General features: G+C 43.6%; 11 protein-coding genes and 2 long non-coding RNA genes across 32 annotated transcripts; 5 read left to right on the top strand and 8 right to left on the bottom strand.

Moving 5' to 3' along the window:
* Positions 1-1,703: 1,703 nt before the first annotated feature.
* Positions 1,704-12,911, bottom strand: SHROOM1 (shroom family member 1). Its single transcript, XM_037397433.1, has 7 exons — positions 10,517-12,911; positions 10,146-10,263; positions 8,916-9,212; positions 6,150-6,731; positions 5,613-5,763; positions 4,069-4,341; positions 1,704-2,308 (listed from the first exon to the last, which is right to left on the bottom strand). The coding sequence occupies exons 1-7, from the start codon at positions 12,909-12,911 to the stop codon at positions 2,054-2,056; spliced, it is 4,071 nt and encodes a 1,356-aa protein (XP_037253330.1). The 3' UTR covers positions 1,704-2,053.
* A 34,331-nt stretch (positions 12,912-47,242) lies between these two features.
* On the top strand, positions 47,243-51,509 carry GDF9 (growth differentiation factor 9). Its single transcript, XM_037398801.1, has 2 exons — positions 47,243-48,353; positions 50,225-51,509. Exons 1-2 carry the CDS (start codon positions 47,750-47,752, stop codon positions 51,175-51,177), a joined length of 1,557 nt encoding a protein of 518 aa, XP_037254698.1. The 5' UTR covers positions 47,243-47,749; the 3' UTR covers positions 51,178-51,509.
* Positions 51,510-53,426: 1,917 nt separating this feature from the next.
* On the top strand, positions 53,427-54,082 carry LOC119152385 (cytochrome b-c1 complex subunit 8). Its single transcript, XM_037397586.1, has 2 exons — positions 53,427-53,652; positions 53,865-54,082. Exons 1-2 carry the CDS (start codon positions 53,499-53,501, stop codon positions 53,957-53,959), a joined length of 249 nt encoding a protein of 82 aa, XP_037253483.1. The 5' UTR covers positions 53,427-53,498; the 3' UTR covers positions 53,960-54,082.
* A 100-nt stretch (positions 54,083-54,182) lies between these two features.
* LOC119152387 lies at positions 54,183-58,032 on the bottom strand. 2 transcript variants are annotated; one of them, XR_005105760.1, is made up of 3 exons: positions 56,979-58,032; positions 56,334-56,484; positions 54,183-54,362 (listed from the first exon to the last, which is right to left on the bottom strand). It is a non-coding gene; the product is annotated as an uncharacterized LOC119152387 (long non-coding RNA). The 2 variants fall into 2 exon arrangements; XR_005105761.1 differs by having other exon boundaries at positions 56,334-56,481.
* A 102-nt stretch (positions 58,033-58,134) lies between these two features.
* LEAP2 (liver enriched antimicrobial peptide 2) lies at positions 58,135-60,064 on the top strand. The gene is made up of 3 exons (XM_037397588.1): positions 58,135-58,288; positions 58,689-58,819; positions 59,780-60,064. The coding sequence occupies exons 1-3, from the start codon at positions 58,232-58,234 to the stop codon at positions 59,814-59,816; spliced, it is 225 nt and encodes a 74-aa protein (XP_037253485.1). The 5' UTR covers positions 58,135-58,231; the 3' UTR covers positions 59,817-60,064.
* Positions 60,065-60,167: 103 nt separating this feature from the next.
* Positions 60,168-114,343, bottom strand: AFF4 (AF4/FMR2 family member 4). 8 transcript variants are annotated; one of them, XM_037397581.1, is made up of 22 exons: positions 114,140-114,343; positions 95,203-95,329; positions 93,051-93,842; positions 91,684-91,728; positions 90,648-90,734; positions 85,300-85,336; positions 83,770-83,818; positions 82,377-82,397; positions 81,763-81,817; positions 80,696-80,733; positions 80,167-80,329; positions 78,710-79,627; positions 76,364-76,452; positions 74,570-74,807; positions 72,314-72,411; positions 70,421-70,484; positions 70,136-70,272; positions 69,671-69,742; positions 68,851-68,944; positions 67,627-67,670; positions 66,558-66,778; positions 60,168-60,342 (listed from the first exon to the last, which is right to left on the bottom strand). In XM_037397581.1, exons 1-22 carry the CDS (start codon positions 114,184-114,186, stop codon positions 60,332-60,334), a joined length of 3,447 nt encoding a protein of 1,148 aa, XP_037253478.1. In that variant the 5' UTR covers positions 114,187-114,343; the 3' UTR covers positions 60,168-60,331. The 8 variants fall into 8 exon arrangements, with proteins under 8 accessions (XP_037253478.1, XP_037253472.1, XP_037253474.1 ...); XM_037397575.1 differs by lacking the exon at positions 60,168-60,342 and adding an exon at positions 60,732-65,972; XM_037397577.1 differs by lacking the exons at positions 60,168-60,342; positions 114,140-114,343 and adding exons at positions 60,732-65,972; positions 113,935-114,036.
* A 3,412-nt stretch (positions 114,344-117,755) lies between these two features.
* On the bottom strand, positions 117,756-130,557 carry ZCCHC10 (zinc finger CCHC-type containing 10). Of its 3 annotated transcripts, XM_037397584.1 has the most exons (4): positions 128,866-129,714; positions 126,451-126,612; positions 122,719-122,760; positions 117,756-119,222 (listed from the first exon to the last, which is right to left on the bottom strand). In XM_037397584.1, exons 1-4 carry the CDS (start codon positions 128,979-128,981, stop codon positions 118,955-118,957), a joined length of 588 nt encoding a protein of 195 aa, XP_037253481.1. In that variant the 5' UTR covers positions 128,982-129,714; the 3' UTR covers positions 117,756-118,954. The 3 variants fall into 3 exon arrangements, with proteins under 3 accessions (XP_037253481.1, XP_037253480.1, XP_037253482.1); XM_037397583.1 differs by lacking the exon at positions 122,719-122,760 and having other exon boundaries at positions 128,868-130,403; XM_037397585.1 differs by lacking the exons at positions 117,756-119,222; positions 122,719-122,760 and adding an exon at positions 123,353-123,591 and having other exon boundaries at positions 128,868-130,557.
* A 10,459-nt stretch (positions 130,558-141,016) lies between these two features.
* Positions 141,017-158,494, top strand: HSPA4 (heat shock protein family A (Hsp70) member 4). 3 transcript variants are annotated; one of them, XM_037397390.1, is made up of 19 exons: positions 141,017-141,271; positions 145,307-145,364; positions 147,028-147,168; positions 147,861-147,983; positions 148,441-148,540; positions 148,947-149,080; positions 150,805-151,049; positions 151,433-151,509; positions 151,800-151,951; positions 152,944-153,050; positions 153,381-153,514; positions 153,980-154,161; positions 154,553-154,642; positions 155,141-155,293; positions 155,798-155,923; positions 156,883-156,990; positions 157,296-157,415; positions 157,815-157,976; positions 158,234-158,494. In XM_037397390.1, the coding sequence occupies exons 1-19, from the start codon at positions 141,165-141,167 to the stop codon at positions 158,438-158,440; spliced, it is 2,526 nt and encodes an 841-aa protein (XP_037253287.1). In that variant the 5' UTR covers positions 141,017-141,164; the 3' UTR covers positions 158,441-158,494. The 3 variants fall into 3 exon arrangements, with proteins under 3 accessions (XP_037253287.1, XP_037253289.1, XP_037253288.1); XM_037397392.1 differs by lacking the exon at positions 141,017-141,271 and adding an exon at positions 141,359-141,483 and having other exon boundaries at positions 147,092-147,168; XM_037397391.1 differs by lacking the exons at positions 141,017-141,271; positions 145,307-145,364 and adding an exon at positions 146,045-146,233.
* Positions 158,495-159,449: 955 nt separating this feature from the next.
* RNF14 (ring finger protein 14) lies at positions 159,450-169,072 on the top strand. 3 transcript variants are annotated; one of them, XM_037397210.1, is made up of 9 exons: positions 159,450-159,549; positions 160,561-160,723; positions 161,281-161,432; positions 161,786-162,310; positions 162,730-162,958; positions 163,611-163,783; positions 164,353-164,483; positions 165,651-165,676; positions 167,235-169,072. In XM_037397210.1, the coding sequence occupies exons 2-9, from the start codon at positions 160,570-160,572 to the stop codon at positions 167,306-167,308; spliced, it is 1,464 nt and encodes a 487-aa protein (XP_037253107.1). In that variant the 5' UTR covers positions 159,450-159,549; positions 160,561-160,569; the 3' UTR covers positions 167,309-169,072. The 3 variants fall into 3 exon arrangements, with proteins under 3 accessions (XP_037253107.1, XP_037253109.1, XP_037253108.1); XM_037397211.1 differs by lacking the exon at positions 159,450-159,549 and adding an exon at positions 159,552-159,681; XM_037397212.1 differs by lacking the exon at positions 167,235-169,072 and having other exon boundaries at positions 165,651-167,221.
* A 599-nt stretch (positions 169,073-169,671) lies between these two features.
* On the bottom strand, positions 169,672-176,472 carry GNPDA1 (glucosamine-6-phosphate deaminase 1). Of its 4 annotated transcripts, none has more exons than XM_037397217.1 (7): positions 176,454-176,472; positions 173,264-173,405; positions 173,094-173,195; positions 171,900-172,082; positions 171,067-171,251; positions 170,211-170,385; positions 169,672-169,931 (listed from the first exon to the last, which is right to left on the bottom strand). In XM_037397217.1, the coding sequence occupies exons 2-7, from the start codon at positions 173,385-173,387 to the stop codon at positions 169,834-169,836; spliced, it is 867 nt and encodes a 288-aa protein (XP_037253114.1). In that variant the 5' UTR covers positions 173,388-173,405; positions 176,454-176,472; the 3' UTR covers positions 169,672-169,833. The 4 variants fall into 4 exon arrangements, with proteins under 4 accessions (XP_037253114.1, XP_037253113.1, XP_037253112.1 ...); XM_037397216.1 differs by lacking the exon at positions 176,454-176,472 and adding an exon at positions 173,523-173,644; XM_037397215.1 differs by lacking the exon at positions 176,454-176,472 and adding an exon at positions 173,523-173,622 and having other exon boundaries at positions 173,264-173,426.
* Positions 176,473-185,185: 8,713 nt separating this feature from the next.
* On the bottom strand, positions 185,186-188,190 carry EGR1 (early growth response 1). The gene is made up of 2 exons (XM_037398375.1): positions 187,736-188,190; positions 185,186-187,466 (listed from the first exon to the last, which is right to left on the bottom strand). The coding sequence occupies exons 1-2, from the start codon at positions 187,968-187,970 to the stop codon at positions 186,169-186,171; spliced, it is 1,533 nt and encodes a 510-aa protein (XP_037254272.1). The 5' UTR covers positions 187,971-188,190; the 3' UTR covers positions 185,186-186,168.
* A 2,640-nt stretch (positions 188,191-190,830) lies between these two features.
* LOC119151938 lies at positions 190,831-196,603 on the bottom strand. The gene is made up of 3 exons (XR_005105618.1): positions 196,504-196,603; positions 194,601-194,711; positions 190,831-190,995 (listed from the first exon to the last, which is right to left on the bottom strand). It is a non-coding gene; the product is annotated as an uncharacterized LOC119151938 (long non-coding RNA).
* A 13,562-nt stretch (positions 196,604-210,165) lies between these two features.
* Positions 210,166-230,860, bottom strand: REEP2 (receptor accessory protein 2). Of its 3 annotated transcripts, XM_037397734.1 has the most exons (9): positions 230,591-230,859; positions 230,310-230,382; positions 224,948-225,024; positions 223,713-223,781; positions 223,379-223,499; positions 222,734-222,847; positions 222,242-222,389; positions 221,779-221,936; positions 210,166-219,743 (listed from the first exon to the last, which is right to left on the bottom strand). In XM_037397734.1, the coding sequence occupies exons 1-9, from the start codon at positions 230,620-230,622 to the stop codon at positions 219,669-219,671; spliced, it is 867 nt and encodes a 288-aa protein (XP_037253631.1). In that variant the 5' UTR covers positions 230,623-230,859; the 3' UTR covers positions 210,166-219,668. The 3 variants fall into 3 exon arrangements, with proteins under 3 accessions (XP_037253631.1, XP_037253634.1, XP_037253632.1); XM_037397737.1 differs by lacking the exon at positions 223,713-223,781 and having other exon boundaries at positions 221,779-221,905; positions 222,217-222,389; positions 230,591-230,860; XM_037397735.1 differs by lacking the exon at positions 223,713-223,781 and having other exon boundaries at positions 230,591-230,857.
* Positions 230,861-232,143: the final 1,283 nt, after the last annotated feature.

The following is a 232,143-nucleotide window of genomic DNA, read 5'->3' as shown; positions in this document are numbered from 1 at the left end:
AGACCATTTTCAAAAGGCAGCTTTCAGATTTAACTATTAAAAGCCTGTATTTATGGCCTTTTGAGAACCACTGAGCAGATCTACTCACAGGATCCACACTGGCCATTTCCCCCCACGTATTAAGGCAATAACCACAGTACACACAGCAGCTTGGCCACTGCACTCCTGGAGTTATGTGTGCCCAGGGAAACAGTGTTTCAGCATTAAGCTCAATCTATTTTGTTCAGATCACTGGAACAAAATGTTATTCAGAAAACTACTCTTTGCTATATACCACCCAATTGCACACTTTACTGCAAATGTATTCGCTGACACTTGTTACACATCATAAAACAGACTTCTGATGCCCAGCCTTCGCAGCCTTACTCAGGTACTGCGTTGTTTCTTTTGAAACAAGCACTTCTGCATAAATACGCAAACTTAGAACAGAACAATGCTTCTTTGTTGGAGTCTGAGCAGCACCTGATGATATACTCGCTTATCCTGAAGACTAATACAGAGCACCTGACAAGCTCAGAGCTATTTGTGCTTTATTGCACTGTCACGTATCTCCCAGGCCACTCCTCAACCCGGCCAGGGCAAGTGCACACTGTGCCCTCCTGGGTGTGGGCAGGTTCTCCTTAACAAATATCGCTCATGCAGAACACACAGTCATCTCCTTTTCATACACTGCCCTTCCTCGATCAGTGCATTCATGTTGCCCAGTGAGTAAACTCAGATGAAGAACGTGACCTGAGGTAAAGTGAACCCAAACCACCCGTTCACCCCTACGTCGATGCCCATGCTGGGGGGCTGTGTGTTCATTGAAAGCTCACGCAGTCCCAAAGGTGAAGATGCCTCAGGAACAGAACAGCCTCCTTCAGTGGCAGTGTTACTTACTGTAGTCAGAACACACACCACTACTAAAACATTTCTCAGTAAAGCTTAACATCACGGAATAGAAACAAACATCTATTTTGCCGGTGGAAGAAACCCGAATTTGATTAGCAGCCGCCTTATTCACGGCCTAGGTATGTAGCTCAGACTGAATATTCCTCTCATTGAATACTTAAAAACAAACAAAACACACTCCAATTTTAAATATAGTAACATCACTGGTTTGACTTAACACACAACATTAGTTTAAAATATTTTTGCCAAGGGATTTATATAAAGCCTCACTGAAACTGAATGATCTCCTCCACCCTTCCTACCTACCTTACCCTGCAGCAGAGCCTCCCCCCACGCTCAGCACTTGTGCACACTGACAATTGAAAACTACCAAAAAACAACCCCTGAAGGTGCTGCTTGAAAAATAAGCACTTTGAAAGCAAAGTGAGGACTTTGAAATGATTGTGTAAGGATAAATTCACAGTTTATCATTCCCAAAGGTGTTCAGTTCAGCTGGCACCATCACTGATCAGCTCTTTTGGATGCCAGTGAGGACCACCTTTTTTTTCTGACCCCCTAAGACCTACTACTGAACAGCTTACCAGGATTACACAGAACCAGGCAAGACTGATGTGTGGCGATTGCCAAGAGAGAAAATAATTTTTTTTCTTCTATTATAGTGCATTTTCACTGTGTCATACACAAATGGTAGCTACGAGTGCCGAAGTTCCACTGAAATGGTCTGTAACATTTCCTATGGCTTCAAGCAATCTCCAATACAATACACCCACATCGTTTTTCATTTCAAACACTCAACCCACCCACAAGAGGAAAATAGTTGTATCATTCTTTTATTGAGATTATGTCAATCTGGAAACAGATGGACAGACAACAGAACGGAAAATACACGCCAAGGTAATAGGAGCAACACTTCCTATCTGTCATTTCCAAAATGCAGTCTGCTACATATTGTAAGATGCTGTCAGCTGGCCTGTCCAAAGGGGAAGGCACGTCCAGCATGTGCCTAGAGCATCACCAGAGCATCTAGGCGCTTGGCAATACTGTGGCACTAACAAGATTGCAAGAATTCAGCAAACCCAGCCCAGTGCAGCGAGCGCCTGTGGATTTCCAGGGAAATGTCACTAATTACGATGTGTGAAAACGGATGGTCTGTCGGTGGGTGTCAGAGAGGAATGCTTTTCTCAAGATTTTCTAATTGTTCTTTGAAAAATTTAATCTGCTCTTCGAGGTCCTTCTGTTCAATCAGCAAGGAGGTCTTGACTTGAACAAAGCGGCGGTAGTCCTGGAGCTGCTGCTCGGTCAGGTATTTGGCAAGGATACCAGAGACCACTCTTTCCCTACGATCTAGATTCTCTTTCAGGTCTTTTGCATCTTCTCGCTGTCTAGACAAGAGCTTGTGCCGTTCATTCAGCGATTGCTAATAGAATGAAAAAACAAAGCAGCACACTATGAAAACTCATCATTTCTGGCAGACTCTAGATCTTCATTTGGAAGCCACAGTCGATTTAGTTTAATTACTTCCTCTTGTGGGCTTTGTGTTCCACATGAGTTTTTTCTCGACTGAGTTACTCATTCTTGTGGTTTGTAAGGAAAAGACACCCAGTAAACCCCATCAAGGCTTACTTCTTCCATGCTGCCCTCAGGAAAAAAAAAAATCAATATACTTAACATCCTGGTAATTTAAACATATGCTGTACCTGTCTTCAGTCAATTAGAAGGTCTTTAAGGCACATATCTTTTTATTTTGTGAGTTGCATGTGGCCAGAGTACCAATGTCATATTAAAAAGAGAGCGTGACTTCTATTAAAAGGTACATGTGATAGCATAACTTGGTGCAGACGGTAACTGTTCATCAGAGGCTTCTTTTTAACAAACTCATGAGAATCAAGCCTTGCCTATTCGACAGGATTTTAATACCTTTCACATTTTAGCTAATTATCTTTCAGCTGTTTTCAGATTTTCACAGGGATAGCACTGCTGGAAGTCCAGTTTCAGGACAGCGTCCATAAATACAGCACAGAGCAACAGCCACCATCAACACCCTAAAAATGGAGTCAAAGATTGAGACTACTGGTTTCGCTAACACTGGGGCAGCTGCAGCAACTGGGAGGTGGCTGGCACATAACCAAGCCTTTACTGAGCATGTTATTAAAATTCTTAAATAAATTATGTAATGTATTCACTATGAAGCATATAAAAAGATCACTAAAGAAACAGCAGCCTGCCCCCCCTCCCCCCCCCCCCCCAGCTACAGAGCCAAAGTCAGTGTGAAATATTGCTCAAAATTATTCATGTTAACACGACTGACATTTTGGCACGGGTGCATCCTGGTTCTCTGTACCGCGCTGCATGGCAGGACCCTCTCAGTGCCATTCTGCGTGTCAACAGCAATAAATCTCTAGAGCTACAGGTTGGCAGCAGCACAGCTCCCTGAAATCCCAGTTTTTCTAAATCTGTCCTTTTCTAATTTTGAAATGAGAAATAACAGCAGGTATTATATTGATAAAAGCATGTCTAAAAGCAGCAAGGACAGCAGGAAAGCATAATCCCTGGGATAAACCTGGCTTGTCTCCTTTAGCAAAAAAGAGACTTTTCAGACTTGAAAAGAGTTCCCGGTGAACATGAGACAATTTCTAATTTTCCAGCAAAACTGGCTAGTTGAGCTAAACTACAGGGAATTTTATCTCAAGCTACAACCCTATCTTCTTCCTGCTCGCTATAGTTAAGACAGCCCATCAAGTGAAATATGATTTCAGAGGCAATAATTACCGCATTTGAAATTACCAGTGGGAAGAAAAAAACCAAACCCAAATAACTGCTGCACAGGTCTGGAGCTACGCCACAGGGAGCAGCCCAAGGGTGCAAAGGCCACCCACCCCTCCGGCTCGGATGCTCACAGGGCTCTGCTGGCACCACGCCTGCAGCACGCTGCGGGGCCCACTGCAACCTTCTGCTCTCCAGCGCTGAGCCCGTGGCCCACACCAGCATCCACGCCGCTTCGGCCACGGAGAGACAGCCCCATGCATGGCACTGCACGCTGCCCAGGCAGCGGCGGGTCACGATTCAGGTATAATTTACAACTTTTGGTTAGAACTGCTGGACAGACGAGGTGAGCACAGCCCCACCTGGAAAGAAGTGAACAAAACAAATTAAATACCCTGCTTGCTTGTCACTCACCTTCTCCTCAGCGTCTGTATTGCCATCAATCTGCCTCATGGCGTTTTGGACTCGGGCAAGGCGGCTGGACAAGCAGAGCAGGAGGCTCACAACCTTCTCCAGGTCACCGATGAACATCATGTAGCGCTCGAACTCATTGGGCTTGCAGACGTCCCGCACCGTCGCCTGCAGCTCCTCGCCTCGCTCTGTGCACTCCCTGGCTTCGGAGAGGACAAGCTCCCTTTCCTCCCACAGGGTCTGCAGCTTTGACCGCAGGCTGGAGATGAGTTCCAGCTGCAAAGGGAAAAAAAATAATCACAGAAAAGTGTTATTGCCAAAGAGAATCCACATCATTTCTGGAGAATAGATTTTTTCCTCACGTTGCCAAATTTTTGATTTTTAAAGTAATTTTAAGCTCTGGGAAAGAAAAAGGAATAATAATAAAAAAAAAGAAATATTTTCTAAGCTGTACTTAATTCTCAAACTCTGAAAAGCAAATTACCAGCAATCACCTTGACTGGTGATGCAATTCCTCGCTCAGAGCTTCCAACCTGTTACAAGTGAACTGCAATGAAGATTACAACATGATTACGCACTGTTAGGCTCTAAGTCACGAGCATGAAGTCACAACTCTATTACCAAGCTTTACAAGAACTGACTGGAATTTCATTTATATTACACACAGAACAAGTCAGTCCCCCAGGTGACTGAAACAAGCCCCTGTGCCTGGGGAACAAAGCGACCGGAGGCAGCTGTTCGTTACAGAAATCGTGATATGGAGAAAGGCCTTGACACTGGAGCAGCAGGAGAAGCCCATCAGCTTTCCTGGAAACCAGCCAACGTCACCATGAGCAGGAGCAGCAGTCAGACAGTGGGCAGTGAGGAATATTACCACATGCACTCCAGGAAGACTTTCAGGAAGGCAGATTGTCATTACCTGAGATGGAGCACAGTCAGGTTTCTACAGCCCGCCCCCCTCCCCCCCCAAATTCTTCAAAGCTACATACTGCCCTTCCAAGCTGACATGTTTCTATCATAGTCCAGCTACATCCCAGCTCCCTCTATTCCCTGCACATATGGAAATTAATAGGGCACTATAGTGTGCAGACACTGCTGCCAGTTCTCACGGAGTAAAAAGTATTTCTTGCTTCAGCTGCCAGTTGTAATGGATTTTGCAGATTCTGAGACCGGATCTAAGCGTTAAATTGTGAGTCAGCTGCTGCACAGGAGCCGGCCTCGCAGGGAAACGTATAACCAACCCTGCGTGCCTGCTCCAGGTACAACCCGTCCCCCACAGCCTCCTGAAGAGAAGCATGTGGGAGAAGAGATCTGAAACAAACCAGGCAGGATTTAAATACCACCATTTACAATCAATATGTCAATTTGCCAGGATTTCACACACTAGCAAAAATTATCTGTGTGATAATTATCAAAGTTACCCATGAAACATTATTATTGGGATAAAAGTAATGAATAAAAACATCCACAGTAATAAATGTGAGGTTACTAATAACTTCCTTGTCTTAGTGAAGATACAGCAGTTCCTGTGATGGTCATCTACATACTTTCTTAGATGTGATGTCATCCAGGTTGTCCATGCTGCCTCTGCACCTGTTCAGGACTTTGTTTCCCTTAGAGGCAGGATCTTCGCTCCTTTGCTTGGCACCCTGTTCAGATTCAGGATGTTCTTCTGTTGCATCTCTACTACTTTTCCTGCTATTGGAACAGAAAATAAATACCCACAGCAAGCACTTAAAAGTTTTGTTCTCAAACATTGTGTCCATGTTCTTCCTTATCTTGACTTCAGAATCACTTCCCTCTCTTCTCATAACAGCAATTTTTCTAATTTTTTAAAAGACAGAGAACAAAAGATTTGTGCCTAGGTTTGTCCCAGTCCCTTTTAATATGGCACCATTGAATCACGCTCCTCTTCTGTCACACAGTCTCAGATATTTCTTGATAAGTAAATCTGAAAACTAAAATATTTTGCTAATGAAACAAAAATAAAATAATATGCTCGAGTCATCTCACTACTAGTATATACGTGATATTCATACACTAAAATAGCTTAAAATACAAGGTAATTTGGTTTGTCTACTTACTCGTTCTCCTGCACATGCTGTATGTCTCCCTTTTTCCTGTGCCATTTATCCAGCATGGAAACGTCAACAGGGAACAGACCCTCTATCAAGTCTAAAGCAGTTTTTCTAAGAGGATGAGGAATGAGAACATCAACCAGAGAATTGTCTTTGGCAATGATCTCCATAGCCAGTTCTTCGTATCGCTGGTCTTCAGGAGACTGCAGTCTTCTTTGGGGTAGGTTTGTCTCTCCCTCAGGGAGAAAGTCACTTTGGCTATTGTGCACGGATGTTTCCTTTGCAGTTAAACCTTTGGCTGTATTTTTGTCCCCTTGGTGAGGCTGAGCTACCGCCCCGTGGCAGCATGCCACTCGCTCTGGAGAAGATGCAGGCTCTTGGTCTGGATACTTTACTAAAGCATGGCCACTCAGAGATTTGGTTCTGCATTCCTCCTCCACCTGAGCATCTTCCTTGCTTCCGCTTCTTGGGACAGGAATAGGGGTTTCAGGAGTCAGCTCCTTTGCATCCTGACAACGTGCACGTCCAGTTATGTCACTGTCTCTATATTCATGATTCTCGTATCCATCTTTCTCAGGGTCACAGAAACTATAGGAAAGACAACACTTCCTTTTAATATGAGACATTTCCTTTGCAACAGATATTTTTGCAGCCTATTTAAGCAGCTACAGGTAATTGTCATTATCTTTCCAGCTTCCTCTTTTTTATTAAAGTTTTCTAAATTCAGATTCCATATACCTATTAATTTTGCTTGGGGGGAGAAAAAGGAAGTATGTGAAATGCCTAGTTGCACCAGCCCACGTTGTTTGAATCCCCACTAAATTTCTCAGTTGCTAATTATGACCAAGATAGATATTTTCCAAAATAAACTTATGGTAAATAGTGCCCTAAAACGTCACACCGACGCTGTTTGACCAACAGAGGAAAAGCATGCTGCCAAGAGGACGCAACACATGTGGGGACCCTGCTCCAGCCCCACCTGGGAACCAGCAGTGGAACAGAGCCGGACCACCCGCTCTGCACCCCTTGTACCAGCCCCCGGAGCACAGCCACTGCAGCGCACAAGGGCGAACCTTCTCTGCCTCGCTCCTTACACCCCCATACTCCTATGGCCACAACGCTTCAGCCCAAGAGTGAGCACCAGCTGATGCCACCACTGTCTCCTGTGCATCGCTCCCCCACTGCTCAGCCCTTCTCAGCAAAGGCATCTAGTGCTTCCTTCTCTTTAGGCAAACTGAACACCAGCAGAGAGGAAACGCTGCTCATCTGAGGCTTCTGTTTTGAAACAGCCATTAGACTTAGGTCAAAGTTTTATTGAATCCTTTCAGTTAACCATTCTGAGATCAAAAAAGCGCTGGCCAATGCATGTGGGACCCAGTGCTTTGCACTTCCTGATGCAACACTTTAGAACAAACTTTGATTGAAAAAAGCTGCTTCCTGCAGGGCATAAATAATTATGTTCATGATGACAGAGGAAGTATATATATGTAATTTAAAAATACACTTTGGACCAGGATTTGCAAGAATATAGGGTCACTGTTGAGCGCAAGATGATTGGAATATGCATAGACCAATTTCTGCAGTCATGTAGGCATCCAGGTAACTGCTTGTGAGAACAGTCAGTACATCTGTATATATAAATAATCGTGACTGAATGGACACACCTATTTTTGCCTCTAGCAAAGTTTTTCTTAACCTGACGGTATTATGAGGGGTCAGTAATGAGGAAAGCTAGAGGGATTGGATGGAAGGAAAATTTAAGCCCTCATTTAACTACGTTAACCTGTTAATGTTAATATGTTCATGCAGCAAACATGCCCAGCCTAGTCTGGGGTTTTCTACCACAGCTCAGCAGCACTTTCTTGTGGAGGAAAACAAAGAGAAAAAAGGAGATGCAGCTGTAACAGAATGAAATCTGTACTTACAGCTCTCCCCCAAATATGATAATCTAAATTAATTACTAATGAAACCAGTTCTGGAATTCTCATCTTTTCATTACTTAGTACGTATTATAGAGCTATGATCAAATATGTTTCTGATGTTGTGTTCTGTCCAGAACTTTCAGTTATGTTCATGCTGACCTGCTGAGCCTCTTAGCTAAACCAGAAAATCTAAGAAAAACTTCAAAGTCTCACTAAAAATACAATTTTTTCCCCCCAAAGATAATCAAGCTTCCAGAAACCATTGAGGATTTTTCTGAGTGACTGAAAGAGTGGAAATTCTATTACTATGCAAGTGTCAGCATCACTGCCTTGACGAGATAGAGTTCAGATGCTTTTCTCCCCTGATACTCCTCAAACAAGCAAAACAATTAAGGAGAGTTAACACACAAACTTTCTAGTTAGCTATGTGTAAACAGCATATTTTTTTCCTTTTAAAAAGTACACCAAAAGCCCCTACTACACCACCCTGTGATCACCCACATTTTTGAAGGCTGGGCATATCCGAGCTGTTGCAGATGCCGTTTTTGCTCGAGCTCGGATGAGGGAGCTGTGATCTCAGCGATCTGAAGGATCGAGCTCTCTGTGATCTCAGCGATCTGAAGGAGAGCGGCTGCTGCAGGCAGGCAGCTCAGGTGCACTCTGCGTTTCCCACTTCTCCACACAGCAGAAATTATTTTAAGACTGTCCCAAAATGAAACAAATAGCGTAGCAGATGAATATTCCCATATGGACAACGAAGGATCCCACGACACGAGGACGGAAGCAGAAGCCACGCTGCCGCTGGAGCTCACACATCTGGGCCATCAGCCCCGCGCCGGCGCAGCCTTACCTGGGGGTGCCGAGACAGCTCTCGCAGCGCCGAGCCGGCACCGCTGCACCGGCCGCACATCTGGCGGTGTCCTGGAAATGAAAACAGCACACTGGGGCAACCAGCACCGTCAGCCTAGGCAGCTGCTTGGTTTTACTCCCGTGTTTGTTATCCCCAGAAACAGAGCCCAACAGTAGATCTCCGAGTAGGTTCACCAAGGTTTGTGCTTCTGTGGGTTTTTTTGCTTTGTTTTGTCTACCTCTTTTTATTAATGAAATTGCTACTATGCTCTTCCTAGGTAGCATCCATCTTTTTTTCCTAGAAATCCAAATAATAGGTGACAATAAAATATATCCTCTGCTCTCAGAACAATTCAGAAAGTAGGGACAACATTGGTGGAAGTTTGCCAGCCTCTTCAGCTCGGTAATTTTAGCAGTAGATTATTTGTTTTCTGACCCCTTTATTTTCTTTATTCTGCTTGACAGCAATATTGACAGCTACTGTCCTTCAAATTCAGGAGCCAAAAAGGTTGGTCATTTATAAAAATCTCTCTATAACAACCTTCTCTGGGACAGTGTCCTGAAGAAGTTGCTGTAGTTAACAGTGACTGCTGAAACACAGCATCCCTCTGCAAACATGTCTTCTGCGTGCCAGACCCCATACCCACCCCTCCAGAGGGGACCCTCATGAGCCTGGCATCACCCAGCCCTCGAGCAGAGCCTTCAGCACTGGCACAGGTGTCCCCTGAAGCAGACACATCCTCCCTGCCTTCACCCCTGCACCTGCTGAATGGTAACAAACGGCTCTTCCCAGACCGGGTACGTACCCATCCTTACGCAATTCTCTTGCAACTTTTCCCATTAAACACCTTGTTCACCTTCAACACTTTCTTACCAAATACTTCCAAGAACAATGAATTCTTACACCAGTTGTAAATTCGTAACACCTTAAAGTTGGCAGCAGTTCTCTCAGAATCCTCCCAAATTATTCCCCCTGCACGCTGTGAAGCAGAGCATGCATTTTGCTTTCCAACAGCTACACAGCATTTCCCAGAGATTAAGCCAATGTGGCTTCTCCTCCACATCCATCACCGCTCTACTGCACGCTAAAAGAATAAAATAAATCAAGTCTCAATTCCTCATTTGCGATGTTCAGCAGTTTTTCATGTGACTAGCCCCACAGTTCTCTAGAACAGGTAGAGAGTCATACATTGGACTCAAACAATAATTAATATCTTAATATCTTTCTCACCTGTGTGGAAGGAGGAGTCGATTTTGATCTCTCACGAGCTCTCCCAGATGCAGGAGCACCTGCCCGTGGCAGACATTCAGCTGACACACACCTGCTGGTGCAGCTCCCCCTCGCTTTGCTGGGAGACAGGTCCTGCCTCAGGGCTGTGGTACCACCAGCAGCAGGGCTGGGATGGCACCTGCTGCCCACACTCAGCGGGGGAACAAAAGCCAAAGGAGAAAAAACATCTGGCGATTTTTCTTTGCAGAAAATATCATTTTTTTGTGTCTTCCTGCTCCCATTTGGATTGGAAATCTTGCCAGGAGGCCACCTGGGATGCAACAGCCTCTTCTGCAGGGGTGGCTTATGCAGCGGGAGATGCTGTGAGCTACCTGGTCTTTGATTAATCTTTCGTTCCATGTATTCGATAAGTGCAGTATGCTGGATTTGTTTCAGCTCTGTCCTGGAGATACCTGAACTGGGAAGTGCCCTCCCTCTGTTCTCCAGAGTCTTCCTCATAGCTGCCACTGTGTCTTGCTCAGTGATTTCAGCCCTGACTTGACTCCATGATACTTCCTTATCTGCTAGCTGATCGAGCTTCTCAGGTTCAGAATAACACAGTTTCTTTTGCTCTTTGGTTACCCTTTTCCTTGCCCCTATTCGACCTGCTTGTGGCCTCTTAATTTCTTCATCTCTACTGAAACTTTGCAAGCATTCTAGATGAGAAGGGGAAGAAGGAACAGGTTTGGCATCCTCGTTTGCACTGGATAACGAGAAAGACCGAAGGTGTTCAATTGATGGCCTTTTAGAGGGTTTCTGTCTCAGTCTCACAGGCAAACTCATCTGCAAGTCTTTTCTTTTAAAGGAAGTTTCTCTCAGAACCTTCTTCTGAGCCACTTTAAGTTTCTCTCTATAGTCACTCTTGAAACTGTCATCCATGAATGAAGCAGGACTCCCGAGAATGAGATCATTGGTCTTGGGCAGGAGATCATCAGCACTGCCCTGATGGTGGTGGCTTGTCCTCTGGACCTGTTTGCTCTCCCTTTGTATCTCTAGACATCGCGCTGAGGCAGAGCAGCCGCTTGCTGGAAATTCCTTTGGTGAGCTCCTTGAGTCCCCTTGATACTGGGTGGGCTTGTTGTGGTGCAGGATATTGGTGGGTTTCCCCCCAGAAAGATAGTAAAGCATGGGAGTCGTCTGCCTGGTTATCTGTTCACCAGCGAGATCATCCTGAGGCTTTCTTAAGCACTGTTTTTGAAATTCAGCTTGATATTTCTGAACAGGAGGTTCCTCTTGTTCTAGAGCCACACTAAGGTCAGGACTGCCTTTATTAGCCTGTTTTTCTTTCTTGACTTCACATAAAAACTGAGATGTGGAGTCTTCGTTTGGTCTGAAAAAGGACATCTGGCTATTATTATCACAGCATTGCTTATTTCCCTGATCTGACTCCTCACCGTGAAGGTGCCCTGCTTCTACAGCATTGTAGCTGCAGGACAGCAATGATCTCTGCATTTTGGCTTGCTGATTCGGGAGTGGCTCCCTAAAATGACTCCCAATTTTTTCTTCAGAGTCATGGCACTGATTTTCGTCTGTACAACTGTTCAGCTTCCTGGAAGCATTTGTAATTAGAGGAGCATTCTCCATATATTTTAAGTCACAGCTGTCCTCAAACACATCTTGATCCATGTCTGAATGCAGCTCGGCACGGAGCGGGCGCTGAGTGCAGGGCAAGGATCCTGGTCGTTGGCTGGGTTCTGGCACTGCGCTTTGCAGATCCGCTGCTCTGAAAGCTGGCTTACGTACTCCACCAGGACACTGTTTGTCTTCTTGTGTATCATTAACAGCGTTAGGGTTGGTATGCGCTGGGTGATGGGACTTGGAGTTCATCTCTTCAGTAATTTTATAAACATGATCTGAGTTATAAGCAGAAAGTATTTTAGGAACATTAGACACAGAGTCAGTCTTTAAATATTCTTGAAAAATGAATGAAGAAGGCCTGCTGAAAATGTGTGGATTGCTTCTCTTTATAGGTTGGGATGGTCTCCACTCTCCGTTTTCCTCCACCTTCAACCCCTGAATTTTTGATATAGATACCTCATTTGCAGAGTCAGTAGAAAGGCCCTTGTTTTCCAGACTTTTTCCCCTAGCAGCCGCTGTATCTTGCTCTGTAAGTTCATCCCTGCATTGGCGCCATGGCAGCTCCCTATCTGTTAGCTGATTGTCCTTCACACCATACTCACCGTGACTTCCAGAGTTGTGCCTCCCTCTTGAGTTCTCAAGATGTCTAGTGACTTTATAGCTATCAAGTCGTGTGGGAGGAGAAGGTGGAGGTGCCACCAGAGCTAGTGGTCCCTGATTTAAAGTCCCTCGGGTAGGAGTGCTTCCACAGCATTCAGCGAGACCAGTGCTGTGAGACTTTTTATGGATACTCAGGTCTGGTGCCTTGTATGGATGCAGGCATCTGAGGTCAGAGTTTTCTGCACTGAGATTATAAATACCACTTACATATTCCGAGTCCATGTACGGTACCTGCTCTGGAGGCAAACACCAGTTTTCACTAGAGCGCAATAGGGTGGAATACTCTGGAACATTTGATCCCCCTGAGAAAGAGCTGTAAGCAGAGTCCACTCTTCCAGGGAGGTGCAAGAGATGGTCTACGCTGCCCATCAGCTTCACTGGTGAAAGACCACTGCCATTTTCAGGAGAGGTCACAGGCTCTACCAGCTCTCCAAGTCTGCCACTTTGCCTGTGAGCCCATCTTTCTATCTCATTCCCAGATGAAGCCATGTCGCAGCCTTCCCAGACATCAAAGTCTGATTAAATGTCCACAACCAAGCTGTTTGAAAAGCACATTTTTCTCTGCAGTCACATTCCACTAATATCTAGAGGATCCTAAAAAGAAAGAGAAAGATGTGAAAAAGACTCATTGGGAGGATTCTGATCACACCTGGGGAGATCAGGCAGTGAGCATCACCCATGTGCTTGAGATGAGAACTTAAAAACAGTATTTAGAGCAGGTAGCACTAAATTTCTGGCTTCAGTAATTATCAGGACCTTGGAACAACCATTTCCTCTATCACAGAGTAACTAAGTCTTTAATAACAAGAGTTCTCTAGATCTTCATTGAATCGAAAGGACTACACATACAATTAGAAGATGCTCTTTCATTATGATTGCACAACATCAAGAACCAGAATCGAAACTTGCTTCTGAATATGCCTTGAAACAAGCCTGAGGGGTTGAAAATCCCAGCTCAGATGCTACCTAATCCTGGAGTTGCTTAAACACAAATACATATCTGGCCAGCTGAAGTTTCTAAGTGACTTAGAGTTGTGCTTCCAAAAACGCTCACAACCATGGATTGGTGCCTCACTCCAATTCGCACGGGTCTAAGCCACGGAGGGGCCTTGCAGCTATGTGACTATGATGACATTACACAAAGCGTGTCCCAAACCCTACCAGTGCCTCCACGTTTCCTTTCAGAAAATCTCACGCAGAAATACGATGACACGAACAGTTAGCTGGACATGTCAGTGCCCCATGGAGAACTGCACTGAACTAGCAGTGTGCAGATTAACCCAGAAGAGTTATCAAATAGGAAGAAATTATGACTATGATCAGTCTTATCAGCCTTCTCCCCCCTCCATAAAGACTTCCATTGTTTCTCAGAGAAGCAAGAATCAAATCATACTTTATTTCATGAACATGATGAAAATGGTTTATCATTTAAGTGAGCTTCCATGCCATTGCCATGCATGCTCAAAAATGCCCATCTTGAAAAACCTTTCCCACCTTTCCCAGAGGCTTATAGTGAGTGGCTTGATGAGAGATTCTGCTGTCAGTAACAAACCATAGATTTTAAAAGACAGCCAAATATTTTTGATGGCTGATGCTAGGAACTCCTCTGCAAACATACCAAATGTACTAGAAAAAAAAGCACCAGCTTAGATTTCACGTGCAACAAATACACAACTTTTGCAGAGTCTAGAAAACAGCCTGTGTTTATCAGCAGCACCCAACGTTTACTCTGTTATACGTGCAGGCAGGCTTAATTTAAGAAGCGAGATCTTTACAAGCAGCCGGCTTAATAGGCCAACATCAGGCTGCAAGAAATGGCCACACTAACAGCATCACCCCTCAGCCGCCTCTGCCATCTTCAAACCCCACCAACACGCTCACAGGCAGTACAAGACCCAAACAAAGAGCTGAACGTGGCAAACCAGGTGCTAGTCAGTGACCTTGCTCAGTAATTCTCATTTAGACCAGTTCTAAAGACTGATTAGTTATTAAAAGAAAGCAAGAAAACATTCTTGAAAACCTTCAGTGACAAGCTACTCCAGTAATGCACCTTCTGAGGAGATGCAAACCATTTCCAAATCCTACCAGAATATGACATGCCTGATTTCTTCAGAGAGGTTGAACTCACCAGACCTTGATCTGCCATTCCCAATACCGTACATCTGCAGTGGGGCCTCATAAAGCTGGCAGAAAGAGAGGTTTCAAGGGTGATGTTGCTGTTTAATCAAAAAAACTTCACATTCCTGCCTTGTTTCAGAGACAGTCCTGGTATCGTTCATTTTGAGCCAAAGGAAGAGATGGACAGGAGCCAAAATACACAAGTTAATCTATAAAGGGAACTTGGGACTGGTAGGGCACAGTAAATAAGTTAACTAGTTTCTGAGAAATGAAAACAGCATAACACTGCACAGTGGGAATTTCTGCTGGGCTCTTTTAGAAATTTCAGTACGAAACCAACTCAAGGACACCTGGAGAAGGCATCTCCCTCTTCACAGACGATCTAAAATGCTGCTGTGAAATTGAATTGTCTATCCCTGAATAACAGGGTCACATAGGAAACGTGATGCATCAATGGCTGATAACGACATTCCCTACCCTTTTCACCATGGTGTATTGAAGAATTTAAAGAAATAAAAACCATAGATCCCTGGTGAAAGGAAAACCTTGGATTTTCTGAAGCTCCAGAGAAAGAAAATCAGTCAAGAGAATGATTACACTGACACTCAGTGCAGAATCAGACTGTAGCACAGCTGCATCCACAGTGCAGTTACGTTACCTAAATGAACAGACTGCACCTAAAAACCCGGACCACCGCAGCAGCTGCTGGGTCTTGCTGAGCTGTGCAAGCTCAGAGGTATCTGGCGGTGCACAGGAGCAAACCCCATGGTAGCAACATTCCACAAAAGAACCAGAAGGCAGATTCCTATGTCATTTTAATCTCTGGTTTTTTTAATCAAAATTTTATTCCAGTGGAACCTCTCCAAGCAGCTCTATTACTCGACTGTTGCTATTAATAGACAGAGCCAAGTCTTTGTCTGGGGTGTCATGGCACCGTTCCACCAAAGTTAATGGAGCCACCCTGATTTATGATGAGAATTTGGCTCTAACTTTTCACAGCAATGTGCAGAATCTGAATAACAGTTGTGGTGTGGTTTATGTACATCAATGGAAGCACTCTCTCTGTTTCCTGTCACAGTGTTTCCCAGGATCTGTTTTCCCTCATTATTTCAAGGTACCCATTTGTGATTTACGGTGAGGTCAGCAATACAGCGAAGATTTCTTTGATTTGGGTTTTTATGATGATACCAGAAATAATAGGAAATATAATTTCAGTATCTTAGAAGATCGAGGTAAGAACACCTGACCTGGAAACAGCACCAGCAAGCACCAAGTCCCTGTTTGTGCCAGGTGCAGGAGGACACTGCAGCTCATCGCACATTCCCTCCCCTGTCTGCTCCTCCTGTGCAGTCTCTCCTGTCACCAGCCTGAAGCCACTGCAGCCTTCCCCTCCTGCTCCGAGGAGAAGGGTCGGTTAAGCAAGAAGACACTCCCCTCCACCACCCTGGGTGCCCTCTGCTCCCACTCTCGCCACGGCCCGCATTCTGCCTGTATGTTTTGCTTAAGACCAAGTTTGCAATTTCACATCCTTGAAGTAACTGAAAAAGATGAGAACTGAAGATATAATGTTCCCCAGAAGTCTCTGCTAGAATGAAATAATACCATACTAAAACACATCTTAGGGAAAACCTGTCACAGTGGAAGCACAATTGTAGATCTCAATGTGTTTGAAGAACTATGTGAAAACTGCCTTCTCTTTCACATGCAAGAGAAAAACCTTCAGGTACTTAAAACTCAACTGACATGAACAATGGTATTATTGTTCTCCTCAGCTGGTAAGTGGTAGAGCACCCCCATGGACTGCACTGTCTCTGGGTCTTACAAATGCTCTGGCCAGGCTGTAATACAACTCGCACATTCCAGACGGGCTTGCAATATTTTCATTGTAGACCTCTGAAAGCAAGAAGAAAAATGTTAATTAAATGTATCAGAACGAAGAACACCAAAAGATTAAGGGAAGTGTATTAACAGTGTGTCACTCCATGCCCAAGGAAGAAATAAAGCCACTAACAACCTATTAGGATGCAAAGTTCTTTGCTGTTTATTTGTTTTTTTAAAGAGAGACTAATGACATCCATCCACTCATTTATTATAAAATTGAGGTTGGAACTCAACCTCAATTATATTAGAACTGAGGTTGGAAAATACCTTTAAGATCATCGAGTCCAGCTGTTAACCCAGCACTGCCAAGCCCACCACTAACCCACGGCCCCAAGCACCGCACCGACGTGTTTTTTAAATACCCCCAGGGACGATGACCCCACCACTCCCCAGGCAGCCGGGTCCAGCACTGGACAACCCTTTCCGTGAAGGAATTCTTCCTACTCCCCCATCTGAACCTCCCCTGGCGCAACTTGAGGCCGTTTCCTCTTGTCCTGTCGCTGGTTACTTGGGAGAAGAGACCGACCCCCCCTGCCCAGCCCCCCTGTCAGGTGGCCGTAGGGAGCCACCAGGCCCCCAGAGCCGCCCCCTCCCCAGGCCGAGCTCCCCCAGCCGCCCCCCATCAGACCGGAGCCCCAGCCCCTTCCCCAGCCCCGTACTTCCTCCAGGACTACAGCGCACCCTGCACAGAGCACAGCCCTCTCTGCAAAGCAGTCTGCACATACAAAGCACGTGCTCTTTGCTTTATAGATCTGACAAACCAGAGAGATGTGACAAACAAAAGCATGGAAGAGAAACAGGGTCTCCATAGGGAATAGGACCCGCCTAATGCTTCCCAGCAGGCCGGTGGCTGAGGAAGAACAAAACCCAGATAACACAGAATGCCGCCTACATAAGGCTGGGCTGTCTCTGGTCTAAGATAATGAAATCTTCTGTCTCAATACACTATTTCTTCCAAATGTCCACCACTATATTAATACAAAAAAAATAGTAGTGGCAAGGCAGTGCTGGAAAATTCAGTGTTACAGCCCATGCTATACGTTTTCTCAGCTCACGTACAAGTGCTCGCATTAAAATTCTTCACCCGAACATTATCAAATGCAGTTCCTGAGCATTCAGTGCAGGTTCATGTCCTGAGTCCTGAAGTCTCCGGTCCCTCACAAACTGCTTGCTAAAACACCCGTCACCACCTCAACCTCTTAATTCTAGGGGAAGGTGCCTTGTATTGCACAACCTTGAATTCCTTGCAAACAACTTAGTAGGTCAAAGCCTCACGTCTCTGGCAAATTAACTTTACGCAGAGAGAAATCAGCAACTCTTGACTGCAGTCAGTTAGCAAGTTACCCGTCTTCTAAGGGCAAGCTTTCTTCTGCTCACAGTTTGTTCCTCTTTGACCTCATTTAGATTGTATTAGGTGTTGCTAATTAATCCATAACTCACCTGCAGTTACATACAACACTTGCCCAAGCAAAGCATCACCCATCTGAAACACAGGTATTTTGTCAAGTTTCTGATTTACCCTCAGCAACCCAGGAGTAACAGCCCCTGACACCGAGCACAGCCATGCAGTATGTTTGCACGCTTATGCAGTTCCCTTAAAGTTTACCAGCACAATCTTTCCATCAGAAAAGCAAGAACTTTTTTCCTTAATAAACACAAGCAGAGTTCAAACCTCCTTTTGAGACTGGGCTATTGGTGTTTATGGGTGAGGAACTGTAACTCTGGCAAACCAAACAGGACTCCTCCTCCTCCTCTTTGCCTGCCACTCTGGAGGCAAAGGCCCTGCTAACATGTTGGTGTGTGTAAAACTTCATAGATCTGTTCCTGTAAAACTGCCATTTTGAGACAAACAGCTCTGTGGAAATAAAGGGGAAAAACACAGCTATTAATCCACATCAAACTACAACATGTTCTCCAAGCAACGAGAATAAGTGTGTGAAATGCAAAGCAAACAGCATGACCAACCTACCAATATTATGTCATGTACATGTTTGTGAATGACCTGTTTCTTATCAAAGGGTAAACACCTGATGTAAATATTAGCCAAAATTCTTCAGATTCCAATCAGTTGCACAGCCACAGCACCTGACCCATCTGTTTCACAGACCATGAGATCTAATTGCTACCGAAATATCGTCTGTGAGACTTGCTTCAGCAGGCAATCTCCCTGGCCATCCTGGGGAAGCCCAAAGAGTCTGAAATCCCAGGGAAGACAAGTGCAGAGTTTCTGGTGTCGCAGACACTTTTGGTAGGTCATCAACTGATGATCTAGCACAGGTTCCCAGATCTCCATCCAGGTCTTCCTGGACAGAAATCTATGCACGTGCACAACATGGATGCATTCTCAATGACTGTATCTCCAAGACATGAGACATCTGGAAATAAGAGCTTCTCCTTTGACGAGACTGTGAAATATCTAGAAATTCCAGACAAATGTCTGAAGTCTTCAAATTCCATCACTTTCACAAGACTGTTGAAAGGGTGAAAGAAACGGAAGGATACCACAACCAGGAAAGCGTGGCTGGCTGATCAATTTTGTACCCAGCATCTCTGAAAGCCACTGTTTCTCTCTTAGCTTATTTTTTCTTTTTTTAAATAGATAAATTCTCTTTATTATTATTTTTTTCTAGCCTATAATCAACAATTTCACCCCCAGGACTTTCAGCTTTAGGGTTCAAACAGGAAAGCAGACAGCTCAGATGACATACCCTTTAGATGACTAGAAAACACAGACTCTGCTAATCTGTGTTTTTCTGGCAAAGATTTCTGAGAACTCTAAAAGCCAGATTTGCCTTTTAGTGCGATTTCCAGAGCTATCAGGCAGGTAGCTAATGGCAGCCAAGGGGATCATACATCAAAACCCAAGGACAAACATTCAAGTTTGGCTTACACGGGCCCAGTGGGAAACTCACCCTGCTACTGGGAGCCAGGGAAAGTCAAAGCATCAGACATTCTCAAAACAGAGGCTAAATGGGATTTAGAGGAGGTTTGTGCCTTGTGTGCACAGAAATAAATTTCACCATAGTTGGAGGAACGTAAACATTTCCACTAAAACCCACAGATACAGACTTAAGGCTCTCTGGAGCTATGAAAGCATCCAGAGTAATCTAGAGGAGGATGAAAATAATAATAATAATAATAATGCATGTAAATATCCTCCCTCCCTTTTTTTGTGGGGGCGGGGAGGGAGATAAATCTCTCTGAACTTGCTTACCCAGCTCTGCCTAGTTCTCTGCAGGGGGGAGACAACCCTGCTGAGTACGTGGGAGCTTTGCTCGAGCCACGGTGCCAGAATGGGTCCGTCCTGCGCCTCCCCTGCAGGAACCCCCATACAGCAATAGCCCCACTGCTGGCACGAACGCCTGGCACAGCAGGAACACGGTCGCCTAGCTGATGAAAAGCAGAGGCCCAAATAAAATGTTTTTGGACCCAAGAACCATGATCTGATCTCTGGCCAAGGATTTAATGAGGAAGATCAGGTTTGGCAACTCTTCACAGCCCTGCGAGAGACCTTTTCTGAGCACCCAGCAGGCTGACCTTTTAATTAGAGCGGTCACCTGCCACATACTTCTCCATTGTCCTTGAATTCCCCAACTTTCCTTATTTAGCCTCAAAAATTTTGCTTGGCTTCCATCATCATTATTCCCTAATCTACAAAACACCAAACACTCTTTTTTGTTTCTACTTCTGAAAGCACTTCTCAAAACATTCTTTTGCCAGAAATCAGTTTCATCCCAAATGTATGCATTTCTTTCCAATCATTTCCATTTCATCCCTTCTTACTTCATCACAATTTTCCTTCTTTATTTTTCAAATCTAATCAAGTTCATTTGATGCCATTAAGTTTACCAACCATACTGCTTTTACCAGCTACAAGAACAGACTCAAAAATATTCAAGAGCAATAAAGAACTACAGACTCTACAGAACTCAAAATTTCAGACAGAGAAAAAACCCTAATGGTACTTTGATTTTTAGTCATATGCCTTTAGAATTAGTATATATTATCTAGTATCTTAGAGAACACAGAAGAAAAATCAAAGTTAAAACTCTTCATGAGTCTCCTTCCTCTCCCGACAACAAGGCTGCTCTTCAAGGGCAGAAAACAACTTTCCACCCCCCCCCACACCTGACTCAGTACAAACAAAGAGGCAAGGAATCTCAGACGGATCAGGACACATTCAGAGGACTGCTTTCTCCCTGGTGCATAAGCCATCACATTTTAACAGACAGCAAGGAAAAAAAGCGGTTTGATTTCCAGGAACAGCGTAAACTGCAACGCCAGCACAGGCTGACGGACGAGCGGTACGAGCAGCCTCAGAAGCTGTTCTCTCATTCCGAGCTCGCTGGCTGCTTGCCAGCAAGGACATCCAAGAAATATCAGAGAAAAATGAAATTCTCACAGTCACCCTGACCTAGTACTGACTGCACTGCGCTTCCCACAGCTTAGGCATCAAGTCAAGCCTGCAAGAGAAGAAACCGGCCTCTAAATAGGTGAAATCCAGTTCAACATCTCCTTCCACCGACTGATGTGTGGTTTGAGTGCAGAGTAACTAACAGGATGAGTTAGCCAGCACTCTGTGCAAGACAGTTTTAAAAATATGTCTATTATTTACATCCTGTAAGTAGAAAAACCCAAGTGCTTCTAACAGGCAGCTCCAGCAGCTGCCACACATCCTGAGCCACACGCATTCACAGCACTACATGGGTCAGAATCTGCCTTTGGGCTTCCGTGGAGCTCTGGGAGAGCTACCTTGCACCAAAACTCAGAGGCAAGAGTTGGCTGGCTGGGAAATGCCATACAGTCATCTTATCTTTTGAAGAACAGTGGCTTGCTGGCAACTATATAGGCTTTCTTTTGTTATAATATAAAATTAGTCCCAGAATCTTAATGGATGGCTCTGTCATTGCAGTCCGAGAGGCCCAGACAGAAAAAGACTGCAGATTCCAATTTCTCCATACTGTAACTATGTTTTCCACAGACAAAACTGCCATGAGAACAAACATAGCTGCTGCCGCTCCAGTTTTAGACCAGACAGATCCAGATGCACCGGTCTGGGCAAGGGGGAGCGTCCACTGCACACTTAATCAAAGGGGATTATATATGTATATAAATGTATGTGTGTGCATTTAGATTATGGCTTTTAGATGTGATAAAGGTGAATTAAAAAATTCATTCCCTGCTCCTTAAACGTGATGAGACACTTTCTGCTGAACTTGGTGGCAGTCTAAAGCTCGCCATACAGAACCACTCACGCTCCCTTCACTATATTCCCAAAGTCATTCCCATCTAGGGATGACCTACAGGTAACGAGCTGGTCAGAGATTCCTACCAGATCTTCCCAGAGCAGAGGGATGGCAGAGCCAAGCTGTCTCACTCAGTTTCTCCCAGAGAACAGATGAGCACAGTAATCAGCTTGTGCTAATTGGAAAACTTTGTAACACTGAGCACTGGTGAGCAGGAGACTATTTGCCTCAGGGGTTCAGAGAGAGAAAGCAAGCAGAAATGTGGCAACAGAACTTCATCTAACAAAACAATCTCTTTATACCTCAGGATGCAGCTTACAAACTTCATAATAAAGGTAGTCCTGCTGGTAGTGACAGTATATGATTATTTGCCTTGACACAAAATCATTTGAGAGTCCTACAACAGGAACAGAACCTAGCGCTCTCACCTCCTATGCACTTCTTGTAACCACAGATTAATTTTTTTAATACCTTACTACCCTCAATAAAATTGAAATTAGCAAACAATATTAGCACTCTGATTTTCTTATATACAAATCAAGGATTATGAATTAATATTAATTAATTTGGTATTAAAAAGCTGTTAGCTCTTTAACTTTTTTATTTTGACAAAAGAAACAAACTGTTCCTTTCCAGAGGATATCTGTTTTCAGTCTAATTCATCCAGATGTTAAACATAATTGTGCCTGCCTTTGTGCTGCAGGAGACAGTAATGTAATACCCATTTATTACAGAACATTCCACTGGAATAAGAGAAAAACACAAAATGCACACAAGACATACTATATTAGACTGGCCCATTCCTTTGGCAAGTATCACATTCAAGTATTTTCCCAGATCTTTCATTTGGGTAGAATTCATAAGTTCATTCTTAATCACGCTAAATATTATTATCACTAGTTTCCATAACAATATCAAACCGTATTAGTAGTTACAAATAATCTGGAAATACCCGTTAGTTACATTAGCAGAGATTTAATGGTGGGGTGCAAGTTGCTCGGAATCACAGGCAGAAATTAAACACCTGGTCTGCAAACAGTGTTCAGACACGCTGCACAACAGACAGGAGATGTCGGAGGGAAAAGATTGGGGAAAGTATAAATTTATTTACTTCTGGGAAAAGGCAGTGCCTAAAGCAATAATGAGAGACTTTAACAAAGCAGCTAATGCCAGGGCAGTTATTCCACCTCTGACACAGGTGGGTAATTCAACAGGGAGAAGGGGAAGTTTAATTTAGAGGACCACCTGGTTAGCGTATGAATAAGAGACCAAGTGATTCCCTGTCTGTAACACTTCACACCACTTAGTTCCTGTCCAAATAGAAAGGTGTGATTTTTTTCGGATACAGCTTTCCACATTTAGTCTGTTCTACAGAAACTTCCCTTTCAAGTTCCCAAATCGGCCATCTATACCCTGCGTTCCATCATCAGCCTCGCCACTCAAACACAGCCGGTGCTGGAGGATCATTAAGTGCGTTTGTGCTAGGGTAACTATTTTCTATGTAAAAATGTCTAACTTCCAGACCTCCTACCTCATCTATTTAATGTGGACCTAAATTTTATTTATTCTGAAAAAAAATATGCATAATTTGCACACCTAAGGATAGAGCAGAGTTCCTGTGTTTGTGTTAGACTGATGGCCATACCAGAGGTGACACACCAGACTGTTCATGTCCACAATGCATGTGAGATTGGTCCTTTACACACTAAAATGCTAAAATTGTTAGTGTGTTATAAAGATAAAGTTTCTGGTATAAGTTCAGTTCTGCCATTGTTCAATTATTTGGTTACATTCACACATTTCCCTATGAAAAATGCCATCTTGCACATGCAGAGAGAGGATAACGCCTGAGGTTTGGGCAGCCTTGTGAGATCCCACATGCCCAAGCTGCTTTCAACCCTAGGTTAAACATTTCAAAATGTGGCTTTAATATTTTCCAAGACACAGCCTGCTCCTTCATCCGGTTTCCTGCTGACCAGTACAGAAAGGTGCCTCCGAATGGGAGCAGATGGACTTTGGCAACAGATGCTCTGGAAGAAACCCGACAGCCAAGTTAGCCCTCGGTGGGGTGAAAGGATCAACAGAGAACACAACACTCCAACACTTTGTTTTCCGATGTTACACTTTCTTCTGCCACCTCCACTCGCTCACATCTGGGTCTGGATATGCTCTTGCCATACATCTCTAACTGTCCTTCCCCTGTGCCCAGCCGCGCTGCCTATCCTGCTCTGCAGCTGTGGGTGCTGAGCACATGCTCTGCACCTCCTGTTTCACCAAGACCTCACAAACCACCTGGGAACTGCTGCCACGGTGCCCCCAAGCACCCACAGCCACGGGCACGGCTGGGTGCATCTGGAAGCACTCAGACCATGTAACATCATACAAACTCTGCATTAAGCCCTGTGAGGTCCAAGGACCCGTGCAGCATCCTCCAGCTGCTCCAGGACATGCTCCAAGGGCCACCGATGAAGGAAAATCTGCTTGTAAGGGAAGACTAGCAAGATCACCCAAACCACAGTATAGACACGGATGGTGTGGCCCTCGAAGGTCTGCACTCATGGTCTCATCCAGTTGCTCTCCCTCTCCAAACACACGTGCTGACCCAGAGATTAAGGAGCAGTTACTTAGACCACTGATCAGCAGAATCACTGTTGCTACCAAATTTACAGAAAACAAGATACGAGCAACACGAGTGACCAGAATGTTACCTTCATTCGTTTCTTGCATAAAGCAAATATACAGAGAGGGATCACAGGAACTGTGGAATTACAGAGAGATAATATATACCAGATAAAGCCATCTGAAAATATACACACACACACTGAAATTATGTTTGGCTTAGTTACCTCTAGAGATCCGAAGGCACATTCACTGTAAGTATAGCTAGCGCAAATTTTCTACCTCCAATTTTCTCTTTAGAAAACAAAAGCTAATGCTCTGGTTCCACATTCCAGCCAAGTCCGCAGGAAGGATCCGAACGTCAGTGGGAAAGAACACCTTGACATCAGAACCTGGAGTGCTTTCAGTGCGACTCGCACAGTGTCAGAGGCGATTTCCCCAACCTCACCTGCTCCACCACTCGACCAGGATGTCTCAGAGGCAGCAGGAGCTCCATGGGCATCACAGCTGCACAGGTGACACACACAGCCCCTCTGCCTCACTGATGGAAACTGGCCTTTGGTTTATTACGTTCCGTCGTGCGTAGTGTTATGGTGGCAGTGGAAAAGGAAGAAAAGCAAACAGCAGGCTCGGCTATTTCATTATCTCACCAGTCAATTATTAACGATCGTGCTTTTCTGCCTGAGTTGTTGGGGCAGCGGCCACGACTCCCGTGCGGGCACAAGTGAAAATTCTGTGAAGATGCTGCTGAGGCCAGAGCAGAGAGAGCAGGCAAAGTCCTCGCCCCACCAGGGCCCAGCGGACTCCCCTCCTGCGCATCCCCCCGGGACAGCATCACCAGAAGAGCATTCTTCACTTTGCCGCACACTGCCCTTCACTGTCCCCAGCCCAGGGTCGTACTGCACTGGCCAAGAGCCCTTGCTCTGGGGCATCCGAGAAGCACTACTAGACAAAAGCTAACTAAATCCAACCACAAGTCATTTGAATTAAATCCAACAAAGTAGTTAGACTTGATTTTCTTAAAAAATATTACATACTACTTTCAGAGGGGGGAAGAGAAAAAGGGGTGTACTGTAAAAATTAATACAGTTCAAGGAAACATTGAAGTTATGTTTTATGTGCTGCAGATATTTTAGTGGGGTTTTATTTTATTTTAATGTGTTTTGTTCATAGAACAGCACAGAAGGCACACAGATTGAGGCTGTCATCTATTTTGTGTGACTCTGAATCAACTCAAGCCTCTGCAATAAATTCTTTCCTGCCTCCAAATATATGCAATGGAGCTCTGTACTAACATTTTATAGAGTTCTTATCTGGTTAAATGAATTCCTGCTAGTTTCCAGATGGGCTTAAAAAATAAGCCGATTTTATGCCACTATTTTTTTCCTCAAACTAAGCTGCCAACTGGATAATGCCAGGCAGACAACAGCTTCCCCATTTGTTCTTATGTAGAGTCTCTCAAGGGAAAAATCTGCTCGCTTGTGGCTACGTTCAGTTTTTACGTGGGGGCAGAGAGCAAACCGGCCTCCAGTGGGACACAGGCTCAGCCTTTGGGTTTTGCCTGCCTTCACCACACTCTCCAGGCAGGCAGTGCTAAAGCCACTGCAGAGGGTTCAGAACCTGTCCCTGGGTTTACTGCACAGAAGCAAGAGGGGACAGGGATTATGTTTTTGGAAAAAACCTCAACTCCACATCTCCTGTGCATGAGTACAGGAACCTCTGGAATACAGTTCACTGATGATTCATTTAACTCATGTTTGAGGGTTTTCTGCAAGCAACCATCCAGGCTCCTTGTCAAAACCCTGTCCACAGACAGGCCACCCCTAAGCCTAGCTGGTTTTTTTTCACCAGCACATAACATGATCAGTACTCCCAGGGTATGGAGAAGGGCTCCTGTGAAGTTACTCAGTAACTAACTCCATGTTTAGTCATTGCATTAAATACTGTTTTCACAAAGCAGCAACTTGGTATCTGATCAAGTCAAGTGTTCTGCAACAGGAGGCGAGGGGACCCTTTCCAACGCTCTGAGAAATGAGAAGAAAAGAAAATAAATACTCGTGCCTGCATGATGCCAGCTTGGAAGGAAAAAGACAAGCCTGAGCAATTCCTCCTGCCAGGTCACGAGCAAAGCTCTCATCTGGGCATGGAGCCGGCGACGCTGGTCATGCCTCCTCCATGTGGGAGCTTGTCTGTGTTCCTTTTGCAACAGAAAGTTGTGTGCGGGTATGCCAGGGATGACTGATGTGTTAAAGCGCTGCAGAAAAATCTGACCTCGGTCCTATGTGAACAATAAAGGTTCCAACACATCACATGAGAAAATACAGAAAGCCAAAGTCGTCACTTTTCCACCCTACACCTCCCAGGGTTAATGCACTGCTCCTGCCTCTCCCGGGCACAGCGGGGGCAGCTGGATTCAGCAGCTCGGCCATTAACCTCAGAGAGTTTGGTTTAGCTCCAGGATTTGTCACAGATCTTTGTAAGGTTTGGCCCTTATATTGAGGATAAGATTTATTTTTTTTTTTAAAAAAAAGACATTTCACCACATCAAAATTGAGACTGCATCCAGACTTTTCCAGACAGTACAGTGACGACTTCTGACTCCTCACCACTCCAAACAAGAACTGTACAGACACTGAAGCTCAAAGGCCCTTAAATGATGCATCTTTTGTATGTAAACTGGGGATAAAACCCTCTCTTCTTGCCATACTGTTGTCAAGATAAATCCGTTAAAAACTGTGAGACTCTCGGAAACAAACACAACTTGCCCCCTAACCTGCGGGTGCTGAAAGCCTCTGCGGGGTGGGGAGCGCCAGCAACAGCTCAGAGCAAATCACTTGAAACTTTGCAAAACAATACAAAACCTCAGGAAAACAGCCCTGCCAGCCCAGCATCATGTAACCTGGAGCTCTACACCAGCAGAGGTTTTACTAGTAACTTGCAATAACACACAGTAACAGCATTCACTAATTACTAGTTATTTCAAAATATGAATCACATGACTCTGAGTGACCCTCCCGAACTGTAAACCAGTTGCCTTGTAAAGAAGTTATTAAATATTATATATGGTCTGCAGCTCTAATGATTTGCATCTCACAATGGCAAATTGTTCTGGGGCTGGATCCGGCTGCATTACTGTCAGGGAGGACCACGCAGCCACACTTGCCTGCTGACACCGCCAGCACGCGAAACACGAACTAACAGGGAGCAGGGCTAAAATCCACGTTTTACAACAATTAAAGCTTCCCATTGCCTTTGCAGGAAGCGCTGCAGATTTTGGCTGAATAACTGCCCTTTGCTCTGCCCTCAGATCCAGCCTCAGGGCAGCTCAGGGGTGATGGCAAGAACATGCTCCTGAGAGATGGGGCTTCACCACAGCCCTGCCTCACTCAAATGCCACAGCATGTTTCATAACTAAGAAAAATTGAATGAGATGTAACGGTGAGACCCCAAAAGAGAGATTTTACAGCTGCTTCTGGCAATTAAAAGCACTACAATAAATTAGAATCAGAGAATATGATAGAACCAAGGCATAATCCTTGCTCTCATATCAGACATCAGCCATTCATTCATCCATCTCCACTGGGAAACAACTGAAGTATTCTTGGGAGACCTACAAGTCATGAAAAACCATGCTTAAGGTTTGTTATCTATAAATTTACATGGTAACAATAATAAACAGGGCCAAGAGTAAAAACAATCAAAGGATTTTGTAAAAACAACAGAGCTGAAGTTTATTTTATTTGTCCTTGGGTTCCTAAATGTTTAGAGCATGTTTACATTATGTTTTCAAACTCTTCTTCACAACTAGAAATACTGATATACACGGGGGAGTTCTTAATTGAGAGCTAAGACTTCCAGGGAACCCTTGAATTTTAACACCTAATGCTTTCAGAGATGCATAAAGTCTCATAACGCTCATGGTAAAGATATCAGGAGCTGCCATCAGTATGCCTTTCATTTCTGAACACCATCACAGTCACTGCACAAAATTGCTTGGAAGTAGAAAAGCAAGAATTAGGGTTACAAGCCAAAACTTGCCTCATGAAGCTGCTTTCCAGATCTGCACATCGCTGGGATGCGTTCTGCACTTGTGTGCTGCTCCTGGAGGCAGGTGACTGTAACTCTGGATAAAACGCAGGAAACATCAGCAATCAAGCACCACCACAGTAGATGCCTGCCCACCATTCACCAGCCCCTCGCGTCCTGACGCTGCCCTTTTAACACGAGCTTTACTGTACCAACACCACAGAAACATTTACAGACTACAGGGATATCAGATAAATATACCATTAAAATAATTTCTCACAGCTGTGCCAGTCTTCCATCCAGGCCCAGAGCCGTCACTGGTTACTGAGATGAGCCCCTCGAGGCAGCAGGACACAAGGAAAAGCACCGCTACCGGCCACGGAGCCCCCCTCCCACCCCGCAAGCTAATCCCTGCTCATCTGCCTTCCCAGCCCTTTTAACTTGGTGTTAGAAAGCGAAATCCGGACGGGAAGCAACACAAACAGCAAATGCTACCCGTAAACCCCTCCAATCGCCCACTGGGCTGTTACCTTTCCATGTTATTTTCATTACTTGGCATCAGCTGGGATACAGATGGCTGCTCAGAGTTATTGGCTTCAAAAACTAGGTCAATGCTATATCACAGATATAAAGCAAAAATAAAAATCCTGGGTTTTACCCACCAAAACCCTCCAAGTAACACCAGCCTAATAGACAAAATAACATCCCTGAGAAATCTCATCAATCCCAGGCTGCAGGGATGCGGCTGCCCTACCTAGCAAGCAAACCAGCTAGCTGGGCAGAGGCAGTGGTATTATACACACACATTCATTATTTTTTCACTAAGATCCAGTAATTCCTACAGGAGTTAACCCTTCCGAATTACATTACAGCAAAAATGGTCAATGTTTTTTAGCATTTCCTATTATTGAGTTATCTGTTTGGTAATCGTTTCTAGAAGAAAGGTAACTACTATTGTTCTAAGTCATGCCAAGGTACCGGGGATCTAAGGCAGGTCCCCATGTTCCTTCAATCCCTGATCCAATACAAAACCTTCTATGGCCAAAGCAACTTGCAGACGTCTCCTTTGCTCATGCTCCTTTCAAGGCTGGTTTCCCACTCCGCAGCAGTACAAGCCGTGGCAAGGAGCAGGGTTTCTGCTGCCCGTGGAGCCGCGGCCAGCAGCGGTGTGTGTGCTGGGGAGGCACCGCTGCCAGGAATTACCTGCAACTGCTCTTGCTGCCTAGCAGCCCAGCCACACTTTAGTCATGGAAATCTTCACTGGGAGTTTTGACTGAGAAAGGTTACAGGATTTGTCCCTAGTAAAACATGTAATTGTAGGTCTTTAGGTGAGAACAATCAGATCATATTTGAAAGTCTCATTAGAAAAGAACAACATTTAGCCAAACAAGGCTTCCAGCTGAAACCACCCCGAAGGTGCATTTAAATGCTACACCACCAGCATCTGAGCTCTTTGAGCCCACAGAAAAATCTTTAGACAATATCATACACACAACACTGGGACACTTTAATTTCTGAATCAAGGGGCTGTACCAGCCTGGATAAGTGGCTTTAATTTTACTATTTAATGTCATTTCTCAAACCAGCTGAACTTCATTTTGTATGGCTCATAGATTACTAGTCAGCCATCCCTGGGCCTCAGAGCAGGATCTGCTCAAGCCATTTAAACGGAAATGCAGCTGAGCCAACGCTGCTGCTGAAAGGGGAGAGGCTGTCCTCACCCCTCCTTTGCCCAGCACTTCCTTCCTTCCTGTCCCCAGCACTGGCCTTCCTGCAGCTCTAGTACTCAGGCTCTGCCGAATTGATTCAGTTTACTAATTTGGCAGAAGCTGTCCAGGGTTTTAAGTTTTCTGATGATTTACTGAGCTGGAAGAGTTCACAGAGGACCTGGGTGAATGTTGAGTCAATGCCAGTGGTGAGCAGATGAGAGGAGCGTGCTGCCGGGCAGGATGGCTGCGTTTTTAGCAGCTCCGAGCCACCCCGGCAGCTTGTGCTGTAATGCAGAAGTGCATCACAAGCCAGCTCATGCTCTTGGCATTAGTGCTGTGCCATGTTATCCTTTGACAGAAAAAGGAGTCTGGGCGCAAAACATAACAAGCATCAGTCTCTGTCCCTCCAATCTACCACCACCTGAGCTAACTGCAGTGGGTGCACCCATGGTGGTACCTGGGGTAGGGATGTGTATCCAGCACTCCCAGCAAAGGGAGCCTTACCAGAAATCTGCTTTTCTTGATAGTGGCTCCACTCGAATCTGTCAAAACTCTTTCTTTATATTGGCTAAATGAAAGGGCACTCAGAAAAGAAGTAGGGCACCGTTTCAGGAACATGTTACTTGCCAGTAGTTGTATGCTTGCTTTTTTCACAGATAATTATGAAACTAGAATTTAAATGCAGCTTGTTGCTACATTTAAAAAATTTGTTCAGGAGTCACACTCGTAGCTAAGTATTAAAGAGTGGTGCAAGACGCTAATAAACAACTCCCAAAGAAATGGTGATCTACTTGTTTATCTTTTAAGCATTGCAAAATGTGAAAGAACTAAGAAGAGAGGGACATTATGGTTCCCCTGGGACAAGGGTCTGGCTGAAGAGTAGAAAAGCCAGCTGCTGCCTGCTTTTGTCATCAGGTACGTGCTCCTCTCTTGCTGTGCTTAGAAAAATAAATAAATTACAGGGGCTTCTGGTGGCATGTTGATCCAGTTACACAGCAAAGGCAGCAGCAGGCTTTCTGCTTTCTCTCACAACACTTTAGTACAATGGTGTCTTTGTTATGGGGAGGCTAAATAAATAACGCAGCCATTAGATGTCATAAAGAAATGGAGCATTAAGCGATACAGAGCGGGGCAGCTCTGCCATCTCCAAATAAACCAACGCACAGCAAAGAAAGCTGCAGACTGCCAGAGGCTTGGTCCAGCAGCATGTGGTTTTTTTAGGCAAAAATTACACAAGGTCAACAGAGATACAGAACGTGAAGGTCTGGGCATGAAGTACAGTTCAGTTTAGAATAGTGACCGATAACAGGTATTTCTCATGTGCTTTTGTTTTCTGCAGTGAAGCTTATAAATGTATAAAACCAGCAGGATCTGCACTAATGACTCTTGGAAAAAAAAAAATAAAATCAGTCTGTCTCCCAACACAACTTGAGCACAAATACTTCCACAAGTAAAAGCAATATTATTCTAATAATGAAGCACTAAAAAGAGTTTCAGAGGTCTCCAGGCAAACCTGGCTCATTACTCACTCAACTTCAGATTTGGTAAGCATTCATTTGGCCAGTAGTCTGGAAATGCCAGTTAATCATTTGAATTTTGGAGTCTCCCTGAATTTCAGAAGGTATTGGGATGACACAATAATATACAAAGTCATTCTACCTTTAAGATTGGTATTTTAGGAAGCATACATTTTCTTTTGAATGAACCATTCCTGCTAATAAGGTCTTACTCTGCAAGCTATGCACAATGCAAATGTCACACCAGCTTTTGCAAGAGTTTTCACTATGGAAAAAAACTCAAGAATAAATTTCAAGACATTTTTCAAGTGGTAAAGTTCTACGAAATTAGTAACAGAAGACAGAAAGGTGTCTGTTCTGGAAATTCCTGTAAGTGGATATACAAGATGCTACAACTGATCTCCCCCCTTTTAAAATATGATTTTATATATCAAAAGAATCAATTTTCCTAGATACACAATGTGAAATTCTATTATTCTCATCTAATGACTGACAATTTGCTAACAACCCCCACAAAACTGGAAAGGGTTTTTTTTTTTAGTTGGTAGGAACAAATCTTTCTCGTTTTACCAGTCTGTTTTGTTTAATTCAGGCAAAATTACTTGCAACACATATAAATATATATAAAGGTGCTTTGAACTCAACACTTCTCAGACACAGAGCTGACAAGCTATTCAATGGCCAGGTTTGGGGCTACACAGCGATTTAACCACATTCACACAGTAAGTTAGCGGCAAAAGTGGAAAGAGAACAAGTCTATTTTCCAGTTCCCTTCCCTGCTGACCAGACCAGATTTCCCATGTTAGATGACCATGCAAGAGGGAAGCTTTGTGGGTGCATTTTCAGAGGTCAGGTCAGGTTACGGTCTCAGATCCTTAAGCCCAAGACTCAAGAGTGCACATGCAAGCTCATATTCCATTAGTATGCTAGACTAGGTTCTACTGACCCTTCTGAAGCACCACCCAAGACCCTTTGAAATACTACAAAAGCAATTCTAAAAACCATGTCACTTACCATGGGCCTTCACATGGATGTGAGTGTCTCCTCTACATTAAAGCATAAGATCTGCCATGGGGAAAAGGAGAGCGCCTGGTGTGAAAGGAAGGGCAGGGAGGAACCAACACATCCTGGAGTCGCTCCCACCCATGTAATTCTAAGCTTGGTTACAGTTGTCCAATATGGGGGCTCCTCAGCCCTTGCTGGAAAACACCACATGGCAGAAACAGTAGCTGAGCTTCCCGAGGAACAGATGCTGCTTATGGAGAAAGCCATATTCTCTAGTTGAATGACTTATTTCAGTCAAGGGTTTGCAGGGACTTCTCATGAGATCAGGACTGGAAACTCAATTTCACACTATAGAAGCTTCAGAGACATGAACTTTGCCAGCTGAGATCTGCCAGGAACAGCTTTCTGGCATCATCTCATCATAGATATTTTCAGTTTGACAGCCGAATCGGCTAAGTAAGAATTGCTTCAGTTAATATCAAAACCACTTCTACAGCTTGTCTATAAAAAAACCTTAAAGTACAAGCTTCTGTTTTGTGCCAAATAAAACATTGCAGTTCCACCCAAAATGAAACATTTCACGTATTCAGGATGTGCAAAACCATCAAGGAACCACCAAACTGTGGACATGGCCAGCAGTGTAACTGAACAGCATGTAATCTGGAAAAGGCTGTGAAACACACCTGGAAGTGGGACAGTTTCTTGGGTGGTTAACACCTACTGAGGTCTCCTAGCAGCAGGCACCACAAGGGCAGCACTCTTACAATTAAATTGTCTTTGAGTTTCTTCTACAAATGGTCTTCAGCAGCAGGGACAGGTGAAGGAATAAAACTGAGGCAGGGGCAGGTGCAAACCACACACTTGCCACAAGCAAGACAACTGTGGTCCTCCTGGATTAGACAAAAATACAAATGTACAAGCCCAGCTGATCTTAAGCTGGAAGGACCCTTGAATGTACAAATCCCTCAGCAATGTGGAATATGTGCATACGACCACGGTGGGGAATCAGCACAGATGACCTCCTTTCAGCCTTGATGAAACAAACATTCCTGACACAAGCCAAGCTGTTACTGCTCCAGGTTCACCATCAGCACTCAAGGGAGCAGAGAAGTTCAGCTCTCCGAGATCCTGGGGCACCACACTGCTGCTCTTTTGAGCATGCTGAAGTGAGATGAGCATCTTCTAGGACTTGGATAAATGTCCTAAATCAGACCTCGTGCTACTGGGAATACTGGTCCCTTAGAAGGTTTGATTGGGTGAAGAGCTGAGACACTGCTCATTTCTCAGACCAGTTTTGACAGTGTCAGTAATGTACAAGCCGTATTACATCGCTAATGCTTGGATTTCTGCAATATATGATATGAAGTCAAGTCATTCTTGAGTCTTCTACAAATGGTCTTGTAAAAATGGCTTGTGATATTTTAGATACCAGAAAATTCAACTTTAGCAATAAATAGGTGATACAATTGTGACTATTTCAAAGACAGAACAGTAAACCCCCAAAAATTAGCTTTATGGTGATTAGTCACAGACATGACAAACCCTTGGGTCAAACTTTTACATTTTACACGCTCTAAGATTATCACAAAACTCAGCTGAAAGAGTATGTCTACTATCTAAACCATTTGGTTTAGAACTCATGGAAAGTTTGTTGGCAATTTAAAAATAAATACTTAGTTGTAGTTTTTCCTGTAAAAAGTTACTAATATAAAAAATCCACTCACTGATTTAGATTTATTATCATAAATAATTAACAAGAAAAAATTGCTTCAAACCGGGACTGAAATTTTATTAGGTACAGGCTTAGTGGACAGCCCAATGCATAATTAGTCCTGGACAGATGAATAGCAGAAAGATTACTTTCAAATTCTAATCATACTCTGTTCCTGTTGTTGAAGCTAGAAGCCTGTATAGTAACAGGGACAGGTGCAGAAAAGCCCATGATCCAAGAAATGATCTTGTATAGCTCCATGTGTGGAATGCTGCACCAAGAATAAGCTCCCAAAGAGGACAGAAATGTCATTTCATATTCAGGATGAAAAATAGATACATTTGGGTACTCTAGAAAGGTCCTGTGCATATCAGCATTGCTTCATGTTTCCTGCTATAATTACTTATAACAAATGTTTATCCATTTGACTGTAATATTCTGGCTGGAGATTTGTGTGTTTGTTTTTTTTTTTTTTTTTAAACTTGTCAGATGAAGTGTTCCAGCTGTTTAAGAACAAGTCTCAAGATAATACATTGTTTTCTCAAGGTTAAAAAAAATATCTGGCAATCATTTATAAAACAGTAGCTCTTGTCCTTTAGAGTTCAAACTAAAAAATCTGGCAAGGATTGCAGATTGGCTTGGCTATTGCACCAAGCACTTGTCTTAGATTTATCTGTGAAATCTAAGTCATCTAAATTTGGGACTGAATTTACAGCCCTGAACAATCACTTTGCATATATTCAGTAGAGACTTGATGTATTAAAGTTTCCATGTAGTCAATACACAGCTTACAAGGCTATTCTTGGAATTTATTTTGGAAGTTCAGCATCATCCACAGCTAGTGAAACCAGAGCACTTCTCAGCTGTGAGAAGTTTCAGCTCTCGTTTCTGTGCTGCTTGGATCACAGTCAGGTGGAGCAAAGGAATTGCCAATTTCAGAGAAAAGTTAGAATCAGTTGGAATACAGTAAAGTGTGTTGAGGCTGGACTGGTAGATAGATGATGGGTGAGGCTGTCCTAGCAAGAAGGCTTGAAAGAGGAGCCAAGTAAAGGAAATTAATTGGGGGGCACCAAAAATCCCCCAAACGCCAAAATGCTGATTTGGAGGAGATTAAACACTGAGGGAATGTGGACTTTTTTTGCCAAAAAGACTGGGCCTTGGAAATAAGAGTGGCAAGGAAGAGCTGCAGCCCAGGCAGGCAGACACAGTAAGAGCCAGCCGAAGAGCAGAGGCTGTTCAGGCAAACAGAAACGGACAAAAATCTCAAAACCCAAGATATAAAATAAACAAATAAACCCAAGGGAATATTAGGTATTCTTGATTCAGTGAGAAGGAAGAGCATACTTCTTGCTAACTAGGCTAGTGTCATTGTTCAAAAAGCCAAAAATAAGTTGGTCATTAATGAAAACTACCACCACAGTGTAAGAACTCACCCTGTTAGAGGGAACATACAGTTTATAAAGCAGAATTAATGACAGGACCTCAGATGATCCAAGTCTGATAGACTTCAGGATACTTACAGGCCTGGTTAAAGCTGCCTCAGGACCGTTACTGTTTATCTGCAAGGGCTGATGGAAGCTGGTCCAGAGAAGACAGGAAAAAAGGCAAATAAAATGCCTGTCAAAACAGGGCAAAAAGAGAAAGCATCTGGCTGGTTTAACTTTGATTTGACCTTGTCTATTTTTGACAAGTCCATGTTTTTAAATAATCTGTTAACTTACAGTCGCTCATGATCAGTTCCTTTGATTATTTACATTCATTCTGCACATTTTCTGCACTTCATTCACTGTATGAAGACCTTCCAGGATCAAATACTTTACACATCCCTACACAGTAGTTGGAAAGCATTCATTCTCAGACCACCTTCTGTCATTCCTCATTAGTCTGTGAGCACTTCCCACATCAGATGCAAGAAGTCTTTGGGGATAACAAAAGGCTCACGGCAGATCCCCAAGCTAGCTCAACCAGCATGCAGGTCACAAATAGATGTGTTTTACCCAGTCCCCAATGCCTCCCTGAACTAACCGCTGTTCTGACAGGAAGGCAGGCCATGCTTGTATTTATAGAATGATGCATATCTATGAGAGCAAGTACCGACACTCCATCCATTTGCATACGAAACAATTATAAATCTCATTTTGAGACATATAGTCTACACCCATGCATGCACACAAGCAAAAAATGGAAATTGTATGTCACTTGTGATGATGTACAGGACTGTATTTGGGCATAACTTTCTAAGCAGCACATCAAGCCAGAATGGGAACCAGGCTTGTACAACCATAGGACCAGGAAACCCACTGAATGAGCAGGAGCATCATCCCCAGAACTGATGTAACTGATTTCACTTCCACAGCATGCTGTCTGATGTTCATTCTCACACCTTAGCACCCACCATTATTCAATGCCAAAACCTAAAAACCACTATAAAATCATCATTCACCTGATAGCAAAGGATCTTCTAGGTCACCAAAAAAATGTGCTCATCAGATTATTTATGGAATATTTAAGTACATTTATTGACTTTTATTATGTATATGATTTGGCATAACATTAAGTTCTGTTGCTATCCTTTAAGAAGTTTTTTTTCAAGGCCCACTAAAGTAAATGGCACCTTTACACTGATTTTACCATTTTGAATCAGACCCAAATCAGACCCAAACAAGCAGGAAAATATCCAAAGCAATTAATCTTTTTCATACCCTTGGGATAAATACATCCCCTGTTTAAAGAAAGTTTACATTTGCCCTCTCTTGTTTGAGTGTGGATATAGTACACTATTAAAAGAAAGAAAAGAAGAGCGAGTGCAGAGAGCGCTGCTGCCAGGCAGCAGGGTGGTAGCCGGGGAACGCAGAGCACCTTTCTTCCCTTCTCCCCTTTGCTTTTTATTCACTCTGTATTAAAATTCTATACATATAGAATTATGTTAAAAGAACACTCACAGTACTCCTATTCCACTTGCATCAGCCCTACCCTTCAGTTATTTTACAAACCCATTTTCACTGTTTTATAGCAGCAAGTCCCCTATCAAGTCACCGCTGGGGGTTCAGCCAGCACCAGCTCTTAGCTCCAAGCTGGCTGAGGCCAACAAGCCAGCCACGATGGCGACAACCTGGTTTATCATCTGAAGCCACAGGTCAAAGGCAGCATCTTCACTTATGCTTTGGGACTAGCACAGAATCAGCCCAGCCACAACTGGAAGCTCTCAGAGATTCCAGTATGTTGAAGACAGAATCTTCAGACATTTAAGTTACTAAAATAAGTAAAATCAAAGCATGTGCATTTTTCAGACTTCTTAATTGGCCAGACTTGCTAAGATTTTCAGAGGAAACAATGAAGAGCACACCCCTGATGCAAATTCATGCAAAACAAAATTTAGCTCCCTTCTCCAAAGCGTGGGAAACAAAGTTGTTCAGTTACAGGTCAGATGTATTGAAAACAGGCAAGACTTTTTTTCCCTAAGCTGCTTCTTAGAAATGTAGGATTCAGTTTGTCTACATATTCCCAAAATTCTGGGCAAAGCAAACAACTGGAATGCAAAACCCTCAGATGAAAAACTCCAGCAAAGTCAGAGGGAAGAAATGAGATTGTTAGGATTGAAAGTACCAAACACCTGGTGGCACGTACAGCGGCAGTCACTGGTTCTCCAACTTGGAGCCCGAACTGCAGATTCAGAGGCCATGCCTGGCCCAAGGGCAGGTACTGCCGGGGCAGGTGCTGTCCAGGGGGCAGATGGCTGTCCAGGCCAGGGATGCAGTAGCCCCTGCCCCTCTCCAGCTACAGCCTGAAGCTTATTGCACTGGATGCTTGGATGTAGTTTTCAGTTTCCATAGCTCACTCTGCACTGTATAGGCAGCCAGCGGGACCCTGGCAGGCCTGAATAGCCCTGTTAGTATGAATCTGGCCCTTTGCATGCTTGGACTTGCACCTTAGCATGAAATAAGGCCAAATGAGACAGTATCAGAGCATAATAAAACCTTCTTAGGCAAATTCATAAATAAATACATTCGCATATTCTCTCAGCCTTTGTAAGTGGCTGGAAAATCTCCTGCAATTCCCTCCCCCCCCCCTCCACTTGAAAATACTTTTCTTTTTGTCCCCTCCCCTATTTATTCAACCTGGATCTCTGTTTTCTAAATGCACACTCAAATTGTTATTCAAGTTCAAACTTCAAGATTTTCTCATTAATTTGCACATTTAGGTGTACATCATTTGGAGATGCTTCTACTTTTTAAATACATCACTAATACTTTGCAAAACACCGAACACAGGAGTTAAGTTTGGAATTCTTTAGAATACACTTCATCGAAATACATTGTTTGTACCTGACATTGCTTCATTCTTGACATCAAATGCTGCTAAGGAGACCTTTCTTTCTGAGAGAAGAATCCTATTAACAGGTCTCTGCACAACAGGGAAAGAAGGGCCCGGGCAATTACTGCCCCTGTGAATTTTGCAGGAAATAGTTATGTAGCTCAGGTCTTGAAATTAGTAGAAAGATTAAAAACCCTCCTGCTGAAGACAGCATAAATAGGCCACATTGTTACACATCAAAATTTGTTTTAGTACTACAATTCCACAGATTCTAAACTACGAAAGAATGCTTTTCACCACTGGAGTAATACCAGGTTAGATAAAAGTAATTTTTAGAAAACTTCCGTCTTCAGCAGACAGTGCCATAGCTGTCCTCAGCGCCCCCCCCGCCCCCCCCGGAACGCGCTCAAGCCCCGCGCCCTCACCCGGGGCTGCCCCGCACCGGCAACCCGAGTTTGCCGTGGCAATTCCAGCAGCAAGGTCCGGGAAAACGCCGCTCTAACGTTTCCACCCCTCTGAAGGGCTCACTGAACTTTAAACGGCTCTGGCGCTGCAGCACCGATCGCCTCCCCCGCCAGCATTCCCACCCCGTCCACCTCTGTCCACCCCCAGTCACCTTCTCCAAGGCCAATCACTTCCAGATGGGTGCGCGCGGTTACAGTAATTAGAACCAATCAGTGTAATTTCTATAACGGGGATCATCACCGCGAGCATTCGTCACTTCAAGTTGTAGCTTCCTCTGCCAGCTCCGCAAGGACCGAGCCCCCGAGCGTCCCCCTGCCCCCGGCACGGGTTTACCTGGTGTCCCCGGGCGGCCGCGGCCGGCGGCGAGCCCCGCTCGGGAGGGCAGCGCTCGCCCAGCCGCCACCGGGGCTACTTGTAGCCCGCGAAGGCAGCGGGCAGGGCCCGGCCCAGGGGGAGGCACGGAGGTGGGGTCAGGATAACGAACCTGAAACTGCCGGCGGGGGAGAAGCCTTGCGCGGAGCCACGGCTCCTGCTGCAGAGGGAGGAGACGCCCCGCAAGAGCTGGGCAACCCGACGGGCAGCCCACCGCCCGCAAGCCACTGCGGGGCCAGGGCGGCAAGGGGCCGCTGGAGCTCACCCCGTCCCCCCCGCTGCAGCAGCTCTCCTAGAGCAGGACCCACCACGTCCAGGCGGGTTTGAATGTCTCCAGAGAAGGAGACCCCCCCGCCTCGCTGGGCAGCCTGTGCCAGGGCTCTGTCACCCGCAGGGCAGGGAAGTTCTTCCTCACGTGGAGCTGGAACTTCTCGTGGTGCGGTTTGTGCCCGTTGCCCCTTGTCCTGTCGCTGGGCACCACTGGAAGGGGCCTGGCCCCATCCTGCTGGCACTCGCCCTGAAGATATTTGTATGGGTGGATAAGATCCTCTCTCAGCCTTCTCCTCTCCAGGCTAAACCAGCCCGGCTTTCAACCTCTCCTCACCAGGGAGATGCTCCAGTCCTCTCATCTTTGTAGCCCTGTGCTGGACTTCCATTGTTCACCTGTTAAATTTTCAAAAGGACTGGGGAGCCCAGAACTAGACACAGGACACCAGATGCGGCCTCACCAGGGCAGAGCGGAGGGGGAAGATAACCTGCCTTGACCTGCTGGCTGTGCTCCTCCTAGTGTGCCCCAGAATACCACTGGCCTTCATGGCTACAAGGACACACTAGTCAAGAGCCCACTGCCAACCAAGGTCTTCAAGGCACAAGAATAGCTCGCAGGATACAATCACAGAATCATTTAGGTTGGAAAAGACCCTTAACAGCATTGAGTCCAACTGTAAACACAGTCGCATACGAGGAGCGTATCCATATACGAGAACAGAGAGATTGGAAGAGAATATAATTATGGAATTTAGTTTTCTGCAATTTTAAAAAGCTGAATTATAATTTAGCATTTTTCTCATCTAAGGGTCACATAAAGACTTGCATCTTAACCATATCTGATAGCAGCATAAAATAAACAAGATGCCAACAAAATGAAAAACAGTTTCCCAGCTCCTACTTCATGGCCACAGCTGAACACATGGCAGCAATGCTACAAGAACGGCCAAACTTATTTTATTTAGGAGTAATAAAAAAAATTCTGAAAAGAAAATAAAAATCATATCTGGTACACAGCATTTTACCTGCCACCTGAGGTGACATTTGAGGTAACACCAGCAGGCTCTCTTACTTTCAAGAATTTTCATTCTTCAGGGCTTTCTTCTCTCTGCAGCTTGTAAACAAGAGCTCACCAGACAGGAGAGTACAACAGGAAAGCTGAAAGTGATAGTAACAATCTTCACAAACTCAGCTCTTTATACTAGCATACCAAGGCTAGAGGAAAACTATCTAGTACATGACCCCAATTCCCCCGTTTTTAGAATAGTTTGTTCCAAACATTTTCTTTCTCCCTTCTGAAAAAAGGGGAAGGTAGATAAATCACGCAACCCTGCCTACATTTTTATGAAGAGAGGGGAAACAAATAAAAAGCCCAACTAAATTCTACCTACTCATTTTTATCACTGAATCTTTCTAGGTACCTATAGTATCTAGAATATTCTTGACTCTAGCATTGTATAACTTCACATTATACCCAAGTTAAGCTAACCATAAGATACCCCCAAAGCAGCAGGTCACTACCCTTAACCTTCCTCCAAAACAAAGCACACAGCCGAGGCTGCCCCAGAGCTTTATACTGAGCATGCAGCTGTGAGCATTCAGCTCACAGGCCAGGTGAAAACTATTCCACCAACACATGGAAAGAAGCCAGAAGGCAGGTAGGAAAAGGCAAACCCCACCCTATAGCCCTGAGACCAGATTAAATGTATTCTGAAACTTCACCTGAAAGCCATGTTTTATGGATGCATGTATAGCACCTCCCTGTAACAGAAACGACATGTGCAAACAAGTGATGGTTCTGTTCGTTAACTTCAGAAGTTTTACTTCAATAAAAATTTAACTGTACTAAAAGACTATCTCATTCAGGTTCCAGAAGGGTAGTCATGTTTGTAAGTATGCACAAAACTTGCCCTATAATGGCTTTCCAGAGACCTATGAGAAATAAGTCAACATCACAGATTTCACTCCTTGCAGATAGTGTACACCAAAACTTTAACTTCTATGGTTTTGCTATATGCCCATTAGATGCTATACAGCCATAATGTAAATGGAGGTGTCCCTCTATTGAAGGGCCCCTCCAGGAACCTTGCTGTACTACCTACAGTAGAGTGTTTTCTGCAGCTGTTGTTTCTTTTCAGAGAATGACCTTTATTTTTTTAAAGAATATCCGATTACAAAAAGGACAAACCTGCTAGTTTTCCATGTGGTATTTCCTTACCAGGTGAAATTGCAAGTGTCATACTTCAGCACTGAATATCCACATTCTTCCCCAATCATAGCAGGGATGATGAAAAGTAACATGTGAATGAGTGGGAAACTAAACTCTTGACACAAAAGAGCTCTAAGAAAGCACTCCAGCAGCATGTACCCTCACGTCAGTAAAGCTGAAGAGGTTTGACAAAGATACCACACCAGTATCCAAACGGCCACCAGCAGCCCAGCTGCAAAGGAAAAGCTGGGCTCTTTTTCCGTGGCTGAGTGGGGCTGTCAGGTTGCTCTTTGGTAATCGTTTGTTTTCGCCACATGATGAAGTAAAACTTTTCTCACGCTGCTGCCCATTAAGCCACTAAACTCATGTCCTAAATGAACCGACTAACTGATTACCCTGTCAAGAACATTCATTAATTCCACTTGTACAAAGTGTCCCCAAGGTCACTCCTCGGCGTTACTATGCGCTCAGTTTACAGCAATGCCACGTAAGAGAACAGGAAGGTAACCAGCCCGAAGGAATGGGAGCAGGAGCTTGGAAACGCACCACGATACCTTCCCCTGCATCCTCACAGAAGCCATTGTCATCTTTGTCGCTCTGTCTTGTACAGCAAACTCCATACTCCGACCAAGCTGTTTCATCTATCAGCTAAGTGTTTTGTAACACTTGAAAGAGTTACTTATTTTTATTGACATATAAATAATACAAGAAACCAGAGATGAGGTTTCATTTTTGTTCAGAATATCCTAATCCAATATAGAATGCATGAGATATTAGAATGTTTAGTAAAGTTATACTTCCATAGATCTAGATTTAATTTTCATAAATCTAGAAACTATATAGAAGAACTAAATTGAAAATTGACTGTTGGATCATCTATAGCTAAGTCTTTTAGCAACAAAGAATAGATACCTTTTGCAAACAATAGAATTGTAACTATATATACATTAACTTTAGGCACCATTATAATATATTTTTTGTAAAGTGGGAATCCAGTACTTGACATGGGTGCCTTAGTGAAGCAGGCAGAAGCAGAGGCAATGATTTTTTTCTTTTTGGTTGACTTACTACTGTGCCCTTGGCAGAAAACTAAAACATAATATTATTATGCCACTGGATAAACTCACAGCATACGCCTGGTCCCCTTAGCTCTACAAGGATATAGTAGAAGGCAGTCTTTTTTAGCTAAGGCAGACAGAGGCCACAGATAGTAATTATAAAAACAGAGGGGTGGCTAACAGTCTTGCCCCAGCCCCCAGAGCCAGGCACTGCCTTTGCAGCAGCTGACACCACGGCACTGGGTGCAGTTCAGAGTCCAGTTCTCTTCAGATATAAAGAAAGGGGGAGACATGCCTGGGACAAGGTACTTCATTTCTGAGTGCTCCTCGCTGCCAGGTACACCACAAAGCTCATCTCCCTCCCCTTCTCACCTTCCTCACTGGAGTCAGCCACCCAGGAACGATCTTTCCTCATCCTGATGCTTTGGGGACCTCGGTGGGCATGTGAACAAAGAGGAAGGCCCTTTTGGGCATGTCCTCCTCATGCAGGTTTTTCCCTTGCCTGAGGAACTGAGACAATTAAAATTTGGAAGTTTTACATTATTTCAGATTCTAAAACCTGATTATTGTGGAAAATCCACACTGTTTAGTACATCATCACTGCTGCTGGCTTCTAACCTACCTATTACAGCCATAGCCTGCAGATACCAAATGGTATCTGAGATGGTCACGATCATGGCTGTGTACCTAGCTGTGCATATCTATTTCAGGTCATTACAAAACTCGCATTACCCTAGTGCTTGAATGGTTCACAGTGTTTCATATATATTCATCCTCAGAGCACCCCTGTAAGGTAAGGGGCATACCAGTGTGCTCTGCCGACAGCCTCTCATGGGGCCAGCTTCCAGTGTTCACCTGTTAAATTAAAACAAGATCTTCATGCTGCCCCTGATGCAATCAGCAATGCTCTTATGTAATCTTCTTTAAAGCCCTAAAACTCTGCTCTTCTATAATGACGACAAATACAAGATAATCATTCATATGCTAAGTCCCTTCTCTTGTCCTATATTTAGATCACAAACTCTCTGGGCAGTTGAGTCTGTATTTATGCAGCACCCAGGAAAATGTGCTCACAGTCCATTAAGGAAATTTCTAGGTTCTATAAACAATGATAAAGTGACGGTAAATTAAAATATAAAGATACATGCAAAGCTGCAAAGGTAGTAGTAGTAGTCTGCAAGAAAAAGGGAATTCATAAACTATCTATCCATCAGTGCCACAGCTTCTGTTTACGTCTAGGATGTTTCAGTTCTTTTCCAAGCTCTTCAAGAAGGCTGACCTTTCAGCTAGGAAAATAAGTCCTCCATGGGACAATTACAAGTGTGATAAACAGGAAAAATCTCATCCACTGTGTCTGTGAAAAACAGCTCAAATTGCAGGTATGACTACATAAGACGATGGAGACTGCTGTAACAATCAGGTACAAGAAGGCAGTTAGGAACAGAGAGGAAAATGGAGCCCAACCTTCTGGCTATCATCAGGTTAAGGGGCTGCTGATGTTATCATCAAGGAGATAAAAGTGGGCTGACTTGAGCATAGGCTGCTACCATCAGTGACAAAAAAAATCTCTGTTTTACACTGTAGTCATAAAAACAGTGGTACATAGTTCTGTAGCTCTGATTCTGTCTTGTCAAACCATGACATATGTATCTATGCATCGGTTCTTCAAAATATTTTGTTTGATCTTTTTGGTTTGTGGCAGGAAGAAGCTATTAGAAGTGACAGAAAACATTTCTTCTTTTTAAATTGTTAGAAATCGCTACAGCTCACATCTGTATAGCAGACACACAACTCAGCTGTTACTCTGCATGGGCAGTTAGCCGAGTTTCTGCAACGTTATTAATGGACCCTGCAGAGAGCACCTGATACTTCTTATATTTCAAAGTCCACTGAATAAGCTCAGTGAGCCAAAATTAAAACACTTTGTTTATCAGGGCATAACAGCTATACCTATGATTAATGCTTTTGCTCCCTTGTGGAAACAAACAAATGTCATTAGCTACAAGGCAAAGCTAAACATTCTTCGGCTCTGTTTTATAGGAATTTAACAATTATTATTAGTTTATGGTAGTACAGACTAGGTACTCAGTGTTTCCCAGGAGGAAAAAGGAAAATATAATTGCTGCTGCAACAAACTAATGATTATAATAGACTAAATATTTCAGATAGATAAAACATGAGACTATCAAACAATCTAATAACGGTCAGGATTTTACAGAGATACAATGAAACTAATCTCCTTGGATATTATGTTTTACTAAACAGTTCTTTAATATCTGAAATGTTTATGCACATGTATTTGGAACTACCTACAACTGTAGTATGTCAGAATCTTCACTCAAATATAGCTGCAATTTATAACTCTTCAGCAAATGTGTCCAAGCATTAAGAAACCTGAAATCCAGTAAAAAAATCACAGTTGGGATGATAAACTGGCTTTGGCAGTGAGTGTGGCTTACAGGGCTCTCTCTTTTCTCGTTCGTTCGTTCCCCCAGCTCCTGACTCCTCCGCAAGTGGCTCGGCTTCAGTTCTGCATGTAGGGATTGTTGTGACTGTGCTGGATCAGTAATCTGTTCAGAGGAGCTGGGTTTCACAGCAAAAAAATCAACGGCAACATAAATTCCAGGTTTGTCCCTCTTTATTACAGGCTACTGCAGAGCAAAGGAAGTCTAGTTTATTAGAACCTGCTGAAGAACTGCCTAAAGTTATAAATACATTCATGGGAAGGCTCTAAGGCTTCAGTAACATTAAGAATCCTTGCACTGCTACAGCCAGTCTCAGAGTGTTTTAGCTCCTATTTATGCACTGAAAACGATCACATTTCCTAAAGGGTTGAGGAGTCAGCATGCCACAGTCTAATCAACTGACCACATTTGTTGTCAAATGACAACATTTCCACAGGTCTAGACCGACAAGTTGCTAAAAGTGTGAAAACTTAGCTGTAAGATCCTTTGAAAGCCTCCACAGCCTCTAACTGAGTTGGACACCAGGATGAAGAAAAATAAACAAGATCTAACTTTCTTCTACACCAAAGCACCACAGGATGCTAATCAGCATTATGCTTGAGGATGAGATGAGAAGCAGTTGTGTTGATGGCCCTCCAGCCATCACTACAGCAGCTCCCAGCCTTGGCCAACAGAGCATGAGGCAGTTTGTACTAGGTTTCTCCCTGTCATTACAGTCAGTGAAAGTGCCTGATATATCGGTTCAAGTTGGATATATTGGGACTTTGACTTCTCCACTTACGTTTCCAACAAGACAGCTAATAAATGTGGATGAGTTTTACGGTCAGGCCACTAGATTATGCAAAAGAGGGGGTATCTCTAGTCAGGGCTAGGTTTAAATCTGCAGTTAAAAATCTCTGTGTCCTTCCACCTGTTTCATGAACTTTTCATTCTACTTTAATACAATTTTCCAAAGCTACATATTTAACAATACCCTCTTCAGTGCAGTATATATATAAGGATATGTAAGATTATTTCAGCACTCACCGTATGGAATAATAGTTCAGGATTCGCTCTGCCTTTAGCATCCACAAGTACCACTCATGTCCTGTTGATCCCTGAATTATTCAAGATAGGCTTAGTTTTTCTTAGCAGTCCTGTGGTTTCAGCAAGGTAAAGCAAATATTCACTTTTTGTTGGATTATTTTCCTACCGTTTCAGCTCCCTGGCTGGACCCACCACAAGATCTGGTAACATCAAAAACCAGTGCAAAGGAGAGAGCAGGAATGCACATTTGGTTTGTGGAAGAGGGTAGGGTTAGAAGGCAGCTTAAGTGGCCATGGAACAGCAGAAACTATAGTTACATTTGATGGAAACTCATGTGAAGTGGGACTAATTCAAACCCAGAAGGGAGAGAGAAGATGAGCTTGTTCAGTGCGAGCAAGCCTGACCGAAGGATATATTTTTAAAACTAATCAAAGTACAGATCACCTTATTAATCACAGTTTAAACATAGCTGATCTTAGAAGTAACAGTATCCCACTCTCATTCTGATCAAATCAGCTTTGAGAAATCTTGCAAAAAAGTTATATTGTTTCATATTCTAGGTTGTTACTGGAATTAACCTTCCACCCCAAATCAAAGAATGCCACACTGCCATTTTTGTAAGTGAATCAAACACTCTCCAAACAAGCAATCCTTACTCAGAAGCCTTAAGATGTGTAAATTGGATTATGGGTGACATTTCACTAGATTACCAATAGCATAGGTCTAATTAAAAACAACTGTCATGAAAACAGATTTCCCCACCCCAGCCCATATTTTCCTAATTAAATAAGACTAACCTCCCCATCCTTTTAGTTATGCTCAGCTACAAGAGTTTTGAGTACTTTTGATGCAGTCAATATTACTCTGTTTGGAGTCTTTTGGAGCACACTCCACAGAGATCTGATACTGACTGAAAAAGCACTCTGCTTTTTGGATGCCTTACCTGAGCTAAACATGTGCTGCGTGCTGGAATGAAAACAAATCTGATGGTACTATAGTCACAGCTACCTCTCTCTCAAGTGGATATTACTGTCTACAGAGACATGAAATGTGAGAAACACGTCAACAGAAAATGAAATGTTTCTTTCTTTTTTCATTAGTGTACTATTGCTAAAAGCAATAAATTTTAGCTCTATAGATTTCTGCAAATAAACAGGGACTTAGACTAGCCAATACCAGCTTGTCTCCCCAGCTCCCTCTGGAGGCTGGCGCTCTTGTTTTGTTGTTTACCACGTGAAAACGGTTAACTCTCTGAATAAGGATTTTGTTTATAATATACTTTCATAGGCAAAGGCTGTAGCCTAAATGCAAACAGGCATATGGTTTCAGTAGCCAGCTGCAGATCTTTCTCTTTGGTTTCTAATCAGAATGAAACCTCCCTCCCATTCCACAGCTGCAACATATATAAGGGCTGGGGCTCCAGTACTCTTTTCCCCCCCCCCCTTGAATATTTTAGGGGAGGCATTTTTTTTTTGGCTGTAGCCCTAACGAACATGGAGAGTACTTGGAGAATTTGTGTTTGCTTCTATTGCTGTTTTCATTGGCTTTCTTCTAGCATCCAGTGTTCCCCCCGCTCCAGGGGTAGTGTAGTCTCTGACAAGACCTCTGGGATACTGGTAGTCCCTGAGGATACTGCCAGTGAGCCAAATCCATTGCTGCAGCTGCCAAAAGGTGTGAGACGTGGATATGCTCTCTTGCCTCCTCTTCTCAAGGTGCTGTCTGACCGGGGACACCAGAACTGGGAAAGCGAGGCCACCAGGCTACAGCCAGATTCCAGAGCCCTTCGGTACATGAAAAGGCTGTATAAGATGTCTGCTACGAAGGAGGGAATCCCAAAGGTTAACAAAAGCCACATCTATAACACTGTTCGACTTTTCACTCCATGTTCTGAATGCAAGCACCACCACAGGGACCTCATGAAAGGTAGGTGTGCAGAGACTGAGTTGCCAAGGTTAAATGGGGGTTTTCCATGTGTTCTGTGCTTGCAGTGTAATAGAAAAATACCGTATTTCTTTAGATGTGTTGCTGTCTTAATCCTGATAACTCCTCTCTTAAACTGTAGGTGTTTTTCATAACCTACTTCTCCTTGAATGGCATTCGACATAGATGCCACACAAATGGTACTATGTTCAAGATGATGCTGATGTTTCAGGCTGGCTCATCATGAGTCACAGAAAATGATAATCGCTTCTAAGTAAGAAAATAGGAAAAAAACCCCCATGTTTCCTTCTACTGCCCATATTGGTTTTGTTTTTTTCAAGGGAATAAAAACAGCACTGTAATGAGACAACAAATTCCCAGACTCCTATTGCCAGATGACTCTTCCCCTTGCTTTGTATGTTTGCTGGGGAAGAATCACAACCGGAATTTGTGACTATCCTGAAGGGAAGAGTAGAATTACTTGTAAGTCAGGCTCAGGGCTGAAAATCCAGGGTAGCTGGGTACTTTGTAACTTACCATGCTTTCATGGCTTTCTTGAATGTGGGCTGGCCACACCAATAGCAGCTAGAAATCCTCAGCCTTTAATTCTGTTTATGCGACTGCTGACAAGTGATCTGAGTTCTTCTGACTTGGATTTTTGTTCACTTAGAAAGACAAATAACTCTAAACACAAACATCATACCTGTGCACAGTAACAGCACTTTGAGACTGAGGTTCAGTTAAGGGGTATTCGCTATGGAAAAATAAAATAACCAAGCTATGTTTATGACTATATTTTCCTGGCATAGTATAATCTACTGATTCAGAAACATACTCAGAATTAACAGTTAATCTTGTGATTATATATTCTAAATGTGGTAGTAATTAAAGCAGCAGCCTGAATCTGAACCAATTTCCTACAATTATTGAGGATATTCAGATTCATGATTTTAGAAAAATTCATTAATGTAGGAAATAAAAAGTTTAGCAGGGTCTACAGAGCCCTCATTTGATTGCTTATTATTTTGGCCTATGTAAGTCTGAAGAGATCGCTTAATGCATTAGTGGTCGAAAAAGAACAGTTTCTTATTTACAGAAAAAATACAGTGGTGAGTAGTAAAAAAGCAATATGTTAAACACATGCTATGTCCACATCTGGAAAACAGGCTGGGAAATGGGTTTATCAGTCTCAAAGCAAGATGGAAACTGGAGCAAACTGAAAGAATGCCAGAAAAATTTTAACATTGTGGGGGAAAAGATAAGAGCAGTGTATCTTACAGTAGAGATTAATGAGACAAATGTGCTTTCAGAATAACTTGGAAACTCTGGTCCTGTTTTGTGAGAGAAGCAAAGTGATGTGCATGAAAGAATGATAATATTTTTTTAGTAGTGCTAATAAATAACTTTCTGCCTTGCTATTATTCAGACTTGCTGGCAGCTGCTGGTCAAAAGATTTAAATAGGAAAAATATAAGAAAGAATAACCAGAGTTAATGCTAAAAAGCTCTGAAAGCACTCACTTTAAAACTAGCTATTTCATTTCATGACTTGTATAATCTAGTTTCTGTTTCCCCATACCAATGCTGAAAAGACAACTGCTAACTTCCTCCTGTAGTTGGTTTGTTTTTTTTTTTTTAATGAAACGAATCCTAATAACTCTTCATCATGGGTTTCTTGGTTTTGTTGCCACTTGACTTTTACGTCTTCTGTCCCTGACCAAAGTAGAAGTTCCATACAATAAAAGTAAGGGAGGGCAACTAAGCTGGTTTCTGCTGCTGCTGAATTATTTCTACTTACCTGCTACATGGCTGTTATTTATGTCTAGGTGAAAAAATAAGATGCAGTAACTCTACAAGATTTTGTTTCCCTTCTCAGGAGATGTTCACTCAGCGGATTTACTCTTCAACCTGGATCGTCTTACTGCCTTGGAGCACTTACTCAAGTCTGTCTTGCTTTATACCTTTGACACGTCAGTTCCTGTTTCTTCTTCCACTACATGCATGTGCCATTTATCTGTTAAGGAGCATGATTTTTCCAGCCAAATATGTCCCAGCATTTCACACTCTATAGCTTTTAGCCTGCACTTTGAAGTTAGAAAACGCAAGTGGGTTGAGATTGATGTGACTTCTTTTCTCCAGCCTCTAATTGCCACTAACAGGAGGAATATTCATATGGCTGTGAACTTCACTTGTCTGATGGGTGATCCACAACAGAACACTAAACTGGAAAATCCCATTAATATGGCACTGGTTCCCCCTTCTCTTCTTCTTTATCTGAATGATACCAGTGAACAAGCTTATCACAGGTGGAACTCACTTAGACACAGAAGGAAAAACCCAGTGCAGCCCAGGCAAAGGAACAATCCGCTTGTTGATGTTACAGGTGACAAAGGAAAAGAGAATTCACAGGGTAAAAGGGCCTCTCGACAGCGAAGAGATGAGAGCCTGAAAGAAGCGCCAGCAACTCCACTTTACAATTTGAGTGAATATTTCAAACAGTTTCTGTTCCCTCAAAATGAGTGTGAGCTTCACAGCTTCAGTCTAAGTTTTAGCCAACTAAAATGGGACAAATGGATAATAGCACCACACCGGTACAGCCCTCAGTATTGCAAAGGTGACTGCCCAAGGGTTGTCGGGCATCGTTACGGCTCTCCAGTGCACACAATGGTGCAGAACATAATATATGAGAAACTGGACTCATCTGTTCCAAGGCCCTCCTGTGTTCCTGCGGAATACAGCCCACTGAGTGTCCTGACCATAGAGCCTGATGGCTCCATAGTCTACAAAGAGTATGAAGATATGATAGCTACAAAGTGCACTTGTCGTTAGTGGGTGAATCCTGCTTGGTTTTACTCTGGTTTTGGTAATTTTTGTATTCTCAAAGTATCTGTAGCTATAATCAACAGAATAGTGTTTGTGAAATTCTAATAGCTCTATAAGATCAGTTATGATTTAGCATGGAGTTAGTAGAAGGTGTTTACATCATAGCACTTATTTTTGTAGCCACTCAGCCTTTCTAGAATGTGAAATTAAATTTAAAATCTTTTTATTGGAATAATTTTGCATTTAAAATGTGGAAGAGGTTTCAACTACCAGACGTCTATTTTAAGCTGCTTTGTTATAAATTTAGATAAATAAATGTCTATCATGCATACCACTTATATTCAACGCCTGATAGTCTTCCTCTAGATAAAGACACCTTTTGCATGAAGTTTCCAGCAAGTGTCTAGGAAGAGAAGAAAGTTGTTAATGTTAAAATTACTTTCTCAGGTTTTCATTCTTTTTCCCTACCGTGTTTCCAGTTCCCCCAGGCAAGAAGACAACTCTTCCTCACAGCTCTGTAAAAAAGTTACAAGGTTGCTTCTTGCTTTTCTTCTTTGGGCTTTCTCAGTGAAGAGTGGTAAGAATTGAAGGATGGCTGTGTCGTAACTTGTGAAAACTTAAGTAACTGAACTATTTGAGTAAGAACCGGCACAGCTTGTGGGTGAGCTGTTAAAAATGGAAAGGCTTGATCTAGTTCAAGAGCAAAGCACAAGCTGTTCATGGGCACAGGATTCTACAGGTGGTACTACACCACCACTTGCTTCTGAATTATGAAATGTTCAATGTTGTCAGCATAAAAAAATAAGAAAGGGCTTTAGAAGCCCATTTTAAAATAGTTTATTTAAATGCTATTAAATTGGTTTAGTAGTCTGAAAGTGTGGGGACATAACCTCACTTCCTCTGGCAATAAAATTGTAGGTAATGGCGCCTTAATGCTAGATGTTTCCAAACCAGATTTTTACTATGATCAATTTATTTTCTCCTAAACTCTTCTAATTTTAAGAGTTGTGTCAAAAATGGTGGTTTCACACTGGGGACCCAAGCTAGGTGAGCTTTAGATGGGGCTCATGCACAAAAAAAAAGCCCAGCTTTCGTAGGGTGTGGTTTTGTGGTTTGTCTGTTTGTTTGGGGTTGTTTGGGGTTTTTTTCAATAAAAGGATGTGGAGCAGCGCAATCTTTTAAAACTTGTTAAGATTAGCCCTTAAAATGATGACTTGCTAATGCATTGATACATAAATGCCTTAACTTTCTACAATTAAACCACCTAACCAGACCCTGCCTTAGATCCTGGCTCCCCAGGGCTTGGCCTGGGGCTGGGAGTTCAGCCTGGCAGGGAAAGGATCCACCCGAGGGGACGCTGTGTGGTTTTCCTGTACTGTGACTATGGTTCACCTGCTCATTTGCCAACCAGTCAGTGTTGCTATGATGCTTCTCAAAGTCTGAATTGCTCCATGGAGGTGCAGTGCCATCCGGCTAACAGTCATATAGCTGCTTTAAAAATTAAGTTCCTAAGTGAAGCTTGCGTTAGCCTGGAACCATTGAACTAAAGTTTGTGCTTGTTCTGGCTCTAATTGAAGGTTCATTTGAAATAAATACAAATATCTCAATGTCAAACAAAAAACATCCCAGCCTCTGGCCAACGCTGTTTGATAGGTTTAATTCAAATTGCCTAATGTGGCGCTATTCACAGTAATCCCTTTCAAACAGTGGGAATTCAGCTTCACCGAGCTGCCAAGAAGGGAAATAAAGTGAATTCTTTCTTAATTCCTTCCTTGACACAAATGGAAAACCCTATTTAAGACAAAGTGCTGAAGTCAAGCTAAAGAAACCATGGTTTTGGGTCAGCTACAAGCAGCTTCAGAAATATGTAACCTCAGCAACAGGTTAAAGGTTGAGACCATGTTCTCCAAGGCAGCTTTGTGCTGCTACAGCACCTTTAGCCTGCAGCAATACACACTCTAATAATAATGTTAATATTCAAGCCCTCTTGCTGCAGAGGTAGGGAACAGGAGCACCACAGACATGCGGCCTTGCCTGCTGAGTGGCTCGTGCTCAGCACCGAGAGGCTGCGGGCACGCTCCCGTGAGGCGCCCCCCGCCCAGCGAGGCGCTGCCGACTCGCCCTTGATTAATAATCTAATCACCAGGACTAAACGGTGACAACTCTCGTATATAAACTGTGATTTCAGAGGGCCAGCGGCAGCGGCCTGGCCCCCCCGCGAGCGCGTGAGGCGGCGTGGGCGCCGGAAGCGGAAGCGGCCGCGGAGGATCCGCTTCCGGGGGAGGCGGCGGCTGCAGCCCCACTGAGGAAGGTGACACCGGGGCGCCATGGGCCTTCACTTCGGTAACCTGGCGCGGGTTCGCCATGTCATCACCTACAGCCTGTCGCCTTTCGAGCAGCGAGCCTTCCCCAACGTCCTCTCGCACGGGCTGCCCAACATCTGGCGCCGCTTCAGCTCCCAGGTCTTCAAGGTGGCGCCCCGTGAGTAGCAGGGGGCGGCTCAGGCGCGGCCCGGGCCGAGCTCCCGGGTATTTCCCCGCAGCACCGGCAGTTTGGGGATGGGGGAGCGCGGGGCTGGCGCCTCTGCACCGGGGGCCTTGTGTAACGCTGCCTCGTCACAGGCGCGGTGGCTGAAGCTGCTCTGGGGTGTGTGTATTGCAGGGCGACTTCTGAGTGTCCCCTTTCCTTTGCAGCCTTTGTGGGAGGCTACCTCTTGTATTCCTGGGGAACACAAGAGTTTGAGCGACTGAAGAGGAAGAACCCCGCTGACTATGAAAATGACCAGTAACGAAGTTAATGAGACTTACCTCACTGTATTATCAGCTCGGTGTTGCTAAGCTTGTTCACATGACTGGAAGGGTATTAAAAGGGAGATAAGTCTTGTCGAATAAACTTTAACTTTGCTCCATGACTTTGTGTGAAGTCTATGTCTTAAGATGGTTCAGGTGAGCGGGATCAAATCCCTGTCTGGATCACTCTGTACAGGGAGATAATCAGGCTAAAGTTCTGTATGTCCAGATATTTTTATCTTAGAGCATTTCCAGCCTTTGTGACTACCATTCCTTTGAACATTTGTCAGTACGACTGGTGTAGTGAGGACTGCCTTCAGCTGGAGATGGTATGAAATAACAGCTCGTTGCTGCATTTGTCGTTCCATCACTGGCCACTTCTTTCCACTCTGGCCTCGAGGTCTGTGAAAAACAAATAGTCCACCTGATTTGGTATTGACCAGAACTGCCTGAGCTGGCTGATGGCTCAGGACTGAATGGGGACCTTGACTTCTGTACACAGGCTCACTTTTCACAAGGAGACCTGTGCAGAAGACAAAGGGCAACAGGTACAAGCTGCACCAGGAGAGGTTTCATTACAGTGTAAGAAAGGAGTTCTTCTTGCTGTGGGAATAATCAGTTACTGGAATAACCTCCCCAGGGATGTGGTGGGAGGCCCCAGCTGGAGGTTTTCAAGGACAGGGTGCCAGCTAACCTCATCTGGGGTACCTTCCCACAAAAGGCTGGACCGGACAATCTTTCAGGGTCCCTTCCAGCCTGAGCTGTTCTGTGATTCTATATTAACTAATGCTATTTGGATGATTAACTGCAACTCTGATACCTGATTAGTGTTAATAGGCTGGATTAGAAGCTTCTTGGAAACTACCAGGAGAAACAAGACTGTTGAATACCTGAATGTTACTTAAAAACAAATGCTAGTAATAAAGCTACTTAAGTATGTGACAAAGAAACTCATGCTGTGGCTCTTCAGTATACAAACAAGCTTCATTCTTCAAACTCCAGAACACTGAGCTGGTTCCTTTATCCTTTTTTTTTGTCCCTTTCATCCAGCTGACTGTCTCAAGCTTATGCCACATGCAAAGCAACACATTTATCTCTCCATTGTGCTCTTCCTGTAGCTGGTACTGAGAGTCTGATCCGCAGGGCAGGAGGGATGTTTCCCTGTGTTAAGTTTCTCAGTGTGCTCAAGGCTGGGCTGTCTGGAGGACAAGGATGCTCAGTCTCTCGCTGCAGGAAGTTGAGGGGTATGCAATTTTTAGAGCTGAATGCTTTTTTAGGGCTCTTAGCACATGTTTTTAAAAGCACACTAAGCTCAGTCTTAAGGCTGTTCCTTCTGCTCGTGTTTACTCCAAGTACGGTCTGAGGTTGGCATAAGCAGGAGTAATACAAATCATCCAGCGCTAAAAATATTCTGTGCTTAAATTTAACTCTGCATTTCAGTTTGTTGGTATTTTCTAGGCAGCTTAAGCAAGCAGAGAGCAACCAAGTGGCTACTATAATTGCAAGAGCTGGGAAAGACATCTGGAGTCAGACTTTATTCAAAGCCTTACTGGCGGCCTGCTTATGTAGGCTCCAAGAGCACCCACAGCAGCTGATGGGCAGCCTAAACAATAGTGCATGTGAACTTCAACGTCAGTAGCTTCACTAAACGCTTGTTTTTCCACCGCATTTTGAGTCACCAGCTCTGCCGAAGGCGAGTAGCTCCTCTTGGTCTCTCTCCCGAGGTCTCTGTCCTTGTTCACAGACAGCTGAACCGTGCCTGAACCAGCTGCTAGACAACTGTAAACAGCGCAGCAGCTTCCTCACAGCCGGTGACCTGCACCCCAGGCAGCGCACCCAGCCAGTGCTGCAGCAGCGGCTCAGCCCCGCTGCAGCGTCAGCAGCCAGGCGCAGGCAGGCAGGGTCTCCTCGCCCTTTGCTCTGCCACCGGCCTGGCGCAACGCCGCCCAGCCGTCCTCCGGCCCTGCCACCCACCTGGCAGGGAGCCAGCTGCGGAACTGTTACCAGCAGGGATGGCTACCGCTGGATGTCTGGCATTGCCAGGCCAGCCCCTGGGCATTTCAGAATCTGAACAAGGTGGCTGAAAATTTTTCAGTCTAATCATTTCTGTTCTCCGTTTGGTAAATGTTGAAAGTGGCAACAGAGTAGCATCTTGTGTCTTTTTGTTTTGTTACAACCTGCATCTTTGCTGTGGGTTTTTACTGGCATGCTAGACTTGCCGAGATGGAAACAATTGGTTCCATTTTATTCTTTTTTTCCCCCCTGTGTTTTGCACAGAGTAAACAGACTTCTGCCTGAAAGGGATACACTGGTGCTATTAGTAACCCAGGACACACAACAAGTTTGATGTGCTGCACAAGGTACTAGACTTACCTAGCCAAAAAAGCTAAGAAATGATGACTTGCAGAGGGCAGTGCTGTCAGAAGTGAAAGAGCTGTCATTTCAAATCCTGTGCTCCACAGATGAAGTCAAGCCTATCGCTGCTGCCTCTTGCTTTCCTTTCTGTGTTCTGTATCAGTGCCTACTGGAAACAGCAGAAATTAGAACTCAGATGCACATAAAGAAATGGGAAAAACAACTGAGAAATTCACAGCCAAAGGTAAAAGAAATTTCGAAGTTTGGCTCTTTGATGTGCCATGATTTACTGTCCCATTTCCTTCCCTTCCTAAGAACCAGGAAGGTGAAAATGAAGGGTTTTGATGCCTCTTCCCAGGGAAGCAAGACAAACATGGCAGAGGAAGGAGTGTAAAAACCCAAGGAAAGGAACAAATTTTCCAATAAAGGTTGCAGACAATATGCTAGGAAGGGTATTTATTTAATCCCAGTGAAGTTTGGGCTAATGGGTAGTCATCTGTGGACAGGAACCTAACAACATGGCATTATCTTAATCTAAGTAACTTGCCTTCCACGCTGGCACTTATGCCTCCATATGAAGCAATCACAGGAAGCAGTAGCCTATTACATCCAGATTTGTATGTACAATTTAGCTAAAACACAGCTCACTATTTCATACAGTACCTTCCTACTTGAAGTGACTTAAAACATAGCGTGCTCCAAACCCTGCACACACTTGACACAACCAAGCTGGTATTCTCTTTATGGTACTCTTCAATCTCAAAAATCTTGTACCAGACAGATTCGGCATACATGGGATGGATGTGGGAGCCAGATGCACAAGATCTCACAGAGGAGGAGCAGCAGCAGGTACCAGTAAGGTCCATTTACAGACTGGTAATATCAGACGTACGCTTCTCCCACTTGTCCCAACATTTGTAAACTGAGAAGATTATAGAAAACATGAGGTAATAGACAGTTCTTCTTATACGTTCTTTTCTCCAGGCATCTCATTTCATGATACAAAAAAATTAAGATTCCTCCTATACACAAACTGCCCATCCACATCAATAGTTGTTGGCACCGTTTAGAAGGCTAAGTGTGAGTTACGCTGTGAGGGACGGAGGCAGACTACAGCAGAGACAGTTCATCTAAAAAAGCCATAGTCTTGTCACATGGAGCAACTCAGCTCCAGAAAACCCTTGCAGCAGTCTCGTCTACTTTTGGGATTAGCTATCCAGAGATTATTATCTTTATCTACACATTAGCATCCCTGGAAGAAGAGGTCTCTTATTTATCAATTATAAGATTCTTTTTTCATTCCAAAATCCATCTGAAAAGCATTACAACCGCTTTTTGGGTACAGTGTGTGCAGCGGGAAGGAAGGTTAAGTAACTTCCCTGTGATTCTTTCATGTACCAGGAATGAGAAGCAGAATCAAAAGCATCATTTTCTGCTTCAGATAAGCTTGGTAAGGCAATATGTACCTGCAGCTGACAGGCTCAATGCTGCACACACTGACTGTCACAGAAGCTAAATAAGGTCACGGCTTTTTTGATTTTTTCCAGACTTTGGACTGGCCACCTTTTTTCTTGCAAAGACACCATGAAGTTCTGGTAACATGTTAGCTAGATTTTAAAAAAGGGAACAGTTGGCACAAGGGGTAAGCTGCCCAGACAAAGTACAAGTGGAAGAAGAGTAAATCATTAGCTAGACAGACAGGCCTTGAACCAGATCGCTCCAGCAGATGCTAACTTTGTAATCCCCTCTTGCTCTGAAGTGAACTTTGGTCCTGTAATGACTGACAGCTGATGCAGATAAAGAGAGTGCAGTCTATAAAAATCTAGCTGAAGCTTGGGAAGTTCTGTTTGGGGCTCTCCCTACCTCCTCTGCCCAAGGCTGGTCCTGCAGCCGAAGTGACAGCTCACACTGGGAAGATGTGCTGGTGGAAAGTGACGGCGGTCCTTTTGCTCTGCTCACTGCTGCTCAGCCAGGTAAAAAGAGAGAACTATTTAAAGTGTTAATTAAAATGGTAGTTAATAGCAACTGTTAGGATTTGCATGAATAAGAATAACTGGCAGGAGCTAGAGGTGACAGTAGTGCTCTTTTAGAGGATTCACCATCACAAAAAAGACTGCCTAGGGAATACTGGGTGATTCCGAGGCGTAACTTAGCAAGTAATTCTGCCTTCCCTCCCAAGAAGATTAAAACCATTATATTTTGTACTTCTTCTTTGGGGTTAGGACACAAGCAACTTGACTTCGATAGAGCATGCTATGATCTGAAAGTAAGAAAGATTTCAAGTTCTTCACTTAAAATTAAGACTATTGACCTCCACATCAGAATGACCAACTGCTTACAGCTGCTGACAGTCCCTCTATGACTCTGTTTCAGACACACTGCGCTTCCCTGCACCACCGACAGCCACGGCAGAGGCGGATGACACCTTTCTGGAGAGGAGTCTCCCTAAGACCTGTTGGAGCCTCGTGCAGGGATAACAGCGAATGCATTACAATGCTGTGCAGGTAACTAATCCTGATCAACATCTGGGCTCAGTGACACTTAATACAATATATTATGTGGGGGAAGTTCCCACCTACTCTCAGCCAAACGAGATACAGAATTAATTCTGTCCATTAAAAAAGAGATACCAGGAATAGGGATGGGGCAATAGATATAGACTTCTTTTGTAAGCAATGCAAACAGAGCAGAGTCCAAGTGCCCTTGACTGCGAGCCTCAGCTCTTTCACTGCGACCCCACATAACCCGTCTCTTCAAAAAAGAACATAAGATTCTAGACAGATTAGATAATTGCTTAGAGACCTTACAATTAATTCTTCTTAAAGCCAATATTGTTCACTTTCAGGCATGTATTAATTAAAAGCTGTACGTTACCCTAAATGAATCCCTTTAAGCTGATTACTTAAGCTCATCCTTTAAAAGACAACTAAAATATCAAAAGACAGTTAGTTCTCATGAACATGAGACATAAGCAAATTGTCCAACTGATTAAAATTCCTACTTAGTGACCGAAGGGCAATTTTCTGTGGCACCTGCTGTACAGGTACCAGAAAGCAAATAGAGAGAGGGTAGAAGATGCCCATTTTCTACTATACATAAATGTAACAGGACATTGGAAATGCATCACTTGGTTCTACTGATTAACAGAGGTGAACTGTAACAGCGGCTGCAGGAGGATACAGACAGAAAGGGATTTCAGTCTTGTATCATTTCTACACTGCAGCCTGAATGTATAGCCCTGGGTGAGATGCATTTTGGAGTTGTTAAGTAAAGCAAAGAACACAAAATTAATCAAGATAAACCAAACAGAGTTAAAGAGGTAAATACAATGTAACAGCTACACAAGCTGAATACCAGCAGTGCTGTAACAGCTGCATGAGAGGAGCACTGCTAAGGATTTATGTCTGAGCCCTGCTCAGCTGACAGCCCAAGCTGGCAGTGCCCGACGATCTTCTGTTTTCCAGGAGGAACCGCTGTTTCCTTACAACAGCCTCAGAGTGACCTGTCACAATGAAGAACATTCATCACCGTTACTGCTAACAGTGCCCTGCTCACTTGTGAAATATTTATTGACTGTTCAAAATCTAGGACAGTGAATCCAGCAATAAGTATATTTAACATTTCTGTCATACGAACTGATAAAAGGACTTCAAAGAACTTGAGAGCATTTCCTAACCAAGGCTGTACCTTTGCAGCACACACTTCAGGATGCCTCTCTGGCCAAGCTCAATAAAAGGACTCTGCACCTCCAGTTCATTTTGTTTTGTTGTAATGGTTCTCTTCAGGTTTTTTTTTTCTTTTTTTTTTTTTTAAGGTGTGAATTAAAAATTTATATTCAGCAAACCATGGTTTTCCTTCTATCCTGAGAACAAAGTGTGTGGCGAGTCCACAGCTGGCATCTCAAGTAGAGGTGCTTAGGAGGACTTTAGACATTTATCCTTCAACCTGGCGAGCGTACAAAGCAGATCACGCTTCCGTCTCATTCCAGTCTCAACAGCTGGACTCTTATCAGTACCTCAGATAAGGCCTGTTAGAAAGAGGGAGCAAACAAACAGATAATACTGATAGCATTTTCAATATCCCAAATATATCCAGTGATAACTGGAAAGAAAAGTATTTACTTTTAATTACTTCTGATCTGATCTACTTAAATGTTCTAGACTGACTTTTGCCACTAAAGTATCACCTATTTTAAAATAAACTGATCAAAATCCTATTTTGATCTGTTGCATGTTAACTCAGAGAAGGAAATCAAGCCACTTTTGATGTGACATGTATCAGCAAGCCTGGGACACAAATACCGAATGCTGTTTTCCTTTTTGTTATACACAGAGCACTAGCCTGAAAAAAGAAAACTCTGCTTAAAGATGCACCACCAGGGAGCAGAACACCCATGCAACAGATACGAGCACAGCGTTTGAAGTTTAATACAGAAAATCTATTTGATATTTATTAAACTTAGTTTCTCCAGTTACAGTTTTGCATTGTACAAAGCATTTTAATGACACAGTAGTTAAAAAGATCTTTACAAATTGAAATGTGATACCCTTTTCTCCAAATATTTTAATTGCCATAAATTTGTTTAAAAATACACATTAAACGCATGTTTCAGACACTAAACTTTCTATAATCTCAATACCACAAAATACATAGAATATACTATACAGATGTGGAAAAAATCTAGTTAGTATATAATACTTTGCTCACCATTAACAGCTTTATTACGTGAAATGCACATACTGACTTAGAAATCCTAATTTTGAGCCCCAAAGTACCCTTTGAAATTTTAAATGTATTGCAACAAATAAAATCACAGTTTGTTTTTTTTTCTTTTTAGGTTTTGGTTGAAGACAGATGCCTAAATATTTTGATAGAAAACAAAATGTAACACATGGACTTGTCATGTACAAAGCATAAAACAGAGACATCCCATTAGTTACTAACAGTACCTTTCTGTATGATTAATAAGGGCTTCATTTATAAGTGACAGGTTAAAAGTTACCTTCCCCCACCCGCAAGCCCTCCCCCAAAAGAAAAACCCTTCTTCACCAAATAATAATTTCAAATAAGATAAAGGATTTTTAATAAATATATAAGCACTTTATCCTCCATATACAAAATTTCTGAAAACAATTTAAAAGGGGGACCAGATACAAATGTCAGGAACTGTGCTTGCAAAAGTCATGCCTGGTCCTTAGAGTTGAGTTTTCTGATGTATAATGCCAATGCAGCCAAAAACAAATGCTGCAGAACTTGTGCACCCAACTACATCAGCGACTAGGGTTGCATATAAAAACCGAGGACAGGGAACACTGCATTCCAACCCGCCTGTCAGCTCCGCTAGCACGTGCGGAGTTACGCCAGGAATGGATACGCTTCCATCGAGTTGCCAGATGAAACTAAACCAAGTGAAGCATGGACATCAAGACAGCCTACACAAAGGCCGTGCAGTACCACTGCACTCCCAGTCGCCCAGTGTGGGGTGCTCGGTCGAAGCCCAGCTGAAGGCAGCAGAGCAGGGGGCAGCATGGCTATAGGGCCACCCCCCGCCCGACACCAGTTCCTCGGAAAGCCATGGAGCTGGACATGCACCACGATTCCCCAACTGATCTGAGTTCACAGAACTTTCCTACTTAGGAAATTTGTCTCCCAGAACAGGCCTGGATTTGTCTGAGTTGGCTAGCGAAAGCTTTGGGTACTCTTCATACTTCGAAGATGTCTAGCATTAAAAGTTTGTTGCTGGGAAACACAGGGGTTTCCGTAACACCAATTCATCAGATGGAGTAATTGAAACCCTGACCGAAGTATTTGTCAGAAATCTAAGAATTTGGAAGCTGTTTACTCCCCAATGGGTAATTCAAACTTGACTTGCTCAGGCCCTTTTTTATCTGCCTTTACATAAACACTGCAGTGACAGCAACTATCTGTTCGGGAAATGAAATATTAAATACAGCAAAGGTAGTCTCTAGCAGTTGGCCATTTTGGCAAACTACATAATTATCTGCCTACGGCTTTATTTTACTTGCCCCAGGCAAGCGCTACATTAGCTCCATAAAGTACTGACTCTCCGTATGTTGGGGCCACTCATAAATACATTTCAGGGCGTTTCTTTTGTTATCACAGCAATCAAGCCTCAGCAATCTAAAGGAATATACATTGCACTCCTGTATAATATGCAATATTTATCACCAGTAAGATGGTGACTCAGCACTCAATAAATAATATATCAATATAGTCAGTTGCACCATAATCTAAAAAACAAGTATAACATATACTTTGGACAGACTGAGCTCATATATATATACATATATATTAAAAGACACATACAATACAAATTGCATACTGCAATCAAAAGCCAGGAAGAGCCATCCATATGCTCTGCTTTATGGCTAATAGTTTCAAATCAAAAGAAGAAGTCTTGGGTTGTTTTACTCTGGTGTCCTGAAGATTTGTTTAGAATTATAAATGGTTGCACCTTATCACCTAGGAACCTGCAAGTTTGACAGCAAATTCAAATAGTATTGATATCTGAGCAAGCCTAGTCTGATTAAGCCATTTTTAAGATTCACCAACTGGGACCACATTCAGTGAGGGAATTAAAATTACGGTATTGATATGTATTTGATCGACAATTGCCTAGGGAACCATTTAGGAAGCCAGGAGTTAGGGATTCCCTACCGGAGTCACTAGTGCAACGTGCATTAGTGCTGCGGTGACATGCATTTCCACTGCTGTTGTGTAGAGGTACGAAAGGACAGGTTCAGACTGTTTGCCTGCCCTTTGACAGAGGGATGGAAGCCTGTTACGTACTTGCATTGGGATTTTTTAGCTACAAAATCTGACAAAGTACGTAACTTTTCTCTTGGAAAAAATGGTAAATCCCAAATTAAGATATGCTTTTGGAATTGCAAAGTTTAAATGTATCTAATAGCCACAGATGCGTAAGGCATTACTTTTCAATGAACAAGACTCCTGCATATCTCCCGTACAGACAGAAGACCTGGGACAGCACTCTAGAGGACAGTCTACTACGAAATACACTGTTCAGGTGGGACACTTTCAACCAGTTCAGGTCCACATTTTGACACGATGTAAAAAGTCTTCTGGTCATTTGAAGACAATTTTTTTAAGATCCACCAATCTAGGGATAAGCGATACATTTTTAAGAGACCAATTCAGTGTGACACCAAAAGGTATTTGTGGGACTCTAGTTAAGGAAAAAAAATTCCCAGAGATGAGACCATTCCTGCTAACAGTAATGGTAACTGTGCACAAAGGAGCAAGCCAAAACACAGCCATGCTGGCTAGTGCAGCACTACACAAAAAATAAACTATGAATGCAACTTGTACGAAGGTATTTTTTATATAGCGTCAAAAGTGTGCTAGGCACTTTAGAGTATTACAGGAAAAATAGTTGACAGTGTCCCATTAACCAAGATGCGGAGTTTGAGGGTACAGAGTTCTGTCTCGAACAGCAAACACTAACAGAAACGTGACCTTGCACAGTGATTCAATAAAAAGGATGCTCCGACAGACCTGAAGAGTAAATTCAGCTATCATGGAAAAAGTCACAGGTCTGTTAACCATGTATCAATTTGTATGTAGCAAAGCTTTTCTGGAAGTACAAAACACGCTGGAACGCAAAGGAAGCTCTACGAATATGCAGCTACCTTTTAGTAGGTTACTAATTTGCAAAACTTCTAAACTCTTAAAGCCCATAGGACATACTGCAGTACTAAGTAGCGTAGAATTCTATTCCTTCTCTCGAGGTTGCCGTGATTTTGGCACTTAACTACAACTACACAAAAAATTTAGTGCAATAATTTTCCTGAACATGCACGTTCATATCTGGTACAGAATAAAGGGTTAAATGGAAAAGAAAACAAAGCAGCATTCCACAATCTCACTCCAAAGGATTCAGAGTTTGACTCTTCAAAAGGAGACCACTGCAATGAGAAGTCAGTTTGTGTGACAGACACTAGTACGTTTAAAAAGGAAGTGGAATTTTACCAAAGTACTGCAGAAGACCACTGCATACAGTATACCTGGTCCTGCTGTAAAACATCTTGTAAACAGTTCATAAAATCTTCATCTAAAAGTAAGGCATAAGGCACACCAGACATGTTAGGGGCACTAAGCAATACTGAAAGCAGTAGCATTTTAAACCTTTTACTCAGACAAGCACCTTACATGGAAAGGTACTTTGGTTTACACTTTTTGAGAGCAATCAACTGCAACTCCATGAACCATTTCCGTTGCACCAAGTTGCTCCCTTGCAAGTGAGTATTACGCTCCATCAAACATTAACGGGACCTTCATTAACACGGGGTAAATACAAGTTTTAAATCCATTCTGCATCAAAACAGTCAATTTCCCTGTAATAGCAGGCGTGCTCCCACCCCACGATGGCTGTTGCACTGTTATCCTGTAGTGTCCATTAGCTATCAGACCCTAAAAGGAAAAAAATGGACCTCTATTTCTACTAGATTCCTGGTTTCTCAGTCAATGGAAAAGATGCAAATGACAGATCTGGTAGGAATTGTAACTCTTGTCGGTTTTTTAACCGCAAAGTTCACCCATTTTCTAAGTGTCAAAAAATGACAAGCACGCAAACAAAACTTATTTTAAACAAAGAGATGCAAAAAAGCACAAGATTGTCCTTTCCAGAAACGTTTCCTGTATGCATCGCACCTATCAGACTGAAGTTCATTCCTACACCATTACTTCGATATCACATTAAATGCAAATTACTGTAATGTTTTGCGATTGTTATAGTGTTAATCGATGTTTTGAAACTGCCTTGGAAACAATCCAAGTCAGATCCAGCTAAATACTTTTCCATATAAATTTATTTATAATTCATTTAAATGAAGTATCTTAATACGTAGAAGAATATCTGGAACTTCTCTATTTAGTACAAATTCTGCAATAATAAATCTGTAGTTGTCATTTATTAGTTGACTCATAGGCATTAGGCATGAAAAGTATGGTGTCCCTACACGTTAGAACCTATCAACCCTAGTTCCTTTTACAGGCTCTACCACCACAAGACATTACAGAGTAACAAAGCTCACAAAGTACTTAAATAAAGTGTCTATGTTTAATTTCTGCTAAGTACTCGAAAGGGTAAATTTAGGGGAGAAATAGCTACAAACTGCCCAAAATTGGGCTTTTCAAAATTAAAATTAAAAAAATAAAATAAATAGGGTTTAAACTGACGATTTATGTATTGTGACTGGAATTCCAATGATCTATCCATGACAGATCAGCAAAACTATACCTTTTTATGTAGCAGATTTTAAAATATTTAAATAACTTAGAACGGGAATACTGAAGAAGTCCATTAACCAGATGATTTGGGGTTAAAACACAAAACACAAATGAGGATGGGAGACATGTGAAAGCATTCCTTGCTCTTAGTGTCAACTAAGCAATGTGTTATGGCAGTCTTCCTTATTGACATGACACAGTGTTGTGGAGATAAATCAGAGGCAGCGAGAAAAATGCGTTCCATTTTCCATTCCTTCAGTTCCAAATATCACTTGGCATCCAGGCGCAACCAATGTAATCCCTGACGGGTGTAACGCACTAGGTCTGTCATGATGCTTGAATTGAAAACCAGAGGGCCCATAACTTTATCCAGTTCGGCAAAGAACTCTAAAACAACACACACACAAGTTAAACTATGCACATATTCTCATGGGGGAAATACTACAACCACCATCTTTTCAGCACGAATCTTTTAGATTAAGACAGACAAAGTAGTGAAGATGGCTGAACGATGGAATAAAAGAAAGGAAAGAGGTCCTTGATAATCAATTGCTTTACTGTTTTGGAGAAGACTGGTTGATCAGAACAACTAGAGTATGGTTAAACTATTGTAAACTTCCTTGGGCCTTCCCCCTCAAATGTGTATGCCACTTCACTTAAGAATTACAGAAAAAAACCCCATACCAAGTTCCTCTCCCTACAATGAACATTTCACAGGACATGCAACAAAGATTTTAATTTTTTTAAAAAAACATATAGCTGGTAGGAGGCATCACATCTCCAATACCACTTAGACAACCAGCCCAGGGTATCGCCATAAATCAAAAGTACAACCTTCCACCTTACTTTTGCAGAGGACCTGGTTTAAGCATCCTGTGTGCCATGAAATGCAACTCCAAAATTCAAAGCCTGCGAGTATTTCAGCATGCTCAGGTACATCTGATGTTACAATCCACCCGTGCCTGCCCTTACCTTTCTGTTCTCTAGACAGCTGTTCAGCTTGGTCCCAAATTTCAGTGGCATAGAGGAAGTTGGATGTAACCTGGACGTAGCTGGCTGCCATCTGATGGATCCTCTGGGGGATCGTCACCGAAGACCCGCTCCCTGAAGGGTTGGCTGCCCCAGAAGAGTAATTTCCTGAATTCCCTGGAGACAGCTTTGGAGAGACTGGAGACGGCATACTGACAGGCTTGCTGCTTACCCAAAGAAAAATATTAAATTGTAAAATGCAGAGAGAGACATACTTTAGGCACATCATGCTGTTAAGATGCCCTTCCAGACCTCTCTTCCCACACCTCAAGGCGTGAGACACTAAAGCACTCCTACTTCACACATCAACAAGTCAGATTTGCCCTACAACTAATGAAATGCATGACACTGTAACAACTGTTGAGGATCCTCCAACTCTTTATCTTTTAGCTTCACAGCCAAAACCTTAGCATCTCTATCTCTTATTTCAATAAAATCTTACATTAATTGTTTAAATAAATTGAACCTTAGAGAAAATTAACAAAGACATTACAACTACATGGTAACTATACTGCCATAACATTACACTTTCAGGTAACATGATGCAAACCTGAAATACCCTCCTAAAACTCAGAGTGATCTACCAAAGGTCTCCTGTTAGGTTTAAAAAAATAGAAATAAATTGCTGTACTCTAGCAGAGACAATCCTGAAAGTACTTGTAACCATCTGGGCTCGCAGCATTAATAAAGTTATTGTTTTGAGGGAAAAAGCAATAAATAAACCAGCAAAACTCACTGAGATAAGTGACTTGTGTTTAGTGACACACTGGCCCTTTTTTTGCAACAAGGAGCTGCCTGCCAGACTCTGCAGAGCACTACCACAAGCGGCAGTCTTCCAAACCTTTCATCAGAGCAATTACACAAACAACAGAATCAAAACCTACTCCCTTTGAACAGTCACCCCAACACTTTACAAGGCTGAAGAGCTCCTCTTTGAGCACCTCAGGCACACGGCTTATGTAGAAAACTAGCTACCAGATGAGAAATACAGGTAACAGCTTTTACTACTTACCTTCCCATACCAGGTGACGGTGCTTGAGAATTATTATAGGAATTCTGTTGGGGGGAAAAATAAATTTGTCACCTGATTTATGTTTCTACTTTAACTGGTTATATTTTATTTGGCTATTCAATTGGTTATTTTTGAGCAAATTAATTTCTGTAGCTTTTCTTTTAAGCAAGAACAGCAACATTTTGAATAATATCACAGTAAATTACAATTTGGGAAAATATCCTTTTTTACTGATGACTAAGACAAAAATGATGGGATTATTTTACCAACCCGAAGAAGGCCACTAAACATACAGGACTGGAGTAGTTCTCTGCTCTAACCATTGGATTCCACTGCCTCTTATGAGAACATTTTGGTTTTATCAGCCCATTACTAATCTGTTATTACTGGCACTGAACAATTAAAGATGTCTCAAAAAGATGTGAGAGGTCGGGCATGTGACACACCTGTTTCCTCTCAGTATCAATAGCTGGAAGTTTCAGAGAAAACCAGTGACATTAGCTACCTATCCCCAATTGCTCCTTTGAAAAATCTCAGTCTAGATTAAGGACTGAGTAACATTACAGAAATATTGTAACTGTTTTTCCCAACTGCAACATCTTGATTCAAATAAATTCACTCAAAGAATGTGTCTCTCTATCTCCTTTCCCTGACAGGACTCTTAAAATCAGTTGCACAAGAATTTAGATAAATTCACAGATAGGAAAAATTAAAAAATAATAAATAAATAATAAAAAAGAACATTCCACTGCAAACAACAGAAATCCAGAAAGACCAACGTGGTTCTGAATTAGAAGAATTAGAAGTTGGCTCTGGTGCCAACTTTTGCGAAGGCTGAACAGCTGCAGCCCATGTAATACACCCCCCTAGATCTGAATTCCCTTAAGGTTAAACATGAAAGTGAAGTTTCAGCTTGTTATAGCTGCAGCAAGAAAAAGTTTTTAAATTCTCCTTGAAGCTTTCTGTATTCATTAAAGACAACAAAAGCTAGATCAAGTTATCGAGAGAGCTACCACGCTAGGACCAACAGGGTTATGACAGCCATGCTGTCTCTTCCCAGCTTTAAACTACCCAACTTTTAACTATTTTCAAGGTCCAGTTCTAAACTGGGTATATTCCAAGTTCATGTGTAGTGGTCTTAAAACGGGATTCAGGAATTTTAAGTGATGTAGAGCTTTAATTTGATTAGGTTTTAATATTTGAAGAAATTACATATGCAATTACCTTCAGATGTTCAGTCAAGGTTTTAGAATATTTCAACGCACTTTCCTTCTTCAGTTTGAAAAGCCTTAGGTATAGTAGAGATTGGCACCGAAGACTGACCAAAGACAGAACAACAAAACATTCACAGTTAAAGTCAAGTTTATCACAACTCAGTGAATTTCAGAAATCTAGCAGCTGTGGGTTTAAAGCTTTCTCTGCCAACTCTAACAAGCCAGCTCTCAAGTAGTAACTCAACCAGAAAAATCCATAACCACCTTTAAATTCTCAAGGAAATAAAACTAGCTCTGTGTGCCTTAAGTTGAAACTGAGTAATTTTCAGTGATCTTGCTGATATAATCAGTTTCCAGTTCTGAGCTTAGGAGATGACACTAAACTACCTCCAAGAGTTTAGTTTATTTTTCACTGAATCTAATGCATTCTGCCATGGCCTCCCCTTTCTTTCCCACCTGACACCAACTGGTTCTGGTCTGTAGAGTTGCAGAACCTGCTGCAGCCATTTAATTAATCTAGTAGGCTAGTGACAGTTCTTTACAGCCAGTCCAAATTTTTACTTTCGCTGGATGAGCATGTAGGACAGACCCCCCCATCCTTTCTGCTGTTATTCCTTAATATTTCAAAGGCTTGGGTCCTCATTGTCAACATCCCCTCTTCCCCAGTTTACAGCAATCAGATACATAGCGTTAACCTTTACATACAGCCAAGCGGAAAACTCATGTATTTGTGTCGGTAGCACCTGAAAACCCAGTGTAAAACAGCATTTCATGTAGATAAAACATTTGAAATTAACCAGTGCATTGTACTAAGTTCAGAATACACATACCAAAGCACTGCTAGCCTTTTATCTGCAGCCGTAGCATCCGGTGCCAAGTAATTCTTCAGTTTCATAGTGTATCTACACAGACAACAAGTAAACAACACAAAGATTACTGTATCATTTACCAATCACAAAACACTGAAGTTTTTATAAATTTCTAGTTTCAACTGTCTTCAGAAACCTCTCTCAGACCATAAGCAAAGTGCAGACTGGGTAGTAATTGGAGTAACCTTGTCTTTCATGTTATGCGTTGTAGAGAGGCTTCAAGAGCCTTAGCAGAAAGCATCTCAAGCATCATGAAAACACTTTAAGACTCAGCAACTGGAACAAACTGGTAAGTGATCAAGTTTTATTGGAGGAACGATAAGAGATCTGAAAAGTTGGCAGCAAAACTGTAGTAAAACTTGAAGTTCTGATTTCCAGACCTCTTTCCCACCCACCTGACTTTTCCATATGCTTTGCAATGCTTACTTGATTAATTCCACAGTTTCTGAATACATAGGGAACGGGGACTTGGATTCCTGAGCATTTTTCTCCAATGCATTCCCACATTCAATGAACGACACTACAGCATCTAGGTAGTACACAGCCTTCTCAAACCTGTCAGACTGAGATTGGAAAAAAACCTTTTAAGAACAAAAACCAGAGAGGAAGCACAAGAAAGCTCCAGTACAGAAGGGCAGCAAAATGGCAAAAGTAGTAAACAAGCCACAGTATAATGGGCAAACCTTGGATAAGTATTGGGGATTTACTTACCAATGCATCTGCATTATGTTTTAACTTCTTTGCTTCTTGTAAATAATGATCAGCTGAGTAAGTCCTGTAACAGAGGACACAAACTTAGGGGGGCTCCACTCACACTGCGTTTTTCCCCTTTATGACTCAAGTTTCTTAATATTGCTAAATTTTTTTTTTGTCTAATTCAAATTACAGAAGCTACACTATAATAAAGGTGTTAAAGTTGTTAAAATAGTTAACTAGCATGATTAGTTACAGTATGATAGAATTTGTTAAATAGTTTTAAGTTAGTTCTCTAGTTTCAGGTAATTCAAAATGGCATTTCAAGCAAGTTGATAAGTACACATGATTTGGTTAAATTTATTGCATTTGACAGTCAGTCAAGCAAACCAAACATTTGACCAACAACAGGGGCAAGGGAAGGAAAAAAACCTACAAAATTTGAGAACAAATGAATCCACTGCCTCCAGGACTGGCATTACTGAAGGTGTGAAATATTTAAAAATTATGGTAATAATACAAAATAAATCAAGATGCAGTCAGGTGGTAATCGCTTTTGCTTAGTCACCCAAGACAATCAATGCTAAATGGCTTTCACAAGTAGATGAGCAGAAGGTAATCATAAAAGTGTAATTATACATTTCAATATATTAACATTGAAATAAATTCTCCCATCCAACCTGTCTTACTTGTGTAAGGATTAAAGATATTTGAAATTTTTAAGAGTCCACTTACAAAAAATTGATGTAATTACAAAGCAAAAGTTAATACTAAAAAGATTATACACCTACAAAATTATTCAATCAGTCCAGACCCAAGAAATCCTGAAACGTCTCAGTCATAACCATAAGATTATAACATGCCGCTGTTCCAAAGCACAATTACTGTTCCCTGGGGGGTGCTTTCATTATGTCTACCTATACTTCAATACATATTCAGATTTTATTTTTTTAAGAAGTTTGATCTTATCTCAATTTCTTGGCCCTGTTCAGTCTTGGAATAATTACAAAATCCCCCTAAAGTATTTTGTCCTGAATGATTGATAGTGTACTCCAATAATCAAATTCACTTAAAACTTTTTAAGGAATAACTACCAGGAGTAAAACACTGACAAGCTAGCTTGCCCACTTCCAAAGAGATCTTAATCAGGAAGTTACTTTTACATTCGGTATAAACATAATTTTATCGGTAAAGTAAACTTAAAAGAACAACAAAAAGAAATGCTTTAAGAGCAAGCATTGTACTGAGATATGAATTGGTACAAGTGAAACCTAAAATCTGCACAAGACTGCACAAATATTTGTTATATTTTCTTTTCAAGATATTTAACCCCACAGGATTCAAGCCCAATCACACCCTTGTGGATCTGAAATTTAACAATAATAAAAAAAGGCTCCTCTCTACTATCAATGACAACTCCTGACTCTAGAGGACGTGGGCTCTGTTGAGAGGGGAACAGACAGGTAGCAGCAGTGCCCTGGTGAGGTGAAAAGAAGCCATCAGCATTTAAAAACAGAACAACTTTGAGCTATTTAAGTCCACTGCATGGTCCTTTTATGCTCAGGAATGTACAGGGCAGGCTCCAGTACCTCCTCAAGGACTGCACCCTCTGCCAAGTGAATGGCACAGGAAGCGCTCAGACAGGCACATCCATGCAGGAACAATGCGCAGCTCTCCAGAGTGTGAACCCGCACTTAACGTCTTTTGTGAAGCAAAACGACAACTCTTCTCCAAGGGGAGCTGGCTATCACGACATCGATGCAGGAATAATGCGCGGCTCTCCAGAGTGTGAGCCTGTACTTAACATCTTTTGTGAAACAATGACAGCTCTCCTCCGAGGGGAGCATAGGAGCTGGCTATGCTCGAAATTCAGAGCCTCACAAAGGGAAAGGCATCATTTGCTGTTCTTACCTATCATCAAAAACAAGTTTTGCTCTTCTTGACTTTGAACTTTCCATAGACTGAGCAGACACAGGAGGGCAATTTGACGAACTGTTCAGAATCTTTTCCTGAAAGGAAAATTATTGCCAAATAATAAATTTAAAGAACAGTTAAATCTTCTCTGCCTTCAAGAAAAGCATTTGTTGCATAAATTTCTCCCATGACTTCATGCATTACATGTGGTAAGGTCAGTTTTGCAGCTGATTTATCTGCTGTTCACCGTAGACAGTAACACAGCTCCCATGGGGCTTTCACCTAACGCTGGCACAGAGGTACACACAGAGGCTACAATCGAGCTCCTCACTCTAATACACCAGGAGATCTCCACTAGAGGGAAGAATGTAGCCCAGGCTTTCAAGACACACCCAGATCCAGAAAATCCCTCCCTAAATCTCCCATGTCACCCTCCCCAAGTCCTGTTTTTCCACTCTAACAAAGAGATGATTAATATTTTTATGATTTCTTGTTTCTTTCAACAATACACTCTGCCGAATGTCTTTACCTCGAATAATAATAATAAAAAAGTATTTTGGGAGGATAAACATCATCTTCAGGGAGAAAAGTTAACTGATTTCACAAACACATTGTCCTCGCTCCCCTAAATGGCTCAACATAACACTTCAGGCTAAAGACCAGACACTACAAACACACCCGGAACCCTAAGTGAATCTACTTTTCGTAGCTAAACAGTATAAAACGCCTCAGCTTCCTATGTGGCTCCTACTCTCTTGGTTTATCATGATCAAAGGCCATCTATATAGACGTATTTCATAACCTGCATTTATCAGATTACTGCTAACCAGAAGGATCCTAGAGTTGCAAGGCATCAAATTCACAGTGATGCACTACCTACCATTGTAATGTGGAAACAATAACAAAATGTGCATTGCAATGCAGGAAGAGTATATACTACTATAAGACAAGCATGACTAAGCATATCTTAAGCCAGTTGTTAATTCATGAGATTTTTATCATTTTATACTTAGGGACGTTTCTATGCTGACAAGTAAAGAAAGGACAAAGCCTCAGCCTGTAAGTAAATTGACTATCTACAGTTCCTGGAAGTGTCGTACACAGACACCAATATATGCAACCCTGCCACGCTTCTAAAATCTCATGGTATTGGCATCTGAAGTAATGCAGCATGTCTCCCGGTTCAGATATTCACGAACTCCACCCTGATGACTAAGTTACTTTCTGCCATTGCTAATGTCTATTTGCTGCTCTACTCCTCCCCAAATCAATTATCTTTCCTGAACATTTTTAGATTTGCTTCTAAGCTTTTCAGTGACTGCAAATACAACTACCGAGGTTTAGCAGTTGCTTAAGCTACCAGAGCTGCCACAGCCTGTCGGAGGCTCTGGGGCTTTGCTGCAGAGAGTTTGCAGACAGGCGCACCACACCTGCCACAGACATTGGCATCACAAAGACAAGCCAAAATCCCTCCCAATTAAACACGCTGTGCTCAACAACTGGCTGCACAATAGAAACTGCTCACAGGTATTCAACAATACACTCTCAGATGTCCGCACAGGCTGATCTCTGTCCAGTATTACACACTTATATACCGATGAAAAAGCACATTAAAACTTAGTAAGACTATAATTTTCCTATAATATTTAAATCACATCACACCTAAATACCTTCCTAACACAAATCCCTTAAAAAACATTTTCTGCACCATCTTTATAACCATGTTTTCTCCACTCTAACCATGGGGAGAGTGCTGTACATTCCTGAAGCTGGAGTTAAAGTAATCTTTCTGTGGTCCTACAATGTCACAGAACAAGAGCTACAGCTTCCTATGAGAGTGGACCAAGCTCCTGCTCTCCTTAAAAATCAGGACAAGATCTGTATCTGCTCTGATGAGACAAGAATAACCTCATTGTTCCATTTACTGCTGTGTGAACAGTTTTCTAGTGATATTTCTTATTAACAAAGTAAAGAATAAATAAGCAGCATCAGTAATCAAAAGACAACTAAATGCATTTCACTAATTAACATGAGAATTTGGTAGGAATAGGCATTAGTATTCCACAATCCTTCCAAAGTTGTTTTCCAGTTTATAGACCTCCAAGGTACTTAAGTCCTACAACATGAAACAATGCATACCTAAAACTAATTAATTTTAACTTGAACTGCAAATTATTGTTTAGATTACACAGAGCATGTCAAACTGCAAAGCAAAGAAACAGGCTTAAGGCATTTACAGAATAAGGACTTCACCTTGGTTTCTTTAGCACTGCTTGAACCCTTCCCCTCCGTCTTTTTTTGTTTAGAAGATGAGCTGCTTTTACTGCCACTGCTGCTCTCCTTGCTAAGGTTGCTGCTGGACTTTAAGGATGATGACTGACTGACAGTCCTCTTCCGGGACCCATGTTCTTGCTTGGAATCTTTCTGCAGCGCTGGGGCAGCTGGAGACGGCAGTAAATCCTTCTCTTTAACAGTACTTGGCTTTGAAGACCTGGACAAAATGGACAAATTGAAGTTTTAGGTTTCTTTCCTTGAAAACCAAAACCAACCAACCAACAAAACCCCCAAAACCCAACACCACAAAACTTTATTATTTTTAATACAATCAAGATCTTTATTGTTAGACCTAGCAAACCAGTTATGGAGGAAAAGAGAGTGATCATCTCAGTAAGCAGGGTTCTATGAAGCCAGATTGAACTCGTTTTCACCATTTTATTTGTTCTGACCTGAAAACACAGTAGACAAGTTCTAACCATAAAACCACATCCCTACAACAGTTCTTAAAAAAACACCCTAAACACTTACAATGCAAGAAATCAATGCCAATGTTAGCGCCAGCCTGTCTGTTGCAGACTAGTCAGCCTAACAGCTCAGAAAAAATATGGTCCATATAAATGTTCCCTGGAACCCAGGGAACTGGAAAGCTTTCTCAGCATAGCCTTTCAGTAAACTCTTACCTTCGCTGCCGAGAGCTACTGTTGGCTATTCCTGGCTACCCATAATAATTATTTCTACATTATTTTTATAAGGTATTGATATAGTTTAATTTAATTAAGTGTCCTTCAGACAGCACTCGCAATTAAGCAAATATCAGAAGTAATAGTTTAAAAAAAGCATAATCTAGCTAGCAATGCATCCATTCATGCTATATCCGTGTTCCAAGAAACAGTAAGACACTATTTAACTCAGAATGGGTAAACAAGATTTCTAGCATCTGATGTGCTGCAGCTTTTCACATATTTGTAATTTGGAAATTGCTCACTATATAGAATTATTTTCCATGGCATAATTATACCAGCTTTCAGTTGCTTAATCTGAAATAGCTCAGTTTTAAAAGGCAGTGAGGAAAAAAATTAACTCTTTCCCATGGATTAACACTGACCAAGAACTAAATCAAAGCCAAAGCATAACAGCTATTACAAAAAGCATGGAAAATTACATAAAAGTAAAAGAGTATTAAACAGTGTTATTGATTCGCTAATTCTGTGTTACTTTGCCTTTGTGTAACTCACACTTCTTTAGCTAACGCATCAAGCAAATGTGAAGCTAAATCCATGGATCCGAATCTCAATGCCTTCAGCTTTCCAGGCAATACCAGTTAATTTATTCAGTTTACCAACTTGCTAAATGGAGAATTACTAGATTGGGTTAATTTAAAAGCACAGATTTTGCAAGACCAAAAAACTAGATGCAGAGCTGATTTCTAAAACAAAACAGAACCCTGCTGTATACGAGACAAAAAACAGGAAGCATATTCCATAATACACCAACCCTTCACACAAGGGGTTACCTCACTACTGTTAAGTGAAAAAAAAAATGTCGTTGGCCAATGTTTTTTGTTATGGTAATTAATTTCCAGCAGCAACTAGTGGAAACTCTAAAGTAAATCTGTCTGAAGGGTAAGAAACAATGAAAAATTTTAGGATTGATTAATAATGAGGAAACACTTTGCAGGGGGTAGGAGGAAGGAGGACAGGGGGGAAGATGACACCCATCTCCTTGATCACCCTGAGCCTTTGCTGTTGAAAACATAGCCAAGATACTCACTCCCTGCTGCTAGAAGTCTTGTGTCCTGATGGAGCTTTTTCTTCCAGTTTCGTTTTCTTGCTTTCACTGGCTCTGTTTTCATCCTCGTTCTGAGCAAAGCAAACAAGAAATACATCCAGGCAAACGTCCACATTTACAGCTTCACGAAGAGTAGCAATGTTTCACATTAACAAACTTAATTTGGCAGGCATTTTGCAGTGTCCAGAATAAGATACATACAGACCACAAAAGTATGCCCTACAGCATCTAGTCCATACAAAATATTTGCCCAAGCCCTGATATTGGAACATCATGAAAAACAAAGTCTGGCTTATAAATTATCAACCTACGTGAAAGAAGTAGCAGCTAAGCAGTTGCTCGCTTTAGCACAAATGTTTTTATCACCATGCAATACCTGAGATCAAGGAAACAATTTTATGTCATCAAGCCTAACAGAGGTGCTTTATGAACGCCAGGAAAAGGTAAAAGTCTTGCAGTCTATTAAGTAAGCTCAGGGATGTTGAAGACTAGCTTTTTATATAAATGTAATCCTACAGTCAAAGGGTCTTGAAGTTAAATCTCTAAGCAGCCTTCAGCAAGCACTGGAAGTATCAATACAGTGAAGACAACGGAAAACAGGGCCTCACAGAATAAATAATCCAGCAACATAACCCAGATTCAGACCTGAAGGTTTCATTTTTGTTACGCTAACGCTGCAACCCTGAGCCTTATGATCAAGGAAACGTGAGCAAATAATGTGTAGAAATGAAGTGGTGATGGCTGCATACAGAGCGCTCACAAACCTAAAAACTGGAAGGCTGGGGGGAAGGGGTGGGGTTTTCTTTAGCTGCCTCAACCAGGCATGCATCTTCTCTGGCATGCACCAGTACGCATCAGAGTAATCAGGATTCAAACCAATTAACAAGCAGACTATTTTCTGGGATAAAGCCTAAATTTAATTGGTCTTACCAAAGCTTTCTGGTTTAGACATAAGAGCACAGACCCTTAATGCTGTAACTCCCAATGTGTACTGAGAGGCACAACTACTCAAAGAAACAGAAGTCAGTGTGTTCAGAGCCACTGGAGCAGGTGAGTGCAGTCCTGGGAACATCAGGAATTACATAGTAACTCTTGCAAAACGTAATTAATCATTGTACTGGTCAGAGTTACTCCCATTTTACAAAAAAAAGCTCATACTTTCTCACTTCACTTTGTCATCCAGACAAAATAGGAATCTTGGGTTTCTCCTGTACTGTTCTTCTGTTTGCAGTTACATGTCAAGTCTCCTAGGCAACACCAATTTCAGTAAGCAATCAAGTTTACTTAGGTTGCTCAGTAGGAAAACTGGTTTAACTGAAATTAGGTATCTCCTCTAGAGGGTCAAATGACTCTAAATGATATCATATAATCCTTTGATTCCACATGTCAACAAAGTCTTACAACCGCTGCCAAATCTCTGTCAAAATGAAATTTTGAGAATGAAATCCAGAGTAGCATGGCAATTTTTGAATCCCTGAACCAGGGCTTCACAGTCCTAACATCAGGGAAACCAAAATTTATAAAAACTCACTGGATCACTGAGTCCATCTGACAGGCACAAGTTTGCTCTTTATACAGACTGTATATGTTTTGAGGTTTCTAAAAGCAGTTTAAATTACACCACCAGCTACTTCTTACCATTGTCTCCAATGATACTTGGAGTAACACTCCAGGAGTATTACTTCTATTCAGCTCCCACATTTGAGTCCTGTCCCATTTTACTGCACTCAGGCATTCCCGCTCTTTGTTTATAGTTGAAAAGATAAAATGCTTTTTTAGAGAAGATTAAACATTGTTATGGAGAGAGCCTTCTGCTCCCAGTAAAGGAGCACCCCTGACATTATGGTTTCTGCTGCTGCAATGCCCCAGGGCCATTTCTGTCCCATCCCTTGTCCTGGCAATACGTTACATGATTCACTGGTTCAAGGAGGCAATCCAGCTGAATACTGCCTTTTTTTTGGCCAGGTGAATTTTCCATTGGATCAGCTGCCTGAGCTGGCCTGCGGTGCAACAGGAGGTGTTGCCAGATCAAGTGGAGGCATGAGGCATGCAGCGCCCAGAGGTACAGCAGTTGTGCCACCTCCCTGAACTCCAGCTACAGTGCTAATACTCCTACAGGTTCAACCTCCTAAGAAAATCCCAGTAGTCTCTACTATAACAGTATAGGGATGATCAATGTGTTCTACACAAAATAACTAGCCAAAGTCACCTCCTGAATTGCTCAGTCACTACACTGGGTATGATCTGGATTGCTGGGCTATATGCTTGACACCAGCACCAATCCACTAAGGGGCCCCAATAACAGGTAAATCTCTACAAAATCATCACCTGCTTATGTTTCCTTTTGCCTTTTGTAGAACTTTTGTCAGACGACTGCTTCTGGGATTCTCTCACGTGCTTCTCTGGCACGTTTTTCTTTTCCACTTTGGGTGCGTCAGCATCCTTGTAAGGCTTCCCTGGTATTCTTGATAAGAGGCTCAGGTCAATCTTCACAATAAGTGGGTACCTTTCATCAGGATCACTGAGTGGTGAAAGAAGCTCTTTCTCTTCCATAGGAGAGAACATTCTTTGCCGAAAAAAGCCATCATCCTCCTCCATGGAAGATTTAACAGGAGTCCTATTGCTCTCAGAGTATTTGGGTGTTTGTGATGAAGGAGGCAGGCTCTCATTTTCATCAGAATCAGAGGATGAGGTATCTGTTTCTATGAATTCCCTGGATTTCTGGGCAGATTTGCTCGAAGCCTTGTATTTCTTTTTCTCTGCTGTAGGCCGAGGGGAAGATTTGGGTTCTTTCTTTATATTGGGTTTTCTGGAGCCTTTTGTGGCTGCCTTATGCCTGTTTGAAGGTATATTTGTTGCCATGTCTACTGGGGTTTCACTTTCTATTTTAAGACCTCCTCTAGGTTCTTCAATAGATGTCTTTTCTGCTTTCTTGGGCTGCTTTTTACCTACAGTCCTCCTCTGTGACGAGCTGTCACTCTGGGCAGGTGACTTCTGCCTGCCACGACTGCTCTCTGAGCCCTTTTGGGTGGGTTTGGAATCTCGCCCAGGTGTAGAAGAAATCGAATCCTTGGATCCACTTTGATCAGTGTAGCCGCTCCCTGTCCCCTGATCCCGTCCCTCTTTTTTGTAGCCTTGGGAAGATGGGATATTGCTGTCCACGGAAGAAGCTGGTGACACTTTATGTGAATTAACTTTGTTCAACCAGTTATCCAGTTGCCACTTGTTTGTTGGTGGTGGCTCTGGCTAGAAAAAAAATTTAAAAACGAGTGTTAGATAAAATATTTTACATTTCTTCCACCTTCTCAGGGGACAGCTGTACTGTGCTATGGGCCAAAAAACCTGAGATAAATAACAAATCTGAGATAAACAACAAATGAAATATAGGTTGATGAATATAGGTACAAGTAACAGCCCTCATTTCTTCATCTGGAGCAGGTGCCATCAACAGGCAGCATGTACTGCCATAGCCTTCCACACTATAAGCCTGCAGTTTTTTGAAGCTACTGTTGCCACATACAACTTCTGCTCTCCAACAGGTAACGGATAGTAAAAATCATCTCAAATTCAAACATCAAATGCATGCTTATATAGAGAACTGTTACAATATCAAATTGCAGGTACTTCAGCAAAAGAACAGTCCATCTTGGAAACTGACCACATATTTGTCAGTCTATTACTTTTTTTTTAAAAAGCACTTTTACATTTATTAATCTTTTCTGCTTTCGAAACTCAGGATTAATGCCAAGCTAATGAAAACAGCCCAAACACATGTCAAATCCTACCTCAGGGGAAGCACTCTGTGATGGTTCATTAGCTTCACTATCACTGGAACTGCTTTCACTTTCAGAGTCAGATCCTGAACTGCTTTCAGATCCACTATGGCTGCTCGAGTCATCCCTTGAATTATCTGCTCCTTCACTGTTATGCTGTGAAGGTTCAGAATTACTGAAAACAAAAATGAGGAAAAATAAACAAATGCTATCCAAGGCAAAAATATATCCTAGAAGTCCTTTCATTAGAAAGAAAAAAAAAGTATTATTTTAAATAACAGTTACTAGAAAATTAAACATAACTGAACACAGTCACCCTGGAAACAAACAACAGCCTTTATTTTTCCCCGCTTGCCAAAGTGGTCAGTAAAATTTGTATGATATAAGCTATTTAATCACTGATTAAATTCTAATCACCTTTTGCTTTAACACAAGACAAAAAAACCCCATGAATTTTAGAAATGAGATCAAGTCAAGAGCTCTGACTGGGCTGAATATCACCACTCTACTTTCTATGCTGCAATCTACCAGGAATGCCTACCTTCCAGGTGTGCTCCTTGGCACTGTCTTATCGCAGTCCTGCAATTAGAAAAAAGAGCATGAAGCTTCTAGAACTTATTTTATGACTGTAAATACAATTAAGTTGCAAAGCATCAATTTAGAGCCTTTCAATTTTTAAAATTATTTAGCCTGAATAGCACCTTAATTCAGTACTTGTAGACAAATTAAAGTGCTGCATTTTCCTTACACAGAAAGAAACACAGAGTTATTTTCTCCAGATTTTCACCACCAGTCTGTTATCGCAGAGTCCCATATATTCTGACTACAGTTCTAGGAGTCCCTGTTTCCACCACTCACTAATACCATTTCCATCTTTTTGACTCTGATGATTCAACGTTTTACAATATTCCAGAGATGCTCAGAGTACTAGGAGTTAACTTTGAGTACTATCTTCAAAGTTTTCCACATGAAGAAAATCAAGTACAAGAACTGGGAACAGGAAGAAAAGAAACAAAACAAGAGAGGAGGGTGGATTACTGCTAGGTAGCACAGACCCTACAGGTGTTTTTAATTTAGCACACTAAATGCCTTTTCTGGCAGAAGCTGCATGAAGTTAGTATTGACAAAGAAGAATAAAAAGACTTTTTGATAAAAATCAAAGTGCTGCTATACTGCCAGTTACAGATACAGTATCCTTTATCATCCCAAACACAGTCCAAAGCTACTAATGCACAGAGATGTTCACACCATGTACTCTTTAGCTGGAGTGGCAGAACATGAAGGGTTTGATCTTTACATGGCAGGCCATTACGTATATTTTAAAATCCACTATTGCCAATATACCTTCAGAGAAAGCCCATCTGAATCAGTAAAATGAGCTTTTCTAGAGAAAAGTGTACCATTTTCACAAAACAGGTAATTTTCCCAAAGTTTCCATTTAGGAATACCTGAGTTTTGTCTAAAAACATTCTGTTTGATTTTTGTTTCTTAATCATAAATCTCCTCTTAAGCTGCTCGGTTTGCTGTTGGAATATTGAACACTGCTCAAGTACTGAACCATGAATACATTCACTATGTTTTTCTGAAACTCTCATTTAATGAACATACCTGCTCTCCATCGCTGTCTTCACTACTGCTAAGTTTTAAGTCATCTTTCAACATACTAAGTAAAAGGGAGAAAGTAAGACAAGTTTTTCCACGTACTTTAATTACTTTCAAAGCGTTCTTCTATATTTCAACACGCTATTGTTTATACTACAAATTAGGCTGCATGGGTGAAACCCACAAGATACCATTCTAACATTTGATGTTTAAGAGTGGTGAGTTGAAGTCATTCTTTAGAGAAGAATAAGGATTCTAGTCCTCTGACTCCCTAGTCCATTCTGTTAAATTTCGAAAGGAAATTTGACACAATTTACTAATGCAGGAGGAGCTAACTCATGTGTGTTCAACTCCTTAATACACAATGGCCAAGAACATTGTTTGAAATAGAATCAAGGAAGCCAACACTAGTGGCTGCTTCCTGTCTCATGGCAACAGCACAACTGTTCTAAGTCATAATTATTTTATTATTATTCAAAGCCATAATTATTTATGGTAGTCATACATACACACATTATTTCACAATAACGACATGTGAACACACTGAAAACATATAGCAGGGTACAGGCCCTTTGTGCTTATTGAAAACCACCTTTGAATACAAAAATAAAACATCTTACTCTGTCTGGTTCGATTCACATCTGGAGAAAGAAAATGAGAAAGGATTAAATTCTAATACTTCTGAGTTTCACAGTATAGCTGTTCTACTGACTATCTGAAAAGAAACATCAGCCTTTATGATCTAGTTCCTGAAATATTTTTCATTTCTATCCTTTTACAAAAGATGCATTTATCTCCTTTTTTAAGTTTCGGGGTTTTTTGGTTTTTTTGTTTTTTTTTTTTTTAAGATCACAATCACTTCTTTTTTTCCCTACTAATTATTTAAAACTGTATTGTCGCAGTAAACATCACACCTCGGCTTTCTTCCTGTGCATCCCAGTTCAACACATGTCCTACGCTACCTATTGTTCTTAGATGTTGTCCCACTCCCCAGCTTCGGAAATAGCAGAGTTCCTTCTCGGCAGCCTACACTGCTATGACAAAAGCAAAGCCAAGTGGCGAACTTCTCTTTCTACCCCTCGTTGAACTGGCTGTGTATCAGCATCTTCTTAACAACACATTTTTAGGAAACTGACTGTAAGACTATAATAATTGAGGAGGGTTTCTTTTTGTTCTACTCCCTTCCCATAGGTCATGTGCTTTTTAATCTTGCCAATCCTGCAACATGCACAGACAAGCAGAAGAACAAGACTTCATTTTGTGATTGCATCACAAGAAATGTTAACTCAGAATAACAAGCTTTCAGAAGCTACAACCACTTTCATTAAACATACGATCGGCTGGTAAACCTTTCATAGAAATATTTGTTTGGAAACCATCTGTTAACAGCATATAGTTGATTTTCAGGTATGAGATAGGTGGACTACAGGCACCAAGAATATTCCAGTGGGTTTTTATTTTTCCTTCCAGCTGCATGATCAGCAATGTAAAACATTAGAGGTCTGTGTGCATAACTAACAGAAAAGTTTGTCAGTTAAGAGGCTGAGCAGAACAAACCCAACTAGACCCCAAGCAGAGTTTACAGTCTCCCCCAACATGAAACAGTTCCCTCTCCTGCCTATGCATGCAACTGCTTCCAGCTCACAGCTCTGCAATGCACACGTTTGCTAAATCCCATCCCATCCTGCCCATTCTTGGATGCTGATACCTTCCCGGTTCACAAGCTGATTCCAAGGCCCAAACTCTTGCACACCTATCCTGACAACTGACAAGAAACAGGGGAACAGAAAGGCAGCACAGGGTATTTGTTACTCACTCCAGTGTGCAATACTGAGTCTAACGTCCCAGAAAATGGCTGCTTAAAGATGATCACTGTTTTCTGCCCGTCAAGGAAAAGTATTGCTTAAGTGTCCGTGCAAGAACTGGCACATTCTAGTAAAAGAAACAGCTACTTTCCAAAGCTCTTAGAAGTTTGACTATTGTTCATAAAATGTTTTCTCAACAGCCACTTACGATTTGGATTGATGACCATTGGATGTTTTTGATGAAGGATTATATCGTTCTAGAAGAAAAAAGAAATGCACAGTTGAAAACTCAGCCAGTAAAGTAAGTTACTCCAAAGTTGCCACAAATACAAGGTCTTAGGATAAACCAAGAATGGCTGAGTAGACGAGAGAGTAATAACTAGCTGACATGAGGTACAATCCCCTCTCAGACTGAAGTAGTAGTAGATGTAGAGATAAAATACTAAATAGCGCGAATTATTTAATCAAGAAAATTGATTATAGAAAATCTAAACCAATACACACTTAATCTGTTATTAATGGTGTGAAAAACTGGCTTGCTTCTATCAAGATTAATCTACTGCCTTCTACGTGCAGGATACAGGGTATAGATCACCCTGTCAAGCTAATAGTCAAGGTCTGACATATTTCAGCATCCCTACATAGCTTTTTAGCACATAAACAATCTTTACATCCAGAAATCAAACTCAAAAGCCAATTCTTGCAATAGGAATACATACTGATATAAACAGCTTTTCAGTTTGGGTTCTTTTTCCCTCCCTTTCCTTTAATTCTGGCAAATAGCTAAGCTTAGTTCAACAGAAACAAGAACTGATGCTGTCAAAAGTTTCCTGGAAAATTCAAACAGGAGTTGAAAACCGGTTCTGCGTTTTGATTAACCGAGCCTCTTTACTTACACACCTAAAGATAGTTGCTCCTACAATGTAAACCTATGGTTTAGCATTATGGAATTAAGTTCTAATTTGCTTCCTTAATTCCCTACTGTATCAGGTGTTTAGATTAAGCTGCTTGTGAATATCTAAGACTAAACCGCTCTTCTTTTACTATTTCATCTGTTTCACCACTTCAAGAGGGAGCAGAAAGACTTTTGGAAGGTAACAGCACAAATCAATTCAATGTTACCTGGTATGTAACCTGTGTTAAATTATTAATTTCAGTAATATTCAAAACAACGATATAGTTAAAGAGAAATAAAAGCAGCTTCTGTCCAAAATCTGAAAATGCATTGTGGGAAAAGAAATTCAAGGATATTAGTAAGCATATTACTGTATGAGTTCTTGACCAGTTCTCTCTCTCGATTTTCAAATGACAACGTGAAAATGAACAGTGAAACTGCAATGTGCCATTTCTATTGAAATATAAGCATAAGCATTATTTTGGTTTCTAATGTGTTTCTAAGCAGGGAGCTGTTTTTTTTAAAGGGTGTTTTGTTTTTGTACTCAGCTATATTCAGTTAGATCAATCATAATGGCATTTTTTTTTCAAGAGTTAGAAAACATGACAGATTAAAAATGCAGGGTATTTTCTAGAAGATGGTAACAACTTCGCAACTCAGTCATAACTTTCTAGATTTCAACAAGAAATGCAAAAGAAAATCAGGTTTAAACAGGTTAAAACTTGAGAAAGTACAGCTAATCTTAACTTAGACTCCATCCTATGACCAGTCTGGAAAATCTCATTCGCTAAAAAGCATGAAACAAAAACATTAAACATTTTACAGGAAGTTTAATATACTTACTCTGTTCTCCAGTGCCAAAACTGGACTGCTGAGACTCCTATGGGAATAAAAGATCACAAGCGGGTTTTTTTCACTGGGAATTTTAACATATCAAAAAACATGCTGTGAGCAAGATATTCTTTCTACTGAAAGGATGGCACCTAACCTCTAAAAAAGGAAAAAACCTAACAACAAAAGAGAAAGAGTGATTCTTTATCTGGGCCCAGCTCCTCTCACCAGCCATACCAGGGAAGGGGAGCTTCACGCTCCTCTTCCATCGCTCAGCTCTCCCACTTGCTTCGTTTTAAGAAAGGCCGTGTGCAGCTGTACTACACAAGAGCTGAAACTCCAAAATTCCTATGTAACTTCCATATACCCTAGCTTCATGTACGTTTAGCATGGAGAGGAACTGTTCAGTACGTTTTTCCTTATCTTTCTTACACAACAACTTTGCTACTATTTTTATGTATTTGCATTCAAAGACTTTTCTCTGCATTTTTCTTTTCCACACACTCCCCACTGTGGTAGACAAGTAATGAGTACAGTAACAATCTCCCCCACCCCCCACAAAAAAACCCACCAAACCAGCAACACCACCAATACCACCACCACAAAAAAAAAAAAAAAAACAAAAAAACAAAACCAAAAAACCCCACAAAAGCCCACCTTGTCAACAAAGGGACCTAAAAGACAACAAAACTTAAAAGCTGAAGAGCTCTGCACAGCCTGCCCAAACCCCCGTTTTGGCAATGGCTGCACACAAGTCCCTGGTAAAGGCATCGTTCCTCTTCTGCAAAGGCCAGATCTTCATGTAATCAGACAATTCATTAGTACAAAACCAACTAAACAATGATATGTAACTTCCTTTGACATATAATGAGTCTGTTACCTATACATCTAGCCATGAAAGATAAAGCCTTGCAAAATTTAGGACTTGTATCATCTTCAGTATTCCCATTCCAGAAAACCCAATTCTGACTCCCAGGACATAGTAATTATTTTTTTTAAACCCTAAAATATTGTTTTAGCAAACAAATACGAAGAGGCTACCAAATTACTGGAAACCTACTTCTAGGCTAGAGTGCCATTTTAAAATAGGACCTTCCTGACCTCATTTTAAAATGAGGACAAATGATGGCCCCATAAATAAAAAGTGAAAATATTTGACTCTATTCATAAAGTTACATATGCATATTTTACTTCAATGCTCTGGCAATGGCAAACCAGAATGACAACTCAATAATTATTTCCAGGTTTTTTTGTTATACCTGCGAACAAGTTTTCTCAAGCAGCCAAGTTAGTGACATGCAGCAGTTATATACGCAATTTATAAATTTATATAATTTTTTTAACACAGAAAAGCTTTACACAGCAAAGTACACTTGGAAATTTCTAATTTCCCTTAAAAGTAAAAGCAGTTGCAATAATGCATTGAACAAGTATTTTGTTGACTGTGAACTTGGTAAGGAACTTGCTTGTAAGGTGTTTCAAATGCCTCTAATCTTTACTAACTGAAAGAAAGGAAGGTACAATAAAAATAAAATTAACCTATGTTTAAAGTGCAAAGCAAAGATGAAGTTGGAGAGAAGCCTTATGACTTCAACGGAAAGAAACAGCTACACTTCCTTCAAAATTAATTAACTGATTTTTATCTTTTACACAGGTACAATGAGTACAATTCCCTGATTGCCTTTTTCCACTGTCAGCTTTGACAAGTTGACAAACTGTAAGTCAAAAAAAGAAGTGAAGACCACACAGTAATCAAACACCACACCCACAGAATAACTGCACTGGGGTGAGCACAGGATGAGGAACTGGCACCCATTCTTACCAATAGATGTATCACAAATTCTGCAGAAAACCGGCCTAACTGCTCACTTCAGGCAACTTCCTATTACTAGGGCATAGTGCAGTCTTTCAGTTAAGTGCACTTTAACGAGGCGTTATGTTTAAATGTGCAACTTTTTCCATCTCTCTTGCCATCTGTGTTGTCTTTGAATACTTATTTCTTTAAGAAACTTGGAGATTAAAAAAAAAAAAAAGCTGTACTTTCAACTCCGAAGTTATTTATAGCAATATCTTCTAAAGGCCTACTTCAGAAAGAAGAAATTAAAAACACCTTAAAGGAAGGAAACCCTTTTAACCGAAGTGTAATAGACTGCTGGGGTTAGATACTGAAGACACTGAAGCAGGAAACAAAATCGCAGCTTGTACTCAAACACAAAAGGTGGAGAGAAAAACGCTCGCCAGCTGCGCAGAATGGCAGTCGGGTACCAATTCACATCTGCAGGTTACCAGCTTGGCTGCAGCCCCGGTTGTGCTGAATGGGACCCATTTCCATTTAATGTCTGAAATCTCAGGTCAGATGTCATTTTCATTTCTCAGAAGCAAGTTTCTGTATTACAGCAGATCAAGGGATCTTCTCGGGAACTTCAGCACAGGGCAGATGCTGAGCAAACCTGGAGACAGAATCCACCTCTTCGGAGATGCCTCTAGGTCACTGCACAGGTATGCAGATTCGAAAACTGCCAAACCTCTCATGCTAGTTTGAAATGAAAAACTTTCACTCTAACAGACAGCTGGGATTTTTAATATACTTTACAAACACACCAGTATTTTTTGATTGTAAGTCCATGGCTTAAAAAAAGTTACAGGGGGTAAAATTACAGAGTGTTAGGTCATTGGATAACATTTTTTTATCAAGACTCAGAAATCAACATTTTTTTAATAGCATCCATAAAACTTTCCCTGACCTATTTTCATAATCAGAAGTTTTATCTTCTGATTCAAAGACTTCCTGAAAACTATTAGATAGGTTTATAGTAATCAGAGAGGCCCCTGTCAGGAGTTCGGGTTCCTTCAAGCTACTCACTACCTACACATGGGGAAAATGATCCTAATCCCAAGTGTCTTAAACATAAATTCAACTGGTCCACCAAAGGGAGCTTAATTTTACGTGCACAGGCAAAACATACTAAACTTCTGCACAAAAGAGGAATGCTGTGGAACACTTCAGCATATTACTTGTAAATAAACTGAGCACAGTATTAAAGAGAACAAGCTTTCCATGAACAGTACTGCATGATTAAAGTAAACCACTGTTTTGTTTTGTTTTTTGAATTCTGCTCTGGGTCCAGACTGCACAAGCCTATGGCTCACTAACTCACTGGAATTCTGCAAAGAGCTGCTGCCAAGAATGACAGAGGGGAGAAGGCAGAGGAAATTATAGGCTTTGGATGCAGAGAGAGAATTTGACAAAGTTCCATGGCTAAGATGTGCAGCCACAAAATAGAAAAAGCTGGCAGAAAGTCAAAAGACTCAGAGCAGCCATAAATGGAATTTTTTGCAAACTGGGTGAAGAAATACAATCCAGCTTGATAGGTTCAAAGAAACACAACCTACCTTTTTTGTTCAAATGTCAACAAGGCTGTGCAATCTTACATAGTTTCTCTCTGTGTCAAAGACACATATTTCTGCACACCACCTTTCTTCCCAAACGGAGTCAAATACCAGAGAAACACAGGAACAAGCAGTTCTAGCAGCCCCATAATCAAATGTGCTCAAAAATGTGCAAAGGGAAAACATCTCCCCAAAGGTTCAGGAATAAGTATTCAAAGCAGTGGAATAAGTACCTCTGCCGGTGAGGAGAGGTGTGGGGTTTTTTAATTATTTTTTTTTTACAGTAACAGGTAAGAATCGTTTCCAAGTTCACAGTTTTATACAACACAGCAAATAAACCTGATTAAAAGTAACATACGCAAGATTAATATTGATCTAATGTTAAGAAAACAAATGACAAGATTTATTTCTAGACACGTCCTCAAAAGCACAGCTGAGAACCACATAGTATGTTCTGCATTTTCAGCTCACTGGAGAGAAGCAAGCAAGACAGTGAGCAGGAGCACGGAGCGCCGAGGGCAATGACACCAGGGCTGCCCATAGCCCTGGGGTTTGCTGCCAGTGTGAGAGCCTGAACCATTTAACTTCACACCAGCCCGAGGGAGTTCTGTGGATGTGCACTTACAACATGCTAGCCGAACTTTTGACCAAAAGAAGGTGATGTCAAAGCATTCACGTAAAACGGATTACACTAGAGACCTCAGTGAGGAAGTCTTGAAATCCTTCACTGAACTGTCCTGCTTTGAGGAGTGATTTGGATCAAACAGGAAACTGACAGCAGCCAGCGGTGCTCCAGAAGAGCAGTCTGGTCAGAAAAAGCATAGTCTTAACTATTATGAAGTTAACTTTCAAAAGATAAACAGCGTAATTTCTTCACTCTGAAGTTATGCCAAATTAGGGGTGGAGTACCCCAATCCATTTCAGAGAGATGTTGACTCTGGAGAAAAATTTTATTGTCAAATCTTTTATTGGTAATCAGTAGATACAGGAAGCAAAACATGGATCCTTGAGTGAGTCAGCTATCGCAAGCTGAACTGTACTCGCTGAAGTTGCTACCCACCGCTATCTACCCTGCCTATCTCTACCCTGCCTACCCCATCAGCTTCCGAGATACTGCTCACTGCAGAGTGTATTTCAAGGCAAACAATCACCAGTGCCAGTCTGCCTTGAAATCCTGCTGCTGGGGCTGCCAGATCCAGCCTCAGGGGAGCAAGCAGGCAGCTGAGAGCAAAAGAACTCCTTCCTCAGAGGTGTCAGCTCAAGCAGGTCTCCTGGAAACGTGCCCTGTGCTGTCAACAGCAGCAAAGAGTGACCGATTTCTCTTTAGAATTAATAGCTTAAACACTTCAGTAGTTATTAAGTACATGGGAGGTTAGGAAGAGGACCTTTTTGAACAAGTGATCTGAAAATTTCTTTAGCAAAACATCCAATTTTAAAATTGGTTTGGTTTTTTTTCTAAATTGAAAATGTAAAATCTAATAGAACTATTAATAGACTTCAAAATAATGAGGAAAATTCATTTGATGCAGCAAAGTACATTTAAAATTGCTTAGCATTTACCAGTCAGCCTCCATTACTTTGCTAGACAGAGGTAAATGCACTTGTTTGGTTCTACACAAAATGGTGCAAAGTGTTTCCCCAACAGTGAAAAAGGCTCAATGGCATTTTCAAACCTCAGAAGTATCCTGAAGAAGGTTTGAATTTATGAAACAAGGTTTAAGTAGTAAAAGGAAAGTTACATTATAGACATCTTTGCAAACTGCTCTGTGTGTGTAAACCAGAGAAAAAATGCTGACATTTTCCATAAGGTTACTGCTGACAAATGTTGTGGTGAAGCAAGATAAAAGAGATGCAAAGCACTAAAACAAACCCAGAACTATGCAGAACTGAATTTAGAAGAGTTCCAAAATCCTGATCTTTAACAGGAGTTACTCTTTCAACAGCATTCAGTATTTGACTACAGCACTGACCTTTGTTGGAAAAGGAAATTTTGACGGTTCAGTTTTGCATGGTGTATGAATAGCAGTCAGTGGAGGAGGCCAAGAATGGGTCATCTCCTACAACCAGGAAAAAAAAAAGGAAAGCTATTAACAAAATTAAAAAGCAAAGATTTCATGTTACAATCTTGACTCAAATGGCTACCCTGTCTCTCAGGTTTCAGTTCACTGTCCACACTTCACTAAGCTTTATATTCAAATATTAATTTCCCAAATGTGGAACAAAGATTCTGCATATAAACCTAGATTTCAAATTGTCAGCCGTGAGATAAGACAGTTAAGCTGTAATAACAAGCAGATCTGAACATAAACTCCAGCAGAATTTAAGAGTCTGATCACTTAAGATTGTGAATAGCACACGTAGCATACAAGGATAGCAAGAAGAATCCTATGAAAGGAAAGCCTATAAAGTTTGAGGAAAACGGGGAAACATCAAATGCCTGAAGCTGGGAAGAAAGTGTCTTGTATTCTCTCAGAGCATCTCCAAGGACCATGCAGTACCAAAGGTGAGAGCAAATGGTAAGCCACAGAAATGCTCAAGGGAAACATGATCAATTCTTTTGTGATGGTAGACATACAACCAGGGGGATCACATGAGGGGTAAAAAGACTTGAGAAAATAACCTGGGTAGAAGAGAAGGGAAAGTTTTGCTGTGGGGTAGGAAAAAACCTACTACAGATTATCAGAATGTCAGGACTGTATTTTGGTGGAAGAAATGGGCAATTCTGGTTAGGTTAACAGGGAGGAGGCCTAGAAGAACACGAATGCAGTGAGGATATCCAGAAGATGATGTGCATACCCAGCAACGCTCAGTACCCAGCTCACACCGCTCTGCTTCCAGTTTTCCCTGGTCTGCCTGCACTAGAGGAGTAATTGAAGAGCCCTCCTGTAACAACTTGCAGCCAAGTCAATTTAAGAGGCACTAATCAACTGCAGAGTACTTTCCACCTCTTTAGCAATGTTTGCATTTTCAGTAAGTAAGCTATGAACAAAACCACAGAGAACTTACTTTCAGAATTTCATCCACGCAGCTCACATCACCAGACGCTGATGCCTACAAATCAAAACTCAAGATTAACTTCTCCTAAAGCAAATTTTCCTTAAAAGATTCCAGGGGCTAGAAACATTTAAAAAGCCTTCAATTCTTATCATGATTCATATGGACTCTATATAGATACAAACAGATCTTGCTACTTCTTTTCAGCAACGTTAATTTTAATATCAGATAGATCCATAGTTTATGGTATGAGTCACATCCAGTTCTGAAAAGCAATACATGAGATCTATAAAAAGTTGACAATAACGTCTTACTTTTCACTTGACAGTTAAAGTGATCACAGGCAGTTTGATATTATAAACTTGGGGGGGGGGGGGGGGGGCGGGGGGAAGAGAATCGTAGCTTTCAATCATTTCCTGGAAGATGCCACTGGATAATATCTGAATTCCAATGCATGACCGTGAAAGCCCAGTAATGACAAACTGCATTATGAAGTAAAACATACATTACAGCGTGACTCTAGAAACAGCAATAATTATGAAACTATGAATCTTCTGCATCCCTGATGGCTACAAGCAAAAAGGAAGCAAAGCTACTATACGATTCACTGCATCAGCATTAGCATGTCAAGTCTTTGCAAGTAAGAAAATAATTTTCTAATTCTTACCTGTGTCCTGGATCTTATTTTGCTATTTGTTGAAATCCCAGGAACAAAGGCTTTTCTCTAGCTACCACAATTCAAGCAGTTAAACAGGAGATGCTCTCCTTGCAAGTGAGCTGTAGTCAAGAGTCTGTGCCTTAATGATTCAAAAATTACCAAACTACTAAAAGTTGTTAACCCAATAGTGTTTTGTATCCAGCATAACTGATAAAAAGTTCTGAACCCTGTTCAATTTGGTGTGCTTTAGGGTTACCTTATTTTCCCTAGGTGAAGATGAAATAATCACATCTAGTAATTGCTACACACTTCAAAAGAAAATCCGATACATGCAGATACTATCACTAGCCTAAGACAACATGGCTCCCAGTAATAACAATATATGTATCTAGCTTGTCAAAGTATTTGTGAATATCCTACTCTACAAAAATTAGCCTCTCTTGGTTAAGTTAGCCTTTCTGAAAGTCTCACAGCCATTATTTAATAAAAATCATCGTATTCATACGGAAGAAACAGAAGGAAAAAAACACTTTTGCACATTGCCCATTTAAAATACAGGTTTTCACTGCATAAGTTTAAGATGCTTTGTGTAATTAAAAAAAAATCCAGTGTTTACCAAAAACTAAATTTTGGTTATGTAGATTGGGATTTTAAAGCAGCTGGAAAATCCCAGCCCAAAGGAACTTAGGTTTAAGCAACCAGGAAACAGAGAGCAACTTACATCTAGTGGTTGAGAAGGTATTTTCAGCTTGGTTAGATGTGCTTTGCTGCTAGGCTTCAGCTCATTCACACTGCTGCTGTGAGTCTGACTACTGTAGTGTTCAGAGGATAACTTTGGTTCCATGGATTCCTGTCCATCCATTGGCCTTACGTACGCAGTGGGTTTCTGTAACATTGAGCTGGACTTGGACATTAGTGAAGGTGGAAAAGACTGATTAGAGTGCTGTCCACTTGAAAATGAGGGTACACGGGAGGGAGAGTCCCAGTTGGCATCAGGATCCCGGGGAGATTTTGAACGTTGATGTTCTTTGCTGTGGTGATCATTTCCATGAGATCTTGAATGGCTGGAGCTCAAAGAAGAAACAGTAGATGGTTTTCCAGGGCTGGAAGAACGGGGTTTGGAGTGTTCAGACCCATGCTGGCTTTTTTTGCGGCTGCTGCTGCTACTGTACGAGTCGCGGTCATGCCTCTGGCCACCACTGCTAGTGTTATTGCCACTGCCACGCTGACTACTATGTCCACTCTGTAAGCCCGAGGACCGTTTCTGAGATTGTGAGGAAGTGCTAGGTGCTGGTCCTACAGGAGTCCATTTGCTGCTCTGATGTGAGCTAGTATTATGTCTCTGATCACCAAAGAAACTTTGGTTTGATTTTTCATCTGGTGTTGATGGTACAGTTGGTTTGGGAATTCCAACAAGCTTTTGTAGCGATCTATCTCCTATAAGATCCTTCATTTCATCATAATTACCAAGCATACTCTGAATACGACTAGACAATTTGTCTTCTTTACTAGTCTGTGAAAATAATTTTAAAAAACAATGCTTTAAAAAAAAAAAAAATCACAACTTTACTTTCAGTTAATTGATCTGACCACTATCTAAACTTCAGGGCTAAGATCACGGCTAGCATCCATGTCTTTTTTGCCATTGTTTCCAATTCCCAATTGCAGTTCTTAAAGCAGTAATTTAACCTCCTAAAACATAAGGAAAACATACTTCAGCAGCAGGAACAGTAGAAACAGCACTAATCAGTGCTTCAGATAATGCACTGGTGAGCTGGATTCAAGTTTAAAAATTGTAGATGCCTACTGTCACCTTAAAGACTGTTTCTCTAATACAGAATGCATTAGTCTAAGAAGTTTTAATTACCAGTAAAATAAAATCAGCTTAAACTCACCACTGCATGTAATTTTTAATTGGTATTTATACTGGCATAACTCTTGTTACCAACAGTTATAAGGGTTCTTTCTTATATAACCTGTTTATTTTCAAAATCAGGTATACTGTATCACTACCCCTGCATCCCTACCAGCTTTAGTTAACCTCATACATACAGGGTTTGGTTATCAAATACAGTAAAGTGACAGGAGGACAGAAATTTAAAAAAAAAAAAATTGTCAGCTTTCCTCCTGAAGGAAGACAGTTTTCAGTCACGGTACTTCACTTCTTGCAAACCTTGCGATAACGGAACGAGTTTGCTTTCAAAGTTGAGTTTTGAGCTAGATAATCAAAATCTTAAATGGTACTGGTTTAGCTGTACCAGAACTAGGTTATTTTTTTTCACTTCTGCTTAGCAAAGCAAACTGGGAAGGAAACCTAGCACAGGCTTAAAGCTGTACAAGGTAAGAGAGTCAACCCCTTCCAAACAAACTAAAAAAATCAGAAACAAACAACTGGCCTACTGGTTAAAGCTGGTAATTCTATCATATCAGGCATTTCAGTATTTAAAATTAACCTCCTATTTAAATATTCTCTTGCTGAACTTACCCAGGTCTGGCTTTCTAACCTTCAATCAATGTAAGTCTAGGAACAGGCTGAAGTACCCCAAAAAAAGCAATCTGGGGTGATTTGGACACAAATGGACAGTTTGTTTCAAGTCACTGTAGCAAAAGCTGAAGAAAGCAAAACAATTTGATGGTTTTATCATCCCTTTTCTCACTCCCTGCAAAGCAGCCCCCCCCTCCTTCGTACGCATTATTATACATCTGCCAGCAGAGCTGGTTAGCAACTGTCCACCCTTATTTTCAAGTCCTGCTTAAATACCTGGTTGACATAAGAGCCGCAGATCTAAAAAGAAGGCAGATAAAAACAAAGTATGCATTTGCATACGACTTCTGCTATAAAAACTGCATTTGTAAGAACTCCATAAACTCACAACTTTGTATGGTTCAGCAAAGAGAGGCGAGTTAGGTGGAAAGGCTTCTTCGCCCTGTTGAATTTCTTGATTTCGCCTTTCCCTTTCTTTCATACGCAGCACATTCCGGTCTTCACGGTTCATGTTGCTATGAACAAAAGAATAATTTCTGATCACAGAAGGAAATGAGGAGGGATGCAAGCATACACGGCGAGCCCCTGTACCTGTTCTGCCAAAAGAATGACTTCAGTTAAGAACCTCCTGCTGATGCGGACTCTAACTCCTCAAAACTGAAAAATGTTTGTCCCATTCAAGACACCTCATACTTCAAAGAGCTATAAACCCACAATCTACAGCTAGCTTCTAACAGGGAAAGTTTAGGCAGTAATAATCAAAAATGAAAAAAATAATCCACAAAGTCCTCAGGCAAGTAACTATTTCAGTCCATTTCCCTTTCTTGAATCATGCAGCTATTTCAACCCACGCTGCACATCTCCCATTCATTTCTAAAAGACTTTTTCTCCTCCACATCCCCCAAATGTTCTGCAGTTTTACTCTCTTATGCCCCCACCCATTCAGCACCCAACTTCTACTGTAGATTTGGTTTTGGTTTTGCTGCTGACATACCTTTATTGGCACCCATTCCCCAACATATTCTAACCTCAAGCTTTGATGTTGTTTCCAGTCTCCCTTCCTGACTCCCAAAAGACACTTCTATTCAAAGCAGTAATTTCAGTGGAGCTCTGGCAATATCACACCTTTTGCCTTAATCCATACAGTGGCATCCTAATGCAAAAATGCAGATTTATAAGCTACCAATCTCCCTCCTTAAAAATTTTACTTTGCAGTTTGGTTTTGCTGCTTGGGTTAACAGAAATGCATCAAATTGTTGAGAAAAGAAAAAAAAAAAAAAGGTTGGGAAAGGTTCCCTTTGAGGTTGATAAAGCGTTGGGACTCAAAGGAGTAAACAATATAAGATGATAGATAAGGTGGTACTAACTCTTTTAACATGTGCTGTACTTTATATCAAGAGAGTTACAAATGTGCCTTAGTGATCTGCAAGAAGTACAGTAGGTGCTTCCATGAAAGAAACAGATGTTCTTCCACATAATTTGCACTCTAAAATGAATACGTTGTCTGCTTAGAAAATCATTATCTCATGTTTTTAGACAGCTGCCTGATTATAAAAAACTGAAACATACATATTTGCTACAGCATTACTTTGAAAGCTGTGCAAAACCAGCTATTCCATTCTAAACAAGAAGCCTTCAACCTATCACCCAGTTTTTAAAAAATTAGTCTTTTCACCTTAGTAACATTTCAGCCTCTGTTTGGCTTAATTTCATCTACTACTCTGAATATAGTGATATCTAAGAGAACGCCAAAACCAGAATAAACCCACAGCATAAGTTTAATATTTGATGCTTTTTAAGGTGACAGGCTTGTTTTACTTCCTCTTGTAACAAGGTAAAAGCATTTAGCGTAATGCAACTGGATTATGATAACTTCAAAATTGTATGTGATACAACCCCTTTTTTCCCCAGTTATCCTGTAATCAGCTGGACTGACGTAACTGTGAGGGAACATCAAGGCTGCCTGCTGGGAGAGGGACCTGTACACAGGATTGTGGCAAGCAAACTACCTGGATCATTTTGACATTAATAGCAAACTTGGTTTACAAGTTCGAGGCTTAAAAAGCTTATTCTTCAGACTGCAGCCCAACTTCTTATATGTGTAAGATTTGAACAGAAACAAATACAGATTTAATTGTAAATACTGATCAGTTAAAGCCCACTGGAACAGTTTGAATCTATGCCATTTTACTATTAAAGGCAAAATGTGAGGCAAGGAATAGGAGTACCAACACATCAGTACACTAAGACTGGATTAGACAGCTATACATTTAGAAGATTATAATCTTAACTAAGAATTTTACATTTACATTTTACAAATAGAGGGTTAAATATTAACAAAGACCTTTACTATTTTTTTACAGAGACAAGCAGCATCTTTCAAAATTGTATCAACAATGACTGTAACTCTTGGGACTGAGGAAAAAACCCCGTTTGTACCAACACTGTCCCATGAAAGGAACACTATAGTTAAGAAAGATCCACTTGAGATCAGAGTTGGAGCAAAACCAGAGCTGATCTGGCTATACCTGCCACGTTAACATAAAATTAGTCACCAGAAATATATACCAGCTAATCACAGATTTTACTACTGCCCCCCAGTCTTTTGTGATACACTAAATGATAAACATCTTCATGGATAGTCTTTTTGACTGTATGGGGACTAGGTTTAAGGCCTTTTTTAATTATTTTAAATTTTTTCTTAGAGTCAATAGTTTGAATGTTCTTCAAGTTAAACTTGTTTGTATCTAATCCGTATCTCTACACAGAGATATTTCAAGTGCCTACAGTGTGTACTAAAGCTATTAAAATCACACTACCATTAAATGTGTAAATAAATTAAGTTAGCGAGGCTTCTTTAACGCTGTACTTCAGACAACTTCCCCTATCTTCCACAGCCATAAAGCATAACGGAAGATAAATTTGTCTGCGTTGAGGAAAAGCAAGCAGTAGAGATAGTTTGAAAGTAGAAGACTAAGGCACACCTACTAAATTAACACTGCTAGCAATTAACATCAGCATAAAGGAAATTGCAAAACAAAGTCTTAAGACCACTTGTAGATAAAACAAACCTTTCAAATCCACCACCTAAAATTTACCACTCTGATCAAAGTTACAGACTATATGCTGGTGTCCAGGTTTTTGCCCAAGTCAGAGGGGACACCAGCCCAGTCCCACGCTGGCCTGAGCAGCTCCGTTCCTGCCCAGTTCGACGCTGACTGGTGGGAAGGTGCTCTGCCCCACCACTGCTGCAGGCATCCAGAGCTGCACAGAGACAGAACTGCTTCTCCCTCTCCCACATCCACACCTGCTTCCTGGATTTAAATGTTTTCCCACAAGATAAAAGAGCTGGGAGCAGCTCGGTGCAGCCCAGCTCCTGCCACCCCTACCCTCTGGGCAAGAGGGCAGCATCCCTGCTCCCTCCCTGCACACCAGCCCTGGAAGGGGAAGATGGAGAACTTCTACCTGCTGCTGTCAAGAGGATCCTGCTATAATTTCCCTTTTCCTCTCCCCAGGAGGCCTGAGCAAAAGTGTGAACACCTAGGAGGTGTAGAGCCAGGCTAAAGGAGACAGAATTAACGTCCTCACAGCAAGGACCAAAGTCACCTTGATTTCCACATTTGGGGAAAGAAAAGTCCAAAAATTAAAAGAAATTCAAAAACAGGCCTGAAGCACAGCACAGTACTTCCATTTTTAGAAAGACTAATTCTGTCAGGTTTGAGTCACTATTTGTGCAGTTAGCCACACTGTCCTCTGCATCGTCCATTTGGCATGGGATTTCAACTATGCAACTGGCTTTGTTCAAATCTCATGCCTCTTCTCCAGCTCAATACGAAGAGATGAAAGAATGCAGGAAATTCAGCAGGAAGTTGACAGAAACCTCTGACAAAATTCACTTGTGTGTATTCTTTCACCGCTGTTAACTGCTGACCTAGACATACTGAGCACATGAACTAGTCCTGCGTCATTCTAATCGTCCATACCAGAAACACAATTTTAATTTCTCGTTCCAACATCTTACTAAATCCTATTTGGTATTTCTGTTCATCCTTAATCCGAAAAGGGCATGGCTTTGGCTAGAGTTCACTCAAGCCATCATCGTCTTGGACTTTATAACTCGCGTTACGAAACTGCAGCGTTGCTGCTGCCCTGCCCACCCGCTGCAGCCTTCTCCCACTTCCCACCACCCACTCCCTCAGCTCTGGGGCAGATCCCACGTATGGGACTCTTGGACCATGCTTTCAGGTTAAAAATAAATAAAATTTTTAAAAAATCAACACACCCTCATTGCCAAAGTTTTCCTGGCAATGCTGTTAAAGGAAAGAAGACCTCCGCCGGTCCCTGGGTCTGGGCGTGGGACTAACAGCCTGGTACCTCTCATCCCTCTTGAACCACATCAGGCATCCCAGAGCCTGTCCTTGCACAAGTTCACCAGCACCCTCACCAGCAGCAGCATCTCTCCATCTTCCCAGACACCGTAAGGCAAAACCATCAAAGGTGAAGGTCCGCCTGAGGGACCCTCCACAGGCAACCCATCAAAAAGCGATCCAAACCCACCACTTTTCAAGCAGGCATTAGTGGATCTTCAAAGCATGTTTACAACACCTTGACTTCCTTCAAGACATCCTCATTTAACTCAAGGGCTTTTTTCTATCTGAATTGGTTTCATAAGCAAGAGAAATCAAACAGTTCACTTATCCAGTGCCGGTTAATTGGCTGTGATGAAACACAAATTTTGTTTGACAACATTTGGCCATGAACGATAAACAGTCTTCAGAGAGAAAACACAGTATCTAGCACTTCATGCAGGGCACACCCAGCTGCGCGAAGCACAGACAACTCCATTTTTTTTCTTAAATTATTATTTTTTTAAAAAAGGAGGAAAAAACCCTGAGAAATCCTCCTTGTAGTATGGAATTATATGTTTTCAGAAGGCATTTAAAAACACCAGAAATTGCCTTAATGCTATCCAACTCCCTCCCAAAGATACATTTTATTTATTTAAACTATTTTTCTTACTTGTACCATGAACAGCAAGGAGTATCTAAGGAGCTGGCATGGCAAGCTTCTTCCAACTCATGGGTCAAATACAGCGTCACTATTAATCCTGTTGCTAAAATCACATAGACAATCCAAAAATGCTACTCTGACAGCTTTTAATACAAATACACTCACAGAACAGCTGTTAAACAGAGAAATTAAAAAATAACTGCCCCACAACAACAAAAACCCACCAGCACACAAAATAGGAACATGCTCTGGTGTCACCAAGAACTATTTAATACCTATCACAAAAAAATGAATGCGTAGTTTCAACTTCTAGCTTTCTACATTACGGTAAAGAGGAAAAAAAAAAAGGCAGAAAACCCCCAAAATGATAATGATACAGCTTTGCACAAAGAATTACAAACAGTATGTGTTGCGAATATAGAAGCACCACGATCATCAAAGTCATCTTCATAGTTTTGTAACACTGAAATAAGGAAAACTAAGACCAACAGTTTACAAAGAATTCAAGTAAGACGTGTATGTGTCAATAAAGAGGAAAAAACAACTTTTCAAAAGGATGAAGTCCTCTTCTATTTCTCTCCCTCGCACCTTTTGACACAAAGGCTGCAGTTTTCCATCGGCTCTGGTTAACACCGCAGTGGTTTGCTGTGCCAAGGGAGGGGTATTTAGTCTGGGGCAGCTCCAACTACAAATGGTATCTGCTCCACCAAAGAAAAGGTTGGTTATACCAGCAGCATGTATGTTATTAAATTATAACTAAGTATCAATCTACTTGCTGTTAGGCATGCTCACACAGTAAGACTGCATATGTGAACGTAAGAAACTTGAGCCATAACCTCATTTAGATATTTTGATGAGAATGAACTCTGACATAGCTCCATCTCTAGGAGAGTGCTATCCTGCCTTCCAAGGTTTCATTAAAAGGTCGGAGCTATTGGTAATACAATTTTATTGGTATACAAATACAAAACCAGTGATTCACCATTAATACAAACATAAACGTTTCTTGTTTCTGTAATATAAACATAAATGTTTATATCCCACTCATCACATCAGGGATCCCTTCTGCACATTCAACAGGGACATCATAAAATACTGTAAGAGCTGCTATGTATTGTGAGGGTGGGAAAGCTTTAAAAAAAGGGGAAAGAAAAAAGATAAGTTGGCCTAGGTCAGGTTAATGTTTGACAAGAACCACCAGGGAGGGCAGAGCTAGCAATTTGCTGTAGGCACTTTTCCTTCCTACTCAGCTCTGAAACACCGCAGAAATTCCCAAGAAAGCACTATATGCCTGGGCTTGCCACTGCTTCTCAGACAAATGAGCACAAATCCTTCACCACCGTTAGTCAAGACAAATTTCACAGTACTTTCTAAAAGAGCACAACATTAATTCCAGTGTCTCAGTCAAATGACAATGCAAGTAATTACATCCTGCTCTTTAGTTTTATCTGCCAGATTCCCCCTTCACCCCTCAAAACTGTATCAGGTTACCCAAGCATCAGCCAGCATCTTCTACTTGAGAAGCCACCACACCGAAAGGATGGATTAAAGAATTATAGCGATCATTCGTAACTTAGTAACACTAACTACTGAAAAAGACTTTGGGATCCTTTAGAACTAAAGAGACTAAAGAGGCTCTATAGGATAATGTTTCATTAAACAAGTTCAGATGAGAATTCAAGATTCAGCACAAGAAAGCAAGGACTACATTTTGACTAAGGTAGAAGTTAACACGCAGCAACTGCATTTTAGAAGCCAAGTTAAGGAGGAAATTCTAACTTCAGCAGTTGAAACATAGCTCATTCAAAACAAAATTTTAAGTCCATTTCTAAAACATACTACTAAAATAGCTTAAAATTGTTTACACCTGGGAAGAATTTGCAAAACTGGTTTGATGTAATTTACTCAAGGGATCTGAAAAGATCCAAAATTATCCATTCTCTAAAACGTTGTATTGTTGTGCAAAAGTATTACACGGTAATGAAAACATCTGATTCCCCCCTCCCAATGATTAACCTTACACAGAAACAAAGTTCCCAGCTCTTCCTCATTGTAGAGAATGGAGCTGCTTACAAGACATCAACTTCAGTCTCTCCTTTTTGTCCTGTCTCTTGAGAAATCATAGAGAAATAGGGAAATCTAGGAAGTGACAGCACCACTCCCTGCTCTCTCCTCAGATACATGTCAATTCCTCCATCAACTGCCCCATTAACAAAGCACCAGCACCGGCAGACAGCAGAGATCCCACCAAGGAATGGCCTGACAGCTGTGTTACTGACTCTCAAGGAAAAGATATCCCCAAGGCTGAATGCTGCGACATGGCAAGGTCATAATCCACAGAAATTGTCATTTTCTGCACCAAGTCAGGACTCTGAGCCAGGTAAGGCAAAGGAGCCCCAACACACTCCCGTTACCGATATCCAAGCCTGAGCCAGCAGCAGTAAAGCTCGCTCCTGCTGTTCAGCCAAGCAGAATTTCAACTTTGCCTTCCCAAGTCTTTGCATTTCTATTTGCTTCACCTGGCTTAAAACCAAAACTACTTTCAGGGATACGAGGCCTTCTTAACCAAGGCAACGATATTCTTATTAACATCTGAAGCTCAAGCCCTGACATCCAACAGGTCAGGAGATAACAAAACCAAGCAGCACAGACTCGACCCAGAGCTCTGCCATCATAGGGAACACAATTTTGTTTCTCATGCAATTCTCAACTCAGCAAACTTCAGCCCAATCCAGCCTCACACTCAATGACATCCTCTCCTCACCCCTTCAACTCTCCAGCACTGCTAGATTCTGTAATTTGCACAGCGCAAAGACAGACCATCATGAACACAAAATTTTTACATGCTATCTTTTCGTGTCCACACAGGCTAACCAAAGCATATTCTAATACTGTTCTCCAACAATATTCTCCAGTTTAATTGAGCAGAAACTTAATAACCGAATTCCTGTGCCTACATGTTCTTCTGTTTAAACTTTGAAGCCAAGACAATTGGCGTTTAAATTTTATTAAGCAATAGTTATTCAGACATCCAACATTAATCTGACTATTATAGTTCTGACTTCCTCACACTAATTTACTTTCATAAAAGACATCATTACATTTGAGTGTTATGAACTCTATGGCATTAGGATTAAGAAAGGATTCACTTCACAGAAATTCTGATAAATATGCTCTGTATAAGATCTGAAACTGCAGACAATGTTTTAATGAGGTGCCCTCTAAAATGAAAGAGTGGAAAAGGCAAAAGTGAAAAACCACATTCATTTCAAGGTTCACATCCTTCTCCCATCTCAACAGAACTACAGAGAAAGCAGGGAGAGAAAAAGTTTATCAAATACATTACTGAGGTTTAACTGCCATTTCCTCCAGCCTTACTGAAAGATCATCTGTCTGCACTCTCTCACAAGACATTTATCTTGGACTTGCTTTTGTCAAAGTTCACACATCCTACTGTATAACATACTACAACAAACATCAGGGTCTGAGATAGTAACACTCTGCCACTGTATAAACCACGTAGGTCTTCTGTAACTGCTCACAGCAGCGAGGTCTCTTCCACATGGCAATGCTGCATAAACACCGATAGCATCTCTGCCTCTTCCCCTTGCTCTTTCAAGGAGCTTATTTTCTAAACACAGCTTTTATTTGATACATCTTCACAACACAAACATCAATAATAAAATATTTGGGGGCTATTAATACACCCTGTCCACAGCTCTACTTGGTACTTAGAGCAAAAGGCAATTTTTACAACTCAAGAGTGTAGCTTGGGTGCGATTCCGAGCCCCTGGCCCGGGGCAGATCTTCGACGCAGCTCCCACCCGCGTGCTGTGCGCCAGCCCCAAACCCCTCTCCTGGTTGTGCTGACACAGCCGTCTATTGGAGCTGGTTAAGCTGAATTAGGGAAATCTGTGCTGGTTCAAAATACTTATTTTGGGGGTAGGGCTATTTTTAAACACAGGTAAACCTGAATGCTCCATGGCCCCTGAAAGTCACATTGGCATTAGCGAGCAGGAATAAGCAACCTGTTTAAAACAAAATAAGGACTAAAAACCTCGAACAAATAAAAATACCCCCCAAGAAATCCACAAAAGTCTCATTATATTACTGCCTCTGCTTTCTGTATCAGTGTCATAGGTGGACTTTGTCTGCAGCTGCTGACAAGCAGTGAGGTTATGACTGATGAAATAGGAGCAGGAGGATGCTGGAGAGCACGTCAGCAGAGCAGCCAGAGAGAATGAACTTCACCACTTTGTGATTTAACTCTCTTCAGAACCACGGGAAAACACTCAAGGTGTGCTACTCTGTCATTCTGTAGCACAACAAAGCAAACTATGTTTCTGGACTGTTAGGGCAACAGCCGAAGGGGGTGGAGGGGAAGCATCAAAAAGCCAACTGAGTTCATGCATGTCGGCATGTGAGTATCTTCTCAAACGTGACAGCTTGGGCTCTCACAGCACTAAGGGTCCCCATTACCAGTTACGGTATTTCCAGGATTGCCTTACATTTTGAAAACGAGAGTTCACAGACTTCTTAAAATCCACAGTTTTGAGTACCAGAAAAGAGAGAATAAGAATTTTAACTCTGATTCCCAATTTTCAGCCCTAACTTGCATGCAAAAAGTTACCAAATTAATAACCATTTGCCACCTATCTAAAATCTGCTATTAGTACTTGAATGACATGACAGCTCTGAAACCAGGGACACTTTCTGATCACTTAAAACTTTCTTTTTCCATTTAAGTATACTGAAGATGAGGAGAGCGTGTATTAGTTAAACTCTGGAAAAACCCATTAGGGAGAAGGAGTATTTAAGATTTGCAGACAAAGCAAAAAAAATTTGGAAGCAAGAGGAAGGGACCAGAACAATCTACAGAGGTAAGCTGAAATTCAGCAGGAAAGCCACAGCTTTGATGTGCAGTGCTTCCAAACAAACACTAGTCTAAATTGGAAAGTTTTAACCTTTCATCCTACCTATTAAATGCCACCTGTATTTTATAATCCCTGCGAGCAGACCGAGAAAATTATTAACATTTCAGCAGCCACTGAGTATCAAGACATTTAATATAGTATCAATTACTTCAGGAAAACAGATGATAAACATTAATTTAGCTATACAAACCCTTTTAATAAAGTGATGTTACCTTTTTTCACTACTAATGCCACTAAGTTGTTTGGGGATTGGGGTTTTTTTTTCCAAAGTTATTACAGCTTTTCTCACTTTTCTGGATATGGCCTTAAAACAAAAGTGATGCTATTCAAGGTCTATTATATTTAAGGACCAAAAGGAGACTGAGCCACCAAAGACACTGCGGACAGAACATGCCTTGGGCTGCTCCCGTGTCGCTGGCAGGGCAGCCAGCAATCAAACAGTGCCATTGTGGTCATCCCCACAGAGCACCGGCACCACTCGTGTGGTACCCACTGACATCCCAGGACCATGCCATTACGCCAGAGATGTCATAACTCCCAATAGTAATGATTACAAAGTATCTTCCACAGAAGATAAAGAATTTTCTGTCTATCCAGACCAAAAACTTAACTTCTGCATTTGATAAACTAGTAAAGGCATTGTGCAAGCTGGTTCTGAACTCCTGTTCCTAACATATTTTTAACTATAAGCTAAAAGACTTGACAGACATGGAACTGCAAAATGTAGAATCATAACATATATAATGTAAAGTCTGTGAAACTCAATGAATCTTGCCACTAGAGAATGAAGGTTTTTTTGTCAAATGCAGTTAAAAAAACCCACAGGCAACCTTGCAAAACCCTTGCCAAAATTCAGTTGAATTTCAAAACACTAAATGCAATAGGCCGTTCATACCAAGCCCCTCAGCATGTCAGTTTGTTACAAAGCTTAAACCTGGTAACGTCTCTTAACAGATAGAACTGTTTTCAAGTGCTACAGAAATTGCACAGTAAGATACACTTCTCATCGCTAAAGCTTCCAAGGATACGGTGGACTAAGTAGCTTCAACCAGTTTTGTCGTCTTTCTTAGACATTTGGCACGGATGGCAGCAACTCGTTGTTGGTTGAATTAATTGAATTCTACTAAGTACAAGCTAAGATTAATTTTTTTAAAGGTATGATTCACTATTCACTTACACATAATACTTTAAAAAAATATTAATGTTTAATGGATTAAAATAAATTGTATAAATGCAAAATACACTCCTGCTAGCAAGAAATCAACCCATTATACCAGCCAATGAGATCCAAATTTTGTTCTCTTAAAGAGAAAGGAAGGTTAAACCACACCCATTTTTTATCTTTAGTTTTCGAGTCTGTCGGTAAATCATGACTGAATGTATTTTAACATTCCTCTGAATAAATACCTGCTGGCACGTGCCACTAGGGGAGAGCAGGAGTGCCACACAGCAGATGCAAGTACCTGCGGTGACTGGTGCTCCCCTCTCCCTGCCCGTGCCCCCTGCCACACACACCACACTGCTCCTCTGCATCACCAGAGCAAACGGGAATCGGCTTTATCAAAAAAACCCCAAACAACAAAAACATCGACACAAAGAGGACACCGTGAAAACATCTTTACATGTCAATTCAGCATGGATCTTGCTTCATGTGGCCATAAAAGGATGCAAGTTTTTCCTTAAAAAAAATTGGAGAAAAAAATCAAGAAAAAAAGTTATTTTTTAGACAGTTATTAGTGATTAACAAATTTAAGCTGAAAACTACTTGTTGAAACTCCTAGTAAAACATATTTCTGGTAATTATTGGCTAAGAATGCGTCACAACACAAACTTCTTACTTGTATTTTTTCCTCATTAAATATAATTGGTGCAGATATTTCAGCAGCAGTAATCATTGCTCCAAGAAAAACATTTTCACCCTTTGTCTTTTAAAGGCTATCTACACCATAGCTTTCACCGTGTCAGATCAACATTTTAATATGATATTAGTATACCCTATAGGTATTGTAAGGACAAAATAAAATACAGTGGTTCCAAAACTTCACCAGGCAATTTAAAATAGTATAACAAGGAGGTACAGTGACCATACTGCCTTCCACCCACAGCCAGCATGGATTGCAGCAGCTGCAATCCACCACGAGTCACTGACATACAAACCACACATGAACTGGAAGATTTAATAGTAGATCTCAAACAAACAGAAAACCCCACCAGCAGCAGCTCCCCACCCACCCAAATATACAAAACCCTACTCAAATCACACAAACAAAACTACCAGTAAGCTCTTTTCCATACAGGACCACCCAGCACATCAAAAAAAGACATGAGATAGGAAAAATATCAGTCCATTTCATCTCATCTTAGCCAATCGTTATGCTTCAAGGCCCTTGAAGTTACAAGAACAAAATACTATTAAGACACCTTTGTAAAATGAAGCATTTTTCAACCAGAGCAACTTCCATTAGGCTGCTGTTCTTATTTATGCCGAAACACAGTACAACTTGCTAAATTCAATTTACAACATGTTCCTCCACTAAATCCTTTAACCCATTTCTCCATATTTAATGTTCCTGAAATTTTAATCTTAATGGCTCAATTTTTCAGATTTGGACTTTGACCAAATTTTTTTTTAATTACCTTTAAATAAGGAAATGCTTATGCTAATAGTAATAGAACACTGGAAAATTAAACTGGCAGATTTCTCATTTTTTTTCCCCCAGAAACTCTGGTTATTCCTCTGCCCACAAAATACACAACATCACACAAAAACTAAATTCCTATTTTGATGTGGCTTTTTTGGTTTGCTTTTACGCTGCCTTATAGGAAAAATAGAATCATAGAATCGTTTAGGTTGGAAAAGACCTTTAAGATCATCCAGTGCATTTATTCCTCTTGAACAGAGTTGCTGGTGACTTTGACAAATGCCAAAAAATAGCCAGCATCTCTTCATACATTATTTTTATCTTCTATATAGCATGTGCTAGGGAATACATTTAAATATTTTGGGGTCCTTCGCAGTGTGTCTGTGTTCGCTGAACTCTGATCAAACACAAGAATGTTTGTGCCAGGTCCTGATGGAGAAAGGGGACAGCGGCCCCAGCCAGCCGGCCAGCAAGCCCCTTAAGAGAGCTGAGGAAGCTTATGAGGAGATGATGAAGAAGGCAGAGATGATGCAAAAGCAGCAGGTCCATCCAGCAGGCACAGCCAGCTGTTCCCTACAGAAGTCCAATCATTAACACAGCACCACCAAGCCCACCACTAAACCATGGCCCTCAGTGCCACATCTACACAGCTTTTAAATCCCTCCAGGGATGGTGACAACACCACCTCCCTGGCCACCCGGGCACCCCAGGGGCTCATGCCCAGCCAGCCCTCAGCCAGCCCCCCAGGCCCTTTCCCACCGGGCAGCTTCCCAGTAGTACAAAGCTGTACAATTATGATCATCTATTGAGCTTTTGTAGTAATGTTAGCATAGGTGGTGACGTCCATGGAAGTACACATTTAGTATTTTGAAGCGTAACTTATATATACTGCAAACATCCAATACACATACTGAACATTCATTTAAAAACAGACACTTGCAACAGGATCACACTAAGGAAAGTGCATTCTACATTTCTGACTGTTCTACACAGCCCTGAAGCACGAGGAGCGGGGGAAAGCACTGAATATAACTGCCTTCGAGGGTGAACACAGCTATCACAACTTGTTCCCAGGTTTTGTGATGCTGGAGGACCAGTTACACTAACATTGCCTTATAAGGCTCCAGGGTCCTTACACATTTATCTGTAACTACGTGTCTATCTATGGGTAGGTGCCTACTACCTCAGGATCTACACACTAAATGCAGCCAGAAGAGGCACAAAACATCTGCTCAGTTCTCCTCTTATTTGGTTTCTATATTTGAAACACACTTCCATGTTTCACATCACTGCCTGATGACAGATCACAATTCAACCCTCAAAGTAAAGGTTCACATGTAGCTGCTACGCTTCAGTGAAAAAGCAGGGCAGAGAGACTGCTCAATGGTGTGACACTTCAGCAAGAACCAAAACTGTTGAGGGAAGTATCTAATATGGAAGAATTTACCTTGGTGAAATCTCAGAACCTGAACTAAGGACAACTTCAAACAATCCTTCCTGTCTGAAGAGTACTTTTCAACTGGTTAATGGTTCTAAACGCTATTTTCCCAATGTTTGGTTCTAAAAATTAAACACGCTTTTTTTCTTAGAATTGGAAAATGCATGTAAATAAAATGATGTATGAACCAACTACAGTGAGATGACCAACGACTTGCCTCCATTTCCAGGAGATTACAAAGTTAGAGCGTACCTAAACCTGGGTGCCTTCTCATTTTAACACCATATACAGTAAAAATCACAGAATATCAAAAGCACCATGTTTAGGGATCCACTTTGGTTTGACACATTCTCTGATGCTATTCCCAATGCCAGTCACCCCTGAGAGCTTCAGGAGCAGCACACACATTTCCAGGGTTTGCTTCTGCCCCTCCACAAATAAGCCACTAAATTTACAAGCTGAGGGAAGTTTGGAGTCCAGTCCAAAAGACAAGCATCTTAGAGCTGCTCTTGGAAACTGCAGATAAAGGGAAAAACATCAATCCTCTACCAGAAGACAAACACAGCGCTAACACTGAAGAGAACCGCACCATTATTCTGGCCTGTTGTCTACTAGATCTATTCTTTACGTCCCCAGTGTAGCACTGGGGATAAACAGCAAGAAACTGCTGTAAGGCTGCAGAGGAGTACACCTATCCACAGGGAGAGATCTGGAATGATAAAAAGTGTCTCTCCTGAAAAATACAATCATTACAGGGTTACAGTATTAGTAAAAGTACACTCTGTATTTAACTATAAAACATGGCAAGCAACACATTTAAGTAAATTATCAGTAAATGTTATGACACAAAAGCTAAGATGAACTGTTAAAAAAAAAAAATATCAATAGAAGGCCGCTGTGAGCTGTCTAGTGAGGTATTGCTGGGACTGAGTACCACAGCTCAATAGAAAGGAGTGCAGGAAAACTTTTCTTAACGAGCTGTTAACAGAAGGAAATTAGTTCAAGACTTCAGGGCAAGAACTTCTCTTATTCAATGTTTGTACAGTACTGAGCAGGAGATATTTTTTTCCTTTTTTTCCTGTTGGTACCTGGTGCTACTGCCAGTTAATAAACCAGGTTTTACAGTCATCAGCAAGAATTAATGAATCAAGTAAGAACAAGAGAAATGACAACTTGAGGAACTACAAGCTAACGCACTCGGGGAGAAAATACAGATCGCTACACTAGGGAAAAGAGAGTTTTGAAACACGAAGTTGGAGAAAGGAATTTGGAAAGTAGTAAGAATTTGAGAGCCTGGGGAGATGGCAGACACCAAATTAGACACGAGTGCATGAGACAAACAATATCACAGCTACAGGGAAAATGGAATTTTGGACGGCACGTACGAAGCTGGCACAGAACCAGACAAGGAAGCAAGCTGTGCTACGCTGCAGCTATGTGCTGTGCTAGGCACCCCTACAAAAGTCATACACAACACCAGATTTTCATTTCAGAGAGCAGATACAATTATTCAAAATGGGAAACCTTAATTCAACAGGAGTACGTACATGTAGTTCAAGTATCTAGGAAAAGAATAAATCTGGATTCCCATCGGCCAAAAATATACAGTAAGAGAGAGAACAGAACTACTATAAAAAAATCAGACTGACTAAACTTACGAGAAAAGCTTTATGACAGGAAGGAGCACAAGCCTGTGCAGTTACACTTCCTAAGCAGCGATAGAACCCCTATCATTTCACAAGCTGGAGAGCATCTTGTTAGTCATTAGTAACAGCAGAGAAGGAACAATTCTGCAAGAGAAGTGTAACTGCCAGGTAAGTTCCTTCATCCTTAGTTCTGCAATTCTATGAACTTGATTTCTTATCTTAACACAGTTAGCAGTATATTTTTACATACATCTAACCCTGCTCTATCTAAATGTAATCTGTTATAGTTTCCCCAACTCATTTCCAGGCAGTCCTCCTTCATCCTTCAGCCTCTCCATCTCCCCACAATTTAGAGCATTCTTTCCTCAATGCATAGTGAAGATGACATCAACATCGCTTCTTTTTTGATACAAACTCTCAGACAGACATTAAAATCAAATGACAAGGAAGACAGGTGGACTCAAGTTTAGTTATTTCTTAGCCTCTGTTGAAGGTAACTGTGAGACTGTAGGAACATGAGAGAAAGGAAATACACCTGTAGAACAAACCACATGTGAGTAACAATTTGAAATTACGTGGCCAAGAACAATTACTGCAGCAGAAAAAAGACCTCAGAGTCACTATAATCTCAAGACTATTCCTACATCCTCAGACAGGTATACCCCAAACGCGACACTGCGTGACTAACCTTCCTCTCAGCTCTACATGCACATTGCTGCTGCTCGAGGCAGCCTCTTGAAAGATGCTTGTATGTTTTTTATATGCCCAACAAAGGCAAAATCTGCCTATAGGACAGGTGCTGATTTCTCGTCTCAAGATTCAGCCTCAGACATGGGTATCATGGGTTAATATTTCTACCCTCAACCCTGCAGACTCCTGTCGATCTGGAGCAAAGAGTCAGAGCAGTAATAATTAAAAAGCTCACAAAACAAGAGGATGAGCAGGAAGGCAGGCATCAGAAGCAGATATGAGCTGTTATGGCAACTCTCATTACAAACACTGAAAATAGGTGTGGAGGGACAGCAGTTTCACCATTACTTGGTCACAGAGTCCCCTGTCTACTTTAAAAGATGCTGTGAACTGCTCTCTGTCAGTAACGCACAAGTCATGTATGTCTTTAGTCATATCCAACATCCAGGAGCAACCACAGTGGAAAACTAAGTGCAGCAGAACATCCTTGCCAGCTGTGAGCTAGCAAAGGAAGCAGGAACTAGCACATACGTGCCCACTTATCTACCAACTGTAAAGTCAGGGCAACTTTCTGCTGCGACTGTTTCTCTACAAAACCTGAACACCACAAAGTGTATGGCTTTTGCAGATAAAAGTATCCAGCATCTTTTTATAAAACAGTTGGGTCATAACCATGCAAAAGCACTTGCACATTCCAGCTTACTGAAAAAGACAACCTAGGAATCCAACTAACATTTCCGTGAAGTTTTATCATGTTTTATCAAGCTCAGAGAATTAGAACTGGGAAGAATGCAAACCGCACAAATATGAACTATTTTTTTTTGGTTGCAGTGTGCCTTCTTGCACAAAAACCTACCCCAGAGGCTCAGTCTTGCTCACTCAGTGTTTTGAGACATAGGATAAAAGTCATAAAATGAGAACTGCAGAGATGCTTAAAGGAAATATCAGGGACCTGAAACTGGTTTTGAGACTAGAGTTTAAATTTACTATTTTCTTTCATCATTGCTAAAACTGTTCAACAGAGGAGAGCTTGATCTTGCACAAAGCTGCAAATATACGGTATAGCAGTTAGGAAATCATAAAAACTAGTGCTGATATTAATCAAGCCAAGATATTAACAATGCCAAAGGGTAGAATTTTTTTCTTGTTATTGACCAACAAGAAAAAACGATTACCATTACAAGCCACTGTATAACTACAGTATAACACCCATACACAGTACCTATACCACACCTTGCTGGGGCAGACGACACAACCGGACCACTGTGAGTTTAATAATGTTCCTCTCATTAGAGGAGATAACAAAATGAGAAATCAAGTGTACAATCACTCCCCTCCAAAGCCTTGACTAGACCCAATTTCACAATAACGCCCCTGGGCTGGAAAACACTGTGTTCCAGTGACTTAAAGAGAAGTACTCAGAAGTTGTAAAGAAATGTAAGGAACCAGAAACATACCCATGAGAATTCAGCTGCCAGAAGAGAGCTGGCAATAAGGTGACAAATAAAAGCACAGACTTGAGCAGAACAAGTTGATTTCAAAGACTACTGATGCTGAGTAAGTGCCTGTTCAGCTCACACAGACGCAAGCAGGAGGTCTGACCGACATCAGTGGAAGGAAACGCAAACATTTAAAACCATCAGTCTTCGTAAGTAAATAATCAAACAAGACCGCAGTAAGTTGAGGAGACAGGCTTTGTGAAACAGAGGGGTCCCCACCTGCGAGGTGGCGCTCTCTTCTCATCAGTACATCACCTTTTCAGGCCGAATTTGAGGTACGGGTATAAGCACTCCGTTTTCCCCCAAAATGACGTTAATCACTTTCTCATTTCAAGAAGTGAATGGAAGACACAGGGACTGAAAGCACCGATACGGGCATTACACATCCCAACACTTCCTTGCTTCGTTTTGTTCATTGGAAAAAGGAAAAGAACGACTAACCCACTGATCAGCCCAGGTCAAAGAAACGTCAAGCAAATGCTCTTATGATTACAAATTATAACACAACCCTCATCAGGGACGATGCTTTACATAACAACTATCCAGTCACCTGCGAGGAGGATGTGACTGTGACCCCGGAGTCTGCCCTCCCCTGACCTTCGGCAGCACCCACCGGAGCCACCTCCCGTGGCCGCCGCAGCACCAGCAGCACCCAGCCCTGCCCTCCCCATCCCCAGAGCAGCTCCGGGCCTAAAGCACTGACAGCAAAGGGGAAGGAACAAAGCCCTGACGTCAATTACTGGGAAAGGATTAAACCCATCGGCTAAGAGAGGGGAAGGCACCGGCCCCACCGGCCCCCAGATGCACCCCGGGTGCCCGCTCCCAGGGTTCCGGCTCTCAGACGGGAGGGCCGGGCCGGGGGGACCGGGGCCCGACACAGCCACCCACCGCCGGTCCCGCAGCTCCTCTCGGCGCGTCCCTCGCCCCGTCCGTCTGCGGGGAAACGCCGCAGCTCCGCCGCTGGAAACAGGAGATGCGCCACGAACCGGCCCGTCCCAGGCGCCCGGCGGGCCGGGGCCGCGCAGGTAGCGCTGGCGGGGGGAGGCGGGCTGCGGCCGGGCAGGGACGGCGGGGCGGGCCAGGAAAGCTCCCGAGAAGTGAGCCGGGGGGAGGGGGGGAGGGGGGGAGGGGGGGCGGGGGGAGGGGACGTTGGCCGCACCGGGATCCCGCCCTTCCCCCGCCGGCGGGGGTGCCAGTCTCGGCGGGAGGGCCTATCCCCGCGGCGGGCCCCGGCGCGTCCCCACCCCCGGCCGCGTCTCACCTCCGTTCGCCGCTCCGCTAGGCCCGGACCATTTCCTGGCTGCCGCCACCGGCCCGCCGGGCGGGGAAGGGGGGGGGGGGGGGAGGGCGGGGAACGAAGAGGCCTGAGGGAGCGGGGCGCCGCCGCCGAGCGCCCGGGGAGCGCAGGGGCAGGCCCGGCCGGGACGAGGCCCGGGGAGAGGGGGGCGGGGGGGGCGCGGGCTCACAGGCGGGAGGTGGCGACGGCGGCTCCCCAGGGGTCCCGCCGCTCCATCGCGGGCCGGGGCCGCGCTGGCTGCGAGGCGAGATCGGCGAGGGCCGGCGACGTCGGCTTGGGCAGCCCTCGGCCCCTCGCCCGGCTCCGGCCTCCCTCCTCCCTCCGCCCGTCCTGCCGGGCCGCGGCTCCTCCCGCAGCCGGGCACTGGCGCTACCCGACAGCCCCCGCGCCGCCGCAGCCCCAGCCGCCGCTCACGTGACCCACCCACCGGGTGGGGGGGACTCCCGCGAGCACGCGACCCCGCGGGGCGGGGCAGCTCGTCACGTGGCCGCCCCTGAAGCGCGCTCCCGCCCGCGGCGCCCTCTGCCGGCCTCGCTCGCGCCCGCTAACGTCGGTTAAAACCCCGTCACTTTCGCAGGCGATTAAATATCCACACGTAAATACCGCGCTCCCGCACTGCGGCGCTCCCTGCGCCCGCCAGCCGCTGGGCCCGCGCCCTTCTGACGGGCCACCTCCTACTGGAAGGTGAACTCCCGCACGGCAGAGCCGTGCCCGGCGCGGCCCCGGCCCCGCCGCCTGCCCGGGCACGCAGGGCCAGGCCTGAGCTCTTCTGCCCGCTGCTCCGCTCCCCGGCGGCGTTCGGGGTGGGCCCGACCCCCGGCAACGGGCACGGCCCCCCCGGGCTGCCCCCCGCACCCGCCAGGATACGAACCCCCCGGCAGCGGCTTGAACAAGCATCTCCAACAGAAGCTCGTTTTGAAAAAACTTATAACTAGGCTATGTAAACCTTTTTTAATTTAAACAAAAACCACTTCTTCCACATAAACTGATTCTGAAAGGCACTGGAGCATGGTTCTACCGGGAGCTCGGCTGTTACCAAGTAATACTTTTTGAATGGCTTGAAATACCTGAGTCAAGTGCAGCAGAACAGTGAAAACACACCGACTTTTTTTTTTCCCCCATAAGTGTAACAGACTCCAGAACCTAAATCCTCTTTTAAAAAGTCTCTGATACTATGATTGCAGAGACCCTTCAAAGAAAAATTATGTAAAAAGTCATAATAAAAGTTTTAAATCTAGAGCCAATCTGAAGCAGTTCATAGCTACTCTAACTGGTAGTGAAATCTAATGTTTGTGGTGATGCTGAAATCCCACCAATGACACAACAAAGGCAATCAAATTGGGGTGGAGCCCCAACCTACCTGAAAATTAAACGCACATGTAAGTTCCCTTCTCTATAAAGGGAAGGAAAGGCACAGGCAGCTTCTCTAGGAAAGTAACACAGTACTGTAAATAACAGAAAATAACAAAAATACACTGTTCCTATCCGTTTCAATGATGTTTTTAGAATTACATTCTGCCAGTGACACTTCTGATACATCAAATTTCCAAAATCAAACATGTCCTGGTATTATGTTTTTTTATTACACCCCTCCCTCCCCTTACACATCTCGAGTAACGAAATCAGGTTGCGAAGATCTGCCTCAGCCACAACTGGTGTCTCAGTGTCTGGTTAAAGGCAGAGCTTAAATAAATATAATTTCATAAAGCAAATTAAACCCATGGGGCTAAGGTATGTTGAATCGTTTCTTTATAAATCAAATCCATTTGCTAGCAAAAGTCCTATTTATTAAGCACTCCTCCCTAAAAAAAAATAAAATCTATCTATCAATCCACAACAGACTGTGTAATGCAATTTCATTGAGGGCACCCAAAAACCTGTTTCTGACTGACAGATGTTTGATTTAATAAAGACCCAGACTAGAAGATCAAGTTATCTCTCCCTTCCTCTGCTCTCCCACCGGTTCGGTTCCCAGCGTTTCTCCTTGAAATGTGATGCCTTTACCTGAGGCTGTTTTTCTACCAGCCCACATCAATTGCTTCCCTTCAATTAGCAACGGCAGCTGTACTTGTAATTGGAAGGATTAAATTGAGGCTGTTCAGAGCTACACAAGCCTTGTGTAACTGCTTAGCAAATATAACAATTTCTGGTTAAAAATTAATGATCTTTTCAACTTAACCTAGAGCTTTGGAAGACAGTAATTAAAGAACTACCTTTCCCATTGAAAAAAAAATTTGAATCAAAAGCATCCACTCAGATACAAGGATGTGATCTAGTGAAAGATGAACTGGTAAGGATCAACAGGCTGGTGGGTTTTACTCTGTAAAATAAGAATACATAGAGACAAAGTAAACAGGGAAATTAAAAAAACCAACAAAATACTGTATTTGAAATTAAACACATTTTAAACAAATAAGGGTAGAGGGACTTCAGCAGTTGGCAGTACCAGACACACAGTGAACGCAGTAAGCCACCTCTTTGAATCTCTGCTCATGAGCCAACATCAGCCCAGAAGTTGAATTAAGGTCTCCTTAATATCACCTGTAATTACGTTATCTTATCCCAGCTCCTGCTGACACAACCGAACATACACAAGCATGTCCTTTTGTCTCTGTGAATGGACCCAATTTGTCCGACTGTAGACACCAAAGGTAAACAGATTATGAAAGGACCAACCCTCTGATTTTAATGACTGGCTTTAGTACTTAGTAATTGTCTAACAAACCTCTCTTTTCTTGGCAACTTAATGGGTAGAAGTAATACACTTGTGTGGAGCACTTCTGATGGAACACCTACACTCAAACACCAATAACATTAAAGAAATGAATGTACAACATGGTCTGAGCAGGATGGCAGAGGCACACAGCAGAGACATGATCCCCATCCCCCCGCTTCTGAATAGCCCTCACACCCACACTGGTGCTGCCCTGCTCAGCATTGACTGAACTAACACCTGTATTTTTTGTAGGATGGGACCACCACCCAGAAGAGCTCCACATCCCTCTTCAACCATCCCCATTCAACAAAGAGGTTGCTGACAGCAAGCTTACCGCCACACCTGCGTCGGGCATCACGCATGGCTTGCTGGAACTGCCCAGACAGCCCTAAACCCTTCACTATAACACCCTCTAATCCAAAGGGCTTACACACGCTTAGCTCTGGCAGTGCCCAAGGCCAGGCTGGACAGGGCTGGGGGCAGCCTGGGCTAGTGGCAGGTGTCCCTGCCTGTGGCAGGGGGGTGGAACTAGATGATCTTTAAGGTCCCTTCCAACCCAAACCGTTCTATGATTAGCTACTATGATATCACTTACATTTGGGTTTGCAGTAAGCATGAACTTGGCAATTACCGTTTAATAATTTATTAACTTTTCCCATTAAATGGTACATTTACTCAAAAAGACTTAAAACCATTTGCTGGTAATTTTATTTGCAGTCTGCAGTGTGTTCTGTAAAACACAGTAATGATTACAGACTAAAACACACAACATACATTTTCAAACATTTAAATAAGCACAGTTTATTCAAAAGTAATTCTACACACTACTTTTTCCATAAAAATATAAAAAATAGTTTAGTTACTATATTTTACCTAAACCAAGATATTTAGGAATTCTTCCACATGTGATGTCCCCTCCCCAAAAAAGGGCACTCCAACAATAAGAAGTTTAGGAGACTGCCATCACAAATCAGAATACTAATGCCAACTGTTTCAATCCACCAAAAGAACAAATAACTTCAAATTTGCAACCAGCAATACTTGAACTGCCGTATGTTTGGAATTTGCCTTTTTTTTTTTTTTTTTTTTTTTGGCACTAACTTGCTTCTCCCATGCCAGATTTTCACAGACACATACACACTATTACATAAAAATAATGGAGTGATGATACTGCAGACCATAATGCCAGCCACCATGTGGCCAACAACATGGATTGGTATATCTTGCATTACACAACAATTTTTTGCAAAAATATCAAAAGGGAAACACTTTCCTTTGGGGCCTCTATTTAAAAGCAACTCCTTTTCTTACTGAGTGTCCAGTGAAATAACCTTTTCTCCCATCTCCTCGAAAATAGTGCCCATCTTTGTTTGTTACTACTATATCTCTGGTTTCACTGACCATGTTCTGTATGGAAAGCTAATGGAGTGCTGAAAAACACCCACTCAAGCCCTTCTCTCACTAGGATACATTTAATTTACAAAAAAAGGCACAAAGATGAAACTCCTAAGCAGCATCAGTCATAATTCTTTCACTGTGCACTGCTCCTCTTCCTTACACAGACACTGCTGCAAGAGACACTCTGTGTCTCAGAAAATACTATAAATACATGAGCTAAGGAAACAAGCGAGTTGAAAAGACTAAAGCCTCTGTACAGTACAAGTAATATATTGATCATTAACAAATTAACACTATTTAAAGTTCTATGTTGTAGTTAAGACTCAACCTGGAAGCATCAGGAAAAGCCATCAGAGAAAAAGCTCAGCAGCATATAATACATTTGTTAACAGTGAGATAGAAGGCCCTCTGTGTGCAACATTGTGCATTCAATTTCAACAATGACAGTGCTCTACAGCCAGCAGTGTAAAACTTTTGCTTCTAATAGCTTAGAGGATTTTCTAAATGTAAATGAAGCTGTCATAAACATAGTAGCATATGATGCACAGCATGATCTGCAATAAAAAGCTTTTGCTTTCCAGCATGTAAACATCCAGGTTACTGGACCTTAGCTCATATAAACAAATCTGATGATAGATTTTTGAACTAAAAAAGTAAAATTTTCCATAAAAGGATAAACCACAAAAATACTCTTTCAGTAAGTCTCATGTGCCATTTAATGCCTTTCATGTCCTATGAACAACTATGCAAAACATTTAGAAAGTTTTAGCAGTAGAAATGTTGACCATTTAAACTGTTTGGCAATCATGTGCTCAAAACATCTTTGAAGAGTGTTATCATCACTGAACAACAGTTCTACACTGTACCGCACTATTTCTTCTTCTTTTTCTTTGGTGGCTCATCATCAGAACTACTGTCTGTGCTACTGCTGCTACTGCTGGAGGAACTAGAATCCGATTCAAACTCTGAAGAGGAAGAAGTACTACTCGAGGATGGAGAAGAGGAGGAAGTAGAAGAGCTCTCATCACTGTCACTATCGTCAGAAGAAGAAGAGGTAGAAGAATCTTCGCTGTCAGATGAGGAATCACTAGCCGAACTGGCACTGCTACTGCTGCTGGAACTGGTCACGCTTTTAGATCTGAAAGAAAAGATATACACAGATGAGAACAGGTCTGCTAAAGAAAGCATTCATTACACAGCATTCTGCTGTGTTACGATCCAAAGGTCCAATTATCTGGCCTGAAAATTTCCAGGCCTGACAATTTAAGACAAAGTCCTGTGCCCGCCCACCCACTCCACCCCTCCAATTCTGAACAAATGCATTTTGGCTATTTGAGCAATGGCAGAGTGACACCACGTACATGAAGTAAGCCAAAAGAAGACTACAGAAAAGGTTACGGTTGAAAGCTGGCAAGGATCTTGTTCAGAGTAATGACGAGTGTCTTTACTGGCCTGGCTAAACAGAAGAACAAGGATGCAGGAGAAGTAGGATTGTCCTGTACAGCTAAAACCTTGGGGAAAATTAACAAAAATCAGTTCCCTGGCACACTACTGTAATAAGAAGTGAAATTTTGGCAATGTAACAGTTGGTGGAAGTTTCATCAGTGATTTCACAAATGTCAGAATTGTACTCATCGGAAACTGTTCTTAGATTACTCCTGGCAAAAGAACCCAAATTACCTGCCACTACAAGATGCTTATGCTTTCAAGGTGGAAGAGAAAGGGTGGAAGCAGTCCAAGATAAAGACAGAATTATGAACGCAAAGTGGATTTCTGTTATCCTCTCATCCCCACCTCCCCGCCATGTTTAGCCCTTAGTGAGACTGTTCTCAAGATCAACATCTCTAAGTAAGGCAATATGAATTCCAAGAAAGTACAGTTAAGTTCTCCCATAGATCTTCCTCCAAATGAAGTGTAAAGGTACTAATTCACCTCTCTTCCCACCAAGTCAACCAAACAGCATGCAAAAGTGCTAGATATAGTAATGCAGAATCTTCTTTCCATTAGAAAAATCAATGTAGTAGTTTTTATCAGATGGTTTGGTTCAATAGAACGACTCAGGAAATGCCTGTGTTAAGACTGTTAGAGAGTAATGTTTTTTCACCGTATCAGCCACGGTCACAATCAGCTGAGAGTTGTGGATGCATGTGTTAATCCATGAACCACTGAAGTTTTCATAATACATCTGTAATATGTTATCTCCATGTGTGCAGACACAATGGCTGTTTATTAAAGAGAAATCCGTAAGGGCTGGTTAAATACAGATTTACTGTTTGTGGAAAAACTACTGTTAAGATGTGGGGGGTGAGAGTAGCAGTTTCAATCTAAAGTTTCATTAGATGTGCAGAGCCATTCATAGGGGCAGGGAACAGTCAGAGGATCCCCTGAATGATAGCTTTGACTGAACTTTATTTTCCTAACAAGGTTTCACAGAATCCCTAGAAGCAGTCTATGGACCTCCAATACTTAAGTTATGATCTGAAACCACTCAACAGAAACATCACAATGTAACACTTAATACCGCTTCTCTAAGAGGAAAGCAATAGCTAGATCTATGACAGAAGAAACAAGCAGATACTTGTTTTCATACATGGTCTGTTGGTAGCAAGTAAAAATCACCTACTTCACCTTGTCCTAGTTAGGTAACTTGACAATCCAGATCCTATAGATCAGTAGATCTAAGATTTTTGGGTCTACTACACCCCTGTAAAGGTACAAAATTTCTCCAGCAGACAAAGTTTTATTCTCCTCAAAACAACTTTTCAACTGTTAATATCTTTTTTGATTCTATGCACCAACTGTGGAACTGCTACATTTTGTAATACATGCTATCACCCTCCCCTGAGACTTTTTGTCCTTTCTAATTCTACTGGAATCATCTCACAGCCCCAGGGGATTTTAAACATGCTACTTAAATCGAATCTACAGTCTTGGGCACAGTCACAGCTGAGTGCCTGAAGAAACAGGTGAATTAAGACAGGGTTCTGTCCTTCAGACAGGTAGATTTATGTGTGATCCAAGAATGAAACAGGCTTTCAATAACCAAAGCATGCTGTATGGGAACGTTGAAGTCAACATGCACCCAGAAGACAGCTCTGGGTCACCTGAGGTCGCAAGATTGTACAACAGCTCTTTTGCCTGTTCCTGTTTTTCTGGTTAAGCCTGTAGCTTGCTTATTACTGTTTATATCAAAACAAACATACACTATGTAAAAGGTTAGTGCTCACTTCTGCCAGAACCCTAACTTTTGCGTTTTTTAAAAAACATCTGAAACTCATATTCAACGGTAACCTTTTGCTAAATTTTCTGCATTTAATTCTTCCTGTATCTTAATAAAAAAATATAAATAGCATAAAATAGGGAATGTATACTGACAGTTTTGGTGCTTGCATAAAACCAGGATAAAAATTCAAACCTAGAAGACTTTTAAAATTTGAAGGGAAAAAGTGACCAAACCACCCCAATCTCCATAAATCCTTTTGCTCTTTTCATTTTTGCATTTGTTTAGAGCACGAATACTCTGAAAATCATTATACTCTCTGAACATCATAAGTAGAAGACTGCACCCTATGAAAAAGCTGAGGCAGGAAGAGGTCTGAACTACACTGTTTAAAAATCAGTTAATTTATGATCTCGCTAATCTTAAGTAACTCCCAACAATAAATGGACGCTACTGAGAAAGGAGCCTTTGATAAAACACATTCTGATAGCAGAACTGAGAGACTTGGCAAGAAGCATTCCAATAAAGCCACATTCTACACGACAGACTAAAATAAAGTTGTGTTTTAAAAAACTGCTGTGGTTTATTTAATGACTTCCACACAAAGCAAAAGGCCTAGTCATAAAAGCTTCCAAAACCTGTTTTTAGAAGATCAGATTTAGAGACAGAAAACAGCTAAATGTGAATAGATAAATGAGGCTATTACTATACAGACATCCTTCATAAGTAAAACTCACAACATTAGCAGGAGTATTACAGCCTGAATTCTAGCTGTTCCTGAACCATTTTTGCAAATGCCCAAGCAAACATTAATGTGAAGTGATGTAGAAATAATGTCAAAAAGAGTTCTTGGCTCAAAGAACCTTGGCAGGGGGAGGTTTACTTCCTGGATTTTGGTTTGGTCTGGGATCAAGAGCTTTTTGTTTGGTTTTGGGGTTGGGTGACTTTGGGTTTTTTTTTTTAGATGCTTTATTTAATTCTCTAGACGAAGCTTGAGAGACAGACAGCTGCTATGAGAAGGGAATGAAAACAACAAAAGGAAGAGCAAGACGGGTAGGTGGAGCAATCACAGACTAGAAAACAGTATGCCATTCTTACACAATTGTTTAAACTACACACTACAAACTGAGGCAGAAATGGGAAGATTTTTGTTATTAAAACAAGATCACAAAGATAGGACAATCAGTAGGGACAAAAGCAAAGGACAAAGAATTTAGACTTTTTCGACAGGGAAGAGCAGAAATTCTCCAGATATTTCTCATACAAATGCCTGTAACAGGCTAAAGTCAGTAAAATCAAAACTGTATTTGCAGTGCTGACCTTCCCTACACACCCCTTCCAAACTGCCTGCTGCAATACCCAGTGCAAGATCACACACAAACAGCTGCACAATTTGTCATCATTCCCCACATACCTTTTTTTCTTGGCCTTCCTTTCTGCAGTACTTTCTCCAGTGCTAATTAAGGCGGGGGGGGGGGGGGGGGGGGGAAACAACGGCTTTGATTAATACAACAGGAAAACTAAATAAATAGCAGCACAGTAGAACTGTGTTTAATATTAGAACACTGGTATCCCACTGACAGAGAGCCACACTGCCCAAAGTTCATTTGGCATCTATTTTCAGTCACTATTCCAACCAGAAAAACAATACTTACAAATCAGGAAAGGAAAAATAACAAAAGAGCAGCAATTCACCTCTAATTTTCTGTGTTAATTATGATTTTCTCTTCTTTATTCTTTACTTCATATTACACAGACAACAACATTTTGGGATGGGAAATGCATAGGAGAAAAGGATGCAAAAAAGTTCTGCATAACCATATTTAGCAATAACCAAATTGACTGAAACAAAGGGTAGAACACTGAATTAATCTGTAGTTTTAATATGCATTTCAAGCACAAAAAGACACAGATCTACTTATATTGATGCTTTCCAGCTATTTACCTTTCAGATTCCCATGTGTTCATGTAATCACAAAGTTTTAGTAGTAAATGACACAGAAGAAAGTTTCTTTTAGCAAAACTCTAAGGATTTTTTTTTTTTTTTTAAAAACAGTATTCATTTCTGGATATTTTTTTTTTAAATAAAATTCTTTCAGTCAAATGTACCAGTCACATGCCCTTCTCAATCCATTGCAGATATATGGCACATAATTCAACCTGGAATGTATATGTATGATTATAGTAGTCTCTCATCATATACTTACAACATACTTGATGTGTCAATGATATATGAGGAAGTTGTACATTCTTTCATGAACCAGGATACTTTTTCTTCAACTGAAACCTATTATTAGAAGCCATCTTAAGCCCCCAAAATAAAAGTAAAAGCTGCAAATATATTTCATTTATAAATTAGAAAGCAGAATGTGTTGATATAGACTCCAGAAAAGGGCATAAAGAAGAAAGTGTTAAGTGCAAATTATAATGCATTTCCACAAAAGTACTCAATGGAATTTGTATGCCAGAAAAATGAGAAATTTTTCATACATATGGTATACAAATATTATCATTATATAGAAGATTTTTCCACATTCTCTGCAATCTGTGGGCAAGAGGAAGATTCATTCGTCTTCAAATTTGAAACAAAATCATAATCCCTCCTGGACTGCTGAATGTTAACATTTATTTTATTAGGGCTTTATACCTTTAGCATCGGTAAGTAGGTGTTTCACAAGTAAGAGAACTCACTGCCAGTAAACAGAATTCGATCCCAAAGCACCTTTTAGAGGGCGGGACCTAGTTTGGCATATGAGTAACCAGGGCTGCCGTGGTACAGGTCTATGCTTCCCTCTAGCGTTTAATGTATGGATAAGCCTAAGAGTTCACTACTCTAAGAAACTACACAACCGATAGTAGTCAGTCCCCTGCGGATCAAATATGCTTCACGACACTTGGTCGTTCTCCCTATGGCATCACACTGTCTTCAGAACCATAAAAAAAAAAGACTCTAGGCATCCTGGTTTTCGTTCAACGCAGTAACATCACCAAGGAATAAACATTTCCTTACACTTCCTTCCCTCCCAACTCCTACTCTAGGACAAGCAAGCAGCTTTACTGATGCCAGTAAGTGAAACCTCCATAATGTCCATCAGAATCATGGGGTCAACACAGGGCAAATAGAAGGATCCTGGAACAACTGCTGAAATTAGTTAACTTCTGAAAAATCTTGTATGCAATTGTCAAAAAGTAAACATTAACCTTATAAGACTACATTTACCTTCTGGTTAATAATTCATTATTAGATCTTTAAAGATGATGATACGAATACTCTGAAGCAGACCTGTAGGAGACCCAACTTCTCTGAACACATGAAATAACCTTCCAAAGCAAGCTATACAAAAAGTAAAAGGTGCGACCTAGGAAATTCTTTCCATGAAGAATAAGATTCATCCTCAATAGTGTAACATTGGCATCTGAGGAACGGGAAACCCCATGGCACAGTCAAGGGGATTCAGAAAGCTTAGGATTATGTAACCACTATGAATCCAGCCCAATTTAACCAGGATTAAAAACTGTTTCCATCTAAGGATTACCTCGTCTTCCTTTTATGAGATGATTTTTCACACCACATACCCCTCACGCTGTCGACTGGTAAGACTTACAGCTCAAAAAACCCTCCACTGATGTCAGACACTGGACAGTCCTGTAACTCTTATATAAAATTATCCCCCACATGGACTCAAGCACAATAGCCAGGGAACAAGCAACTTTGCCCTCAATTCACTATCTTCCAATGTTAACCTGCAGAATTCAACGGAAATAGGGCAGAAAAGGAACAAGGAAATAATCTGAGTCTTAAAGAACTTGAGTCTCTGAAGAACTCTTCCAAACTGTCTCCAAACAGAGCAAGTTTTAGCACCTAAGCACTCCTGATTTCTTACCTATAATACCAGGTGACTACAATTGCTTCAGAACTACTCATTGGACCAAAATTAATTTCAAACATTTTATGTCACTCAACACAAGCTAACGGGTTTCCACTTAAGTCAGTATTTCAGCACTCTGATTCATAGTGCCGCCTCAGTTGAAACAGCTGACGAAGTCAAACCAGACCTCACTGCTAGAGGTTAGCACCCATTTTCTTTCTGCATTAAGATAACAGAGCAAAAAGCATGAACACCCTTCCATAACTCACATCCTGGCAGCAATGACTTACAGCCAACATACTGAGCTGCAAGCAGCCGTGACAGACAGTATGTTTCCAAATCCTCAACAGTTTTAGCTACAATGGCTACAAATGGTACTGTAAATGCCTCAGTGGGGCTGAGGCAACAACCCTCCAGCTACCACAACCAAATTTGAGTTGCAATGGCAGAATGGAAACCCTCATATATAGGAATTTCACAGAAAACTAATGTGCTACTCTATTTTTCTCTTTGTCACCTGGAGTTGCTTGTTAAATTATCAACTATTAAACTTGGGGGAAGCATTAAAGTCTAGTCACAGGGCAAAGTGCAAAGGAAATCACATTACATATGCAGGCTTTTGCTTAGCTGCAGGTATCTTTCACTTTCTCAGATGTCAAAACGGGAAATAGTTATGCAATTCAGCGAGATGTTTTTACTTCATGCTTGAGAGTTAAAAACACCTGATAATCCAACTCTCATTCATCTGTTTAGCCATTACAGCTCATACTGAGCAACATACAGAAGCTGTGCTGGCACAGATCCACTGTCAGGTCATACCCAGAAGACCAAGTTTTAACTGCACAGTCTAACAGCAAACCTAAACACAAGTGAGAGAACCTCCATAGAAATATCTTCGATATAAATACATTTACAGTTTTCACACCAACTTGCTTGTGCTAGCACATAACATAAGAAATCAACCAAGGAATTCAGGAAACAGTATTCCACTAAAAAAGGCCCCAACTATTTTAATTTTGGCTTAGTGCACGACTTTTTCAGGTAGGCCAAAAAAAGTTTTTAGTGTATTTCAGATGAGTAGGTGTTAATGAACAACATTTTAATTTTTTGGGACCCGAGTGTATATATTCCACCTAACATACAAACCAGCTCTAATATTAAGCAAGCACCACACAGTCTGAAAGAAAAGATCTAGGTCTAGGACACCACCTTACCCACCCACATACAAAATTACTTTTTCATTAATAAACTAGATGTTATAATTCTGCCAATCTTACCTTTGTTGCAGTAATAGTTGCTTTTCTTTTTCTTTAAGAATTTTCGCTAATTGAGCTGTCCTCGAAGGTCTGTGCAGGTATTTTCTCTTCCCTTTACATTCATACGTCCAATGTCCAAACTCTAGACATTTCTGACATCTTACATGCTGCTTGTTTGCTTCCCTATAAAAATGCAGAATTGCTTAAGTGACTGACTCCAAGTCTGTTCTACCTACTGAAAAAGACATATTTTTAAATCATGCAGATTCCTAACTGCATACAGTTATGATTAGACATTCATGTGTGCTTTAGCTATTACCTTAAGTCAGGACATGAACAGGAACATTAGACACGTACAGAATGTAGCTGCTTTGCTACCTTCTCACAGACACCTGCCCCCTTTACAAATAAGGAAATTCATATACCAGTCAAGTGACTCACTCGAGGTCAGAATCACAAATTAGTTTTAGATCCAGGACTGAAATCAGGACTTTGTACCTCCCATACAGCTCATCGCAGCTTCTGTAACTTACTTCCACCTTCTATCATTTTTTTTCCAAAATACTTTAAAGAATAGGCCCCCACCTAAACTCACAGCCTTGGCTTAACTAAGAGCAGGTTCCTAGACTGCTCATTTAGTATTTAGAGAGCACAAAGTGACAAACCAGTAGTGAGCATTTTTCTCTCAAAAGAAACATTGCTTTTCAACTCTATCCATCGCTTTTTGTGACAGTGCTACTGTATCTCGAAGAGAATCCTGTTTTGAACATCCACCACTTTTTCAACGCAAAGAGGATTTGGCTTCATAGTCTAGCCTTATAAACACCAATCTAAATCAGCACTAGAAAACTAATTAAGCTTATAGCCTACACTGCACAATTGACTTGAACAGGAAGCAGTATACCTAGCAGTGAACAAAAAAACCCCAACATCTTTGAGTGGTTTGCTTTGTCTTGCCTTGGACTTCTGGATCTAAGAGTTACATATAAACAGAATGACGATGTTCCTCCTCTTCATCAACATGCAAACCCAAATAGGCAAATGTGGTTTTCATGACAAACTAGCCCAGACCTGTCTCCACAAGAAGAGAATGAACATTTAAAGCAACAGTAATATAACTGTATTTCCAGGGCTTTAGTACTACTCACATGATCAGGGCATGCAGTTCTATGTGAGCTAAAAAGATAATGATCAAGCCCTAAAAGCAATGTAAGTAATTACCTGGAAAACAGAGCAGACTAGCACAACAGCTACAGATCTGTAAGTACCATATCAGCACTAAGTTTTAACACTAATGAAAAGCATGAGACTGAAGTACAGTTTTAAACAGCGATCAATAACCACAGCCTAGAAGCAAAGGCCAGCAGATACACATTCAGCATATACAATTCAAGCACACAGACATCAAAGAAATGCAAGAAATAATTGACACATATAAAATAGCAACTTAAAAGATCACATATTCCATCAGTACTTTGAAATTCTAAGTTACTTTCCACAGGAAAGAGACTATAATAAACAATGAAAAAGGAAAGAGAATACTGAACTCATTCATATTCTATCCAACTCTTCTGACCAGGTTAAAACCCCAAACACACTCCAAAAATTTAAACACACTAAATAAATTATTCTAAAGAGAAAAAAAAAAAAATCAAACCCAAACCAATAAATAAATGAAAAGCCAATGCAAGTAATACATGAGAGCAGAACATACACATTTGCTGTACTTAACATAAACAAGCAAAAACATTGGCTTTTCCTTTTTTTTTTTTTTTTTTTTTTTTTGCAATCAGGTCCCTCTGGTATTTGGGGAATTAACTGAACACAATAGCCCTATCTGGGTAAAGGTCGTTTGCTTGCTCCACACACACACCCCTTTCACGGTTCTGTAAGCAGATCAAAACATTAATCTAGGATTTATTTTGTTTTATCAGACTGCTGAAAGTCTACAGTGAAGATCAGCGACCACAACAAGATCTTACACACCCCACCGACACTACAGCATGCCGTCACCCGTGAGGCGGCTTCCCTCCACAGGCCGCTAACCAGCGTTAGCGCCGAGAGAGCGCTCTCCTCTTCCACAATCCCGCTTCCCTTCTCATCGTTTCACTGCAACGGTGCCACTAAGCGGGTCACCCCAGCCGTACTTCGGAGCTGTTTCCTCACAGACGAGCAGCGCCCTGCCTCGGATGCGGTGCACCTGCAAGGGCGGAGCTCCGTGCCCTCAGCCAGCACCCGGACCCAGAGCCCACACTCGCGCAGAAGACCCCGGCCCTGCCTGGGCCCCGCAGCCGCCGCTCCGCAGCCCCCTCCCCGTAGGCGGCTGCCTCGGGCCGCTGCCCGGCGGGCCTCCCCTCGCTCCGGTTTCACCTATAAAAACCCCTCACCACGCCGCCTCCCACGCCCTGCCCCACATCGGCCGCTCGCCACACTCACGCCTGTCTCCGAGCGATGAGGCGGTGCATGGGAGTCGCCATCTTAGCGGCCAGGCCGGGAAGTGAGGCGGAGGCCGTGGTGCATGCCGGGCCATGCTGTCCGCCGCCGCCTCCCATTGGGGGAAGGAGCGGCCGCCACAGAGAGCAAATCCTCCAGCGGCCAGAGAGGATGTCCTGGTAGGGCCGCGCTTTCCAGCTCGTCTCGCCTCCCTCCGTGTTGTCATGGTACCGGCCGCGCTGTGGTGTCCGCTGCGGCCCGCGGTCCCGCTCGCTGCCGCTTCGCCCTCGCGCTTTCCACCTAGTCCAGCCAGGTCCCCGCTGTCCCCTCCCATAGCCTCGCAGCGCTCGGCCGCTGTGGCGCGGCGCCCAGTGTCCCTTCAGGGCGTTCGGTCCTCGCAGGCCTCCGCTGGGCCCGGCCCCCCGCCGCAGCCTCTTCGCGGGCTCCCGCCGTCAGCGCCTGGCCGCTGCTTCTCACGCCCTTCAGCCGAAGTCTCACAAGAACCTGCCTCTCATTCAAAAACTTGGGATTTTTCCCAGAAGGGATATGTTTTAAATACCTGAAACCAGCAGCGGAACGGGCTGCAACTGAGAGAACCCCGTGTGGCTGGGGGAAGTCCATGTTCCAGGCAGCCAGCAAAAAGGTAGCGTGCAGGGGAGGTGGGGAAGAGGGAGTTTATTGATCCAGGTCTCTCGCACAACAGGGCAGCACCTCCGAGCTGCTTCAGCCAGAGAGCAGGCCTGACCGCAGGGTGACATTGGGATAGTGCTAGTCCACATGATTAATTCAACATACCTGCAGGTAGCCTGCTGCATCTTCCCAAGAGCTTTTAGCTGTTCAACAAGTTAGAAAGCATAATAGCTCTCTGGTCATAACATGAAAGCTCAAAAAAAAAAAAGTTAGAAAAAGATTTTAGAAAGGAATAATTCAACTCATCATTACTCCTAAAAGGTTGCAAGTGTTTACCAACAGTTTTTAGCAGGTCAGATGTTTATACCCCACACTGACAGACAAATAAATCTCTAGATAATTAAGAAGATTAATTCTGCTACTAGTATGGGTGCCTAACCATGCCTCAATAATACATGAAACAGTCTCGGGGCCTGAGGATACTGGTAAGTCATGTTCATGTTGACCCCATGTGTCCTATACTTGATTGTAAGGAAATACAGTTCAGATATATCTAGGAATTGTAAAGCAAATTCTTCTCCTCCATTAAGCCCAAGAGACTGCCATTCCCCAGCTATGCCAACGGCAGCTAGTATTTTCGGCTCCTACCTCATCTCATAGTCTCTGGCTTGGGAGGAGAGGTCTAGGCACAGAAAAGAAGAGCAGCAGCGGCTGGAGTGTTCTGACGGCACATACCTGGCACACAGCCCCTTGGGAATCTCTGCCAGCTGGCACAAGTAGAGCAGCCAATATCCTGGATTCAGGGAAGCAAGGAATGTGGCTTCATATATTTGCTTCATCAAAACTTACTGTTCTCTCATGGGATCAGTTTTAAAGTGGTATCTTAAATTTTGTGACAAATACCATCAATAAAACCTTTTTTAATGCTGAATTGTCATTACTCCTGCTATTAGTATCCTGGAAGTACTTTATATCCAACCATTTTCAGTATTAATCCAGAACTATCCTGCCATAGGGACAACTGATAGGCAATAAATGGGCATTCCAGTGGACATTTACATTAATGAAATAGTTGAACTGTTACCGATTTGTAGTAGTTTGGTATCACCTATGTAGCTCTTTAAAATGTGCTCCTTGTGAGTTGGTGGTGTTCATTTATTCTATAAAATAAAAATACATATTATATTTTCTTAAGTTCAGTAAAATCCAACTGTACCAGTCGGATCATTACTGTGTGAGGAACTTTAGAAAGAGGGTAAAAGGCAGCCCTTGCTGAGAAAGCTCACACCTCAAGACAAGATGCAAGGTGGGAACACAGTACAACAGAATTTGTGGAGAGCAAAAAGAGGAATGTAACAGTAGTGAGAACAGATGGCTATTCAAGTTTATATTTTAAGCAATTCATAGATGTATAAAAATAAGATATATTTATATGTCACACATAATACAGCAATAAAAATCTGATGCTTTTAGGTGATGAGCATCCCAGGTCTTGAATTAGCAGGTGTGTGGCGTAGAGGTGTTTCAACTCTGATGGTGCACAATCGAGCCATAGCCAGGAGATACCAGAGCCAGAACTTCCAGCTCTGTATCACATAATATTTATAAGAGCAGGGACGGCAACAACATCTGCTGGGTACAATGGCACCCATTAAATATCACACTGGGAAAGTAAGATACTGAGGGATTCTCTTGGACATAAACAACTCCAACTCATCAGGATTAATTCCCATGTGACTAATTGTTGATTATTCTAGTAGTTCCTGTCTCCAAACTCTGTAATTGTAATGTCTAAGGCTAGTGGCTGTTCCTATATGCGTCATGTTTTCTTCTATATCTGGCACTTCTTGCGGTGTCTAATCATTGTCCTGTTTTGGATGATGCTTTGCGATAACCTGCGATTAATCATATCATATTAGCACCTTAGCTAAATTCTTGTGTGTGATGCCTGGTATATTACAAACGCAGCAGAATTTGGCCTCGATGTTTGAATTTTGATGTCTGGCATCTCACTTTTAATGGAGAAAGACAGAAGAATTTCCTATTTTAGGATTGACAAAGAAACTTGCTTAAAAATACAAAAAACCTAAGAACATCTATTTATAATAATCCATGCTTTATAATAAATCCCTATCTGCTGATCCCTTTTTTACCTCAGTATCACTCAAAATCTTGGAGTAAATTACATGCTGAGAGCGATATCTGTGCTCTGCTTAATAACTTCTGATGTTTCTTGCACCAGGGCAACTCTCCTAATGTTAATGCAGCAAAAATATTTTCCTAAATTGGCCAGTATAGCAAGATTTCTGACATATGTCAAATTATGCCATGGAGTCTATGGGCTTTTCCTTACACAGAGGCTGTAAAGATGCACCTTTTATTAGAACAATCCACTTAAAATCCTTCCGCCTGAGGAGTTTCAAAGTATTCTTGTGCATTCAAAGCCTGCAGGCTCCTGAAATGTCTGTTTCACTGCCATTCTTTCATTGAGAGGTAAGTCATCATAGGGCTGATGACTGCACCAGAGGATGCAACTTCAAGTCTCTACAGTCTAAATGCGCAGAGTCATTGCTCCACTGTCTGGGGTGGGGTGGGGGTGGTTCCAGGGAGCTGCTGCTGCTCAATGAACTGACTGTGCCCATAAATCCAGCCTTTGCACATTAGGTTGCTATTTAAAGTTGCAGTGTCATTAATCTATTTCTAAATATGCTGGGCAGGGAAATTGCTTTCCAAAATGTGCCCCTCTCTAGGCAGGGAAGGGAGAAGGTATGCAGACAACACAGGAGAAAAAAATGGGAAAAGTACTGAAAGTTCAGTGGCACCAACACTGAGCAGCCCTGTGTCAGCTCCTTGGAGACCTTTCTCACAACTCTGTGCAAACATACTCCTTAAGAAACAAAAGTATCACGCTACCTGTTAAGGGTCTGTGTGTGAAAAGGGAAAAATGTTGTTAGAGCTTTCTTTCCATGGCTTAAGAAGAACTGACTCCGTGAATAAATGGTTAAAACTCCATTGTCAAGACTGCTGGCTACTAGTGCCAGTTACCCAAAACTCTCATCAGTCTTCCAAAATGACTGGCAATTAAGTAGCTGACAGTGCTGATGCTGGACAGTAATCAGGATTAACTGGGAGCACTAGAGACAGTGTCACTTGGCATTTTTTAAATGTGTGTTTTACTTTTTTTCCTGTAGTGCTCTTGCAGAACATATCCAAAGAGAAATCAGTCACATGATGTATTCTGTACTGAACAAAATTACAAATTAAAACACAATTCAAATTTGACACAGAAATAACAGTAGTAATTAAAAAAAAAAAACACCAAACACAAAAAAACAACCAAAAGAAACAACCAACAGTGGCTACCAAACTCCTGTATGTAGATCTGTTATCATTTTCAGCATCAGAGAAAGCTGAAAGTGGGAGACTGAAACACAGAAGGTCCCTTAATCAGGCAAAACTGCAGGCTGGAAAAAAATCTTAGTGATATGGAATATAGTCAATAGATGTGAATCATTCTGTGTCTAGAATTTCCTGCCTCCGCTCAGTACCTTCAGTAACTGCAAGTTTACACGTGGTAGTACATTAAGGTAACACACTAGAGTTGGCCAGGTTGCTTTGCTTCTCTGCAGAGGAAGCAAGCTTGCATGAAACTCCATGTTACTACTTTTGGGTACACAAACCAGTTCTTTTAAGTTTGGCTCAGGTATTTCTAAATACAGTTGCAATGTAGACACAACCCAAGTTGCTGGGAAGTCTTTTGTTCTGTTTTCAGTGTTTCATGATCCAGAACAAAAAGTAAAAGCTTTGACAGTGCCTATGAAATACAATGTCTGAAAGAAATGAAGCAATCTTGCAAAAAAAAAGGTTTTATTTCTCTAATTAAAGCTTTTCCTGATGTGATTCTTTTGCTAGGGCATCTGGAGTTTGAATTTCCAGATAATAACCTAATTCTTCCCAAGAAACAATGCCACACCTGTAGTACAGCTCCGGGGTGGCAGAGCTTTGCATCAGGACCCGATAAAAAGTTGTTTACCAGAAAATCTGGATTAGTGCTGGGCTGCTGTGCATTTCAGCTGGGTTTGAATCCACCTGGGGTTACTGAATCAAATACTTTAAAAACGCAAAGGAGGGTTTTCTCAAAGCTTTTCTACCTTTTCCTGATACTGGTTGGCCTAATGGAAAACACTGTCTCTACCTACGGAGCTTTCCTTAAAAAACAGCCAACCTAAGATGAAGAAAATCCCAATGTTTCTCTTTATCACAAAAGCAAACCCAGAACAGCCAAGTGAAACAAGCGCTCGCTGCAGTGAACCCCAAGCATGAATGTGGCAGCCTGCTGGTCCCTTACAAGTGGCATAAAGAACAAAACTCCTATTTCCCACCAAAGTGTTGCCTGTACGCTGTGTTTATATGACAGTTTTTTCGCATTGTGCTGTCTGGTGAATTTCAGCAAGCCGGCCTCATCACAGTGTGTTTTAGCACATCAGGGTAGGGCACTCCAGGTGAGATCCCATCTGTTGTGGTATTTCAGATTACTTGCTTGTGAGAAGAAGAAATATGGAAATCCATTCCTAGCAACATAAGCTCAAAATCTTTCAGTTAGGTTTCTCTCTGTTGTAACTTCCCATGTTCCCTCTTCTGTACATTTTCCTTGCAGTATAAATCGCTGAATACATTATGTGAAATTTGCATGGTGAAACTGGTCTCCTCTTCTAGCAGTCACAAAAAGTATTTGTTTCAACTACTTAACAGGTAATGGAAAATCTGGCAAAAATAAAAAGTATTTATAATCTATATATACACATTTAATATGGACGTAGTTCTGTTCTAGAAAAATTCATGCAGATACTCAATATTTATATCAGTAACTAAGAGCAGACCCTGGCTGTATGTATTAGAATTCCAGGCTTGCATAATACCAGACTCCTTTGGTATCCACCATATAAACAGACAAATTATAGGATAGTACAGAAAGCTGTAAGAAGAAAGATAGAAATGCCAGTTTGAACCTGTTTGAACTTTGCAGTCACACGAAGGAAGCTTCTTGAGCCACAAATCACATTAGTCTTCATGAGGTCAGTTGTTGTAAAAAAACATTGAAAGGGGTAACATATGCCAAAAATCTGTAATCTATATGGATGTTCAACCACAGTTCCTGGTGAAATAAAAAGTAAAAAATAGGCTTCGTTATTAGAATGCATTTAAATGATCTTCATTTATCATCTGTGAAGTTGAGACAAACACCCCTTTTCTAGAGGGGGTAGCATGGGTGTAGTGTTGCTATTGGACCGTGGTGTTATTCTGACTGTACCTTCAGTGGGTGCCTGCTGGATGACTGTTCTCTGCTCCAGCCTAGAAAACTCTGCCCTATTTTTAGATCCTCAGCTCACATTTCAGCAAATGCTAAGTATCTCTGTGTGTCAACAGATCCAAATGTCTCCCAGTGGAGCGTAAAGCATGTCGACGTAGCAGGGACGTCATTTAGGTTTGTGGAAGCTGACATCATTAAATATGTCACTGGAATGTATTACATTGATTTAGAATAAATTCAGATATTTTTCTTTCCTGTGCAGACAGCTAGCAGACTGTAGCGTACAAAGGAGCCTCAGCGGCAGGCGGAGGGGCTCAAGGCTGGTGGCTGGATGCAGGACGGTGCAGCCGTGATGCCTGGCTGGCAGTCCCACCCTGAGCAGGACGAGAGGGGAAGGCTGTCACTAGCACCAAACATGTGTGCACGTCACACAAAATACTGGAACTTTGGAGTAGTTCCAAAGTACTTTGGGTATCCACAAAACTGGAGGTTTGTGGATAGCCTGGATGGCGACAGTAAGGGGCTGAGCTCCCCTCTGGTGCCCAGCCACAGCCCTTTGCCCTCCTGAGATGGGCTCACAAGCCTGAACTCCTGGACCTGTGAACAGTACAAGTACAGGTGACATGGGAAGGGCATGACAGGGTGTGACTGTAGCCTCAGTCCTCAGTCTTTTAGGACTTGTATTCTTTGTGATTGCAGGGTTCAAAGCTACCCACTGGCTACCACTGCTGCTCCAAGTTATCATGGGATCTCTACACTTAATGCTGATTTGTCTTTAAAGCTGTCTGTTTTCTTCCTCCCAGCCCCTTTAGCAGGCTTTCCAAAGCTTGATTGCTCCAATTGTGCCAGGATCCCCCTGATTTCTGAAATAATTTATTGATCAGTTTATCCATTTGTTCAGGTCAGCTGTTCTTTAAGTATTTCTTCCCATCCCCACCATGTTTACATGCAGTGATTGCATCCCATCTTGTATTCATTTCACTCATACGAGGGCACTCTCCTTCTGTAATACCGACCGTCCATTCCCCTGACCATCGCAGTGTCCCTTCTAGGAGTCTCCTCAATGCTTATGAATGTGTGTGACAAGAATTAAGCGTAGTATTATTCTACATACAAATGGCACTAACACTGTCCTGTCTCAGCTGGAGACACTTCATGCATCTTAAAATACTTTTTCTTCATGTTCACACGATACTTCCCTCCCACAGCCATCCTCTGATCGGCCAGGTTAGATACAAGTCATTCTCCTCTGCCATTGTTTCCTACTGATGTGCTTCCAGTTTCCAACAGATTTATGTTGCTGTTAGTTCATGTGTGCATGACCTTAATCTTCATACCATTGAATTTCATTTCAGTCTTACTACTCCGGTCATCAGGATCATGCAGTTTTTCATTCATAATGCCTCCTAATTTTATATTGCGTCAAAAAACTTCATCACAATCTAAAAATTTCTCTCCTAAAGCCTTGCATTCTGTGAAGGAATGTACACTTGCATGTAGTATTTGGGTTTTTTTTCTTTAACATAGCCACTGTTTTGTATTTTGAAATCGTATGACACCATCCTTACTTAATCAATATGTTAAAAATTCTGTCTGCTGGACTTGCAGCTCAGATCAGTGCCTCCAGAGTTTGGCAGGGAGGCCGACACAGTAACTACAACTTCTCTGAATAAAGCCTCTCGCATTTTGCTGCCACGTTTCATGGACCAACACACTGAAAAGTATCTTATATGTTTAAAATCCGTTCATGCAGACAGGCTGCCCCAAGGCACTAATTTCCAGTGTTAGGAAGTATATGCAAAACTATGAACTAGCCTTAATTATCCAGATATGATGTATGCATAATACACAACATGCAGGAGCAAATAATTGTTTCAGGAAACATCAGTATATTCTTTAGACTTAAACATTTTTTGCTGTAGTGCCTGTCACATTCCAATATTGTGTTTCTTGTATCTGTTTTCCCTCCTTTTTCCTCACTTGGTTGTTTTGGGTTTTGTCTGGTGGGCAGTTGCCCAGCTCCGATACTTTGGTAGCTGTTGATGGCTTAATTTGTAAACACATGAAGTCCAATTATCTCTCAAGTTTGATGGAAAACTGTGGAAAACAGAATAAGAGGGAAATTTATCTTTTCAATATTTGTTTCACTGCAAATTCTTGAGGTAACTGAACTGGCGAAAATGGCGCCCAAGTAACCTTTCACAGCACAGAGAGGCAAGATCTTCTGAGAACTGTTATATGTGGTATGATTCATATCAGAGTTTGGGGCAACACGATACTCCAGATACCCTCAGCTAGGAGATCGCAAAGCCCATTTCTATTTGAATATCCCAGAATAGCACTATGAACCATACATTAGATGACATGCAATGACTATTTACAGCAGCCCAAAGAATAGCCTGTGATGGATACCAGCTAGGACGTATTTTAAGCCCATATTCACTTTCATGTTTGGCCGGCATTAATGAATGGCAAGACATGCCACTGTAAACAGCCTGAAGACTGGGTGTACACTGAGATACACCAGTGTGGCAGATTTGCAGTATGTAAGCACTTCCACTGAAATCATACATCTATTTTGCATACAGATAATAGAAAAAGGAGGATGCTTAATCTGCCAGACAAGGATTTATCTGCAAAACTCCCCAGAGGAGTAAGTTTTGGTGAAGTCTGGAGGCTGCAGACTGATATCAGGACTGACGAGGGCACAGATAGAGTAAACCACTGAATGAAAGCATGATGAGGACACTTTGAAGAACTGACAAATGACCCATAGCATACAAATTAACAGTGATGCATCATTTTTTTCCCCATTTTGTTTATACCCGTGGTTTTTGAGGATTAGACATTTGTAATGCCTGCCATGCTGCAAAAGACCCATTTGCAGCTCAGAGCAGTGGATGGTATCAAGTATATCAACAACAAATTATTCCTTCTTTAAAAAGTAGCCATGAATTTTTGGCCATGTTATCATTGCATTTTGAATACATCCTGAGTCATATTTTCTTATATATATCTGTAGTTGATCAAACATATAACTGAATTTGGAAAGTCTTGAGCATATGATGCAATTATGAAACTTTAATGCTTTTGCTGTTTTGTTTACATTATCTTCAAAAGGCTAAGAATTTCTGAAACATTTTGTATCTAGTTTAAAAGAGGCAAGCTGCATCTTCTACAGCCCTTTTTTTGTGATTCTTCTTCTGGGTTCTTCTTAATTTAAAATAAAATTACTGGTTGTTGTGATAATGAAAGAGAACAAAAAGTATCCAGCTATTTATCACTTTACTGATAAGCAACTAAGTAGCAACATAGACAATACATTCCAAATGACAAACACAGTTGGTTCAATAAGGAATATATATGTCTCATAGGAATTCACAGAGTATGTATTTAAGAGCACAAGAATAAGACTATTTGCTTCTTGGAAGAAGGCAAAGTCTGCCTTGATACACAAAATTAAATTGCTTCCTTAAATTAATGTGGCAAAGGTGCTATGTTACCTCACAGCTGAATTTTGCCTTGATAATTCTTAATGTACTAAGACATTTCTTCTAGCAGTACATCTCCACTAAAAGCATATTACAAGAGTTCAGAATAAGCTGTGTGTCTTTCAGCTGTCATGAAGTCCTAATTATTTCTTAGAAATATTTGTTACAGCCTTTTCATGTTTTGTACATTAGAAGTCTCATTTTTATAAGAAAAAAACATTCAGAAAATAGAGGAGAGTGGGGAGAATCATGGAATCTGTTCCACCTCAGACAGCTACATCATGACACCTCAGATTTTGAGTTTATTTATTTTTCCCTCAGCCAGGGGGTTGTGTGTGGTGACCAGAACTGCCCATTTGGGCTGGTGGGGCCCCTGTCTCCCCTCTCCTTCCTGTCCCCATGGGCAGTATCCCTGGCTGGGTCCCAGGACCATGTCCTAGCCCAGGGTCAGCAGCCACACATGCCTGGTGGGAGCCAGTCGGGGCTCTGAGGCTCTGGACACTCCGACACTGAGCCAGGCTCTCTGCTCCCTGGCCCTGCCGCTGGCAGGGTCTCTCCTTTTGAAAATGGAAGTGGAAAAAAACAACAAAAAATGAGGAAACCGGGTGATGTTCTTTCTTGCCATTCATTGTGTTGTGGGTATGTGTTGTACAATATTATGTGCGCAGAGCAGCAGGCTGGTTTTGTTCCTTGGCACCTCACTCTACACTCAAGGACGTCTGAGGTTAAACACTTCATTATTATTCTGTCATTAGCACCGTGATGCAATTCCCAGCCCACTGACAGCTGCCAGAGCAGCGTCACTCAGCAAGCTGCCAGGAATTGCAAACGCGCAGGGCTGGGGCTGCTCAACACCCTCTGGGGCAAACGTCCTTCCTGCTTTAAATATTGAATTTCTCTGCCATGTGTTTTCTGTATCACTAGAACAAGGAGGAGTGATGTAAATATAGAGCTGGGAATTTGGAAACGTACTGATTGTAACACAGTGCTGTATTTTAGGCATGTTTTATCTCAGTATTAAAAGCATTCCCAAGCACTATATTTCACAAAATCCATGAATGTTAAGATAAGTATCCGAATTCAGTTTGTGTTAGGATGAATCCGCCAATCCCTTGGGCTTTCTTCCCAGAACGCTCCCCTCAGCAGAACTCTCCCACACCTCCTCACTGCTGGCAGGAGCAGGGTGGCTGCTGGGGTCCCAGCAGGGCAGGGGCTCCATCGCCCTCTCTGACCTCAACCCGCTCCTACCACCACTGGGACTATGGAACATGCTGGAACTTTCAGGGAGTGTTATTATATTTATGTATTTATTTATTTATTTAAATTTTAGCTTTTTAGGGATTCCTGATCCCTAAAGAGGACTTTTCTCCAGCACATTCACAAAGTGCTTGGTGGCCAAATGCTGCCCTGGAAAACATGATTGAGCTATAAAAATACAGACTATAAGGATAGCAGCCCAATCCCTGAAGATTAGATATAATAATAATTCATTAAACTATTAATATGAAATTAATTAATATTAATAGTTTAATTAAAATATTAAATTTTACATGTTGATTAGAGACCAACTGTCCTACAAACCCTACTGGATATAAAGCAATTGTATGCTAAATTTTATTGGTGGCATAGCTGGGACGAAACTGTCTTTTAACCATGTTCTCCAAGTATGAAACCTCTAATGCAGCGCTGGGTTTTCTTCTGCAACTCAGAACCCAACAGAACATGGCTCCAGCCACTTGGCCTGGCCACATCTGAACCGTGGAGGTCTCCCATGTTTTACCTGCGAATTCCCACATGGCATCAAACAATGGTTTGATGAAAACTAATTACTTCAATGTGGTGTTTATATCCCTGCACCTTCTGCTTGGTGTTGCAGAGGAGGTCTAGGTAGAAAATGAGAGTTTACCTGATCATTGCTGTAGAAGGGGACCAGTGCCCAACGCGTGGGTGCTGTGCCAGTGCGACCAGGACACCCTTCAGCGGGCTGTGACATGTCGACAAGGGTTCCACTCGCACAAGGGTTCCACTTGTTTTTTTAGTACATGAGGTTGTTAAAATAAGAGAAGGGTGGCAGAGATTTCACTGAAATTTTGGGAGGGTCAAGGCAGAATCACCTGTGTGGTCCTCCTGAATGGGGATGACACAAAATGACGAAGTCCTAACAGCAAACCAGAACCCCTCGGGGGACACCAAGGTCCTTTTCTGCAAAACCTGTTTCCAGAAATTGTCATTTTTTTTTCTTTTAGGTCTTTTTCTGCAAAACCTGTGTTTCCAGAAATTGTAATTTATTTATTTTTAGGTCCTTCTCTGCTAAATCTGTTTCCAGAAATTGTAACTTTAAAAAATAATAAAAAATAAAATCTGTTTTCCTTCAGGCCTGGTATGTTATAATCAGGTCATTACACCACAGGGAAAAACAAATAGTTTAAATAAAACGGCCTTTCTGTTTGTGCCGAGAGCCACGGCCGCCTCCTTAAAGCCTCATCCGCAAAAAGAAATAACACGCAGCCCTTTACAGTGCTGCTAAGTTCTGACTTTGTCGCATTTTTCTCCAATTCTTAGAAGACTATGCGAGTAAAACAACCCACAGAAGCCGAGTGGGGAGGCCGAGACGCCCGCCCCGCCGCCGCGGAGGGGCGTGACCGCCGCTAGCCCCGCCCCGGGCGCGCTCCCGCGCCTGCGCCCTAGCGCCTGAGCGCAGTCTCGCGAGAGCTCGCCCCCCTCCTTTAAGCGCTCCGCTCGGCCGCGGCGCGACGGGATCTTTCGAGAAGTCCCCCCGCCCCGAGGAGGCAGCGCCCGCCGCCGCCGCGCATTTAAACGGGCCGAGCCGCCGCTCCTCAGGCGTCTCAGTCCTTTCGCTTCCTGTAGCCATGTCGGTGGTGGGCATCGATTTGGGTTTCCAGAGCTGCTATGTGGCCGTGGCGCGCGCTGGCGGCATCGAGACCGTCGCTAACGAGTATAGCGACCGCAGTACGCCGTGAGTGGGGCTTGGGGCGGGCCGCGCCGCTTTTCCGCCGTTGGCTGAGGTGCGGGGCTGAGGCGGCAGCCTCCCGCTGAGGGGAGGCGCCCGCGGGGCACGGGCCTGCTGCGGCGGCACGCTATCGGGAAGGGAGCGGGCCGGGCCGAACGGCCTCCGGAGTGCTGAGAGAAAGAAACGATGTCATGAGGCGAACGGGGAGAGGCGGCCGGGTGAGCCTCCGCGCCTTTCCGTGTAGTGTGATCAGTTTGTCCCCCTGGGGCAGGGCTGTGTGACCATCCAGGGGATGGGCGTCGCGAATAGGACGGAAAGCAGTCCAGTCTCTGGTGCCGGACCGAAGAGCCGTGGTTTCTGTGCTGGGCGCTCCCGGCGGCATGCCTGTCCGCTCTGCAGGCGGGGCCCTGCCCCCCGTGCCGCTGGGCTGGGGCGGCGAGCTGCGAGTGGCTCTGGGCGAGCGCCTTGGCCTGCCGCTGGGTCCGAGCTTGGAAAAGCTTCTTAGCAGCCTTCCCTTCAGCCTGTGTGTCTCTTTGTTCGACAGGGCTTCTCAAAAAAAAAAAAAGTAATTGCACTTGCTTGGCGTAACCGGTCTTTTAAACCCTCGCTTGAAACTAGGCACTGAGTTGAGGAGGGGATAGGGAAGCAGAATGTGAATGGATATACAGTGTCAGGCATCTGTTTCCCTGCGAAGGGGACTGACCAGTAGTGCAGTTTGCTGGTGAACTTGGTCTTCAAACACGTTATACTTTACAACCTGTGTAGTATATTTTAACTCTGCTTACATAAATAGGGCTCCCAACACATTTTTCAATACAGTGTGCACTGCCTATTTCTATCAAGAAACTTGCTAAGAAGGAGAGGGAGAACTGGGATAAAATTCTTCTAAGAATGAGTTGCAAAATAAAGGTGCAAAAGGAACTTCCAGTGCATCAGATCTGAAAGGGAACTGCTCGGAAAGCTGTATTAAAGTGTTTCAATATCTTCTCTTTATTTTTAAGCAGATACTGAAGTAAATGGCAGTCTTGTGAGATAATTGCGTTGTCTTTGGGGTTTTTCTTGTTTTGTAGTTGCTTGGGGTTTTTTTAGATCTCTTACATCTGTTTATAAACACTGGAGCCATAAAATGACCTTGCTCCTCATTAAACACTACTTTAGCTCTGTGCCTGTTACTGTCACTAAGCAATGAATAAACAGAGAAGGAAACTTTATTTGGTACCTGTGATAGAGTAAGGACTAGTTTCATAAGTATTCCTAATAATATGGAAGTTTTAAAGATGACATGTACTAAGAAGCTATTTTTTTAAAATTTCTAGCAGTCTTCTAATAGTTCTAGGTATCTGGCCCTCAGGAAGCTGGAGTTATGCTTATGTATATTTGAGGTATGAACACAAATAGCACTCATTGAAGGAGATGAGCTATACAAAGTATCTGACCCAATGCATCTTTCAGAAAATAATTCAGTTATGAAAGGCTGAAGTGAAATTGGAAAATATTAGCATATTGAAAATGATAGCTTTTCACAGGACTTTAATCCTCAAGTACTGTTCTGAGGGAATGCAGAAAAACATTCTGTAATATTAAAATAAATCCTTAACAATTAAGTGGCTATCTCTAAACAGAAAGCCTTGTTCAGGAAAGCAGTACTTAGCATTCCTTTACAGTGACCTGTGGGGAAAGTTGTGTAAGGTTGTGATGGGTTGCCTTAGGACTCTGCCTATGGTCAGGGTTAAAAACTGTTTTCTATGACATACAAGTTTTGGGAAGGATTAGCAGATACATCTTATTATAATCATTTGTATTGGTAAACAATACTGTGAATGTATTGTACTTAGTTCAGTAGCACAGATGATGCTGTCACTGAACTTCTATAATGCTACATGAATTCTTCCAGAATCCTGTAAAACTTGAATTTGTATCTCCAAAAGCAGTGCAAAAATGTTTGTCTTTGAATGTGATAATTCTTAAAGTAGGAAAGTGGTAGAGAGAAAGGTAGTAAAAAATGTAAGGTAGTTTCATTATCTCCCTAGAGATGAAGGGACTTAAGTTAAAGAGGTGTAACTGATCTTTGGAAGCTGGTGCAGACCCTCAGTGTAGAGGAAGTGTGACAGGGAAGGTCCTCGGAGAAGGTGATATCAGGTGTGAGGGTTGGGGTGAAGTAGTGCCTGCAGGTGTGTTAACAGAGCTCATAGCTCTGCTTAAGCTGCTCCATTAGACCTCTGATGACCTTCACTGTGATTGTTTCTACTTAAAATGCTATGGTTAGTTACTCAACTTCCAGTAAACCATGTAATAGTATAACTTGTCTTTAATGAGTTAGCTGTGGTGAACTGATTTGGGGAATGAGACTGGCTGAAAGTTCTTCCTTACCCCTCTCTTCAGTTTAACTTACCTCTGTGCTGTGTCCCTCTGTGGCTCCCCAACGCTGTTAGGAGCCAGGGTCAACTCTGTACAAGGGTTGGGGTGGACAGAATGGGAAGGACTAGGGCCAAGTAAAAACATCCCACCTGTCTAGCTGCAGCTCCCCAGAGACACTTGCCTGTTCATAAAGCCAAGCATATTTAAGAATAATGTATGTGCTTAAGGGTTTTATTCTCTGTATATCATATGGAAGCCTGTATGTTTGATTACTGTATATCTCCTTTTGTGGAGGGGGGGCTTCTACCTTGAGGTTTTAGTCTGGCAGGCTTAAAGAAATCTATAATCTAAATTAGTGGATTTGTGGTGAATGGGGGCTGATGGCTTGTGAATTTAGCAGTGAAGCAGATGGAATTTTTTTTTGTCCAGGAGAAAAGCAACAATTTATGTTTGTCTTAATTTACCCTGGTCTACAGGAAGGAATTAATAACTACCTTTCTGTTCAGGGCCTGTTAGATATTTTTTTTAGCTGTACGCTCCGCAGCTCCTGTTCCCTTAGTATGGGCCTTAGGGTCTACTTAGCATAGAACTTCCTCACTTCTTGTGAAGTGATCCTTGAATAATTGTTTCAAATAACATTTCTGAATGAATCTGTTAATTCTTTTGCAGCATAGGCTTTAGGGTGGGCCTTCTTTAATTTAAGTTATTAATAAATTGGAAGAAGATATGAAACCAGTGCAATTATATCACTAGTTAGTCTTCAGTTCTGATTTTGACAATTTCTATTTGGAATACCAATTCTAAACCTCAGACTGAGCTGGAATTTGTTTCTTAAGGCATAATCCTGCTGTAAAGCAAATTCTTGACCTGCTGCATAGAGGGTAGCTTAATTGTGCTGTTAATATGTTGTATGAACGGTAAAGATCTGCTTGACTAATAGCATTTTTTTCCCCCAGTAAGTTCACCTCAATGGTATGAGGAACTTGGATTAGGGGGCTGGATTTAATTTTGTTAGATATCTAAATCAAAAGGCTTAACAGGACTATGAATTTTTCCAAAAAGGAGGGATTTTCTTTGTCTCTTCCAGAGCTACAGGCTGTCACAAAGTAGTTTGAAGTAAAGTATGATTTTTTTTTTTCCCCTGTTATCTACATTATTTCAGTGAGTACAGACGAAACTCATAAACACCAATCTTTCTGTGCAGGTTTTCTTCCTGCTCTTGAAGGGGTTTGCAAAGCTGGAAGCTTAGTTACATTTGGTATAGGTGTGTAGGAAGGTTTTTCTTAATATCTGATTTAACTCATGTATTTCTTCTGAACAGTTGCAGATTTCCTGTATGATTAGCAAACAGCTTTGAGTGGCTTAGATTTATGGGTAATTACTGAGATAAAGGGACTCTACCCAATTATTGCATAGCTGTAAAGCTTGAAGTAGCATGAGTAAGCTTGGGTTTGGTGCTATCTTGCAGTGAGGAGCATTGCTGTTCTAATTGAACTTAGTGCTTTTTTCTTTCCAGAATTCACAGAATGTTCCGTGCACATGTTGCAGTGAGGGACCAACTTACTTTAAACAGTATTTGGTCCATTAAGAATCTCTAGTCTGATTATTATCAACACTTCTTAAGAAAGAGATGCAGTGCAGTTCTAGCAATCACTTAACTGGCCATCTTTCTTGTTATTACAGATCATGTATAGCCTTTGGACCCAAGAATCGCTCAATTGGTGCTGCAGCTAAAAGCCAGGTGAGTGTATAGTTTGGGTAAAAGCAACTGCAGTAGTCAAGAATCAGATTAGTGAATGTATTTATCACTGAAGATTACAAATGTCTCTGACCTGGTGTCCTAGTGTCTCTGTAACTGTAACGAACAGCTGAGCTGAATTCAGCTGTTCAGCATGTAATGCTGCTTTGTCATCTTGGATAGGAATCTAAGGGTTGGTTATTGTACATAGTGAAATGTACAAAACCCCCACCTCTTAAAAAAATCAGTATTATCAGGATTTCTTTTTTTGGTTGCAAATGTAAGTTCTAAAGCTAAGCAGTAGTGTTTCACCCTACCTTAGCTTGTTCCAGTTTGTGTGTGTTACGATAGCTTTTAATTATGTGACTACATTCTGTAGAATTCCATTAAGTGCATAGTTTTGGCTGGAAGGGGACACACTTGAATGTAAAGTATGTGTAGCTTTCTTGACTCTTTGTTATTGTATTGCAACCTAAATATCTTGAGCATTCTTGCTCATACTCTTAAGTTTCTCTTGGTGTAGGTAGATAAATATGATTTAAGGACTGAGAAGAAGTTAAGCTGACTTGTCTGGCTTATGACATTTGGGTCCTGCTGTATTGTATCTTGTGTTGCTGTGAAACCCCTATAAAACATTATCTTTTTTTGAAGTCCTCTACAGGAAGTGACTATTCAAACACTTGGTTTTTCTTAGCCTAAAATACCTAGAGATGTGTGAAGATTCATTATCTAGAATACAAAAATGACTGGACACAACCATGTTATTCAAGAACAGAACAACTGTACTAGAACTAAATACAGATGTTTTTTCTGGAATTGAGTGTCTGCTTAGTTAAAGAAATTCATTGATACAGAGATCCAGTAGAGATGAGGTACGTCCTGCAGAAACTAAACCTACAGAAAATCAAAACCAGGTTACTTAGGAAATAGAGACTTGACTGAAACTGAATCACAGGTAAATGTTATGTGGTACAGTGCTTGTGTGCTTTGTCAACTCCTGCAGTTTTTTTCAGGATGTGTATTGCTGTAATGTAAAGGAAAGAATTTAAAAAGTTTACTTGCACTACATGAAAACAATCTATAATTATTTTTCACCTCTGTTTGCACTGATCTCTGCTATTAATAAAAGATAATACACCTTTTGTCAGTTGAATCAAGTTGACAGTATAGTCTTGAGGCCCTCTTGACTCTTTAAAACTTCATGATGAAGGTCATTGAGCTGTTTTGTGAGAATCTGTTGACTGTCACATGCATGTGATGCACCTGAACTGGAGCTTACATCAGTATGCTTGTTATGTTTGCAAAATTACTGGCTGCAGCACAATAGAAAGGTAGGATGGTAGGAAACAGATGAATGGAGAAAGATGCTTTGCTAACACTTGTAAAGTGTTTCCTACACATAAACTATGAAACTGAGTGGTGTGTTAAAAAATTCTTGATAGAATCTTGGCTCTGCTTTCTAGCATACATTTTATTTTAAGTCTAAAATTCCTGTAGGTTACCTGAGCAGTCAGAGGGAGGCGGCCTTCTAGCAACTACCTTGATATCATTAAGATACAACTGACAAAAATATTATGGTGAAAGAAGCATGATAACAAAGCTCTGTTTTCTGTTTGAAATTCAAATGTTCCCTGACATATTGTATTAAAGATTTCTTTTCCTTTAGGTTATTTCAAATGCAAAGAATACAGTACAAAGTTTTAAAAGATTTCATGGTCGTGCATTCTCAGATCCCTTTGTTCAAGCTGAAAAAGCAAGCCTTGCGTATGAACTTGTCCAGCTGCCAGCAGGCTCAACTGGCATCAAGGTAAGCCTGGCATACTTGACAAAGAGCCAGAGGAGGAAACTTTATCAGTTTCCTTCTGTCTTTCTTTTGAATCTGCTTGATGTAGTTTGTGTACCCTTGTGGATGAAAAGCCTTAAATAAGGAATAAAAGGCTAATGATGCAGGTAGTCTCACCAGGTATTAGGTGAGACTTTTTTTTTAGTTAGTTTCTCTGCCTTGCAGAGCTGGTCCCACATGAACTGCTTTAGCAGTACTTTCTTCCTATGGTGAATTTGGAAGGCGAGCTGCTTGACCAGTATACATACTTAGCTGCTGTCCAGATGCTACAAGGGTGTGTAAGGAGTCAGCTTAGTATTTCAGGTGATGTGGTTAAAGATTTGGGTTTTTTCAACAGTGGCTGAACTTCTGATTAGGATTTTAGCCATAACATTATTATACTCCAAAACAGTAGGGGAAAAGGCATCCTAGGCATTTTCTAGCAGTTGTGATTAAAAGAAAAAAACCAAAATCTGTGTATGTGAATTTACATGTGCATTCCAGTGTTTATCTTCTAAACTGATCTGCACAAGCTAGGCTATTGAAGAGAAGGTTGTATAGAGCTGCATTACTACTTAAGCTTGCTCTTAGTAAAAACAGTTCCTTGCATCTGTTTCTTGTGTTTGTAGAACATGGTTTTTGCTGTAGTGTAATGTGTGCACAATTTTTATTTGAAGGCCATGTATATGGGAGAAGAAAGAAACTTTACTATTGAACAGGTGACAGGAATGCTTCTTACCAAACTAAAAGAGACTGCTGAGAATGCACTTAAGAAGCCTGTAGTTGACTGTGTTGTTTCTGTAAGTATGTGATAGTAAGTTTTACGTATTTGATTAGTATCTTAAACTGAGATGACTGCAGTATTAAATTGCCTGTGAAACCTGAATTTCAGGTATTTGTCTGCTCTGTTTAAAACTGGATCTTATTCACATGTTTTTTCTTCAAAACTGGACTTGCTTCATTAATGGTAAAATGTCTTAAATTGCTGCTAATGAGAAGCATAAATAATATTTTATACCTCTTTCTGGTTCTTTACTCCTAAAATGAGTGGCTTGCAGGACAGAATGGAAAAAGATTCACAAAATAACTTTGTCCTCATGTAATGTCTTCTGTGCTTATTCTGTTGCAACTGAAACTAACACTAAATCTGAAGGGTACATCAGCTGGACTCTATACTGGCTCTCTATACACACTTGTAACTATTAGCTAAAGATTACTCTTCTAAATGCTATTATTAGCTGTCTAATCTTCTTGCAGGTTCCTTCTTTCTACACAGATGCGGAAAGAAGATCTGTGATGGATGCTACACAGATCGCTGGTCTCAACTGTCTGAGACTGATAAATGAAACAACTGCAGGTAATGCCTTACTATCTCTCCCTCACTTAATGTTGTGGGTTTATTAGCTAAAAGGGCTTTTAATCTGTCAGTGATCCATGCCCCTCTGGAATTACTGCTGGTTTTGTAAATTGAAAATTGATTAGTTGATTGTAAAGCTTCTTAATCTCTGGTCTGTTTTTTCATTGCTTTAGAGGCATAAAGATATTTCTTGAATATCTGTTTTTAAGCAGCGTAGCCCTTCCTACTAGCTGCATTGTGTTCTTTCATGTTCCTTTGGCATTGGGAATTTCATTTAATGAGATACTGATTTCTGTAGCTTGAAAAATAAGATGAAATGCTAATGCTGTTTGCTGATGTACCATTTATTTTTTAAGGAATTGCAAAACACTGTCCTAATTATACTCTTCAACTTGTTTCTGTGTAGTTGCCCTAGCATATGGAATCTATAAGCAAGACCTGCCTGCCTTGGAAGAGAAGCCACGGAATGTTGTTTTTGTGGATATGGGGCATTCTGCATATCAAGTTTCTGTTTGTGCATTCAACAAAGGAAAACTGAAAGTAAACAGTCTGTTATGCATCCATTTTAGTTACCAGTAGAAACATTCATCAGTGCCTACATGGATGGTGACAGGCAGGCTTGCCTGTCTTGACACAAGTGTGTCCAGACAGCTCAATTCATAGTCTTAAAACAGCACTTTGTCTGGAGTTAAGTAGGGCAGGGAACTAGAGAGCTTTTGAGTAGTATGTGGAGGAAGCAAATATGCCTTAATCAGCAGACTTTAGCAAAGAATAAAAAAACTGGATTCAATTGTTTATTTGGAAATTATCTCACTGAATGCTGCTTTCAAAAATACTCAGCTCAGTAATGAGATCTAGCATTAAACTAGGAATTCCTAGAATGGTGTAAGTGACTTTTTTTAACACTCATGGTGCTCATGTAGTAAAAACATTCTTAATTACTTTAAGCTGCAAATGAAGTAAAGTGAGTTAGTCTACTTCTAAGTGTAAGTTGCCAAAGTATTATTGTTTTCCAGCAAATAGTAGCATTTCTTAGTTGGCTTTTTTTGTGATGACAATCTGGACTTCTGCAGTTCCAGTAACTTTCTCTTAATCAGCTAGAGAAACACAAACTTTAAAGGTTGAGGTAGTGAAATGAGGAGAAAGCTGAAAACGTTAGTTTTGTTGTGGTTCTGTTTCCATCCTGTGAGGAAACAACCTACATCATGTTCCTCTCAGATTTGTCATTTAAACTTTGAAACCATAGAAGTATGGCAGGGATGCTTTTGAGTATAGAATGGAGAGCTGGATGGCAAGGCAGCTAAAACTGTGTAGAGACCAAATCTAGTCTTAAGGTGCATTGAGAATAATGTGATACTGTACTGAAATCCTACAACAGAATGATTTCTTGTGAACTGTAAATTTTTTTTTTAGGAATAGATGTTTAAGGAGTAAATCAGCTGAGGTGGATGGGCTACAGATGTTCTTTGCAGATAATTCCTTCATCAGAACTAAGCACCTATTTGCAAAAGTTACTAACAATCTCTTAATGTTTTATTTTTAGCTTGGTGTAGGCATGCTCTAGCCTTGTGAGGCATCAAATATTAAAACTGGGATATGATTCAAACTGACAGTGGCTAAGCAGAATTTGGAAACTCTGATGGTCTGCTTAAGAGTACAAATTACTAAGCAAATAGGGCAAGGCTTAACACAATCTTTCTAAATTTCTTTTGAAAGTTGTCACCTCACTGAAGGACGGCTGGGTGCCTAAGGCTGCTTTTTAGCATTTGAGATGGCAGATGTGTGTGTTCTTGGGTTTGTTTTCCTCCTCCTGGAGGAGGAAATTTTAGGCTTTAAAAATAAAGCATCTCTTAAGATGTGTACAGCTATTACTGAAGTTGTGATCCACATAAACTATCAGGTTTTAGTAATGCAATTGCTACTTGAATTGCCCTGAAATAGAAGAATAGCTTAATTGTTGCCAGCAGTGTGCATGAAATGTGAAAGATGAGTATAGGACATAGGCTTGTTGTTTGGGATAAATTAGGCTTCTAGGTGAGGCTTATCACTGGTGATGGCAGAGGCAGAATAAAAGTGAGCTGTAATGGGTTTCTTTCTGTTACGGTCACATTAGTATAAGTCTTCCTCCATAGTAATGTTGGAATACGTGCTTTGATTTAAAGTTGGGCTGCATGTGAAACAAATGCTTTGACATTAAGTTCTCATTGGTTTTGCTGAGATAATGACAAATTGCACTATTACTGAAGAGTTAAATTTTTTTTAAGGTTCTTGCTACATCATTTGATACAACACTTGGAGGCAGGAAGTTTGATGAGATGTTAGTTGAATACTTTTGTGAAGAATTTGGAAAGAAATACAAACTAGATATCAAGTCAAAGATTCGTGCGTTGTTGAGGCTATACCAGGAATGTGAAAAACTGAAAAAACTGATGAGTGCCAATGCCTCTGATCTCCCGATGAACATAGAATGCTTCATGAATGACATAGATGTCTCTGGAACAATGAACAGGTAACGCTTATACTTTTTCAAATGTAAGCTTTAGTGCCCTTTGTTCAGGTTGCTTTGGTCAAGAAAGAAACTTAGGAGGTGTAAGAACTGGCACTTTATACTTCCCTCCAGTCCTAACATGCAGAGGTGCTTATCAAAATGATGTTTAGAAACTGGTCAGTGGCCTTGAGTTAAGAGCAGGGCTGTGGATGTTGCATCTAGATTACTAAAACCAAGTTTGTCTGGGAGAATGTGCTAAATAAATATAAAACTAGGACTGGGGGCAGAAGACACTGCAGTATGTAGTTAAAATGGCGTTTTTTTCAATTTTGGCATCCTGTTGTATTTGCAGTATTAACTTGCTTATGGTATACTGCAGCTCTGTTTATGGCTTCTTCCAACAGAAGCAAATTTTTAGAGATGTGTGATGGACTCCTTGCAAGAGTAGAACCACCCCTTCGCAGTGTGCTGGAGCAAGCCAGTAAGTGTATGCGCATTCTCTATTCTGCATACAGAAAGGAGACAGGCTTCCTTTGGGTGTTGACAGAACCTGGACAGATGGTTTTAGCATAGCGAACAATTTCTTGCTTAGCAGTTACAGGCTTTCTAAAACTTCTTGCACAAGCTAAGATCTGAAATTCTTACTGCTTAGAAACTTACAGACCAACCATTATTCTAAGCTTGTTCCATAAAACTTCTAGTTTATGATGTCAGGATATTAAAAAAATGTAGAAACACTTAATCTGTAAAACCTGTCTGACTCCCTTCTAGAGTTAAAGAAGGAAGATATTTATGCAGTAGAAATAGTCGGTGGTACCACAAGAATCCCTGCTGTAAAAGAGAAGATCAGTAAATTTTTTGGCAAAGAAGTCAGTACAACTTTGAATGCGGATGAGGCTGTTGCACGAGGTTGTGCACTGCAGGTAAAAAGTGCTGTTTGTTTTAGCTGTGAGTATTTTTACTGAAATCCATAAATATTTGAGCCAGAGTCCACATGTAACATGAAAGATACTTAATGTGTATCATAGAATGCATTCAGATAAGCTTTTGGAAAGTGGTTGGAAGAATGAGAATAGCAGCTCAGGTGATTCCTTTGTGCTGTTCTAAGCCAAATCGGTGGATCAGTGTAGCTTGATGAAACGTGTACACTGCTTCTGTTGTGGCTGGAAACTGGGAGTTTGATAAAGCTCTCATGTTTTCTCTTCTAGGCTCCTTTGGGGGCCTAGGTTAAACATGCAGAAACTGGAGTGTTTTGGGGTTTTTGTGGTGTATGGTTTCTTACAGCACTGTCAACTTGTGATATGGCAATTGCTTAATGTAGATGGAAGTGAAAGCTGTTCTTGCTGATGGAAACCTTTTCCCTGAGCTGGAGTCAATCACTGTTAAATAGCTTAAGCAGTAGTTAAGTATTTTACTAGTGCTACCACCTATTAAATGTACCTTCATTTTGCCCTGATCACCTCATTTCTCTCTTCAAATGTTTAATGTGTGCTTACAGCTCCGTTCCATCAATGGTATGAACTAGCTGTTGGAATCTGCTTAAAGATAATTTTGTGTTACAGTAGGCAAAAAGCCTGGTATTACTGTCACTCTAAAAAGTAAATTTAATTTTCTGACTTCTTATGTTGGCACTAAAAATTTGGTAGCCTAACCCTGGCAAACCAAACACCATGATGACTCTAAACGTTGTGTATTTCCATTTTCAGAGTGAACAGACTGTGTAACAGCTCCCTGACAAGGAAGGGTATATACAAGCTTCCAGTGCCTATTATGCAGATCCCACATCTATCAGTATTAGTCTCTCTTAACCTAGAGTAAATCTACATATTAAGCAGCATAAATAGCTGCTTGCTGAATTAAACTGCTATTCACCTGAAGCTTGAATGTTTGTAATACGGTTTTGGTGCTCTTTCAGTGTGCTATTTTATCCCCGGCTTTCAAAGTGAGAGAATTTTCTATCACGGATTTGATACCATATTCTATTTCTTTACGATGGAATTCACCAGCAGAAGAAGGGTTAAGGTAAAAGCTCAATCTTCTTGTATGATTACACACATCCTAAAACTAAGTGATGACAACTAGAGTAAATAATGCTTTTAGAAACAGTGCCTGTTTAAAAAATCAAATTTTGATACTTTGTTTTGTTTTCTACTGTCACTAACTTTCGAAAAAAGTATTGAGTGGCAGTTTAGCACTTCCTGTGTGGCTGTTGGTCTTACTTTAACCTAAAATGTTAGGCTTTTACCACTTCTTCAAAAAGCTTTTCCTTAAGATATGAGTATATAAAAATTTTTATTAACTTCATTGGATTCATTATTCCACATAGTGAATAAATGCTGTCTTCTCTTGCAGTGACTGTGAGGTCTTTCCCAAGAACCATGCTGCTCCATTTTCTAAGGTCCTCACATTCTACAGAAAGGAACCTTTTACTCTTGAGGCATACTACAGTTCTCCCAAGGAGCTGCCTTACCCAGATCCTGCTATAGGTTAAGACCATTCTATAGCTTTAAGCTTTGTTAATAGTGTCTTATACATGTTTGGTACTTTCTGCTGTCTACATAGCCTGGAAAGGGCAATCTACTGCCAGTGCTGTAGAGATAGGTTTCCAAATTCAGGGATCCACAGTAAAAGAGTAACAAATTTTATGGACAAGTAGGTTAAATAAAGAGCATCCTAATGCTGGAACAAATGTGAAAGGGGCATACTGAGATTTGTGCAGTCTCTTGCTTTGATACAAGTAGCACTAGCTTTTACAGTGTACTGTAGAGAATTTCTAGTAGCCATGTATCCTAGCATTGCTGAGTAAAGAATTGAATTGTTTGACTTCAGTAGGATTTGACAATCCTCTGAGCACGTGGCAGTGATCCATTGTCAGAAACAGTTAGGTTTTACTTTACATCTAGTGATTAAGTTAATCAAATGGTATGGGGTTTTTCTCTGGTTTTGCTTAGCTCACTTCTTGGTTCAGAAAGTCACTCCTCAAACAGATGGATCCAGTTCAAAAGTGAAAGTCAAAGTCAGAGTAAACATCCATGGTATCTTCAGTGTTTCAAGTGCATCTTTAGTGGAGGTTCATAAATCTGATGAGAGTGAAGAGCCTATGGAGACGGATCAGCATGCAAAAGAGGAGGAGGTAATAAATTTTGTTGCTCCTAGTTACTTAGAAAACTGAAGCACAATTGCCCAGGGTCTGGGAAGGTTCTAAGACTTGTATAAGGATTTAGTAGACCTGTCCAGCAACTAATTATCAAGGTGTGATTAAGCACTAATTTAAGTATGTTACAGCAATGACAGAACTCTTGAAACCAGGACTGTGAGGTATAGATGAAATTCTTAACCATGGAGCTGTTGCTTGCCTATAAGCCTAGAAGCTTATAATTTCTGCCTTGAGGCTCTACTTCAGTTTTCATTCTGTTTATTTTGCCCAAAGAGCATTAGGTGTAAGTGATCAGCCTAGGAATGGAAGCAATCATTGTTGTACGAGTCTTCTAATATGTCAAATTGGATCTCTTTATGAATTTCAGAAGATGCAGGTAGACCAGGAAGAGCAACAAAAGACTGAAGAACAACAGCAGGCCCAGCCTGAAAATAAGGCAGAATCTGAAGAAATGGAGGTAACAAACATTTCAGACTTCTGTTTCCTTACAGGATACTTCTGGAAGACTTATGAGCACATGTAGTGTGTGAGCATATTTGATACCTTTGTAGCTCTGGAAGCTAAACTTCTATTTGCATATATTTGTAGTCTAGCAGTTAGAGCTGTAGAAGTACATGAGTGGCATGGATAATTGCAGACCTGTGAAGTGGCATGTACTGATAAAACGGGTGAACTCTCCTGTTCGTAAAAGAAATAATCATTCACTTCTCAGTAACTTACTAGAATAGTGTTCTACTGCAAGCACCATTGCCCTGTGAATGTAGTCAGTGTGCCCTGAAAGGGTCAGTAGCTGTGCTAATTGTCTCTGATTTCAGCAGCTGAAGTGTCAGAATGCCAGGGTAGTATGTAGCTCTGATGTTGAGGTGTACTAACTCAGTAACACTTTTTCCATTGTAAGTCTTGAATATTCAACTTTGATGCAGTTTTTTACTTCAGATGTATTCCTTCAATTCAGACTTCTCAGGCTGACTCAAAAGACAAGAAAGTGGATCAACCACCTCAAGCCAAGAAGGCAAAAGTAAAGACTACTACGGTGGACCTTCCCATTGAGAATCAGTTGGTGTGGCAGATAGGGAAAGACATGCTGAACTTATTCATTGAGAATGAGGTAAACTCTTACTTGCCAAAGCTAAAAATTCTATTAGCTGGGCTCCAGAAACTTTGCTGTTCATTAAACGTGGTTAATGGTGATCAAGGGGGAAAAACACACCAGTTGCATGGGTGGTTGGTTTGTTGTCTGTTTTTGAGGTGAACAACAGTGCCTCATGGAGCCAAAATACATTTTTCCTGTAAAGTGAATGCCATAACTCTTACTAAAGAGGTGTTCTGCAGGAAAGCTAGGTCACAGGGTGGTCATCTCCAAAATCACCTGCAGTTCCAAGATACTTGGCTGCTACCATCAGGGTGAAGGTTGCTCAACCAGAGCAAGATTGTTCCATACTGTGCTGGATATCCCACCAAAACTGAAATTTAGTTTTTGTGTATGTGCTTTGTTTAAAACAGTTCTGTAAATCACAGTATGTCAAACTTACGCTTTTGCTAACAAGGTATCCTGGTAATAAATGTTAATTATTTAACTCATTAGTTAACTAATTTTACAACTTGTTTACAGGGTAAAATGATAATGCAGGACAAGCTTGAGAAAGAGAGGAATGATGCCAAGAATGCAGTGGAAGAATATGTGTATGATATGAGAGACAAACTCTGTGGTATTTATGAGAAATTTGTTAGTGAAGATGTAAGTATTACTAGCTTGTTTGTACTCTAATACATTTTGTTACAATGAACAGTTATAGTCTAAAACACAGTATCCAATAAAAGTCTGAAGTTATTAAACTATTTTCAGACTTTGTTTGGAGAAATAGCTTTTAAGCTTTCTGGCTATGAAGATAACCTAAATGTGGCCCAAGTACAAGCAGGTGGTACCCAGGATATTTTGGGTGCTCTTTTCCAAAACAGTTGCAGCAATAAAGATATTATCAGAGCATGTGTTTGCAGACTGAAACAGAGTAGGAACACTTGCACAATTGTTTCAAGGCAACCTATTCTATTTGGACCCTTTGTCAGTATTTAGTGACAGTTTAAGATTACAAAAAAAAACCAAACCACCATAGCTAGGAACATAATAGGTGGGATTAGTCTGACTAAATCTGGGCACTTGCATCTGAACAGGTTGCCTAAAAATTTCTTGATATTATTAATTAGCTCTCCCTGTTGTACTGAAGGAACTTGGTGTATAATTAATAGAATTCTAAGCTAGGCGACTGCACTAATCGGGTGAATCACTCAAAGATTATAGCAGGAGCCTTGCCAGCAGGGTGTCTGCAGAGCCTAGATACCCATATTGGAGCTAAAACTGGAGAAAGTTAAGTGAGATTCATGACACCTTTGAAGAGTTTCCTCTTTTCAGTGACTTGCTCGTACAGTGATGATGAAAATGTGAAGGGGGGAAGACAGGCTTTTATGCGGCAGTATTGATGTGAACAGTGGGTGTTGTGGATGGTGCTTCCTCTGGCCTGCTCTCCACCACAAAGCCAAACTGAAGGATTTTACTTACTATTTTTCACTTGAATAGGATAGTTTCAGACAGTTCTTTACGCTCTAAAAATGTAACCCTTCCAGAAAGGTTCCAAATACTTCATACTGTCTGCCATCTAATAGAATCCTCACCTATCTATTTTGTGTGGATTACTTCAGGATCGGAATAGTTTCACACTGAAGCTGGAAGATACAGAAAACTGGCTTTATGAAGATGGTGAAGACCAACCCAAGCAAATTTACATTGACAAGTTGGCAGAGCTGAAGGTAAGTAGTTCTGGCATTCCAATAGGAATTTACTGAATCTAGAGAACTACTGAATTTGGAGAACTTTCCTCGCACAGAAGCTGCCATGGGTCTGCTGATTCAGAGATAAGCACTGGTAGCTACTTTGTTTGCTTACGAAGTATACAAGGAGCAGATCTCCAAAGGACCTGTAATGTTACAGGGTTGAGGGAGACTCAGTCCTGTCTGTTCCAGGGAGCTCAGGAATGTTGGTGTTTCCTGTCTGATCTTGCAGAATCTTACTGTGTTGCTGCATGGATTTTGATACCTGTTGTGCTTTGGTTTAGGCATTGGGTCAACCTATTCAGGCAAGATTTCAAGAATCGGAGGAAAGACCAAAAGCATTTGATGACTTGGGAAAGCAAATTCAACAGTACATGAAAACAGTTCTTGCATTCAAAGCTAAGGTATTTCCATACTTAATTTCTGGCAAATGCAAGGAAGTGGTACAGATCTCTTCGGAGTTCTGAGTAAGCTCTGCCAGACAAAAAGCTGGTACAACCTCCTGGCTAGCTTGTGAGTTTCCCATATTTATGGTATTTTCAGAAGTGGATGCTGGCTTGAGAACTTGATGGTCTTTCTAATCAGGTGTTGGTTTCCTCATGGAGGGAAAATATCAGCAGCAGAACTTCACTTCTCAGATTAGAGCTGTGGGTGATCAGCTTTACTTGCTTTGCTAACCAGAACAGCTTTCTGGCTAAATAGTCTTTTTAGTATTTTGAAGGTAAAAGTGTGAAGAAATAAGCACACAGATTACATGTTCAAAACAAATACTTGCACAGCTACTACTGATTTGGCTGTTTCAGGATGAACAATATGACCATCTAGATGAAGCAGATATAGCTAAAGTGGAGAAGAGTGCAAATGAAGCTATGGAGTGGATGAACAATAAACTTAATCTTCAAGACAAGAGAAGTCTTACTTTGGACCCAGTTATAAAAGCTAAAGACATAGAAGCTAAAACTAAAGTAAGTCTTTCTACATAATCCTCTGTTTCCATGAATCCTTATATTTGTGGTCAGAGGGAAACTGAGCTGAGCAGTCTGTGTTAGAAAGATGGTGGTTGGGTGTTAATCTCTTAAACTTGTCTTGGGGAGCATCAGCCATGACTTGAATATCCACCTGGTGCTGTCAAAAGTGAGCATGAGCAAGAGGTTCAGGTACAACTGCTGGTAAATAAAAAATTTCTAACAGGCTTTTTCTTTTTATTTCTGTGGTTTTCTAGGAATTGACAAGTATTTGTAATCCCATAGTCAGAAAACCAAAACCCAAAGTTGAACTCCCCAAGGAGGAACAGAAGCCAGCAGAGCCCAACGGCCCGGTGGAAGGGCAGGGAGAAGCCAGCACTGGGTCCCAGGCTGCTGACCAGGGCACTGCTGCCAGTGCCCCCACAGCCACAGAGAAGAAGCTTCCTGAAATGGACATTGACTGAATTTCAGCACTTGTTTATATTATTGCAAACTACAATAAAGCTTTAAGTTGTCAACTTTGTATGTTCTAAATACAGGTTGAAGCAAGTGAATACCACAGCACTCCTCGTAACTCTTGGAGAGCTTTGGTCAGTGCATCAGGTCAGAATGCCTAGGGAGCTAGTGCCCCAGTCACATGAGCTCAGGCTGTTGCTGTTGTATTTAAAAGTTTTTGTGTTCCCGATAGAGCTGTGGAAACAGCCACCAGCTGATTCTGTCTGGTCACTGCAGGGCTGTGCCTCGGTGCAGGGCTCTCTGCCCTTCCTCCTTATAGCAGCTGCTCTATGGTGCTGCTGGGAACACTCTAGAGTAATTGACTTGCACCCGATTCGTAGTTGCAGGAGCTTTGGGAAGTTGGGGGATGGGGGAGCAGTGGGGTTATATATCCCTGGCTGCCCCCGAGGGCACCAGCTGCCGGGTGCTCACTGTGCGGAGGCAGGGAAGTGCTCCTGCCCAGCTCATTAGGCCCTGCTCACTCGTCTAAATTAGCTGTGTGTAACGGGAGCGACCACCTGTATGTCAGCTGCCTACACGGCTGGTCTGGTCGGTTCTGACTTGTTTCTAATGTTTTGTGAGGGGATGTGCTTGCTTCCATCAGGCCCTCCTTGGGAATGCTGGGGCGTGTTTTGTTTTCCCCTGGGAAAACATCTGACACGTTAGGGTTTTGTGTGGTGTGTGGGGGTTTTTTTGGGTTTTTTTACTCCTATGAGCTTTATACAATGATTTGCTTCTAGTGCTGATTGTCACTGAACTTGCAAACGTTGATCTGCGTGTTACCGCCCAGCGCTGAGCCGCGCGTTCAGCAGTTGCAAGGAGTAAAGGCGCTGGATGCCGTCGGGTGGCCGCCGCCGCTACTGCGGGGGGCTCGGTGCCAGCGGCAGCCCTGGACCCCGGAGCTCCGCGCCCGGGCGCCACCGCCCCTCCCAGCCGCCGGGGGCGCTGCGGGGCCGGGCGGGCCCACCGCCCTTGCCCCGCCCCCTCCCTGCGCCGCCCCAGCCGCGGCGCCGGCCGCGGCTGGGCCGAGCTGCCGCCTCGCAGTCCCCGGGCCCGCTGGCGGCTGCCTGCGGCCGAGGTGAGCGCCGGGCCGGGCCGGGCGGTAGCGCGGGGCTGCCGGGCCGGGCCTCTCTCCGCCTCGGCGGGCCGAGAGCCCCGGGCGGCCGCGCTGCCCCCGGCGGGGTGGGGGCGGGCTTGGAGATTCTTTCCGGTTTGTTTCTGTTTCTTCTTTCGTTCCTGCGCCGCGCGGTGCTGGGGCTGCTGCCCCCCGGCGGGGAGCGGGGGGGGCCCTGCCGGGCTGCCAGGCCCGGGGGCCGCGGCCATCGCAGCCTGCGCCGGGGAGCTGGAAAATACCAACGATCGTATCGGTGCTGTGAGTTACCGGGCGGGCCCGGGCCCGCGCAACGACAGCGCCGGGAGGGGTCGCACGGCGCCGGGCGCTGCGGGACGGAGCGCGGGGGCCGCGAAGCCTGGGCAGCGCCGCCAGCCCGCTCCCGGCCAGCGCGGGCGGGCCCCGGGACCCCCGTCCGGTAAGGGCAAGAGGCCCCGGGACCCCCGGGAAGGGAGGGAGCCCAGGCCGGCCCGGCCGGCAGCTGCGGCCCGCGGTCCCGGTCCCACGCCCGCCCGGTGCCTGCGCGGGAGGCCCCGGCCGCCGCCAGCGGCGCTGCGCGCACGGGGCTGTTGCCGCGCCTGGTGCAGGGCGCTGGGCCGCGGCCCCGGTCCGGTGCTTGCCTTCGGGTCCGTTGTCCCTTTCACACGCTCACGGATTGTGCCCCGCCGCTTTTGCCGTTGGTGTATTTCACCGTTTCCCGCCCCCCCCCCCCCGCCCGGCCTTGCAGCTGTCCTTGGCCATCAACACTTATTTACGGTCTGCTTTTTGACTTTCCAATGTTCTCTTAAGGTGCTTTTTTTATTTTATCAAGCTATCGATATTTTTGAACCTGTAAAAAAGCTGTGTTATATTTTACCTTGTTTTATATCACTTACTTTGATTTCTAATCTTATAGTAGTATAAATAGCTACCAAAATTAACAATTTGAATAGGGTGTGTTAACTTGGTTGATGTTGTAGAGTGGTGTTAACTCCACAGGAAATTTAAATGTCTTCAGAAGACAAAGAAGCTCAGGAGGACGAGCTGCTGGCTTTGGCTAGCATATATGACGAAGATGAGTTCAAGAGAGCCGAGTCTGCCCAAGGAGGAGAAACAAGAATTTGTCTGGAGTTACCCCAAAACTTCAAAGTATTCGTGAGCGGTGAGTTGCGATGTTCTGTGTCACCCCAGCGTCAGGTTGTGCCGAGCCGATTGTCTGGTACTCGCATGGTGGTTGCTGCGGTGGTCGCTGTGGTGGCAATGTGTAGGAGCACCCATGGAGAGCACCAGGACCGACCCTGTGCTGTGCTTGTGCTGTTCCTGGCGTTTATACCCGAGCTGGTGGTTTCATCAAATATATATATAATTTCTTTATTGAGCTTTAAAATTAAGAGATGAGTAATAGTATGCCTTTGGAATAATTAAGTTTTGGTGTTGGTTTTTTTTTTCCCCTTGAGGATAAGTCTTTCCAGGTTCTCGGTTTGCGCAGGATCTTGTATTTCACAGTCCTAGGGTTTGCTGTTTTAATCGTATAGACGCAAACCCATGATATTTTACTGCACTGAGAAGTTTTTGTTATTTACAGTTGGATAAATAATTTTAAACCCAGAAATCTATCAAATGAAAAGACATATATTGGGTGCTGTCATAAACAGGTGCAGTTCCTTAGTTTTTCCTTTCTTGTTATTTCTCAAGCTGTCTCAATTGTCTCTGATTCAGACAGTTCCCCGGAGAACCTGCAGAGCGGTGGGTTTGAGTACACCGTTTGCTTTCTGCCTCCCCTCGTGCTGAATTTTGAGCTCCCACCAGACTACCCGTCAACCTCCCCACCGGCGTTCACCCTCAGTGGGAAATGGCTCTCCCAGGCCCAGGTTTGCACAATGGTTTTAAAATTTTAACAGAGCTTTTGTGTTCATGAGCAAGTTCATAATTAACAGTGCTCTGGGGGATGTTAATATAGTAGATGAAAGGAAAATTAAGACACATTTACAATTACTCTTTTAGTTGGCTCTTCTTTTCTTTCCTACCCGTTTGTGTTTGGTCACCATTCTGAGGAATGACAGTTTGCATCTGTGAGCATTATTTTATGTGTATTCTCTGTATATATTAAACCCTCCAGAATCTGAAATCTTAAGTGTGCACCAAGGCTGGCTGTGGGAGGGGAGGAAGATGGTAACAAGTTGTCAGAACTTACTGAAATCTGGAATGTTTTTTTCTTCCCTAGCTCAGTGCTCTTTGCAAACACTTGGACAATGTATGGGAAGAGAACCGAGGCTGTGTGGTCTTATTTGCCTGGATGCAGTTTCTGAAGGAAGAAACACTGAATTACCTGAATATTTCCTCCCCATACGAGCTAAAACTGTGCTGTCCAGGGAGCGGGCAGAGCAGGACACCTTTGGTCCCTCTTGACAGCGAGGATAGTGGTGGTGCAGCAGGCTGTGCCGCAGCCAAAGAAGAAGTCATTGATGCAAGAGCTGTACAGGATGTGGAATCATTGTCGAGTCTGATTAGGGAAATCTTGGACTTTGATCAGGCTCAGAGGAGGAAGTGCTTTAACAGTAAGATGTACTTGTGCAATATCTGCTTCTGTGAGAAGCTGGGTAGTGAGTGTATGTACTTCATCGAGTGCAGCCACGTGTACTGCAAAGCCTGCCTGAAGGACTACTTTGAAATACAGATCAGGGATGGTCAGGTCCGCTGCCTCAACTGCCCGGAACCGAAGTGTTCTTCTGTTGCTACTCCTGGCCAGGTAATAGAAGTGTGCAAGCAAGGGTGGTGGCATTCTGCTAACTTGCCAATAATTACAGAAGACAAAGTGTGGCTTTTCATGGTGAGCATTGTGAATGAATATCCCCAGGGAAATTTTTTTCATGCTCTGAGCCACACAGAGGCATCGGACTTAAAACCAGATCACTTTTGCCTGCTTTATTAGTACTGGCATTGGTCAGAGGTCTGAATTAGTGTCCCATTGCATTCAACACTGCATGCTTTTCGTGTGATTAATTGTTATTAAAATAGCATTTATAGGAGTATTTTCATGACCCACGGGAGACTATAAAGTGGATTCATACCAGCTGTAGGTACTTTTTCATTGACTTGCTGGTTTTTGCTGAAGCTTGCCGGCTCAGAATTTCAGATGCACACAATCTGTCTTTGATCTTTGCTTAGGTGAAAGAGCTGGTTGGAGAGCAGCTGTTTGCGCGCTATGACCGCCTGCTTCTGCAGTCCAGCCTGGACCTGATGGCGGATGTAGTGTACTGCCCCCGCCCGGGCTGCCAGACACCGGTCATGCAGGAACCGGGCTGCACCATGGGCATGTGTTCCTGTTGCAACTATGCTTTTTGTACCCTCTGCAGGATGACTTACCATGGGGTCTCTCCGTGTAAAGTCACCGCAGGTGAGTCATCGTATTTCAGAAGTGGATCGAGAAGCAGTTAAGTCTCATGTGAAAAAGACTGGAAGTCAGAAATGAAGCAAGGAAACTCATCACTGTGTGAGCTTTCTAAAAGATCAGGCAGATTCATTTGGAGTAGGTCTGTTGCTGACAATTAAAAATTGTTCCTTTGACACGCCACAGCTCAGGAGGTCCCTAAACTGCTGATGGCCAAATGCTGAGGGGCCATAGCAGGGAAAGAATAATTTTATATGTGCCCTTTTTTAACCTTTCCTATGAATCCACTACTTTCTGTTGTCAGAGTTGATGCTGGAATTAGGTGGATGCTACTCTGCCTGTTTAACCTCAAAATCCAGTGACAAAGTTTCATTAAATGTATGTTCAGAAAAAATATTTCCATTCTTCCATTTATTTTACATTGTAGACTTGTTCTAATACCATTGACTTGTCTCTTATTATAATGAAACGGTGTAAAACAGTTGAATTTTGGGGTAGCGGGGTTTTAATAGTCTCATCTTTTTCTTATGTATTCTAATGTTGCACTTGCTTTTTAATTAGTGATGTTAGTTTCCTTCGAGAATACTTCATGCTGTTATTAGCTGGACATCTTTATATAATATATTACAAAAGCTGTTTTGTTTTATTTTATTTCCAGAGAAATTAATGGAATTGCGAAATGAGTATCTAGAAGCAGATGAGGCAGGTAAAAGATTTTTGGAACAACGCTATGGCAAACGGGTGATTCAGAAAGCCCTTGAGGAGATGGAGAGTAAGGAATGGCTAGAAAAGAACTCAAAGTCTTGCCCTTGCTGTGGGACTCCTATAGAGGTAAGCATGGAAGGGAAAGGCTGAAGGATCATAGTTACTGTTGAGGGTTACTAACATAAATCGACTCAGATCTTATTTAGGCTGAAACAGAGATTTGTTTGTAGCCTCCAAGTTCACCTGGGTAGGTAAATTTCTAGGAAACAGTATGAGAACTTTCCATTTCTGTCTGTGTTCTGTAGAAAAGGTGATGTTTCTGGAGCTCAGGGGCTTGAGTAAATATAGCAACTGGTACTGTTCAGACTCAGTACTAAAAAGATCCAGGTTGACTATGGATCCATATGAATCCCTTTTGTTTTCCCTGTGTTTCAGGCTACTGCTGTTTCAGGCTACGGCCAGGAGATAAAACTAGCTTCAGAAAAATGTTAATTTCCAGTATTACTAGTGTTATAGCCAATTCACAATTCTCTGATTCTAGCCCCTACTTCTTTTGAAGGGTGAGAAGATACCAGTGTTACGATAGAGTTGGTATAAAATGTATTCATTAGCTGATGCGGTTTTGAGGACTGTTACCACATAGAGGCAGGCCTGACTGATTTTGTTACTGCTGTTTCTTGTTTTCTTCCCCTCAGAAACTAGATGGCTGTAACAAAATGACGTGCACTGGCTGCATGCAGTATTTCTGCTGGCTTTGTATGGGTTCTCTGTCAAGGGTGAACCCATACAGGCACTTCAACGATCCATCTTCCCCGTGCTTTAACAGGTACGTATTGACGTGTCCCTTCTAGTGCTGTGCCACTTATTTTTCTCCTTTTTCTTATAGTCTCTCCCAGATTATTCTTACCTTGAAATCTGTAGTTACACGGTTTCTTCTTTCAAATATTTACACCGACAAGGACTCAACACTAACAATAAAAAAACAGGAGTGATTCGGGATATGGTTTTGCTTTTTAAGAACTTTTGGTTTATAAATTCTAGAGAAGTCTTCTGGGCCTGTTCCTAATACTTTATTTGCTGCCTCTGACTGGGAGACAGCCTGTAGTGAAGTTTCCTTGGAGATGCTCAGGGGCAGCACAAGGTTTTGGGTAAGAGCTGCTTCTAAAAAGCTGCAAACTTGCCTTATGTCATCTCTATTAGGGATGTATCCAGAGACAAAGGATGCCGCTACTGTCAGCCCGAGCGAAAGGGCAGGCGGGTCAGAGAGGAGTCGTAGTGGCAGCCTCTGCGTTTGTGTGTATTCCGTTGGGTCCTGTGCCCACTGCGGTGACATGCAGTGCCTGGATACAGAAGTCAAAATACCAGTAGTTCACTCAGTCCTCCACTGTGTTCTGCTGTAACAGATGTGCCTGACAGGCATTACTTTTCTCTTCTTGGCCCTTCTTTTCACCATTCCTTCTCCCAACAGGAATTTTTTCACTTCCTACCCCATTTTCCTTTCTGGTTTTGTTCTGGTGTTCTTTTTTCTGTCCATTTACCTTAATCTCTGCCTGTCGAAATATTTTCTTGCCTTTTGTTTGCCCCACTATTTATATGTTACAGCTGTTTGCCCAGCTCTGTGTTGTCAGGTTAGATTGTAAGCTGTTGGGAGCAGGCAGGCTTGGCCTGCTGGAATATTGCTGCCTAAAGACCAACTAGGAACTAGTGGGCTAGGTGTCTTCTCATGCAGTTTTGGATTAGTAATAATTTTCAGGGATTTCTTGAGATGACATGTTTGTGAGGTACTGCAAAACCTTCTGGTGTAATGTGCTGTAGAAGTGCAGAGTGGCTTATTTTAATCAACTTTGAGGACAGCAGCATGAGGGGTTTATGATACTGGAAAAGAATAGTGAAACTTTCTGCTTTTGTATTTTTTGTCACGTTTAGATTGTGGGTTTTTTTAACATATTTTACTTTTTTAACATCCTGATGTAAATTATTTGCTTTCTTTCAGATTGTTTCAAGCCATGCATATTGATGGTGAGTTCTGGGAAGTTGAAGACCAGTAGCTTTTTCTAGCAACAACAGCAGAACAAACCAGAGACAGATGCTTTCCATTTTTGTGTCATTTGTTTGCTTTTCACTTCCATTACATGATAGAAGAATAACTACCTTGCACTGCAGGATAGTCACATTTCAGAGGCTGTTGCCAAAACCAAAGGAGACCATTTTACCCATCTTGTGGTCAGGATCACCATGGAAGGCCCCAATAATCATATTGATTGTTAAAGACAAATACAACCAGTCAGAAGTTGGAAAATTACTATGAAAATACTTACTAAGGGGTGCCCCTTTTTTAAAAGCAAGCAAAAAACCTGAACCCCCAAATCATAGAAGTATTTGGCAGTTCCCTTTAGGGAGGCTGACCTTTCTAGGATCTTGGCTCATATCCATTGTGAGTTTTCGGGCACTTTTATTATGGCTGTAGTGCTCTTTCTGGAACTGATGCTGCTTGGACAGGGAAAGTTTTCTGATTCAATACAGAAAATTTCTTCCGTATTTAAGCAGCTGAACTTGTTGCTTCTATAGCATTTCCTGACCCATTTCTCTGAAAAGCAGCCCTGTCACTGATACTTCCTAATGATGCTAAAGTTGATTATCCCTAACCCCCTTGTTACCGGCTCTAGTGCCTGGGCCTTTGCATTACTAAATGCTTTGGCAGAAAATGGATGACAACCATTTCCACAAATTCAAATCAGTCTGACTCATCTCAGCATTGCTGTTCTGTTCACTCGCGTTGCCTCTCCTTATTTTGACAGTGATGAGTGCTAAGGCGATGAACTGAGTATGTGGCCAGTGAGAGGGTGAAAAGTGTGTCACATATTGAAACACATTTTTATGGATACGATACATAGTTGATATTAACTTGAATTCCTCAAGATACTGAAAATTACCTTGTCTTCTCAGATGGTGAAGTAATTTATTTTTTACTAACCCCTTCATATGAGGAATTTGATTAGTTGATAGTTTTGCTTCTGGACTTGATGCCTTCTTTCCACTGTTTTTGCCCTTCAAATTATTTCAAAACCCAAGTTGTTTACCCTAAAAGCTCAGTAAGTAGTTTTGTGATTGTGAAAGTAATTACTGGAGGGAGCCACTAATTTTTTAGAAGTTTTTCCACTTGCAGAATGCTCTAAATATTTGTTTTGAAATGAAAACTGCATGTGCTGTGTTCAGAACAAATAGCAGGGTCCAGATGGATAGCTCAGGAGCTGAAATACTCTTCAGAAACTCAAGGTAAACACCTCTCACTCAGTTTTGACCGATAGTAAATAAATTTATGCTCGGATAATCTGGCCAAAATGAGTGCTGATTTAGTTCCCTTCACAGAGGATTAAAGTCTGTGCTATTAGAATTGGCAGTGATTAAAAAGATGAGATGATAAAGAGTGGATCTCTTTGTCTCGGTTTAGGCTATAGGACAGCATGTAGGGAAAGTTTACATTGTGTATGGTTTGAATTGTATTTCCTGCACCTTTCACATGCACTAAATTCACTTTAAGACAGTAAACATAGTTGTCTCCCCGTTTTGTCTTCAGTCTGGCATGTATATGGCAGCACAGGTTGTGTGTGGGACAGCTCTACTTTGCGTCTGGGTGATGATCGCTTCTAGCCCACATCTGCTACAGGGCCAAGGCCCTCGTGCATGTGGTCGTCCATAGAATGATGTCGACCAGACCTGGCTTGCACAAAGCTCTCAAGTGAAGCTGGCAGAGGATGTGTTCAACTGATAAATATTTGGACATTTATGTATGCAGAGTGCCCTCTGACCCATGAGCCCTCATTTCCTTTCGGAGGTACGAGCCCCTAACTCCTACGTGGTGCCATCGTTGACGTTGCTCTGCGGTCACTGCACTGGATGTAGCCAGCTCTGAGCTGCGATCCCCAGTCATTTCCACTCTGGCCACAATTTTAACTCTACAGGCTGAATCCAAAAGCTGCCTGCTTTCAGGAGGAGCTTCTTCCTGCTGAACTGCTTTTGTGGGCAGATGGGCAATGTCTGTGACACGGGGTGTGTGCTTAAACCCCGTTGTCCTGCCTGGGTGGAGGATGGATCTCTTAACCCTACAGGAGGCTGGGCAGGTCCCCGATGCCAGGGGGTACACTGGGATGAAAAGCTGTGGCTGGGGATGTCTGCCAGAGCGTAAGTGCTACAGTGAAGTATTTGAAGATGTTGCAGTGAACTACCTCTGCTTTTCAAGAACTTTGGAGAGAGAAGGAACAGTGATGTAGTCACCACTGTGTCTGTGAACTCTGGGCACTTGGGGACCCCTGGGCTGGAGCTCCTACATTCTGCAGTGAGGCAGAAGGGGATAGACCCTCTGAAGAGGGGACAATCAGCTGGTGTCGCAAAGGTAGGACAGCTAAAACCAGAACCTGTCTTTACAGGCAGACAGCATGGTGGGCAACTCTGGTAATGTGCTGCAGTTTCTTCAGGGTTTGGGGGGTTTCCCCCTCTTGCAGACCTCACTTTCTCCATTTCTGTGCGTGCACCAGCAGCATTAGATTATTTGCAGACACTGTGGTACTAGGTAGAGAGCTGTCACCCCCTCCTTTCTCCATCAGGGATCCCCACTTTTTTACATGAAATGGCTGCTGCTGGCAGGACAGAACCATAGCAGGTGTTCGGTGGAAACCTGCCAGCAGACTGGACAAAGCAGGCAGCTCTCGAAGCAGGGAGCAGCAGCAGCTATGTCTACCAAACTGCTTTCAATACAGCTTTGCTTCTAGGCAACAGAGAAACCTTGTGCAAGCTACGAGGTCTTTCTCATGCTCTGAAGGTTGTGGTGGTCTGTTCAAAGATGGTATTCCAAGTCCTTCCTGTTCAGCCACAAACGGTCCAGTCAATGTAACCATTAAAAAAAAAAAAAAAAAAAAAAAGACATTTAGTGTAGAAAGTTACATTAAAGATCGAAAGCTTACAAAATTTCTGCATAAATAAATGCTGCCTTGTTTGTCTTGCTCCTCATGTGACTGCATTTGATAGGAAACTCGGGAATCGAGTTTCAGAACTGGTGGGTTTTTGCCAATACAGGCTGTTGTCCACCTGTGTGGGGCTTCTGTAATTAAACACAGGCTGAAGCCAGGGGGAACAGGGTGGGGTTTTGAGGGTTATATGGCATGTACTTGTAGCAATATAAAGCACTGGGCAGGGAAGGGGGGGATGTTGAGGGGAGAGAGAACCACTTCAGGCTCTGCACTGACACAAATTAAGACAGTACTGAGCAGCACAGGGAGAAATCACTTAGGTTTAATCTAAACAAATCTACCCTCCTGTAGTGTACTTCATAAAGCACCAGGGCATAGAAAATTATACCCCAAAACTGAACATGTAAGGCTTATTGTGTGACAACAAACAAAAGCATACCGATACATAAAATGCATTATCATTACAGCACTGGTGAATGCTGCCTATAGCCTCTCTCTTGCTGAGACAGTAGAGCTCAAAGCAGGGTTCAGACAGGGCTTTATCTAGTCAGGTCTTGAAAAACTCCTAAGGACTGACTGCACACCCTCTCTGGGCAGCCTGCCCCACTGCTTGACTGTCCCTCTGGGGAGTTTTTTTTCCTTACATCCAGTCTAAGCATCTTGTCTCAACTCAAGCCCCATTGCCTCTTCTCATCTTCCCCCATGCACTGCCCAGGACAGCCTGGCTTCATCTCCTTGATGACCTCCTCATAGCTGTGAAGCACACTGCTGTTAAACGGTCACACTAAAGCTGCGCAAGCTCAGTTCACATTTTAAATGACTGTAATGCAAGAGATTTTTGTGAGGGGGAATGATACAAAAGGTACCTGTCCTAACAGCAAGGAATGCATCCCAAAGCGATACCCATTTGGTTTCTGCAACATTGTACTTCCCTGTATCTTCATATTTGTTTTGCGGCCTTCAGTCCATTCACAGATTAAAGAACTCATCCTCCATTAACTTTACCTTCAGAGAGTTAGTGGAACGCAAGTGTGCTGGAGCCCATCCTTATTTGGGTAATTAAGGCAGGTGTTTGGCATCTGTCTTTTTAATGGACAGAAGCAAGGACACAATCATTTTGCTGATTTAAGAACAAATACAAGTTTCTGCAGCAGTTCCCTTTTCTCACAGCTGGTTTTCAACAGAAAAGCTGGTTCAGCACTACTCCGATTAATCGCTGTATGGCTTCTTAGACTGGCTCCTTTCTGCTTCCATCTCCTTCATGCTGTATAAGGGTTCCACAAGCTTGTTGTGAACCAGCATTAAACCTGATGTACAAAGTAAGAAGATTACTTAAATAGATAATAAAGCACAATTCTCATTCATTGGATGCTAATGAAACTAGACATTGCTAGAGCCCTTGGTCCCTTGCTCCCATACCCATACAGTTAAGCATTTACCTTTGTACTTTTATTATTGCTGTACACCTCAGCTGTTATTATTTAAGGAACATACTCCTTTGGGAGCTGATCAAACAAAGATCTAATGGAAAGCATGGCTTGTGCCATTTCAAAACTAACAGCTGCTTGGCCTGGTCAAACGCTCACCTTTAAAGTATTTCACTGTCTTAACTTTGAGTTCCAGCGTGGCATCCTCATCACACACAAACACAGTGTTGGGGTGCTTCTGGAAAGCAGATACTGTCCACATGTGGTTGACACCTTCCTCAATAGCTTTGTACAAAGCAAAGGCTTTGTGGGCTCCTGTGATAAGAATCATCACCTGGACTCCGAGACACAGAGGATGGCAGTTAGGGTCCAGAAAATGCATTCAGAATGAGCACACCCACCCCCTGCTGAACCGAGAGCAGGCTGAACCTGGTGCCTAACAGGGGGAGATCTCTGTCATCCTCCACAGAGGCACTTCACTGTATCACAGTTCTGTCTGGATTTTATTTGTCAAATTAAATCATAGCCTGATGGGTCATTGTAACGTTTCACATCCTTTTAGCTCCCCTGTTAGGCACCTATATGCGGAGACTTAACAAGTATAAATCAAGGTATAGTCTCAGTTAAAAGTTATCCCATACAGTTTTCATGATCTGCTGGTGTAACCTCAAGTCAACCAGTGACTCTTGCAGTTATTTCCCCAGATGAAATTATTTACCGAAGACATCCTCCCAAACCTTTCTAGCTCCCTGTGGATAACAGCTGTACTGCAGGGTTATGCAAATTTAAGTGTGAGCAGAGCGGAAATGGAAGACAGAGCAAGAGCCTTTCCACAGTGTTGCAGGATGCAACAGAACAGGAGGATCAGGAATTCAATTCAGCCGCCTGTGGCAGGAAAAGCATAAGCTGGCCTGTGCCAGCAGGGTGCATTGCTGCTCCAGGACTGGAAAATCTTAGGTACTCCAGGAAGCCCTGCTCAGGAGCTACTGTATGAAGTCACTGCTTTTCTCCTAACCTCTCTGGCATCCATGACAGTGCCTACTCCAACTGTCAAAGCCATTGTGGGGACTTTGGAGAGGTCACCATCAAAGAACCTGGCGTTAGCCAAGATAGTGTCCATAGCCAAGGTCTTCACCCGTGTCCTGGATACCAAGCTTGATCCAGGCTCGTTGAAGGCAATGTGACCGTCTGGGCCGATACCTGTGACGGAGACAGTTTGAGAAAGTCTGGCTCTAACAGTTATTGTAGGAGGCAGAGCCAACAGCACTCCTATTCAGGAGGATATAAAGGGCATTCAATGCTTCCAGGAACAGATACAGATTGGAGGAAAACACTTGCAATTTTTCTGCTCAAGCTCAAATTTTCTTCTGGTAGGAATGACAGCAAAAGCCCCCTCTGAGGCCAACAGAGACTCTGCCCTAACTGTGCTGGGAGAACAATAAAGCAAAGTAGACAGCAGAATCTTAAGGCAAGCTGATGGGAAAAGCTTGCATTAAGCTCGTGTTGGCTCAGAGGACTCTACTCCTAGCAGCTTCCTCTTTGCACTGGCAATTGTAATACAATTTATATTTGGTACAATTCTAGCCCAGCTTGTTTCTCCTACTAATTGTTTCCTGAACAATTCACTTACTAGATTGGAATACTTAAAACTGGAGGAGTGGTACAGTGAAAGACAAGGTTGCCAGCACCCATGAGCGCCCAGAGTGACAGAATATGGGGTGGGTTTCAATGCAAATCCACTGGACTGCACTGAAGATAAACTCTCCTGACAATAAGTGAGATAGCTGGTGGAAGACAGGCAGTGCTGCCTGCCGGTGTTCAGAAACGGCTAGTCCTTTGGGTTTTCACCTCCAACAAAGAGTTCAATTCCTCCAGCGGCTTTGATTTTATCCTCAAACGCATCACATTCTGCTTGTAGATCAGGTGCATTTCCATCCAAAATGTGAACGTTTTCTGCCAAGATGTCAATATGCTTAAAGAAGTTATTCCACATGAAAGAATGGTAACTTTCCGGATGATCCCTTGGGAGACCTGGTAACAGAGCATGCACAGGACTAAGACCAACTGAAAGAGTTCTCACCTGTAACAAACACCTATATGCCCCTGCAGTGGCTTTGGTAATAGAGCACGGCTTTCTCTGTCTGTCATTTGTGACTCCCTCAACTTCCGTGAGTTGTTTTTATTTCCCTAAATAGCAAAATTACAATCAATCACAATAGCTCCTGTAAGACATGCTCATTTTAACATGCAATAGATGTTCCAGAAAAGCAGGCACGCACTGTGCCTCATCTGTTACTAACCTTCCAGCCTTCCTTCCAGTTCATATTAGGAGGAATGATTAAAAAACTGTGCAGAAGCCTGGAAAATAACTTTGTGCATTTCCCCCCCACCTTACATGCTATAAATCCACACTGGACTGCCTACTGTCTAATGTTGCTTGATAAGGATTGTTCACAGAAAAAAATTCTTGACCAGAGTAAAATCAGCATTAGCAAATATTTAGCTTGTATGTTTTTCACCTTTGGAGCTTTAGGCTTGCCACTGATCTCTGTACCCTTTCTTCTGAGAAGGCTATTTCACCACAGCTTCATAAATGAAAGAATCCTCTGCTATCTTAGCAGGAGCGCACGTCGGTTACAGAAGGGCACTTGGACAGGTAACACATCAGTCCTTGTAAGAGATCTGAAGCTCAAGCGACCTTTATAATCCCAGAGCAAAGGCGGTGGTTCATACTGCATGCTCTCTCAGCTTGAAATGGTAAGGTGAGCCCTTAGCTGATCGATACGTAAGTTCAGGCAAAAATACAGCAGTGCCTGCTGCGCGCAATACCGGGCAAGCCCTGACACCCTTTAATACTTCTTGTGCATGCTTTCAAACTGGCCCTGTTCACTCCCTTGGCTAATACAGATTTTAGCCCTTCCTACCTTGCCCTTTTGCAGGCGGGATGCGCCCCACCGGCCGCGGCGCCGGCGCGGGGGCACAGCAGCCACTCGCGCAGAACGACCAACCAAAGCCAAACGCTTCTCGTGTGCGGGCACTCACCCACGTACTCGTCCATGTTGAAGGTTTTCACGTACTTGAAGGAGAGGTCCCCGTTCCGGCAGTACTCCACCAGCTTCCCGTAGCAGCCCAGCGGCGTGCTGCCTGCGGGGAAGGTGCCACCTCAGCCCCGGGGAGAGGCCCGCGGCCCCGCTCCCGGCCCCGGCACCCACCTGTGGGCAGCCCCAGCGTGAAGAACCGCCCGGGGCCGGGCCCGAACTGGACGATGCGGTTGCGGATGTACTTGGCGGCCCACTCGCTGGCCTGCTCGTACGTCTCCAGAATGACGAGCTTCATGGCGGGGCCGGGCGTCGCCTGGGCAGGGCGGGAGCCGAGCTGAGGAGCGCCGCCATCTTACCGCCGCCGCCCCGCTCACCCGCGCACCCACCCGCGCACCCACCCGCGCACCCACCCGCGCACCCACCCGCGCACCTGCCTGCCTGCTGCCGCCGCGCTCGCGCTGCCGTTGCCCGCCGGTCTCCTCAGCGGGCACGGCCGCGGCCGCCCTCCGCGCCCGCCCCGAGGTGGGCGGTGAGCGCCGGGCCCGGCCCCTCCCGGCCGCTCGCCCCAGGAGCCCGCGGGCGGGAGGAGCGGGCCGGGCACTCGCCTCAGGAGCCCGCCGGTGCGAGTCACCCCCACAGGGTCACTGCGCCCCCTGCAAAGGCCTGACCAGAGCTGTTAACTCTTCAAGAGCTGTCCCCTTCACAGGCTGCTAGCTCCAAAAGACTAATAACAGTTTGGGTATTTTAATCCTTCCCCCCCACCTTTCTAACTTTGCTGCACTGGTACTACAGGAGAACTTGTTTCAGCAGCACTGTGAGCAGTATTAGCTCCTCAGTTTGGAAGCCTTATGACAAGGCTCTAAAGCACCGTGGCTGGCTTGGAGAAGACAAACAGTAATACCACATTTTGAGTTATTAGATCAATTTACTATAAACTGCTGAAAACTCCAACTTTAAAAACACAAACATCATCTACGAATGTCAAAACGATGCAGAACTTCAAATTAAAATACGACTTACTAAAAAACAATCCTGTTTTTTTTACTGATTTTCACCTAGTAGCAAATCTTTAATCATTATATACTGAGCTATGGTTATGTATATATGCAGTTCAATGTGGAGAAAAGCTTCTATGAATGCACTCATGTTTTCGCCACTGCATGATAAGTACACACTTAACACACAGCCTACTAGATCCCAGTGCAAGATGAAGAAATGAAAGAAAAAAAGCTGAAGGGTTTTTTTCATTTTCTAAGACTAAATTTCATAGCTTTCTGCTAAAAATCAAGACTGAATACATTTTTTGTCCACAAAAACTGGACTTAAAATTATTTAGCATTTTCAGTGTTCACCACAGAGCAATTCTGCCTGGAACAAAACCAGTTATTAATTTATCCACTGAAAATATTTAAATCATTTAGCAGAAGGAATTTTGAGAAATCCAAGGCAAATTCTTAAGTGTTATGGATGAAATTCATACTCTGCAATGACAGCAGCACTATTTTCACTTTATAACAGTTTAGGTGGTGCATAACCTTATGCAGGCTTGTCCTCCTCCACTTCAGAGTGGATTCATCATTCCTTTCATTACAGGACAGCTGGAACACCTGGTGACACACCACAGGAAGCTGTAGCAAATGTGGTGTGATCATACAGTGTTTCATGCCTGGAGTAATTTAAAAGCATGGGTGTCCCCCATTGCCAAGAGACCATCTGCTATCATAGTTTTGTTTAACTCACTCTTTTTTTTCCCAGTTTTGTCCTTCAAACTGCACTTAGAAACCTAGCTCAGGCTCAGATTCTCATCTTTCAGAAATTGCCTGGGAATTCAGCAATTTTCCTTTATGCTTTCAGCCACCCCGAGACAACCAGGCCTGTTCGCATATCCTCACTGCTGCCAGAAGGCAGGCTCTTGTCTAAAGACAGCCTTTCTGATCCAGTTTCTTCCACTGAACTTCTTTCAGGTGTTGAAAAGACCTACGTAAGGCCAAGTGTTCCAAGAGGCACTGAACAATTTTTCCTCTCTCGGATGCCCCTAGGTGGTGCCCACAATGTGCAGGTGAAAGGAGAATAAAAACATTTTTTGTCCTACCGAGCCCCACCAGAGACAGATGGGCATCCCAGACTCCAGTGTGCAGTGGTGGTTATTTAGTGTTGCTTTGTGCCTTTCCCAGATACTGGAAGCAGCTTGGCTAGTACTCCTTAGAACAAGGGTCTAGGAGTGTGGAGTTTACACAGTGCCTCCCACAGCATTCCTGGCTCTTCTGGCTGTTGCCAGCTGACAGCAGGAATGAACTATGGAAAGCAGTGTCAGAAAACAGAAGTTATACACTTCCAGATTTAAGTCATGCTTTTTATATTTAGATATGCATTCCAGAATTTGTCTCCAGACACCCTGAACTAGAAAACAAAACAGATTTCTACTCCTTCCAAGTTCAGGGAGAAATTGGGAAAGAGGAATTAACGCACACGTGTGGGATGGCAGGTGGTGGAAACCACCAAAACCCAACAAACAAACCAAACCCAAAATCCAGCCAAGACCCTTAGTCTCAGATTCCTAAAAGAGAGCAAAGGAACCTAAACTGCATAACTTGACATGATTGTTTTCATACTTAAGACTAGACCTACAGTTACAAGGTCATTAAGCACTACTAATGTGTGTATTTCCTAGTCAAACCATCCCAGCTAGTTTTGTTCCTAGACATAAGGTGGCAGCACAGGGACACAGTCCCTGCAGCCTGTTGGTGCTGCCTCCCAGAAAGCGACCAGCTCAGTTACACGTGACACAAGCTGCTCTCTAAAGTTGAGAAATCATCAGAAAACTCTAAAGCCTGCACAAAAGAACTTTGCGTGTAATTCTTTCACCTACTACCACTTGGCCACACCTGCCCTCAAAAGCAATTGTAAGCTACCACCACCCTAGAGAAAAAGCGCAACATCCCTGTCGCTTCCTGTCCTGCCAGTCGCTGCTGTCAGGCACCCAGCTTCTCCAGCCCATGAACCATGGCATGCATTGCAGTCTTTCCTTCACCTCTGAGAATCGCAATAGCCCCTACTGGAAAAGACATAAAAAGCAGCCGCTGCCCACCACCCAAAAAAAACGCCCAACAACCCACCCACACAAATTCTGGAAGACCCTTCTTTCTGTCCAGCATTCCTGCTTCAGAAAAGGAGGATTGCTTCCTGCTTCTGAGCATTTGTCTCCTTCAGACAGGAAAGCTTATAAAACCCACCTTGCAAGAATACTGAGTGGTTTCATATTTCGAATGGAACCTATATGCATTTACAATCAGCCTGTAGTTTGGAATGTGCATTCTCCAAAAACCCACAACGCCAAGGAAAGCCTGTGTTTGTGTCTTACCCGCTAGTGGAGACAAAGCTGTTTTGTTATCACATCATGGGAATCTCATGACATCCATCTTGCCATTTTTTCCCCCCAAAACTGGATGTCCTGTGCAGGTGCCTTGACCTTACTTTGTTTTATGGCAAAGCCAGCTTTCAGAAGGATTGGAACTATTTCTTCCCTTTCACGAAGACTTCTGCTGTAATGCCCCACATGTTGATGACATGTTTTCGAAATTTTTAAACGCTTCTGTAATTAGCTGGGAGAAGAGCAGTGGGTGTAGGAAGATGTTTCCCCCACAGGTTGGCTCTCTTGAGAAAAGGCAAAAGGTGTAATTATTAATAGTTCCCATGAGATGGCACCAGAAGTACAAAGGTGATCACAATACTGAGTACACAGACCTGACTAGTTTCACAACCAACAATTCTAGCATACTGCAAGCCAGTACTACAAAGTACAACAAAACGAGAACCTTGGCCCAGGCCCCAAGGGCAATAAATACCAAAGCAGCGAGTATATGCTGCAAGTAAGGTGTCACACAGCTCTGAGAACAAGCGCAACAACTCTGAGAGTAAATAAAGCAACACTGTGACTGGTGACCATTAAACCAATACAATGAACACTTAACGACAAACTTGTTTCCACACACTCTGATCAGACCTGTTGTTATCTCAACCCTTCATGCCCCATGTCAGATGCCAAAAAGGAATGTCGTGGTTTAACCCCAGCCGGCAGCTAAGCACCACACAGCTGCGTGCTCCCTCTCCACTCCCTTCAGTGGGATGGGGAGGAGAATCAGAAAAAAGTAACACTTGTGGGTTGAAATAAGAACAATTTAATAACTGAAATACAACACAATAATAATAATAATAAAACCAATTGTTATTAAAAGGAGAGAGAAAGAAAGAAGAATAAAACCCAAGGGGAGGAGGGTGGACAACCAAGTTATGCACAATACAATTGCTTCCCGCTCACTGACTGATGCCCAGCCAGGCCCCCAGCAGCGATTGGCAGGTCCTGGCCAACACCCCCAGCTTATATCCTCAGCATGACATCCTATGGTATGGAATTGCCCTTTAGTTAGTTCAGGTCAGCTGTCCTGGCTCTGCTCCCTCTCAGCTTCTTGTGCACCTGCTTGCTGGCAGAGCATGGGAAACTGGAAAATCCGTGATTTAGAGTAAGCACTACTTAACACACTGATGTTTCAGTTGTTACTATCAACGTTATTCTTATAATAAATCCAAAACATCATTGCACCAGCTACTAAGAAGAAAATTAACTCTATCCCCGGCCAAAACCAGGACAAGGAATCTTTAAAAACAGAAGGACCCTATACAGGAGGCAGGTGTACATAAGCCACATGCAATCAGGATGCTGACATTTACAATAACAGGAGAAAAAAAAAAAGCACTGGCGATCTTAATCTAAGAATCACAGAAAAGCCAAGAAGCATTTAAAAGCACATGGTTTAGGTGATACAGATGAAATTGTATTTTCCTGAGTAAAGCACAGACCAGCATTCATCAAAACACAAGAACAATTCAACATCCCTGCAAGGGCAACAAAATCCAAGTAGCTACTACAATGGGACATAGTTTCAAAAAGAGAGTTAAACTATTTTTAAATAAAGAGAAAGTAGTAGTGCAGCTAGAAAAGTAAAAACATTTCCTAGTGACAAGAAAGCTATTTAAATACATTACCAATCACTTTTTATTGCCTGTTAGGAAAGGCTAAGCACCAATCAAAAATAATAATTCAGACAAAGTGGAAGAATGACATCCCTTAAGAAGTGGAAGTTATGCTGAAATGCAGAAAATAGATGAGGCTGCAAACTATTGTATTAAAACACAATATGGCAGGCCAGAAGTATGGCTTGGGGAAAACAGCTTGCAGACAGGAAGAGAACCAAGGACTCCTTTCTCAGCTGCATCAGGGACTGTGAGACAATCAGAGAGTTCTTAAGGCCAACTGATGGTCAAAACATAAGGAGGGCACCAAAAGTGATTTTTGCACCTATTTTGTTTCAGAAGAATTCCTGTGACAAAAACTTCCTTTACAGCAGTTGCGTTTCAGAATATTTTAAACTGAAGTGTCTGTAGGATAGATTACAGAAGAGATTAAGCCATCAAAATGAATAACAACAAGTCATTAGACCATATGGTATCCCTTCAAATGCTCAACTTGAGGATGAAATAACAAGCATAATAGCTGTGGTGTTCTACCTCAGTACTAGGGGACTGGATGGTACCATACATAACATGAATTTTCATAAAGGCTTCAGAAAGCTACAGGCTTATAAATCCTACGTCCCCAGGCATGCTAGCAGAAGCTAGCTACAATTAGTGGGTACATGAATAAGTAGTAAATTGAGATAAAACATCAGTACAGTTTTTGTAAAGGAAGTTCTTGCCTGCCAAATCCTTTAGAATTATTCTGAATAATCAATGAGCACATGGACATGAGAAATTCTTCTAATGTACTGTATTTGGATTTCTATAAACTGTTCAGTACAGACCCTTTCCAAAGGCTCTTAAACTACATTGCGTGGGAAACATTGCGTGGGACAACAGGAACAGTTCTCCCCCAGAAAAGCAACTCATTAAAAGGCTGAAAGAACTGGAATAAACAGCCAGTTCGTAGTTGGGCAAAAATTGCCAGCAGACTCATGCAGAGATCTCTGCTTAGCCCTAGGAAACCATGCTTCCCGAGTGCTTGAAAACGGTCAGGTGAATACTGAGGTGACAGATTTCTAACAGTGTAACAATGTGCTCCTTCTGTGTAGTTAAAGAAATGCCCCTATAGAGTTGCTGCAGGGGCTAACAACATTTTGGGAACAGACAGTAAAGCTGCAGATGAATTTCTGTGTGGATAATGAAAAAAACCTACTAAACAGGCACAGGGGATGGGGGTTCAACATTTGAACATTATATACTGTATGATGGTCTCTGAGAGAACTGTTATGACCCAAAAAAAGATGTTTATAATAGGTTTAAAAGCTCATTGCTGAAAAGCCAGATAGGAAGTTTGGAAATACTCTGAAAAGAAAAGAAACATAGGAGAAGGAAAAAACCCAACAACCCATACGTTACAATTAATCCACATAATTCCTCTGTCTTGATTGTGGTATATGGCACAGGCTTCTACCTCTCAGAAGTGACAGAGCAGTATGACAAAAGGTACATTAATGGATGTGAGTTTAAACACACCTCTCCATGCAGCACCTGGATATGCTAAAGTTCACCTTTCCCTCAGGCATCGGTTGTGGTGGGTAGACCTTGGCTGGACACCTGGTACCCATCAAGCCACTCTATCACTCCCCTCCTCAGCAGAACTGGGGGCAGAAAATAAGATGGACAAAATGTTGTGCGTCAAGATAAAGGCAGTTTAATGAAGCAACAGCAAAAGTCATGCCCGCAGAAGCAAAGGAAAACAAAAGATGTTGTTCTCTACTTCCCATCAGCAGGCGATGTTCAGCCACTTCCCGGGAAGCAGGGCTTCAGTGCGCAAAAGACAGACATCATAAATAATGAATGCCCCCACCTTCCTTCCCCTTTCTCTTAGCTTTTATGTCTGAGCAGATGTCGTATGGTATGGAATATCCTGTTGGTCACTTTGGGTCAGCTTTCCTGGCTATGTCCCCCCAAAAATCTTGCCCACTCCAGAGAGCTGCGGGGGGGGGGGGGGGGGGGGGGGGAGGGGCTGGGGAGCCTCGCTGCTGTGCAAGCCCTGCTCAGCAGCAGCCACAACACTGGTGTGTCACTGCCACCTTTCCAGCTACTGATAGAAACACGGTGCTGAGGGCTGCTGTGGGGCTCAGCCCGACCCAGTACCATTGCAAATGCTAAAACTTTATCTAGCCTAACAACTCACTTGGACAAAGTTAGATGAAATGTGCAAAGACATGTGCTCTATCATGAAATTTATCAGCAGCAGGTCACAATCACCAGAATACTCCAGGGCTACCTTGGAGAATGGACCAGAGACTGAACTTCTCTGGACTGAGTATGACAGTTCCTTTAACAAATTTCATCAATGTTTCCTTGCTTTTTAACTACTATATGTTAATGTAGGCATGCTTTTTTTAAAAAAAAAGGGTCGTGTGTTCACTTGATGACCCCAGAGATCTATGGCATATTACAGCCACACTCACAGCACATCAGGTGGCCTGTTTTGTCCACAAAAGGCCTTCCTCCTTGGGGAAAACCATGAGATTCATTGACAGGTTCCACCATTAAATTCAATGCCTCGCAGTTGCTTTCCAGTTCATTTGAATGAATCCGGAGTTTCTTGTAATTCTCAAGCTTATTTACACAAACAGGAGCTAAGAATCATGGCCAAGACCTTTAATCACAAGTATCTTCAGATCAAAATGCTGCTGCTGTACATTTCCTTCAAATTTGTGTCAGATTTCCAACTATATATAAAGATACTTCCAAGTCCAGTCCTCCAGCTAATTAGGAAGAGGCCATATAGACAATATTCTAAGAACCACTGATGACATTTTGTTCCAGGAAGTTTGTAGTAAGATTTACCCATCAAGTCTCTCCCTTCATTTCCTTAGGCTTCAGCGTTCTTTCAGGTGTTCCAAAAGCACAGTCAAAACTATTAAAAGTGGTAAAACTAAACTCATTAACTCCAGAGCATTCATTGTCCAGGACTTAATTACACTTCTTTGACCAATGTTTAGGTTTTACTAAGGTGTGTTTACAGTATTTTGAGGGTTTCCTGAGGCTGCCGTGACTAGAACTGCTGTACACACAGACCTGGACACATAGTTCCAGCTCACGCTCTCAGCCCAGAACACCACATGTCAGAACACACCAGGCAGCTCAATGATTTAGTATGCAGCCCGGCACGTTCAGGTAGGCAACCTGAAGGCTACCCACAGCTGCGCAGTCAAAGGAGTGCAGCGATTGGTATAAACACATTTTAGATGTTCATTATGCAACATGTTTTCAAAAGCTTGTAAAGCTATCCCCAACTAAACTTGTCAGGCTGGAGAACAGCCACGACCAGGTAGCAAGTAATGCTCAGGCTGTGTAAGTTTTAACTGCATCTTCACAAGATGCTGGAGGCGCTCACCACCTTTTAAAGGTCAAATCAAGCATCTCCCTGTCCCTCCAGATCTGATGTTCACAAGTCTATTTGTGATCAACAGTTTTATTGTACAGGGGAAGCCCACTATTGCAGTAATCAAAGTAACAGAAATCAGGTTAAATCACTCAGGTCAACATTACAGAGGACACTGGATAGCAGAACTTCTAGCTACTGACATTCTTACTGGTATTGTTGTGTATCACACAACATTTTGGAGATACAAAAAAAACCCCTGTAGTATGAAAAGTTTGCAAAACAAAAAAGATAAGGCTATATGTTTATTTAAAAAAATAAAAAAGCATGCTTTAATAATGTTTTTTATAGTTAAGGAAGTGAAATGTGCACGCTGGAAACACTTCAGCCTAACCATCTATCTTTTCCATTACAGTGGTGCTAAAGTACCATCAGAAATTGAAGTCTGCAAGTGCTAGACACTGTATAAGCATCAGCCTCTTACTTAATAGGACAGTTTCATTAGTGAAGTCAAGACCATAAATCATTAAAGTTTATCAGTCAAGGCTGGCTTTTTAAAAACAGACACTTTGATTATAGCAGAACAATGTAACTATTTAAAAAGTTCTTGTTCTTTAGCTATGGCTCACATTTCATCCTAGTCTCACAATGCACTTTAAACCATTTACCCTTCCTTCTAGGTCCAATAGTGCTTGTTAGGCAATGTAAACAAGTGAAAACATGGAATGTTTAGCTCAAGAATCACACAGACAAGCCATCTTCATAAATAACCTATCTCCTCTCATAACTCTTGACAATTCTAGAGTCTACCGGGCCACAAAAAAAAACATTGACAGGAACAGCCACTTGTAACAAAAAGCCAAATACCCTAGCTCTAGCTGACAGTTTGCTTTTGAAAGGGCTAAAGCCCCCCTACCAAGCCAGCCTTCAGCCACTCGCCTCAGCTTCTGCCAGGCTTGGCAATGGCGGGGGCAGCTCTGCTAAGGGCGCCTGCTGCAGCTCCACCACCTTCAGCCCCCTGCGACCAGCTGCAAGGTGATTTTCCTGGGGTTACTTAAGGTTAGGAGCACAAAATCATTCCTTGTGGCGTCGACACATACCAGCCCAGAGACAAGAGAGGCCCATGGCCACCTCACTCTCCACTCCGCAGCCTCTGCCTACAGCTCTGTTCTTGTGAGGCCTCGTCCCTTTGGTCAGCCCAGGCCCACGGCCGACCGGTGCGCGTGCTTCACAGCCGCAACAGGCAGAGCCTGAACAGCGGCCTGTCACCAGCAGCGCACGGCCTGCAGCGGCGTTGCCGAGGGGGGTGGTGGTGGTGGTGCGTGCAGCCTGTCGCAGGCACACCGTGCTCTTTACGCGTGCCCCATTAAAACGTTGAGGGTTTTATCTCCTTATTTCTAAAGGGAAAGAAAAATTAAGACAGATCTTTTCTAGTGTAACTGGAGCACAAAGCGGGCGCCTGGGCAGCGACTGCCCGCGCTTCCCCACGCCAACAGCGGCTCACGGAACGGCTCTGCCGGGGAGAGGCCTAGGCGCCCGGCCCCGCGGGGCTGCCCGGGCTGGGCCGACCCGTCACCGAGGCCGCAGCCGGCAGGGAGGGACCATTGGGGCCCGCAGCTGCCACCAGCCCGTGCCCGGTGCTGGGCCCGGCGCCGGGCCCGACCCCGGCGAGGGCCCCAACAGGCCGCGGAGGGGCGGAGCTCAGCACCGGGGCTGCGTGAGCAGGAAACGCCTTTTATGGGCTTCGGAAGTGCCAAAAAAGGCGCGGAGGAAACACCAAATATGGCGGCGGGTTCCGGCCGCGTTTCCGCTCGGCCTTGGGCGCCCCGCGGCCGCGTGACGGGCCCCGCCCGCCGGCGCGCTCCCGGCCCTGGCGCGGTGCCGGGTCCGCGCTCCGCCAGCCCCGCGGGGCTCCGCCCCCCGCCCTGCCCGGCCCGCCCGCCGGTGCGGGTGTGGAGCGCGGCTGCAACCTGCCGGGGCTCGGCCGAGCCGGGGGGTGCCCGCCGGCACCGGAGAGGCGAGACGCTCGGTCCCTCCGCGGCTGCGAGGGCTCGGTGCGCGGGGGGCGCGGGGCTTCCCCGGGCGGCGCTCCCGGGCCGCTGCCGGCGGCGCCCCCGAGCCCCCTGCACCCGGCGGCAGCCGCCGTGCTGTCCCGGCGCTCGGGCCAACCGCAAACGGAAGGGTCTGGCAGCAAAGCGAGCGCGGCCGGTGCCCCCCAGCCCTGCGGGCCGCTGCCGAGCGGTGGGGCACGGGCCGTGCAAGGGGGGGCGAAAGCCCCCCGGCGGGCTCCTCCCTCATGCCACAGAGCCAGCAAATGCGAAGCACGAGTCCGGCCCGAATGCCAGGGTCTGAACGGTGAGCGCTTCCCGGGAGGCTGCACCAAAGGGTGGCTGCGTGGAAGAGGCCCTGGCTGGTGTGTGCCGGCAGTATTTGCAAATCTGCCTTTATTTCCCGCCCCCACAACGAGAGGCTCCATGGTGCTGGGGACCATCCTGCAAGGAGGCACCGCGGTTCGGACAAGTGACCCCCTGCCGGGTGGGCAGTGCCCTTTGCCAGGCTGCTATAGCAAGCTACGGTGCACAGGTGGTGAGCCTGTCCTTGGTCACGCTGCTTTGTGGGTCGGGGCTAACACGGGGCTGGTGGTAGCCCTGTGCACCCAGCTCGGTGCCTCTGGGCACCCCTGCAGCTGGGCACAGCTACCTGCCAGCTGCCTGTGACTAGCCCATCCATTCAAAGGCAGACCAGCACCCTCAGGAGAAGGCCTGAGTGGGTGGCCGAGGGGTGGGGGCAAGGGTTAGGGTGGATTTCTGGAGGCCTCCACAAGTCAAACGGATCCACCATTGCAAAGTGGCGAAAGCATGGGGCAAGCAGGACCAGCGTTGCTTTGAGCTAGAGAAGCCTTGCAGAGCTCATCACCTCCCTCATGCTGTGGCCTTGGCACCCAGAAGCCAGTCTGGTGCACAGAGGTGGCCAGCTGGGCATCAGAGCGGTGGCCAGCCGGGTGTCAGAGCCGTTCCCTGACGCTGGGGAGGGCACCCTGGCCTTTGTTCCTGCACCGCCACCTGCCTCAGCCCACCCACTGCACCATGTACCCCACAGCACCCGGCTGCTTCTGGGTGTGGCAGTTCCCACTACTGCTCATTTCTGTGCAAAGTGCTCTGGAGGACCTGGGGCACCATCAAGCATTGCTCAAGCTCCTGCTGGGTCAGTTTTTAGCACAATCGCAATTCTGCAAAGCCAGACCAGGACTTAGCAGACTAGCTTGAAATGACAGCAGCATCTACAGCCTAGAAATGGCTCTGCTATCTGACCATCCAGTAAGATTTCCGATTACCTATGAACACGCAGTTGAGATTCTAGTTTTCAGACCTCATTTTCAGCACTGGGAGAATTTGGTTTTCTTCCTATGATTAGCTTGCATGCTTCTGGAGAAGCCAGAAAATAGGAATTGTGGCTACTTCAGAAGAGCAGATGATGCACCTAATGCAAGGACATGTGTGCTCCATCCACACCTTTGTGAGCAACTGGATGTAAGAGCGATTGGCCTCCCCTCCTTTCTTGGGTGGGTGTTTCACCAAAAGACAAGCAGCACTCATCACTTCCCAGCTGCTCAAGGAGTCAGGGTTACTGCAGCACCATCTTTTCCTCTGTAGAAACTTAAAGGAAAATATGGAACTCTGTGTGATTTGATATTTTATTTATTTTTTTCTGAAGGGTATTGTACACCAAATAGCCCATTGGCAAGAAAGCGCATTCAATGTGTTTAGAAGCCAAACAGTCACTTTCATTTTAACAAACACAATTACAAAGTAAAAATAAACCACAAAATAATGAACCGCATGTTCATAACATACAAAAATTGCTGCCTACTCAGTAGGTAACTACAACATTCCAACTCCTGAATATATATATATATAAATTTACATTTTTGTAACAAAAATAGACTTTGAGAGGTGTGGGGGGTTTTTTTTTGCTTACATTCCGTCCCCCAGGGCTTTCTCGTGCTCCCCTCCCCACCCGTTCCCTGCTCTCCCTTACATTGAGTAACATCCTTTTCACTTTAAGGCAAGATGCAAAGCATCCATTCACACAAATGCATGACGTCAGCAAGGCTTCACAAAAAGGCACCAAGACTTGTAACTTTAAAAACAAAACTTCTGCCACATGTGAGTGTCTCATCAGGTGATATTTACATAGCATCACTCTAACATGCTCAAATACAGTAAGTGCTGTTCCCAAAGAAGTTTGAAACTCATTACAGCATTGTCACTGAAATATAATTAACATTTACAAAATATGGCCCTGCAAACTCCAAATAATACAACGTGGATATGCGAAGATTTTTCACATCAATAGTACCTAAAGGAAAGCAAAACCATGGCACATGTACAATTTACATCAGCTACATACTTAATCAAAAGTCCTTTCTTCCTAATAAAAGACTATTGTTTACGGGGAAAATTATACTGAACTTATATCCACAGTCCATGCAAATTAAGTCATTCAACAGAGGTGGAAAACTTAACGGCAGTTGTTTCAGGCAGCTGAAGTTTAAAGAAAAGTTAAACAGCCTTGCAACGTATGGTCTTGGGGGAGTAATTGGAGACTTCGTGTCTGACAATACCAATGGAAAAGGTGAAGTCTCCTGTTCCAGAAGGTAATCTCAGCAAATCTCAATTGTCCTTGGGGAAAAGGCTGACGTCATGTCTGAAAGTGTTGAGGTCACCTGTGAGCTGAAATTGTTGGTGACCCCTGGAGATGAGAAGGAGGTGGCCACTTGGGTCTGAAAAGTGGCAGTGCCAGAGGGGTAAGTGGTCGCTATAGAGGGAGACGGGAATGTGGTGTGTGCAGGGGAGGGGTAGGAAGAGGGAGCAGGGGAGGAATACACTGTGCGCACTGGCGAGGGGTAAGTGGTGGCAATGGATGAAGGGTAGGACGTAGTCACAGAGGATGAGTAGGCAGGAATGGGAGAAGCAGTGGAGACAGGAGCTGCCTTTTCCACCTTCTTGTCCTTCTGCCTTAGGTGGATTTTAGTGTGTCTCTTCCTCTCATCGCTTCTGGCAAACTTTCTGCCACAAATGTCACAGGCAAATGGCTTCTCTCCTGTGTGCGTGCGGATGTGTGTAGTCAAGTGGTCGCTCCTGCTGAAGTTCCGCATGCAGATGCGGCACTGGAAAGGCTTCTGTCCCGTGTGGATGCGGATGTGCCGCGTTAGCTCGTCGGACCGTGAAAACCGCCGGTCACAGGACTCCACCGGGCAGGCGTAGGGTCGCTCATGAGGAGGGGTCTTGCTGGGACGGTTTGGGTATTTCCTCATCCTGCTGGGCTTGATCAGCTGGGACTGATAGTTAGTGTTGAGGGTCTTCAGCTCTTGGGAGCCAGTCTGGGTGGCGAACGCCTTGATGGTGGACAGCGGTGTGAGGGAAGGCTGCTGTGCTCTGGTCTCCAAGGTTGGGAAGGGCTTCTGGTCGGTTGGAACAAGGCTGATCTCACCCTGCTGCTGCGGGAACAGGTAATCCGGGATCATTGGCACCTGGAAGTTGGCTTTAGCAGTCGGGTAAGCTGGAGGTGGGTACTGGATGGGGGCTCCAGAGGGGTTGGGAAAGGACTGGGTTTGTGGTTCAGGGAAAATGTCAGAGCTGGAACTGGGAAAAGTCGGTGCGGCTGAGTAGATGGGGCTGTTCTCGCTGGCTTGGACAGAGCAGCTCAGAGGGGGACTCTGCGCGGAGGAGGACGGCGACGACGAAGAAGGCGTAGAGGTGGGGGGTGCGTTCGCCATGCCCACCAGCCCGCTGACGAGGCTGAAGAGGGGCTCTGGCCACAGGGTGTTGCTGCTGTTGGGGGCCGGCTCCAGGGAGAAGCGCCCGGTGTAGGTTATGGGCGGCAGCCGCGTCGTTTGGTTGGGATAGCTGGTTTCTGGCAGGGCTTTCTCGTTGTTGAGGGACATCTCGGGGAAAGTGTCTGCGAAGAGAGGAACATCGGTTACTTCCAGCAGCCGCCGCAGCTGCTGCCAGCGCTCCGCGAGCCGTACCCGCGCAGCGCAGCCTCGGATCCTCGTTTCTGGTTAATTACTAATTGAGCGTAACATATTGCGGCGCGGCTGGCAGCCCTCCAGCGGCGGCCGGCCCGGAGCCGCTGACGCAGGCGGGAGAATCCCCCCCGCGCAGCCGCCGCTGCAGCGCCGAGCCCCCCGCGGCGGGCCGAGCCCCCCGCCCGCCCGGGCCGCTTACCTGCTGCCAGGTGCTCGAAGTGCTGCTCCCCGGGCTCGCCGGCGGCGCCGAAGCCCGCGCTTTCGGGCGCCCCAGGGGGGGCGAGGAACTGCGGCCCCCCGCCGCTGAGCAGCATCATCTCCTCCAGCTTGGGGTAGTGCGTGTCCATGGCGGGGGGCGAGTGCGGGAAGGCGCCGAAGGGGTCGGCGATCTGCAGCGGGGGCAGGAGCTGCATCTCCGCCTTGGCCGCGGCCATGAGGGCGCCGGGCTCGGGGTCCGACGGGCGGGGGCGCTGCCGCCGTTGGCCCGGCGGACGGGCCGGCTGCGGCGGGGCGGCCGTCGCCTGCTGCGTGCCCTGCGCCGCGGTGGCCCCGGCGCTGCCCGCTGGAAGTGCCCGGCTCCCTCCTCCCCGCCGCCCGCCCGCCCGCCCGCCCGCCCGCCCGGGGCTCCCCCCGGCTCTGCCCGCTGGACGCGCTCGGCTCCCCGCCCGCCCCGGAGCCGCCTCTATATATCGGGTCCCACCGGCCGCAGCCCGCCCCGGCCCTGACGTACATGGCCATATATGGAAAGCAGGAAGCCCTTATATGGATGCGGGCTGGAGGACCCCGCCTGGCGTCAGCGCCTGGCACCGGGGAAAGCCGGGCCGCGGGGGCCCCGCTCGCCCCGGGCTGGGAGCCCTGCGCCCGTTGTGGGTCTGGCCCCCGCCGCGGGCAGCGCCGCTGCAGCGCCGCCGCAGTGCCGCCGGTCCCCGGGCGCGGAGTCCCCGGCCCCCGCCCGCCCCGGCCGGCCCGCCGGAAGCCCCCGCCGCACTTACCATATTTGGAAACAACCTTATAAGTCTCGGTTCCGGCGGAGGCTTCCCGCTCCTTATATGGCCATTCCGGCCCCAGCGGGGGGGGGCGCGGGGAGTCCGGCCGCGGGAACCAGGTTGCCGCTGGGCCGCGCGCCCGCCCCCGGGCCACGGGAGCGCGCGGCGGGCGCGGGCGATACGGCGGCTTCGGGAAGCGCCCGGGAGCCCCCAGCGCCGCCGCGGCCCCGCGGGACCAGGCCCTGCTCGCCACCACCCCCCACCCTCCGCCCGGCTACGGGGGAGCTCCCCGGGCGCTGGCAGCGCGCCCCGCGCGGGGGCGGCCTCTGCTCCCGGGAACGGGGAATCTCTGGGACTGCGGGGGCTGCCGGGAGCGCCCTCCCCGCCCGCTCCCGCCGAGAGCGGGGCAGCCGCGTCCGCAGCGGGGCAGGCCCGGGGGTGCTGCGCCTCCCTCCCACCGTGGGGAGCGGGTCAGCGCTGGACGCGGAGCCCCGGGTGCAGAAAGCGGCAGCACTCCCTACCGCCGCGCCCCCGGGCTGCCCCTGCCCGCCGGCCCCGCACGGAACCGCGGACTGCGCACGGAGGGGCCGGGAACGCGGCGGGGAGCGCCTGCCGGGCCTGGGGAGCCTCCCGCGCTATAAATAGCCGTTCGACGCGGCCACCGCTCCGCGCCGCTCCGCCCCGCCCGGGAGGCCCCACCGCCGGCGCGGGGCTCCCCTGGCAGCGGGCCAGGCGGCACCGGCGACGCAGTGCGGCCGCGGTGCGCGTGCGCAGCGGCGGCCGGGGCTTTCCCCGCAGTGCGCGGGGCTCCCGGGGCGGGGCGGGGCCGCGCGCTGCGGCGCGGGGGCGGGGGGCGGCGGCGGCGCCGGAGCTGCGCGCTGTGCCGCGCACCGCGGGGGCGGCGGGGGGACGGGCGCTCCTCGCTGCGGGCGCAGGGCTCCGCGGGCGGCCGCGGAGCTGGGCTGTCCCCGCGGGCGGGGCCGGGCAGCCTCAGCCCCCCCGGCGGAGGGCGGCTGTGTGCGGCGCGGGGTTCGCACAATGCGGAGCGCCGCCGCGCACCGCTGTACGGCGCTGCAGCGCTCGGGGCCGTGACCTGCCCCTGCACCGAACCCGCCGCAACCAGCCCCAGGCTGCGGCCGCACCGACAGCAGTGCCCCGCGGCAGCCTCTGCCTGCGGCGCCTGCCGATGCACGGGCACGGCGGGCCCGTCGGTGCGGGGATGGGATCCCGTGCTTCTCCTGTTTTTTAACAAAATCAAATACCTGCTGGGGGTCTCGAGCAGCCCCACACGCAGTGATCGCAGCCAGCCTCCCCTTCCAGCCTGTCGCAGCTCACAGCCCTCCCAGAAAAGGCAAACTGGCAGAACGTGGCTTTTTCTACAAAGGCTGTAGTTTTGGCTCCTGAGTATCTGACTGACATCGTAGAAGCCATTGCATCCTCCTTTCGTTCTTCCTCTTTTCCCTACCAAAACCAGAAGGAATTTTATTTCAGCTGCTGCCTGGCCCCAGAGAATTTCACTTGCACCCCCTGCATGGGTTAGGCGCGATGCTCCTTTTTAACTGAGGTACATAATTCAGAAAAGCTTTTGTTGTTGTTTCTCCCCAAAATCTGAAATTGCAAAGAGACAGAAAATCTATTGCTTGCTTTCTTTTCACTTACCTTCATTTCTATCAACATAATTCTAATCATTTCTATCAACATAATTCTAATCTAACAATTAATAGAAGAGAACGCAAGAGACCCGCTTCGGAGGGGGCAGACGCAGCAGCGTAACTAGCTTGAGCTGCACATAAATTGCAGTGATAAAGGCTGTTCTGCAGCCCATCCTGGGGTGGCACCAGGTGACCTACAGCCCCAACACCCAGCTGGGACATCACCTGTATTTGTTCCTGTGCTGAGGACAGGCAACATCTGCTGGTTTCCCAAACTCGTGTTCTGTGTTCCGTTTACTTTTTCCAAATACAACATTTGGTCTGCAGGAACTACAGTACAAGAGTTTTTTTACTACTGAAACCCAAGACCTGTTCAGCTCAGGCAGCCACTTGTTAGGCGGAGGGAGGTTTGGTCAGAGTGGAAGATGTCGACGAAAGCTTTTGTAGTAAGCAGAGTTGCTAGCTACTGGGGTAGGATAATATCTGTGTTTTGTTTTCTAGGTCGCATAATTTGAATGGCCAAAGAATTTGCTGCTACAGATCAGTATTTTAAAAATACTATCTTTCCAAAATGGCAGTATTGTAATAAATTTGCAACATTTCATGCTTCTAGTGAAAGCACAGAAGTGTAAGACTTTGCTGCTGGATCAGTCACAATTTTATTTGGAAGTTCAATAAATTTTGGTTGTGATTGTCTAATGAATAAACATGTGTGACACTTTGGGTCTCCTTGAAAGTCCATTGCCATCAAACGTTAATTCTTGTATCTCAATATGTTTCAGTGAGAGGAATGCTGTTCCAAGGGCATGGAGTGAAGAATGCTATTGGGGAAGGGCAAGAGAAGAGAGAACAGGGTATCAAGCTCCACAAACCACCCATCTCAAGTCACCGGAAAACGTCAGTTTTATTGAATGGCTCGTTTTTTAATATGTATTTGTTCAAACACTTCTTCTGTCTTTCACACTAGAGTGTATATCAGCATATGCATTAACCAGTTCTTTTAAGATTCTTGCATGCAAGTTACTTGTGACAGTTTGCTTAGAAATTCCTATTCATAAGCGATGTTCTCTATCATCTTTCCTATGTCCTAGTAGTCTAGAAAGCATTATATCATACTTTGAGAAACAGCTTGAATGTGCCTCTGCAAATTCACAGCAAACATCTTCATTGGGCTTCTATGCCTTTTCCGCATTGTATTAATAATTTATTAGCTTCAGTTAGTGATGAACCCATCCCATGATTAGGATGTCTTTTGCATTGGTGTATTTAAATGTGTCTTCCTAAGTTACAGTTTGTTTGTCTAGTTGTAATTTTTTTCTTCTAACAGAAATGCGTTGGTAGGCTTTAAATTAATTTTTTTTTTACTGCTTTTCTCTTTTTGTTCTTAATAACGATTTAATTTCATTTCTTAAGTGGGATGAGCTTTTAGCCACTGTAGTCCTTTTATATCATGGATTACTTTTTGCTATCTGGTAACCATTTTTGAAATAACTTCATTTTCATTCACTTTTCTTCGTCTAAACTTTGCCTTCCCCTTACATTTTACAAACTATTTTCTTCAGTGTCAAGAAATTATTCCTGTTTTTTAAGGCTCCAGTCATATTGCTGAATATATCTGATTTCTGCTTGCTCATACCAACCGTAATCGGGTCACGATCCCTAAGTAACCATGAAGGCCCAGCTCCAGCAGCTAAATGACTGGTCTCCCCTTGGCACAATAGGGCCACTCACCTACAGAGTACATTATCTTTTGTCTTAAAATAAACAAACAAATCAACCGAAGAAAAAACAGTCACACCTTTAACTTCTAGTAGTTTTAAGTATGGCAGCATGAGCCCTCCTGCACTGGGCTCAGTAACACCAGATGCAGATTTAACAGACACCAAACGAGCTGTGACTTTCCACCCAGGATTGCTGCCACCTCATGCACCGTGCCCATCACCATGTGATGCACAGCACCGACCTGACTGCACCTCACAGCTGCACCCGTCCGTGACTGCACAAGTGTCCATTCCCCACCAGCACGAGACCGATGAACAGTTCCTTCCCTTTCGTTTGTTTGGCAGAGTTGCCCATAGTAGCCCCTGCACACTGTTGTTACCTTGCCCTGGTCTTTACTGTGTACCGCACTAATCCACAGGCATTCAAGACCATTCCCATCAGTAACCAGTTGTGCTATGACATGTAAGTGGTAGCACTGGCTCTCTGTGACAGGCTGAACACTTTGGGATCCAGCTCTGGCATCTGCATTGCTCCTCCTGGATGAGTGGTAACCTTGTGAGCTCAGCCTTAAGGTACAGGAGGAGCATTTCCATTAACAGTGGTATACAGGACTGAGATCAGGAAGAAAATTGCAGTTCAGTAAATAGCTGTGCTTAGTCCTGTTGTTAAGGAATTTCAACACTGGTTCATCTTGTGCCTGACGGGGAAAAAAGAGGGGGCAAAAAAAGCTTGTTTAATTATTCTGCTAGAAGGTGGACAGAAAGTGTGTGTGGTGTCACATGGTCTGAGTTTATCTGGCTGACAATTAGATGTCTTGAGTAACTCATCTGAGTGTCTGAGTTCTCCCTGTTGTCAGTGGAGCAGGGCAGGACCTGCAGCAGCCGATTCACCCTGCCTTGCTTATATCCCTGCCCTGAATGAACCGGATCCCTCTCTGCGGACGTGCCTCACAGATGGCTACAGAAAGATTCTGCATAGTTTTTTCTGCATCCATATTTCATCTTTTTGACAGTTAAAAGTTAGCTGAGACTGGGTTTTGATCTGCTTGCTTTCTTAGTAGAAGCTGATGCAAACTATTTTATATTCAGCTCCAGTATAACTTTCAATGTTTAAAATTTTTTACTGTTTTTTTCATTCAAACCAATTTGTTGTGTTATTGTGCTAGTAAAAACGTCATGGTGAGTTTACAAGATATGTTCCCACACAATTGCAGCTTTGTGTCTCTCGGGTTTTTTTCATAACTCCTGCTTCCACAACTGCAGCTGACTTGCAGCTCTTGCCAACCTGTACCATGACAAAAAGTACCGTGATCGCTGTTACTGTTGGCACTGGATATAACTGAGTCCAGGTCTGGAGGCAAGAAAAATTAACAAACTTTCCCATCTTTGTAATCTGTCTCATGTTCCAATATAAATTATGTTTTAATTGGATGCACTTTTGCTTCACCCACAAGCACAGTTCCCTTGTGTCCGGAATGCCCACTGACTTGGCAAAATGCAGTCATTTTCTTTCAGCAGTGCTGCTGTTCCCTGCACATATAATACCGGCAGCAGCACTCACAATGTGCCTCGGTGCCTGACTAGCTGCCTAGCACACGTGCCTCCCATTGCCTTTATCCCAAACCTCCCATCACCTCACTCTGCTCCCTCCTCTGTTTCCCTGGGGTTCTGTTTTTAATATTCCAGACTAGAAGAAGTTTACAGAGATACCCCTTTAAAAAGTTTTATTATTTTCTAATTCTATCCTTCTCTATTTATTGTGTTGCATTATTCTATCAGCCTGAAGAGTTAGAAGCAAGATGGGGTGTTCCAGCTTTTTAAAGAAATGATGCGGAGTTGTTTCTTCTCTCTCACCTCCCCCCCTCAGGACCAAGCCATCTGATTAAAAAAGCTGACATTTTTATGTACTGTACTTCAGGACATTCTATAGATATTTTAAACCTATTTATCATTAATTTTGCTTCCTGTGCAGTTATGTTCGTTACAGTAAGTCTATTGCTTTCAGATGGGGGCACAGAGGGAACGGATACAAATGCACACATAATTCAAAATGAAAAAAATACTTAAATTTAAGCAGCCTCTTCAGGCCTATGAGGAACGAGAGACAGATTTTTGTCAGCACTTGCTGAATGCATGGCTTTGCTCTGACAACGGAAATGGGTGTCCCCGCGTTTGCTGCAAAACTCTTGGTGAGTCCCATGACCCAGGCGGGGGCTTTTGGCTCTGTGGCCAGGCTGGCATGCGTGGCACACACCATTTGTAGGGGTGTTCTCTAACCACGAGAGGGAAGTCTTCCCTGTGATTACTTCAGGAGCTGGGCGTGGTCTACAAAAATTAAATAGAGCATGGGTTGTGTAAGGATCAGGCTGCTTGTTTGGGTTTTTTCCTTTATCTCAGACATTAGAGATGTGCAGCAGAAAGGTGACATCACTGATTTTCCTCATACATCTAAGGCAGCTGAGGATTCTCCCCTCTGGCTTTCACGCTGCGAGTTAAAAAAATCCTTTAAAAATAGTTCATTTGGGATGCGTGACTTAATAGACTTCAGAAGCCTGCAAAGGTTGTGCCATTGCAAAAGAAAGAGTTGCTATATGCTAGCTGAAGCATTCCAGCCTTTCCCCTATGCCTAAGAGCATCTCTGCTCTGGCGAGCTCTCATCTCCAGCCTGGAGGATTTGGCTGTGGTTGCTAAGAGACAGTCCTTACCTTGGTCCACCATCAGCTCTGTGACAAACAGCATTAGGTCTCCTATGGCATCGGGACGAGTAAGACGACTGACCATTTATAAGGCTGTCCTCGACTGTCCCTGCAGAATTCCTGTGTGAGAAATATCAGAAAGGTGGAGATAAGGAGTGGAAGAAAGGCAAAGCAGGCGGCAGCTGTGGGCACTCCACCGGTGTCACCAGCCAAGGCAGGCAGCGGACACCTCTGCCCGCGCTGGGCGCTCACTGCTAGTGTGGCACAACATGCATCATCCTCCTCCAGCGGTAATAATTTCACATGTTCACGTTCTTCTTCAGACAAAAATCACCAACGCCACCTACTGTATGCGTACATGTCTTTAGCGATGAAGGGCTGTCCAAGATGCCAGCCACACTCAGTGCACTAAGCTAAGGAAAGCTTCCAACATTAGATTAATGTTCCGTTTGGGGAGGGAAATACACGTTACAGTCAAGTATTGTCTTGCCAGAGAAGACCAAGGCCAAGCAAGACCGTTAACATCTGTACCATAGCACCCTGGTCAAACATATATGTGGAATTGCTATTCATGTGAAAGAAAAAACCACAGGGATTTTATTACCCAGTAGGACTATGAACAACTTCCAGAGACATTACAGTTATTTTCTGAATGAATCCCGGCTCTGTAGTTTGACTTAATGAGGAAAAACCAATCAAGCAAAAAGAAAAAAAACCCCAACATCGATTTCAAAGCCAGATTGGACAGCCTGTTATGATTCTGTAACCAGACCCTGTGTATACCTGTGGCCACAGATCTCTATTCAGGACTTAGATAAGAAACGTAAACTTTATACATTAATATAAGCTGCACTATAAAGATTAACTGAATGCAATGTAAGGGACGTACGAAAACCCTGGAGATGTTCTTTGGAAGCAAGGGAACAAGAAAATAAGCAAGAGCACTGGTGCCTTTTCTTGAGATTCATTGCCTGCATCAGGCTATCACCTAGGATAGCTGATATCAAGGCATGTGACACTTAAATTCCTCATAGCTTTAATGATGGAGGAGATTGAGTTTCAGGGAAACCAATAGACAGGGAGTCCTCCTTTGACTCTGAGCTATTCTGGATTAGGTTAGATGGATTTTCCAGGTTACTGTACCCCAGCATTAACAGCTACTACCCAGATGCAACCGGCCTCTGGTGCATGCCTTGGTTTGTGTAAGGGAAGCTGGGCTGGTGCTAGTGATGGGAAGAAAAATGTGAAAGAGCACTGTACATTCTTGTACATTCATACCACAGTACTAGAAAAGACCATGAAACTACTTAGGCTGACCCGTTTGTGTGGTGCACGACACAAAATGTTATTGTCTGTTATGCCCCAAAACGTTTTTTGGCAGAAACATATTCAGCATGTGGAGCTGCCACATGCCCCTTCAGACACTACGCCCGTGCCCAAGGGCTGTCTACCCACATGGCCATGTCCCACCTTCTTTGCACCCATCTTTGCACCAAGCTTAACATCACCCAGCCCGCTGCTTCATTGGCAATGCATCTTTCATACGCTGCTCGTGTACCCGAATGGTGGCCTGACGCGTGTGGCAGCACTCACACCAGTATTACCTTGGTTCACTCAAACCTGATGCAGCACCTCTGTCCATACACGCCTTGTTTGCTTGCATGTGCCCCAATGACTCCTTTCGTTGCAGCAGTGCAACTCCAGCTTGCTGCTCTGGCTCCGGGGTGTTTGGCAGCGGATACTGGCTGACTCCGCAGAGCTCCTCCCATGCTCCCGGCTTGTACGCAGAGGCCCAAACTATCTCCCTTGGAGAACGGGAATTCTCCCTTTCCAGAATAACATGGATATGCTGTGCCACACTCCTGTGTTTACATAGGAGGGCTTATGGTCTCTTTTTAAATTTTGAACTTACTCACAGTGTCTTCACCTTGCTGAAGCTGGCAGCCAGCAGTACCGATGAAGGCACAAGTGTTGGGAACAGCCAGGATATAGGACTCTCCCTCAGATGATGCTGTAGACTCCAAAAATAAAAATCCTAAGCAATTTAAGATCTGCTAGTGTCTCAAGACATGTAACAGAATGAAATATTGGCCATACTCAGCTGGCTAAGACATCTGGACTCTAACAGCACATTTCACGCTTTTATGTAGATGAATGGTCTGGATTCACTGCTTCGTAGAGCATTTCCTGCAAACAAACTATCTATGGCTCACACAGCCACAGAGCTGAGGTCAGCCAGTGCTTTGGGTACATGCTTCCGATGGACAGAGGGAATGTGTGTCCCTGTGGCTGAGCAAACAGGATAGAATCAAGGGATACAAAAGGGGAGAACCAGGCATGGGTTGGGACAGCGAGAGAAAATACATGTTCCCTCTTGTCATGGAAGAAAACCCAACAGCAATAATGCCTAACATGCTTCTAGGGCTCCGCAAAATGTTTGCACTCCCAAGCAGCAACACTGCACCATTCTGGAGGTGGTGCCGTTGCAGATGGCCTGACCCGTGGGGCAGGAGGTGCGACTGTCATGGGCCATCTGTGAAAGCCTGGGAAAGTGGCGATTCCTAGACACCATGGGCACGCTCCTGCACTGTGACCCAGGGGTGCCGTGCAGCCTTGGCTGCCTCACCTCGCCTTCCATGGAGCAGAGTGAGGCTATAAGTATGTTAGCACAGAAAATGAGTCCCAGAAGGAGCCACTCGGCACGCCTTGTGTACTTTGATAAGGAGCCGGAAGTCCCCTGCCCCTCTGTGCCTGTTCCTGGTGGCTTCCCACTGCTTCTGGCAACGTGTGTACACAATTGAAAAATAAGGGCGGACTGCTGGGCAGGCTTCCAGTGGCAATTTCTTATGAAAAAGGGTGAGCACCCGCGCAATGATGCCAGGCGCAGGAGCCTACCAGGATTCCTCTGGAGGACGAAGAGAGCCAAGGCTCCTGCCAGCAGCGTGCCCTCACTGACACCGATGTCAGCCACCACCACCGGCATGAGGAGTCACTCTTACAATTTTATTTATTTATTTATTTTTGAAACCAGGACTTGCTTATTAAAAGACTAATCTCAATAGGGAACTGCTCACTCTCAGCTATCTGTTGGCACCTTGAGACCAGAGGGAAAGCCTAGAGCAAGGAAGAACAACCCTGTGGTGGAGGAGGACCGGATCCGAGCGCTCGAGCAGGGAACGCGTCAGACCCCGGGGCCCTACAGCCCTGCACTAGAGTAGGTACTCTGCTCTTACTACAACCTCAGTTATACACCCGTCCATCCAGTTATACACCCCTCCTCAGTGACTGTCAGAAGCCCACTATGCTATAGCCTTTTTCCTCCCCTGGTTTTATTTCTAATGGTGTATATATATATATGTATATATGTATATACTTTGGTTTATTTCTAATTGTAGCTTACCATGGTGCAAATGCCTTGCATTTCTTGTACACTGCTTCCTAGGTAAGCGGATAGTATTTTTTTTTCTCCACCCATCCTCAAATGCCCATTTTCTGCTTTTCCTTTAAAATGACAGCACAGAGCGTGCTGGGGGGGCGGTGGGGGGGAGAGCCCGCCTTAGGAAGCAAGCTGTAGTTCCTGTGAGTGTCAGTGCTGCTTCTGGCTCAGTATCCATGGAAACCCGATTTCCCATCCTGCCGCAGGAATTAATTGAAGATCCCAACCCACTTGCTCAGGGAACCACTATGATATTAATTCACATCAGGCTATCAGGCTCATTTTGTTATCTCAGACGCGCTTTTCATTACTTTTTATCAGAACAAAAGGTTGAATTAGCTCTCACCAACGTAACAAAAAGAGGCCATCTAAAACTTCACCTCCTCAAAACTAGGGCACATCTTGGAAAACAGTGATTTCAAATGGCGCTTGGCCAAAATGTCAACAACAGGAGATGGCGCAGTCGGGAGTGCTCTATGCAAATCTCCTTTCCTGCGTCATGTACTCGGCTCTATTTTTCACCTCTGCCACTAGCCGGATTACCTCGGGGGGAAAAACTCACCGTCCACCACCCATCAGTATCAGAACCTTCCTCTTCTGCAGCTCACTCTGTCCTACGCTATAACGTGCAAAGCTTCAAAGAGAAGAAGCCAAAAGGGAAGCCCCTTTTGGGACTTGCTAAGGAATATTGTTTCCAGACTTCTCTTTGAAGGCTTTTCATTAATTACAAACATAAGCATGTCAATCTCCCACGGGGTCTGCTCCCGGATCACCCGTCTCTGGATAGCTACCTTTGAACTAACTTTCCTCTTGCATTTATTTCCTGCTTAATACCCTCGTCACTGTCCCCGTTCACTTTACTTCTCCCTGACCTCCAAATCGTCTTATCTACCCTACGCTATTTTCTGCTTGGACAGTGATTTTCTCCGTTTTCATCTTTCTGATACTTTGTATTTAGCAGCTGGTCCTTTTGTAACCATGACAACTACATCTTGATGTCAGCAGAGGATCTCACTACCATCTGAGGAGCTGGATCTCATTAAATGCCAGGGATGCTTCCTGAGCAGATGATTAGTGCCGTGTGCCCAGGGGAGGAGCTCTGTTTGGAGTCTCCTGTATTTTGTCTGTGAGCCAGGAAAGGCCAGTTTCTTGTGCTAGCCGGTGTCCTTCAGACAGCAGCCCTTCTCCATCTCTAGTTTGCACTACGGAGATATAGTCCCTCCCACAGATGTGGGCTGTTCAAGGAGCATTATCACAGCAAAGGTGGCAGGGATGTCAGCACAGACTGATTGTACAGTCCTTGGGTTAGATCCAAAAAGTTACGCTGTGTTGCCCTGTTACATCTCAAACCCTGGCAGTTTTTAGGAAGCCGCCGACTGTTCTTGAGCTGTAACCCCAGGTACTGCAGAGCTGCGCATACCGGCCACACGACAGTTCTGGATTCATGGGCAAAGCTAAGCAGCACAGTTTTCTCCGACTGGTAAATGCAGGCAGGGGAAAAGTGCAGTGATGTTTTGAACTGGCTTAGTGGCAACTCAAGACATGTTAGACAAACACTTAGAAGAAATACCAGTGAGAGACTGTACTGGAGTACCAGGACACCGGTATTCTTAAGGGATATAATTTTCCCTTCTAGCTGGGTTTACAAATTACATGTTATGCTGTACTGTTACTCACCACCAGGACTGAGAAACCCCATCTGTGATTAACTGCTCCTCAGCCTCAGGCTGCAATTTCCCAGCATCAGACTCTTTAGCATCCAGGGATTCAAATTCTGCCCGTTAGCCAAACACAGACTTCAGGGAGAACTCTGCAGGCAAGCACCTACTCCCCAGCACAGCACAGCCAGACCTTCTGTGTTCCTCCTCTCCCACTGTAAAACCACCAGCTCACCTGTACATCCTTCCTCTCTCTCCTCACGTCAATAAAGACCATCAGGTGCCGTGAATCTAAAGTCCTGGGACAAGGGACCATCTTGGTGAAAACGCCTGCTGTACATTCAGCTGCAAAAAGAATAGCAGCTGGTTTACTCTAAGAAAGTGCTGGCAGAAACCATTAGCGAAAATAATACAACTTCATTATACAGCCTCCTCTGTCTGTTTTTACTCAGATCAGGCTACTGGGACTTCAAAAAGAACCTTAAAAAAAAAAAGGTGAGGCTAGCAAATACAATTTGCTGTGAGCTTAGAAGGAAAGGGCGAACACGGTGAAGCAGTGAGGCAGCAAGCCTGGAACTTAGCACAGGACTTTTCCGTAGTAACACACAAGTAACATCAGTGCTGGATGGTGCTGTACAGGCCTGAAGTATGGATGGACAGTTACTAAACGGGCTACATAAACTAATGAAGGATAGCTCTACTGGTGGCTGTTAAACACCACGTTGAGAAGCAGAGCCTATGGCTCAGGAATCACTTAATGGTATATTGGACAGTGGGGGCAGGAGAAAGAAAAAATCACTCTGTGCTCACTTTGTTTGTTATGTATTACCAGCATCTGCTACTGGGAACGCACAACCAAGAATTAGATGGGTTAAGAAGACCTGATCTGTCCATTTTTCCAAAGGCAAAGTGCAATAAAGTACAGAAAAAAATCTTTAAAAGTTCAGAAATCTTGCTTTTACAAAAGGAACAATTAAGATGCAACACAACTACGAGGGGGAAAAAAAAAGGAGGGCTGAATATATAACCTCTCAGAACAGAAGAGTAGGAACACCACAAAAAAAAAAGGAAATACATTTTTGCACAGTACCTAACCCATGGAACTGTCATGAAATGCCACGCAGACATACATTCAGCAGATGCAGAAAACATTGAGCACCACATCTGGTTACCATGCTTCAACCTGGACTTATTCTCAAGACAGACTCTTCCCTCTCCCACCACCCCTGCTCCTTCACAGCATAATCCAAATTAAACCTTGCTCACTAGTGAGCGGAAGAACTGTTACCAGGTCAAGGCAGTTGACGTTGCTCGCAGCCACCTCCCTGGGCACCGCTCCGTGGCAGCAGCTGTGAGCCTGGCCTGGCCCCACCGTGTGCCCGAGGGACTCGGCAGCGCTGAGGAATCTTTGGGACCTACAGTGGAGAAAGAACCCAAGATGATTCAGTCTCCCAAAAGCAGCAAGAACAGTGCTACCAATTTTCTGCTGCTTGTAAACATGTTTTCTCTACTACGCAACTCCACAAAACTCACTGAAGTGAGAAAAACCATATTTTTCCAGTCTGTGAAGCATGGTATCTCTGTTTCTGCTTTTGTGGCTTTCCTGAAGGGCAACTTAATCAGAGTTTAATTCACTGGCAATAGGGAAGGAGGGGAGAACTTTTGCATGGGGAATTATTTTTTGGGAATAGACATTTCTGCTAATGCAGGGAATGGTGCAGCCCTTTAGAGAAGGAAATCCAGAACAGGTCAGCTCTGGTGTCTTATGAATAATACTTTTGTCAGGGATAATACCAGTACTCCAATTAGGTTTGTAAAGTTTGGAGCAGGTCCTCACATTTCTTTTGTAAGTAAGGCTAGGACGCAATTAGCATTTTAGAATATATGTACCAGTATTTTCCTTCTTTTGTTAGACTGAAAAGTTTACTCCAATCCATCCTTTCACCGAATGAACAGTGATCGTAAAAAAAAAAAAAAAAAAAAAAAAGAAAAATCAGATGAAAATCAGCAGCTTCCATTTCTTATTGAGAAAAATATTTAAACTACAGGGTTTAGAGGTTACAGAAGTGCATCGATACTCAGCAACTAAAACTGTGGAAATGCAGCACATTTCCCCTGCCCTGCTCGAGGGAAGCAGTCAGCCCCCTGCCTTGCCCTTTCAGTTCTTTCTGTACTGCTGTTATTTTTAGTTTGGCAGTTTTGCTTAGTGAAAATTCAGCTGATCTATATAAAAGAGAAAAATATTACAACAAGAATACAATTAACAAAAACAATGCAACAAATTAATGGGCAATGGAAACATTTTCCTGCCTTTCAGGAAGATTTAAAAATACCTTTAGCAAGGTTTTAATATATTTAATTATATTTGATCATACATTTAATTATATGTGACATTTAACTGACATTTATTTTCCAGTTTTTCTTGCACATCTCTAAAACATACCTGTCTTTGTGTATTTGCACTTGGCAATGTAAACACTCGGTCAGTTTGCTCCAGCTCGCTTCTTGGATCCAAAGCAGGGGACTGCTTTTGAGCACAGCTGCCTTGAGCTGGACAGGAACCTGCAGCAGTCCTAAAGGTTATTGCTAGTTTCCTGAGGCAATCGGTACCCTCTGACTGTAGCATAGTCTAAATTCTCCGTGTATTTTACTTTATAAAAAGTTAACTTACTAAACATTCCCAAAAGCTGCTTCTTGCTAATCAGATATGCTTCTCTTTACATTCGGTATGGTTGAATGAAATTAATTATAAGGGATTAACATCTAAACTGCCACATAATCTTTCTTGTCTCCTCAGATAGCAACTTATTACTCTTGGATAGCACGTGGCTTTTAAGTTCATCTATTAACTGCTTTGGGTACCTTTCAGAGAAGAACAGATGCAACATCTGTCTCCGATATATAATGATGTGGCTGTTACTGCCTACTGCTAAGTTTTTCAGACATACAGAAAGAGTTCATGTCTGTACTTCTCAGTAGCATAGAGGATTTATTATATTACCCAGTGCTTTATTAGATTAATATGATCTTGCAGTTGAAACCCAAACATATTCTCTCTTTCCTATTACAGACACAAATCAAGGCATGGACAAATGGATTGATTATATTTGCCTGAGAACTCCAACTTAATTTTGTTGTTGACACACAGTCAAAGCACCAGATAAACAGAATTAATTTCTTAGTGCAAAGAGATTACTGTATTTATTTATTTATGTTCAAAGAGCTAGAGCCTGCACATAGTGTCACTGTAAAAAGGAAATTAGATTTGAACACTTCTATGCTGTAAGAAAAATAAAATAAATTACAAGACCTAATTGCTAACAGAAAAGGGCCATTTTCTCAGTATGCAGGAAAAATAAATTCATCTTTCTCTTACCTTTGGGTCTTGTTCAAGCTTACATTTGACATCAGAGTTTGCCTGTTTTCTAGTAAGCCGTATGTAAATGCAAAAAGAGCAGCTCTGCACTTTTTTTCAAGCCCTATGTGACAAGTTACCAGGGAACAAAGCTAACTGGAAGGTCTCTTCTGTTAATGTACAGTCATCCTTTGACTCTGCTTCAGTTTCTTCCACAACAAAAGGACCAAGCCGCAACAGACAATGCAGAGCTCCAGGCATCCAAGCAACAAGAGGACTGTAGCCATGCAGACTGGAAAGCAAGCAAGAAGTAAAGAGTTTGATTTCCAGCTGAAGTTAGATTTGGGGTTTTTTTGGTAAATAAGGCCTGGGTAGTCCTGTCCTTGTCCACAGCAATTGCAAAGCTAGGGATTCAGGGTGATTCAAGGCGCTTTTCCTCTGTAGCAGCTTGTTCCATGATGGCAGTCTTTCTCACACCTTGGATTAGCAAACTGCCATCACCTGACAGGAACGGGCCACAGCGTGGGGCACTGCAGCCGTGCCAGTCTGCCGCAAACCCAGCTCGACTGTGCCCCGAGGCCTGTGCCCGCCCTGGGCAGCGCTGTGCTGCTTCAGGCTCCTGGGTGGCCACGGCACAGGACACACCGTGCTGCCTGGGGAGCTGCCCTGCGCTGCTGCCGATGCCACTCGCAACGTCACCGCACCTGCTCCTTCGCGAGATCTTTACACAATTCCACGCAACATTCCTGTCTCTGCATTGGAGAGATACGGGTTTACCAGATGAACTGCTCAGCAGATAAGGGACTGGCCAGATGGCCGCAATTCAGAGCTACAGTCAACGATGCCCAGATGGAGACCAGTGACCAGCAGCATCCCTCAGGGCTCCACATGGGGACCAGCACTCCTCAGTATCTTTATCAATAACGGAGGCAGTGGGACAGAGCGTGCCCGTGGGATGCTTGTGGACGACACAGAGCTGAGCTGTGCGGAGCAGCTGTATGCTGGAGGGAAGAGAGAGATGCCATCCAGAGGGACCTTGACAGGCTGGAGGAGTGGGCCCACGTGAACCGCACCAAGCTGAGCAAGGCCTGGGTTGGGACAGTCCCTGACACCAACACAGGCGGAGGGATGAACGGATCGAGAGCAGCCCTGCAGAAAAGGACTTAGGGATACCAGCAGATAAAAAACGGGACGTGAGCCGGTACCGTGCGCTCGCAGCCCGGAAAGCCATATCATATCCTGGGCTGCACAAAAGGAAGCGCGGGCAGCAGGTGGGGGGAGGCGATTCTCCCCCTCTGCTCTGCTCCACCCCTCCTGGAGCCCTGCATCCCGCTCTGGGGTGCCCAGTACGAGACAGACACGGACCTGCTCGAGCGGGTCCCCAGGAGGGACACGACAACAGTGAGGGGGCTGGAACACCGCTCCTGTGCAGAAAGGCTGAGACAGCTGGTGTGGGGCAGCCTGGAGAAGGGGCAGCCCCAGGGAGACCTTGTGGTGGCCTTTCTTATTATCCCCCTTTATATACTGAAAGATGGAGAGAGACTTTTTACCAGGGCCTGTAGTGACAGGGCAAGTGGCAACACTTTTAGCTGGAAGAGGGGAGGTTCAAACTAGGTATTAGGAGGAAATCCTTCCCTGTGAGGGCGGCGAGGCGCTGGCACGGGCTGTCCAGAGCAGCTGTGGGTGCCCCATCCCTGGCAGTGCCCGAGGCCAGGCTGGACGGGGCTGGGGGCAACCTGGGCTGGTGGCCGGTGTCCCTGCCTGTGGCAGGGGGTGGGACTGGGTGGTCTTTAACATCCCTTCCACCCTAAATCCTTCTATGATAAATGCTGTAGGGCAAATGCTGGGTTACGTATCTATAGAGCACAAATACAGTTACACCTCTGTGGCGCACTACACACACCCAGAGCTGCTCTGTACCCGCTCCGGGCGATGGCACTTCTGCAACTCCTGCCCTCGGCAGGCGGGTGGGGAAGGGAGGGAACAGCACTAGTTGTTGGTTCCTGAGATTTTTTTTCTTCTTTATCATTTGCCATAATGTTTTAAACTTGGATTTATCATGTATGATATAAACCAAATTAAATATTTTAACTTAAACCTGAATTCTGTAATTTAGCAATTATAAAAGTTAAACTCCCGTGTATTACAGACAAACCTTAGGCTGTTGCAATGAAAGGAGCTAAATTAACTTTTTCTTATTCCCAGAGCAAGCCCAAGGAATTAATTTTCATATTATATAAGAATTTAACAATACCTCCTCTTCTTAAGCAGCAGAACAGGAGGAAACACAATGTGGTTGTATTGCACTCACTCTGTTAACCTTCCCATTTGCATTTCCTTTTATTTTTAGATATTCAACTTCAGCAGTACACAAACAGGAGTTTTTTTGTGTTCAACAACATTTTAAGCACTTTGAAAAAATAAACGTTACAGACATTTTAGCCAGCTAATCTCCTGCCCCACCTTTCAGCAGGTTATTGCTCTTGTACATGTATTATTTGTTTTTTTTCTCAAGGTTGATCTGTGCCAGAAATTCCAAAATAAAGCACAAGTCTTGTTTCAAAGAAAATGTGATGCAAAAATTACTTTAGAATAGGTAGACCAATGGTTAACTAAGTTAAATATCACAGCCTCCTGGTAGAAGTCTTACAGTTAGAATAGTGGTAGAGTTACAGGTTTTATGAGGTCCAGCTTGTAAAAGCTGAGGAAAGAAGCAGGATTGTAACACAGCTAAACCACGGCAGAGACAGCACCAGTGCTCCCGCTGACCCTGGGTTTGCCTGAACTGCTCGGTTAGCGAATGCTGGGAGGGCTCATGGCAATCTGCGCAGGAACGCTAAACCAACCTGACTGAAAGCTCGTTGCTGCTTCCTCATTAATATGCCAGAAGGTCTGTGTGACATTTCCATGGAATGTCTCCATGCTCTTGGGACTGATGATTCAGTGCAGAGCTGCTTGGAATTTCTACAGAACTTCAGCCCTCCTCACTTCTCAAATGGCTTCCTTTTACCAGCCTGTCAAGCTACACTAAAAATAATTCCTTTGTGTGCAATAACAAGGGGAAGGATGGAAATTTCACAGCACAATGTATCAGGCAGCTCACTGGAAAGAGGAAGCGGCATTTTCAAGAGCAACATGAAATGGATCTCCCATGTTTAATTTTCTACAGTCAGGAAAAAAAGTGCCAAATTTTACGGTGCGTAGTGACCAACACTCAGGCTAAAGGAGTAGGCAGTAACGGTCCGTGTAAGGTCAATATGATGAAATTTGTTCCTTGCTTGTCCCAGCTTCATGAAAGAGATAAAGGAAAAAGCTGCGTTTGAGTGGGGCTACTAACTGGCAAACCAGGCAAATGGGAGAACTGGAATCTCACAAGTGTACAGCCACCGGCCAGTTTTGGGTTTCACAACACTGCAGAGTTTAGGGACCAGCCTCACTGCAAATTAAATGTGATTCGATGGAAAAGACTTGTCCCAAGGAAACGAACGCCTCCTGACCTCTCGGAGCTGGTGCCTGCCCCGCAGGCAGGATGGCACAAGCCCCCATGCCCCCTGGTTCATGGAATAACAGAACATTAATATAAGTTAAGATGCATTGTAAAAGCTGCTGAACATAGATACAAACCCCAAAGGAATCTACAGTATCTAAAAGCTAAATTCCTTTTGATTTCAGGGGTACAGGATGACATCATTAGAGCTTCAAAAGAAAATAATGGCAATAAAATAAAAAACAAACAGGGAAAAAGAGAAAACCAGTGTGACAGATCTACCTTCCAAGAAATAATGTCTTTAATCACCTGGAAAGAACTCTAGGAAATAAGGTGTACTGAGCAGTAAGAGACCACTGGATCAATATTTGATATGTATTATGGCAGCAAGAAGAGATCACTGTATGCGATTTTCATTTGCATAACCTCACATGCGAGGAGAAGGTCATTCTACATTTAAGGAGTCTATGTTCCATACCAAACACTTCTGCACAAAAAAAGGATTCAGGCAAAACGCACAAAATTCAAATCAGAGTGTATTTTATAAGACATTTAAAGGTTTAGGTATGTAAAGTTTAGTAAAATACCATCTTCTGTGTCCAGAAATCCATCCGAGATGCATGGCTGAGATGCATGCACTGTAGGAATGACAGCGTCCAATCAGGACTAAATGAGTAACTTAAACCACATGACATACTCAATTACTTCTTTCTTCTTCTAAGTAGCTCCAAACAGGCCAGGATTTTCCAGACTTCATAGTTCTAATTGTTAAACATCTTCTTTCAAGTCACTTCTTCAGGGTGGGTGTTTTCTTCTACCACAGATGTGCACATCTGTGTACAGGGACTTCATTCAGCTGCTGTATGCTCTTCCGGGTCACTGCCTTTGCTGTACCTACGTGCTGACTGAGCAGCTCTTCTTGCCCTGCGTCTGGCCTTTGCTCTCTTGCTGCATGGAAATTTAATGTAAATCCTGGCACATGAGTTAGATCACTTTCTGAAAAGGATCCAAATTACTTTGGTGGGACCGTCTCTCCTGTTTCACTGCTATAACATGTAATTAATGAATTCTGTAAAAATCAGTTGAGTTTGTGACTGCTTTTTCTGCAAGCGGAGCGTGGCAGCACTTGCAGTGGCTTCCACTATGATGATGGCAGAAGCTCCATAGCAACAGCGTGTTTGCATTCCTGCCGGAACCACATTGCTCCTCTTCCATCAGGAAAACTGTTCTGGTATGTATAATCACAGTTATTTAGTTTGTGTGCTGAAGAATTTATTCTGATTAAGAGAATAAAAGTTTTAACTACAAGGCTGTATCTGTTTGTCCATAACTGGCACAGGTTTCACTGTTCCAGCTTTCTTGGAGTTTGAAGTGACAATGTTTCTTTGGTGCTAATGAACGGGAAGGTTTGGCTTCATTCATCTGTAATTTCGCTAATATAAAAACTTGTGCAAAAGCTGACTGGAAGGTTTAAACAGACATTCCCTGAAATAATTATTCACTCCTCTCATAGTATCTCTGATCCTTTTCTTTACACATACTCATTTCAGAAGGGTCTTCACCCACTTAACACCATCCAAGAAAAGCTACTCACAAGGCACACAAAAGCCAACCAAACCAGATTAGGTAAAAAGCGGCCAAATGGCTGGGCACAATTATATGAAACGTAACATTTAATACACATATTTAAGGCTAAAACCAGAACACCATGGATATACCATTGCACCCCGATACTGCCACTAGCCAGCTTTCCAAATGAAACCTGGCATTTCACTGATCCCACCTGCAGCAGGGCCTGTTTGAAGGAATGCGAGGGCCTGGGTTCACACCTCAAATCAAAGGCAGAGCACATACGCATCGTAAGACATCTCATTGCTTTGTAGCCTTGTTTTCATTTTGATCCCTGTCTCATGTATCCAAACGGCATTTCATTTATTAAACAGTTCTAACAGTTTCTGTATGCTAGGAAGAACACAACGCATCCCCCCTCTGACTGGTAGAGAAAAAAGCACGCCAGCTGAGGACAGGAAATTGTATTCCCATTCCATGGGAAGCCAGGCTGGGAATTGCATCTAATCTAAAATCTAAAAATCTACCAAATGCAGGGAATGCCTCCGAAGCCTCGCAGTTACCCACGTTATTAAATAATGACAGCTCTAGTGAGTCAACATCATAAACCAGGACAAATGCTCCTCACCAGATAATAATCTCTGGGATCCAAAAGGATTATCTCCATCACTGTGCTAGCAGACTAAGCTGCCTGCCAATCATCTCTAACCTAATACCTACAACTCACAAATTCGGTGGTACTTTACACTTGAGCCTGCTGGCCCAGGAGGAGGAGGAGAGGTTGGAATTCAGGAGCTGCCAGTTTCTAACAAACAAGCAAACTCAAAGTCCAAACCTGTGCAACTCATTAACTGCTCCTGTAATCATTCTGCACAGGTCAAGTGCTGTTGTATCACATTTAAGCGTATGACAAATACATGAATATACACTTGTCCTCTGGGAAAAGTGGGGATAGGAAATGTCACAGACTTACACAGAGAGCCAAATAACCACGTAATATTTTGCATATGCTCAGAAATACAAACACTTTCCATTTACTACATAAACATTTCAAATTCTGACTGCTGGGGTTGGGAACATCAACTCTGAGCTGGCTGAAACAGAGGCAGCAGCAAATCTGCTTCCTTCATGAGGACATCCACGGAGGCAGCAGACTGGCAGGCTTGACATCCATAGCATTGGGAGGAAAAACGGACAGCAAGGAGGGAAAAGAGAAAGGCTCCACCTACATGACAGTCCCAAAGGAAAACTACACTTGCGGGGGGGGGGGGGGGGGGGGGGGGGGGGGGCGGGGGGAAAGAAAAAGTGCTAGGCTGAATTTCACAGTCAAAAAAGATTTCAACTCAATCAAAACCAGAGACTCGGTCCATTACTGCTGTTGCTAAGTTCCAGCTGGAGGCCCTGGTCCACCAGCTAAATCTAGCCTGAACACCAAGTGGGAAGCCATGCCGGCTGAACTCCTCCCTTACTCCCTTCACTACAACCGCTAGCCCTGACCACCCGCATCACTCACTAGCAGGACCTGTGGAGGACCAACTACTCATGACAACCATGGAAAATTCTCCTCACTGCCCATTTTTTTCTCATAATTTTCACCCCTCTGTGCCTGTGCCAAGCACAGCTCCCATCACCCGCCCTGCGAGGACGCAACTGTCTGATCACCCATCTAACACCTCATGCCCAGGTACCGCAGCTGCGCAGTACTGGCTGCAACCCCTGCTTCTGCACAGGCACCCAGACACAGGAATTCACGGTTCTCCAACCCTGCACACACACGTTCCTCCCACCCTTCCCTCCCCAGAAGTTACTTGCCGTTGCAGCATGGGCAGGGCTCGCAGACCCGTGGCACTAAGCGAGCCCGATTCCTCGGGTATCTGGACCTGCAGCCGCCAAAAGGACACTTAAAGACACTTGTGATGTGAGAGATGAGCCCAAGTCCTCGGTTCACAGCTGGGAAGTGGGCACAGCCTAACAAGAGGCAACATTTCAGTGAGAGAACAAGGCCAGGACAAACCAGACTCTCAAAACTTGCCTTCGTTCTGACACGGCAGAAACAGCAGGACACTGTGTTAATTGTCATATCTTTATTCATCAACGGAGAGGGGGAAAGGCGGAAGACTAAACACATAAGAAAGGTATGGAGATAAATTAAAGCAGTTGAGGAGCACAGACTGAGAAGATAACAAAACAGCAGCCTTTTAGCAAAAAATATTCACAGGGATCAATAATGAGAAACTGGGGCAGGGTGGGAGGAAACCATGTAAACGCAATAGCAAAGAACAGCCATACCTGCAACTCATAAACCTATTACAATGACATAAAGAAATTTCAATTAAAATTATCCGAGACATTTATCTGTCAAAATAAACTGGAAGTAAAAAGTGAATGAGTAACTTCCAGAGCCTCTCTCCCCCAGCCCATCGGTAACTCAGCCTCTGCACCAGAGCAGCTTCTGTCTGGAGGTGCCACCACACGCTTGTGTTGTGCCTGCAGCACTGCTTACAAGAGAGACCCCCACAAAACAGCAGCAATATGTAATATTCAAAATTTAGTCCTTGAATGATGCTTTTTGTTTTCATTTTGTCAGCTGCTACAATCTTCAGCAAGTAGATACAGCCCGAGTAGACACCATGCAACAAGCTTTCCCAAAAACTCTTTAACCCCGACAGAAGGGCTGTATTTACAGGTTCGTGACCCTTAGGCTTTGGAGGAAAACCTGGCCAGGAAAGCTGCTTTTAGCAGAAATGTCTAAATAACCAAGAAGGGAAATAAGGATCAGCTGCCACCCTGTGGAATGAAAGCACATCTGCATCGGTAGAGCCTTTCGTATAGCGCTCTGGGAAAAAACGGAAGCAAAACAACGGGACCTTTGAGATATGAGAAAATAAAGGGAAGTAGAACAGCAAGATATCGAAGAGATAATACATGATATGCTTTAGTGCTCTTCGCAAAACAGAATGTAAAAAAGATACCCAGAAAGAGTCTGGGTAACGAAGCAAGCGCAACAAGAGCTTGGGATGCCTTAGGGTTCCTACATTTAACTCAGCATACTGCAGCAAGCGACCAGACTCTGAACGACTACCAAAAACTAGTGAAAGAATTCAAACAACTCCCTCTCCCCTGCCAAAGTCCCCAGTAACTCAGTCATTTCACACCACCATGCTTCAGAGCATGGGTAAACTGGTGATGGCATCAGTAAGAGGCTTTTCCAGTATGTATGTGAACTCCAGGCTGCCACCATGCAGCCTAAGCAGCGGGGATGGAGGCTGCAGCAGCCCACCCACTTCTGTTTGGGTTTCTCCATGTTCCCCTTCTGGGGTAACAGCCTTGCAGCACTACAGTGGCTCCACTGATCAGTTAGAGTATTCCTGCAGCAAACAGAATGGTCCCAACAGCTGGCTTCTACAAAAAATGGCTTTTCAATGCAGTTTAGATTCTATTTAATTCAAGATATGCATTGCCTCAGACTAGCAAGCAGCAGCAGCAATGCTGCAGTTTCCATTCAGTTGCTAGATTCCCCAACAGGGCCTGGGGAAAAGAGAAAGCTTGGAAAATTCTGTGATTTGGCTTTGGCTAAACTTATATCCAGCACATTTCCTTATAAAACTGACACCGAGCGTTGCTAGCGGAGAGCCTTTACATTAGCTCCATGCTGGCACAGGGAGGTGGTCACTAAATATGAGGCTTGGCCATGAGAGCCCATTTGTACCTCCCTCAATAATATATTAATTTCTTATAAATGTAACTCTTTAAATCCTTACTAAGTGTTTCCTATAATGCAATACATGCTCTTGGCGTCACAGTTACCTCAGGGCAATCCAAAACTTTTAGTTGAAATTTAGCACCTGCCTGAAAGCACTATGTTGTTTATTTAACCCTGACCATACGATGGAAACATGGGGCAGAAATGTATCAGTTGGTTTGGTTTTTTTTCATACAAAGCCTGACAATAAAGAATCCCCAGCCCTACTCTAAATTCTGTTTCTCTTTCCTACACTAACCTCTCTGCCATGTCCTGGACCTTTCTTCAGCCTGTAAGTCTCCATCTATGACGTTGCAGATAAAAGATCTCCTCTTTCTCAGCATCAGAGAGCACCTCAGACTGTCTCATTATGCTCCCGTCAGGCTTCCCATGTATTTTGAGATGCAAGGTCAGACACTCCGTGCTCCTCTCGCTGCTTCCCGCACCGCCTCCTGGCACACCGGCCACCCCTTGGTTTGGCTTTACCAGCAGCCTTGTGAGGGTGCCTCTGCCCCATCACCCACGTCATTAACGAGGGTGCTGAGCAGGGCCAGAGCCAGCAGGGAGCCCCGGGGTAGCTGCTGACTGCTGGCTGCCCCCCGGGCTGTCACCCCCCTTACGCCCCTCAACCCGTACCGCATCAGCGTTTCCATCAAAACCGCACCCAAGACAGCATCCAAACCCCTTGTGCCCACATGATCTTGTACAGTTAAGAAATAAAGTCAGTGCCTTTTCCTGCAACACTTGCACTACTAATTACATTGTTGACAAAGAAAAAAAACAACCAAACCAACCTGTCTGTTCTTCAGAATGCTGACTCTCTGTTGCCATGGTCACAAATTACCATAGGAACCATTGGAGACATCTGTATTTTTAGATTAAAATTGCTTCTATTTTCACAGCATATAGATCTAACTGAAAGAAACTACTCATTCCTACTGGAAAATACCACAAAATTCAGAGTATCAATTAGGGCAACACCACTGAACACACAAACACGCAGAAATGGGTTAATTGCAAACGGCATTGGGAACTGCCACTTAGAGAGCTACCTCCTTCGGCTAGGAGGTGGTTGGAGTAGCCACCAAAGGGGTCTGAGGACAGCAGCAAGGGGGCCTGAGGACAGCTGCCCTCACACGGTACTGCCTCAGCAAGCCTGGCTGGGAACTGGCTGGATTGGAAAGGCCGGCAAGCTCCGTCTTAACGGCAGCATTACCTCGTACCTCTCCATCACAGCCCCAGCCGGGGGGTGTGGGTATCCCCCACCCTAAGGCTGGACCTTCGCTCCCACGCACAGCAAATACCGACATTCATCCTCGCTAGCGGAGAAGCCTCTGCTCGCTCTCATGACATACATTACGTTATGCCTATACCCTCCGGTGGACAAAAACCAATTCACAACCCTCCCTTGTGCCTTCAGATCAGCACTGTGCTAACGGGAACTTTGTCAGGAAAATGCTGAATGAAAACCAGGCGTTGCTGCTCAGTCTCTGATTTCTGCACTCAAGGAAGGTCCTTCAGTCATCCTCATCCTGCCAGAGCTGCCTCCATTTCTCTGTTTTCTTGCCGGGTTTTCATTCAGCCAACACTGTCCCACACACAGCTCAGCATGCCTGAGAACTCATGGTAACATGTCAAAATAAAAATGTTCTGTATCTCTGTGATTTTCACAGCATTTGACAAATAGTCTAGTAGAGGAGCCAAAGTGAAAGCCCACCAGCTCAGTGCTTTCCCCAAACGGCAGCAGCCCGAATAGACAAGGCTTTATTCAATACTGTGTTCGAGGATCCAGATAACTTACCTCCTATTTTATAAAGCCACCAAAAATCTTCCAACTTCCTTTTTCTTAAGTTACTAAGCATTACTTAGGATAAAAACTTAGCTCCCTTGCATGTAACAGTTTTATCTGCTTGCCACCCAGCCCGACTCTCCTCCCTGACCTGCTGCACAGAACACGACCAAACACCCACCCTCGGCAAGTCAGCACAGCAACGCACTTCTACAGCTGCCACAAATTCTTTCGTCTCAGACAGTTACATATTCCAGAAGACTTGAACTCTTGCTCCTTTACAGTTCACTCTTCCTTGCCACCTTCCCACAAACATCACTTCCAACACTACCTGACTAGATGGCCGCTGCCCCGAGGCTCCGCAGCAAGCACACCTCAGCCAGAACCCACTGCAAAAGGGGGATGTGTCAAACTGCTACTGGCAACAGATGCTCAGACCCCACCTGGGCTGCCAGCCTCAGCCCCTGCTGCACAAGCCACTCTATGATTCTAGGTCAATAGGATTAAATAATGGAAAAAGGCTAAATTTCGGCTCTAGAAGGCAGTATTTTTCATGTCACAGGCAGCAAAATGGAAGTAGCCCCTTGCTTAGTAGGTGAACACATAAGAAACATAACTGGGTCATGAAAGGATAGGAGCTGAAGAACAGAGCAAGGAACTGTTTGCTTACAAGGGGTTCACGGAAAGGTTTTAGGCAAAGAAGCAGCAAAGACCTAGATTTACCTGCAAAACTGCAGGAAACCCCACCAGTTTGCCACTGTTTCTTTTCACTTTATATAATTTTGGTTCCAGTTCTCATCAGAAATAGAGCATTGGCAATTCTGACACTAAATTCTGGGGTTCCACAGAGAGCTGTGTATGTAAGCGCAGCAAAGCCCAGCATTTGGTGCACCCAAAACCACACGTTTTGTGTGTGGTGGGGTAAATTCCCAGATGAATGCATCCTCTGGAGCTCCCTGCTGGTGGTTTCCCACCATAACATATCTACTACAAAGTGATGTGAGGTACTCGATGTTCACCAGGTCTTCCCTGCACATCAGCTGCCCGCTGACGTAACGCTGAAATTTTATTGTTCTGAAGTGATGAAAGGTTCAGGCATCTTAATGCATGTAGCTCAAGCCGAGCTCAGAAAGGTAAGGCGCTGAAAGAAGTGCTGCAAGAGAGAAATCAGGCTCTAATTTGTAGGGTGCAGAGTTCACGTATTGCTTGAGGATCAGAAAGTCAGCAGTATTTCTGGCCAACTCTCTGGCACGCAGCCCATCTTCCACTCTATCGCACAGAACAGGTTCTCAGCTGCTGTGCAGGTCTGTGGTCTCCATTTACTGCCCAAACCAATTGTTCCCACAAGTTACTCCGTCCACCTCTTACGATCTCTTCTGAAGACTCTAGGCTTCTTAACACCACCTATAAATAATATGACCGAGTTATGTTTACAGTGTCCTGTAACAGTGCCAGATTCCAGATGTAAGGTGACCAGGAATCCTTTCTCCTCGGTAGCACTAAGCACACACCCCCCCTGCCCCTTGCAGTGTATGCATTTCTGCACATTCCAGGTCTGGAACACTAGATTCAGCAGGCTCCAGACCACAAAGAGCACCCAGGAGCTGCTGGGCAACTGCTCTAGGTGCCCTGCTCAAGCAGGGAGGCTGAACGAGATCACCTCCAGAGTGGTCCAGCTCTGAGGACTCGATGATTCTATGAGCTCATACAGCTTCAGCATTCCCTGCTGGTTTTCCAGGTACCTGACTTTACTGGGCGACTCAGAAAGCAGCACCACAGCACACTCCAGCCAGGCAGCACACTGCAAATTCATAGTGGGTAAAGCAAGAAAAGCTGCAGTACCGAATCACACGGAGATGTGATTCATCATCTCCCCAGCAAGAGACACAGCAATGTGACAATACACTGTCCCCATCAGAAAGGATAAGAAAATGAGTTTTTTACCCCCTAGATTTCTCCCTTAGGCAGTAAGCCACACTTTCCAGCATTATATGCAAGCCTGGAAGACAAGAGAGGAAAACTCAGCTCAATCCCACAGCTGCTCTCAAGCGTACGACAACACTTCAAGTTAATGTGCAAGCCTCCTTGATACAATGCAACGTGCAGATCCAAGAACCAGCAGAGTATTCCACAGTTATTCCACCTTCCTCCTAAGGCACTATATTTCCTGCTGATTAAGATGACAAAAAATACAGAACAATTTCTGGCAAGTGGGGGTTCTGTAGAAATCTTGCTTTTTCAGGGCTGAAATTACTTGGCCGTATACTGTGAGGGAGTCATACTTCCAAGAGGGATGTATAAAAAAAGAAAGCCCAGCACTGCAAAAGGACAGTGAATGGAATGCAATGCACTGCAACGGGGGAAGATGCAGCTTCCCTGCAACAAGCTTTGCTTGTTGGTGGTGTTGGTCAGGTGTTGGTCAAGAAGACCAGCATCGCCCTCTCTCATACACCCTCTTCCCACCAAGGAAGTTACTCCAGTCTAAAAGAAATCAGTCCCCCAGCCTTGGAAACGTAAGGCTGGAGAATCAGAAACCTGATAAAGAACAGTAAGAAATTAAGATGTTTAGCTGAAGCTTAAGGTTTAAAACCTGTCAGCAGTCTGCCCTATATTTTCCTATTTCTTACCCACCACGGAGAATACTGCCAAGCAAGAAAACATTTTTCCCTTTCGTGCAGCAACTTGTTAAGTTTCTCTAGAAGGGAAACCACATTTCACACTTTTCCAACTGCCGAACTCTGACTTGTAGTATTACAAAGCATGGAGGTACATTTCTTTCCAAAAGGTAGTCATGGCTTGACGTTGTATCTCATGGTACAGGTATTTTGGGCTAATTTTTAGGCACACAAAGTCTGACACAAACATACCACTCCCTCCACACCCCACCTCCAGGTATCATTTTCTCTTACTGAGTTTCCCCTCTGTGCCCAGACATATTAGAGAAGGGTTATAAACACTTACTGAACACAAGGGGTTCTATTGCTAGGTGAAGATTTAACCATTTGCTTAATTGCACAATGAAGCTCACAGATGACACTGAAGAGAAACTACATTCCAGCATTTCCTGCTGAAAACACTGAACAAAGCTGATAAAAGCATTTTATCAAAACAGCACATTCAGCGTTCTCATTAACAAGAGAATTTCTGCGCAAGACCATGTCATCCAATGCTGAACTATATCTAGAAACTCACTAAGAGGTCACGTGGGTGGTGGCAGATCTGCAGAGGCTTTGATCAAGCAGAGCACAATCTAGCAGCCACGTTTGTACTGGAAGAAGAAAATCGTGTCCATGCTAAGACACTGTTCTTGCTCTGGGTAAGTTCTGCTGCTTGACATTACCAGCTTCATATCGCAGACTAGATAATAGTCCCTGACTCTACCCCAGACTCTCTTACAGCCAGAAGTCATTTAACTCCCCTGTACAACAAAAGCCAGGCTAAGCCTGGCCCGTACTTGCCCACAGGCTACCGACGTCGAGCATCAGTGCTAAGTGAAAGACACTTGGCACAGGACCTAGCACAGGAAGACAAAGGTCAATCCAAATCCCGAAACTGAGTCTTCAGAAATTCTTCCTATGCTTCAAAGCAGGAAGTTACTACAAATGAACCGATTCTAGAAAACATTCTGGAAAGTCACTGTATGAAACCCGAGTGCTCCGAGACTATCACAACGCACGCACAAGGCAAGGGCAAGAAGATCAGCGTAAGGGGACTACCCAGTCCTTGGCTTCCAAATCAAGTCCTTCACAATGATTTACGTAAATAATTTGCTATGGAAATTTTTAGTTTTAAAAAAATATTTCAAGAAATATGGTCATAGAGATATTTGGTATATAGAGAATAATGGTTCTCTCTTGCTCAGTACAGTAAAATCCAGGACAGCAATTCCTCACAACCCCGTCTTCCACACAACCAGTAAAGATTTTTATCCCTCTCATAGAAAGAGGAATTTCCTTTGGAAACAGAAAGAACTCCTGCTTCAGGACATGCCTTTGCATGTACTAGTGAGATACGTATTCAATGTTTGCCAACAAACTAAAAAGGACAAAATACTTGGGGTTTTTTGTGAAATTCAGAACTCAAAGCCAAAGCAAGGATTTTCTCCTGGCTTCTGGATAAGGCCTTGCGGATAATTTCAGACGAGTATTTCTGACAAGATGCAAGTTTCTGACATGGTCTGTCAAGACTTCATTTTTGAAAAGCTACAAATGAAGGTAAACCCAGCTTAACTGGTTTCCTAAAATAACTGGTCAATTCATAAAAATCTGCCACCGAGAGAATGCAAATCAAGAAAAAATTCAGTCCTAATCCTCAACTTCACGAACTTTTGAAAGGCTGTTCTTTAGGACAGAAATACTTGTGGAATGCACTTGCAGAAGTGCTTCTATACACTGTCAGTGGTACAATACTGGGCTCTGTGAAGAATCCACCATAACTTCAGAAATGCGACAGCAAAAGATGTGGGCAAACGCGAATGCCTGCACCTAGCGCTAAGAACGGTCTTCAGCAGGGGCGGAGGAGCCTGGTTCCTTTGATAACTACTTTCAGTAAACATTAAGACCATGAGTATTCATTCAGACACCCATGTAACAGTGCTCCCCCATGACAGGTATCGGCAACAGGAACCCTCATCTCATTAATTCCCACCGACCCTGTTGGCACGTGTACGCGGCGGGGATCTCCCCTTAACAATGTTCAACAGGTTAGAATCCAGTAAGGCTTGGCACGATGGGAATTTTCTCTGCAGCACTGCAATTTCACTCCCACAATCCATACTCTACATTCAGCGTAGCTCTGTCCCAAGTGTTACAGGTTGGTCAACTCTCAGGACATTGATAAACATGGCACATAGTCAGACAAAATTTGTGCAAGGGCTGCAGCAGGATCAAGCAAGTGGACTAATTAATCACTGTATTGTGCCCTGCTCCCCGCTTTTTATCCCCCACCATAAACGGAATCCTGGAATTAGCAAAATTCATACATTAGCTATTTGTCAGTTCTCATGCCCTGAGAACTGGATCTCCTAAAGCTGAGAGACAAGGGCTTCCGAAATTCTCAGGCATGACTGCAGACTATATTGAGCTGGATTTTCCCCAGTCACCTGGCAGAATGAAAGAATTTGTCCATAGTAACAAGCATCAGGATAACATGGAGTTCAACTGCTAAATGGCAAAGCAACAGTCTCCTGGCCAGCTCTGCATGGAACCCGCCTCACGGATGCTCTCACAGGAATCAAGGCGAACAACTGAACCTGAAACAAAATCCAAGCAGCTTCCAAAAGAGCCAAAATCTTACAGGTGCCCAACTTTCCTTCTCAGCAGTTAACTCGTACAGAGACCTGTAGCTACTCCATCACATGTGCATACAACAGCACATTTTCTTAATTAGTCAGTTTTTCAATTCCTCACTTCACCTTCCAGAAAAAAGAAAATAAAGAACAATCTCTTCATCTTCCAGTACTAGTAATGGGAATTTAACACACTCCTCACATGAGCTAGTCCTGTATGCTCAAAAGCACTCGGCATACATCATTTCGGTCACCTTGTCAAAGGGGATGGACATAACGAGTACAGTCCATTGGGGAGGATGAATCATGGTGGGCACCTCTTAACAACACGCAGCTGCAGAAGAATACCCAGAGCAAGAGAAGACATTTTAGGGAGCCACCCACCCCTGTGGAACTCCAGTGTCTAATATTTTTCCAGCTTCTGTGCAATGGATGTCTCTAACCCTAGTCAGTTCTTCCAGCAAAGATTCTCCCCAACTAGGGTTACACAGTGGGAATTCCAAAGCAACAGGCTATGTACAGACATATCAGCATCCCCTCCAACAAACAGATGAAAAGGAGAAAATTCCTGAGGATATGTATCCTCTCCTCCATTTTCTGAATCCCAGCCTCCCCCTTGCCTTGGAATGAGCTCTACAAAGCAGTGTATCTGTTATGTACATGAATCTCAGCTCCCTTCCTTTGGGGAGTTTCCCCTCGAAAGCGACAGGCAAATCCCGGGACAGAGACAGGTGCTGGGGAGGGGGAGGTCTCCTTAGGATGACTCGCCAGAAGCAAAAGAGCCTGCAGCTTTCTTCTTAGGGCGGGCTTTCACGCCTCTTACTGGAAGCTGAGAAGAAAGAAAAAGAGGCATCTTAGGTTACTGTAACACCTAAATGTCTAACAGAAAGACACAAGAATGAAGAGCAAAACCAGGGCAGAACAACTCCAAGGCGATGACGCCCCTGTCCATGTCATCTGTTGTTTCCAAAAGGCGATTTCACCATTCCATCTGGTTTTGGTTAGCAAACAGATCACACTGAGCATATCCATCAAATAGCAACCTGGATAGAACAACATTCTAGAACAGGACAAGCGTGATAATAAAATCAATATATAATATATTATTGTATAATAACTAAATAAAGTAAAATCAGCTGTCTCAACAGAAGATTAGACACAGCAATATTTCCAACTGGTAGCATTCGCATAACACTTCACTACTACAACTCTTCTGCCTCTGGAGTGCCATTCCAAATGCTGTGCTCTGAAAGACATGGGAACATCCTGAACTAGTTTGCATGCTTCGCTCCAGTGCCTTTCATTGTAGAGATCAGAAAGAGGAGTGCATATATGATCTATGATGTGTTCAGCCCTTCTGGGCAGTCTCGGAGATCTCAGTCAAAGACTTCTGGCAATTCCAGCATCTGAACCAAAGATCTAAACAGACTGAGCATAAAACCCAACATGCCTGCAAAGGGCTTTATCAGAATTTCTATATTCACAATAAACACCACAGAACGGGCATTACTGTCTTCTCACAATTTCATTTTAAAAATTCCTCACTAGGAAGCTTGGAATCAGATTTTGTTCCTCTTATTTCCCTGCTGCCATCTAATATGGTAGGGAAGAAAACAGAGGAGGTCAGCTCAGAAATCAGCCTTGGGTATTTAAAACAGATCCAGGCTGATTTTAAATGCATCTTCAGACCTACACGTCCACCCCTGGAGATAGTGAAAAGCCATCTGGGCTTGGACTCAGGGAACTGGCTCTAGATGGCCTCTCTTGAGCTGTGGGGTTGGACCAGGTGATCTCCAGAGGTCCCCTCCAACCTCAGCTCTTCCACAGTTCTGTTACACACATCTTCATCACACCCAGAGGTGTCCTGTCCTGTACACGGCAAAATCAAGTTAACGGTACAACTTGAAGTGATGCTCTAAGCAATACTTTCCTCCAATTTAATATTTAGCCTGAAAAGCTCAACAATGTGAGTCAGTCATAGAGCACTCTATCTTAAAAGGAAAATTAAAAATAAAATTAGGAGTCCAAGCTGAATCAAGCAAATAGGACCCCAACTTCACAAAAAGGGAGAAGCATTTTACCATGTATAAATTGAACCACAAGAAATGTTTAAGAGTTTAAGAGTAAGAGCAAAAACCTGGAAAGCAGCACCTCAAAAGGCACATTCTACAAAAGACACCAACAGCTGAAAAATAATTGTTAAACTAAAATGGCTCTCGGATGCAGCTGCATTTATTTCCATGTATGGTGTTTTTACAATAAGAATACAGGCAACTCGCCTCCCATCTGAATGTCTCTAAATATCCTGGATCATCACATGGACATATGGAGGGGACAGCTCAATGACGACCAGTCACCCAAACTTTAAGACAAAACCCTGGGGCAAGGGGGAATGGGGAGCGGTGCGGAGGAGGAAATTACATCTTCCCCATATCCAATACGCCGGAGTCCAGGAAGACCTAAGAGGGTACAGAACCACTGCATTTTAAATGAGGGGAAAGCGGTTGTCCCAGCGCTAAACGTCACGGTAGCATTAAATATTCTTTCTTGTCTGTTACAGTCTGAGGACAGAGCCAACAAAACACGTCAGAAGTGTCCGATGCTGCACCCTTCAACGCAAAACCTGAACCAAAGCCAAGCTGGCTCCTGATTTCTGCCAGGGTCTCACAGGCATGATAGAAGTACAAATGCTAGAGGCTGGTACAGCGAGTACACGGCAAGTCAGCCCACGTAGGGCCCAACTAGCAGAGTCCAGCCCCGTCTGCACGGACAGCTTCTAAACACACCGTGACTACGAAGCCAGAGCCTTCCACCAAAGCTCGCAAATCAGTGTTTGTGCTGGGAGTAATCTACACACAGCTCACCTCAGCTTTCACCACCTTCTTAGGCGCTTTGAGGCTCTGGGTGCGTTTAGGAAGCTTGTCTCCTGCATCTTCATCTGACGGGTCTGTCCTGGTCTCCGACGGGGTTCCGTTAGACCTCTGTGCCACACTGCTCTCCTCTCCCGAGGAGTAACAGGAAGCTAAGGAGTATGGGAAAAAGTGTTAGCAAATACTTTTGAAAGATCATGTTTAGTCTAAAACAGACCATCCTGAAGGACCACATGAAAGGGGGATGTCAACAATCCTTAAGAAGGATAATCCATAAAGTACAGAGATGTGTTAGTAGATGGGAGGGGATGAAGGAAGGCAATGCAACTCCTACCAGATAATCTGGAATCTTGCAGCCTTTCTGCGACCCAACGCATGAGAAGCTCAGGGGAGCCTTCCTCCCCTCCTGGCTCCCCACATGAGGCCTCCTACAATGGCCTAGCAGGGTGTTCTGTACCTGAATCCTCAATGGTTTCAAGAAGACTCCCACCAGAGGGGTGCACCTGTGGCTCATGGCTTCGTATATGCACAGCATCTTCATCCCGGATCAGAGTGAGATCCTGCATGCTGAAACTGCGCAGCTTCTCAGACAACACTCCCTGGCCCTAAGAGGACATAAAAACAAGGGTCAGGGGCACCTCGCCTCCACCAGGACCATCTCACGTGGGACCATTTAGAAGAGGAAAGGTGCCCTATTCCCCACTAGGGTGCTCTGAAAAAAACGGAGAAGGGGAAAAAAAAAAGTATGGTCCCAAGATCAACAGGTAAGAGATTAAAGCAAAATCCACTCCACTCTCCCACCACTTTTCTTAAGTCAAAGGGTGGGACTAAGTGCAAGGAAACAGTGGAGAGGTGCCAGCAAGTACCAGCGTCCCTACCAGACCCATCGCACCGATGGCTGGCACAAAAAAAATAAATTGCTAGGGAGTTACAGAAGGTGTTGCATTACCTTTGCAGCTGCAGTAACTGCTGCATTGGCAGCAAGGTTTAACCCTCTCTTGCCAACTCGCATCATGGTTTCATAGCTCTTGTCACGAGCCTGAGTAATGTATTCATCAATTTCCTAGGAAGGCAATGTGGAACATGGCATTTAGCTCCTCATTAGCAAACATGATCAAAGTCTCCCCACCATCACCCTAAAAACCCCAAAGCTCACCTGGATGCTTTTTTCCAGGCTGTCATTGACCACATAACTGCAGTTTCTCTGTTACTTACACAGAGCTCTGCAAATGCAACTTTTACTTAAAGCATGCTGTTTCCAAGTTGCAACAACTGAAACAATGCAGTTGCTTATACTGACAATGTGAAAAACCAGCACGGCTACCAAACATGCTGCTGCTATCGTGATTCAAAGAGCTTAACCACTGACAGTGACTACATGGGCTCATGACGCTGGGTTAGCCAAACATGCTATCTAAGCATTAGGCAAACTACTGGCTATGTTACAATCTTCAGTAAGCTGCAGCACGACATCGTGGTCAGAGACAGAACCATTCAACACCCGCTCATGTCAGCAGCAGCAGCACAACTGGCACGTCCCATGGCACGAGCCAGCTCCCGGGCACGTCGCTACCTTCTAACAACGAGCAAGTACCTTCTCCTTATTGGAAAGCGTTGGGTGCACAAACTTCCTGTAGAGGACACTGGAGCCCTTGGTGTAAGGGGAGAGCAGCCAAATCACAAATGCGATTTTCAGCTCGAAATAAAAGGGAAACCTGAGAGAAAGAGGGAAGAAAAAAAAAAAAGAGAGAGGGAGAGGGAGAGAAAGACGGAGAACTGGAATCAAGATCAGCACAGAGACAGATGGAGATAACTGGTAGGGAGCAGCACAGGCAGAAAGAGCAAAGGCAAGACAAAGGCTCAGAAACAAAAAGAATCTATATATCAGGTCAGAATAGCAAAACCCTCTTTGGAATCCTAGGACATACCTTCTTTGAGTCTCATTTAGTCTTTCATCCATAGCCATGAAAACTCCATAAACAGGGCATCTCTCAGCCCTGCAAACACACCAAATTACAAATCTGATAGCTACTCTCGTCATTCTGAAGTTTGTTTAGAGTATCCACTGGATGTTAATATGACATTAGTTTCCCCTCTCATTTTCAAAAGTTTTCAACTACATATCTCAGCAAATCTCAAGCTCCTGCTAGGGCTGATGGCTGTTTCTGACACCTCCCGCAGGTACACTCCCTGGATACAACACAGAAGGAGCATCAGTGTAAATGCAAGAGAGGAGGCAGCGTGTAAGTCCTTCATCTCTAGCCCTAACCCAGTCAAGACTCTGGGAAGCAGCAGCAGAGATTGCAACAGCGCAGTGCAAACCTCCTGCTGCCTCTATTAGCAGCAGGAGACTCCTGTTTTCTGTGGTCCATGAAGTGGGTGAACAAGCCAACGCTCTTGTACTTTTGACACCTTTGTCTGCTTTTCAAACTTTATGCAGGAAGAGGCAACACTGCCGAGCACTTTTGTAAGGCATGTGTAGCCGTTTCGTATTTCTTTAAAAGATGCCGCTCTCAGCTAGTATTCTTTCAGAGGTGTATGCAAAGCTCAAACAGTAAAGCAACGAAGAAGCTGAAGACACCCTGTTCCAAAGGTTTGGCTGAACACATGTAATGGTGACTTGTCATTTTTGGAGGCCTCCACACTGCCAAGCATGACACACAGCACTGAAAGGATTAAGAACCTGCTTCCCCCGGCTCCACGCCACCCCAGTCCCGCTAGCGAAAGAGAACTTCCTCAAGCAAAAACCACTCAGAGCACGGACACCTGATCTGCTCCTCCACACAACAGGCTGGCAAAGCAAAACAGGTCCCTTCCTTCCACCAGCCTTTTCTTTTTTTTTTTTTTTTTTTTTTTTTAAGTGTCTTTTAGGCCATTTCTCAAACTTTATCAGTTCACATTAACAGCTTCTCAAAAATATTTTATCTCATGACGATCCTTTTACAGATACTGTGTATTTATCTTAATAGTTTGCAAGTATACGAGATGAAACAGTTAAGACAGCAGCTACTACCCACAACATCTACAGATCTGCAGACCTTTCATAGGGACTGAACACTCATAAAGGAGAGTTTATTTTTAGCATCCTGACACTACTCCCCTCTCTTTAAAAAACAAGAAAACCAACCAACCAACCAACAAAAAATGTCGCCAAGGAACTCACCAAGAAAGAACAATGTCCGTGAGCGTTTCTGCCGTGGTGAAAAAGGCAAACACAATCCAGTACATCATCCACTTCACCTGCAAAAGAGCAGTCACTCAATGGACATCCACCAGAACCAGGAAGAGAGTGAAATTCCTTCTCAGTAAAAATGACTCATCATCTCCACACATTAAGATGAATCCAACAACAAGAAGGCATACAGAATCAATTGCTAATGAAGAGGGTCACATACCAGACGGTACATTATAGTTTGGGAAAACATGTAGGATTATGTGCTCCAAATAGACAAACGCATACAGAGGCACGCGTGAACGCACGCCCTGTAGCAACATCGTGACACAACAGTGCTGAGGGCCCAAATAAGCTATGTGAAGAGTAAGCAGTTCACTTGAAGTTACAGTCTTTCATATATCCTGATTACTGTAATAAATATATATATACACACATGCGCAAAAGTTTAGTTTCAACTGTAGCCCTATATTTTTTTGATTTAAAGATTTTTCTTGGGGGGTGGGTGTGGGTGTGGGTGTGGGTGTGTGTGTGTGTAAGAAAAAAAAACAACCCAACACCAAAACCACAAATCAACAGATATGGTATTTTCTCTAACTCATTAATAAGCATTCTTTGCCTTAATCATTACTACCAGAAATTACATGAGCATTTCTCTTCTTTTTAAATAGTGACTAAGGATGAGAGGTCAGAAAGCAAAGAACATGCCACATGAACCTGATCTCCTTGTTTACGGTCCCGAGTAGAATTTACAGAGTGCACTTTGTGCTACTACAGTGCGCCTGTATCCTGACCGTCTATCTCCCTCCTTCCTCACCCCTCTCTGCAGCAGTAGGTATTTCTGTCAAAGCAAACAAAATAATCCCCCCCCCACCACACACACACTGCTGTTGTAGCAACAAGCCTCTCAGCTACAGGCCAATTGTTTCTGAAAAGGAATCAGTTGAATTATAAAACCTGCTACCCAAAAACTTCCAAAATCCAAAGAGCCAATATCGTATAAGGGAAATTGCCAGTTTTCTATGCTGTTAAGAAGTAATAATAAATGTAACTGGCAGATAAGTGGAAAGAAGTGGTCTTCGCTCAGAGCTTTTTTTAGTCTTTACTAAAAGCAACTTAAAACTCCTAGTATCATCAAGAATGGGAAAGGAAAACTAAACTGAATCAAATAAATTCCACAAATTAAATCCACACGTTAATTCGTACATTAAAATTACATGAACAGAGTAGTGATAGTCTTTGTTACAGCAAATGAAGCTATAAAAGCAGGTACTTCCCCACACTTGCACACATTGGAAAATTTGCCGATCTGTTCTTGAAAGACCCTCCAAAACTTTCTAAACAATAAAATTATGCTTCCTCCACCCCTGCTCACACAGTGGATGGTTTTGAAAATAGTGGTTAGCAGCCCAAATTATTTCCACTTTATTGTGCAATTTTTTTCACAGCAGAAAGTAGCAAAACTTGTATTTTATGGTACACTCCTGCCTTTTTTTTTTTTTTTTTTTTTTCCTCTCTCTCTCCTTGTATCATCTGTTTGGACAGGACCAGGACCAGGTGTCATTCACTCGACTTCTAAAGCAACTCTACGCAATGCACGGTGAACTCTTCAATGCAGCCCTTGTATGAAAACGTGTGTGAATATTGATAAAACAACGGGGGCAAACGGGGACCCCAGTGGGCAAGAGATTTCAGAGAAGCTACATACCAGTAAATCTTACTTCATTATTAGGTAAAATTAAAGCAATGTTAATAAAAGCAATTAGCAGAAACGTAGCTATCTGTATCACATAATGACGTATATGTTTTTTGCAGACATAAATTAAATCTCACAAACGTAACAGAATTCTTATGTGGTTTCCACAGGCTCTTGCTCCAGCACCTCCCTTACAGGCAGGGTTCAGGGGGCTCCTACAGAGTTTCCAGCTGGCCTAAATAAACACTCAAAGAAACTGTCAAGGATAAAAAGAGACTCTTGAGGACTAACAATTGCTTAAAAGAGAGGAAACAAAGGATAAAAATAAATGCCCATTTCTCACAATAAGGAAAGTTACCAGTGGAATCCCACAGGCTTCAGTGCTGAGATCCGTGCTGCTCATCTTCATGAAAGATCTGGAAAAGGCTCTGAATAATAAGATGACAAAATGTGCAGAAGGTACTTTTCTATCCAGGGGATTAGGAATGAGTTGATTAAAGAATTCAGAAAGTGATCTGTGCTGACTGTTCTCCAGCTGACCGTCTCATACATGGCTCAGCATGCCTGCACTTAGATGTGAATTCACTGTCACATTAAATACAAAGCAACGAACTTACAATGTCTGCTGCTTCTTAGTGAAAACTACCGTGGTTACAGAAATTTGCTCATGCCACTCAGGAGGGGTCACTGCAGACAGCCTGATGAAGCCATAAACTCAGTGCTCAGTAAAGTTTTTCATTCTGCTAACAGAATGCTCAGGGGTATTAGAAGAAGAACTGAGAAGAACAGAAAACATTGCTTTGTAACTATTTAAATAAACTGCGTGCTCACGTCTTTGATACTGGACGTGTCTCTTGCTCTCCGTCTTCTCCTGCCACCCTTCACCCTACGCTCTACAGCCAAAGACAAAAAGAAATCTAGCTCTTAAATAAACTAGAAGGACCCACCTTCTAGCTCTAGAAGTCCCTGAAGTGCAGATGATCAGAAACTAGAAGAGCAGAAAGCAGAGGGGAAGAATCACTATTTTTTTTTTTATTATTATGTTTGTAACTACAGATTTTCCTTATGATGTTTGTAATCCACAGATTACAAACACCTTCAAAAACAGGGTCAACCAAGCCGTATTTTTTTCAATCCATTAAAAAGGAGTCACATCTTTGCTGCTGAAGCTGATGACCACCAATTTCAGCCAACTGCACGTAGATAGTCTCCCCAACTTGCACCAAAACCCTAAATAAAGTCAGTAAAAGCAAAAGCACAACTGAAACATAGATTGGACCAAAGCTGAAGGTGACACATAAAAAGAAAGAAATTACTTTAAAACAGTCTGACCTACTAGAAGCAGTTCATCACAGCTGCTTGAGGACTTGTCAGAAATTTATACCATGGTGGGGGAGAAGAGTAAGTTTTCACTGTACCCTGATGCCACAGACGGACTGCCTGTGGTAGCTTCGTCTGTGTCAACTCAACCTCCAACACACCAACAGATGCCCCTGTAAGACCCCTCTCCCACGCTGCTGTTAGCTCTTCAGCACTGTGAGCCAGTAGCCGTGCACAGACACCGCCGGCTCTCAAAACGTGCAGCACAGCATTCCGGTTTTCCACTGCCTTTTCCCAGGAAGAGCAGTTTGAGCAGACATTGGCACCCTTTCCTGTGTTGAACAACACTGGGCTCTCTCTGTCTTTCCACTTGGTTGGCTGAGAAGGAAGAAGCGCTCCAAGGATGAAGGAGTTAGGCAGACGGCAGTCCAACACCTGAATGCCTATTTCTGATGTAGCTCTCTCAAGGAGAAATAATTTATATAACATCAGTTTCAGCAGTTCAAATAAATTCTCTTAAACTAACTCCAGTATTTCACTGACACTAGAAACAAGAGGAAAGTTTCTGCTGCAATAATCTGGAATGATCTACTTCAAGAAAACTGTATCAATGAAGCATTAAACAAAACCCCAAAATGCATGCCACACTTCTCCACATCATCCCTAGTGGGGCTTACAACCAGGTCATTAGTAGTGATGTTATCATTAAGATAACTTTACAGTACTCAAGTACCATGTCTCATTTCTTTAGGAAAGCCTTACAGCAGTGTAAGTAACATCTACCAAAAGAAAATCCGATCAACACAATGTTTACGTTCTACAAGGAAACACACCGTTTAATACCTTAACAGCTAACCTACCCACAGAAAAAAAAGCAAGTTTTTACTGTGAAGAATGCCTACAGGCTCAAAGGCTCTGTATTTACCAGGTCTTTATAGGCTGTTTTAAAAAACAAGGGTGGTGTGGGTTTTCCCCTGCTCCCCTCAAGTTCTCAGCAAAACAATTTAAAGCTCCGAAACCTGAGCCTGTCTTAAAGTTAACACAGATTCTGTAACTGGAACACAATCCTTCTGTGACAGAGACTCATGAGCCAGAATAAAACTCTGGGTAAAAAAATATGCGTTTCATGCAACAAATGAAGGTCACAGTGCAACAAATGAAGGTCACAGACAACTGGAAGGAGGAGGAGAGGAAGACCAGAGAAGGCAATAGTGATACAATACATCTTCATACAGAACTTCAAAGGTAACTATGAAATCACAGGATCGTGCGATTATTCCAATAGTTTCTTTTCAGTTTCTAATGTTATTACTAATACACTTTGAATTTTAGTAAGGCTCACTGTAGTTTTGACTAGATCTCCAACACTCGCTCAGAACACCCGTACCAGTTATCCATGCCTCCTGAACATTTGCATTTTGACTTCTCTGCTGAGACCACTATTAAAAACCCCAAAGCCAACACCCCACCCCACCCCACCCAGCTCGATGCTGTGGTCTGTGACACTGTGCACTGCGAGCGAGACCCTCACCCCGGCTGGGCACCTCCTTCCAAACCCAGCAGGTGGAATTTTAAGCCAACACATAGGGAAGGTCAGGGCAATTCTAGAGAACTAAAGCAGCACGGGACAAAAAGGCCTATATCCTGCAATATTTATTGTTGACGCGTCATTCTGTAGGGAGGAGTGGAGCCAGTGGGGCGAGGAGCCTCAGGCTGCGTCACAACGCAATATTGACAACTAGCATCCTACTCACCGGTGTTACTATAACCACCAGGTTATTCCTCGCTGTAGGTAGACAGAAACTCATCTGACCCCTGAGACAAGCGGCTCACCTGGCCGGCCAGCCAGGGACACCCCTTGCGAGGCGATGGCAGGCTGCATTGCTGCAAGGCCAGCCAGGGACACCCCTTGCGAGGCGATGGCAGGCTGCATTGCTGCAAGGCCAGCCAGGGACACCCCTTGCAGGGCATGGCAGGCTGCGAGGCGCCCGGGGCTGTGGGCACAGCAGCTGGCACAGGCAGGAGGGCAGGGGCAGCACCCCGACGGGACCCACACGCACCCTGCACGGTTACTCAGCCCTTTGTGAGAAAACAGCAGTGATGCTGAAAAAACTACAAAATACAGCCCCGAACCGGAGTACGGATAAAGTTAAGCGGAAAGAACTTGTCCTGCACTTTCAGATGCTTCCAGACGGCAGCGTCTCCCCCGCTCCCCCCCCCCCGCCCCATCCAGCATCTCCCGGTAAAAGGCAGCCACGTCTGCGGGATGCGACCCCCGCGTCGGTGGGTGCCCCCGGCGCCTGCGGGGGGGCCGGGCCGCGGCGAACCCCTACTCACATATTCCTTCACGTTCTTCGTCTTCACGGCCTTGTAGGAGGAGTAGGCGGGGTAGAGGGTGCCGAAGATGAGCCTGCGGGGGACAGCCGGCTCAGCGCCCGCATAGCCGGGGGCTCCGCGCCGCCCCCGGCACCGCCCTGCGGCCGCCTGCGCCGCTACCGGCCGCCACCCCCCCCCCGCCCCGGTCCCAGCGGGGCAGAACCGGCAGCACCGCGGCAGCCCCGGCCCCCCCCGGGCCGCCCCCGCCGCCGCGCCCCTTCGGCCCCCCGCCCCGCACTCACACCACGAGGCGGGAGATGATCCAGGAGACCATGGCGGCGGCTCCGGGCGGCGGCGGCTCCGGGCTCGGCGGCGGGAGGCGGCTCCTACCGGGCAGGTTCCTGCAGCAGGCGCGGCCCCGCCCCGGGGGCCCGGGGGGAGGAGCCGGCGCGGCAGAGCGGGGGGGCCGCGGCCAGACCCCGGCATCCCGCCCCGCTGCGCAGCCGGCACGGGGGAGGGGGCGGCGGGGGGTCCCGGGCCGGCCCGGCGGAGGGGAGGGGGCGCCGGGCCGGCCCGGGGCAGGGAAGGGGAGGGGGCGCCCGGCCCAGGGCTAGGGGAGGGGACGGAAGGGGCTCCCGGGCCAGCCCAGCCCGGGGGAGGGAGGGGGCTGCCGGGCCGAGGGGGCGGAGGGAAGATGGCAGGCGGGCCCGGCGCACGGCGGGGAGCTGCAGAGGCGGCGCCGGCCCGGCCGCGGGTGCGGGCAGACGGGGAGCCCCGGCCACCGGAGCCATCTTCCCCAGCGCCGCCCGCCCCGGCCGCTCGGTGGGGCCCGGGGGCCAAGGGCTCTGGCCCTGCGGGGCTCCCGGGCTCGCCCCCGACCCCGAAACCGCGGGGCTGGCGGGGCCGGTGCCCCCTCCCTGCAGCCCCGGCCGAGCGGAGCCCCCCGGGCAGAGCCGGGGTTAGCGGGGGAGGGGCGGCTCCTGCCGCCCCCCGGCCCGGACAGACACTGCAGGTGAGGGCTGAGTAGGCCCAGATCTCTGGATCGCACCCAAATGGCCATTACATAAACCACTTCTTAATTAAAAAAAATAATTGTTAGAAAACTATTTTTCTATAAAAAACCTTAACACCCCCCGCAGCCGACCATCACACCCCAACCCCAAGCCGCACAATCCCGCAGGAAGGCAGCGCCTCGTTAATGGCCAAACAGCCTCTATGGGAACGCAGGAGACCAAAGGGTCAGAGCAGAAACAAAGAGCTGCCGGGGAGGAATTCCCTCATGGATGCGTGAACTTCGGTATAATGAGCAACGAAAAGTACAGAACATTTGTGTTTTCAACTCTTACATGTAATGGAAATTTGCTAATGTCTCTACAGACGGTGACAAAGAACATTTTGTCACAGTCTGCTTTTGGATATGAATGGCCACCAAATGATTGCATAAGGGGCTGCACAATTTACACCGTGGACGGCACAACCGACCTACAAATGGGGTAAGAGGAAACTGCTCTGACTGCTCTACCCCACCAGGTAATGCCAAGGCATGTGACCTTTGCCAACACAGCGCTGTTTCCCACCGCAGCCCCCTGCCCGTTTCCCACCGCGGCAGCAGCTCCAGGACGTGAACCAGGTGTTGGGGCTCAGGTGAGCGAACGGTGCAAATGAAGAGGGACAATTCAGAGACCGGCCAAGTCCAACATAGGAAGAGCATGGGAGGGCTAAATAACTGCCACACAGGTTAAGTGGCACCTAAATAAAATGTGTTTCAGTGTTTCAGACTATTTATTATATCAAGGAGCAGTGGAAGGTTTACAGTGCATTAGAAATAAGTGGTGGCAGGAGCTACAGAACATGG

The sequence above is a fragment of the Falco rusticolus genome, chromosome 8, assembly GCF_015220075.1.
Source record: "Falco rusticolus isolate bFalRus1 chromosome 8, bFalRus1.pri, whole genome shotgun sequence".
NCBI lineage: Eukaryota > Metazoa > Chordata > Aves > Falconiformes > Falconidae > Falco > Falco rusticolus.
The sequence above is the reverse complement of the archived record's forward strand: the minus strand, read 5'-3'. Positions and strand labels throughout refer to the sequence as shown.

Excerpts from the sequence above, each read along its gene's own strand:
- SHROOM1 (XM_037397433.1), bottom strand. The coding sequence starts at position 12,911 with ATGGCTTCATCTGGGAATGAGATAGAAAGATGGGCTCACAGGCAAAGT. Across the intron at positions 5,764-6,149 it reads CAGCATGTGCAGGAGAACGA|CAGGAAAAGTAGTAGAGATG; the intron begins GTAAGTAGACAA and ends CTGTTCCAATAG. Across the intron at positions 2,309-4,068 it reads ATACAGACGCTGAGGAGAAG|CAATCGCTGAATGAACGGCA; the intron begins GTGAGTGACAAG and ends TCATTCTATTAG.
- GDF9 (XM_037398801.1), top strand. The coding sequence starts at position 47,750 with ATGGTTTCAGTAGCCAGCTGCAGATCTTTCTCTTTGGTTTCTAATCAG. Across the intron at positions 48,354-50,224 it reads CCACAGGGACCTCATGAAAG|GAGATGTTCACTCAGCGGAT; the intron begins GTAGGTGTGCAG and ends TTCCCTTCTCAG.
- LOC119152385 (XM_037397586.1), top strand. The coding sequence starts at position 53,499 with ATGGGCCTTCACTTCGGTAACCTGGCGCGGGTTCGCCATGTCATCACC. Across the intron at positions 53,653-53,864 it reads GGTCTTCAAGGTGGCGCCCC|CCTTTGTGGGAGGCTACCTC; the intron begins GTGAGTAGCAGG and ends TTTCCTTTGCAG.
- LEAP2 (XM_037397588.1), top strand. The coding sequence starts at position 58,232 with ATGTGCTGGTGGAAAGTGACGGCGGTCCTTTTGCTCTGCTCACTGCTG. Across the intron at positions 58,289-58,688 it reads GCTCACTGCTGCTCAGCCAG|ACACACTGCGCTTCCCTGCA; the intron begins GTAAAAAGAGAG and ends ACTCTGTTTCAG. Across the intron at positions 58,820-59,779 it reads TGCATTACAATGCTGTGCAG|GAGGAACCGCTGTTTCCTTA; the intron begins GTAACTAATCCT and ends TCTGTTTTCCAG.
- AFF4 (XM_037397575.1), bottom strand. The coding sequence starts at position 114,186 with ATGGAGCGGCGGGACCCCTGGGGAGCCGCCGTCGCCACCTCCCGCCT. Across the intron at positions 69,743-70,135 it reads GAAACTGTGGAATTAATCAA|ATACACTATGAAACTGAAGA; the intron begins GTAAGCATTGCA and ends TTGTCTGTGTAG. Across the intron at positions 67,671-68,850 it reads CCTTGACTGAACATCTGAAG|AATTCCTATAATAATTCTCA; the intron begins GTAATTGCATAT and ends TCCCCCCAACAG.
- ZCCHC10 (XM_037397583.1), bottom strand. The coding sequence starts at position 129,196 with ATGGGAGGGGACAGCGGGGACCTGGCTGGACTAGGTGGAAAGCGCGAG. Across the intron at positions 126,613-128,867 it reads GCCTCATCGCTCGGAGACAG|GGAAGCAAACAAGCAGCATG; the intron begins GCGTGAGTGTGG and ends GCATTTTTATAG. Across the intron at positions 119,223-126,450 it reads CAACTATTACTGCAACAAAG|ATCTAAAAGCGTGACCAGTT; the intron begins GTAAGATTGGCA and ends CTTTTCTTTCAG.
- HSPA4 (XM_037397390.1), top strand. The coding sequence starts at position 141,165 with ATGTCGGTGGTGGGCATCGATTTGGGTTTCCAGAGCTGCTATGTGGCC. Across the intron at positions 149,081-150,804 it reads TCAACAAAGGAAAACTGAAA|GTTCTTGCTACATCATTTGA; the intron begins GTAAACAGTCTG and ends ATTTTTTTTAAG. Across the intron at positions 153,515-153,979 it reads TTACCCAGATCCTGCTATAG|CTCACTTCTTGGTTCAGAAA; the intron begins GTTAAGACCATT and ends GGTTTTGCTTAG.
- RNF14 (XM_037397210.1), top strand. The coding sequence starts at position 160,570 with ATGTCTTCAGAAGACAAAGAAGCTCAGGAGGACGAGCTGCTGGCTTTG. Across the intron at positions 160,724-161,280 it reads CTTCAAAGTATTCGTGAGCG|ACAGTTCCCCGGAGAACCTG; the intron begins GTGAGTTGCGAT and ends TCTCTGATTCAG. Across the intron at positions 161,433-161,785 it reads AATGGCTCTCCCAGGCCCAG|CTCAGTGCTCTTTGCAAACA; the intron begins GTTTGCACAATG and ends TTTCTTCCCTAG.
- GNPDA1 (XM_037397217.1), bottom strand. The coding sequence starts at position 173,387 with ATGAAGCTCGTCATTCTGGAGACGTACGAGCAGGCCAGCGAGTGGGCC. Across the intron at positions 172,083-173,093 it reads CAACATGGACGAGTACGTGG|GTCTCCCAAGGGATCATCCG; the intron begins GTGAGTGCCCGC and ends CTCTGTTACCAG. Across the intron at positions 170,386-171,066 it reads CTGTCATGGATGCCAGAGAG|GTGATGATTCTTATCACAGG; the intron begins GTTAGGAGAAAA and ends CTCGGAGTCCAG.
- EGR1 (XM_037398375.1), bottom strand. The coding sequence starts at position 187,970 with ATGGCCGCGGCCAAGGCGGAGATGCAGCTCCTGCCCCCGCTGCAGATC. Across the intron at positions 187,467-187,735 it reads CTTCGAGCACCTGGCAGCAG|ACACTTTCCCCGAGATGTCC; the intron begins GTAAGCGGCCCG and ends CTCTCTTCGCAG.
- REEP2 (XM_037397734.1), bottom strand. The coding sequence starts at position 230,622 with ATGGTCTCCTGGATCATCTCCCGCCTCGTGGT. Across the intron at positions 225,025-230,309 it reads CGAAGAACGTGAAGGAATAT|GTGAAGTGGATGATGTACTG; the intron begins GTGAGTAGGGGT and ends GCTCTTTTGCAG. Across the intron at positions 219,744-221,778 it reads AGAAGGTGGTGAAAGCTGAG|CTTCCAGTAAGAGGCGTGAA; the intron begins GTGAGCTGTGTG and ends CTTTCTTCTCAG.